General features: G+C 40.1%; 1 protein-coding gene across 6 annotated transcripts; it reads right to left on the bottom strand.

Annotated features, from left to right (window-relative positions):
• Positions 1-58,160: 58,160 nt before the first annotated feature.
• On the bottom strand, positions 58,161-257,782 carry SIPA1L1 (signal induced proliferation associated 1 like 1). 6 transcript variants are annotated; one of them, XM_084208669.1, is made up of 24 exons: positions 257,688-257,782; positions 257,040-257,261; positions 191,647-191,743; positions 175,841-175,914; positions 126,788-128,608; positions 119,110-119,240; positions 118,312-118,500; positions 111,931-112,105; positions 104,671-104,774; positions 103,592-103,749; positions 99,448-100,024; positions 98,067-98,341; positions 94,309-94,584; positions 86,232-86,381; positions 81,614-81,747; positions 78,837-78,955; positions 76,070-76,509; positions 70,010-70,249; positions 68,745-68,910; positions 66,763-67,006; positions 63,720-63,866; positions 61,556-61,670; positions 60,989-61,070; positions 58,161-60,237 (listed from the first exon to the last, which is right to left on the bottom strand). In XM_084208669.1, exons 5-24 carry the CDS (start codon positions 128,283-128,285, stop codon positions 60,094-60,096), a joined length of 5,364 nt encoding a protein of 1,787 aa, XP_084064795.1. In that variant the 5' UTR covers positions 128,286-128,608; positions 175,841-175,914; positions 191,647-191,743; positions 257,040-257,261; positions 257,688-257,782; the 3' UTR covers positions 58,161-60,093. The 6 variants fall into 6 exon arrangements, with proteins under 6 accessions (XP_084064795.1, XP_084064794.1, XP_084064798.1 ...); XM_084208668.1 differs by having other exon boundaries at positions 191,651-191,743; XM_084208672.1 differs by having other exon boundaries at positions 66,763-66,985; positions 191,651-191,743.
• Positions 257,783-288,358: the final 30,576 nt, after the last annotated feature.

Below are 288,358 nucleotides of genomic sequence, written 5' to 3'. Positions count from 1 at the left end.
TCTGCCAAGCTGATCCTTGCCTCATGTCAGCAGAGAGATGCTCACTAAAGCACTCCCTAAAAGCTAGAAATCAATAGTAAGCAAAACCCCAAACCTTATCTGTTGTCACAACTAAGTGCAATTTGTATTTGAAGCCTCTCAAACTCATGGCCGCCTGTGAATAGCAGGGAACCGGTTCCATCTCACAGCACAAGATTTCCAGGAACAGAGCATTCCTGGGTCATGTCACCCAATTTCAGATTGAAAAGGGTCGGGGGTGGGCGGGGGGGGGGGGCTTCTGCCTGTTTTATCAGGGGAATCCCTGGGGGCTCCCTTACAACTGACCCCTGAGCCCTGCAAATGCTCTTCCCACGTATCAGCCCTTTCAATGCCCAGGGCCTTTTGGACACCCAGAGCAGAGGTCGAGATGCAGGGCATGGCTGGCCTGGGATGCACTGTGGCACCCGTGACATCACAGCCCCAGTGTCACAATGGGGGCAGCTATCAACCCAAGCAGCAGGAAGCGCTGCCCCAGTGCAGCCTTGGCGAGCGGCGTGCTTGCACGCAGACAGGAGGCTGTGCTGAACTCTGAACACGGGATACGGCAGAAACGCAAGTACCCGGGGAGCCGCTTCTTACCGTGCATCCAGAGGCCGGTCCCTCGCGGGACTGCCTTTGGCGGGGCACGGTGCTGCGGCTGGGGCGGTGGCACAGGCCTCGCAGCCTGCCAGCTGCCAGGCCCCTGCTTTCCTGCCATCAGATCCCTGGGGCTCCTGTCCCCACTTCCCCTACCACTACCTCTCCCCATCCCCACTCAAGCCCTGATCACCTCCTTAACACCATGCTCACCATTAAGTTCCTTTTCTTGCTTGTGCAAGTCCTCCTCCAGTACCCGCAGCAGGCCGACGACGGGCTGGATGAGGCTGCGCTGGAGCGCATGCAGCAGCGTGCTGAGCATCTGAAGCAGCAGATGACTCAGCTCATTCTGGAACTGGAGCAGATGAAGCTGGAGCAGAGCAGCGAGGCCTGGGCTACACCGCTCGTACGGCAGTTCTTGGCTATGGCTGCAATCCTCGGCCTCCTCTTGGCGCTGCGCTTTGGACTCAAGAAAATTAGGCCCGATCCAGACAACAGTGACCAGAAGGAGAGGTCCAACAGCAACTCGGTGGAGGAGGAAGAAGGCAGCAACGTTGATGCAAAGGCAAAAAGCAGTGTCGGAGGCGAAGCACAAGAAGGCTATGATGATGCAAAGGAAGAAGTAAACAACGATGAGGAAGCGGAGGAAGTCAATGCTGCCGGAATTGGCCAAAACAAAGGCAAAGCAAACAAAGAAGATGACAACCGCGGCATCAAAAGGAACCTTGGAAGTCATTCAGAGGTGCAGATACAGTTGCCTGTTGCGGATCTGGACAAAGGCTGCTCCATCATTACGGACCTGATGGACAAACTCATACACGTCTTTGGACAAGTCTTGTCCAACAGCTTCTACCCGGTGCCACAACAAGCCATCGGAGTGGGCATTGCCTTTGAAGGATGGAGTTCCTGTGCACAAGGTGCTGTGTACCGCATGCTTGTACCCCTGAGTCCCCCTCCAGGACATGCCTTCCACCTGGAGCTGGACACTGAAGGGATGCTCCAGAGGCGCTTCTGTGTCCGTGTGGAGCTGCTGTGCACCTGCAAGAGGGAGAGGCTGGGGGAGGACATGCTATGTTTCCTCCACCACCCCGAGGAGGAGCTGAAAGGGAAACAGGACCCCAGCCTCCTGCACACCCTCTGCACTGGCTCCTATCTAGATGTGGAGAAAACCGTCCACTGGTTTTATCGATTCGTGAGAATAGCCTGGATGCTTTTGCCGCAGTCCTGCCAATGGCGTTTAACGTTGCAGCCCTGCCGCCGCTCCTGTAAATTTCACCTCAGCAAAGACGAGGAAAGCTTCATGGTTGAGGTGATCTTTGGAGTGCGGCAAGGAGACTCAGAGATCTTTGTGGGCAGCCAGCCTGCAGAAGCAGGCGTCCCAAGCACAACGTGGCTTGAGACTTACGCCGTGGCAGAGGAAAAGTTCTTCAGCAACATTTCCAGACAGGCCCTCCAGTTGGCACTGCAAATTCCTGCAGCTCCTCAGCAGCATCCTGATGGGTGGAGTTTTTATCCAGCAACGCCCTGAAGACTCTGATGATGAACTTGCTGAACACCATACGCCTGACACGGTGGCGCAGGAGCCATTTCCGGCAGCAACTGACGGACACCCTGAAGTACCTCCGCTGCCCACTGGACACAGAACAGCTTCACCACTTTGTCACAGGCAACAAGAGGCTTCCTGAGGAGATCACTTTGCCCTCTGACTTCCGGGTTGCTCAACCATCCAACCACTTCCAGCACCTGGCCAGCAATCCGGATGCCCACACCAAGGCCGTGCACGAGTACGTTCACCTGCTGCATCGGCTCCAACAACTGCTGGTCCACAGCTGAATATATGAACCTCCTGCAGTTAGGGCATTTACAGTATATATTAGTACCCTGTAATGAGTGCATTTGCTATACTTACTAATACCCTCAGTTATTGAAGTTACTACATATATTGGGACCCTCTACTTAGTGCTTTTACTATATATAGTAATACACTCTAGTTAGACAATTTACTATATACATATATATATTAGGACACTCTAGGTAGTGCTTTTGCTCTATATATTAACACACTCTAGTTAGACAATTTACTACATATATATATAGATATTAGAACACTCTAGGTAGTGCTTTTACTCTATATATTAATGCCCTATAGTTAGTGCATTCAGCAGTCCAGAACCCTCTTTGTTATTGTTTCAATAAACTGGAATATTCCAGTACCTGGATGTTGCAAGCTCTCCTTTAACTCGACCAGACCTAGAGCACTTGTAAATTCTACTAGTTCTGAATCTGTGACTGGCTGGGAGGAGGCGCTCTTATTAGCAAGCCTTTTTTAACAAACACACACAAATCTCACTCCCTGCTGCTTACAGCCTGTCATTGTACATGTCTCCCTTGCATACAAGCTCAAGCTTACTTAGCACGGCTGCCTTTTCTTCCCCAAGCTGGGGACATGGATACCATATCCAGGTCCCTAGGACAATTGCGCTACCTCAGTCTGTGAAGTGTTTGAAGCTCTGGGTACAAATAATACAGCATGTGTAAGACCAATCCATAGAGAGATAAAGAGAAAGAAGTTCTCCTTCCAGAGCATAAACTAAACCCTTACAGCCTATTCTCCTTTTAATGATAGAAGCAAGGTAATATATTCTATATTCATCTCATTATGACAAAGGGCCAGAGATGACAATCCTCCCTTGTAGAGCATCAGTCATCCTCTGTAGAAAGGTGAGGAGAACCATAGGCAGCATCTGCCAAGCTGATCCTTGCCTCATGTCAGCAGAGAGATGCTCACTAAAGCACTCCCTAAAAGCTAGAAATCAATAGTAAGCAAAACCCCAAACCTTATCTGTTGTCACAACTAAGTGCAATTTGTATTTGAAGCCTCTCAAACTCATGGCCGCCTGTGAATAGCAGGGAACCGGTTCCATCTCACAGCACAAGATTTCCAGGAACAGAGCATTCCTGGGTCACACAATTTCAGATTGAAAAGGGTCGGGGGGGGGGGAGGGCTTCTGCCTGTTTTATCAGGGGAATCCCTGGGGGCTCCCTTACGACCGACCCCTGAGCCCTGCAAATGCTCTTCCCGCGTATCAGCCCTTTCATTGCCCAGGGCCTTTTGGACGCCCAGAGCGGAGGTCGAGATGCAGGGCATGGATGGCCTGGCCAGGCTGCACTGTGGCACCCGTGACATCACAGCCCCAGTGTCACAATGGGGGCAGCTATCAACCCAAGCAGCAGGAAGCGCTGCCCCAGTGCAGCCTTGGCGAGCGGCGTGCTTGCACGCAGACAGGAGGCTGTGCTGAACTCTGAACACGGGATACGGCAGAAACGCAAGTACCCGGGGAGCCGCTTCTTACCGTGCATCCAGAGGCCGGTCCCTCGCGGGACTGCCTTTGGCGGGGCACGGTGCTGCGGCTGGGGCGGTGGCACAGGCCTCGCAGCCTGACAGCTGCCAGGCCCCTGCTTTCCTGGGGCTCCTGTCCCCACTTCCCCTACCACTACCTCTCCCCATCCCCACTCAAGCCCCGAACACCTCCTTTAACGCCATGCTCACCATTAAGTTCCTCTTCTTGCTTGTGCAAGTCCTCCTCCAGTACCCGCAGCAGGCCGACGACGGGCTGGATGAGGCTGCGCTGGAGCGCATGCAGCAGCGTGCTGAGCATCTGAAGCAGCAGATGACTCAGCTCATTCTGGAACTGGAGCAGATGAAGCTGGAGCAGAGCAGCGAGGCCTGGGCTACACCGCTCGTGCGGCAATTTGCGGCTATGGCTGCAATCCTCGGCCTCCTCTTGGCGCTGCGCTTTGGACTCAAGAAAATTAGGCCCGATCCAGACAACAGTGACCAGAAGGAGAGGTCCAACAGCAACTCGGTGGAGGAGGAAGAAGGCAGCAACGTTGATGCAAAGGCAAAAAGCAGTGTCAGAGGCAAAGCACAAGAAGGCTATGATGATGCAAAGGAAGAAGTAAACAACGATGAGGAAGCGGAGGAAGTCAATGCTGCCGGAATTGGCCAAAACAAAGGCAAAGCAAACAAAGAAGATGACAACCGCGGCATCAAAAGGAACCTTGGAAGTCATTCAGAGGTGCAGATACAGTTGCCTGTTGCGGATCTGGACAAAGGCTGCTCCATCATTACGGACCTGATGGACAAACTCATACACGTCTTTGGACAAGTCTTGTCCAACAGCTTCTACCCGGTGCCACAACAAGCCATCGGAGTGGGCATTGCCTTTGAAGGATGGAGTTCCTGTGCACAAGGTGCTGTGTACCGCATGCTTGTACCCCTGAGTCCCCCTCCAGGACATGCCTTCCACCTGGAGCTGGACACTGAAGGGATGCTCCAGAGGCGCTTCTGTGTCCGTGTGGAGCTGCTGTGCACCTGCAAGAGGGAGAGGCTGGGGGAGGACATGCTATGTTTCCTCCACCACCCCGAGGAGGAGCTGAAAGGGAAACAGGACCCCAGCCTCCTGCACACCCTCTGCACTGGCTCCTATCTAGATGTGGAGAAAACCGTCCACTGGTTTTATCGATTCGTGAGAATAGCCTGGATGCTTTTGCCGCAGTCCTGCCAATGGCGTTTAACGTTGCAGCCCTGCCGCCGCTCCTGTAAATTTCACCTCAGCAAAGACGAGGAAAGCTTCATGGTTGAGGTGATCTTTGGAGTGCGGCAAGGAGACTCAGAGATCTTTGTGGGCAGCCAGCCTGCAGAAGCAGGCGTCCCAAGCACAACGTGGCTTGAGACTTACGCCGTGGCAGAGGAAAAGTTCTTCAGCAACATTTCCAGACAGGCCCTCCAGTTGGCACTGCAAATTCCTGCAGCTCCTCAGCAGCATCCTGATGGGTGGAGTTTTTATCCAGCAACGCCCTGAAGACTCTGATGATGAACTTGCTGAACACCATACGCCTGACACGGTGGCGCAGGAGCCATTTCCGGCAGCAACTGACGGACACCCTGAAGTACCTCCGCTGCCCACTGGACACAGAACAGCTTCACCACTTTGTCACAGGCAACAAGAGGCTTCCTGAGGAGATCACTTTGCCCTCTGACTTCCGGGTTGCTCAACCATCCAACCACTTCCAGCACCTGGCCAGCAATCCGGATGCCCACACCAAGGCCGTGCACGAGTACGTTCACCTGCTGCATCCGCTCCAACAACTGCTGGTCCACAGCTGAATATATGAACCTCCTGCAGTTAGGGCATTTACAGTATATATTAGTACCCTGTAATGAGTGCATTTGCTATACTTACTAATACCCTCAGTTATTGAAGTTACTACATATATTGGGACCCTCTACTTAGTGCTTTTACTATATATAGTAATACACTCTAGTTAGACAATTTACTATATACATATATATATTAGGACACTCTAGGTAGTGCTTTTGCTCTATATATTAACACACTCTAGTTAGACAATTTACTACATATATATATAGATATTAGAACACTCTAGGTAGTGCTTTTACTCTATATATTAATGCCCTATAGTTAGTGCATTCAGCAGTCCAGAACCCTCTTTGTTATTGTTTCAATAAACTGGAATATTCCAGTACCTGGATGTTGCAAGCTCTCCTTTAACTCGACCAGACCTAGAGCACTTGTAAATTCTACTAGTTCTGAATCTGTGACTGGCTGGGAGGAGGCGCTCTTATTAGCAAGCCTTTTTTAACAAACACACACAAATCTCACTCCCTGCTGCTTACAGCCTGTCATTGTACATGTCTCCCTTGCATACAAGCTCAAGCTTACTTAGCACGGCTGCCTTTTCTTCCCCAAGCTGGGGACATGGATACCATATCCAGGTCCCTAGGACAATTGCGCTACCTCAGTCTGTGAAGTGTTTGAAGCTCTGGGTACAAATAATACAGCATGGGTAAGACCAATCCATAGAGAGATAAAGCAAAAGTGGTTCTCCTTCCAGAGCATAAACTAAACCCTTACAGCCTATTCTCCTTTTAATGATAGAAGCAAGGTAATATATTCTATATTCATCTCATTATGACAAAGGGCCAGAGATGACAATCCTCCCTTGTAGAGCATCAGTCATCCTCTGTAGAAAGGTGAGGAGAACCATAGGCAGCATCTGCCAAGCTGATCCTTGCCTCATGTCAGCAGAGAGATGCTCACTAAAGCACTCCCTAAAAGCTAGAAATCAATAGTAAGCAAAACCCCAAACCTTATCTGTTGTCACAACTAAGTGCAATTTGTATTTGAAGCCTCTCAAACTCATGGCCGCCTGTGAATAGCAGGGAACCGGTTCCATCTCACAGCACAAGATTTCCAGGAACAGAGCATTCCTGGGTCACACAATTTCAGATTGAAAAGGGTCGGGGGGGGGGGAGGGCTTCTGCCTGTTTTATCAGGGGAATCCCTGGGGGCTCCCTTACGACCGACCCCTGAGCCCTGCAAATGCTCTTCCCGCGTATCAGCCCTTTCATTGCCCAGGGCCTTTTGGACGCCCAGAGCGGAGGTCGAGATGCAGGGCATGGATGGCCTGGCCAGGCTGCACTGTGGCACCCGTGACATCACAGCCCCAGTGTCACAATGGGGGCAGCTATCAACCCAAGCAGCAGGAAGCGCTGCCCCAGTGCAGCCTTGGCGAGCGGCGTGCTTGCACGCAGACAGGAGGCTGTGCTGAACTCTGAACACGGGATACGGCAGAAACGCAAGTACCCGGGGAGCCGCTTCTTACCGTGCATCCAGAGGCCGGTCCCTCGCGGGACTGCCTTTGGCGGGGCACGGTGCTGCGGCTGGGGCGGTGGCACAGGCCTCGCAGCCTGCCAGCTGCCAGGCCCCTGCTTTCCTGGGGCTCCTGTCCCCACTTCCCCTACCACTACCTCTCCCCATCCCCACTCAAGCCCCGAACACCTCCTTTAACGCCATGCTCACCATTAAGTTCCTCTTCTTGCTTGTGCAAGTCCTCCTCCAGTACCCGCAGCAGGCCGACGACGGGCTGGATGAGGCTGCGCTGGAGCGCATGCAGCAGCGTGCTGAGCATCTGAAGCAGCAGATGACTCAGCTCATTCTGGAACTGGAGCAGATGAAGCTGGAGCAGAGCAGCGAGGCCTGGGCTACACCGCTCGTGCGGCAATTTGCGGCTATGGCTGCAATCCTCGGCCTCCTCTTGGCGCTGCGCTTTGGACTCAAGAAAATTAGGCCCGATCCAGACAACAGTGACCAGAAGGAGAGGTCCAACAGCAACTCGGTGGAGGAGGAAGAAGGCAGCAACGTTGATGCAAAGGCAAAAAGCAGTGTCGGAGGCAAAGCACAAGAAGGCTATGATGATGCAAAGGAAGAAGTAAACAACGATGAGGAAGCGGAGGAAGTCAATGCTGCCGGAATTGGCCAAAACAAAGGCAAAGCAAACAAAGAAGATGACAACCGCGGCATCAAAAGGAACCTTGGAAGTCATTCAGAGGTGCAGATACAGTTGCCTGTTGTGGATCTGGACAAAGGCTGCTCCGTCATTACGGACCTGATGGACAAACTCATACACGTCTTTGGACAAGTCTTGTCCAACAGCTTCTACCCGGTGCCACAACAAGCCATCGGTGTGGGCACTGCCTTTGAAGGATGGAGTTCCTGTGCACAAGGTGCTGTGTACCGCATGCTTGTACCCCTGAGTCCCCCTCCAGGACATGCCTTCCACCTGGAGCTGAACACTGAAGGGATGCTCCAGAGGCGCTTCTGGGTCCGTGTGGAGCTGCTGTGCACCTGCACGAGGGAGAGGCTGGGGGAGGACATGCTATGTTTCCTCCACCACCCCGAGGAGGAGCTGAAAGGGAAACAGGACCCCAGCCTCCTGCACACCCTCTGCACTGGCTCCTATCTAGATGTGGAGAAAACCGTCCACTGGTTTTATCGATTCGTGAGAATAGCCTGGATGCTTTTGCCGCAGTCCTGCCAATGGCGTTTAACGTTGCAGCCCTGCCGCCGCTCCTGTAAATTTCACCTCAGCAAAGACGAGGAAAGCTTCATGGTTGAGGTGATCTTTGGAGTGCGGCAAGGAGACTCAGAGATCTTTGTGGGCAGCCAGCCTGCAGAAGCAGGCGTCCCAAGCACAACATGGCTTGAGACTTACGCCGTGGCAGAGGAAAAGTTCTTCAGCAACATTTCCAGACAGGCCCTCCAGCTGGCACTGCAAATTCCTGCAGCTCCTCAGCAGCATCCTGATGGGTGGAGTTTTTATCCAGCAACGCCCTGAAGACTCTGATGATGAACTTGCTGAACACCATACGCCTGACACGGTGGCGCAGGAGCCATTTCCGGCAGCAACTGACGGACACCCTGAAGTACCTCCGCTGCCCACTGGACACAGAACAGCTTCACCACTTTGTCACAGGCAACAAGAGGCTTCCTGAGGAGATCACTTTGCCCTCTGACTTCCGGGTTGCTCAACCATCCAACCACTTCCAGCACCTGGCCAGCAATCCGGATGCCCACACCAAGGCCGTGCACGAGTACGTTCACCTGCTGCATCGGCTCCAACAACTGCTGGTCCACAGCTGAATATATGAACCTCCTGCAGTTAGGGCATTTACAGTATATATTAGTACCCTGTAATGAGTGCATTTGCTATACTTACTAATACCCTCAGTTATTGAAGTTACTATATATATTGGGACCCTCTACTTAGTGCTTTTACTATATATAGTAACACACTCTAGTTAGACAATTTACTATACATATATATATTAGGACACTCTAGGTAGTGCTTTTGCTCTATATATTAACACACTCGAGTTAGACAATTTACTATATATATATAGATATTAGGACACTCTAGGTAGTGCTTTTACTCTATATATTAATGCCCTATAGTTAGTGCATTCAGCAGTCCAGAACCCTCTTTGTTATTGTTTCAATAAACTGGAATATTCCAGTACCTGGATGTTGCAAGTTCTCCTTTAACTCGACCAGACCTAGAGCACTTGTAAATTCTACTAGTTCTGAATCTGTGACTGGCTGGGAGGAGGCGCTCTTATTAGCAAGCCATTTTTAACAAACATACACAAATCTCACTCCCTGCTGCTTACAGCCTGTCATTGTACATGTCTCCCTTGCATACAAGCTCAAGCTTACTTTGCATGGCTGCCTTTTCCTCCCCAAGATGGGGAGATGGATACCATATCAAGGTCCCTAGGACAATTGCGCTAACTCAGTCTGTGAAGTGTTTGAAGCTCTGGGTACAAATAATACAGCATGGGTAAGACCAATCCATAGAGAGATAAAGCAAAAGTGGTTCTCCTTCCAGAGCATAAACTAAACCCTTACAGCCTATTCTCCTTTTAACGATAGAAGCAAGGTAATATATTCTATATTCATCTCATTATGACAAAGGGCCAGAGATGACAATCCTCCCTTGTAGAGCATCAGTCATCCTCTGTAGAAAGGTGAGGAGAACCATAGGCAGCATCTGCCAAGCTGATCCTTGCCTCATGTCAGCAGAGAGATGCTCACTAAAGCACTCCCTAAAAGCTAGAAATCAATAGTAAGCAAAACCCCAAACCTTATCTGTTGTCACAACTAAGTGCAATTTGTATTTGAAGCCTCTCAAACTCATGGCCGCCTGTGAATAGCAGGGAACCGGTTCCATCTCACAGCACAAGATTTCCAGGAACAGAGCATTCCTGGGTCATGTCACCCAATTTCAGATTGAAAAGGGTCGGGGGTGGGCGGGGGGGGGGGGCTTCTGCCTGTTTTATCAGGGGAATCCCTGGGGGCTCCCTTACAACTGACCCCTGAGCCCTGCAAATGCTCTTCCCACGTATCAGCCCTTTCAATGCCCAGGGCCTTTTGGACACCCAGAGCAGAGGTCGAGATGCAGGGCATGGATGGCCTGGGATGCACTGTGGCACCCGTGACATCACAGCCCCAGTGTCACAATGGGGGCAGCTATCAACCCAAGCAGCAGGAAGCGCTGCCCCAGTGCAGCCTTGGCGAGCGGCGTGCTTGCACGCAGACAGGAGGCTGTGCTGAACTCTGAACACGGGATACGGCAGAAACGCAAGTACCCGGGGAGCCGCTTCTTACCGTGCATCCAGAGGCCGGTCCCTCGCGGGACTGCCTTTGGCGGGGCACGGTGCTGCGGCTGGGGCGGTGGCACAGGCCTCGCAGCCTGCCAGCTGCCAGGCCCCTGCTTTCCTGCCATCAGATCCCTGGGGCTCCTGTCCCCACTTCCCCTACCACTACCTCTCCCCATCCCCACTCAAGCCCTGATCACCTCCTTAACACCATGCTCACCATTAAGTTCCTTTTCTTGCTTGTGCAAGTCCTCCTCCAGTACCCGCAGCAGGCCGACGACGGGCTGGATGAGGCTGCGCTGGAGCGCATGCAGCAGCGTGCTGAGCATCTGAAGCAGCAGATGACTCAGCTCATTCTGGAACTGGAGCAGATGAAGCTGGAGCAGAGCAGCGAGGCCTGGGCTACACCGCTCGTACGGCAGTTCTTGGCTATGGCTGCAATCCTCGGCCTCCTCTTGGCGCTGCGCTTTGGACTCAAGAAAATTAGGCCCGATCCAGACAACAGTGACCAGAAGGAGAGGTCCAACAGCAACTCGGTGGAGGAGGAAGAAGGCAGCAACGTTGATGCAAAGGCAAAAAGCAGTGTCGGAGGCGAAGCACAAGAAGGCTATGATGATGCAAAGGAAGAAGTAAACAACGATGAGGAAGCGGAGGAAGTCAATGCTGCCGGAATTGGCCAAAACAAAGGCAAAGCAAACAAAGAAGATGACAACCGCGGCATCAAAAGGAACCTTGGAAGTCATTCAGAGGTGCAGATACAGTTGCCTGTTGCGGATCTGGACAAAGGCTGCTCCATCATTACGGACCTGATGGACAAACTCATACACGTCTTTGGACAAGTCTTGTCCAACAGCTTCTACCCGGTGCCACAACAAGCCATCGGAGTGGGCATTGCCTTTGAAGGATGGAGTTCCTGTGCACAAGGTGCTGTGTACCGCATGCTTGTACCCCTGAGTCCCCCTCCAGGACATGCCTTCCACCTGGAGCTGGACACTGAAGGGATGCTCCAGAGGCGCTTCTGTGTCCGTGTGGAGCTGCTGTGCACCTGCAAGAGGGAGAGGCTGGGGGAGGACATGCTATGTTTCCTCCACCACCCCGAGGAGGAGCTGAAAGGGAAACAGGACCCCAGCCTCCTGCACACCCTCTGCACTGGCTCCTATCTAGATGTGGAGAAAACCGTCCACTGGTTTTATCGATTCGTGAGAATAGCCTGGATGCTTTTGCCGCAGTCCTGCCAATGGCGTTTAACGTTGCAGCCCTGCCGCCGCTCCTGTAAATTTCACCTCAGCAAAGACGAGGAAAGCTTCATGGTTGAGGTGATCTTTGGAGTGCGGCAAGGAGACTCAGAGATCTTTGTGGGCAGCCAGCCTGCAGAAGCAGGCGTCCCAAGCACAACGTGGCTTGAGACTTACGCCGTGGCAGAGGAAAAGTTCTTCAGCAACATTTCCAGACAGGCCCTCCAGTTGGCACTGCAAATTCCTGCAGCTCCTCAGCAGCATCCTGATGGGTGGAGTTTTTATCCAGCAACGCCCTGAAGACTCTGATGATGAACTTGCTGAACACCATACGCCTGACACGGTGGCGCAGGAGCCATTTCCGGCAGCAACTGACGGACACCCTGAAGTACCTCCGCTGCCCACTGGACACAGAACAGCTTCACCACTTTGTCACAGGCAACAAGAGGCTTCCTGAGGAGATCACTTTGCCCTCTGACTTCCGGGTTGCTCAACCATCCAACCACTTCCAGCACCTGGCCAGCAATCCGGATGCCCACACCAAGGCCGTGCACGAGTACGTTCACCTGCTGCATCGGCTCCAACAACTGCTGGTCCACAGCTGAATATATGAACCTCCTGCAGTTAGGGCATTTACAGTATATATTAGTACCCTGTAATGAGTGCATTTGCTATACTTACTAATACCCTCAGTTATTGAAGTTACTACATATATTGGGACCCTCTACTTAGTGCTTTTACTATATATAGTAATACACTCTAGTTAGACAATTTACTATATACATATATATATTAGGACACTCTAGGTAGTGCTTTTGCTCTATATATTAACACACTCTAGTTAGACAATTTACTACATATATATATAGATATTAGAACACTCTAGGTAGTGCTTTTACTCTATATATTAATGCCCTATAGTTAGTGCATTCAGCAGTCCAGAACCCTCTTTGTTATTGTTTCAATAAACTGGAATATTCCAGTACCTGGATGTTGCAAGCTCTCCTTTAACTCGACCAGACCTAGAGCACTTGTAAATTCTACTAGTTCTGAATCTGTGACTGGCTGGGAGGAGGCGCTCTTATTAGCAAGCCTTTTTTAACAAACACACACAAATCTCACTCCCTGCTGCTTACAGCCTGTCATTGTACATGTCTCCCTTGCATACAAGCTCAAGCTTACTTAGCACGGCTGCCTTTTCTTCCCCAAGCTGGGGACATGGATACCATATCCAGGTCCCTAGGACAATTGCGCTACCTCAGTCTGTGAAGTGTTTGAAGCTCTGGGTACAAATAATACAGCATGGGTAAGACCAATCCATAGAGAGATAAAGCAAAAGTGGTTCTCCTTCCAGAGCATAAACTAAACCCTTACAGCCTATTCTCCTTTTAATGATAGAAGCAAGGTAATATATTCTATATTCATCTCATTATGACAAAGGGCCAGAGATGACAATCCTCCCTTGTAGAGCATCAGTCATCCTCTGTAGAAAGGTGAGGAGAACCATAGGCAGCATCTGCCAAGCTGATCCTTGCCTCATGTCAGCAGAGAGATGCTCACTAAAGCACTCCCTAAAAGCTAGAAATCAATAGTAAGCAAAACCCCAAACCTTATCTGTTGTCACAACTAAGTGCAATTTGTATTTGAAGCCTCTCAAACTCATGGCCGCCTGTGAATAGCAGGGAACCGGTTCCATCTCACAGCACAAGATTTCCAGGAACAGAGCATTCCTGGGTCACACAATTTCAGATTGAAAAGGGTCGGGGGGGGGGGAGGGCTTCTGCCTGTTTTATCAGGGGAATCCCTGGGGGCTCCCTTACGACCGACCCCTGAGCCCTGCAAATGCTCTTCCCGCGTATCAGCCCTTTCATTGCCCAGGGCCTTTTGGACGCCCAGAGCGGAGGTCGAGATGCAGGGCATGGATGGCCTGGCCAGGCTGCACTGTGGCACCCGTGACATCACAGCCCCAGTGTCACAATGGGGGCAGCTATCAACCCAAGCAGCAGGAAGCGCTGCCCCAGTGCAGCCTTGGCGAGCGGCGTGCTTGCACGCAGACAGGAGGCTGTGCTGAACTCTGAACACGGGATACGGCAGAAACGCAAGTACCCGGGGAGCCGCTTCTTACCGTGCATCCAGAGGCCGGTCCCTCGCGGGACTGCCTTTGGCGGGGCACGGTGCTGCGGCTGGGGCGGTGGCACAGGCCTCGCAGCCTGACAGCTGCCAGGCCCCTGCTTTCCTGGGGCTCCTGTCCCCACTTCCCCTACCACTACCTCTCCCCATCCCCACTCAAGCCCCGAACACCTCCTTTAACGCCATGCTCACCATTAAGTTCCTCTTCTTGCTTGTGCAAGTCCTCCTCCAGTACCCGCAGCAGGCCGACGACGGGCTGGATGAGGCTGCGCTGGAGCGCATGCAGCAGCGTGCTGAGCATCTGAAGCAGCAGATGACTCAGCTCATTCTGGAACTGGAGCAGATGAAGCTGGAGCAGAGCAGCGAGGCCTGGGCTACACCGCTCGTGCGGCAATTTGCGGCTATGGCTGCAATCCTCGGCCTCCTCTTGGCGCTGCGCTTTGGACTCAAGAAAATTAGGCCCGATCCAGACAACAGTGACCAGAAGGAGAGGTCCAACAGCAACTCGGTGGAGGAGGAAGAAGGCAGCAACGTTGATGCAAAGGCAAAAAGCAGTGTCGGAGGCAAAGCACAAGAAGGCTATGATGATGCAAAGGAAGAAGTAAACAACGATGAGGAAGCGGAGGAAGTCAATGCTGCCGGAATTGGCCAAAACAAAGGCAAAGCAAACAAAGAAGATGACAACCGCGGCATCAAAAGGAACCTTGGAAGTCATTCAGAGGTGCAGATACAGTTGCCTGTTGTGGATCTGGACAAAGGCTGCTCCGTCATTACGGACCTGATGGACAAACTCATACACGTCTTTGGACAAGTCTTGTCCAACAGCTTCTACCCGGTGCCACAACAAGCCATCGGTGTGGGCACTGCCTTTGAAGGATGGAGTTCCTGTGCACAAGGTGCTGTGTACCGCATGCTTGTACCCCTGAGTCCCCCTCCAGGACATGCCTTCCACCTGGAGCTGAACACTGAAGGGATGCTCCAGAGGCGCTTCTGGGTCCGTGTGGAGCTGCTGTGCACCTGCACGAGGGAGAGGCTGGGGGAGGACATGCTATGTTTCCTCCACCACCCCGAGGAGGAGCTGAAAGGGAAACAGGACCCCAGCCTCCTGCACACCCTCTGCACTGGCTCCTATCTAGATGTGGAGAAAACCGTCCACTGGTTTTATCGATTCGTGAGAATAGCCTGGATGCTTTTGCCGCAGTCCTGCCAATGGCGTTTAACGTTGCAGCCCTGCCGCCGCTCCTGTAAATTTCACCTCAGCAAAGACGAGGAAAGCTTCATGGTTGAGGTGATCTTTGGAGTGCGGCAAGGAGACTCAGAGATCTTTGTGGGCAGCCAGCCTGCAGAAGCAGGCGTCCCAAGCACAACGTGGCTTGAGACTTACGCCGTGGCAGAGGAAAAGTTCTTCAGCAACATTTCCAGACAGGCCCTCCAGCTGGCACTGCAAATTCCTGCAGCTCCTCAGCAGCATCCTGATGGGTGGAGTTTTTATCCAGCAACGCCCTGAAGACTCTGATGATGAACTTGCTGAACACCATACGCCTGACACGGTGGCGCAGGAGCCATTTCCGGCAGCAACTGACGGACACCCTGAAGTACCTCCGCTGCCCACTGGACACAGAACAGCTTCACCACTTTGTCACAGGCAACAAGAGGCTTCCTGAGGAGATCACTTTGCCCTCTGACTTCCGGGTTGCTCAACCATCCAACCACTTCCAGCACCTGGCCAGCAATCCGGATGCCCACACCAAGGCCGTGCACGAGTACGTTCACCTGCTGCATCCGCTCCAACAACTGCTGGTCCACAGCTGAATATATGAACCTCCTGCAGTTAGGGCATTTACAGTATATATTAGTACCCTGTAATGAGTGCATTTGCTATACTTACTAATACCCTCAGTTATTGAAGTTACTACATATATTGGGACCCTCTACTTAGTGCTTTTACTATATATAGTAACACACTCTAGTTAGACAATTTACTATACATATATATATTAGGACACTCTAGGTAGTGCTTTTGCTCTATATATTAACACACTCTAGTTAGACAATTTACTACATATATATAGATATTAGAACACTCTAGGTAGTGCTTTTACTCTATATATTAATGCCCTCTAGGTCGTGCATTCAGCAGTCCAGAACCCTCTTTGTTATTGTTTCAATAAACTGGAATATTCCAGTACCTGGATGTTGCAAGCTCTCCTTTAACTCGACCAGACCTAGAGCACTTGTAAATTCTACTAGTTCTGAATCTGTGACTGGCTGGGAGGAGGCGCTCTTATTAGCAAGCCTTTTTTAACAAACACACACAAATCTCACTCCCTGCTGCTTACAGCCTGTCATTGTACATGTCTCCCTTGCATACAAGCTCAAGCTTACTTAGCACGGCTGCCTTTTCTTCCCCAAGCTGGGGAGATGGATACCATATCCAGGTCCCTAGGACAATTGCGCTACCTCAGTCTGTGAAGTGCTTGAAGCTCTGGGTACAAGTAATACAGCATGGGCAAGACCAATCCATAGAGAGATAAAGAGAAAGTGGTTCTCCTTCCAGAGCATAAACTAAACCCTTACAGCCTATTCTCCTTTTAATGATAGAAGCAAGGTAATATATTCTATATTCATCTCATGATGACAAAGGGCCAGAGATGACAATCCTCCCTTGTAGAGCATCAGTCATCCTCTGTAGAAAGGTGAGGAGAACCATAGGCAGCATCTGCCAAGCTGATCCTTGCCTCATGTCAGCAGAGAGATGCTCACTAAAGCACTCCCTAAAAGCTAGAAATCAATAGTAAGCAAAACCCCAAACCTTATCTGTTGTCACAACTAAGTGCAATTTGTATTTGAAGCCTCTCAAACTCATGGCCGCCTGTGAATAGCAGGGAACCGGTTCCATCTCACAGCACAAGATTTCCAGGAACAGAGCATTCCTGGGTCATGTCACCCAATTTCAGATTGAAAAGGGTTGGGGGGGGTGGGGGGGGGGGGGGGCGGCTTCTGCCTGTTTTATCAGGGGAATCCCTGGGGGCTCCCTTACCACTGACCCCTGAGCCCTGCAAATGCTCTTCCCACGTATCAGCCCTTTCATTGCCCCGGGGCCATTTGGACGCCCAGAGCGGAGGTCGAGATGCAGGGCGTGGATGGCCTGGGATGCACTGTGGCACCCGTGACATCACAGCCCCAGTGTCACAATGGGGGCAGCTATCAACCCAAGCAGCAGGAAGCGCTGCCCCAGTGCAGCCTTGGCGAGCGGCGTGCTTGCACGCAGACAGGAGGCTGTGCTGAACTCTGAACACGGGATACGGCAGAAACGCAAGTACCCGGGGAGCCGCTTCTTACCGTGCATCCAGAGGCCGGTCCCTCGCAGGACTGCCTTTGGGGGGGCACGGTGCTGCGGCTGGGGCGGTGGCACAGGCCTCGCAGCCTGCCAGCTGCCAGGCCCCTGCTTTCCTGCCATCAGATCCCTGGGGCTCCTGTCCCCACTTCCCCTACCACTACCACTACCTCTCCCCATCCCCACTCAAGCCCTGATCACCTCCTTAACACCATGCTCACCATTAAGTTCCTTTTCTTGCTTGTGCAAGTCCTCCTCCAGTACCCGCAGCAGGCCGACGACGGGCTGGATGAGGCTGCGCTGGAGCGCATGCAGCAGCGTGCTGAGCATCTGAAGCAGCAGATGACTCAGCTCATTCTGGAACTGGAGCAGATGAAGCTGGAGCAGAGCAGCGAGGCCTGGGCTACACCGCTCGTACGGCAGTTCTTGGCTATGGCTGCAATCCTCGGCCTCCTCTTGGCGCTGCGCTTTGGACTCAAGAAAATTAGGCCCGATCCAGACAACAGTGACCAGAAGGAGAGGTCCAACAGCAACTCGGTGGAGGAGGAAGAAGGCAGCAACCTTGATGCAAAGGCAAAAAGCAGTGTCGGAGGCGAAGCACAAGAAGGCTATGATGATGCAAAGGAAGAAGTAAACAACGATGAGGAAGCGGAGGAAGTCAATGCTGCCGGAATTGGCCAAAACAAAGGCAAAGCAAACAAAGAAGATGACAACCGCGGCATCAAAAGGAACCTTGGAAGTCATTCAGAGGTGCAGATACAGTTGCCTGTTGCGGATCTGGACAAAGGCTGCTCCATCATTACGGACCTGATGGACAAACTCATACACGTCTTTGGACAAGTCTTGTCCAACAGCTTCTACCCGGTGCCACAACAAGCCATCGGAGTAGGCATTGCCTTTGAAGGATGGAGTTCCTGTGCACAAGGTGCTGTGTACCGCATGCTTGTACCCCTGAGTCCCCCTCCAGGACATGCCTTCCACCTGGAGCTGGACACTGAAGGGATGCTCCAGAGGCGCTTCTGTGTCCGTGTGGAGCTGCTGTGCACCTGCAAGAGGGAGAGGCTGGGGGAGGACATGCTATGTTTCCTCCACCACCCCGAGGAGGAGCTGAAAGGGAAACAGGACCCCAGCCTCCTGCACACCCTCTGCACTGGCTCCTATCTAGATGTGGAGAAAACCGTCCACTGGTTTTATCGATTCGTGAGAATAGCCTGGATGCTTTTGCCGCAGTCCTGCCAATGGCGTTTAACGTTGCAGCCCTGCCGCCGCTCCTGTAAATTTCACCTCAGCAAAGACGAGGAAAGCTTCATGGTTGAGGTGATCTTTGGAGTGCGGCAAGGAGACTCAGAGATCTTTGTGGGCAGCCAGCCTGCAGAAGCAGGCGTCCCAAGCACAACGTGGCTTGAGACTTACGCCGTGGCAGAGGAAAAGTTCTTCAGCAACATTTCCAGACAGGCCCTCCAGTTGGCACTGCAAATTCCTGCAGCTCCTCAGCAGCATCCTGATGGGTGGAGTTTTTATCCAGCAACGCCCTGAAGACTCTGATGATGAACTTGCTGAACACCATACGCCTGACACGGTGGCGCAGGAGCCATTTCCGGCAGCAACTGACGGACACCCTGAAGTACCTCCGCTGCCCACTGGACACAGAACAGCTTCACCACTTTGTCACAGGCAACAAGAGGCTTCCTGAGGAGATCACTTTGCCCTCTGACTTCTGGGTTGCTTAACCATCCAACCACTTCCAGCATCTGGCCAGCAATCCGGATGGTACCCTCAGTTATTGAAGTTACTATATATATTGGGACCCTCTACTTAGTGCTTTTACTATATATTAACACACTCTAGTTAGACAATTTACTATACATATATATATTAGGACACTCTAGGTAGTGCTTTTGCTCTATATATTAACACACTCTAGTTAGACAATTTACTACATATATATAGATATTGGGACACTCTAGGTAGTGCTTTTACTCTATATATTAATGCCCTCTAGTTCGTGCATTCAGCAGTCCAGAACCCTCTTTGTTATTGTTTCAATAAACTGGAATATTCCAATAGCTGGATGTTGCAAGCTCTCCTTTAACTCGACCAGACCTAGAGCACTTGTAAATTCTACTAGTTCTGAATCTGTGACTGGCTGGGAGGAGGCGCTCTTATTAGCAAGCCATTTTTAACAAACACACACAAATCTCACTCCCTGCTGCTTACAGCCTGTCATTGTACATGTCTCCCTTGCATACAAGCTCAAGCTTACTTTGCATGGCTGCCTTTTCTTCCCCAAGATGGGGAGATGGATACCATATCCAGGTCCCTAGGACAATTGCGCTAACTCAGTCTGTGAAGTGCTTGAAGCTCTGGGTACAAATAATACAGCATGGGCAAGACCAATCCATAGAGAGATAAAGCGAAAGTGGTTCTCCTTCCAGAGCATAAACTAAACCCTTACAGCCTATTCTCCTTTTAATGACAGAAGCAAGGTAATATATTCTATATTCATCTCATGATGACAAAGGGCCAGAGATGACAATCCTCCCTTGTAGAGCATCAGTCATCCTCTGTAGAAAGGTGAGGAGAACCATAGGCAGCATCTGCCAAGCTGATCCTTGCCTCATGTCAGCAGAGAGATGCTCACTAAAGCACTCCCTAAAAGCTAGAAATCAATAGTTAGCAAAACCCCAAACCTTATCTGTTGTCACAACTAAGTGCAATTTGTATTTGAAGCCTCTCAAACTCATGGCCTTCTGTGAACAGCCAAAGAGGGGAAATTTCTTAAACAGTCTTCAAATCACGCAACACGCTGTCTAGTAATTTCCAGGCTTTTCAAAGAGGATGTACCATGATACAATCTTGCTGGTCACAACATCAGTTCTGGTCACGAAGTTACTTAAATGCCTCAAGGAAAGCAACTGGAGCTTTGTTAGTGATTGCTGGGCTGGAACTCCACAAACCTCCTTAAGATAGGTTGCTTATGGTATAGATAAAAGTATCCCCTTCTCTCTTATTTTTTCACTGGTTGTCCTCCCTGTTGCTTCAGGAAATCTCTCCTCTTACTGCATTCAGGAAGCTTGCACAGGACTCACAGAAAATTCCTCTCCATTATTTGGCATCCTGCAGACCATATACACTGTAACTCTTCTTTTCAGTGAAACACACAGACTTCACCTCCTCCATCTATTTTCATAGGGCAATCTTCCTGTTCTCCAAATTGTTCTTATCACCTGTTTTGAAAGGCATTCTATGTTTTGTGGATATGTTTTGATGGGTAGCCAGATATGAGGTCTGCATCTCGGAGAAGACGAGGTATTTTTCAGTGGCAGCTGTACTCTTCGCCCTCCCAGGGGCAGTGGCTGTGTTTTCTGCTAGTTAATATTCAAAAAAATCTTTCAGAATGTGGATCTCTTTCTGCTTCCTAATCCCTGGCTTCCCAGCCCCAGAGGGAGTTTTCTCTACCACATATAGGGAGAAGCCTGGGAGCAGCTAAGATGAGGCTACAAGGAAAAGGGACTTCAAAGCCAGGAGAAGCAATACCATATCCCCTCCTTTATGTGCTACAGCTCCTCCAGAAATGCCACAGTCCTGGGACTGTGGCCAAAATTGCAATTTCCTTGCAGAGACTGGCAAACTCCACACATTGCCTGACCTAATGGAGAACATCAGCAGCTCCACCTGCCAAAAAGCAACGTGCAAGTTTTTGGCTGTTTGTATGAGCCCTCCACTTCTGGAACTGAATCTCTGTAGCCTGAATACTGCAAACCAGCATGAGACTCCATGTGTCTAAAGAGAAGGGGGTTAAATAATTGCTAATGGCAGAAACACACTTTCATCCTCTCCACTAACCATTTTGAGGACAAATGTATGCAACTACTCCCAGAAAAGCTGCAATTAACTATTTCTGAAACTATTTCCCTTCTTTATATATCAACAGGAAAATAAGTTTTCTCATCTTGATATGGTAAGTTGAGCATTCTAATTTGTAATGTCACTGAAAGGCATATCTTAGAATAAAACTTCAATATCTCATTCAGAGAATCATTTCCTAACGTTCCAGTTCTTAGGGAAGCTTGTAAAACCTGTCTCACCATACACCCATCCAGAAGGTGGGCTGAGAGCCTGCCATCACCTTTACTCTTGCTCTGATTCAATGCTGATTTGATACTTTGCAAAATGTTGAACTTAAAGAAATTAAAATTGCTTTTCTGCTTGCTGAAGAAGATATATCAACAGTGCATTGCCACAGTAAACTATGGATGAGAAATGTTGTATTCTTCTCTCACAGACCATTCATTTGGAATATATCTCCATCATTCTTGAAGTGCAAGAATGCACTTTAAAACAGAGCAAGAAGAAAAAACATAGGCAACTGGGAATTTTATAAGACACTCTAATTAAAAAAGGAGCATCTTAATCCAGCTCTGATCCAAGGAGAGAACAGTCTTATTGGCCCAAATGAAATGCAGCAGCAAAGCAGCAGGTGAGATTCCACTGCAGCATTCAGCTGAAGAAGCATGGGCTGGGAAATACCAGCTGGGTGAGGAAACACAAGCTGATGACTGTCCTGATACATACCACCTTCCCCAAATGAAAGGCTCATTAACCCAAACAAGAAATAACAGAAGTTTCTTAATTTACTCAAAATGCATGCACCAAAGAAGTGGCTTGAGGAGTGTGTTTGTTTGCTTTTCATTCAAGAAAGGAGGACACAAGTGCAGACAATTGTTATGGCTGATAACTACTAATTTTGATTTGTGCAAAGATGTAAACCTCCCTGCTCCAGGGAAAAGTTTTTGCTTTCAGCTTTTGCTACTGGTCAGAGCTGCAGGGTCTCATTGTGCTCACAGTGCCTTGGCCCTGTGAAACTGGGCCCTTCCCAGGCACAGCAGGTACACCTAGTGCCACCCCTCTCCAAACCCAGTCCCTGCAATGCAGATACATGTAGGTACACACTCTGGCTACTCTCTTGTCCTATTCGAGGCCTGCAAAAATCATGATGCAAGCACTCTTAAATACTTAATAATAGTCCTAAAAACTGCTCTAACAGGCACAATACTGAACAACAACAATATTGAAGATAAAATCTCTCCAAAACTTGAATTATAGAGAAAAAGGTAGGTGTCTCTGACCAAAATCCCCTTAGCCTAGTGAGAGAGTTTTGTATGGGGGATGTGCTGAGCAACTGTTTTACACGTCCAACTTATGCAAGGCGAGCTTGGTGCCAAACAGTACTGTATGGAACACTGGGGACACCATTGATTTTGGCCATCTCTGTTAAAAGCAGAACTGATAATTTAAACTGTCCTGTATTTTTTTTAACTTGGTTTTAATAGCTAAAGCTCTCCAGAACATAATTAATGTTTATATATCCACTTTTGAGAGCAAATTAATCAGTTCTTCAGAAAGGCCATTACGTTTTTGCCTCTGTGCATTGTAACCAATTATGAATCCAAGATTCACAGCCATTAGTTTCACATAGAAATTCAGAAGTTGCCAATATATTAAACGGCAATTTTATAAACAATTAACAAAAGATGGAAAAATTAATTCAGATGAAATAAGAAATTAACTTTGATTAAATATTAAAAATAGCACAACTAGAAGGAGGAATGTCTAAGTCTCTTCTTTTAGTAGTTTTCACCTCGTTCAAACTGACTTGGTATATCCATTGTATTCCACAGAAAAGTCCCCATGATTCCAAAGTACAGATGGATTGTGCTTTTAAGTGTACACTGCACAATTTATTTGTCATAGACAACACAAAGCGCAGCAGTTCTTGCTCTGTGTTTGGGGATTCTGTGGTCTCCAGGAATCCAAGCTACGAATAGTAACAACTGAAGCACTGAATCACAGAAAAACAGGAAAAAAAATTCAATAGATGTTGGAATATCTGTCTCAAATAAGAGGTGGAAATGTGCAAGGAAGAGCGTGCATAGAGCTGCCTTCCATTTTTTTCTTAAACTGAAGTCACAATGCACAATGTGTGATGTCATAAAAAGCCCTACTTCTAATATTTCTTTCTCTGTTGAGATTTCCTGGTAACATGTCACAATACCAACACTGCAGGCCAGATGCTCTGTTTCCATATTCTACCCCTGCAATGAAACGATCTATGCTTGCTTCCAGTTTAGAATCACACTTCATGTGTTCATTACATTAAAATATAATTAGTATGCTCTAAGTTGTGTTTTTAAGGGGTATAACTGACTAATCAGAGTTCATTGAAGAGGGCACTGTTTGCTTTCCAAGGTACCTTTACCTTAATGAACAGACGCTCTACAAGCTGCAGGACATGGATGTCAGGGATTGGTACTGACTCAGCTTCCATACGTATTCCTCTCTAAGTTTCTTTCTGGGCTTCCCCATATCTTTTGAACGCAAGTCATGAATAAGGTCAGATGATGGCTATAGAATAAACACAGACATTACAAAAATCCCCTTTTGCACTTTACACTGCAATAAACAGCCAAACTTCTTTTGCTCAAAAACTGGGCCAGAGAGTGAGAGATGGAGGCTTGGAGAGAGAAAAAGTGGGAGAGAGATTAAACAGCCTCTGGTATCCAATGCCTACAGATGACAGTTTCTAAAATATTTCTGGGGATATACTTGGCAGGCAGTAGCCTGCAACTTCCTTCTAGATACATATAAACAGCAAAAGCACACAAACAGCTTCTTTTTATAAGAGATATAATTATCTTAATTTTCATGCATGTACAATAATTTATAAAGCAGCTAAGGCACAGCTCCCATCACTGACCCCTTCCTCCTCCCTTCCCTCCAGGGCATCCTCCTGGAAAGCAGCTGGTACTCATGAATTGGAAAGTGTCAGGACTTAAGACCAAGCCTCTTGGCATGACAAACTGGAGTGGTTCATGATCCCCCTGTCCTTTCACAGCACCTGCTGTCCTAAAGCTTCAGACAGGGTCTTGGACTCCTGAGAGATTTATGATATGAGTTCCCAATGCTTTTAACAAGATGTGAACTCCTCTGTGCTCCATGACTGATCCTCTGAAAATCCTGCAGTCACAGATGCAAAAAAATTAAAAACCAATTGACAATTTCCTACATTGCACAGAGCCAGTTTATCTCTGGGCTTGAAATCTAATTCCCTGAGAGAAAAATACTTTTTCTTTGCCTGAAAAATTTACAGGCATCCAAGAGAAAAGGAATTGGGGGGGGGGGGGGGGGGGAGGTCTGAGACAGAATAGATGTAACCAACTTCTGACGGCTTCCATGCCAGCTGAGCAGGAGAAGTGCACAGCCACCCCTTCCCTCTGATCTGTGCTAGACACCCAGCTTAGGGAGCTGAGGGAAGAAAACAGGGGCAGAGGCTAAAAGGAGAGAAGACACAGCAGCAATGGAAGGGGAGTTAGGCGCACAGTCCTTTGGGAGGAAGTCCTGGCCTGGGGGGAGGTAGTGGAGCAGATGAAAACCATAAAAGAAGAGGCTCATTGGTATGGCCACACTGCAGTGGCTCCAGACTGGCTGAGAAAGCTTTGCATCAATGTATTGCAGACCATCTCTGCTGGCTGAGATGCTGCTGCTGGTTCTGTCACCAATTTTATCTGAGCATAAAGAACAAAGTCAGGAGAAGAGGGGAAGTAAGGATGCAGGGAGCTAGCTGCCTCCTGCCACCTTCTAACATCAAACGGCTGCAAGAGTCCAGCCTCGGAAGCCTTTGAAGTGCGATTGATCTCATAAGCTACTGAAATGGGCAAACCTTTTTCATTAAAAAAAAAAATTATCATCAAACTAATCTCACCACTGCAAATGCAAAGCCATATTCCATGAGTGGAAGTCAAGAGCTGCAGGATCCAGCAAAAGAATACTCAAAAGAATACCTGATCTGTATGAAATGGGCAGGAACAGCAGTGCTCTTCACGGCTTTTCTCCCAGTTCCGAGGATTTGCCGCATGTCACAATCTGTAGCCCTCTGTGCAGCCACGGGAGCTGGACAGTGCTGGCTAGCCGCTCCCGAAGCATGGCCAGAGGTGGCCACAAGATTTGCCACCCCCGAGTCCTCCTCGTGGACCCCAGGTAGTGGCACCGCCTGAGGCATGGGTGGCACAGGCAAGAGCAAAGCTACGAGGTTCCAAGGTAGAGGAAGGAAAGAGCAGACACTTGCATGGCTATCAAGCAGCCTAAATCCCCCCCACGGCTCCAGGGACAAGCGCTAGAGGAGGAAGGATTGGGGAGGAACGGATAAAGGGAGTGGGCGTGAAGGGAGGAGGCACAGAACAACCAATGAGCTCAGGACAGGGGAGGAATGTAAAACACAGCTGACCCAATGGGGAGTACACAGAGGAGGGGAGAAGTCCCGGAGACAAATCATATGACAGGCTAGGCATGATTGATACCGAAAATTCTCGAAATAAAGGGGGGTGGTTAACATAACAGACGGGGGGAGTGGGCAGCACCAAAGGGAGGGGAAGAGACTTATTAGGGCAGAAGGGGAGGAGCAGAGGATCACTCACGTTGAGGGGCAGGCCAGTGGCGGGAAAGGAAGGTGGTAAACAACTTGGGATCATATAGAGGGAGCTGGGGACCGAACCATTTCCAAAAGAGAACAACCGACATTAACATTCTTGTAAAAACACAATGCCACAACAATCCTTGCCAATCATTTGAAATGCGGGTAGCTCTGGATCACCTCAAGAGCAGTGCACGTAAAACAAGGAGGCTCATAAAACTAAGAGTCAACTGCACTGCCCTTCTTAAAATCTTCACACCGCTCATGGTTCAGCAGCGCATGGATTTCATGTAGGACTGATAAGTGTGCCTTACCAGTTTGGATGTTGATCTTTTTTTTTTGACCTGACATACTACTGCCACACAAAAAAACCCCATGTAGCTGTAAACAGGCTGAATTCAACCAGAAGTTTAACCTCATGCAAATGACTGTCACACAGTGAACCCTCAGATGTATGTACAAAAAGTGCAATTGCAATTAAAATGTGAGTTAGTAACTCAGAAAGCAGACTGATAAGTAATATGTCCACTGAATTAACTAACCTCCTAGCTACATGAATGAACAGTAATTATGGGTATCATGAAACAGAGTCACAGAGTGTAACTGCACTGTAATTATATTTGCTGTATGAAAGGGTGACCCAGCTATTACACTGATAAATGAGATGAAAAACAGAAGAAAAATCCCAGCTCAGGATCCAAGCAGGTGGAACAAAGCCACAACGATACCTATTCAGCAGCTTTTACTGCCTTTCCATGTCCCTGCCCGAGGAATATTCCACACATCTCTGGAGGGACAGTGCTGGTACATGTGTCAGTACTGGGGTTACATGTACACTGCTCTGCGTTAGTGTCATCCCTGGAATCGCTACCCTGAGCTACTAGCAGTCACAGGCAAACTCCACAACAGGAGGAAACTGTCAGCCACAGAAATTCAATTTTTTCCCTGTAGTATATTTGGTTCTATCAAGCATAATGTTAAATGCACATTTACTGGGCTAATGTCAAGGTACTCTGCCCCTCCTGGTCATTTCTGCCTAAAGATAAAGAACTGGAAGGAGGAAAAGGCATTGTTTTTTGTTGGGTTTATGATTCTTGGGTTTTATATATTGCTTTTGCATTAGCAAAACTTTGCTGTTTATCTCTGACCTTTTCAGTACCTGGCCAGCTCACAAGAGGCACGGGAAACACCTAAATATGCACTAAAAAAAAAGAGAACTGGGAGAAAAGAAAGTAGTCTCCAAAGAATAGAGACAGGATAGGAGAAGGAAATGAAGGGAATCTGGCCATGTACATCCCAATAGGACTGACAGATGCCCCCTCCAAATCCCATACATTTCCAGTCACAAGCATGGCATGCTTTTTGCCTTTATTCCTAAAGCTAAAAGAAGTTGTTTGAACTTGTGTAACACTGCCATCCAGTGCTGCTGGTGTTCCCCAGGCTGCAGGCCCTCCTCTGCACCCTGAGTGAGCCCATCTGAGAGCAAGGCCACCATCTCAGCAGGGCCCAGCTATCACCATCCTTGGGGCAATCTTCCAAGCTGTATTCCCTTACCTGTGGAAGTCCTGGCATGACCCTGACCTACTGGATGATGAGAGAATTGGAGGGCACAGCTATCTTCAGTCACTGAGACCTCTGAAGCACGGTAGATCACATCATCTCAAAAGGTGAACCCATCCGCACATTTTACCTCTGTTCTCCAGTCTTTTAACAAGTCCAGAAGGACAGTTTCATATTTGATAAATATAATGCTAACAAGTTGCTTTCTCTTGGGCTTGAGAACTGTGATGTAACTGGTGTCCTTCTTCTGGGAAGGGGCATGGTTCTTCAGCCTACAAGGGAGACAGAATAACAGCCATGAGGATGTTAGTTAGGTTTTGCTCTAATGGTCAACGTAGTTAAATTTCAGGAGAGACAGATTTCCTATATTTTTTTAATAAATAAAAAACTTCATGTCCCTCAAGCAGCCAGAAGGGATAGTCTCAGACATTTTTCAGTGTGGCCCTGGGTTTTTTTCTTTGAACTTGCTAAAACCCTCAGGCTCATATTTTGGAACTCATTTCAAGACCTGTCTCTTAATAAATATGACAGGTTGATTAGTACAATACCAAATAACTTACATGCAAATTCCTCAGCATATGCAAAAGACAATCTTTGTCCTTCTACAGCTTTAAAGCAGAGCTTTTGGTTTTTGCAACACTAGTTCAGAACTCTGTGCAAGTGTCTCACAGGCCAGTTCACTTCCTTTAGCAGAGGAACAGATTTCTTCTGGATTTATCAACCTTCATCGTAGATGTCTGAAACTTTTTCACTACTAACTAAATTGGTGCATTTGTTACAAAATAGCAAAATTACAAAAACAGCTTCCTTCAGCTGAACAGCAGCAGAATGGACTGCGATGACTCACAAAAATAGATCCATTGGCTTTTAAACATGCTTCAGCAAGAAAGGTGCAGCTGAATCTGATAAAATACAGACACTTTCTCTGCTAAATTGCAGAGTCAGTAGAAACTCTACCTTTCAAATCAGGTGAATTTGAAAGGAAATCTTTGATGTAACACACAAAATAATGTCCTGTAAAAACAAACAAATGCTTCTTCTCTATTTTACTTTAGCTATATTTAGTTAATATTGATGATTTGAAAATTTAATGTAAGGATTAATAGTGGGGATGGTATTTTTATTCTTGATCTGCAGAGATACATCATTATTAATTAAAGCAGATACTGTACCTGAAGCCAAATAGATAGCACACAGTATTTTCCATTTCTTTATGCTTCAGATTTTTCAATAAAATTTCTTGAATATGCAGAGTTATAACAATGTTTATGAAAAAAAATCTAACTATTGATTGATGTAGATGGAAAGATATGGTAATTATTATATTAACTTCAGAAAGCAAACCCCAAACTTTGGGTTTGTTTCTGTGCTGCTTCTGGGCATTAATTTTGGTTTAATCCATGGAAGAGTGTTAAACTCTAGAAATCTTTCAGGTAAAAGATTTTAATCAAAAGCTTTCAGGACTTTCTGTTTTCCATTTTTCCTCAGCCTCCAAGCTTTTCCTGATCTACTTACATCCCTCTACCTGCTCTGATAATCTTCAGCCATTACTTCCCACTTCTGGTAAATGCAGGGCCCCTGTTCTAGAGTTTGATAGCAAAGGACTACAGCACTGAGCATCACCTGCGATGTGTTTCCTGCACCAGCCTCATCTAAGATACATAGATTATGGCCTCTGTGCTTCACCAACCCAGCCACTTTCAGATGAGGATAATAAATGCCAGAATGAAAATGGCATTCTGAGAATTATGAGCAATCCATTAGAAAAAACCATAATTATCATTACTCTTAGTATGCCGGAGGGCTACTGTCCCAGTTTTCTTAGTTTCCAACTTTGAAGAGCCACTTGGGCACAGCCACTTCTGACACTCTGTAGCTACAAGAAAAGCAACGTGGAAGAACAGCAGATCCTGGATACTAATGTGTATGGTAGCAAGCCCAGGAATGACAAGGTGAAAATCCTCACTCACAGAGAGCTCATCTTTAAGGACTGAAATGGAAACCGTGCACTCATTTGTGTCAAAGAGGGTTGCTGATCCCTGCTAGTATCAGTCTATTACTGCACTGCTGTCAGTGTGGGCAGTGAAACCTGCTGGATCAGTTCCCACCATTGCTGCCTTCCTTATCCTGCTAGGAAATGCAATAGAGAAATATTTTGTCTTAAAAGAAAAGGTGGGCCCTTCTGTTCTTAGGTTTCAAACATCAGTACCTAGGCAGGACCTGATTAACAGAAGCAATGCCTCTCCAAAAATATGGGGTGTGAAACAGCTCAGATGGACAAGAGGTAGGAAGTACCAAAGCCTGACCTTAGGAAAAGGTCAAGTTGGGTATTTTCCCAGGGCAGCACAGATCCACAAGGGGGAGATCCTCAAGGCTCACAGCAGCTAGAGGGTGCCACTCCAGTGACTTCCCAAACAGAGGGACACAAAAAAGCTACCCTGACCTCCCTGGCTGCTCATCCTGCTTTGCCCATCTTTGTATCCTTGCCAGATAAGCCAGCAGAATAAGTTATTCCTCTATGACAGCAAAGCCAAGCCTTGTACAAATCACTGACCTTGAGCCAGCCCTGCTCATGGATGTCTCTAATGGGAACTAACAGGTATTTCATCTGCTTTAGTCCTCATTTCATAAAATTTTACTAAAATCTCAATTTTTAACCTTAGCCAGCTGGTAGTCCTCCAAATGTATCATAACAATGAGTCTTTCACAGACACTTTTTTTTTTGTGCCATCCTCCAAGGACCATTGATTGCTTTTCCCACCACTGCACTGTTCCCAATAGAGCACTATATTCCACAGTTATCTCCTGCAGGAATCTAGACTTTAATACTCCATCTTTATATAAGCCTTTAAAGTCTTTTGGTGCCAGATATGCTCCCAGTTCAATAATGTAATTACAATGAAAGACACAGGAATAAAGGAAAGCAACTAACTTTCTGTGAAGTTGAATCAATTTGCAGCAGATGTATTTTAACTACTTGCAGTGCTTATCTTGTATCTTGACCCAGAGTCATCAAGAGTCATGATGGGAAGTCCTGTTCATTTCCATCAGTCAGTGCTCTGACATCCAGGGAAGGAATGCTATCCACAGAGCATCTTGGAGAACTTTGTCACATGCATTTCTAGACTAAACAGTCTTCAACTTTCAAACAAGAAGCCTGACAGACAGAAGAGCACTGAGGGGAATTATAGTCTTCACTTTGCTCAGACAATTAATACAGTATAATGGGCTGCATCCCCATTGCCTCCCATCCTGCATAGTTATGTAGTCTAAATCTACAGAGATTCTTTCCTTCATTCAAAATGCAGGTCCTCAGAGTCCCTTCTTCAGCTTCTGCCTGACTTTGGCACTGGCTGTATCCCCATGACACCTAAGATCCCATCAGTAAAGCTCTCTGATTGCTTTAATTTCTGCTTCTGGGCCTGCCCAAAAAGACTCAAGTCCTGACAGCACTGAAAAACTCAATATTTCCATTCTACAGGGATTCACAGATAAGGCATTCCTCTTTTAGCAGCTGTATCTGCTAACTGGGATCCCAGGGGAATTTCAACCCAGAGCTACCAGAAAGCTGCAGTAAGAGGGTGGTGGGGTAGTATAAACTACCACTGCTACAATAAGGAAGGTGGGGAAAGAAAAAAGAGCAAAGGATTTCCAAAGAGCTGCTTGTGGTGTGTTCCTGTCACTCTGAATGTACCAGCTAATCCTGGTAAGGATTTTTTTGCAGGAGTGTTTCACTTAACCAGTGAATATGATGGGTAATAGCTGGGGCAGCTGCCTAGGTAATCAATGCTTGGCATGAGTGTGAATGAAGGGAACTGCCCACATAATTCAAAATTATATAGGTGGCTCCTGCTCCTTTCTTGGCATTGTTGCTGACCATCTTATAGAGTCTCTGACTGCATGGTAGCTTTTGTAGCTCTAATTAGGCACCTAAATATCCACTTAGCCAGGCTTTTCATTTCACTGGGCATCAGGGCACCTAAGAGCTAAGAGCTAAGCACTGCAGCACTAAAATTGAGTTTTCTGCATCACTCAGCCTCTACTTTGCAAGTGAACTTTGCCTGGGAATCCCACTTTTCCCCTTGGGTAATAAAAAGCTTGCAGAGCAGCAAATTAGCTCTCTGGATTTAATTATGCATATATACTAGTAATGAAAGTAATTGCACTGCCTCAGTCACATTGCACAGTGTACTTACTTGAAACCAAGCTGAAGAAATACCACTGGCAGCTATAGGAAGACAGACCTGATAAGAGGACACCAAGTGCAATAAGGCTACAAGATTATCATCTCACCTGCTGTGGTAATTAACAGCCACAACTCTCACCCTACAGATCACAGTTCTCTCTGCCACCCCCTTCTCATGAAGGGATACTATCAGATAGTCATCCCTCTGCAAGACATCCTCTTGTATGAAAGCTAAAGGGCTGCAGGAGGAAGTGTATCTCCTTACTGTATATTCACTAAGAGCCTCAAATTACTGCTACCTGCAGCTGTGTGTAGAACTGGGGCATGCACTGGGTATTTGTGGTCTAAGCTGAAACATCCCAGGGCTCCTGTCTGCTCTGCTAATCCTGTGCTGCTGTGCAAAAGGAAAATCAAATGTGCAGAGAAATATTACTCCTCATCCACCAAGTTCTTGCAGGACACAACACTCTTCCTGCACCTGGCCTGGCAACATAATACTCAGCAATACAGGGCTCCAGCCATATATTCACTACACAAATTATTTAAGTTGAACTGAACGAGGGAAGCAAACCAGAAGTGTTTCCCACAGGTATTCTGTGGTGCTAGGAAGTACTGGACATGGTCTGTGTGTGTGTGACTAGCAAAGGCTCAGAAAGGAAAGCTTGGATTAGTCTGAATTTGTGGGGAAACATCTCTATTTGCTTCTTGGTACAAGCACTTGCTGAGGGAGAACACCCTCCATTGCAGTTTTTGCCTAGTTTGCTGTCAAATCCTGCTGGTCCTCTGTGGTCTCTCCCAGAACAGTCAGCACTGCCACCCTGTTTCAAAATAGTCACTCACCTCCCACATCCTTCTCCTTTCTGGAGGCCTGAAGGTGTTTTCATCTTCTTTGACACCATGCCAGGTTTTATTCCTTGATCCCTACAGTAGCCTTGAAGGTCTCCAAATGCACCCAGTGTCCTCCAAGCTCACCTTCCTCCTGCTGCCTGTAATTTTATACTTAGTAACTCAGAAAATAGCAAGTAATGGAAATTTGGCAGTTATCTTGTCATTTGCCTTCATCAGATACAGTCAAGTTTAAAGATCCAAAACAAATTACTGAAGAAACATGTGTTCAGATGACACAAAAATATATTCAAAGAGGGGCGTGTAATTGCACTTGGGAATGAAAAACTAGACCATACACTCATGAAAAAAACAATGATACTGTCAGCTTGAGGTTTTATTTAAAATAAAAAGTAAAATAACAAAATTTTAGGCGTTGAATTTTTTGCAGTATTGACACCACAGAAGGGAAATTCTTGGGCAGGTCACAACCCTCTGTGCCAACATTATCAAAGTCAGCCATCTGCAGTTTTGAAGTGTGTACATATAAAAGCATGCATGGCGGTCTAGAAGAAAGACCAATTCTTTTGGTAAAAGTAGCGTGTCTGTCACAAAGCATAGGTAGGTCTCACCAAGTGAGGCCCTGATGGTAAGGATTGGCTGATTATGGATCTAAAACATGTAGTGGAAATCATACTAATTCTGAAGACAGCAAGCAGATCACACGCTTCAGCTGTGGGGCGTGTTGTGTACGGGTGACAGAGTAATAAAGTGACTTGACAGAAGCTTCAATACAAAAACACTTTACTATCTGATTGTCCATCATCTTTAGTGTTTGGCTGACATTTGTCTTGCCAAAGAGAGCTCAAAATGAGCATATAACACATCTCCATCTGCAGTGAGTTGAAAACTCTGAGTAATGTATGTGCTCAAAACCTATTTTCCATAACTATAGGCAAATATAAAGATTGCATGTCAAAAAAGAGTCAACACATTTATGTTTGGAGTTCAGGTGAGTGACACCAACCCAAGAACAAAAAAGATCAAAGTGCCACTCTGCACACACACAGGCTAACTGGGAAAAAAACCCTATCATATTTATAGTCAACAAACCTTTTAGGGCTTTGTATTTCAAGTTAATTTGCACACTACTGGATAAAACATGATTATGTCACTTTTTGCTTATATCTATCCTGTAAAGCCGGGATACATGAATTATCTGCATCACCTTAACTTAAATACCTTTGGCCAAGACACTAGAACAGAGGGGATTCATAAAGAGTAGGAAATCTGTTCTTTATTTACCTAAAACACATCCCTACAGTCATGACTGTGGAGTGAGATAATGCCATTTGGCAAACTGATCATCCAGAGTCTGGCATTTCCTTTTGGGCATTAAAGCAGAGACAAAAAAAAAAAAAAAACACATATACAATCCAAGATCTGAATAATGGAAGGACTTTCAGCACAATTGACTAAGCACTGAGGTAGTTATCTGCCAATGTCCCACCCTTCACAAAAGGAAATACTGTCCTTTTTTAAATGCTCAAAATTTTACAGAAAACAAATGCATTTTTTCCTTTTTCCTCTTCCTTCCCTCTCCCCCTTCTGCCCATTGCTGTAAAGATTTGTTTTTCTTCTAAGAATAATATTTCACCATCCTTTCTTAAATATTTATTGGTGAATTTAGTGTTTAGTATTCCTTAGCATTCCAGCTTCCCCCATCATTTCACCAAAGTATATTACTCCTGATGGGTGAAGATTAGAAAAATGTTGTGGGTGTTTGTTGGTTTTTTTTACCCTTGCTCAAATCAGTGTATTATAAACATCATCCTCAGCCAGTGAATCCTCTGATTCTTTTTCAACACAAGGAGCAAACACAGCCAGGACTTACTGGCCTACAGGAAGCTCTAGCTGAAACACTGGCAAAAATCTGCTGCTACCCTCAGTGAGGGTATATATGCATATTTAAAGAAGTCAAATATATATATATATATATATGCATATGTCTGTATGTGTGTGTATTCATAAATGTATATATATATAAACACACACACAAACACACAGTGTAAAAAGAAGAGAGGGGAGACAGGTGAATTTGCCAAGTGATGGCTGTCTCTTCAGAGAATTATCCAAATAGCAAAACCACCATGGCAGAGCCCCATAAAGCTGCAGTGCTGGCCAGAGGGACAAAGCTGGTGGGGTCCACTCTGAAGCAATTTGCTGCAGATAGAAGAAGCATATGATCTGAGAGCAAGGCAACACACAGGATGAAATAATAGGGCAGAGACAGGCAGAGCAGGCACATGCTGCCCTAAAACTGCTTCCCTTATTCCCCTGCTGAATTTGTTCATGACATTTAAGAGCTGTCACTGCTATTGCCAGTGCTGGAAAGAGGGCAGAGCCTGCTTCCAGATAGCTGGGAGAAGATATCTGTCATTTAGAACTGCAGGGCTAAGCAGTGTATGGAGGGAAAAAAGGTCCAGCCATCCTTTTCCAGTTCAGGGGACACTCTTGAGGCTCACTTTATGTGGTCTTCTAAAAGATGACCTAAAGACAATTTGTTCTGCATTACACTTTTATTAAGCATTAGTTCCTTAACTAAAATGATTTACAGCTGATTTTGGGTTGGTTTGGTTTTGTTTGGTTTTTTGTGGTTTTTTTTTTGTTTGTTTGTTTGTTTGGTTGGTTGGTTGGTTGGTTGGTTGGTTGGTTTGGTTTGATCCTGTGTTATCCCAGCTGGTGGTGGAAAACAGGATGAAGAAGGGATTATAGTACCTCTTTATGTGTCTGACAAGAGACAGTTTATCTGCTCTATCCCAAGAGTCCTGTCCAGCTTTCAGCTCTGCTGCCACCACTGGCACATCAAACCTCCTTGACTTTTAGAGCCAAATTTCCTTTCCAGGGTGGAAAAGATGGCAAAGGACAAAGATAACTTTTACCCCCCTCAGCCAACATGCTGGCAGGCAGCTCCATCCCACTGGCACTGAGTTGCTGCATGGTCAGACCAGGGCTGGCATTGCTTCTTGAGGTGTTGTGAAAAAGGACTGTGGTGGCCCAGCCATCCTGCAGCAAAAGAATGGGCCCATGGTGATGCTGTACACCAGCCAGCTGCCACCTGCACCCTCTGCCCTGGGAGCCAAGTCATTTTCTTACATGAAGAAAAATGCAGCTGGTGCTGTAGCCAAATACTGCAGGTAGGGAGCAAATACTAAATCATCCTGCTTAAACAACATCAGACCTTGGAAAGTACATGCCTGATGCTGATGTGACATCTCAGGATGGAAAATTTTAGGTTTCCCTCTAGGTGAAAACAGAATCCAAGACCAAGATGTTGACCCCTAAAGTAGCCCAGACCTGCTTGTACAGAGAGCTTACATTGTTACTGCAGTGACAAAACCCAAAGGCATCATAGGTTTTATTAGCTCAAAGCTCCATATTTTACCTCAAATTCTGAAGTGGTTTTTCAACACTTTAGTGAACTATTGGGTGATTTATTTATAGTTTGACCTCAAAACCAGTTCAGATTGCAAATGAGTTTCAAAAAAATTTCAAGCAGGTCCAACCCATAAAAACTATATATCTGGAAATGGCTGCTCACAATTCTCTGAACAATTCTCCCTGGGCTTTCTATCTAAACAGCTTTTATCTAAACAGTGGACAAAGACTGCAATTGTATGATGCAGAATCTCTGGTATTAACTCTCCACCACCCCTTCAATACATACCCTTGAAATACAATTTTCAGAATGGATCCAGAAGGGTTCTAAATACAAAAGATAGCAAATATACTAAGCTGAAGTACTAATTTCCAGATATTTCAGACCACAACAAAAACAGTAGCACTCATACAGAATAAACCAGATGAAAAGGCAAAGAAATAATTATACAAAGGGGTGAGAATAAAACAGAAATGGTGAAAGAGGGATGCTAGTGTGAAGTTCAAGATCTCTTCAGAGCTCAGTTTGCATTGTGTCCCAGGTTCTATGTTCGGATAGAGCCATGTGAGCCTCTTGGTCTGTCTACAAAGAGAAACAAAATCTCTGCTGTCAACCCACAGCCACCAGCTATATTTATTTTGGGGCATGGTGCAAACAGATTTTGTGAAGGAGCACTGATGAAGGGAGCAAGATAAAGGCTATCACCTCCAACATCTACACACACTGAAGTGGGAGTTACTGCAGTAACAACATGAGCAGTACAAACCCCAGCACAAGTCCTGTCAGTTCTCCTTACGAGTGTCCCTTAACCTGATTCTTTGCTTCACCTCCTCCTTACCCAGGCAATATTTAGCAATAATCTGGTAGTTGTGGATCTCAGAAGATACATGCATAAAATTTTCCATACAGGAGAAACACTCACTAATAGAGCATAGTTTCATGGGGGGAGGGTCATCCCTTGCTCCTACAGGGAGCTCTACTGAAGCAACAAAGCCAATGGGATGACACTGTGGATGACCTAACTTACATTTAAGAAATCAGCCATGACCATCGTTACCAACAATTTTCAAGAAAATTCAGTGTAAACAGGGTACTTCCTGCTAAGAAAATATGTATTGTACCCTTGAACTCTGGTGAATGGCATCTCTAACTGCTTTCTGGTATTTTTACTAAGAAGGTTCACTGATGGGTGATATTCAGGAAAGAGGTCTAAGATTTTGGTGACACAAATAAGGAGCAACAAGAGGAGATGTGGGATGGTAATAATTTAAACTGTAGATCATAACAAACTTCTATTATAGCCACAGTAGAAGGTTACCAAGAGAACATGAAAACAAACTGATAGTTAATCTTTTTTTAGGGCAAATGAATTCTTTTGAGGCAGTGATTAGTGTGAGTTAAAATGAGCATAGAGTATAAATTATAAAGACAGTTTTTGCCATTGTCCCTGTATTTTTAGGAAGCCCCATTTCCATAAATTTTCTTGGCATAACAGGAATATCTTTCAGGTCATACATTAAATAAGAGAATGTCTTCCACTTTGCTGATAAGTATAAAGAAGGCCAGTAAATTAAAAGTGCGTATCAGAGTTCAAATGCTTATATAAAGGAATTTTATACCAACTCAGAAAAGAGGATAAAAAGAACCTATGTTACAAACATTTCCAAGGGTTCCCAGGTGATGTCACACCAGTCAGGAATGAACTGGTGCCACACCCCTAAGAATCCCTGTGATGGAGCCGAGGTAGTTGCTGGTCCTGAAGGTGTGCACATCAGGATGTCTGTGTGTGACAGTGTCCAGCTCTCCTGGCTGTGTTAGGCAGAGCCAGCAGGATGTCTCTAAGCTGGTTTAATTCAGATGTTTACTCCCAGAATGGGAAATGGTACTGTGTGTGTGCCTTAATCCATCCCTCTATTCCCAGGGGACATATGCAAATGTGAAATGATTCCCTAGTTTAGGCAGCAGCAAGTAAAATGTTCTTAAACTGCTCAGCCCTGCCAGGAACTTGCATTAGCCACTGGCTCTGGCAGGTGCTGTAGTTCCCCCACCTCATGAAGAGAGAACTCTGACAGGGTTTTTTGAAAAATCTCTGTGCTTTCTACAGTTATTGGATTGTGTCATGAAAAAGCCTGCATTTATTGTCAGCCTTAAGATGCTTTCAGCTCTTTCCTTGAGCACACAGCTTTCTGTTGCCTTTCCAAAAAGTAGAGCTGCTAAGCAAGGAAATTGCTGGGAAAGCTTCCATAAGTACATCTAGTCCCCAGCAAATCATAGCAATCAGTCTAATAGAGAAATTTACCAGAATCTAAGTAACTTTGCTGCACTAACTGTGCATTACCAAGGTTACTCACAGTAATTCAACTGTGCTGTAAGTCACATCACTGTAACACCCTGGATTTCCTGCCACCTGCCTTGCTCCTCAGTCATTAACTGACACAAGGTTCAGATGTTCTATCCTTACCCCACTTGCCATGCTGCTCTAGAGGTGAGGAGCAGACACAGCAGGGAGGGAAAGACATTAACAGTGCAAATATCCTAGAGAAAGCAGATTGGGAGCTACATACTGCTGCACAAATGCATGTAAATATAAATCTTACTGTCAGCAGGCAAACACTACTCAAATACATCAAACCGCCTGAAAAAGGCAGGTGCCCTAGAGCCACATGTGGGCAGAATGGACTAGCTGCAAACTGGTGTTGCACCTTCCAACAGGATGCTGCCAGTCCTGCAGCTCAAGATGAGCACAGGGGAAGGTAGGCTGATGAAGCAACACCATGTTTAGCCCACAGCACACAAGATAATAAGGGATTGAGCAGTATGGAATTCCTACACGTGTAAAGTGTTAATGAAACACAGTTTGCTTTTGCACAAAGAGAAAAAACTGAGACCTTGGAGAACTAATTCCCTTAAGATGACCTAATGAGTGTGTCACTATTAAACACAAGCTATTTACTAAGTTTTTCTTACAGTGCTGTAATTTCCTCTTTTTAATGGCTTTGCTATTGGAAAACTTTCCTATTGCAGTAGATTGTTATAAGCTGTCCTCATGAAGAAAATAAGATACCCAAGTGTGCAAGGAAGAGAAGTACAACACCCCTAAGTTAAATGCATATTTAAAGTGCTTGGGTGCATGGCTGAAGTGTTCCCCAATTCTGAGTCTTGAGCACAAGAGAATTTCCCATTCATCCTTAGTGGGAGCTCAGTCTTGGGGGTCCTGTGACAGTGTCTACAGCACAGCTCAAACTTCTCAACAGGAAAAGGTGCCAAGGTTGGATTATAAAACTGATTCATGCTTAGACCCTCAGGAAATCAACAAGTCTTTAAGAAACCAATAGCTGCATCAGAAGACTAGCAGGGATGATGGAAAGGAAACTACCATTTTTTTCATTTTTTCCTCAGCATGGGGAAATCCTGTAAGAGCTCTTTTCTAAAACTGGCAGATATATGTGGAACTGCTTTCACCTGATAGATGCTGCGATTTTCTTGCTCCCTGTAAAGTGGTAAAGTATGGTACAGTAGTGTCCTAGGTTGACTATATGATGCTTTTATCCCCAATCATCTTGTTCTGTTTATGCTGAATAATAAGTTTTACACCTTTAAGACTTGTCCAGAGAGTGAAGGGGGAAAGAAGAAGCACACAGTTTGTTTTCAGACACTGCACTCCTCCACATTCCTGCTCCTGGACTGTGTTGTCTGCGGATGGACAGACAGTGGGACAGAGCTCTCCTTGGCTTTTAGTTAGTTTTAGCTAGCTGAGGCAAAGAAGTTCCCTGGACTGTGGTTTTTTTTTTCTTTTTTCCCTTTTCTTTGGACCTGTTTTAACCTGCTCTGGACTGAACACCAGAAGGGCACCAGCAGCTCACACCTGTGGCCACCAGGCTGGGCCTGGGCCGTGGCATTTCCAGCACCAGAGGGACTGATAAGAGACTGAGTGAGCTGAACTGCAACCCAGAGAGGGGACTTTCTCAGTTTGTCATCTCTTTTGGAGCAGCAAGGGGTTCTATTACTTAATATTGTTTAGGTTTTATTGTTTAATAAACAGGTTTTTTCCACTTTTCTCCAAGGAGGTATTTTCTCCTGGACCAGTTGTGGGGAGAGGCCAATTGAATCTGCTTTCCTAGAGGGGCCCCTTTGGGGGCTCTCTCTGAAATTTGCCCTGAACCAGGACAAGTAGTTACTCCATTGATGCTCCTGGATAGGAAGAGGGTGATGCAGGAATCAAGTATCAGCTTCTCCAGCTGGCAAGTACTCCATGCCACCCTGCTGTGTGTACCACTTCCATCTCTGGATATGGAAAAAGATGGATGAAATCAGGAAGGCATCTTCTGGAAGAGCTATCAAAGATTGGAAGCAGTGCCTACCATGACCCACCTGGGGCCTGCCCACGGGGCAGCTGGACTGAGAACAGCTTGAAGGGACTCCAGTATTTCTTCAACCTTCAGAACTTCATTGTTCAAGCAGGACAGTAGAGCACAGCCTGATGGACTGGACTGATTTTGTAACAGGGCAATATTTCTGTACTGCACTGTAAATGCTGGATTTGTTTGTAAAATCTGGGTTGGTCTCAGCCATATAGTAACTATTTTGCATATACATAAGCATGCAATTCACTAAAAATAGGTGCAGAATTAAGTTAACACTATCACAGTGTAGTCAAACCTATTATTTGGCACCATGTGGCACAGCTTCTTGGCCAGTTTCAGTAGCTGTGACAGGGAGGTGAGTACCTCCTGCACTGCTGACTTCCACACATGGTTACAAGTCCCCTTCCAACCTGCCTAATGGTGAGAACTTAATCTGGAGTATCCACAGAAGAAAAAAGACCAAAACGAGATTGTGCCACTTCAATGAGCCTAATTAGCTAATAAAGGTCAGTCTCATTAGAAGCTCTTCAGGGAAGAAGCCACTGAAGGAAATTAAGCAGGAAAAGAATTTTAACATCATGTCCTCCCTTGCCTGCACCACACACTTCAAGGAGGATTTGATGAGCAATCAAATTACTTGAACAAACAATGAAGGTGTTGATACACAAGTGTTCTGTGACAATAGAAATGCATTTCTAAGCTGCCAGAAGATCATTCAGTGCCATGCAGAGGGTCTCTGCTTACTTCCTGCACAGGACATAGTGGCTGCCCTGGGTCCATTAAGGAAACTTGTCTCTGAAGTACATCTCCTAATTATATCTCTCTCTGCTGCCCAATACCCACAATCCCGTCTCCCTTCCTTGTCCCACGTAGTCAAGCTCCAACACAGCATCCTGATATGCCATTTCCTTTGATTTCTGCATATTCTTCCTCCTTCAACTATGTGTTACTAGAAGCTGCTCTCTACTCATGGGTATGACATCCAACTCTGGAGTAACTCCATTCACTCCTGTAAAGACAATTCCTGAGTTATGACTACTTCCTACTTCCCACCTCAGGAAAACCTGCTTTAATGTTTTACAAGTTATAATGTGTACAAAAGCATAGAATTAAATTACAAGAATTATTTTATTTCCAAAACGTAGAATGGACCTTTACCAGGGTCTCCACATGGACCACCTCAGCTAAAGAAATGCTTTTAGCTTTTTTCCTGCTCTGAAAGGGCTTAAATCAGAACTAGGTGGGTTAGATTTCCTCCTCCTGTGATACTAGAAATTCCTACAGCATAAAGGAAGGCAAACAGGTCGGTCCAGTTTTAAAGCCGGAAGTTAAACTGAGAAAGGAACTGACACCTCTCTGGCTTGCACTGGACAAAAAGTGCAGTAGGGAAGGAATAGAATATGATCTTCTGTTGTTTCTACTGCTAGGCCAGAAGAATGCAGCAGCAGCACTCCTAATGTTCTCGTTACAGCTGTTCTCTCATCTTTTGTGGTCCCTCTGTCATGGGACTAAAGGGGAAGCAGTAGTTGCTCTGGGCCCAGAATGTGCACTCATGTTAATGAAGATTCATAGTACTGCAAAGATTTTGATACCTATACCTTCTTAATGAGACATTAAGATGGTTTTTTTAGTTGGGCTGAGTTCATGGGCTCCCATCAGAAGAGCTTTATCATATTGTTTTTGGTTTGGCTGGGTAGAGTTAAGCTAGATTTGCTTCCACAGAAAGACCTAAAAGAAGAGAAAACTGGTTCAAGAGATCTAGATGTGAGATGCAAAGCTGCTACCCAGAAAAAGAAAGGAGTAAGGGGAGAGTAACTTCTTTATCAGCACTGAAGGTAAACTTCCTTACCACTGATCCTAGAGTGCACAGCAAGCCCTGAGGACCCTGGATCATGCTTCTTTGGACACCTTCTCCATGGGCTGGAGCTTTTGGTGGCTGCAGCATCATTTGCTCCTGTGGGGTTTTTCTCTAGATACTTCATGCAACTTCAGGGGAAAAGAAAGAGAGGAGGCTGTAAAAAGCTCCTGGGTATTCTTTAAATGCTGTGTCTGTGACAGGATGCATGTGGGAATGTCTTCCACACCGTACTGTGGAAAGAAGAAATATGCTTTGAATTTGTTCACTTTGTGGTAATCATAACAAAAATGAAGAAAATCTATCCAAGTTGACATTTGTAGGTAGCCAAAATTTTTAAAAATTCCCTGCAATCTTTTGTCTGAAGAGGACAATAAATGGGGGAAACAGGGGTTTATTAGGCAATTAATAAAGCAACCTCCCCACATTCAGATTTTTTTAATTTCCTGTCACATTGCTTTTTCTTTTCTTTGTTTACTTCGGTTGCTAAAATAAAAGCTTTAAGCCTACCTAAATATTCACCTTAATATCCAAATTTTACAGAAAATTATTTTGATTAAACCATCTTGACTAGTTCTTTTCACAGCCATGCAGTCCTTTGTGGCTGATGCCCTACCTTAACTGCTACAGCACCGAGTTAATGGGGTCATGGAGCTTATAACAGTAACATTTGTGAAGGCTTTGGCTTTTATGTTTGTTTTCTTGTTCTTAAAGACAGATTTAAAAGGGCTTTAGAGCCCTGTACTGGCTCTTGATTAATCAATAGCTGTTAATGGAGACTTGTTTTCCTTATCTTGTTTTTATACTATATGCCAGCCTTTTTTTCTGGTAAAATTCAGCTTTGCTCTTATCTGGCCAGAAGCAGTTCTTCATTTACTGTTGCTTTGCCCCATGTTTGCCTTTGTTTTCTCTGTGATTTTTTGGAACCCGCCCTTTCAGGACGGGGATGTGCAGGCAGCAGACATTAAGCAGGGAGCTGCTCCACCCAGTGGGTGCAAGCAGCAGGCACCACACGCTTCTTAGAAAAGCACGCAGGACACTGCGTGCGGAGGTCTGAGCAAAGGATTCATACCCCTGTCCCTCGGGGAGCTCACATCCCGTCACATCCCATCTTCAGCTGCTCCAAGTGACACAGTGCGGTTGGGAAATCAGGTCTGAACCCATAGAAAAACTGCACCCAATACGGAATCACTCTGGATGTTGGCTTCTTGCCTTGGGCCTGTCCACAAAGGCTGGACAGCTGCACAGCTCCTGTCCTGGACATCCGAGGGTCCCCGGGCTGATATCAGTGGGTCTGGAGCCCCAGTCAGCTGAGCCAGCTGAGAGGACATGATGCACATAGCCATGGCAAGGGAATGATGGGGCCGCCACAGCTGAGGGCAGGCAGGGCTCCTTACACCAAAAGCAGCACAGTGCAAATATTTTTCAGCTAGTCTGGCCCCACGAAACCAGGTTGTGAATCAAAGAAGCTCTTACTTTGAGTAGTACAGCATATCAAGTTTCTGTGTTGAACACACATTCCCATAAAACATTGCCATAATATACTAACAGATGAGGGCCAGGAAAACCTGCTTCTGTTCATGATCTGGCCCTTCCCTCTCATGCTTGGCACCAGGCACAGGCAGGCAGGCTTTTGTATCAGTCAGTACCAGGGGCTCTGCAAACAGAAGATGTGAAGCTGGGGCAGAAGCATTCCTGCTCTGCTGACTCGCCTCGGCAGGCAGCGCAGGCCAGTCTCATGAGCATCAGCTCTGAAATGTTAACTGCTGAGTCCCTTGGGGGTGGATCATAACTCACTGGAGGGACAAGGTCAGACAATACACAGTTTACAGAAATACTTTAAGGTTGTAACCAAGTACAGCACTATTTTGGGAGGAAGTAAACCTGAACAATAAACTAGTGCACAACAGAGGCTACTGAGAATTAGCTGGATTTCTGTCTACCCCTTTCTGCAAAGAGATGAACCTAAGGGAGATTTTAAAAAATGTGTTGTGTCACTAGCAGCTCTGGATATAAAGAGAAGACTTCTGTGTTCCTCATGTAAAGCAACCAATTAAGGCTTGACCTTCAAGTATACTTTGCAGGAGACTAGAAAGACTCCAGGCCACCCTCTGCCAAAACAGCTCTTAGTTCATGATCTAATCCTTGTATTTTCAGCCAAGAGTTCACAACATTATTTTGTTTCCTGTGTTAAAGCAGAGTACTGTTACTATTATTATTTTATAGCTTTATACTGCAATGGCTGTGAGAGCATCAGGAAAGTTTATCTGAATTGTACAAGATTTGCATCAGGAAAGTTTATCTGAATTGCACAGATTTATACTTGATGGTGCCCCCTTGAAGCATCTCCAATGCCTTACACAGGTGGTTCAGTTTGGTGCATAACAAAGCATGGCAGTCATTGTTCTCTGACCAGAAATCAAGATTGGTGCTCTTTGATGTCTTGCTCTCTCATATTACATAGATGGTCTGTCAATATCAGGCAACTTCTCTGCTCCACCAAGCTTCTGAAAACATGCTGAACACACCAAGGCAGAGATCTGGGGGAGTGCTGGAGCCTAGGATCACTTCAGGATTAGAGTTCCACAGACAAAAGGCTTCTTACTCCTGAGAGGACCTGGGCTAGAGAAGAAGGGTAAAAAGTCAGGGCAACCCACCCCAAGCATACTGTGACTACATCATTAACCTAAGGTTTTAAGCAGGGGCAGCCTCTCTCCACTCCTCCTCTCCAAATTCACATCAGGCTTTAACAGTGCTTCTGACTTAGGCTGGCTGTCATGCTCAAAGAGACCACTCACTCAATTCACTGTTTTTCCATAATTAATAATCTATTCACCTTGGCAATGTGGATGTACAAAAACTATGTTTATTTCAGACCTATGGTGTTAAGTTTTATGAAACTGCTCTCCAGCTTCTAGCTAGATGAACAAATCATTGTAGGAAGGTGTAAATATTCCCAGTCACAACTATATGTATATTTGTTCTCTGCTCTGTAACATTGCACAGTTCTGGCTATGCACTGACTGCCAAGTACTTGTGGGACTGATAAGTCTTTTCAAACTGGTTTCAAATGCTGAGAATTTGTTGGAGCAGAGGAACACAACCTGTCAGGGGTGGCTAAAGAGGTGATTTTGATCTGAAGGATGAGCCCAGCAGGAGAATGAGATGATGTGTTGTTGTGAGTGACAGTGTGATCCCTGGACCAGCCTTACTGAGAACATAACATCTGGCCTTCTGACAGGCCCTTAGGTTCCTCATGAGGTTCCTCATGGTGCAGCTGATGGCCTCCCCAAGAAGAATAGCTAGAGGACTTCAAATATCTTTCATTTGCTGAGCAGAGGGAAAAACATCTGTGTTTAAATACCCTATGTCCTCCTTGCTGACTGCAGAACCTGCAAACAATATGTAGGATAAGGACCAACCTCATGTCATTGTGGAATTAGTGGTGAAGAGAAATGCTGCAGCTTCCAGGAGGACAGGCAGGTCTCTGCATGAGTTGCCACTGGTATTATACAGTCTCTTTCCCACAACAGCATTAGCAGAACATCAGGGAATTGCACTTGCTCACATGGAGTTCAAGAATTAGATTCTCAAAACATTTCTTACAAGCAGGAGGATAATGTGGATAGAAGAAGCAAACCCATCAGAGAAAGATAGCAGCTTGGCAGGTTACCTGTTGGCATTCTTTCACGTCCTTTTTGAAGGTAGGAATGGAGTCCATTTTTGGAAGTACTTAGAGTTTTGCTGAGCCACATTTTCTTTTACCAGAAATGAGATGGGTGTAGAAGGATGAGCTTCCAGTAGCAGGTGAGTTAAGTTTTGTCTTCCATTCTTGCTGGTTGTTGCCAGGAAGGCTAGGGCTCACTACGTACACCTTCATTACTGAAGCGTTTGTCTTGCCCTGAGGGGACCACAGAGATAGAATGCTCTTCAGCCAAATCTGTAAGGACAAATTTTTCACCACTCATCAAACTGCCTGCTCTTTTTCAGCTTGTTCGACTGAATACAGCTGTGTGCTTCAGCTCTGAGCCTATGAAGAAAAAGGGCAGAAAGAATTTGATGGTGATAGCAATAGACATAGACAAGGGAAAGAGCAGGCTGGCCTTCCGGACATTGCTGGGGCACAGGTGTACAGAGTTACCTACTCCTGTTGCCCTTTCTTTTTAAGCAATGTACCCAGTGTGGCTGCCAATTTGTGGTCACAGGCAGCAGTGGCAGCCACACACTGCACCCAGCTGATCCTTGGGTCCAGTGGACTGCCAGCTGCCCCTAGGAAAGAACTTTCTAATCAGGCAAAAGCTCTGTTTCATAAACCCTGTGAAAAAACCAGCTCTTCACATACAGATGAATGCATTCCAGCATTATTTTTATACTTACCTTACTTACATAACTGAAATGTATCAAAAAACAGTTAGCAAATTTCTTTTACCTGACAAATATTTGCAGCAGCAATTTTACAGATAATGCTTATTGGTTAAAGTGACCACACTTCTACTTTACACCCAGCTGAACAACTGAAAACTTCATCCCAAGAAACACTGAAGTAGCTGAGGTATGTTGTGCTGCTGCTTTAAGATTAGCAATCACATCCATTAGTCCACAACAGTGAATGTAAAAAGCAGAAACCGCACATTTCTTATCACTTGACAGCTGTTTCTACCCGCTGAGAAGGAACTCTGCTGTCTACAGACTTGATTCAGCACAGCAGGAGGAAAATGGCCTATGACAATCACATTACACATCTAAAACTCCTTACAACCTTGAAAAGGTAGGAGGAGAAGCAGGGATTGAGCCGAGCTGCCACTTACAAAAAAGTTCAAGGAGCATTCTTGAGAAAAGTGAGTTTTGCTAGAAAACGAGGATGTGTAATTCTTTTCCTCTCCAGCCTTCATCTCTGGAAGATATGGAACAAGAAGAAAATAGGGAATTCACGCAGTAAGATCATTATATGCTTTCTTTTACTAGGGAACTGCTGCCAAACTACCAGCATGTTGTCTTCTTTCTCATGACAGCTACATAATATCAAGAGCATTTACCTGCTGAAAAACAGTTAGAAACACAGCTGAAAACCAAAGATAAATCAGCCCTGGTTTCTTAAAGAAAACACAACATTTATTCTGGAAGTAGCATGTGGACACACCAATTAAAAATTATAACTGTAGGCTTTGGGATCTTTTTCCCAGCAGACAGGATTTAGGTCTGCAAAGGAGAGTAATTTATCGCTGTAACCCGGGCTTCAACGCAGTCCCCAAGCGTGGCTGTGGCTGCACCGCCTCTTTTCGCAATTCCAGTAGTAACATGCTCCTGCACAATGGTTTTTATTAGCAGAGAGCACTGTTCCTACTCGACATCTTTTATAAGCAGATTTCAAAACAATTCACAAAGCCGAACTCTTGTGGCCACTGCCGTCCCCGGGAATCCGAGAGCCGTGAAATGGCTTGTCCGGGATCGCTGCCCCCCCAGCGGCGGCACAGGCCGCGCCGGCCCCCGCTGCCGCTGGCCACAGGCGCCAGCAGAGGGCGCCCCGCGCCTTCCGAGCCCTCACGGCCCTCCCGGCTCCGAGAGAGCTGTAGGAGCCTCCCTTCCCTTTTACTTCGTGGGAAAGGGAAAAAGCCCTCCACGCGGCTTACCGGGGTCTCTGCTCCCTCTCGCCAAGCAGCTCTGCACATCTTCCCTACCCGGCTTCTCCGCGCCGCTCCCTGAGAAGCTCTGCGGCCCAGAGCGAAGGAGGCCCGCAGCTGCCCCACAGGGCAGGAGGCGCAGTGAGGGAAGGGCTGCCCGCCTGATCCCGCCGGCAATCTGCGCGTCCAGCTGAGAACATTTCCACGTCTGCATCCACACGTACTTTCAGCTGCCTGCGGCGGGCAGGAGGACTGAGTGTCCTGCAGGCCAGCTGGAAAAGCCTTCAGGGGTGCCTGAAACTTTGAGGGCAACTGAATCAGGAGCGACTGAAAGTAGTCTCTTACAGAGCACCGGTCCTGCTAAAATAGAACTTCTGTGAGATACGTTAGACATGTTCTGGTCACACTCTCTGGCATGTACATACACAGAACGTGGCCTGATTTCTTATGATCAAGGTCAAAGTCAAGATCAAGATCAAAGTCCACTGAACCAGTGGACTTCAGCTAGAAGCTGCCACAAGAAAAATATTTCTAAGACCGTCTTGCCCCCGTATGCAAATATTGCTTGGCAAGGGTTGGGAATTTCTCAGCTGTTGCATTCTTCATTTTTCCAATGGTCTGTTGGGTTTTTTTTTTCCTTGTCATACTGTGGTCAGAAAAACATGCTAAAGACAAGGCTAGGATTTCGTGGCTCGTATTCACCTCCCATTCATCATTACACAAGTTAGTGTTCTCAGCCATGTATGATCCCTCCTACTGCATCAGGCTACTTCCCAGCTGCCTGGCAGGCCACAATCTGCTCTTCTCCCAGTTCCTGCCTGCCATTGAAGGCATATAACATTGCAATCTGACAGCCTGCAAGCTGCCAAAATCCTACCCAATGTGAGCCAGCACATCCTGAATTCAGTGCAGATCTTATTAGCTTCATCCGGCATGGATCAGAAATCCTCTCCACAGCTGAAAATCCTTTCCAAGTCAAGGGGTTTTTGCCTCCATCTGGGCAGCTCCCAGCCATCGGAAGGCTGTTCCCAGAACTGGGTGCTTGGTAAGGACAGTGAGTGGAATGTGAAACAGAATCAACCTTGTGCCACTCCAAAGGCCTCTTGGACCTGGCAATATCCAGGAGCTTTGAGTACATCTGAAGAAATCATAGTAGTGATGGGAGAAGCAGCTTGGTCCAAATTATTATGAGGCCAAGGAGATTAAAAGAGTACTGAAGCCAAGTTCCTGGGTCTGTCTTGGCAATAGCTTACTGCTTTCTCCTGCTTTTTAAAAAACATGGAGGAAAGCTACCACGCATAAACAATTTTTTCATCATCTCTCAATTTCCACAGTACCTGACACAGCAAGAAGAAACCTCTCCATGGAGACCACACAGTCCTGAAGCACATTGTGGAAATGGCTGTCAGGCCTCATGAATAAAAAGTGAATTACAAAGTGCATCAGAGTGTCATTGTACTGGCTAATAACCTACAAAGGGTTTCTGGTTTTATCTCAGACAATAGTTACAAAAAAAGTCTCATTATGCCTAGCTCATCCTAAGGGAACACAGCAGGATCAGTCTCTCTGGGATAAGTGCAAGTCCTTTGTTTTACCCAGGCAAGAGAGAGCCGTGGTTTGCATCTGGAAGGTTCTAAGGACAGAAGTGCCAAAGGGCTCAGCTGGGTAAGAGTCCCTTATCCAGAGCTTTACATCATTCCTGTAAACCTAAAGGGTAAACAGTTCCTTTCTGATCAGCTGTCATTTGACTTCGTTGTAACCCTCCTATACCTACTTGGTTTCAGCTACATCCTTGTCCCCCCATCACCTGGTCGTGTTAATCCCTGCTTTCCCTTCCTCTGCAGGGGGTTGTGAATATCCACAAGACACTTGCTCAGAGCAGTGACATCCACAAGAAAGGGAAATGCTCTCAAGGTCTAACCCAGGCCAAAAAGTGGAGCTGAAACTGGCTTACAGCTTGCCAGAGCATTGAGGAAAATCTCAGACACGGTGAGGGGTTTACAGGGGGCTCCCAGGACATCACACTAGCTGGGAGCTCTTCATGCCTCTCAGCATCTCCCCCACTTATTTTCCTATCTGCTATCCTCTTCTTGATTCCAAGGATTACTTGCAGGTCTTGCACCAAGGCAACTGTGTGTGCCTCAAACCTGCCATTTCCTTATGATGTTTTTTTTAAATTGGATTTTCCAACTTCTCCAAGTGCAGCACAGGATTTGGTAATCCTGTTTCTCAGGTTTCTCCTTCCTACTTAACTGCTAGATGTTAGGTCCCTATCCCTTTCCCCATGTAGCAGTTCTGGGCATGCACATCCCTGCATTGTTCCACTTCCAGTGGTTTTCTCTCCAACCTTTTTCCCATATGCGTCAAAGTATCTGAAGACACTCTAAGGCTGTTCAATAGTTCAGGTGTTCTCTGAGAGGAAAAGGAGCAGGTGGATGACGGAGACTGGACTTCATTTGAAGGAGGTAGTTGAAAGAAGCCTTTTCAGTTCTATATCTTTCACTCTCAGTCTTCCTCATGTGTGGGCTGCATGCAGTTCTGTCAGTCATTTTCATTGCCATTGGTTCCACTTTCAACTGGAGGAACCCAATGCTCACTGAAACAGCAGTGGATAAAATAGAACCTAAAGGACAGTCACCAGGCTATAAATTCCCATCCCTGAGTCAATGCGTATTTTAGGCCAAATGAAGGAGATCTGTCAAGAAAAGCTAGGAGAAAATAGATGCTAAGCTAATAGTCTGGTAGTTGGGATGCTTCCCTGGAAGATGCAATATCAAATCCCCTTGAAGAGAGGACACAATGAAGCGGAGTCTTTCAGCATCCTGGATGAACTCTGTACCCACTGGGGTGTCTGTAGAAGAGAGGTAATACTGGCACATTCCCTGTCTCTCACTTGTCATCTCCCATGTTTTCTTCTTGCTGGAGCTATTAGAAGCCTTTGAAGTGGCAATGAAGTTCATGGACAAAAAAGCCTCAGTGCATAAAAGCATCTGCTTATCCCACTGGAGGTCCATGAAGCAAGCTGCTTCCTCCAAGGATCCCTAGGAATATAAACTCACAGGATAATGAGTGGATGAATGATTAAAGGACAGGAAATAAAAGGTGGATATAAGGAGCAAACCTTCATGACAGAGGGAGTTCACCAGGGCAGTATCAGAGGGATGAGTGCTGAAGGCCGTGATGTTCGGAACTTAGTAAATTACCTGGCAAATGAGTGAGTAATAAATGTGACAAACCTCCTGGTGGCATGAGGATATGCTGAATAAAACAGAAGGGTTATCTGTGAAGAGCTTCAAAACAACCATATGCTACCAAATGACAAGGTGAGAAGAGAGCAGGAAAACTGCAACCTGGACTGAAATTCAAAAGAAAGGACGTGGGAAAAACACTTCTGACCTCATTATATCAAGATGGGCTCTTGGGCCTATTCTTTAAAAAAAAAGTCAACTTAGTTTATATTCCATAGCAGTTAAAAAATTCGGTGTTCGTGATGCTTTAGGAAGGGATAGTGGACACAATGGAGAATGCACAATGGAGGATAGCACAGCAGTGCATCTGCATCCTAAAGACTGTGCACTTCTGGTCCTGCCATCTGCAGAAGGACTTAGCAGAAAGTACAGGGCTGAGAAGAGCAGTGGGAAAGATTTAAAAGTGCTTCCATACAAAAGGTAAGATAAGGGCCAGGCTAAGATTGGAGACAACCGAAGGTGTTTATGTACAAACCTGAGTGACTCCTTTGGTCAAGAAGTCCGTAAACCAAATTGCTGCAGGTGTATTCTAAGGAAATGACTGTGTCTGCCTGCTCTGTTCTTGGGTCTGTACCTGGATGCCCAGTGCTGAGCACTGAGCCAGGCTGGCTTCCATTCCGTCTGATACTACCAATGCCTGAGCTCAATTGCACCCCAGATGGGGAATACTGCTTCAGATAAACTAGAGTACTAGATCAAATAAACAAAATTATTTTATTGGTATTATTCATGTGCAGATAAGGATAACAAAGATTTTTTCAGTTAAATAAGAACTAATTTATTGATACATCTAGTCTCAGAAATTAAACCAGAACTATCTCACAGCATAGATATGGTGTCAGCAGAAACTTTCAGCTGCCATCAGACAAAGAGCTAAATATACAGATAGCTACAGACAGGCCAGAAGTGTACATCCTATGTCTCTATATTTTCATTTCTTAAAAAAAAAAAACTTATTTCAGAAGCAACCTGATCCTGTCTGTGATGCTACATCATTGCCTGAAAATGTGAAAACAAATCCACTAGAACATTTTTTCATGGCAGGAGTGCAAACACAGTATTAGGATTTAATATGTATCTGCATGACTGGCTGATGAATACCTTTAAAAGGCACTGAATAGTTTGATTACCAAGGTCTTCTATGGACAGACAGTGGATTGCTGTACATCCCACAATCTGCCTGTCAGTTAGCTTCAGGTATGTGTTATCAGACCAGGACCACAGAGAACTTAGAGGAAAGTGCAAGACACTAAGAGTAAGGTGTCCTCAGAAGGTGCTACTAATTTTGAATGCCTTGAGCTGTGAACTTATTGGAGGAAAGAATTTTTGTTCATGCCTTACATACAAGACTTGGATGTGTCTCCGTACACAGCAGCAGATACATGATGAACGCTGGTGCCCTGAAGACTGGGTGTGCAGAACTACTGAACAGCCTCAGAGCCTGATAGCAGGTCAGCCAGCCTTTCCTGAGCTCAGTCTGGAGCCCTGGCCCAGGACCACTGGAGCACAGAGCTGCCCCGTGCTCCTGGCAGGCCTGCCGGGTTTGCTGCCATCTGGGTACTCCACCTGCACTAGGCCCTTGGGGAGATTTGTTTGACTCCATAGCCAGCCCTGTGGTGCCTTTGTAAGATCTAGGCCAGTTTTCTCATTTTGCAACCTTTTCTCAGGTCCCAGAGGACTCAAATTCTTCTGGTTTATTTCCCAGCCCAAAGAGATGCACTTCAGAAAGCATGGCCCCTTCCCTTCAAACCACCTGTTTAGAACTGATTGTGGCTAAAAGCCCATAAGTACAAAGCTGAGTATGGGGAAACATTACTGGTTTTCCCCCTGATGTGAGGACAGAGGTGAAATTCAGAAGTCAGCAGAAATTCAGCATTTAACTTTCTTCAGCACCTTTTGAAACTGATCCAGCCTTTATCTGTGCATTTAGACATGGTCACTTGATCTTTTCAAATCTGCCCTATATAAAAGCCCTAAAAATAGTCTATTTTAAAACAGACTACACTGAAAGTATCCCTTGAACTCTCTCCCCTGCTCTCAACACCTCATGAAGCTTAAGTAAAATGTTCTGTTTTCCCACAGACATCCTCTAAGACTACTTGGCCACTTCCTACCTGAGAAACTTCAGTGAGAGAGAGACTAGTGCGAACTTAAACGCAGAGTTTCGTTCTGTCTCTCCCTTTTCTGGTCATGAAATGGTTGGCATCTCACACCAAGCAGCCCTGGTTTTTCCAGTTCTGCTGGCCCTTAGATTGCTGGGAAAACACCTCAAGGGTTCTTGTCCAGGACTGCTACAGCTCCTCCAGTGATTGTTGTGTGAAGAACTTGCCTGCCTTTTCTTGACCTCAGACCAGGATGTCTTTGCCTGCCAGCACCTTTTTCTGAGGCACTTCCCATTGTTTCTGCCCACTCCAGCCACAAAGACAACAGAATGCATGTTGCAGGCCTGAGACTGCAAGACGTAGTGATGACCTCTTGCAGCAGACCAGAGACCCACACTACATGCTGTGATTCCAATGACTCTCCCCTATGAAAGCTATGACCCATATTTTGACTAATAAAGATAGCTCACTTAAAAATCAAATATGGTTAAAAAATACAGGGTTTTAGCAGGGAACTGAGATCTAACTGCAAAATCAGAACAAACAAATCAGAGCTGTAGAACTAATGCTAGCTTGAGTGTTGCTTTTAGGCCAGGGAAGCATTGAAAGAAAAATCACAAAGAGAGAGACTCACATTTCCATGCTTTAGGTGTAACCTCATTAAGTTTTCATCAAGGAGGCAATTCCTTGTTTGCTTGAACAGTCAGAGGAACACAGTGCAGCTTGCACATATTTGGCCTCCATGGGAGACTTTCTAGCAGACTAGATCAGCTAGAAAATTTCACATATGTAAAATTCTCCAATTTCAACAGCTCTAAATATGGCAGAACAGAAGCAAGCAGGAAGAGGGAAATGCTGAGTAGGCAAGAAGCCAGTTCTATGTACTCCTCTCTGTCCTTTCTTTTTCCCCAGGCTGTGTGTTGAGCCTGACCTGAGGAAGAATGTAAATTAGAGGTCGTCATAAAACAGTCTACCAGTCAATAATGCTACTAGGACTTGCAGATGGTGGTGACTGACCAGCCTACTAAAGTGAAGCATAACATGGAAGAATGGCTTTGTCAGATGTTTGTGCACAGCTTGAAAACATCTAACCTTTTCTAAAAAAATAAAGGTGCTACAAAGAATGATAAAAGCAAATAGATGTACACTTATATTATCCAACTATTAGGATCAAATGGCACGGGTCATGGAGGAAGCAAGAGTGAAGTGCCCCCAATCCCCCATCCATGTAATGCCTGCAGCAGAAGCTGGTACTGCAGAGGTCTGGGCTGCTCCTCTGGGCAGAGCTGGACTGAGCCAGCAGCTTTGCAGGAGGAAGGGCCAGGCAAGCACACGGTGGTTGTTTTTGCTGTGTGTGGGCAGACACCTCCCAGGCGTTATCCCTGGCACACTGCAATTTGGGCATGACATAGCTTGTTCCTTCCATACAGCGGAAGTTATCACTGAGCCTCCCAGCTCCAGCTAAGCAAACTCCTTATGGGTGTGAGATAGAAAGGGATGCAAATGTGCCTTGGCTCCTTTCACAAAATAAGTGAGCAGTCAAGCTCTTCAATTCAGCCAAGTCCTCCAATTGCTCAACTCAGTCTCGCCTTTCAGCTCAGCCACAGGCAGACACAGCTTTGCTGCCAGGACCATTGGAGCACCCCTCTACCTGCATCAGATCCCAGGTGACAGAACAGCAGCCAGCAGCCACCAGACAAAGTGAACAAACTGCTGGAAAAGTGCAGGAGATGTGGGAGAAAGCAAGAGGAAAAAACAGAAGTGAGCTTTTAAAGAGCACTAGGACAAGTCCCTGTTTTTTTGCCCCTATGGTGTGAAACCTCGTTTTAGTTACTAGTTGGTGGGATTTGCCACTATCACAATATGAGGTTAGGAAACTGCATTTAGTCCTAGTCCTGGAATACATCCTCATTTCAGTCTCTGACTTCTTTGCATGCCAATAGTGATAGGCTGAGAGGCTTCTTCAGCTGCCAGGAGCATCTTCTGCCCGCAGCTGTGGCTCCCCAGCATGTGTGTCCTTCTTGCAGGCAGCACAGAGTGAAGGACAACCAGGGGGCTCAATCTAGCCCTGATTAAAGCATGAATAAGCAGTACCAAGTATAGAAAAAAGAAATCCCTAGAAACAAATCACAACTGGACTGTAGGAAGTTGATTAGTGGAGTGGAGCAAACAGCACTCAGCATCCACCAAGCTGCAGGCTTCTCCTTCCTGCCAGACTCACCAAAGGGAAAATGGCAAATGTGGGTGCTCTGCTGCCAGCCGCAGACAGAGGACATGCTGTGGACTTTCACGGAGGGTACAGACTCCTGTGTCATAAGCTTTTGCAATGTAGGCAAAACACAGCCTGCGTCTGCTGCTGAGATTACATCTTTCTTCTAATAACCCTGAAAAGAGAAACCTTTTATGATGAACTAAGTAATGCATTGCCCAGAGAGACCGTGCATCTCCATGCTCAAAGGTTTTTCTTCAAGATTCAATTGGGTAAAGTCCAGAGGAACTGGCTGGACAAGAGACTTCCTGAAGATCCTTCTAACCAGAGTTACCTTCTGAGAGACCATAAATTCTGCAACCCCCAGCCCTGCAGTTTGGTAAGGATGTACAGATAACTGCAGCACACTGGTTTTACTTCCCATAGGAGTTCTCTAGTTGTCCACACTTTGCTGTGCCACAGACAGCCCAGTCCACTTTAAATCACTGACACTGGGGAAAACACAAGTATACTTTTATTTAATTACCTTCTGAAAGGAGACAGGTCCATCCATGCAAACACAGGAAAAGCTGGACAGAGGGACTTTGCTTCCTGAGACCTTGCTTACTGAGAGGGGCAAAACCCCACAAGGTCCCCAGAAGCTCTGTCTCCCCAAAGCTGAATCTGATTCCTCAGGCTGCTGCTGTAGAAAGTGGGAGAGGATCTGCCTCTCCCAGACAGTGGCTGAAGCTGGTCTTCCTTACAGAAAGGTGTTAAGTGGCTGCCATCAGCTGCAGCCTGTCTTGAGGCTCCAACAAGTTGAACTCAAACTCCCAGCCCCACTCCCCTCATGCCCAGCCAAAGCTGCTGGAGGAAGGGGATCTTACTGCAGAGCTCTGAATATTTCTATGAGCTTCTTTTCTCCCCAGCATTTCCTTAAAAAGCCCAGCAAGGATTTCCTCACCACTGCCATTATCAGGAAGAGATGAAGCTATCTATACAAGCCTCATCATCTTATTGCTCAACTTCCCTCCATTAGTAATCACCTCAGTACAGCCCATGTCTGCTCCAGCTGCAGCAGTGGAGAAGGGACAGTATCATCTCTCCTCCAGGGAATCCAGCTTTGGATGCCATACCAGCAGATAAACTGCAACCTCCTGTTCCCCTGCTGTCCTGCAGCAAAGCAAGTTGCTCACATACAGGAACTAACACCACGCTGAATTGTCTGCCAGGAGAGAGCTGACTGCTTAAAAAGAGGATTTGTTAGCTGTCAGCCCAAAGGAAGGCATAAGAGATGAGAGAATTACATAAAGGTTTTAGAAGCAGACCAGTCAATCCTCCCAGGCTGTGCCTGGTTTATAGGGACCTTTCCCTCAATAGAAAGAACTGGGGAAAAGGCTCTCACAGTGCTTGCTCACTGAGTTGGAACACAGCCTCCCACAGAAACAAGAAGTTATCATACAGTAACTATGCTTTCAGATGAGTGAAACCTGTACGTGTTGCACTTCATCCCATCTCCTCTCCCAGAACCCCATAACAAATTCCTCCAGGCCCCTTCCCACCAGCCTCTCCCCCCTCACAATCCCTGCCCCTGTGTGCCTCACAGCTCACTCCTAACCACACCTGGTTACCAACCTCTGACCTGTTACCCATGCCCAGCACCACTTCTGGGCAGAGTATTATCCTTCATGCAGGCTGCAGCCCCTGTGGTGACATCCCCACACCCTGACTGGGGGATTTTGAAAGAAGGCAGATTGCTGCTGCTGTACCAGCCACATCCAGCTATCCAAAAACCTGTCACAGGGAAACAGCACCTTTGCACTGGAACGCAGACAAGGAATAGTAAATTGTTTCCAGGAACATAAAAAATTACTCTCTGGGAGAAATGGGTGAAACAGGGAGGTTGTCCTTATTACCCACACTGCTCCCACAGCCACCCACCTTTTGCTGAGGCTAGTCACTCCTCTAGCTGCAAGGAGATGCCTGCAAGTTGGATCCTGCCCTGGTCTAGGCTGACCTAGCACTGTGTGTGGTGGAGTGTGGGAACCTCTAGCATGAATTCATTATGAATGTGGACAGGGCAACTCCTTGACCTGAAGGAAGCTTTCTCCTTCAGCTCAGCTACCAGGATCCAATTACAAATGGTAAGACAGCATCTAGTTTTCTTTCCAAGATTCAACCTCAATTTTTCATCAGATGTTTCTATTCACTCTTGCTGCTTCACAGTTCTCTTGGTCCAGTAACTTCATGCTAGAAAGAGATGAATTTTCTTTCCCCACATGCCTTGTAGGGATTTATTCAGTGACCTGGAAAACACTTTCCTGCAGACTGACCTAGTTCCATATTTTTGAGCTGTGTGGAATGCTGATCCAGTGGGCCAAAACCACATCTGCTCAAAACACTTCCAATGTCATCTCCCAAGTGAAAGATGGAGATCTAGGAAAAAAAAAAAAAAAGGATTATTTGCCCCACCCTCCCAAACCTAAAACCCGATGTTGCACGCTTGCAGGTTTGGCTCTGGGATGCTGAAAGTTGTGTATCCTTAGGTAGATGTGTTAGGACAGTTTGGTTTTCACCTAAATTAGCTTCAGTCCAAGTCAGTTTTAAAATCCTGATAAATTTAAAAAAAACCCCACTGCCTCTCCTTTACATCACTCTGGTGAAGCCCAGAGCAACTGTTAAAGGTAGCAAACCCTTGTATAAATGGGGGAAGAAGATATATTTGTGCAATAATACAAGTAAAAAGCCACGGGATGAAGTGTTTTTTACTTACCAAGTAATGGCCTTCAAAGGGATAAAAATTAGGAATCTAATAGAGAATGGAACTCCTGTATCAATAAGTACTGAGAAAAGTGGTACATGAAGAAAGCAGGAAGAAATGGACACTCTGGAAAGTCTTAACAAATCCAACAAAATCAGAAAATGGTTTAGAAGAACCTTTAAAATGAGTTTTATTGTCAGAATTTTACAAGTAGCCTTCAGTGGCATCATACAAGAAGAACTCTGTTGCAAAACTCTAATAAATAGTCTGCCCCAAGTCCCAAAATATTTTTTGAAATAAAATAAAACCAAACTTAAAAATAAAAGAGAATAAAAGCAAGACTTCAGGATGCTCAGAGATGTTAGCAATATTTCCCATTTACAAATAATATCAGGCATTATATAAATCTCCTTCATACAAGTCATTAAAAAACCCAAGACATTCTCAACCTTTACAAAAGCACTCCAGAAATAGTTCCAAAGAGATCCATTTCCATGACAAAGCATTAGAGAAGAACTCCATGGGGATTAGCATCACAAATGAAGTTTGAGGTTGAAGTGTAGTGTGTACTTGTGTGCAGCAAGATTAAAGATTGTGAAAAAGGGATTTGAAGAGAGCATGGAAGTCTTTGACAAGACTGTGCGGGTGATTTTAATCTGTTTCTTTGAGAATGTGACAAAGGGGAGTGAGAGGATGCTCTCAAAATTAACCCCCAAATACACTGCACTTTATGGAAGGCAATATTTACTAAGGTAGTAACTATATCCTCAGAAGGGAGTAGAAAAGGTTTCTCAGCACACTGCACAGTTCAATTCCTGTGCAGATCACGGTGCTTAAAAGCTGTATTTTGACACCTAAAAGGTATTTTCTGTAGAGGTAACACGTTGTGGCAAGTTAGCTGTTCCTTCAAAGAACAAGAAATCAACTTTGCTGGCATGAAGCAGTTTGGGAAATCTCATGAGAGAACATTTCACTGAGGACTCAGGATTTCAGAGCTCCAATCCCGTCCCAGTGCTTTGAAAAATACACTTCTCTAATTCCCCATTACATATTCCTCTATCTTCCATAATAAAGGATTTATAAGATCTGTCATGCAACAAAACACAACTTGAAATAAACTTTTCTCAAATCTGCTGTGATTTGAGAAAGCAAGGAAAACAGAATGGGAGGGCAGGTACACAGTGATAGTTTGTGTGGTTTATATGGTGACATTTCAGGGGGAAGAAAAAAAAAATCTTAATCTCTTTACAACTTCAGCTTAAGTCTCCTGCACGTATGCAAGCACCAGACTCCCCTGGAGGGGCAGGGTGCTGTACTTAACTGAGCACTGTTGCTGGATTGCTTATGTCTCAGCCTGCCTGATGTGGTATGAACTGCAGCATGCCTAGTTTTGCTGTTTGTAAAGGTCCTTGTAGCCATTGTTTCCACAGGAAACAAAGGCCATCAGAAATGCTAATGCAATCGATGCGTGATATTATGCCTGACCCATGGCTCACCTCTCTAGTCTCTCTCTAAGCTGTGATGCTGGTTGTACTGTACCACACACTACGGACACGCGCTCTCTGCAATGTATGGGAAGGTAGCACTAGTAACCAAGCGCAAACTGCTAAGGAGACACCTAAAACATTGCATTACATCCCCTTGTCTGTGGCATACTTCAGAAAACAATGTTAGAAGAGCAGTAAAGTAAACATTTCTTTCTAATTTTCTAGATGTCATAATATTTGCCAAAGCTGCAAGGAAAAGCAGATTACCTGAAACAGAGAGAAAGGAGTTAATGGAAACAGAGGCAGATGGAACAGCAAGCCTGATCCTGGCCTCCAAATAATTTTGTACATAACAGATAAAGAGACAATGTGCAAAAAATAGACATTCACATTTTAGCAGTTAAACTTTTATTTTTTTATTTTACCTTTTTAAAATTATTTACTTTGTTTTTTCTACAAAAGGCAGACATTGATTGTTGATCTGCAATTGTTCTGAGTGCGCGCAGAGATGCAAAAAAGGGTTATTGGAGGATGAAGAACAGGGAATTGCTCTGACTATACTTTCACATGTCATAATTAAGGTGGCATTAAAGCTTAAGTCCCAGTAATAATATTCATAACAGATAGTTTCCTTCCCCGTACACTGTTCTCAGTTCATATCAATTGTGTTGAAAACCCATTCGGTGAATTTCTTCAGCTTTTCAGTTGCATTCTGGGATTCCTCCTGTAACCTCAAGTTGTCTTCCCGCAAATGTTGCACTTCAGCCTGAAGGCTGGCCTTGTCCTCTTTTTCCTTAGGCATAAGGAAAAATACAGATCTTAGTGGAAATTTCAGGTCATGCTTCCTACCTATCTAAAGCAGCAGAAATCTCTTAAGAGAGTAAAAGTCTCGTTCTTTTTAAGGATTTTATGTGCAGTAACACATGGGTTTATATCCAAGGGACATTAGTGATGTTCCCTCGCCCATGTTTTGATTGCATGAACAAGATTTCTTTGTATTAGATCCCAATACAGAAGCTGACTCCCTAGGTGGTCCAATAAAATTGGCCACGAGCTGTTCTGTATGTCCAAGTGCTGATGGTTAACTAAGTAAAGGGCAGGGACTCTTCCTGCAAACACTTTCCCAGCTAGGAGACTTCATCTCACTACTGCAGATCCTTCTTGGACCAAGAAGGGACTAAAAACAATACAGGAAGTTTCCACCGCAGAAATTACAGGTTTAGATAACACTGCCAACTTTTCATCAGCAGGATACGTTTTTATGGACTAACTTCAAGCAGTGTCACCTGAATTAGGAGAGGAGGTACTGTGAATCACTCTCCTAATTTAAGCAGAGGAATCAAGCGCCTACAAATTCAGACACCCCATCCCAGCCGTGCATAATTAGAAGCCTGAGAAAAGTAGCAAAGAAGTGTCTTTTTCTCATACCAGGATGAGACTGTCACAGGCTCAGGCATGGCAAAGCAGGATTACACAGTTATTAGCACCACCAAGCAACAACTAAATACATGTCTTATAAATCCTTCTGTAGATGAAATGCTTACCTTCCTTAAATCTTCTTGCAGCATCTTCAGCAAACCTTCCAGTTGGTCCACTTTAGAGGCGAGAGTTGGAGGGGATTCTTTACTGTTGAAAGCAGGAAACAAGAATGGGTATCGATACGATTTACTGTCTTCACATGGGGTAGCTAGAAGCTTTGTTTATACCAAGTGCCTTTATGAAGGTATGCATTTGTGTGCACCAAGAAGTCACAAAATGAACATAATAAAGAGTACATGGAACACATGCAGCACATTAAACAACAGAGCAAATTTAACTCATGATTACTTGGGGTGATCCCATCACTTGACTCCTTTCTACTTGAACTCACTGTATATGCTTGAATTACCATTGCTTTGGACAGTTTCATGAACATCTCAGACAAGAAAAAATCTGCAAAAAGATTCAACTGGACTTACAATTCTTTTATTTTGACCTCCTAATTCCATCTTCATGAGAACTTGCGAAGAGTTACTTCATGAAGCCTGGAGATGGCTTCCAAATGAAGACATCCCTACTCTTTTCCTTGGTTTGTAGCTGGGAAAGCCTGCACATCTGGTGTATTTACTTACCCTGTATAAGGCTTTATCTGTGCAGTAAGCTGGTCCTCAGCCTGATCACTGCTGGAAGCAGCGCTCACAGGTCTGTGATTTTCATCAGCAGCAGCAAAGAATGAAGCTCGCTGAACTGAGAAGGCAAACATACAGAGAACAACGGCAGCAGTAATGATTATTTGCTCATGCACAGCACAACAGCTACACTGCAGCATCTCACCAAATTCAGTCTGTTTCAAGCAAGGTAAACTGATGATATAACATACCAATGTCCACTTGATGGAAGCAAACTGGCAGTGCAAGTGTTTGCACCAGGTGTGCCACTGTATGAAGCCAGGGAGTACTAGCTGTGGCACAAGAAGCCCTGTGCAGATATGCCTGGGTAGGACTGCATGATACCACCCAATAACTGAGCAACTATATTTAGCTTCTTTCACTCTACAAAGAATGCCTTTATCTTGAGGAAAGAAAAGCTCACTGTGTGCAATTTGACCAATGTAATTTTCTAGAACCTGAAATTTCTTCCTTATGTCTTATAAAATGTTTTCAGATTGAAACATGAAACCTCTTTCCTGCCTTGTGTGTCTATTTCTTGTCCTGTAACTGTTCAAATGTTCTTACACATCTCTAAAACACTGTCACATGGTGTGACAAACAGCAGTATAAAGACTTTAGCTTAATAAATTAACCTCAGCAGCTGTTGGGCTCTCACTGGAAACAAAAGAGTATTGTCTTTTTCTGTTTGGCAAACTTTTATACTACAGGTTGGTGTAGCTCAGGAATACAGGCAGTTTTTCTTTCAGCTGATACAGATACCACAATTTGTACCTTCAGGGGCTTGTGCTCTACACCAATCAGTGGCGTAGAGGAGGTGTTCAGGATCACAAATCAGAATTTAGGCTTCTTGGTATGTGTCAATTCCTACTGGCACTTGTCAGAGACTAGAGGCTGGAATTATACTGAGACCAGACAACCAAACACCAATGGAATTATACTGAGATCCCTCTCCAAGTAAAATTTGAATGTATTTTTATAGCAGTGAGATGAAGCTGCCAGATAACACATTACTCCAGCTTTTTTTTTTTCATCTGAGCTGTCAGTTTGTTATCTTGACCACAGTGCCTGTGTTCACACTTCTGAAGAGAAACACAAGTGAGTCTGGGGCCTACTGAGTGAGGGATTCAGGTTAATGAGGACAGTCAAATAAATCCCACCAAAAACCAGGGGAGCCTTTGAAGACAAACTGCCAACTGCAGGGAAATGTGTTAAAACCTGAGTTTCACCCATATGTGGTGATGAAAAAACCATCACTACAAATTCATCTCCTCTTGAGGACCATGTCTTACATTGAATACTCTTCTCAAAACTGCACAGGAGAAATTTGAGCCAAACTGCTCCTACGACTCCTGTAGCAACAGAGCAGAGGACATGAGTACACCTTGAACACTCAGAGACACCCACTGTCCTAATGAAATCTAAGGCTACTATCAGAGAACAGCCAAGAAATCAAATTACTTCACAGACTTCTCCTACCATGCTGAATAAGGTCTAAAAGATTCAAGATAAGTGAAAAAACACTTCCATGAAGGTGGGACAGCATCTATGCAGATATTAGGAACAGGCACTTCTGTTTACCAAGTGTCATGGAGATGGAAAATGCCATAGGATGAAACAACACTTGCATGCAAATCTACATCTTCGGGGCATGCAGAGGCAATGAAAAACTATTTACCAACAAGGCGTATTTCCCAAATTATCTTGTAGCAAACCTCAGCTGCACTAGATGTACTTCTCACTAGTGCAGTAAGCTAGCAATCTTTAGTGTGCTTTCCCCCTGCTATATGACTTGACTTTTGCACTTTTGTGCCTCTCCCACACCAGTTGCCTGCAACTGCTTTACGTGAAATGAAAAGTGACCAGTTTCACAAAGATTTGGCCAAACCATGTCACCAAGGATTTCCAGTAAAAAGAAATGGTATCTGAGTATTACATACAAAGTTTCAGGCTCTTGACACTTGAGTCGGTATTTTAAATGAGCTTAAACTTCAGACCAAGTAGAAAATTAAGAACAAAAAAACTAAAAGTCAGGATTAAAATAAACCCAAACAAACACAAAACCCACAGTCCTTAATGAAGCATGCACAAAGACCAGCTTCCTAAGTGTTGTATTCTGAAAACTTACCTTCAAAAGCTTTGGCAGCATCTACCAAGTTTGACCAGTCCAGATCAGAGGCAGAATCAGGCAATGGCATAAGACCAGGGTCTGGCATGGGCTGCCGTCTTTGCTCCTGGATATCTGTGAGGGAGCTGTCTGAGGCAGAAAACTCTCCTGGAACAATGCAGAATAGATTATAAACTCCATAGGTAAAAATACCTGAAAATTCCTTTCTTAATATATTGCATACCCTATTCTTAACTTTTCTGGCATAGCACTTTTCAAAATCAGCCAAAATTCAGAGGAATGTTTGATCAATCGCAGTTCAACAGATACAGCCCTTCACAAAGCAGTTTTCTAAAGCCAGCACATTCAGCTCCTTTCTAACTTGCCTTAATCCTTTCAGCTGAGTGCCCCAAAAAAACCCAAAAACCAACCCAAAACTGTGAGGTTTTCTCCTTCCTCTTTACAATCTTGTAAACCAATGGGAGCTGAATTAAGCCTACCAAGATGAATCAGAAGAAAACCCTTAAAATTACTTCCAGAGCATTGCACATCCCTCAGCAGTTCAGTGAAACCTTCAGATCTTTACTAACAAGTAGCCACACCCACCTGTAAGCTGTTACATGGCTCACTATGGAAAAAAAGCATTGGCAAGCTTTAAAGAAGGATTCAAAATCCCTGTAAATTTTTGTGCAAATTAAAACAACAAAATGAAATACTTAGATTTTCACCACTAATTAGGGCAACACCAAACGGTCAACCAAGAATTATCTACTTTATTTCAATTTACTGGCTAGACAATCAAAAAATGTGCAATGCCTGGTCACTTGTGTGAGCTCAGAAGCAACAACTTCCTTTCTCATGCTTTCTGTCAGGATGTAAAGAAGTTCTGAAAACCTTGTAGGCAGTATTAGAAGAGAGAGATGTATGGGTGAGAAGGAAGGGAGGAAGCTGCTGAGAAGATTAGAGAAAAGACTCAGCTTGGATCATCCAGAAGAGAAAGACAGTGTGACAGGCAGGATACAATCCCAAAATTCCTGAGTTGTGTTGTTTATTTCCTCTCTCAACCACCACCACCCCCCCCCCACCCCCCGCTTTTTTTTTTTTTTTGGATAGTCTAATAACTGTGTAACTTCAATAACTAAAATCATTCTTAAGAACTTCAGCTAAATCATATTGCTGCCTGGGCAACAGTGACCAAGAAAGCTACATTGCATTCACTTCTTTGCTCAGAAATCTTGATTTTTTTGTCTGTGTGTATTTACTTTTTGTAAATGTAATTTTGTTACATTTTATTTCGTTACATTCAATATTATTAACGCTGAGGATTCTTGTCTTAGCTCTCAAAACAGTTATCTTGGAGGTTGTTAACATGAAAATATTTCCAATTAGTGAAAAGATACATGCAATTAGATGAAAACCTAACTATTTGAAAAGCTACCTGTTTTAAAAATGTGAGTTGGATTGTTAAGGCAGATGAACAAATACGAGCATTTTTAGCTCAATGTTTTTCCTCTAAAAAAATGGATGTGCTCTGGAATCTTTGAATTTAAAGAATTTTGAATAACTGGAAGCCAACAAATACTTGTGGTACTAAATATCTAGCTTATTTAATCCTTTTCTCAGCGAAGTGTGTGTGGGAAGACAATTTGTGTGCCAATCAAATAGCTAGTCCTTTTATCATGCAGCTCCTACATTTTATAAAAAATGGAAAATCTTGATTTGTTGACAGAGGTAGAAAGGTTATAGGCTAGGAGGAGTTATCAGTTTAGGGTGGAAGAGAACATGATAACAAAAGAAGGTTTTGTAGTTTTTTCTTTTTGGACAATACAGCATTTAAATGAAAAGAGACAAAGTGCAGCTTTCCACTTGTACTCTGGGGGCATCATTAATCTTCTGACCCCAAGCCCTCAGAAACCAAATCCTCTATCCAGTTACAAGCATAACCAAGTCTGCAAAGTTATTTTAGTGCATATAAAAAATAGAAAGGAAAAGAGCTCAGTTTCCTAAGTCTTATGCAAGAAACACATTATACAGACACAACAGCTCGGGAAAAAGTCAGGTTCAACACTGAAAACTGATGCCTGGTGATCACAGTCAGATGAAAAGAATTTAAAATAGATTTCTTCATCAGCTTTCACTGTCAAATGTATCCTGTGTAGCTAAATACAGACTGTGCTTAGGGCCCACTATAGTGAGTTGAATCTAATGATAGCCTTGCATTTTCCTCTTGAAACATACTAAAACATGAATAAATCAGAGCAGATATGTACTTCTTCAGAAAACATTGCAGAATCCTACCCTGAGATGTACCTCTATTTCTGGAAAACACACTCAGCTATGAAGTACAGTGGGAACCTGTGAAAATTCCATTTCTCACTGTGACATTCACGTGCAGCAACACACAACCCATCAAATAATCATACTGAGACTTTTCAGTAAACTAATGGGAGAAAGCTGAGTGTCTTCTTGACAGCACTTTACAAATAACTTTTTCTGGTTAACTGTGTGATTAATCTAAGTAAAGTGCTGTAAAATAAATAGGATAAGGGAATTAATTTAAAAACAATTGAACAGTTGGCACAATAAAAGCTGTATCTGGTGTAGCTGTGTCTCTAAATGCCCACTACTATTTACCCACTTCTGTATCATTTTCCCAATCATATTTTGTTCCCATATTCCCACAATAAGGAACTGACACTAAGTTCTCTCTGGTGGATAACCAGGCATACATTATTTGTCCATCGGTCCAACTGATCTAGGTGACTCTTGGAAGAAATGACAGAAACTTGCAGTCAGTGAGGCAAATTTCTGTGTTCCCTCTACAAGGCAAATGCATGACCAGTCATGCCATCTTACACCCACTGAAGTGAGAGGGAAAAAAACTAAATTCCTGTCCTTTTTTACATTTTCAGTGATGTTCAGACATTTCAGTGATTTTCAGACGTTTTCAGTCCTCATCTGAGCAAAATAAAGATGCAACTACAAATTGCTGTAACAAACATTTTCCCCCAAGATGATTCATAAAGGATTCCTCTGGAAGTCAAAAAACGGGAAATCCACTTACCATGAAGTGATTTCATTCCCAAAGTGTAGGATGGTCTCCGTAAGGGCAGCGACTTTGGGAGAGAAGGGTAGGTGCTGGTGAACAGAACATCATTTGGCATGGCTTGGTCCAAGAGCGAGGCCCGGGAGGTGAAGAAGTGGTCCCTTTGACCGCTGTAAATACTCTCATCTGACAAAGTCCTTTGCAAGGCACGCCTTGTGGTAGGAGTGCTGGGAAAGGGAGACTGACAGGACAGAGTGTGTGACTATACATTCATAAACACAAATGAAAAGACATGAGAAAAAAATCATCAATAAAGAAACTTTTGAAATAATTTCTTAAAACTTTTTTTAAGTAAGAAACCAAGTGTTTACATAGCATCTTTTTCAGAGTGGACAGGGAAAAGAACTGAAGGAATTGGCTTTTAAGGAGGTTATAACTAGGTAACATATACAGATGTTTTTTTAGCCTCTGTCACATTTTTACTTTTAAACACCCTTGGAACTTCTCCTTAAGTGGAAATCTCAGGCAGCCCTTGCTGACTCTAGACCTGATATGTAGCAGAGAAATGGACACAGAAAGAGCCTGAATGCTGCACTGAATTCCCCCATTGCACAGGATTGGCTGCCCACCTCTAAGCACAGCACCAGCAAATGCCAACTACCGAGAAGTCTCCTGTTACTGAACAACGAGGAGCACCCGCCACTGCCGTGGGTATTCAGAAGTATTTGAATCAAAAGCACTCCCATGAATAAGAGAGCTTGTGTCTTACCTCCACCATCAGCCCAGCTTCCTCCATGCTTCACATACAGGAGGAAGCAATGCTGGGGTAGCCAGGAGTTTTGCACTCTCAGGCCAGTGCCAGAGTGCTGATCTCATGACCATTCCAACCAGCAGAGACTCTGATTTTCATGTAGCCTGTAGCAACATAGCTGTCTCTAAGGCATAACATTTCTTTATAGTTTGGTTGAAATTTGGCCAAAAATTTTAATGTTGTAAGACTTTTTCTGTAAAATGAAATCTAATTCATAGAGTGGGCAGAATTGTTACTTTTAAAATGCCATTTTACTTTTAAGATGCAATTTATTGGTGTGACAGAATGTTTTTAACTTGCTGAAATTTATCAAAATGCGATCAGGAAATAAAGATCAGGGTAAGAACTGATTCACTACCCCACAGCAGAAAAACAGCAACCTTGGGAAGATATCTTGGAATGAGAACAATTCTCTTGCTCAAAACAACCAACAGGAGGTGTTTGCATCACCCATGTCCCAGTTCCCCTCAGAACTACCACAAACCTAAGAAAATGTCATCTTCCCTAAGTTTTTTTCTCTCTGGCCTCAAATGCATCATCTTAAATAATCTGTGCATGGAAGTCACACTTACAAACTTTAACAAGCCAATTCAGGTTTTTACTAGCAAAAAATGAAGTTACAGCTCTCTCTTCTGCATGGTTGCTGTGGAAACAATTTGGGCTCTGGATGACAAGCACGGGCTGTACATGAAGACTAGAAATCAAGACATTCTCTCCCGGATTATGGATTCTAAAAATTAATACATGTTATTCAACGTATTTTGAAACACATTAGGAAATGTTTCCAACTATTCTGCAAAAAATAGGCTTTAGTTTAGGGATCATTTTTGGTAACAGGATTAGTGAGGTATAAAAGTGTGCTTTTTGCAATGAGTTTCAGTACTGTCAGTAAGTCACTGTCTGGTGACGCAATCAGAGAAGAACAGTTAAAATATGTAAGACAACACTACAGGATTTCCATAACCCAGCAGTACTAAATGTTCTTTCCAATTTGGCATATTAGTCTCTTTAAATCTGCACACAAAGTTGTAAAAATATTGCAGAGACTTTTCACCAGAAATCAGTTCTCCAGTAATCACTTACAAAGAGATTATTTTCTGTCTATAATGAAAATTCAGGGAATGCCTCACATTTTATTTTCCTGCTATGGGTGAGAATAGAAAAGATCCTATCTCTCTCTTTAACATACCTTAAAATTCTTCTGGGATTCAGGTGTTGGGCTATCAAGATCTATCAATTTCTTCAGCTCTTCTTCGACGGTAGACTTGGAGGCTCGTTTTGGGGACGCGCGCAGGTCTCTTGCCGACGCCCGCAGCCGAGGGTGGGCCATTTCATTGCCATCACTCTGGTGACGTCTTAAATGAAATGGAACAGACACATTCAGGTCTCAAAGCCCTGGGGCAGGAGGTATGAATGAAACAAGAATTATAGCACCCTCAAGTTTTTAAAAGAAAATAACTAAGTAGAGGGCACAGAGGATGGAAGAAGTTTCACTACTATAGCAGAGACTCACCTTAGTGGATACCTGTGGAAGCACTAAGCTTGTTTAAAAACAACTAGCAATACAATAAAATAGTTGAAAGGTTAATGTAATACATTTTCCCAATAAGGGACTGAATCCATTAAAATAACATGCACTCTATACAAACATGAAAACACGTGTCTTCAGTAAGCCCATAGGCTTACTGAAAAGCAGTAAGCAAATCACCAAGTTTCTTTAATATTTCAACTGACTTTTTAAAATGTAGTTATCACAAAGTTTCACCATTTCCTTTTGACAGCCAGTTATTGGTATCATCCAAGGATACTGTGCTTGACTCAGTAACAGTCAAGAAGGTTTGAATAAATTACTTTGAAATAGGCTTTTTGAACTATTTGCTTTTTGAGTCATACTTAACAATATTTTCACTAGTAAGTTGTTTCTCAATTTCTCTTCCAAAAGAGATGCTTGCATATTGTAAAGCTGAGATATCTTGGCTTGCTTTAAGCTTTAAGCCAGTTAGACTGGATACTGGCAGCAATTTTAACAAGGCAATGTGGAATGCCAGAGTTAATGCACAACATGCACGGCACTACTTACTACATGGATGAGAGGTTTAAGTAAAACTCAGGCTCTACAATAAGAGGATTTTTAATATTTGCTCAAATAGCATTTTGAGTCACCTTTAAGTAGTCTCAAGAAAAGATAGGCTTTAATAGGACTGAAATCCATAGAGCTTTCCAGAAATGATAAAAACCCCAACTTTTACAAGTTAACAGGCAATGAGATTAGCCAACTATCAAATACTTAAACGATACTCCAAGAAGGCTAGATTAGAGACTAAGTTCTACAGAATATGAAGCATTGTATTACATAATCTTGAGCTCTTCTCTACAGAGAACTGTCACAGATCAAAATGCTTTTTTTACAATTACAGCAAATAAGCAAATGAAAAAAAAACAAACCAGTCTTACTTTCTTGAATCCATAAACCCCACTGAGTTTATTGTCCCTTCTGGCTTTTTCCATCCAATCAGATACTTGCTAGTAGCACCCTGGCGAGGGTAGAAAGTCCTAGGACCAGACGAGGAGGAAGAGGAGGAGGAGAAAGAAGGTGCAAGCTGGGGAGAAGTAGCAGAATGAAGCTCTTCTTTAGGTGAGCTTCTGGCACTGGTGAAAACAACAGGACTGGCAGAGTGTCGTGAGCTCATGGTACTAGAAGAAGAACATAAAGACAGAAATTGCCTCAAATGTGTGTATACAGGCCTTGTTAAATTGATTTTAGAGCAGAACTCTGGGTACAAGATGTTATTCTTATCAACAGCAGATAGAGTAGCAAAACCAGTTTGCTCTTCTTAAGGGCCTTCCACCAATGTGTCATTAAAAACACCTCACATAGTAATGCACAAATTTTGCAAGCAACCTCTAAGGATACAATACAACCACCCTTCACAAAATGGGAAACTGTCATTAGGCAGTTTAAAAGTAACACATGAGATTTTAGTTGAACTACCAAAAAAGAACTGAAGTCCAAATTCTTGCTGGAATTCCTGGCTTTAAAAGAGAACATATTTTGAAGGAACTTAAACAACAAGAAACATCTCTTTAAGACCCCAAAACAAGCTAAAGAAGAAACTAATACAGCTCTCAAAACAGGGCTTCCTGAATTTCACCTGAAAAGCATTTACTTTGCATTTGCAAGAAAAAAAAAAACCAACAACTTAAATTGAGAAGTTGGAGTAGGTCTCTAACATATATCACCATTTGTCAAGACAGAAAATGGAGCTGGAAAGACCAACTGCAGCTTGTTGGGAAAAGGAGAGGGGCTTTAGAAGGAAGATACTCTTTAGTTATGCTGATGCTCAAATCTGAAAAAACTTGCTTCCTATCAGGAGAGCTAGTCCTTAGACAATATTTACTATAACAACCAAAAAAGGTCAGTCATCTATAAGCACAATAACAGGAAATCTTTGTGCCCACCTTTAATACTGAAATAGCATTTTATGTCTGGAGACCAGTTTTCTACCAGTTCTCTACACAACTTAGCCACATTTTCATCCCTGGATCTAAATCTGCAGTGAAGGAATTTGAAACAGATGGCCCCGTGGCAAAGAACAGTTTCTGACTGAGAAATAAAAATTAGCTGGAAGGCTAAATAAAGTCGCTGAATAATCTTTTCTTCCTTTGCATAGCAGAAAATTCTTCATCAGTCTTTTAATAACTTAATAAAACAATGCATTTTCACATCTATCCCTCTTACTGAAACAGGAAAAAAACTTAAGGTTAAATTTATGTTGCCACCTGGGAAAATAATACCACCTACGTTTAAGTCTTAAGTAGCCAGTTATCTAATCTATGCCTCTTGTCTGGCTCCTGCTGTAGAAGTCAATGAAGAAATATCCCAAGGAGGTGGTTCTACTTGTCTTATATTAGGTATCTCAGATATGCAGGGAGAATTAATGCTTTGGAGTTTCTTCTCTCTCTTCATTGACAACAGATGGAGTCAAAAGAATCACCCTGAAATCTGTTTCATTTCATGTGGCTCAAGTTAAGCATCACTGAAGTGCTTTGGGCTCGATGAACAGCCTGGGTGCACTGTAGCCTTCTACTGCAGCCCAGGGCATCACATCAGGGGCAAGATGAACCTCTCCATTTGCATACAAATTAAATTACAATAATACAGATTTTGTATTAAATAATTATATTTCTTCCTTCCCTCCATGTCTACATTTGAAAGGCCTATACAAAAGATAGCAGACTGAGAAAACACAGGAAAATATCTTCCTGTCCATCAATCCCATATATTTGGTGCTGCGCAGCACAGCCTTCATATTTGAAACAGATATAAGAAAGCGTAATTTATAGCAAGAAAGCAGAGAAAATTAAGAGCTAGGGGAATAGGCAGTAAATTTTTCTTCATTCCCCCTTTGTCTCTTCCAATATCTCTACACATGCTGAGTAAACCAACCCATCTGTAAGGTATCACTACCACAGCATAAACTGCTATTTTTACCCCCTCTAAATACACTCAAGAAGTAGAAAAGTGTGCTTCAGTGTAGGGAAAAAGGAGAAAGGAATCTCTGTCCACATTTCAGAATTCTTCAACCCATCAGGTATTTCTCAAGGAAGTGCTAGTTGTGACAAATCGTTTGTTAATAAAAACCAGTACAAATAAATATCCAGCTCCTGGATAGGCTACTGGTGTTGATCCTTAATGGTAATGGGGAAAGAAGGCAACAATCATGTTAATTATGCTTGACCTAAAATTTATATAAGATGCATATGTATGTATAATATTTATTATATAACATACTATAAATACACATTGTGCATTTTAGATATGATTATTTGAATATTTATTATATTATGCATAATATAATAGACGCCAAGAGCAGCCTGGTAAATGCTGGTAAAATTAGCATACAACTTAAATTACAGTTTTCTTTAAGGGCCATTGCATATTTTGAGGTGTGGTTTTTACAATATAGTATTTTTGGGAGGATATTCTGCTTCAGGACTACGCACAGAACTGTGACTATGAGTGAAGCTTTTCACCCTGCCAGTAAACATAGGCAGGCCAACAGGATACTGACAGGCAAAGAGACACAATTGTTAAATGAGAGCATATTTGGAGAGCAAAAGGCTTTGGATATACTCTATAAAAACTAAATCAGAGCTCAAGCACTATGGTAGTGATGGGAAGTTATTAGAATATTTGACACCAGGAAGCATGCAGAGAATTCATCTTACTCCCACAGATTCCTAGACCAGCTTAGTTTCATCTGGAAGAGATTCAGTCCTCTTTCTCAGGACACAGAGATGGTCACTATTGGTCCCCTATCTCCCACCTCAATTGTTGAGACACCAAGGATTGAATTATAAAATCATTCAAATACTACATGACTCTCTGCAAGAATTTCAGATGAGCCATTCATAAAAGCACTCTACAATAAATAATATTTTAAGTACCTTAAAATAATCAGAATTAATAAAAAATGTACTTGATTACAGTCAAGATTATCCTTTTAATTTTGGTAAGAAGACCATAAGAAACTGTATAGCTTAGGTAGAAATGAAAGTTTGATTTAATTTTTTTTGGTAAGGAATTCATGCCATCAGCACATACTGCTTCATTTAATGACATTCAGCTATAATGATTCTGTATAATTACTGGCCTACATAATGCAGTTCTCCTGGGATGCTATGAGAAATCTGCACAATCATCAGGAAGGACTTTGGGAATGGGGGTGGAACAGAAAAATAAAACCCAGCCAGAAGCTCTGCTATAAAAGTTAATCACTATAATTTACTTTTTGCCACCAGTTCTCAGGTACAAGTTCTTTTATGCACCATTAAATGATCTGAGCAGTAATTATCACTCTTGTCTTCTACAGACACAAACACTCTAATTTGTAGTTATTTTCTTTTCTTTTGTCACAGAGATCTTTTTAGGGCCATATTCCTTTTCTTCTTGCTCAGAAACCTGATTTTAAAGACATTCCAGACATTATGGCATCCACAGGCAAAAGATAAAAAAGTGAGAAGCAACAAAGGATAGCAATTTAGAAGCTGATAGAGAAACACACTAATTAAGCTGTTCATTTCTCATGAAAAGTAGCCTGTTCAGAATCTTTCGTCTCCTCTCCTTCACCTTCTTGAGGCAGGCATCTTTATAATAATCTCCATAATCTGTGCTTGTCTTTTGGAAGTGCCACTTCAACCAGCCTCCAGCTCCAAGCTTTTGTGCCTCCACAGAGGAAGCAAGGAGAAAGGAGTTGGGAGCAAACAGCTGGATGACCTAGGGCTCCACTGCTGTTCAGCGTGCAACCACCAACTGAGGATGCCACAAAAAACAAAATAAAAGCTTTTTATCCCAGACTGTGCCTTTGTTTGATTGTGAGGCATCAAATAAATGCTCTAGTCTTCAAAAATAAGAAGTAATAAAGAAAGAACGTGAGTCAATCTGTTTATAATCTGCCACAACAAATGATGTACGTGCAAGTATTTCTGCATTTCTCAAGTATCATGTCCCATGTGTTCTACAGACTGCTACTACACCTTTTTGCAAAGAGTTGCATTGCATCTTAGTTTTAAATGAAAATTGGCCAAAAGAAACTTCAACTGTTTTCTCCAGAATAAAGCCCAGGAAACCTTTATCTGCAAATTTCAGTGACACTCCCAAAATGACAAGGAGAATAATTACAATATGATCAGAGAAACATGATGCTAATTAATCCACACCAATGAGAGAAAACACTGTGTTTGCAGAGACAATGTTATAATATAATAAATAATGAGACAACAACCTAGACACCAGTTTGCAGTCATGTTGCAAAGTACATTCATGGAAGAAGAGAACTGTCATGGTGTGCTTGCCCTGCAAAGTGTTTCTTTCTATAAAATTTTCTCAGCTTTTTAGGCAACTAACCCTATTTGGTGCTGGAAGAAGAAACCAGAACCTCAGATATACAAAGATGCCATTCCATTAGGCTTTACAATAAAGCTTCCATGACTTACATAAATTTTCCAGGATTCTTTAAGTGGCTTCAGAAAAAGTCCTTCCAAATGACAATGCTACTAACTTTATTGCAATCAGCTTTTTGTATAATAATCTCAACATTTGATGCCACTTCCAGTTACACTCAGACAAGTACTGCAGGACATGTGGTAAATTCCACTGACTGTGAAAAGATGCACATCAAACATGCTTCTCTTAAAATAAAAGGTGTAACACTGCTGACAACCATCATATAGACTTTCTACCTTCAAGAAAGGGGAACACACAAACATGCCAGAAATCTAAGTAAGTCCCTCTGCAGAGTGTTTTCTCGAGACTTGCTCAAGTCCTTCATGCACATGCAGCTACTGGAGACACACCAGTCTCAAACACCTGCGTGGGATTTCTGTCAATTGAGCATGAGCTTTGGTGCCAAAAACAGCCGATGAAGAGAGGCAGAAAACCAGAGTGGAACCACCATTAATGGATTACTTAGTGAGAATCACCATGACAAAGCACATGGAGACCATTCCACTCTCCTTGACAACCCCTTATTTACAGCTACTGTATGAGGAATTAGTGAACTGTTCTCAAACATCTAGTCTTGCACAGTGGCTTTGTTCAAGACAATTACCAGAAATTGGTTTGGACTTCCAGTCTGCAGGTATTTTTGCTACACACTCAAAACAGAGGTGCCTTAAGAATTAAAATGCAACAGTCAAGCTCCACAAGACAAACAAATTATGATGATTCCACATACTCCCTGAAAGACCTATTTTTTTTCTTGTTGCTAGTATGACAGAGTAGGAATATGTTCTATAAAGCACACTGAATACTTCTTGGAAAATGGGTTAGGAAAAAGGTCTAAAATATTACCTGCTTCTGGCAGCACCAATTAACTTGTAAAGTGTGTATCTTCCATTTGAGGTGTTTAAGCACATTACATACACGCTTGATACTGCTGATTTTACAAGCAGCAAAATGGAGGGAGAGAGGGAAGGTGACTGTAACCTGTCACAAGCCTGCAGCAGAATGAGATTAAGATCTACATGCTAGCACTCCCTAGCAAATTCCTCTCATTATTAATCATACCAACTCCAAGCAGATTTCCAAACACAGAGACTGGAGGAAGAAATGCAAAACATCTGAAATGAGTACTTGCAAGACTAAGACTAAGCCCAATATTAAACTGTTCATTAATAACATGGACGGATCTCCTTTCTGATCCAAACATCACCTGCAGTTGTTACAAGATATTCCCCATGAACACATCAGACATGTCTGTCTTACAGATAGTTCAGCAGCAGCAGTTTAGTACAGAATACGCTCTTAAAGATTTTTAGTACTATAAGCAGCAGCAGATGCAAAGACTAAAGGTGGGCTTAATTTTCAAGCATTGTGCACAGTAAAATCTTTCAAAACACTGATTAACTTAAGTGAACCCCCTCTCTTCAACATCCACTTCTCACTTTTGATAGGTTAGAGAGTGAGAACGGGAAAATGTGGGTGAGGGCGATCATACAAGAGGTGAAAATTACCTTGTATGTGAGACAGCATCACTTAAACTGTAAGCACTGTTCTCCCTTGTGAGAGGGTTGGAGGCCGGCTGACTCTTGCTGTGTATATCCAGGCTGAGCGAAGATTCAGCTTTCCGGTCCATGTGGCTGTCCTTTTCCAATGTCCTGTCTGCAATGGAGACCACTTCGCTGGAGCTGTGCCACAGCGGGGCCACCTTCTCCTTGCTCAGCCCTGTGCGGGGCGATGTGGCAGCCCCCAGGGAGGCGCTGCTGCCGTGGCTGGGCCCGTAGGAAGTGGTGTCGATGCCGCTGTCGGCTGACGTCCCTTGCAGGTAGTTGTAGCTGTTCAGCTCCGATTCCGTGCGCTCTCCGCTGTCATACCACTTCTCATCGCTGTGAGCGCTGGAGGCGTTGCTGGAGAGTGTATTGCTGCTGGAATGGCTGGAGTAGTGGCTCTCAGACTACAGAAGAAACAACAAAATTATGACAATGGAGAAGAGAAAATAAAGGGTTACAAATACCACCACTGTACAGTAGGAGCTCTCCTACCTGGACAGATACATTGAAAAAACTAATAAACTCTCAAAATTGGATTCCAACATGACGCACATCCTCCGTGCTGGGCGGACATAAAAAACTTTTCTTATGAATTTGGAAAGCAGGGAAAGCCTGAGACTATTGTATTTTGTCCCAAAATACCTTGTGGTGGTTCCTTTCAAGCACCATTCTGCTCAGTCCAGTTCAAGGAAATTGGCTGAACTATGTAGACTTTGACTTGATTTATAATTACAATAATTAAAAATATTCTAATTCTAATACTCTAATTTTAAGACTGCAATGTTTTAGAACATGAAACACAACCAATCCACAGAAAGTGAATGTTATTTTAGTAATCCAATTGCCTAGCAAAAAGTCAAAGAAGAGCATAGCCACTTCTCTTCCCCCTCTTGGCAGTAGGGTATCTTTCCTCCTCAGCAGGAATGTCCTTTGCAAATGACCTGTAAACCATCACTTAACTAATGTGAAATTGCTTTCCAAAAAGCAGAGCTGCATGAAAAAAAGCTTTAATGTAATGCTTTTAAATTATCCCATCAGGTCATGCCAGTGCCTGGCTGGTTTGTATGTCCTGTCCTTGGTTACAGCCCACTATTACAAAGAAATTGAAATGTCCTTAATTTCATAGCGGGGGAACATCCCATTTCCAGAAGAATTTCTTGTCATACACTTACTGCTCAATAGCTCATCTACCTTTGGGGTATTTATATCCATTTGAATTCCACTGAACCTATCTAAGTTCTTATCTACAGAATCAGAAATGAAGCAGTAGGCAACAGACCTGTTGGATGACCATGTGGCCTGGGAAAAAGGGAATTGATGGAAAGGAGACTTATAAGTTTTCTATTTGTCTACCCATTTTACTGAACAGACACAGAGATCCTAGACAAATATAAAAAACAGATACTGCTTCTGCTTTCAGAAGGAATTAGGGAACAGATGCATAATGAGAACAAGGAATCATCAGCATCCATGTCTTTATTTAATATAAAGAAAGAATTTACAGGAAAATGGGGGAATATGAAGTTGATCTGGACTCCTAGTAATCTCCAATTAAAGTTACTTTTCTTCATTAAGAACTTCATCACTTGCCCATCCATCTGTCCACATAATAAAGATTTACTTTAACAATGACTAAACCAGAATAATGCCAGCATTAATAATTCCAGTATTGCACTTGGCACTCAAGCTAATGAGTTATGTACTACATCACTATGCATTCAAATACATCTCATGAAAAACAGGTCAATCTAAATTTAAAAACTAGTCTGTGCTTCTAAGAATACGAAGACAGGTGTGTTACTCTTCGGGTTTCTTTGGTATTTTCTTCTTTAAATAATAAACGTGTTGTTATGAATTAATCATCTAAAAGCAACACCGCCAATTTCATTGAAAGAATAATGGTGGCAAGCAGGAGCAAATTAAAGACTTGGAACCAATTAAAGGCTTTCACACATCTAAATAAATGCAAGTAATACTTTCAGTAACATCATATGCAAGACAACTCTGCATTTTAGCTTAGTGTACAAATAAAAAGAAGCAATACAGCTTATTGAGTAATTTAAAGTTTAAAGTGTACTTCTTTTATTACGGCGACTTCAGTAATTTTCAATACATTTTAAATTTATGAACTTTACTGTATTTATCTATGTCTCTGTATACAAATTGGGAAGTGACAGTCTCCACAAAGGTATGAATAGTTAACTCTGCAGAGACAGAATTTACTATTTAGAACTTCAAAACAAATAAAACAAGTAAGCTTTTTTCAGCAGGATTCCAGGAGACAGACTTCCGACAGTGTACAAGGTATGTTATGAAAAAGGAGAAAATACAAAATTAAAATCACCATTCTGTCTCAAAGCAGCAGCTTTCTGGCCATTGCATTAGAAGATACACTAGTTAAACTCTAAGTCTTACATGTGAGGTTTAGGAATAGCTTTTCAAATGTCTACTAATCCTTTACTTCTCACAAGATAACAGACAAGAGGTTGCCATTCAACTGGCAACAAATCTTTATTAACAAGTAAATATTTCAGTACACTGTGCTGTAGGATTTAGGCACCAACAGGCCTACTCTGCTGCATTCTCCAAGTTCAAGTAGGGAACTGGATCTTTTTTCTTTGCCTTTTTTTAAATTGACACTCTAAATATAACTTTGAACAACACTCTTGGTATCAAGAGCTGGTAGAGCAAAAGCAAAAGATGAAATAATTCCTTTGTTAGGATAACTTACATGACCCTGTTTATTTGGAGACAAGTGTACCACAGGATCCTGTCTCATCAGTCTTCCACTAGGGCTCTCTCGGAAGGACGGCAATACTTTTGAGACTGCTGGGAGATGGCACGTTGGCTCTGCAACACAGCACACACCCATGGACTGAGAGAGCAGTGCTACAAGCTAAGGAAAAGTCTAACCTTATTCTACACTGCAATTCTTCCAACACTACCTTAGCCAAAACCAGGCACATGTTGTGGTAGAACACAGGGGAGGAAGTAGGGGCCCATTCCTGCCTGGTGTAAATCATTAAGGCTTCATGAAAAACCAGCTGCCACCATCCTGACTTTTGTTAGAACAACCTGAACAGTATCATGTCCCCACTGTCCAACAGCGCTATATCAGAGCATTTAAACAGTAGACTACTCCCTTTCACAGGGCATTGACATTGGATCTCTAAATGCTTGATACCTGCTGACAAGAGATTTAACAGTCCCAACACCCACATTTCCTTAAATGGCATTCTATGCAAGGCAGGACAATAGCAAGTCTACAGTGAGCCCATTTTCCCTAGTACAACTACTACACATATTTCTTACCGAAGTTGAGGTAAATAAAAGCTTTCTAATTGAAGAGAGTGCAAAAAAAAAAAAACAAACCCCAAACCTCTTGACATAATACTATATTAAACACTGCTGGCTGTGAATATGGAAACTGCTTAGATGTACAAAAGGAATACTTACTAAACCTGACAAAAGTGAATGCAAGTCAAATCACTCCTCTTACATGGACACTCAGAGGAATGCACTTTGCCAAAAAAACTTATTTTCCCAGGAGATAAGTGTGAAGGTCTAGAGGGTGTTCAGACACAGCCTGTTAGGTAGGTAATTGCCTTCTCAGAGCCCAAGGTCAGTATTTTAAAAAACTCTCTCAGTTATGAGTTTTTATATATACTTCTGTGTATATTCTGCACTTCTAAAAATGCTCCTTTTAAGTAGAATATGTGCTGAGAAACATCAAGTACTTAACAATATCCATTGTAAATAGCAGTGTTTTCTCCACCACAGCTACAGTTTGTTCACCTTGATCTGCAGCATCATGAGCTTTTTAAAAAACAAATAAAAGCTGCGAGTTTTTTAAAGAATAATAATCATAATACCAGTAATAATGTCACCATCAAACTTGATTTCCCCTGGCAAGGGGTAGTAAGGAGTGTCAGTGAACACAGAACAAAGGTGCTCTATAGCAAAGGATAGACCAGGAAGGTGTCAGTGTGTGGATTCACTACACCTAAAGCCTTATTTACCCTGAGACAGATTATCCCAAGTGGAAATGTACTTATTTGTCAAAAACCAAACTTTCACCTAGATTCACCACACTGACAATAAAGTCTCTGATCAGAGATGCAGCTTCCAACTCTATGAATGCAGGACAATACACAAGAGATAAAATACAGGGATTTTATGTCACTGTGCATTTCTCATCCTTTTCCAAATGCTGGAGTCATGTTTCCTACCATGTAATTTTTTCTGTTCTTTCTGGCTTTATTTATTTTGCTAATATATTGACACTTGACACTGTAGAACAGAACTTGCTGGCAGCTCCACTCAGTGCCAGCACCAACATGCAACTGTTGGTCTGCAAAAGTAATGCTGAGCAAAAAGATGGTTTTTACATGCGTCATTACCATCACACAGCTTCAAAACATATGCGATTAAAATTGTTCTGTCAAAATGAAAACTGCAGATTAGTATAATCAAGTTTTTTACTGAGAACGATGGGGGGAGTTGTGAGGGAGGGACTGACAGATGGCTTTGATAACAGGGCACAGCTTACTGAGGTTGTGAAGGTGTGTGAACCAAGAACATCTTCAGAACCAGAGGCTGGCAGCAAATGCTTTAAATTCCTCGTGTCACTGAAGTGTATTCTCCCTTGAACAGTAGTCCATTTGTACAGTGATGCAGTAAAGTGATGCAATAACAAAGTATGGAATTGTTTAATCTAGGGTAAAAAAATTTAGAGAAACACAATCTAGCAACCTTGGCTGGGGTCATCATGCTGGAAAACTGCTGTTTGTAGATAGGACATTCTCACTGGTGTCAGTCTTACGGGTAATCCTTTCAAGTCAAGCCATAGCTGTAGCAAAAGGTCTATGTGCATGAAATTCAAACGAAGGCCTAACAATATAAATTCTCACTTCCTAGCTGTTTTATGTAGTTTATGTGTTCCCTCAGCTGACAGCTTAATTGCCATGTGCAATGAAATGTATACATTTGTGGAAGGTGATTACCTACTTATAGATTTACTTCACTATTTAAACTTTAATTGCATTTTTTCCATTTTATACATGGTGTTTTTATAGCTTCAATGATCAAACAATCAATTTGCATTTATATAGCACCATTTGAAAAGGAAGCATCACTTTAGCAAACTAAGGAAAAACTGAACTAAGCCAAGCCACTCAGGAGAGCAGGTAAGGTCAAACAAGTCCTCAGCAGCAAGACAAATTAATAAGCGTGTCTGCCCAGCTGCTTCTAAAAGGACAGAATGTTTCAGGGTAAGAGCATTAAGGCAGATTTAATCCCACAATCAAATAAGGAAATTAAATCAGTTCTTCCTCAGGTGATTCTCCTAGGTCTCAAGGAAGCAGACTGCAGCAGCTTCAGTGCATGCTCCAGACCTAATTATTCATCCCGAGGACCAGGCTCACTTTCCGAGTGGCTGAAAGCGCCGCGCTCGGGAGGGTTCTGCGAGCGCCAGCCAAGGTGGCGGTGCGGCCGAGCAGCGCTGCGTACCGTACGTACCCAGCTGGTCAGCGATGCTGTCCTCGCTCCTCTGCCAGCTGGGCGTGGACTTGCCGCTGCCGCCCGTGTCCGACTGCGTGTTCTGCCTGTCAATGGAAGCGGGGGATCTGCGGCTAATTCCAAACCTGTTCTCCCCAAACACAAAGCAGATAAGCATTTTAAATATACATAAACCTCACACAAGGGAAAAAATGAGCACTTTTAAGAAGCCGGTGTCAAACAACAGGGCAAACCAATGCATAGCACAAACGCTTGAGGGATTTAAAATGCTTTGCTATTTCATTTTTGTGGTAGCTCTCCAGACCCTTTTACCAGCTTTAATGCATGTGATTACAATACACATTAATTTATTGAGCATCCTTGGGCAAGAACTGCTTACAATGCTATAATTTTAAAAAAAAAAACAGATCAAAACATCAAGAAAGAAAATTATGAGTTTTTATTTACACAGATGTTTACATGAAAAGGTGACCAGACTGTTACATGGTAGCAGAAAACCCAACACAGTGCATAAAATGTAAAACTTTGTATAAAAACCACATAGGCAAATGAGGTGTGTTTAATTGGGAAAAGATCAGACCCTTTCAACTACCTCAAAGCACTACCTCAAACTAGTCAAAGAAAGCACCAAAAAGTTTGTTGGGACAATCCCACGGATCTCAGCCACTTCCCTGGGCTCCAACCAAGAGAGTAATAAGGTCATACCTCTGGGTGATGCAGACATACTTGCCAGCAACATGGATTTGTCTGGGACAATATTAACACAGCCAAATCTATAAAGTCGACTCTTGAATATGGATTCTCAAATCCTGGGGTTTTATAAATTCTGTAAATTCTTAAGTTATTTGATCATAAAATTATTTGAGTGGATTAGTGCAAACTAAATATAGCTGTAAGAAAGTAGTGGGACATACACCTATTGCTGTAAAAGAAAGCATTCAGAGCAAAATGAAAACTGTTCAATGGATTTTGTAAATCCTGTCAGAATAGGCAGATCAATTTCAGGATCAATAAAGACAGAGTAGACTCAAGGAGATCAAGCTAATGACAAAAGAGACACAGAGTGCCCATGTGCCACACTGAGCCTACATGCCTCATATGCCTAAAAGCCTGTAAGACTTGAAATCTACAGTTCTGTATAACATATAAATCTCTTATAAGTCTGCAAGAATTATAGCTGGGTTCAGAAATAGCAGATCAATCATTAAGAATTCATCAAGAATAATGCATTTCTGAGATTTTTATTTTAATCAGATATACCCTGAAGGAAAAAGAAAATCCTTCAACTCTACATGCACAGAAGAACACACAAAATAATTACAAGCTGATATATCATCTCTATATCAATGAGTTTCTCTATCTGTAATATCTAATAAAATGAGACAAAATTAAAGAGCCCAGATGTGCTGACTACTCACTCTATGAGCTACAGGCTGCCCCATGCAACCTCCAATGTAAGACACCTTCCCAGCTGTCAGAACAAGCTCAATGTGGTCATCCCACTTGAAGTTCACACACGTTTAAACTCAAATGAACCCACCACAGCAACATTATACGGCTCAGAACAACAAAATCCCACTCCCATCCTCAAAGACAAGCAGCTGGAACACGCTTGTAATGTGCAGCACATATTGAAATTTCAGCCTTTTAAAAATTCACCTAAATGTGATCATACTTCCCTTTTGTTCACTGCTCCCTGATACAGCCAGCATACATTTTGATGAATTAAAAAAAGTAAGGAAAACCTGTATATATCTTCCTAAGTAGGATTTCTCTTATCAAATACTTAAAAGAAACATGATAATTTCAATACCAACATAAGATATGTATAAAAAGTCTAAACACAGCATTTCAAAGGTGATTGATTTCTTAAACACTGATCTGTGGTCTAACTTTTAAGATTTGTAAACAAACTCTCATGGGAAGAATATATTTTCATGATAAAATAACTAGAAGCTGGCATCTAAAAGAAAAAGCCAAACCCCAAACAAATCTTGGTGCAATGAAGTTGCATTGCATCAGTATTTTGCCTTCTCTCGTGATGTCCTCTTACCTAACCTCCATTATGTTCAAATGCATACAGGTTGTCTATGTATAATTAAATTTTACTTTCTACACTAATTTATTGTTGATGCAATAGCAAATGCACAAACACAGTGTAAGTGTACAGAACACACATGTATACATTAAGATCAATATGGATATTCTTGAAAGCAATGAAGTTTTTGCCTAAACTCAGCTTAGGATATGGATCAATAATCTAGAGGCAGCAATTAATGCTCATACCAATGTCTGACAGAGGCTGGACTCACCCATTCTTCTGGTCAGTTAAATTTCACAAACTTTCTGATTGTCACACAGTGTAACAATAAATAAACATATGTGCAAATGGTGAGGTTGAGATTTCCTGCACTGGGAAATCTCAGAGAGTGGTGTGAGTGGAAATGAGTAGAAATCTCACACTGGAACTTGACCTCTGGAAGATTACCTTCAGGACATGGCTGCCCCTTAGCCCTTATTCCAGCCCATCATTCTCTCTAACATCTTAGCAACTGAATGTTCCAATTTCTCTCACCTATTTTAACAACACATCCAGGGTAATGCTGACCAGCCCTGCCTGGGATACCAAACACTGCAGAGCTGCCCTGAACCTGCTCTTTCAGACCAGTCTCAACAGAAGATGAACATGGAACTGCATCAGCTTTTAGTAAAGGGACAGACATTAAATTGCTTCTTGAGGTAAGGAAAACATTCCTTCACAATCACATTTTTCATGCTTTTCATTTAGGTAGATGTTTGGGAAATCCCGAATAAGTATGATTCATGTGTACAAGGCCAGTATGAGAGGCAAACTGCTTTTCTTATAAGAATAGAACAGAATAGTAAAATAATTGGAGTTAAGAAATTGGGGTTTTTCTAAAGAGCATCCAATAAGGAACATGCAAAGTTCATGTATTAATTGCTTGTTTCATTATTCCATTTAAACTGTTTTCTTGCACCGAATTAAAACTTCAACTCCAAAATGACAGCATAGTCAGTATTTCTAGGACACATCTCTGCTGAAACTTCAAAATTATTGAAGAATGCTGTAGTGAACATGTGTTTATAATTAACTTAAAAGATGGAAAAGGGCCAGGATGGGTGCTGGGGTGCTCTGGGGACAATCCAAAACAAACCTTCAAGTGTGTCTGAAAATCCCTTCTTAATCAAGCCGTTATGGCTGTGATGGTCCAAGGACATATGGCAGCAATACCTTTTTTGTAGTGCAAATGACGTGGTTGGAAAAGAGCAAATGATAATGGGAGCACGAGCTACTCATCAGAATTCAAGGTAACACAGAAATGCTGCTGGCCCAACGTGAATCAGCCAGAAAGTCTACAGAGGATAAAAGAGGTTAAGTGCCTTCTCTCAGCTGCAGAGCCCTGGATACACCTATATCTACTGTTTCCTCACAGCAAAGTTTAACAGGTTTAAGGACAAATCTCCTAAAGTCAGTAAGATTTAAGCACAAACTTAAACAATGACCAGAACAGGCCTGATACTGTCATGAATCAAAGCCTTCATGAAGGTGGGCAGCAGAGAAGAGATTGACTCTTCATAAAACATCAAACTGAGCTGCAGGAAGGACAGGGGAGGACAAATCTTCAGTGCTGTGGAGCAAGAAGCAGTACTTTTTCAAACACATGCTCAGAAAAGTGTTCTCTGGGCTGACACAGAGCACCTAGAAGCAAAAAACAGTGCCCTTGTACTAAGCAGTTCTGGACAATGGCATTTAATCCTACTAATAATATATTTTTTAAAACAAAGATATTTCTACATTATAGAAGATCCAGTCCAAAATTAATTACACACAATGACCTGCAAAGTACTCAAGAATACTTCAGAGGGAAGATTTGCAGTGTGAGCTATCAGCAGTTTTGCCCCCTTATCTTCTCTATAGGAAGTAATTTGGAATGTAGTTGACAGCTCTTCTGCTGCCATATTTTTGTTCTCTACTTGGAGATCTTTGGTTTATTGGTCCTTTTGGTGCCGTCTGAAAATGATACAGATTTAATTTCTTCCTCTGCAAGTTGCCCCTTGCATTGACACTTGAAGATTTCTGGAAAGTTGGAAGCCTAAAGACAGAATGACTGTGAATTTGTGAAAAAGAAGCTAGATGTTGATTAATTAGCACTTTTGTGCCTACACATCTTAGGTGCATTCAATACTACTTTGCTTCCACTATTAACTGACTGCAAAGTCCCAAACCTATTACTTCTTTTCTTTTAGAATCTAAACCTGTGAAAGGAAGCAATTCGCCACATGAAACCAGCACCTTTAATGAAGGTTTTTAGATATATAAAAGTCCTTCTGTGTAGTAACCTGAGCAGCTGTAGACTAGGATCAGAGAGAGCAGTTAGGGTGCAAGGTAAAAGTGGAAGCAAAGGATTTTTAAAACTGGCTTTTTCAAGAAGCATGACGGTGTTATTTGAAAACAGCCATGGTTTCATGCATGTAAACAACAGCTGACAGGAGCCTGCGTAAGCACTCCTTGAGCACACATTACAACGAATGGAGCAGAGAACAAAACATCTGCCCAAACAGAAAAGGTAAAAAGTCTGGTGCCTACCCTTCTGGCATAGATTTTTGTCTGTACGTGCCTCCAGTAGAGCCGGTGTCACTCGAGGAGGATAAGTTGCTTGGAGAGTTCCGGCACTGCTGCGACCTCGCTAAGGCGATGGAGGAGACGGTGACGTAGACATCGGAGCCAGGGGACAGCCTGCTCGGAGCAAGGGAAGCCTCACATCAGCAGGATCACACTGCAAGGCACGCTCAACAACACCCTGCAAACTGCCACAGCTGCGAGCAATGCCATCGTGGAGACAGCAGAAATCCTATCAGCTGAAGGATCTGACATTTCCCCACTATTAATCTACTGGAAACCATGAAAATCAGCTGTAAAACCCTGGATGCAAGGGAAGAAATAAAGGCCAATGTGGGAAGAAAATTCTGGCATGCACCAGGAAAACACTCTGGTTTCTAAAGTCTGTTGTTACAGATTGATTGCAAAGAATAATGAAACATGACATTCCTCATCAAAATACCAAATAGAAGAAAATATTCCTAATTCTCATAGCAAACTCTTGCCTACAACTATAACAAAATGTAGAGAGCTGCCTATGCAAACTCTTCCAAGAGTATCAAGCTTTCCTCTATGCCACCAAACTTGTCCACATTAAAACACAAAGACTAAAAAAATGCAATGCAATCTTAACATATTATCTTAAAACTTAACATTCTAATACAAAACTATCTCAACAGATCAAGAACTCTGTTTGAAAACGCAGACCTCAGTCACATAAAGCCTTCACCTGCCAGAATAAGCATACAGCAAATAAAGAGTCTAGAACTGCAACACATGCAGCTGGGCAGAATGGCTGGAAGCAGCCGGCTTATATTGCCCAACTCATATCCTGTTTTGTAGTCAAAAGCTTTTTTAGATAACTGCTATCTTTGTGCATTTTGTTTCCCAAGCCCCAGCAGAACTCACTGCTGTTAGCTGGCTCTTTGTTCTTACTCAGTCGTGACTGAAGCTATTCAAAAGTTTTACAGTGATTTAAGCAAAGTTTGAATTATGCCATTCACAAACATCCAACTCCTACTGTGAACAAAAGCCTTTATTCATTTTATCTAGGAAAACAGTAATTTGCACAAGCTAAATAATTTAATATTTGAAAAACAGATAATTACTTCAGTGAAACATATAGATAAATTGCCTCAGCACCCAGCTCGGGTCTTGGGCTTCAGAAGATCTTAGCCTGGCCATTTAATCTGTATCTCTAAAGGAGTGGCAGATTTTAAATTAGCTCTTACCACAATACTGTAAAAACTTGAAAAATTTAAAAAAATCTTTTGGAAATTAAAAATAATTATTGAACTGATTAATGGTCCTTATATATGCATATGTATCAAAACAGTGTGTGTATTGTGCTCCTAGGTACTTTGCAAACAAGCAGTAAACTAACAAAACCTTAAAATGGAAAGAGCAGTACAACTGGATCAAACATTTTCATCATCCGGAATTTCATGAAGTGCCTATAACTAATAGTAACTCTTTTTCTGAGACAAAAAAGGAATTAACTAAGGCCTGACCATGGTAAGTACTACACCAATTCCAGTAATGCCTTTCTAGTCTACCAAACATATCTTAACTTATCCCACATTTATCAAGCAACTATTCTGAAATATTTGTTTGCAAAGAACATGGCTGATGGCTTGAAAACTTGGGGACCCATAAGCCAAGAAGTTTATTTTCCCAAAAGCACTTCTCTAAAAAGAAAAAAAAATAGTTTGGCCACGCAAAAATGCACTTTCATTAGCATTCGCTCACATATAAAGTCACACACATTTAAACTCAGTTACACTTGCAGAGCAATACACAGTTTAAAATTATGACCTTTTTTTCCCAATAATAAATTGGAATTGATGGCAAGGAAACCAATTACTTCTCAAATAATTTCTTTGAAATTCTTTGAAATTTTTTCTGCTGAAAAATGCTTACATTTTCATTTCAGATTCAGCTATGTCTTTTCTTTTCTTCCTATGCCTTACCAAAAAGTGACAGCCCTGTTCAGAAGGAACTTCAAGATTTCAGAACTATGTCATAGAGTTCTAACTCATTTACAAAGAGGAAAGACCTTGAGGGCAAACAAAATTGTATTATAAATGTGGTCTGAACAATAGAGATGAACAACCAGTCAGGTAGGACATGGTTTTATTTAAAGCAGACGTATATTTTTGTTAGTACAGTTCACAATTGCACTAAAACGCACTAATACTAGAAGACATTTCATTTTGTGTGAAACATATAACAGGAAAGAATTTAAGAGCAAATTAGTTCAAATTGACTTTTTGAACTGCTTTGAAATCTTTTGATGAAAGGCACTTCCCAAGACAAAAGGTGTATTGTGTTGTGTTAGCAGTATGCTCCTATAGCTAAAATAATATGAGCCTGTCTTTTGTTTATAATTAAAAACCATACTAAAGCAAGCTCTTATCTATTTCAAAAGAGTTTTAAAAAGAAATGCCAAAATGGTTAAGTGCATGAGTCCCACAATTGAATTTAAAAATAGGCCAAGCGTCCATTACGTTAAACAGATACAATTACATTGAAGTCAATTGAACTGGGATTATCCCATGCATGATTTAGTTCTAACAGATCTAGTTCATCCTGAAAGAACTGGTTGAGTCTTGCCAAGTATGGGAAGAAGATCATCTTTTGTGAAAGCAGTGAGTGGAATAGGCATACATTTATTTTGTTTAATATGACAACACAGACTTTGAAAGCATCCATCTTGCTCTTAATAAATTTATTTCCATGTCATTAGCTGTAATTTTCCCCACGTATTCATTGTGCATACGTATGTAGTACACACATCAGAAGAAAAGTGTCAGTCTAGGTCACTTTGTGCTATGGCCTAAGGCAGTCTAATTACAGGATTATACACAGGTGCCTTTTCCTGTAAAACTACAGGCACAGGGACTATACTCTGCTACAACTTCTGCAAGAGCCGAAGAGCTCAGAAGCAAAGGAGGGTCAGGCTGGCAGAAGAGGGAAAACGGCCTTACAGTCAGGGCTGAGCTGGTAAACTGAATTCTAACTTTGTGCTTGCTGGAGCACTCCAATGTGACCACTACTGTTTTTGTTAATGACAATTTTTCATTTGTTGTTCCTAATTTTAATTTTTCAAAAGGTCTTATTTGATCCCAAGGCCCACTATATCTCTGAGCTGCAATCTTCCTGAAGCAGCTGAAGTCAACTGAGGCTATAATTTGAATATATAAAATATTAACAATGCTGGGCACGCTTCCAAATATGAGATGGCAAAAATAAGCAGAACAAGTAATTAGAACATAATTTATCTCTCTACCTTTGTTCTTAATCTGAAAAGGGCCAAAGACATCTCTTCTCACACAAGAATTTTGAAAAGTAAGTTTAATTAATACCCATGAAGCATTCAGAAACTATAGTAATGGGCACCACTGTAAAGCTTAGAGGGGAATTAGTAATGGCATCTTTACAACAGGATTTGAATGTCATCCAGTAAATAAGGGACAGAGTAGTGAAGAGGAAAAGAAAAATTAAATAGCTCTTCTTTAATGAGCTGCATCCACTGTGTGAATTGAATGAGGCAGATGTCCTCTGTTATAAGAAATTTGTGTAATTTAATCAAAAGAAGCATCTGAATATACAGTTACAAAGAGTTCTGGAAAAAAACAGCACAGCAAATCTTAATTCTGGCATGCTTACCTTCCATGTGTTTGAGTTTTACAATCCTAGTAATACTGCAAGCCACAACAATTTCCTGCAAACACCATCTCAAATGCTCTCATGTTTAAAAGAAAACAATCCATTCAATTCAAAGAGGAAAAAACCCAGCAATTTTGAGGAAGGGGATAGTGAATGCAACAGAAAAGGCAATTATGCTGTCATGTTGTACCTTCTCAAGTTTTTGGATTTTTTTCAAGTTGATCATCACCTTTCAGAAAACACATATTGTAACAAGAAAACAGAGGCAGGCAGTGGGACACCAGATGAACAGAAGCATTTGTGTATGAATACACTGAACAAGATCTGTGGCTCCAGGGATTATAGAGAAACTTATCCTCTCTGCTTCACTTCATCCAAACATGAATTACACTGGACCAAGCAAGCAGTGATTACTCACTATCCCACATGACAAAAGAGCAAGTAGGAGGCCTAGAACTACCAAGAGACCAATTAGCAGGAGCCTGGATGAAGAGACAGCAGCCACAGCAGTACAGGTGCACCCAGCTCCAGGCAATCTTACAGAGCAGACAGCCAGGGGACTGTCAGACCTGGTAAAAAGAGTCTTCCTTTACACTTGTAAGCATTTCTTATGTTTATCCTTGTCCCCATTGATGGCCTTTGTCAAACAAGAATGGCCAAATCTTGACATGACACAGCATGGCTCTTCTCAGATGTTTTTACCTTGCAAGAGTTTGGCTGCACAGGCATGAATACCAACAAACCTCTGGTTTTTCCACTGCTACATCCAGCTCTAGGTCCCAGAGCTGGTAGGAAATATGTGGTATATAATCTCATGTTAGTACATGTTTTAATTTGAAGAATGTTTTAAGAATGTTTAAATAACAAATTTTCAAACCCCATGAGGTAGGCAGTGCGTGTACTACAATGCTGACTTGGCAGGAAGCAAGATGAGCACAGACACCTGTTTGTTTACATTTGGAAAAATACACTGCAGCAGATAAGGATTTTTAGGTAATATGGGAACAGTTTAAAACAGAATCTGCCTGCAGGAATTAACCTATAAACTACAACTGGCATAATTACTATCACTGACTACATGGCATCATTCAAATAAGTATGGAGTCTTAGGGCAAGACTGTACTTCAAAGTCCTCAATGTGACACAAAACCAACCAACAATATTGTTCTAATACTTCCATACTGCGGAATTTTACTGCCAGTGTGTGACTGCAGTCATGTTGTAATTCAGTCTTCCATTTGGTTTAAAATATTGACTGTGCTCAGAAATTTTCTAGTTAAGAGCCTGGAGCTTTCATCCAACAGTATTCAACTGGAGACTGAAGTGCTTAAGTCCAGACTTGAGTCTTCAACATGCTTTCATCACTGATTTCCACACTTTTTCAAATGTCTGTCAATCAAGTTTTAGTTAAAACTGGTTCCAGCTTAATTGACAAATTAATTAAGAACAGATAATTATCTACCATGATCTCCTCACCTTTCCTTGAACATTGTTTCTTAATATAGTGCAGAAACCAAGTGAACAAAAAACCTGAAAATGGGGGGGGGGAAAAAAATCAAGTACTATAAATTACATGTTTGCCAAAAACATTAGCTCTGGTTTACTCCACACACATGTGGTTTACTGTTTTTTCCTTAAAATAGCCTGATATTCATTCTGGGTAATAGGCTATATAGTATCCCACGTGGTAATTAATATTGTGAAATACACCATAACTTGGAAATTATTGAATTTATATTATTAGATTTTGTAGTCTTAATGTTGCAGTAACATTAGAGATTTATTTTAACATTTATAAAGTTCTGGGTTATTTTTCCTACTTACAAATACCCACCTATATCAATAACGACTCCATTCAAGGTACTGTGAAGATCAGGGAAAATAAGCTAGTACAATGGATAGATGAAGATAATCCAAAGAAGGTAAATTTAAGTACTCTGCTGGACTGGGCATCTGTCTGCCTTCTCAGATTGAGGGATTGTCAAGCAACACACTCTCCCACCTACAATAGCAGTCTCTATGGGGAGACAATGTTTGGATGCATATGAAGTGAAATGCTCCTGTTCTCAAGATTGCTAATGCAGATTTTATTTCTTTCTAACATACTTAAATGGACTAAAGGGAGCAAAGCACAGTAGAGCACCATCACTATTGCCTGCACCAGAAACATGCACAGATTTCAGCACCTCCTCCTCAGTGTTCTTTAGGGTAAATATGAAAACTAGTGGTGAAAAACTGAGACAGCAGTTAAGAGGGCTATGAAAAACCACCTTTGATGATTTTAAGGCTTTACACAATAAGAAGTATCTGAGCTTTCTGAAAAGCAAAGCTTTTTTTTATCATGCAAAGACAAATGAGTCTTGCAGTGAGGTTATTGTTGAGGTTTTCCCCCTCCTGTATTGCTTTATAATGAAAAGAAAAATTATTCTTCCCTTTAACTGGAAAGACATTAACCTTATGCAAGTGATGATATATTTAAACTTGATTTACCCAAGACTAACATATTTAGCAGACCAGAAAGACGACAGAAGACACTTTTCAAGCATCCAGAAAAATTCCCAGTGAAATTTAAAAGCTACTTTGATAATATACTTTCAAGGATGAAAAATCCAATAGAACCCTTTTTGAATAATAATAAAAAGAACACTTAAAAGAATGCCTAGAGGACAAAAAAAAAACCAACAAAAAAACCCACCAGCTCCATGCCCTGAAAATGAAGGAAATTAAAAGTCAAAGTTTCACTTTTTGAAAACAAATACTGACTAAGAAAATGTGATTTTCACTTTGCAAACATTTATCAGGCCATAACCCCCCCTCTAGAAGCCTCCAGAGACTGGATAAATCTTGAATGCCTTAGGTATGTGATGCTGCCTGCGTACAATTTTATGCACAAGGAACACACAGTTGTTAATACCCCTTCTCCCAGGGCAGCCAAAGGCTCTCTTCGACACGAGCCAACTCCAGACTGCAGCCAAGCTCTCTGGTTAATGCCATGATGAGATGGAAGCATCTGGAAAAACCAGCAACTCAACAGAATTCAATAGTCTGTCACTGCCTTAAGCTTTTCCCAGATATTACTGCGCCTCTTGGAGCCCATAAGGAGATTGTTCAGCACTGGAGAGTGCAAAAAACGCCACCAGCTCAGCTGCTCTTCCTTCCAGTTCAGCATCTGCCTGTCTTTAGCTCTAAGATGCAGATATAGCCTGTAGCCATGTAATTTTTATGTTGGTCCAAATATATAATTCGAGAATCAAATCCACCATTTCAGTGGCTTCTGCAACCTTTTTAACAGACAATCTAGTCAGGTCATCTATGAAAAATTATTAGTGCCTTCATTGTTGCACTTTTTTTCCAATTCCCACAGATGGGAGCTTTTTAAGTATATATTTAAGAAAAAGAAAGTAATAATATTAAGTCCTTAGCAACCACTGTAATTTCCTAACAAGGTATCCAACACAGAAGTTTCAATTTCACCTTGGTAGTTTCTTGGTCTTGGCTGTACCATCTGTGAACATGTTTTTCCATCCCCAGTTCTTCAAGACGTGAAAAAGATTTTAAGCTGTTTCATTAGAGCTCTCTTACATTTTCCACAATATGCATCTTATTATCACTGCTTTGTATTTTTCACCCACAAAGATGATCAGAACCTATCTAAAGCTTCTTTCCCCAGGAATTGTCCAAAATAAGAAATACAAGCTATTAACTTGCTTCCCCTCCACAGATCTCATTGCAAATGCAGAGACAGATTTGTATAGATAATCAAACCAATGACAATTCAATTGAATGCTATTGAATACATATTTTTCTATGAAAGAATAAAAATACTGTTACGTGATGGCCCTGATACCTTTATCCTAACAATCGCTTTCTTGTTTAAAGAACTCAAAACAACAAAAAACCCCAAACCACCCTGGAGAAATCCAAAATTAGAACAGTTTTTCCTCTAGCCTAAAATGTCTGAACACTGAACACTCCCCAGTCAGATAAATTTCCTTCTATACTAGTCAGAATCCTCTTGCTAAAAACCCTGTTAGATACTATTTTTGCTTTGGGTGCTTTAGGCAATTCCACAAGCCTATGAATAAGATGAATTTTTTATTTACTTTTTCAAAATGCTGACGTTCATGAACACTTAGCTCTAAAACTCTGACTGTAACTCATTTAAAACTTAAATAACATCACAGCAGTTTCAGAATACCATCCAACACAGTGAAACATCCCACATTTTGTGGTTAATTGTGCCAGGAAAGGTATTTCCTTTTGATTATTGTTTCACTCACAGTCATGCTGTCTTTTGACTAATTAAAACCAAGATTAAAAGCAGTCCTCAGATTTTTAGATAAAACTCCTGTGCTCAGAGCAGCAATGAAAAACCATTTGTGAAGAAGACACGTACCTGCGGCTCTCCAGTGGGCGCCCATCACTAGAGATGCTTCGGGGAATGTTGGCTCGTTCCGGGGGTGCCATTTTCCCTTCTCCTTTCCCAGAGCTAATCCTAGACGGCACTGGACTTTGGATTTGAGATGGCACCTGAGCCACATGAGGTCCCTGTCCTTTGCTCGCATTTCTCTGCCATTTGTTATTATTTCTGAAGGGAAATTTGAATTCATATGACATTCCTTCATTCACTTTGTACTCCATTACTGGCATACGGTAGTTTTCTGAAGAACTCCTGGAAATGAAGAAATTAATATGCATCTATAAAAAATAAAAATATGCGCCATATTCACAAGAAGGGAAATCTGAAGAAAGAAGCTGAACAATTCTATGGAAGTATGAGATTTTCTTTTTAAGAAACGTTTATTTAACAAATTTTAGAAGGCTCGCACAAGAAAAAGGACTAATGATGGTAAGAGTCTCTTCATCCTGGTGAGTGATACACAACAGACTACCATGGACTCTGCCTTGCTGGCCTTTCCCCTCTGATTCTCACACATTAACAACCCTGTTGTCACCATCACTGAGCCCTAACCCAATGCCTGTCCTTGTCTATCCCTCCAGAAGAGTTTACAGCCATCCATTCCAGCATTCCAGTTGGTCAAGCTGATACTCTCCATCTGATACTGGGCTAGAAAAGCTAAAAAAAGATGTGTGAGAAGGGTATCTCCCCTTCTTAAAACCATGTGTTTTAGAACTTACCTGCACCCAGACAAATAAGACCTGAAATGTTTGTTCTTTTTGAGACACACCTTTCTGATGCACAGACATCAAAAGACAAGAGTCACATGAAATAAGGCACTAGACATAACTTTCAAACACCTTTGGCTTTGGAGTACCTCAGTTAATAAATCTGCACATTATGAAAAGACTTGCTAGAAACTGTAGATGCCAAATCCCAAAGATGCCCATTGCTTCCTGAGGAACAGCACAGCATAAAATTCTGACTAGAACAGGACATAAGCTAATGCAGCCCACATAGGAAGCAGGGCAAACTTCTGCATATATTTCAAATGAGGCACTTGGAAAAAAAGATGTGATCTTCTGCTTCAGTAAGGATAATTTTGGCATTTCTCTTGACAAATGTGTATATATCTGAGTGAATACTGAGTATGTTTTATCATAACTACTTTATCTACATACATCACTCTCTAATGGAAAGAAAAATAAAAAACCAGTGCAAAATTTTGAACCCATAGTTCTTCCTCTAAGCCATTTCATCATTAGGGGTGAGAAATATTAGTACATCTTCCCCGCAAAAATCAAAAAACAAGACAGAACTTGTTATCTGGCCAGGCTGACATGAGCAAGTTGCGTGGTTTAATAGGAACAGACAAAGTGAAACAGTCAGTGCGGAGGTCTTGCTGCCCACAGTATACTCATTTTGTAGTTTTATGCTGGTCTACCCTCTAGTCTTAATGTCTAAATTAAATTTTTAGTTGGAAGGCATGAGATGTGCTTCTGAAGCACATGTAGGTCAGCTACACCTGGAAGTCTCCCAGGCCACTCTGATGTGATCCACTGCAGACTAGACAAGGATGAGCAGGAGATAAGGCCACTCACAACCGAACCACAATATTGATAATTTATATCCCTTCTTTCTTTTCTCTTCATATTTTGTGTCCCTGCTATTCTTTCCCCAGGGCTTATGTACTTGGTTTGGGTTTCTCTTTTTCCCCCTGCAACGTGCTTACAGTTTAACAAGCAGGAATGCACAATGTCCTTAGTTTCAAAGTCGGCAATCAGCCCACTAAATGAGTTCAGTGGCAATGTTTTAATAACCATGGTTTAGCAGTGACTTAACCATAACAAGGCCTGCCCCTGCAAAGGGCATGAGAATGTGAATTGGGGTATTTGGATGTATTTTTGCATCACCTACCGATCTTGTACATGTGCCTGTTGCCAAGTCAGCTTATGTAACTGCACCCCAACTTCATGGCAACCAATTTATTAGGAGAGGAACTGCTTCTCATATGAATGTAGTATTCCAAGCAGAATGCATCTTCATTTTAGTTATGATCTGCAGAATTTACTGTAGTAGAAATACTCAGTGACCTCCAGAGGACATAATGAAAGGACTCCAGTTGCAGAAATCTGATTGCCAAAAGACAAACTGCTTTGTGCAAGTACTTAACTGAGGTCTCTAGTAATACACATAGGATAGCTACAAATTCAAGACACAGTTCTTGAACTGTTATGATTTTGGATAGAGTAAATGGGGTGATCAAGAGCTGCTTTATGGAATTTCATAACTAGCAATAACCCACCATGAACATTTGCTCACTAGACAACAAAACTCTGAGTATTACAAAAAGTGCAGTCATTTCTCTCACTGCTATGGATTTGGATGCACTAAAAGTAAGCCTGTTTTTGGCTGTACTTAATTTAGTTCAGAAATAATAGGATCTGTGCTTTCCACACTGATTTTTCTGCTTTAATCCTTTCATGATGATTGCAGCTGAACTTTCCATTTGCTCGGGCTGCTAAATACTGCTCAAAACCTTTCCAAATATCTCATGAGTGACCTTATGCCACTCATCATTTTAATCCCTGACATGTATTCAATTTTCCACTGACAGCTAAAGGACAAAAAACTCCTTTTCTCTCTGCTCCTCTTTTGCCAGCATTTACGAAAGGAGTTCATGTTGCTTGCAGTAAAAACAAACATGGATTTTTCTTTTACACAAGTACCAGGTCTTTTCTCAGAGATACAATTTCATATAAATATAAAAATATGTGTTAATGTTCAACTCCAGTCTTAAATACACAAAGATTTTGCTATTACACCTACAAGGGTATAGGCTGATTAAAAAAGAGCAGTACAAAAATGGTCTCTTGGTCTCTCATTCCCAAGAATCCTCCGAACTTTGGTAACTGTACTAGCTTCTTGGAAAACCTATCCTAAGCCTTCAGCTAGCCTGAGGGCAAATTTATTCTATTAAACATCATTCCATTTTAATCATACAGCAGCATTTCTAGGATACAAATACAGGATGTCAGAAACATGCGATTACTTAGTGATGTGGCTGAAGGCTACAGACAACGCTGAGAGTTCATAAAAATTACAGCTTTAGTGTGAGTTCAGGAAAAATTCAGGGACTTGTTTTCTGATGAAGCACCAGTTTTAAACTATAAAAACAGCAATATAATTGACATGAGCTTCAGGCTTAATACAGATGCAAGTGAGAAAGATGCAACAAGATCTATGGAGTAAAGAAGAATTTGCAGCAATTTCTCTGGCCAGATCCGTACCTTTGAAAAACCCTCATCATTTACAGCCTTACTTATTGTGGAAATAGAAGCATGTAGGTCTATTCCTAGCTTTCAAGAAATATATCCACAGGCATTAGAAACTACCAGCAAACGGGAAAGCAGGCAGGAATGTGTACAATCAATTTTGATGGATGCTAAACACACAATTATGACTAAAAAGTTGTTTGATTTCTCTGTTCAATTCCATGGTTCCATTAACTTCTTCACACACCTTATTATATTTAAGTATTCAATGAATATTTGGGGGGCATGGAGATATGTTATTATATTTTAGTATTCAATGAATATTTGGGGGGCAGTTTTTCCTGCTCTCTTCTTCCAACCTTTAAATATTGGACGCTATATTATAATTATACCAAATTTTTTTTGAGGCTAACACTCTACGGTGGTTCTCCCCACAAAACAAGATACAATTTCAGAGCAAACACAGGGACTGCAAAATACCTGCGTGGTGTGCAATCCTCATAGGGAGGGACAATGACGACCTTCACTGTGACTGATGTCCTGAGCAGATCAATCATTTGCTCGTGGCTCAGGGTGGCCACAGCCACCTTGCAGATCTCCACCAGGCGGCTGCCCTGGCGCAGCCCCGCCTGCCAGGCGTAGCCGTAGGGCTCCACGTCTGCCACGATGCCCTCGTAGTTCACGTGGAAACCCAGCTGGCCCAGGCCATTCCTGCGCAGAGTCATCTCCACGGTTTCACAGCCCTTGGTCACAAGCTGGGAACGGAAATGTAGAAGGACTTGAATGCACTGAGACACCTCTGGGGCTAACAAGAGGTTTAGGGGCTCGAGTTTTGAACAACCAACTCCCAAGGATCATGGTGGGACACGATAAAGGGATATATATTGCAGTGCTAGGTACATAATCAGCTGAAATGAGTCCTGTTGCTCAAACTAAGATTTTTCAGTAGAATCTGGTTACTCAAGTTCTGCCTTGAATTTTTACTGCAACCACAGGAATTTTAGAAGATACATAGCAGCGCACAACAGAAAAACACATGGAGTTACACAAGCACCTTTGTCTTTCACGCTTTAGTAACCAAAAAAACATTCTCCATTTCTGGCTGTTTCAGGAAATGGCAAAATTACTTCTCAGTCAGAATGTGGTAGCACAGTAAACTGGGGACTATGCCAACTCTTCCATGTACCATGAGCATCAATGTCATCAAGAGCAATTTAATAGGACCTAGATTTCCTTTTTTTCTGGTTGTTATACAACCACATTTGTGAAATTACAGGAAAGAGAGTGAAATGCAGCACACTGTTTCATAACTTAATTGGATATAAAATGAGCATGGACAGATGTTTTATAGGGAGATACCATGATTCACTGCATTTTTAGTTTATCACATGCATTCAGAGTATATCTGAAGGTTGCAGTGGGGATTGGGACTGCACCCTGCTGGCAACATAATAAGTTAGTCTCAAAGACATTGCAGATTCATTTGAAACAAGATCCAGCAAGTCTGTAAAACAGAGAAAGGGAAGGAAAAACAAGGAAAAGCAATAATGTGACACTTCTGTACTTGTTGTGTGGGAGCAACTTATGCATCTGAAGGACCCGGTCTTTTTAATATATCTTTTTACTATATTAATACATTTTTCACACACACACAGCCAGCTGAGACTAGTTGATATCTGATAAAAGTGAAAGCAATACTCAGTTTTGAGAAATATAAGCAGGGAAGTCCTTATAAATTTCGTGATAAAAAGTTTAACCAGTTTTAGGAATCCCAGGCATTATTTAAATTGAAGCTTTACTTGGCCAAGGGGTGTGAGGAGAAAGCAAAGAAGGGGAACCAAACAAGAGAACACGTTCTAACCTCCAGCCTTTTGACGATCTCTTTGATGTCATCAATGTTGCTGATGAAGCTCTCCAAAGAAACACATTCACCTCTCTCATAGAATATTTTGATATTTGTGTCTGTTGAAGTCCACCCTATCACATCTCGACAGGAGCAATTGAACACCACGCTTTTTGTGTCCTGTTCAATGAGGACTACAAACTCATTAGAGATGCCTAGGAGACAGTCTATTTCCATACCCTTGCTGTAGTCTTTTGCATGGACACTCCAGACAATAGCACCAGAACTATAGATCTCTGCTCCTGGATAAGGTTTGGACTTTTCCTTCTTTTTTGAAGCAAGTGAGATGAAGGGGAACTTGCCAGAAGGGTCAATGGGTGTGTTGGTGACATTCTTCTCTGCCAAGTCTTTCAAGTACTCTTGCCGGGTCCTGGTGGCCATCGCACGGAACTTCTCTGATTTATGAGCAGCATTCTCTGCATTAATGACTTTGGCCAGTAAGAAGTCCCTGAACACATTTGATTTAGGAAACGTCACACCTTTTGGAATAGGTGGGCCAAAGGATGGTACATCTCTGGATCTTGTCACAGCAACACTAAATGAATTAAAAGAATAAGAAACACAGGGTTTCACTCTAGGCAAATTCAGCAGGTTTTGCTTACAGACAATACATTCCCTAAATTTTTCTTTTCTCAGCAATATGCCTAAATTTACGTATTAATGTTGCCAGTGTGGAGGTTACACCCCCTTTACTGCATAAACAGAAAGCCACTTTTTTGGACATAGTCATTTTTGAGTTGTTCCCAGTCCCACAGCTTACAGAGCTTCAAGTACAAAACTGTAGGGTTTTGGGTTTTTTTATAAGTAATCATTCATGTATGGCAGTTATGAATTTTGTTTGGTTTTGGTATAAAAAGAAAATTTCTAACTCACACTATGAGAAAGGCTAGCTTAAGAATGTAGTACTTAATGCTGAAAGCAGTGCCAAGTGTGTGATCAACACTAGAAATATAGATTAAATGAACACATTAAAAAGATAAAGGCAATGAAGTCATCTCACAAGGCCAGTTCCACTAAGAAAATCATCTGGTGACTGAATGCATATACACATCACATTACTGTTTTACATTTCTGGACTGAAAACCTCACTAGCTGATATTGCTTGACTCCGAAAATACCCAAAATAGGAAACTTCTGAGAAGTTCAGAGATACACAGTGGAAACAGATATGTTCTTTTTCAACTCTTCCTTTTAGTTGCTGCACCAAGTGATGGACTGACAATTAGATTGCCTTAGGCAAAAGGGACCAGCTTAGCTATTCTCAATTGTCAATTCACTTTTGATATAAATCAGGTGTAAGTTGTTTGGAACCTCTGAAGATTTGACATTCCAATCCAGTATCATTCACTTGGCAAACTATCTTAAGAGACTGAAACTCTACTTCGATAGATTTGTGACAAGAAATATTCCAACAGTCCAAACAGGACTTACCACATATCTGTAACTAGATCTGAAAAACCATTAACTAACTTTGGCCAAGATACCATGGTAATGGAAATAAAGAAGAATAGGATAAAACTTGATCACATTAGGAAAGTATGTGGTGTTTCACTTAGAACGCTGACTTGTATTATTTTCCCATTTTGATATTACCAGAAATCTTAAACATAATCAGGAAATTTCCCCCCAGAAAATGAGTAATTAAGATTTCAGAGTAAACCTTTTGAGGAAGCATATAGGAACACCAAAAATAAAAATTAAGTTACCCAATCTACAACCCTATCTTCTGGTTTTGAGTGGGAGGGTGTTTTGTTTGCTTCTTTTGCTTTCGCTGTTCTGAATTGCTTGGAGTGTTTTTTTCCTTTGGTTTTTTGTTTGCTTTTTAATTACTATATTTTCTAGCAACTGATACTGAAAGATATAATTACTGTCATATTTCCTCCCAATGTATACCAGTATATCTCAAAGCATGCAACAGGGGGTGCTCATGAAGCAACTGACTCATCTTTAGTGGTCCTGAAGGGTCTGTTATTAAGAAACGGAAGCTGAAGCATTAAACACAATTACTGGATGCAATGAAAACCTACCAGAAACTACCAGTAAGATTTTGTTTGGTTCAGTTTTCAGTGTCATGAATCACAGGGATAAGAATTCAATCTTTAACACATGCTAGAGAAGTTTTAAAAAATGAGCAATGCTCAAAGATGCCAGACTTTTGAAATATTGTTTATCTTAGTTGGGAGAGGGAATCACTGGCCAAGACAGTGCTTAACTTTATTCCTTTTATGTAGTTTTAAAATATAAATTCCACTACATTTTTATGCTATATGGCTTCCTGTTTTGTCTAGAATTATGAATCCATGAAACTGTTCCAAATAATTCAGTGAAAGAGAGGTCAAACTTACTTTGAAAAGTCTCCTAGAAAAACTTTTCATAATAGAATTCCACAAATTTAAATCAAGTGTTTTCACTGAGAGGACAGGAAAAAATAGTATTTCAATCTTAAAGACAGAACAGAAAACATACAATGTTCTGGTGGTCTTGTGCCTCAAAATGACCACTGACATTCTCCCAACTATTTTTCACACTGTTTCCCCTCTCCTTAAAATTTAAGCCTCTACCATCACTAAAGCCAAAATTACCATTAAGCAACCAATGAGGTTCCAGCCCTTATAGTTGTAAACACTTGAAAAATGAGGTGATTCAGGAGTCTGAAGGCCAAAAATAGAACCCTCAGGTACCTGAATTTATTACAGTTTAGTAAGTATCAATCTTTCCCATGCCTTTTAAAAGGAAGGAAATATACGCAGTCAAATTACTTAAAGTAACAGACAAAAGCAGAGCTATGTTGTAATATGCAATTCAAGTGAAAGATGCATCTGCAGCCCTTGTGGATGCATTTCCTACGTTTCCTTTGCTTCAAAATCACTTTCTGTACAGGGTAAGAGCTGAAACATATGTCTAAGAGTTTAAGAACAAGCTGTGCTCACATAAATTATGCAACAGTTGAATTTTTCAATAAGCAGCCTGAAATAGAGTATCCACATGAACATTCTTAGTCCAGGAGAGTTAATACATGCACAAAGTTCAGCATCAATTTTAGAAATGCTCTGTGAACTTTACTAAAATCTTCTGAGGAGAGAAAAGCCTTTAACCCAACAAAAAATAAAGAATACATCAACTCATACACAGCAGTCTTAGATTTTCCTCTAAATAAGCACTTGCCTTAATAAAATACTTAAATGAATATTTGTATTTCAGCAAAAACAAGTTAATTCTAAGGCTATCTCATTTCAAGATACATGCTCTAAATCCACTTTTCTGACATTTCATATTTTAAATGAAAATGCTTTATAAAAGTTGTCTGAGATGAATTAATATTTAAAAATGAAAATACTCAAAGAGTTCAGTATATAACAAAGGTAAGAACTTTCACTGATAGTAAAAAAGCATAACTCAGAAATGTTTCTATATGCTTGCAATTTAGTTTAAAAAATTATACTAATAGGAATATCATCCTGCAATTCTTTATTACATGTTACTATCAATTACCATTTTCTATTTTAATCATATTGACTTCAAGGACACATTAGGACTTTATTTTTTGCTGCATCATTTTCTGTCATTTCTTTGTTGGACTGAAATGAGATAAGAAATGAAGATATTTCAGAGAGCTTAGCTTCTTCCTGAAAGGCTAAATCTTAATTTCATTGTCTTAATTAAGTCACTGTCTTAATTTCAAAAATGGAGCATAAACTCAGATGACCAAATTATCTAAGCAAAAAGTGGAAGTGTTTTTGTGTTTTTTTCTTTGTTCTGTTTCTACCAATGCAAAAATATTCTTCTAGCATACACTTAATGAAGAGAATGAAAAGGAACTGAGAAGGCAATTCTAAAATAATTTCCAAGTGCTTGATATGCAGTGTCTGCCTCTGTGTATGTGTGTTTACTCACACCTGACAGCAGCAGTTTGCTCACTGGGAATGTTTCCTCCACATCTTCATGCGTCTATTTACTCTTTTAAAGAGTTCTAAATTCACATGACTCACAACCTCCTTAAGCCTCATCTTTCATTACATTTCCCTACTGAGAATTTAGAGGAAGAATGAGGGCTGGCTTTGCACTCAAGCTCCATGAGTTCAGCGAGTGCAGCAGCAGGTACCTGTAACAAACGCTGTCGGTGCAGGGCCCGTGCACCCTCACAATGACAAAGACGTGCTGGAAGTGCGATCGGATGTTCTTTGGGCTGAATGGTTGTGCTCCAGGCTCCTGGAAAACTATTGTCACAATATCATTTCCAATATGTCGTTTTCTCAGAAGCTTTAATGAGGGAAAAAGGAAAAAAAAAAAAGGAAAAAAAGGTTAAAACAGACTTTTCACAAATTTCCAATAATTTCTCATTATTATAAATTACTATTGCTCATTTTTTTCCCCAAATGATACTTCAAACTGAAAACTGAAACAGTTGAGGGTTATATAACAATTACCAGAATTAGCAGTTCACCTAATAAAGTTCTGGCGTGGTTGTTTTCATAACAATTCCATTTCTATATGTAGCATAGAGAGTGAATTTATAAGGCAAAACTTTAAGCTAAACAAAGGGGGAAAACAGATCCTGTGAGTAATCAATGATACATGGAAGCAGGAAAACATCCCCCATTTCACACATTTTTACAAACCAGTGGTAGGTCCCATTTAAAGTTGAAAACAAGTTGTCATTGTCCTTAAGACTATACACTAGAAATAATTTCCTGGTAGGCTTCTTTCAGTAAATAAAGCAATTCTACCCAAACAGTATAACAGAGTTTAAAAAAAAAAAAAAATCTTATCTTGACTAAGGATTTTGGCTCATGTACTCTCGCATAGCGTGTGCCGGACCACCCACTCATTATCTCTGTGCATATTACAATCTGCTGAATGCAAACTTAAAGGGCTATTGACTTAGCTGTAAGAAAGTTTAAAATTGTTTAAAAATCATCAGGTACGTTGTGGTCCTTGTGACATGTACTACTGACATTATTGCATTATTGCATACTACTCACATCAAAGTAATGCACAATTAAATAGATAACAGTCCAATGGAGAAAAATCTATGATGTACCTACAATCATCTACTTCGCTCATGTCCCTGATACAGAGATTGCCACCTTTACTTTTAATTCTTTAAGTGGTTTTTAGCTAATAATGAATAAAAGTTGCCATAAATACTCAATAGATCATCTACTTGTGAGCCCATCTTACCTGTTGCTTGTTGTTTGGAGTATATGGCAACATTGTAGAAACGTGGAACATGATTTCATAGTCCTTGTATGTTGTGTACAGAGAATGAGTACCTGTTGAATCAGCTGCAAAGACAAAACAAAAGTATTATTAAAAAAAAAGCAAAATCAAAGTTTCATTATTATTAAAAAACCATCAACCAAGACAAAAATTTTTATTCATCCTCAATCCTAGCTGAATTATCAGCAAGTAAGAACTTACTCGGAGTTTATTCACCTGCCAAAGCAAGTGTCACATAAAGACAGCCTGTGCACTTTGCATACTTTTCCCAGACAAAAACTTGTTAGGAATGGGGAATTGATACCAGAAGACCCTGAAGAAAGCCTACCTAACATGAAAAGTGAGAACAAAGTCTGAGATAACTTTCAGTTATCAACTTTTCACCCAATATCTCAGAATGAAAATGAACTGTAAGGAATGTGAAAAAGACTTCAGCAAGGAAGGCAGACAGATACTGAAAATGAATACCGTGATCAAATACACAAAAAACAGCAAAGGACCAATAACCCACAATAGCAACAGAATGACTTCTCCTAAGCATAAACATCAGGACTTGAAATTAACTGTCAGGAAATCAGGTAGCACCTTCACTAGAGCAGCTGCTTTATGGACAGGAACAGTCAAAACCCCAAGTAGGACGCCAGCATGTTTACAACTGATGATGAAAAAAGCCCACAGAAATGACATTATGATGCTGGCATATTAATCTAAGGTAATCTCACCTGTTTTGAGTTCTGGCCACCCTATTCTAAAAGTTACAGAAGAAAGAGAAGGAATCCAGAAACAGGCCATGAAACAATTAAATGTGGATGGAGACACTTCCATGTGGAGAGAAAATGATAAAAAACTAGGACTATGAAGTTTAGAAAGAAAAAAGAAGAGGGGGCTACTACTCAATTTACAAGGTGCTGGCTGAAAACAACAGTTGATTACAGACAAATTGTGAACTTGTTTTCACTTTATTTCACTCTAAAAAGCGACCTTGAAAAATATGCTATTCATTTAAGCAGTAACACATCTAAAGATAAAATAGTGAATATGTGCTATTAAATACAACTTATGTCCACAGTGCAAAAAGCCTGCTTTCAAATACCACTTGAAAAATAACTAGTTTATATATGGAACAAAGCATTCTGGCTATTTGAAGTATATAAATATGCTACTAAATTATATAATCCCAGCTATTTATAACAATGTATTTTAAAAAGCTGTTAAAAACTGTATCTTGGCATTTTCATTAGCAGAGAGATCATGTTACTAAGAAGATAACATTTGAAATTTGTGAGCATTTACAGTAACACAAATATACAGTTTATTTATCCAGATTTTGAGTGTAAACTTTGAGAAGTTTTCATAACAATTCCCTGACTGTTCATTGTCAGATTCAGAATAATGAAATAGAGGTAGCTTTACTGTAAATGAAACACAAAATGATCTATGAAATGGAATGGAAAGTTTTCTATATTATAACCAAATAGAGATTTTGTGCTTCCAAATCCCCTATCTATAATAAAAAGGGGATTAGAAATAAAAGATTACTACAATTTAAGTATTATTTTAATAATTTAATATTAATATTAAATATGCTAATAATTTTACTTTAAATGCTAATTATAACAGCAGGACAGCTGAAAGGGGATGATTTCACCTTGCACTGTGTTCACAGCAGCCTCTGTCCTCTGCCTGATCACTGAGTGCACACCCAAGGAGGCAGATACACCTAAAAGTCACCTAAACATTAATGCAACTTCATAACAGCTTTATCTGCTGAACAGTAAATACACTGATTTGTACAACATCTTTTAGAAGCAGAGCATACAAAAATATGACAAATAACTGGAATAGGCGAGGAGTAGATTCAAAATATAGAGAAATGAGACAGGAGAAGGCAGGCCCCAAAAGAGGGGAAGGGGCTCAACAGGTATTGGAAGAATAGAATAAAACAATTCTGACTAAAAATATTCTAAAACACCTACATATTTAAGCCAAACTTTCAACTTTCCTGGCAGGATTTAATTTTAGGTAGAAAAATGTTTTCTGAGAACAGCACTGATTCTGCAAACTAAATAATCAGGCTACAATCCAAATGACACATTCAATAATTCCAAGCACTTGACAGTTTGAATCTCTCCTGTTCAAATCCAACTACCAACAGAAGTCCATATGCTCTATGACTGTGCATCTCTCTCACCATTCAGCTTTTTCTGAAGTCCAGAATACTTTTCCTGAAGTACACCACCATAACTGCAGGTGTTTCTTTTAAACCAAATCACAGCTATTGCAATAAAATCCTAGACTGTGCACTGGAATAATATCCATCACTTCAAGGTCAAAACTGCAAGCCAGCACTGCAATCTACTCCTATTTAACAGAGGCCTGAGGGATCTTCAAATTCATTAGCACCTTTTTACACTGAAGACATCCCCTCTGGCCACCAGTTTATGGCACAGCTAGTCATGGATGCTTTCCCAGCCTTGCCCCATTACTAGATCTGGGCACTTAGCTGAGTAGCTGATCCTTTTTCCCTTCCATCATTAATCATCTCTAAAAACCCTCCTTTGTCTCCTGTCCTTCCAATGATTCTCAGCTTTATTCACAAGGATTAACAGACTCACATTTGAAGTTTTTTTTCTAACACCGATAGTGCTCAAAACTGTGGCAGACAACCACCAACACGGTGCTGACTGAATCCACAGGACTCTGTCAGCCTCCCTCTACAGCACTTTAACCTCTGTGCTAGAAAACGCTATAAAAACCATTATGAGTAGAGAATCTGACTCCCTGTTTCAAAGAAAAACATTCCAAGGAACTGTAGGAGAACAAAAAGTAACTTACACTGATAAGGCAGGACAACCATTACTACAAACTGCAGCAGGGCTCACAATAAAAAGCATAAGAACAAATATTTTCAGAGCTTAATGTTGCTCCCCTCTACCTTTGCTTTGTCAGCAGCTGTCAACACTGCTCTTCTGCCATACACAAGGATTACACCAAGCATTCATCATCAACTTCTATAACACCCAAGTTTTCAGACAGAAATGAGGACAGAATCTTTTATTTTGTGCCACACAAAAGTGTTTGTGCAACACAAATGCAGAGCAATGCAGATGGATGTCTGCCATCTCTATTTCTGCTCCTTAAGCAACTTAACATTTAAAGATTTGTTGGTCTCCCAACAGAAGGCTCAGATCCAAGAGTAAGTCTATCATTATTTCCACAAGGTTGGAAAGCTGTTATACAGTGCAAGTTAAGAAGGTAATCTATCTGCATTATTTCATTACAAACATTGGGGTTTCTTGACAACCCCTACATGAAATGTCAATTCAAAGTCCATTCATTCCTAGATTTTATTATCTACTTAATAGCTTATGGTTTTATATTCTTCTATGTGTTAATCAGAAAATCATGCAGTGTATAAACATTTAGTACAAAAACCTACCATTATTAGCTTAATCTTATCAAATTGATAAATCATAAAATTCCCAGCTCATATTAATCAACTTCCTTTATTTCCCTCATCAACCACACTAATACTCTGTTGGACACACAGTCCTTGTTACCAGGCCTAGCATTATCAAGCTGATCCCACTTACCAATGTAAAATATTGAGAAGCAAGACTAAGTGAGGGGGAGGAAAATAAAGCATGCACTACAACTGGAAAATAAAGTAAATTGACTGAAGTTATAATTTGAAAGATCACTGTGATGTTTATTACTTTAAAGTGATGGCCATAAGCTTCCTAGTCACTGTGGGATAGGTGACATTTTCAAGCTCTATTTCCTATCCAAAGTCTGCAGGCTGCCAGGAGATAGACTGTTTCCCCTCTGGTAATTCTAGAAATAAACAAACAAAACTTGAAAAGTAGCATCTCTTTTTCACAGTGGTACTGGCAGAGATCCAAAACTAAAGCCCTTGAAGGATGCAATACACTTAAATAGGCTTTAAGTTCCTAGTATGCTTGAGATTCCTCTATTTAAGAAATTGGCTCTGTTGTGGACACTTACTAATTAGGACCCTAACCCTAAATTTCTAAGAATAACTGTTCTGAAACTGCCTTTTCCTAGAGCAACTTTACTTTTCTAATTTGCATAAATGAAAAATATTGTGAATATTTCCAGAGTACATATACAAATCAGCTCACCTCCATGCAGAGAAAAATCTTTCCACGTCTTACATCGTGCAACTGCTTTGCACAGCTTGCAAAGTATTGTCAAAGGTATGGAAACTAGCCAAGTAGTTTACATAGATCTGGCCTTTCTGACAAGTCAATGAACAGACACTTGTTTTTAAGCACATATTTGCAATCAACTGTGTTGCCACTGAACACAATCTTGGTGTAGGAAAATTTCCTGAGTAGTGAGACTGCAAGAACTATTTCCAGACAGGGCTCTCTAGCAACAAAAGAGCACAGAGCTGGAAGATGGAGAAGCTCAGTTCCTAGCTGTAGACCTAGCTGTTTCAACAAAACCTATAAACCTAAGTCACAGTAAAAAGCCACAACCCCCTCCTTTGCAGGTCTCTGCGTTAATGCCAACACAAAAGGACTGACTGATTACTTAGGGTAGCTACTGAAAATATATTGCCTGGCTGAATTATGTTCTACATGTATTCCCCACACCTGGGATGCAGCTCTTGTGACCATCTCTGGTCTTTAGCATTTCCCCCACCACTAAGTGGCTTTTTTTTCCCCCCCATTTCCTGTGTAGAATATGCGGTAAGTGTTCCCAAATGCAGCTATCCAAAGAGCTGAGTGTTGTGCCCCCAGAGCACCTTCTATTTCAGCATTTCCATCTGTGATTTGCACACTAGCATAAAGGAGAACATACCACCAGCACCATCAAATTAGAAATGTTTGCTGCTATTGTTCACATTTGCTGCTGTCCAGACCTACTCATTAACAACTCATGCACGCTCACATGTGTCTTCTCAGAAATCCTGCAGGCAATCTAACCTGAAAGATTTCAGACAACTTAAAAGAGCTCCTAAGAAGTTCTGGCTGATAAGGTTTCACATCTGTGAGGCTGTAAACCTTGACTGAAAGAAAATGTACGAAATCCTTCATGAAAGCAGCAGTTTCTCTTAGAGGATTTCCTGTCATCTATGGTCATCCTGAACTGTTCATATAAAGGGTTTTTTGGTTTTAGATACAGAATGGAGCTGAGTGTGTCTACTGGGCAATGTGAAAAAGATATGCCAGTTCTCAACATGGAGGAGAAACCTTCATTACAAGAAGGTAACTCTCAAAATCAGGAGAGAGTCAGTCAACATAAAGGTTGCATTCAACATGTGCTAGATTGTAATCCATAAACTCAAAGCCTGACAATATTCTTTCCTTGAGTCAGAAGCAACAACAAAGAATTTAAAACATCCCTGGAAAATTCTGCTGTTCAGAGGAAAATGCAAAAGAAAGAAATACTTAAAAGACATTTACAGCTTTCTTGGGCATATTTGAGCAGATTAATCAACTCAATCATACAGCATTCACACATACTAGAAACCAGTGTTTGTGGACTGACACCAAAATATGGGTTATTTTCCTTTTTTTCACATCTTAACTAACCTGGAAGAAAGGGAAGAGAGGTTCTTGCTTTAACAACTGAAAGTAACAAAGTCACAATATAAAACCTGAAGCTAAATAAATGTTTTCTCTGTTTTCCATATCCATTTGATTTCTGACCTAGCTCATCTTTATAACCAATAAAATTACAGTTCAGAGCTGTGCAAAAGGAAAACTCACCTTGAGAATTTTAAGTATTTCCTACAAGAGAGCTGGGACTCTCCCAAGGCCATGTAGTAATAGGACAAGAAGGAATGATTTTAAACTGAAGAAGGGCAGATTGCTATCAGATATTGGGAAGAAATTCTTTACTGTGAGGGCAGTGAGGCACTAGAACAGGCTGCCCAGAGAAGTTGTGGCTGCCCCATCCCTGGAAGAGTTCAAGGCCAGGTTGGATGGATCTTTCAGCAACCTGCTCTAGTGGAAGCTGTCCTTGCTCATGGCTGGGGGGTTTAAAATGAGATGATCTTTCAGGTCCCTTCCAACCCAAACCATTCCATATGTCTATGAAATGCTCTCAAGGGAGGAACTACAACAGAGGGAATATAAGTATTGCAAGTAAAAAAAAGCAGGCACAATGTTAAATATGTGCAAAATAGGTATTAATTCAGGTTTAAAACCAAAGGAGGCTTCAGAACCCTCTGAGGATTGATGATTAGACTGGTCAAGAACAGCCTGAGGAGATGGCAGTGCAATTGCTGTAGGAATTAAGGACAGAATATAGAATGATGGAGCATTAAAGCACAGCAAGGTACTCTACTTGTGCCAGGAGACCCATGACAAGACCACAGCTTCTACTACACTAAAGCTGATGAATGTTTTTCAGCTTTCATGAATCAAGCTCCTTATTTCATTTCCTTTGCTACAAGCGAGCAAAATAGCAAAAGATCTTCATAGGAACTGGTTAGCTCCAGTACTCAAAAAAAAGGAACACAAGACAAAATTTCCCCAAGTAATTCAAACAGATCTACAAATTGAATGCAGCATGTGCTAGCTGATAGACAGGTATTTCACATGACCAATTCCAAATGCAGGGAGTTTCTTTTATAGTTACGGTCACCCAAGATCATCTTACCACGGCATTTTGTTGCAATATGTTTTACAGTTAGAGCTGATAACATAGCTGCCAAATCCAGTTTAATTTCCATAACTCAGAAAAGAAAAAGCACAGAGGGAGGAATACATTTGACAGAATGACTAAGACAAAACTGCCTAGAAGAAAAACTGCATGCAACAGACATCAGAAAAGCAGTGTATCAACTTTTCAAGGCAGAGTGACATAGATGGGTTAGCGAAACACTTTGGAGACAGTCTATAAGTGCATAATTTTAAAAAGAAAAGACACACCAGCTGTATTGATTAGCTTTAAGACAACACACTGATGATAGATTTGCAATACCAATAATTGTTCCACAATTGCTGGTTTCTTGTTGTAGCTTTATTGACAATTTCATACCAAATCAGTGCAAAATTCCAATTATTATTAGAGTTGAGAGACCGTTTGAGTACAGTTAAATTACACTTGCTCTGCTTTCACTTATATTAAGCAGCTGCCTTCCTACAACTAAGATGTTATTTTTAAGAACTCTTCAAAAAGGCAGTTAGCAACCATATCAAGCATTTTATTCACTTCAGGGGGAAAAAAAGAATGAAAAAGTCTTACTTTTTGTATCCAGCTGAGCACGGTACTTGTCAAATCCCTTGAGTCGAACTCGCTCTCCCAAGAGCTGAAGAAACTCCTCAAAGGCTGGACCTGCTGATTCATTATTATACATTTCCTCTTCTGTGCTTTGCCCAGCTTTGCAGTACATAATACCCACCTTAAGCTGGTAACTTAACTGCAAAAGAAAAAAGATTAAAATTTTATGTGTGTACCAAGTGATGAAGCAACTCCAGCACTGGATTAACTTCCCATGTTTTCATAAATCCATAATTCATGAATTAAAAACTACCTAATATTCAGCCTAATTTCAAAAGTTAGTCTAGTTGCAAATACTCCCATTGTTTTCTACTGTAACTGCCTCGACTAAGGCAGATTTAATCTGAAGATGTCAAAATGCTTTCTGAAGTGAAACAAATATGAACATTGCTTATTTCCAGGAGGACAGCACCACAGGTTGTAAGTGAGTGTCCAGCACTGAGCCACATGGGAAGTGCTGGCTGAGAAATGCCAGGAACTTGACACTCACTGACTGCTACCATGGCTGCCATCCTATGCTAAGCCTTCCAGGCAGAAGGGTAGGGCACATCATGTGCTTGCTTCTTAAACAGGTGACCAAATGAAGTCTCTCTCATTTTGAAGAGAAGATAGAAATTACTCACCTGTTAGCACATTCATCTATTAGCAATGATGAAAGACTCCGTGACATTCAGTGAGTCCTCCCTGACTTAAATATGATGACAATAACAAAAAAACCAGCTAAATTGAAAAATGCTGGTCATACCTAGAAGGTACTATTTACTAGCATCAATCTTCAAATACATTTGTGCTTTTCATTTCCATTTTCCCTCTAATTCGGTAGTTGATGTTCCTAATACAGCAAAAGCTGAAGGTGTAAATAAAGTAATTTTTTATCCAATTATAATAGTGATTCCCCAAAGCTAACTGTTTCTACCAATTCCAAACTGATACACCAAAAAAAGGAGTACACTGGCATCATTTACATCTGGACTCCAGATAGACAAGTCACAGAAGGGAAGAAAGAAGCATCCACAAGCATCCACAGCCATCTACTGCTGTCTCCAAAACCAATTTCACAGGCAGGAACCCTGATTGAAGGAGCACAAGGGAGAGCCTTGGAGTTTATGCATGTAATTCATCCAATAGAAAGCATCCTTATTGTCCAGTAAATCCTTCCTCCCACACATGAATTTTTGCAGAAGTTCTGTTTCAAATAAACACTAACCACATATGCCAGAATGAAATTGTAAGAAAATCTATCACAACTGGCATGAGATTTACAAGTTTGGACTACAGGTTAGTGGGAAGTGAAAACAGTTACTTGCAAGGGCACTGGAAGCAAAGTTATCTGAATATACTGTCATTTGCTCTTGGCAGATTCTATCCCAAGCCATGAGGCAAAGGATTTTGAACTTACTAGGACCATGTGGACACATAACGAAACTGAAATTCACTATTTTTAACCTATTATGTTCATGGTGGTATAAGTTAAAGGCCCTCAGAAGTGGCACTATACCTCTAAAGAAAGCAAATTTTAAAATTTAAAAACTCTGGACATTGCTACTTTACTGTATTCTTCCTTTACTACCAAGGATGAATGATGATGGGGATTAAAGTATTAGCAGCAGGAAAACAAGGAGGGAAAAAGAGTAAGGATAACCCGGCTTGTTTACTCCCGCTGAAGAAGTCATTATATATAAGCCACAGTTCTAGGCTGCCTTTCTTCCCCATTACAGAATATCCCTTATTTTATCATCTGAAACACTGACTTGTGTCTTCTAAACATGTTCAAATTCCTTATGACAAAACTCAAGTACAGCACAGAATCATGAACTGGTTTGGGTTGGAAGAGACCTTAAAGATCATCCAGTCTCAGGTCCTGACATGGGCAGCAGGACACTTTCTACTAGACCAGGTCTGGTCTACTACACCAGACTTGTTCAAATTCACATCCAACTTGACTTCTAAACACTTTAAGGGATGGGACATGCCCAGCTTGGCAATCTGCTCCAGTGCCTCCTGCCGACACGAGGTGAGGGAGGAGAGGAGTGAGGGAGGCTGGTGAGAGGTGGCACTGCTGCCCTTCCTGCTGAACAACTGCCACCGCTTTCCATATCATCAGCAGCAGGTCCTGTCTTGGACCATTCAGGCATCTGCTGCTCAGATGTGCCTTCTCCTGTCCTTTCTCCACAGAAACAGAATGGATGCCAGTGCTCCATGGAACCACAGCACCTTAGCTGTACTGCCAACTACAATAGTTTCTAGTAATTTCATTTAAAGAAGTTAGGACAAAGAAAATTATTCCCATGAAGCACACTTGCACTATTTGAGCTTCAACTTCAGGTGAAGGAAGTATTTTCAAAGACATCAATATAAATAGGATCTGCAGCACCAATGAGCAAGCAAACAACCGTGCTTTATTGCTTTGAAAATGTCAACTAAACAAGGACTATGCAAAGAGCCAGATATGCCTTCTAGCTGTGTTCTTAGACTTGCTAATTTTTGGGGAAAAAAGTTTCCTTAAGGATAACACAAGTTGGCATTTCTGAATCAAAAAGAGCAGATCTGGAAAAGAGCATACAGTCCTGATTATTAAACCTTGTGATAAACCTAGCCCTTCGAAGTGCATTAACTACAAGAAAAAGCTAAAAAAGAAGTTGAAGCATGAATTCTGTTGTGGTAAAACTACAAAAGTAACATCTTTATTTTAATAATCTGAAAGTATTTACATATTTATATACATGGGAAAAGTGCACTTTAAGTATTTATCTAGCACCCTGTAAAGACAGCAGAAAGTATAGCTTGGATTTAACCAGTCAGCAAGTTTATATTATGCACTAGGAATTATATTAAGAACCAAGTGACATTTCACAGTATTCATGTGAATGAGGAATTGCCATAAAGATTAGCTTCAACTGAAATAAATCAGTAATTGCCCTAATATTCAAATTTTTAAATCATATTTGGAAGCAAACTTACAGTAACCTACCACGAGCTCTGCATTCATGACAAAGATTAGTAGAAGGTGATTAGCAAAGAAGGCAGTGCAGCCCTAGGAAATGATTGGATTGCTGTTTAACACAGAACTATTCAAATGAATGCATTTTAATAAATCCAATAAAAGAACAGCTAGGTGACAAGCAGTGTGGACCATATGTATGAACAGCAGATGTTAGCACTCTAGCAATCTAAGAGGAAGTAAGGAACGAGCAACTTTCACAGACACCGCCAGTACAAAACTAGGGCAAGAAAAATATTCCCATTCTAGCACTGAATGACATATGCAGATATTGAAAGAGTAGAAGAGACAGAGCTCAGCCATAAGAGTGATATGAAAGGCAGAGAAAATATGTTGCAGTGAAAGACTTGAAAAGTGCAATCTGTTTAGTTTATCATAAACAAGACCAACAGATGATATAATCACTGCATACAAAAACCTTTGCTGGAAAATAACTCACACCAAAATGACTTTTAAAATGCAGCAGAGAAAAATATCAGAAGTCTTAAAGCTGAAGGCATATAAATTTAAATAAAGAAGAGTAAATTCTTAAACATGAAAACAAGCAACTGCTTTAAGACCTCACTCAAATATAAGACATCTTATTCTAATGAAAACTGATGCATATACATTTGGCTCAGTGGTTCCGGGGTGAAATTTAGTGGCTGAGTCAGGCTAAGGTGACTTTATAATCTTAACTCTTAAATTTACAAAACATTTTATCTGCTATATAAAACAGGCACCTGCTCATGCTGTAATGAAACAGTGTGGCACTCAGCAAGAAGAAGTGATCAACATTCTGTGCACTTAATTAGTAGAGCAGCTGCTACCCAATTTTTGTTAGCTTAGAACTGAAAAAATGCAGCTACTAATTAGCACAGAGTGTACTTACCTCTTTTGCTAGAAGTGTCAAACTGTTTCATTACCACAAAAACAGAAAATACTTTGATGCACATAATAAAAATTCAACTATCACTTGCCCTTAATGATTTTCAAAAGTTTAAGTATTAGAAAGCCATACTATGGGAGCTTAACGTATAGGATAGGAACCAAGGATAATATAACCTCACAGTTTTGTTAGATGTCATAAAATCATAGAGCGGTTTGGGTTGGAAGAGGACCTTAAATATCATCCAGCTCCAATCCCCTGCCATAGGCAGCGACACCTCTCACTAGACCAAACTACTTAGAGCCCCATCCAACCTGGCCTCTAACACCCCCAGCAATGGGGCATCCACAGCTTCTCTGGGCAACCTGTTCCAGCTCTCACCACCCTCACAGCAAAGAACTTCCTCCTAATACCTTATGTTAAACCTACTCTCTTTCAGTTTGAAGTTATTTCCCCTTGTCCTGTCACTCTGTGCCCTTGTAAAAAGTCCCTCCCTCTTTCTTATAGGCTCCCCTCAGGTACTGGAAGACCACAATTAGGTCACCCCAAGCCTTCTCTTACAGGATGAACAACCCCAATTCTCTCAGCCTTTCCTCACAGTAGAGATGCTCTGTCCCTCTAATCATCTTGGTGGCTTCCTCTGGACTCACTCCAGCAGCTCCATGTCCTTCCTGTGCTGGGACCCCAGAGCTGATGCAGCTTTGCAGGTGGGGTCTGAGCAGAGCAGAGGGGCAGAATCCCCTCCCTGGCCCTGCTGCCCACGCTGCTTTAGATGCAGCCCAGGACACGTTTGGCTCTCTGGGCTGGGAGGGCCCATGGCTGGGTCATGTCCAGCTCTCACCCACCAGCACCCCCAAGTCCTTCTCAGCAGGGCTGCTCTCAATCTGTTCATTCTCCAGCATGTGAATACCAGAGGTGCAGAATCCAGGTGCAGGACCTTGCCCTTGGTCATCTTAAATCTCATGAGATTCCCGTGAGGCCACTTCTTGAGCTCGTCCAGGTCCCTCTGGATCACCCCATCATTCAGGCACGGCAACTGCAAGGCTCGGTTCTCTAAGTTGCTGAGGGTACATTCAATTCCTTCAACTACATCATTAATGAAGATCTTAAGTCCCACTATGAACCTGAGATACACCACTTATCCCTGATGTCCACTGTGACTCTGAGCCATTGACCATTACTCTTTGGATGTGATCATCCAACCACCTCCTTATCCATCTAACAGTCCACTCATCAAATCTTTCTCCAATTCAGAGAGAAGGCTGTTGTGGGGGACCATGCCCAAGGCTCTACAGAAGTCCAGAAAAACAACACCCGTAACCCCTCCGTTGTCCACTGACGTAGTTACTCCATCATAGAAGGCCACTGGGTGGGTCAGGCAGGATTTGCTCGTGCTGAAGCTATGCTGGCTGTCTCAAACCCACCTCCCTGTTCTCCATGTGCCTTAGAAGAGCTTCTAGGAGGATCTGCTCCACAACCTTCCCAGGCGCAGAGGGGAGCCTGACAGGGTGATGGCTCCCAAGGAATCTTCCTTCTACCCTTCTGAAACATGGGTACAATGTTTCCCCTCTTCCAACCTCCTGGGATTTCCCCTGACTGCCATCACTTTTCAAATGCCATGGAGAGTTGGCAACTCCACAAACCAATTCCCTCAGGACTCTGGGACGCATCCCATTAACCTAAATCCCATTAGGCACATTCAGGTTCATCAGGTGGCCATGAACATAATCTTCCCTACAGCGGGAGGGACCCAATCCTCATCCTGGGTCCATCCACTCAAAAGGCATGGAAGGAGAGGTTGCCAGTGAGAACTGAGGCATGCACACAGCTATAAAATGTCACTACTGACATTTATAATCATAAAATTCACTTGAGTCGTGGACTTCCATTTTTCTAAGTCAAAGCTGTAGTGTTAATGAGCCTTGGTCCCATCTTTAAAAGGCAAGGAGACTATCACCTCATTGAAAATTATTCATATGAAGAAAGCCTTAGAATATTTTGCCATGTAGTTTGTTCCAGGGCAAAGAAAAAAAGAACACCAACAAAACAAAACAAGTCAGGTAGCACTCTGGTCATGGTTTAGCCAATGCAGTATTACAGTGAAACGTTTAGCACCATGGGAGACTTCTCAGTATAATAGCAGTAAGAAAAACAGAACTCCCTCCTTCCCACAGTCTTTTAAAAACAATACTGTAGTCTCTTTTAAAGGAAATTTAAATGAACAACTGCCAAAACATTAATATAAAACTTTAGGCTACCCAGGGAAATGAACTTGATTTCATACACCCCAAATATTCTGCAAAAGTTGAATGAAATAAATCAATATAACTCTCCCTACAGATGACAAGTTTTATTTTAAATGAGGCATTTCATCAGACTTACTTTAATCACATAAACCTAAAAGATAATTTTGCAACTCATGGCAATAATCTGACAGATTAAGATAATTTGTTTAATTCTGTAACTCTGCACTTACCCCTTGCTCATCAAGCTTCATAAGCTGTTCTGTGACTTTTGGAGTGTTAAAGGCCAGCCTTAGGCAATGGATATTCAGCTCTGGAACCACATACTCCAGCACTTCTTTTAAGGGAAGTCCCCTGGCTGTGCAATGCTTTGCAGTAGATGGGATAGCATCTTCCAGCACGGAGCCTCTTAATGTCATGAGCTATGCATACAAAGGAAAAACAGAACATATATTGAGTTATGCACTGAGATTGACTAGCAATAGCAGTGCAACTAGACATACTATTTTTCTAATTCTCAGTGGAGATCAAGGACATTAAGGAATTTCTGTTAGCATGAGACCAACACTGATACACAAAAATGCCACTCATTGATAACAGTAATCAGACTATTTCAAACTATTCATCAGATTTCAAATTTACAAGAAACTACTACCTTGAAAAATTAGTATTAGTACAGTATTTCTATACTATGGAGCATTTAAAAGGTTGACCCACTGTCACATATAAAAGTAAAGAAGGCAATTTCCCTCCTCTTTGCTTGCTTCTAGTTAATATAGCTCCTGTAAGTTTCTCAAGATTTAACCAAAACAACCTTCAGCACTTCCTCTGTACTGGAGGTTATGGAATAACTCTGTGGAACATTGTGGAATGTTCTGTGACAGATAGCCATGTAGCATAATTCTGTCAGGAGGCTCCCTGATTATACAGAATTCTATTATCAACACTGAAAGGCACATAAACCCCACATATTCCATCTGGTTTTGCCTTCTCACTTCTAGTTTCTTTTACTATTCCCCTGGACTGCTTACCTCACTGGTTCTGAATATGATCCGGTAGTTGTACTGAGGTCCATTTTCTTTGATTTCCTCTGGCTTCTCTCTTCTTATACTCACAGCTACTGGACCCAGGTTCTCATCTGCCCCAAAATAGTTCCAGTGTTCTTGTATATGAGGGGAAAAAAAAAAGAAGTCTTAGTTCTTACACTTCAACTATATTTCCATGCTTGATTGTTACACTGGAAATAAACTTCCAATTCCATGGAGTCAATAAGAGCATGTCTTCAAGTGGTACCAGGATGCCATTCTTGTGCTTTGCTTCTCTTGTAAGCTCCATTTATACAAAAAGGCTGAAATTCAACATAGCATATCTGCTTAAATAGGCCCAAAACAAGATACACCTCTTGCATCAGCTTTTATATTGCCATCTATTGAGTTTAGTTCACATTGAACTAAATAAGCACTACCAATTTCCCCCCTTAAAAATAAAGAGAAGGAAGCCAAATGCACCAAAGTGGGAAACTCATCAACCTATGTTAAAATAGAAATGTCAAACAACTGTACTCAGCAAAGGATGTAAATTATTTATTTTTGTTTGACTGCTTTTTGCTTTTTCCATACACGTTACTCAGTTTTAAAATGGGAAAAACTGATGAAGCTGAAAAAGTTGTTAAAGGCTTGTTCACAGAAAAAATATTATATAGTACCACAGAAAAATAAAGCACAAGAATACAATTACTAGCATAAATAGTGAACAGTGAAGTATTCAACAACCCTTAAAGTGCTAAGAGATCAGTTGAAAACCAGTCCAGGGCAGGAGGCAGCAGAGAGGAGAATACAAGATTGGTGAAATCACTCACTAGCTGAACAGCAGATTCTTTAAAACACATTTTTATATATGTCTAACTATAGACATGTAAAGCCAAGCTTCCCATGAAAAAAAGTTAGAAAAGCACATTTACAAAAATCAAAGCTCAACAAATTTAAAGACTGTATTGAAGGCTTTTTTGTAGAACTTTTTGAGCATTACAAACTATCTAGACTGATGACAAAGGTATATCACCATTAATGCAGCAACATTTGAACAAAGCTGCATATATCTTAAGCAACTGCTGAATTTAAACATATATTCCCTACAAGAAATTGTAAGAGAAAAGTAAAAAAATAGGAGTCAAGCATTGTGCAAGTAAGTCCCACATCATCATTCTCAATAAGCTGCGTATAGGAATGAATTTATACATGCACAAAAATATAAAGTTAGAACCACCTGAAAATACAGCAATTCAAAGAAACGTGAAATTCAGTGGTATAAAGAAAAGATGTAACTGCCCTGACAGGAAATGTAACCACGTTGCTTTTACTACACATGGATTACTTGTTATTCTTAAAACAACAATTTTAAGTAAGAACTTTAGGACCAGTCTAATATGAGCTATTCTACTACAGAGAGGAAATGTAAAGTATTTTAACATCATCAAGAACTGTATTTTTAAAGATAATAAAAACAAATATTGAAATACACTCCATCTAAAATGAATGGCAATCATGTTTCCAATTAATAATACAGTTAAAAAATTAGGAGCCTCATTTTTTACTCTATTTCTTTAAAAATTCATACTGTACTTTAAAACTTATATATATTTTAAGTTTTAAAACTTAAAATATATATACTTGCTGGTTCTTAGAAAATCTCCCTCCAACATACTTGATGCTTTCACACAGCTGTCCAGCACTCTAAGCTCTTGGGTGTTCTACTCAAGTCCCCAGTGTCTGGTATTTTATTATCCTTCACTCAATGTCTTCTGTTTAAGATTTCAGAGCATGCAAGACAGCATTAGAGACATGCTTGCAGCATTAGAAGACTTGCTTTCTACCAAATTCATTTGCCAGTTCTGAAAAGCCAATACTCTAAACAAAGGTAATTAAAATGCAAAATTCTTTCAAAAATTTCTCATGGAATATTCTGTAAATACTGTCATTAAACTTTGTGCGGCTGTGAGTGGGAAAATGACTAATAAATTTCATTATCTATACAACTCTAATTACGTTCTCATACTAGTCCACAGATATGAGCCCTGTAAATGCCAGAGATGTTTTGTTCAAAGTTTCAAACTATCTTCCTAGCACCCTAGCCTCTCCTTCTCCGGCATTAAGTAGCTTGGTTTTCTATCAGGATGTTTATAGCTCGCCAAACAGTTTATGGCAGACAAGGTCAATGCATATGCAGCACAGTCTTGGAGAAAGACTAAGTTTTGAATCAGTATATTATGCAGCTTCCAAAACCTGAGGTAACTTGGACATCTCCACGCTAAACTGTTGAGTGACTTAAAAACAGTGATGTGGCTCTGCTTTTATGATTGAAAAACTTAAAGAAAAAAGATACAGAGGTCGTGCACAGTAGAAGGGTCCAAACAATTCATTCGTTTACTCTATTGACAGCCACACAGGTGGTAAAACCTGTGTACCCTGCAACCACTCTAGCCTGCAATTCAGATAGAAAATTTTCTCAGAAGAAATTATTCTACATCTTGAAAACACATCTCAGAAGGATGGCAAGAGGAATGTTTGAAACTGCATACACATACACAAAATACACATACAATTCTGTATAATTTGATTAAGCTTTTTAATTAGCTCCTATTGCTTTGGAAAATTGCATGAAGTAGCGTGAAAGTCTACACTCCTCTGCTAAGGGGAAACATCTTTTATTCTCTTTTCCTTCAGAATGCACTGGGCACTGTCTTTCTTGCTCTCCTTTGCACATCCTTCTCCCTCTCCTTTACTCACATTTCCTAATGGATTGTTCATTCTTTACCTTCATCTTCATTCTTCCTCCTCCCCTAAACCCCATCTCTGTATTCATTCTGCAAGCTACAATATATATCCCTGTACCTGACTACTCTTCCTTCTGGAACACTTTCTTGTACCTCCACCTGATTTTTCCCTTAAATTCCGAATTTCCTTATATCCAACAGTTTTCTCTTTCCAGTGCAGGAAAAGTAGCAGCAGGATTAAAGTGCAAAAAGTTTAATATGCAGTGTAAAGGGAAAAAATTAGTTGTTTTATTGGGAAAATAAGGGCTATGTCACAATTATAATTCAGGAACTTGATGTCAAACATGAACACCATGGAAGACAGCTTATTTCTCCACACCACGCAGAAGCTAACTGGAAACAACATTTCTCAAGCCTGACATTTAATCTAAACAACTGCTGAAAAATAATTTAATTAACAGACAATCAGAACACCTAGCAGCAGCCATAAATTAACTCATAAATCCATACCGAAAAAAGAACAATTACTTGATTGCAGCTGGTCATTAAAACAAACGGTACATACTTTTAGAAATAGTTAAATATCTATCACAGAACTCAAAAGATACTTCCTGTGAAAGGACCAAAGCTAAAATACTTATTTTCCTGACAGATATTTATGAGCTTCCTTAGCAATGGAAATCCAAGTAAACGCACTTGATTTTAACTGAAAAAGTTCTTTTGTGCTTTCATCATATTTCTCTTTAGATATCACGTCCAAATTAAATTCTGTGTAATTGGACTAGAAATAAAAACCCCAAACATTTCTCTTCTGAATGAAACTCACATCAAGCATTTTCCTCTAATCCTAGCTCAGCATTTACAGTACTGGAAAACTCTGCCCAGTACTTCTCTGGAGACAAAAGGGCAAGCAGCATTTTGGGAGCTCTGCAAGTCCAGCCACATACTTGAAAGGCACCAACTCTTGGATAGAATATGCAGCAATTTAGAGCATTAGCGAAAAGGGTATTTTTACTGGCTGACAACAGTTAAAGGAAAGCCAACCAACAGCTCATTTGTTATAAAACCAGTTCAGGAAACTATTTACTTCTCAGTCAAGTTTTTCATTCTAAGCCAGTAACTAACATTTGTCCTAAATGGCAACATTAGCAACTACTGTGTGAGAAGGATGGAAGCAAAACAGATGCTCTTGGTTCTTTCCATGAGAACTGTAATTCCCAGACCCAATTATGGGGACAGAGCAAACAGACTGCTCCTCTGGAGTGACATCTCTCTTTCCTGAACTGCACTCGGACAAGCTAACAGAAACAAATTTTTCTCTGTGTGTGATTTTAGTATTGATTGTAAATAAGTCTTTAATAAACATGTCTGCAACTTCCACAAATTGGTTCTTGCACTGGCTTCATCCTCTCCCTCTTTTTTTAGGCACAAGCTTAACTTATATGTATCTTCAACTTTTAGTTAAGTCCTTATATCAAATACACCTTTTAAAACACACCATTATTTAACCACCTTGTTAATACATCTTGTGCATCACAGAGGGGCATTCATTTCCTATAAAAATGAACAACATTTCCATGTGAGTCAGTTGTGCATGAGCTTCTGTTAGTGAATTGAGAGAAGAGACTGAAACTCCTAAGATCCTGCAAGGCTCATTTCTCTCCACTGAGTACAAAGGGAGTCTGCACAATTAGTTCAGATATAAAGTACAGAAACTGAATTCAGCCTGCCATTATGAAGTTCTCTTCCCAGTATCCTTTTCTAAGTATCATTTTTCTTACCTCCACTAAACCATCTCCACCAGTATTTTCACACTGAGATGTCTGGACACCAGGCCAGAATACTGTTTATCAATTCCAGTACTTTGTAGAGGGACCAATTTCCTTTACATACAAAAACTCATCCATTTGCATTCATTAAACTTAAACAAGACTCATCCATAAATGTCATACGGAAATATTTTACACTAACTAGATTAAAACATTTGAATTAATTTGGAACATTTTAGTAATACTAGAAGCTCACTTATGTTTCCTCCATACACTGCTAAAACTTCACATGGATCTATCATCTACGTAACAGTACCTGTAAAAAAATGAGCTATTGATTTCATATAATTAAAGATTACAGATGAGTTACCATCAGCATTTCACCAAAATACCTTGAAGAAATTAAAAGGATCTATATGAATTCAATATTTTTCATCCTTTTTTTAAGACACAAGATTAACTATGTCTTTTTTCTTTTATGTGACAAGACATTTTTCATGAACTCATGCTGACTGGAATCACTGATGATTTTTAACTGGCAGTTCTTTATTGATACAGTCCCAAATTACCTTCTTTGTTATTTCCAGCTGGAATGAAAACCAACTCAGTTTACAATTCTCTGGAACATTGCTTTTTATTCTTTGCAAGCTCTAAGGTTACCAAGTGTTCTCCAAGTCCATGACATTTTCCTGGTTTGAGATCTTTAAAAGGTATTGATGTCAAATCAGAATTCATCTAACAATACTTCTAAGACTATAAAATTATACAAAGCCTACTGACTTGGTGAGCTTATCCTACTGAAACTTGTCTTTTGGCACTGTCTGTTCCATCCATAACATCATAAAAATCCAACCTCCTCTTCCAGCAAAAAAATTTCTGCATCATTACTTGCTTCATGTTACATTAAAAAATTCAGTTACAACTGACTTTCTAGATCTTTTTTTTCCCCCATGATGCTGCTTCAAATTTTATCACTATCCCACGTCATCAGCTTAGTCTAAAGTTTGCTCAGGGAACAATGATACTCTGGGTGGTAAACAAAATGTGTTTTGCACTTGTAGAAAACTGGGGTTTGGGATATCTAATGAGGCTTCTGAAGTACAGCTTTTAAGATAAAAATCTCTAGAAGAAACAACACCCCTGGTTTGGACTCTGCTGGACTAACATAAGAAAAGTGAATTTAAAACCGCATTTTATTGCTTAAAGAAAAAAAAAAAAATCACAGCTTCTTCTCCCCATCCAATCCTACTCCATAACACACACTTTTATATCTGGCTGCCCCTTACTAGTACCATTAGGACTAGATGATGTCGATTTTATCAATTCTTCCTAACTACACCCAAAAAAAAAGGGAAACATAATGGTGACTGGAACTGTAGTAGCATGAGGGCGTGGTTTCCCTTAAGGAGAAGGCAAACCAATAAATTGGTTTTGCCTGAGGGCAGAAATTTCATGTCTCCTTCCTCCTCTGCTGTTCACTTCCATCCCTTACCTGGCCATATGGTTTTGGCACTTCTCTGACTGCAAGGAAATAAGAATATTCCTCACCAGACCTGGAGAGAAACAATGAAGCAGTAAACCCCAAATTTATCGTGATGGCAAGAATTCTGCTTGCTTGTTCAGTAAACTCAACTGGTTTATCAAGTTCTCTGAAAACAAGAGAACCGGTACAAGGAAGGGGGAGGAATAATATCTGCCCCTCTTAGGGCTGAAATGCTGTAAATCAGGTCAGCTGTAACATGAAACTTTAGTTGCTGATTGCAAAACTCACTAGACTGATAAGGAATCAAATTGTTCCAGAGGGAGACTGAGTGGAAGATAATCCCAAAGGTCACAAACCTCAGGCTCTCCCCTCCCAACATACCTTATCCTGTATCACATGTCTAGCTTACTTTTCCCAGGAAACTATTATTTTTCCTAACTTCTATGTCTCCAAAGGACATGGATCAGCACTCTCAAAAAACACAGAGTAAAGGCTACCTCTCGGCCCTAGAAAGAATGCAGAAAGAGGAGACTATGGAAAGAGTAACAAGAGCCACCTAAACAATGGGACACCCAAACACAGGGAGGAAGAGGTGAGAGATGGACATATATGGAAGGCAAGAGAAAAATGGGAAATGAGATTATTAGCAATAACATGAAGTTAAGAAAGGTAAGCTTTTTCTTTTTAAGACTATCAATTTAATTCTAATCAGGCATCCCTGTTGCTTTTATATGTGAGGAACAAGCTCTTTTGACCCGCATTCACTGCAGAGAAGAAACCAATCCTGATCACTGGAATGCAAGGAACAAGCACTCTCCAGGTCAGTCATCAGACCAGCTGTATCCATCAGGAAATACAACACAGTCCTGCAGACTGAGCTCTTTTAAAGGACTTAAAGGATCTGCAATCCTTTTTGATCACTCCCAGAATCATGAGAGGGAGATCTGTACTTCCGGTACCAGTATTATTTTGACTGGGGGGACAGAGAGGGGGAGTATCTGGGTAATGTTTGGGGCTTGCTCTTTTCTACAGGTCAAAAGGCTTTGATCTCTTGCTTTGGGCTTTTTTCTCCCTCCCATATACATCCCATGGAAATTATAATCCTTGGTTTCAGGGCCGAACCATGTGATAAGAGAACTGCACTCTGGTTTTTCACATATACTGTTGGCATTGAAACACAGATATTTGGGTGTGTACATAAAGTTATACCTATATATGTCTTCATTTCTGTATTATTAATTTTGAAAAATTTTGAAATGGATTATTAAGTTAATTAGTATGTCCAAAGATTATTGTAAATTCTACCCACCTAAGATGCACATTGCATTAAATCCTCAGTAAATCAACTCCTGGTGCAGTGGGAAGAAAGCTCTCGTATTTTAGGATTTTCTTATTTCAATCTTTCAAGTGTCAACCCCTGCCCACTCCTATGGATAGCCAAAGCTGTGTTTCAAGACATTCATATTTTGTAGCCATTGCTACCATAGCTATCAGCAATAAAATTCTCAACATTCTTATACTCCAACACTCTGAAAGACTATTAGATACAGCACATACCAGCAGTAAAATACACCACTGAAGAAATCCCTAATTCTTGCAAATACTATTAAGTATCAACTGGATTTTGCATGTTTGGAAAACAAAAAGTCATTCTGAAAACTCAAGGAGAAATACAATTTACCTACCTTTCTGGTAGAAGAATTTTCGATAATAATATGCACCAAGATCTACATGTTCAACGATGTATCTTTTCACTCTGTCTAGATGTAAAATCAGATTCTCCTTGGGAACTTCCAGAACTGCAACTCCAGCATTTGTGCAATGAGAACTCAGAGTTGACTCAAATGAGGCACTTTCACACCCACTGAAGGAACCTGAATTAGATTTGGAAAGGCTGATCTTCCTTTCCCCTTCCCCACCAATCTCATTACGAAAATAAGGACAACTCATCACTAGTTCATTGCTTTTATCGTCCCCCTGGTCCATATTAAGACTTCCTTTTGAATTCAGGTCTTCAGTGCTGCCCATTGGAGAATTGAAACTTGCAGAATGGGACAAGGGTCCAGAGACAAGTGATGCTACAGCAGCAGCAGATGCACCTGTCGTTGTGTTCCTTCTTTTAATAACATTATGCCTATTGATTGCTGCTTCATTTAAATCAAATAAAATACTCTGTACGTCATAATGAGCAAAACACTTCGGACAAGTCCAAGGCTTAATGCTATCTTCTGACCTGTTATCTTCAAGATCTGAAGACTTCCCAAGTTCCCCTTCACCTTTGGCATTACGCAGCTTACGAAAAATAGATGAATCTCCTGTCTCTGATTTTGAGCGTCTCTTGAGTGGCTTCTCCCTTTCCTTAAAGAGCCTCAGGTTTTCCCTTTGAGTAATAGGTCCATCTATCACATCTAGAGAGAATCCTGAACCCTTGCTTCCACTGGCAATCAGAAGCTCACCGAGTTTAGTTGAGCCTGGGCTTCTCTGATCAGACTTTTCATCTTTATAGCCCTTCAGTAAGTCAAAAAAACTTTCCCCTGAAGTTCCCTGCTTATCTATGGAAGATGTGCTGCCATACTCTCTGTGCAGAGATGGTCCAGATTTAAACGTGGGTGAAATACATTCATCAAAACTATCCACATCAAGCTCACTTATGGTGATGTCGCTGTTGCTGCGCTGTCGTATTCTGCGAAGAGCTTTCCTTGGGGAACTGGGATAGCCATCGGGTGTAAGAAACCTGGAGTCTAGATTTTCAGATTGTCTGGTCTTGTTTTTAAGTGTGCTCTGGATGCTCTTTAACATGACAGAATCACTAGCATTCAGGTTAACAGAACTCCCCTGACTCCCAGGACTGCTTTTAGAAGACATGCTGTCAAGGCAACTTGACGTTTCAATATCTTGACTGGATCTGGTTGTCTCCTTGATGTTCTCCTTCCTTGGGGGCCAATCAGCAATCCTTGCCCTGACCCCCATTTTAGGGACTCCAGGGGTAGAGGTAACGTGATGGGAACTCTCATTGCGAGGAGGTCCAACTGGCGCCATGACTGCAGATCCTAAGCTGCCATTCTGTGACCTAAAGCGCCTCATGTAGAAGTCATCCGAGTGGACTTTTGAGGTGCCATCTGTTCCGACTGATACCCCAGTGGCAACAGCCCTTTCGGTCTGGGACCGCTTCAAGCTGGTCATGGTCTTTCAGTATGTTCAACCTTAGTAAGTTCCAAAAAAACCCACAGTCATTTCTGCTTTTTAAATGCACAGTTCTCTTCTGGAGAATAGTCTCCAAAATATACAATGGGTGCATGAGATCTTAATCATGGACATTTAAGGACACAGTTAAATGCTGAATGTCCAGAAAATTCAGATATTCAGTAGGTTTTGATAGGCAATAATTTCCTTTAAATTCTGCATTTTAAGAAGCAGCCATGCTCCAATACATTCAAATAGTTTTAACATCACACGTGCTCCAAAATGTGAGAGGTGTACTTGTATGGCTTATGCTTCTTTTAAGCCTGGAACAGAAAAAAAAGAGAGAAAATAATTAATTCCTTAATACAGAATGTTTTTAGTAACTGATACTATCAAGGTAATTATTACATATAATTGATATTTTTAACAAACACGTTTTTGAATCACATTGATCATCATCACAAAAATGCAGTGCTGTTAAATGGCGGCGACAAGTTTTCTAGGTATTGTTGGGTTGCCTTCTGAAAAAATAATGCTGGGTTCTGGTTCCAACAAATACAAATTTTTCCTTCTGAATTTATTAGAGGTACTTTTTAGTTGGGTTAGTGAACAGTGTTACAAAGCACACAAGTAGGGAGCTTCTCAGCTAAGGATACATACAGCATACACTTCCCAGATAAATTATGTAAGAGCCAGATCAGGACTCCAATTTTTATAACCACTTGAAAGAATTTACCATACAACCTTGGTTGCCATTAGGTATTAACATTACCTATTCAACTTTGCCATTAATATAAATATCTGATATGTTAACTTAAAATAAAAAACAGAAGCTAATTAGCAAAAAGAGTATAAAATTGTAAGAGAGGATGGTTGGCAACAACATTTACTTTGTGCTTTGCACAGCCTTATCTGCACATTAGCCGCATAGTCCAGAAAGCATGTATTACCTCTGACCAGAGTTTACAACATATAAAAAGGTTAAAGCTAAATAGAAACACATACTTTTAAGTAACTTGATATGAAAAGTTTCATTTATTTCCCTGGCTAATAAAATTTTGTCTACCACAGCTCCTGTATTATTCCAGCTTCACAAAGTCACAGAAATTAAATGCTTTCCCATACCTCATCAGTACAGAAGTGATTACAAAGCCTTTAATACACTGCCCTTTGAGGAGCTAAAAAAATATAATCCACAAATACATCCTTGCTGGTAGAAGACAAAAGCATGGGATTGTCAAGATAAAATCTTGCATTGCTCTGTACATCCTTTAACACAAAGAAGTTAATAATTTCCAAAGGCTGAACCAATCACACAAAATGTGTCCTTTAAATATTTGCTAAATGTGTGCAGAGATGCTGCTGAACCAGCACAGCATTGACAATACAGTACTGTCTAAAATCAAGGCTTGCTGAGGCTTCCAGGAAAACCAGCACTTTCTGCAGCCTTCGAACTACAGCACTTTGCACCACGCTAATTAAATACCAACCCAGGGCACTTTCTGCCTCCAAAGGCAGCATGTTTAAATTTCACTTGCCATATAAAGCACTTCTTTAAAATAGCTGCTCTTAATATAAAGCTCAACACATAAGGAATACTTAAAATGCAAGCTGACTGCATCACACGTAACAAGAACAGCGCGAGTCATCCAGGGTACAACTCTATTTGCACAGGCATTTACATAAACACAGCTCTTCTCCTTGAAATGCTGCTACAGTCTTAGAATCATGGAATGGTTTGAGTTAGAAGGGACCTTAAAGATCTTCCAGTTCCAACACCTCTGCCACAGGCAGGGATGCCGCCCATTAGATCAGGGGTTGAACACCTCCAGGGATGGGCGATCCACAACTCCTCTGGGCAGCCTGTTCCAGTGCCTCATCACCCTCACAAGAAAGAACTTTTTACCATTTCATATAAATCTTTAAATTTTTGAGTTTAAAACTGTTCCCCCTTGTGCTATCACTATTTCCTCAGGTAAAAAATCTCCATCTTTTTCAAGATCCTTCTCTATCAAGATACTTCTCTAAGTACTGGAAGGCTGCAATAAGGTCTCCTCACAGCCTTCTCTTCTCCAGGCTGAACAATCCCAGCTCTCTCAATCTGTCTTCTTAGAAGAGTTGCCCAAACCCTCTTATCTTCACGGCCTTTCTGTGGACCTGCTCTAACAGTTCCACATGTTTCCTGCCATGAAGAATCCAGACCCGGATGCGCTACTCCAGGTGAGGTCTAACAAGGACAGAGCACAGGGGAGACTAACACCTCTGGCCCTGCTGCGTTTGATGCAGGCCAAGATATGGTAGGATTTCTGCACTTGCAGCATTGTTGACTTCTGTACAGCTTTTGTCCACCAGCACCCCTAAGTCCTCCACAGGGCTGCTCTCAAAAAGTTCCTCTCCCAGTGTGTAGTCATCTGGGATTGCCCTGACCCCGGTGCGGCACCTTGCACTTGGACCTGTTGAACCTCATTAGGTTCTCACAGACCCACTCCTTCAGCTTGTCAGTGTCTTCATAGATGGCATCCCTTCCTTCTGTTGTGTCAGCTGCAGCACTCAGCTCTGTGCTGTCAATGATACTGCTGAAATAACAGGGTTTTTTCTAATTAGAATAACTTTAGAAAGACAGTCTACCTATGCTACTGTTTGAAAACTACCGAATTCAGTATTCAGCCAAAACTTCTTACAATTTTCAAACACTCTCCAGCCTAAGAACTAATCAGGCTGGTGAAACAACTTTGTGCACCATCAGATCAAGGAAGGGAAAATGCAAAGACTGTATGCCATGGTATAACCTAATCTTCTGCCCATACTTTTCAAAGTATGCCTATGAAAGTGCCTACTTTTCAAGGTGCCTATCAAAGAGTGTTTAAGCACTATTAACCTCTGTGAAATAGCAACACTTCACAGCACTTCCTAAAGTTCTATACAGGCTTGCTTTTATAGGAAGGACAGAAGGAAGATAGAATGAAAACTGATAAGGATTTAGGGCAGGAGAATGCCAGGCTAAAAGGGATCGTAAAGGAAAAGTCAAACTGAGGGTTGAACATCAAACATGCAGGAGTACAAGCATCCACTACCACAAGCTGCTCTTCATAGTCTGAAGTGAAAGCCAAGATTTGTCTCTCTCTGTTCCCCTTCTACCAACATTATCTCTGAAAGCAAAGTATACACCTCCCCCCCCCCTCAAATGCTGTTCTACTGAAACAGATCACCCAGTAGTACAGGTTTGTCATTAACTTCAGGACACAAATTCACACAGCAGCTCTAAAAATTCTCAAGCTTGGTGTTGACCATATAAGCATCTAAACACCACTAGTTCTCACTACCTCCCCAAATTATATGTCTTCCCTTAAAAATTTTCAGGACAACAATCCTAAATAAGGATATAGATATACAAAGGTATCTCTAATGATATGAAAAAATATAACTAAGTGGTCTATGTGACTTACTCTTGACCTGTTGTATACATGGTTCTGTCATTAGTTACACAGTTTATTTTCCAAAGGAAATTCTCTGTTCCTGACTCAGCTTTATGCATGTCTCACTCTGGGGACCAGATGTTTCATGTTCTGCAGGTTTTTGCAGCTGTCCTCCTTCATCTGCTGTAGCAGCTGTAATACAGGCCATAAATGATTATGGTAATAGTTACTATCATACTCTGAAGAAATGAACTCCACCACTGATTGTGTCTATATGAATTAAACCAGTATTAAGTCAATTTTTTTTTGAGAGTGCAACCACCCGTCCCTGTTTATTTCTCTAGACCTTCCCAGCCTGGTGTCTAATTCAAGACCTAACAGTCTGGTGTAAAAGGTTTGATTAGTTTCAATCAAAATAAAGTGAAAACATTACATTTGATAACATCAAAAATTTCTGAAGCACAGGTCCTGGGTACACTGGTTATCAGCTTTAATGAAAATAAACAACAATAGCAATCTGTACTTTAACCTTTTCTAGCATTCATTATTTGTAAAACACGACAGCATCAGAGACAGAGTGAATCCCACTGGATTTAAAAGACCAGTAAAGGTGTTATTTTGAACAGGAAAACCTGCCAGAACTTAAATATTAAGCAGCAAAATTGCTAACACAGAATATGCAATATATTAAAATTAGTTACAATTACAAGATCAGCAGTATGGTACCTACTTCTAATGCCAAGAGCAGCATTTGTGAAGAGTAACAAATCCCACTTTGCTACCATTTCAATATAGAAAAAAATACAACTTAAGGTAGAGTTATGAATATCTACGTGAACACAATATGGCGAGGACAAACTAGCAAAACCATGAAAATGTACTTTTCCAATTCATCTCAAATTACTGAGGAGGCCAACAAAATAATCAGATGAACCACTATATATAAAAAGCTGTAAATGAAAACCACATGCAAAAACTATTGAAAGGGTAAATGAAAACTTAGTACTGATTATATCAACTGAAAACCTGAATAGAGCTAAGAGAATAATCGTAAAACCAACTATCGCCTTATCAGATTCCATACAATAATTAGCAAAGCAATCCCAGTATCTATTCAAAATAGGTCTCAGATTCTTAGGACAAATTTTATTCTTAGGTTTTTACCAGTACCAGATGACCAAGTAACTAATCTCAACTCAAAATAAGCAAAAACCTATCTTCATTCTTTTGCTTTCTATTTATACTTTCCAAAATCACTTGGCTGTCTCCTCCAAAGCCAAAGTTTTAGGTGCAGGACAAAGAACCACACTTATAAAACTTAAAAGGACCCTGTAGATTAATTGCAAGATGGTTTTGCAGACTCCATCACTCTTAAAAGGCAGAGAAGACAAGGATCTTGATTTCTTATTTGTTATGCCTCAAGTCACACACCCAGAAAAATGAAGACCTACCAGTCAAGATTTCATCTAGAGACCTTTGGAATACAAAGCAGCAAATAGAAGTAGTTGATCAAGAAGAAATATCTCACTGAAATCAGTTCAGGATAGTAAAAAAACCTCAACTACTGCACAGTAATCAGCTTCCATCTTGGATCTAGTTAGACAAAGAAGATAATTCAACAACTACTTGTTAAGGTGAATGGAGGAATGGAGCTTATGCCTGACATATCAATTCAGATACTTTCTATTACAATTTTTCCTAGCTTTAGTTATGTGTAATCATGCTCTTTTTCCCTGCAAAGTAGCGACTTTACCCACAACTGAGTCTTACTTGACAAGATTCAGCAATTACTCTTATCTGCTGAGAACATGGTGAGACTCCAGATTCTGGAATCATGGGTGCTAATGATCCTAATAGTCTGATGTTGACAGAGATAGATTTGGGGGCACCAAATTATTCATGACTCATAACATTCCAAAGGAAAGACTTCATACTTCACCATCAGCCCTCATTATAAAGTGGCATTTTAAAATTTAGAATTTGGAAATGAGCGAATCAGTTTTAACTTATTGGAAAGTCACGCTTTGCCAAGCCTCTGTATTATGGACCTGCTCCATCCCAAACAGTAAAACATGGTAGAGGGTGGTAAATGCCACATATTGCCAGGGATACTTTAAAATCACCAAAAATGTAGGATAAGGAGATGAGAATAACATTTTAAAGCAAGCAGTTCTTAAAAACTTAACTGATACCTTCTCTGTTCCACGGGGTTTACTAAAACACAGTCAATTTAGGAAATGCAGCGCAACAACACACACATTATTGGCAGCAATCCTTGCTAACTTTTACTGGGAAAAGAAATGCCATCAGTATAAGCTCCTGAAAAATAGAAGCTCCTCTAAAACTAGAAAAATAAATGAGAACAAGGAAAAATATTTTATATAAGAAAGCATATCTATTTGTGTCACAAATTCTTACCTGACTTATAACAGATCAAACCTCAGGAGGGAATACTAATTTATCAGCCAATTAAGTTATTATATGTACAAAATAACGTCTAATTGTATAAAATTAATTCCTCAGAGGAGAAAAATTCAATTTAGCCTTTTGAAATACTTCATCTGGTTGCCTATTATTAACTTTATCCTTTTCTTCCCAGGATTACTTCCATCATTGTAATTGCAGGAAAGCTAAGAGGTTCATCTTTCTGAGGAAGTTTTTACAAACTGAAAATCTATTTGAAGAATAGTGTTTGGTATTTTACTAACTTACTGGTTTCATTTTTTTCCAAACCTAGCAGAATTGCTGGCTTTGTGTTACCTGAGTTTGTGATAACTGTCAGCTCTGCCCAGACAGATTCCCTCAACCTCCCTTTCTCTTCCCTCCACTTCACCAATTTATGTCTACAAAACTTGTCCGTGATTCACATGTCAGCAAGTCTGTGTTTCTGCCTTTTTCACTGAATGTTTCCTTGCACCCCAACCATCAGGAAAAAAAAAAATCTTTGCTCTGAGGACACAGGGTGCCATCTGTTGCCGTACACACAATGATCACCTGCACAGATTTGCTAGGATTTAGCACTGCTTTATTCTTAGCTTCATTCTGTGCTGAAGTAGGTGATGCAAATACACATGAACCTAGGCAAGGTTACATTGATTTTAGGGTGTAACAGTAATTACTGTGAGTCACTACCACCAGCTTCTGCACTCTTGCAGTAAATGCCTCTCTACAGACAAAGCCAAGCTCGCTCTGCTTTCACGATGGAACATGCGGAGGATGCGCAATCACTAGAAAAGGGTGCTGAGTTGAGCACCATCCACTGTGGCACTCAACAGAATTTGCTCCCCCAGGTTCTGAGCCCTGGTAACCATGGTGGTAAAGCATGAGCTGGCTCAGAGCGCAGTGAACCAGCTGGCCTCCCTGTGCACAAGACCATGAACTCACACTCAATAATCATAATCTCCTGCAGTCAGTGGCAAATGCTCGTGACATAACAGGATGGTAAATGAAGCATAATAAAAGCTATTAAACTGAAACAGATATAGCAACACAGGGGACAGTAATCTCCCACCTGTGCACTTCAGCACATTTTGTTCTGTTATGATTTCCTACTCATTATTCACCAAGCAAACTCAACAATATCTCAAAGCCAGAACTGCATCCTCTGTTTTCACATCCATTTGATACGCATTAATCAAGACATGAATATCACAATTCTCAAGTGTATAAGTAACTGTTGCTGAAACAAATACTTTAAAACTCCTTTTAACTAAGAAAGGAAGAGTGACAAAAGGACTGCACATGGTCATGCCTACTTCAACACTCATGTTCCATTTAATAGCAGCGTCAGTCATCTAGTTAATGAAGTATAGAATCCCATTCCTGGAAAGTAATTTACAGGATCTAAAAGACAGATTACAAGTCTTACTGTATGCTATACTGTATTCTATTCCTGGAACAAAATTGTTAAAAACAATTTACTTTTGAAAGGAGTGCTTGCTCTCTAGGAAATGAGTCTACATCAGTAGCAACATGAGAGCAAATTTTTCCAGCTCACAGATACCATCTCTAAAGAAGGCAACTTTTTACCAACTACAAAATAGTTTGATTTTTAATTCTCCCTTTTCTTATTTTAAAGAGATGCTTCTTCTCTGTCTGTTTCTCAGTTTGTAGCTGTTGCTATATTGCATCCCTGGGTAATGGTTCCAGAAATAGACTGCCCTTCCTGGTGTGTGAACTCTTATAAAAAGTTGCTTTACTGGCAAGTGTCCAAGTTTTACAATGACTAATATCTGATACTGTGACAATCAGACCTATATAAAGCCCCAAACCAAAATAACAAAAAAAAAAAAACCAAAACAAAACCCAAGCAAGCAACAAACCCCACAAAACAAAACAAACAAACAAAAAACCAACGGACCAAGAAAACCTCCCCCAAAATGGGCTGATACTTCCTGGCCTAGGTACAGTTCAGTGTAAGAGCTACAAATTCCAGTACATGCCAAGGATGCCCTTTCCCGAGGTTTGCATCCCTGCTCATACTTGCATAGCACAAAGGCCCATACAAGTTCTTTCTCCCCCAGTGTGGCCACCATTTTTTTCCAGCATATCTTTGGTAGCAGTACAGAGACAGAATTTAGCCTGTGGTCTCTGAGCTGCTTCCACTGGCTCCGTTCATGATGGCCAGACTTAGCAAACGAGTACACAGACATCACCATGTCTCATGACATGCCACAAACATCAGAGTTGAGTGAGACCTCAGTTTGGAAGAGGGGTAAAGAGAGTATTTAACCTAATCCAAACTTCTAAAGAGGATATTCTAACCTACTCCACCTCTCCAAATTTCCAGGTGCTTCTAAGTCATCTGGAGTGCAACTCAAAACTAATTTAATTTTTGTTGTAACAGGTGTTAGACTGCATCACTAATTTGATAAAAGGATTATTTAAAAAATATAAGCCCATAATTTTGCTAGCCTTTGAGATCTTTTTCTTTTACTCTATCACTGCAGTTGCTTCTCCCTAAACTATTGATCTGGTAAAAAAATTGCAAAGAGCTGTTCTGGTGCCTTCATGAAAGTCATCCAGCTCTCAAACCTCCACAGAGCACTATTTCTCCATAGGCTGGCTGATAATTAAGCCATTCGTTTAAGGGAGGAACAAAAGCAGCTTTTCAGAAGCAAAAGTTAAAATTTATCTAAAATTAATAGGCTTTGTTTCCACAACCCTGATATTAATCATCTAGAGTGCTTTTCACATTCATACACATTCCTGAAGATGCTCTTGCAACTATTGCTCCAGCTTTAAAGGTACTGCTGCAGTGCTGGACAGGAGAATTATGCGCAGAGGGTGTCACCAGACATCCACACCAGAGGTGTTCATCAATTTCTGCCCCACCACCATTCCTTTGCTAATGTCCCAGGCCCCTTCAGCAGCCCGTCACACAGTCTCCTGTCACGCTAAGCCCAGTTGCTGGTGCTATTGACAATCCCACTGCACAATCCTTCCTTCCCAACTCTGGGACCCTCTGCCATGCAGCTTTTCTGGCCCCAGCCCCCAAGGGGACAGAACAAACTCCATCAGTATGGAATTTCAGACCTCAATTTGCTCCCTCAATGAAAGCTATTCAAAGACAGCTGAGCATCTCATCAAACGAAATATCATTTCTTCAAGCTTCCAAATAACTCATAGGTGTTAAATGAATTTGCTTCCTTATCAGCTAATGTGAAAATACCAAGTAGATCATTACTTGGATCTGTTACAGTTCCTGTATATTAAAAAAATAAATAAATAAAATGGCAACTGGAAGTTCCACAGATAAAATCAAACACTATGTTTGCAAAGTGAAAAACAAGTTTAAGCTACTACTGAAATAGTTTTTCTCCTCCCAAATAATCTATTTAAAATGTCAAACTACCTAAATGGTATTCTTTTATGACAAAGACTTCTAAAATACATAATTTGCTTTTGTATGTATATACCATGTATATTTTTGTGTGTATACATCTACATATATTTACACATAAGATGTTAATGTTATATTTCTAACGCTTCTCTAGAAGAAGTACTTAAATATAACTTTAGCAAACATGGTAATTAACCCTCATGTCATTCTAAGACTTCCCACAATTACTAGTGTTTCACACTAGTAAATGTGCTTAATGAACTGCATTCACTATTGCTATATGAAAAAAATAAAATTAAAGCTAAACCTATCAAACATTGATTGTATGTTTCTACAGGAAATTTTGACTCTAATAACCTGGAATATGCCCTGCAGCATGAATCTTTTAGATATTCAGATTATTCAAACCATAGGCAAATAAAGCCAGCACAAAATAATTATATTGAAAATTACAGTCTAAACCATAAAGTCATACAGGGCTACAGAGAGCAACAGAGATTCTTTTTACAGTTCACATGTTTGAACAGATAAGAAAGCACGTAATTCTCAACCAATCCTTGCAAGAAGAACAGCAGTTTCCATTTCAAGTGACTGCCACATCCAGTCAAGTGTGCAACACCAAGAAAGGAAGTCAATTAGAAACCTTAGAGAAAGACAGTAATTTGTAGCAAAAACCTGAAAATTATTTTTTTTTAAATCCTATGACTGCAATATTCACATTGAAATGCACTCAGTGGAACCCTCCACAGCCTTTCATTAAAAATCCTTTTGGAAAAAACTAAAAACTCAGTAATATTCTTTTGATCAATATGCCAATTTATCTTTTTCAAATTGCAAGTTTTGTATTAATATACTGCTAAGCTCTTAAAAGCATACTGGCATATCAGTGTAAAGAACATGATCTAAAAGCGCAGATAAAGTAAAAATAAACTCCCGCTAATAAAAATAGGTTAAACCAAAAAGTTTAAAGAAAAAAGGTAACTGCTTTTTTAGATACTGATCTTAGAAGACAAAGTATTAGTAAGCAACAGATTTTATAAGAAAGCAAGAATAATCTCCAGCAACTCTTCATGTTTGTATATTTTCCACTCTTTTCATTTTGCTCTTAGACCATCAGCTTCATACTTTGCCTGCAATCACATCACTCACAAACATGCAATGCCATTTATGAGCCAAACTCTAGTGTCCTTTTAGTGAAACACTGAAATAGGTTTCAAAATCAGTTATGTATCAATTTCCAAAAGGATTCTAAAATGACTGCCACTAGCAACCACCTAGATCACTGTTGGAGTGATATTGATGGATTACTGCATGCTGCATTTCTCCCATATGCTCCACCCCAAAGTGGGAAACTGAATACTGGGTGCAATCTTCTTTTTGGAACCATATTTTGTGTTTTCTGAAGCCTACTTTATCCATACAAGCAAACAAAAATGACAACCAGATGAAATAACATTTTTCTTCAGACAATTAAGCTGTTCACATAGAAGGCATGGCAACAGATTCAGTAAGTCACATATTTTTAGAGCAGTGCTTATGGCAACCCCTCCCAGTGCTCCAATGTAACAGATCCTCCTAAACTAAAAAGGCTGTGGTCTTTGTCCAAGGAAGAGGTTTATTTACTAGTTTGGTTTCATTCTGAGTTAAAGATGGGGTCATCCCATGGATCGAAAAAGAAAACCATCTTAAATTACTATTTGACACACGTGCTGTGTAAATCTAACCTTATGAGGAACCATAAATCCACCAGAGTGGGGAGAAAAAAAAATAAAAAGCTTTTGGGCTTCTCTAACTCCAATATAGCCTAAGAAGGCATGACAGAGATCCGTGGGGAAAATTCACTTTCCTGTTTTTGACAAAACACATATAAAAAGCTTTTTGTCCTTGACAACTGCATTTATTTCCTAAATACATGCATTACATACATATTTTCCAAAAGGCCATATTCATGAATATAAAGGAAAAAAGAGTTCAACCTCCACATAGGATTGTATATAGCTTTTTTGGTTAATCTTCCTTTAAAAAAATGTCATTTAAAATTAAGACTAAAAGAAATACAGTTTTAAGTAAGACTTCACTAGTTTTGGGGGCATGAAAATACATCAGAAAAATATGGATGGGACCGTACAACTGACAGGAATTTAGGACCCTAGGTGCTCTCTCACCAGGTGACAGAGGAGAGTGTGTTACATCCATTACTGATATCACCTCAAAAACTGCAAAGGATGTCTGAAGCTTTCAATGTGAAATCCAAAATAATGACATATAAACCTGCAAGCGACTCCAAAAACCTAGCAGGGAACGGAGTACAACTAGAGAGACCTTGTACTCTGCTAAATGAACAAATATTACAATGGCATTCCCCTTTTTTGTATGGGAATGTATGCAAAAACATAAGGCAAAAGCCAGATTGGTAGTACATAAACTATTATTCTACACCTAAAATACTTCAATAATGATGAATAAACAATGTAGAAAGGGACAAAAACCTATGTGTTAAAACATGCAGTTACTCAGCAGAAATCTGCATCCTGCATGATTGCAACATTTATGGTTTAGAAAAAAAATAAAGGTAGATAGAAATATTTCAGTTGATTCATTTCTTGTGAGTGCTGTGCTACGAGTAGGTGTTCAAGCTGGATTTCACAGGACTTAGAAGAATTTCTTCATATGCAGAAAACCAAGAAAGGTTACTTGGAAAATCTCTTAGCAGTGACCAACAGGTAGATGAGACCCTTCGATCTGATGATGTGGGTACGTTATGTTCCACAGTCCTACCACAGACTACATGGTCAAAGCAACTGAGAGCATCCAAGTAGACAGCATTTCTATTTTAAAGATAGCAACACCAGTCACTCACTGAGGGCAGAGTCAGCAACTGCAACAGGAAAATAATACATACCTGGCCACCTGCATCAACACTTCAGGAGTAATTGTGAAAGTCTGTGAACAACTCATTGCGTGAAGCAACCTACACCAAATTCCAACAATACCAGGAGAGGCAAATAAGCAATTCAAGTCATGAATCCAGACAGTCAAGCTGACAAATCAGATACAAACTGAGAAGAGCAAGCAAGGTGGCAGCAACATCTAAAAACACACTTTGCAATTTAAATAGGAATCAGTCTATTACAAGCGCACATATGCCAGCAGTACTGGCACTTCATCCATGTATTCTTAAACCTGAGAAGAAAATTTAGGTGGATGGTTGGATACTACCAGTTACCTCAAAGCATAAGTAAACTTGTGCGTGTTTGACCTGTCCATGCAGGTCTTTTGTCAACTGCCTTTCTAGCCCAAGACCCAAATTACACCTTACAAGATTTATTCACTTTTCTTTAAGCTGGGCTACAACAACTCACAGATACCACAAAAATAAGCCTCCAGCCAAACATTCCAAATATAGTCCAGCATGTCTATTTGAGATTTTTTTCATTATAATCTGAGGAAGTATGATGGAAAAATCTTTTTGCCTTATGTGATTTGGTTTTTTTCAGTCATGGTCAGTAAAAGGAAATATCTACATCTGTTCCTGGTTCACATGCATGAAAAACATTTTATAAAATGAAAACAGATTTTAAATAATTTAAATTCCAATTCTAAACCTTCAAAAGTAAATTACCTACAGAAAGTACATGTGTGGGTGTATTCCTGTTTCACTGCATCAACAGCCTTAATCAGGCTTGCATACTATTTCTGATTATGGTTCATTATATAAAATCACGTTGATAACACTTCAGCAAGAACATTCCTTAACCCTTTCTGCAAAAAGGAAATATCATTCTTGCACTAGTTTTCACCCTTGCTGTCTGGGTTTGGGGGTGGCTTTCTCCAGCCACCCCTGACCTTGTGGAAACCATGACAGCAAACGGTAAACCACAGGAATCTCCCTGAACTCTCCACCAGTGAAAAGGCTGCAGCTTCTCCCTGTGCTGAGTAAGGTGACTCCTGCAGGCAACTCCTCAGCTCCACTTGCCCCTGCAACCCCCAGGTCCTTGGAGATCCTCCCCAAAAAGCAGATTTTGAAGGTTAATGCACCTCCCTGCTCATGTGAAGTCAGTATTATCCCAATTGCATCAACTCCTCAGAGTTCTGAGGAGCAGTTAGGAATACAAACACTACTTTGAAGCCCAATGTGCCTTTTCTGATTTGCAGGCCTGCATTTTCCTAAGCATGTACACTTTTTTGGTTTTGTGTCTATTCTTCTATTACTGCGAAATGGGGATTTTATCAATATGCTGTATTTTCTGTTAGCCAGATCAATATCTGAAAACTACTTGAAAATACCAGCAATTGTGAAGCATACCTTATAATTTCTCATTAGGATTTCTGACCAGAAAAGGATCACACCTGTGCTCCACAATCTGCTTGTTAAATTTCCAGATAAACTGGGTCTTGATTTCACCCTGTAAAGACTAGATGATTTTGTACATGGAGAAACTTTGCTCAGTGATACCACCACTAATAAAAGCAACTCATCTTTCTATACTGCAACATGGAATTTTTTTCTAGAGAAATTTTCAGAATTGTTGTTTTTAATAACAATTTCAGCAGTTGATTCAGTGAACAGTCCGATGTTAGCACTACTCAGTTTTCATCATAATGCAAAACTTTATACTCCCACTAAAGAAATCCTCTTCAGTAATTCCATGAGTTTAAGTCTCTAGGATGTTACAGGAAGATGCAAATATAATTAAGCTGTTTTATGTGCACAAACGTGTTTGGGGAAGGGTTGTGGGGAAAGGAAAAAAACAAAGAAAAACTTTTAAAAATTAAAAAATAATTAACCCATCTCCCCAATCTGCATTGTAACCCTCAGAAAATGAACTCTATTCTTCAAGCCTACCATGAGCACAGCAATGGGATTAGAGCAGAGAGATCTATTTGGAGCTGGTTGAACACACACACAAGAAAAACAAGATGTTATACCTAAAACCACTGTTTGGTTAAATGGACAGATACTTCTTTTTTTCACTACTTTGTACTCGATACCAATCATACAGTCATCATTTACCAAATTCAGCAGGTCAGTTTTTGAAGCAGTGAGACATGGCTCAAAATAAGACCACAGTTTTAAAACTGCCTGATAAGCATGGATTCTGAAGATCACAGAAGTGCTTCAAAATACTAACTTTCATAATGAAAATATTTGGTTTCCTTCCAAGTAAAGTATTTAGATCAGTTTCTGCTCCCCTACACATTAATACAGACTTGCCAGAATTTCCACTGAAGATGAGCACTCATTCTAGTTGAAAATCTCTCTGAAATTAAACATAAAACTTCTGACAGTCTTGAGTAGTTCAGTTCAGAAGAGGAAATAAAACTTTTTGGTGAATCTTTTATTTCATATTAGGGAAAAAAATACAAGTACTGGAGGAAATTCTACCATGAAACCAAATAGATTTCTAAAGCTTTACTCTGTTTTTGAAGTTCTAAAAAGAGAGGGAGTGGGGGGGGGGGGGGGGGGGAAGATGGGACTTGTGTGCTAGAAAGTCATGGTGTGACCACTGAAGTATTACAAACAGTTCTCTTAACAAAGAAACAGAAAATTTCTATAAAGCAACCAACAAAAATGCATGATTAGTTATCAATCATAACCATGACTTACAGATGCCAGAACCTAGCTAAAAAAAGTGGTCAGGTAAGTTCATATACAAAAAATGTCATGAAGGGTTTCAAGTGCAAATAGTTCCACATGAAGCTGGGGAAGTTCCTCAGTCAGACTTCTAGAAACTAGAAAAACATAGCTGAGATATGCAAATATTTATTTACTCCTACCTTTCTCTTCCATACAGACAGATACAGCACTTACCTGATTCAGAACTGCTCTTGGCTGTGTTCTTACATAAGATGAAATCACCAAGTTTTATAAGTAAGAGAAATTAGCTTCAGGGAATAATGCTTTTGTATTGACAGCCCAGATGAAAAGCAGGAGCTTTTCAGGAGCCTTGAAGACTTGGAACTTACACTGGTCCAAAGTTTCAGTTAAAAACTTGGTTATTATTTCTGTATTGCAAATCTGTTTCCTAAAACCCACATGCTACTCTACTGCAATGGCTTTTTAAAAGGCTCATTAGGTCAGAACAGCCCATAAGCTCAAACAAACAAAGAAACCGGCAAGGAACATAATAGAAAATGTTTGGGGAGTGTTAGTATTGCCTAATGCAGCTTCTGGAAACTAAATTACTTTCAGAAATAGGTTGACTTCAAAATAGTCATTTAAGACCTATGGCTCAGACATCAGCTATCCACAAGGCTGTCTGTCAAATTACAAAAAATAAGCATTTCCTTGTTTTTGCCAATTTACAATCAGAGCACGAGGACTACCATTTAACAGGTGATTTTAAAAGCTAGCTTGAGGACTTCTCCTATGACAACAATTGCTCTAACAAAAAACTCTTTCCTTGAAAGCCCTGTCCTTATTCTGCTGAACCTAAAATGAGCATATAAGTCTTCTCTGAATTACCTCCGAAAGGAGGCTCTGGGTCTGTCCTTACTGATTATAGATGAAGTCTACAAAAGCACAGTCTCTAAACTACCATTAATTAGTTGGAGTGGCACTCTCCACCCACAGCTCACAGACAGAAAACCTTTAGACAAAACCACGGCAGATAATAGGATGATGTAAACCAAAAACAGAAGAGTGGAAAGGCACAAGATTATTTTAAGTCAGAGGATCTGAATAGTAAGAAAATAAATAGTGAAGGAAAAGGATGTGCCTGAAAAGACAAGAAACCTAATACCTTCTCTTCATTAATGTTATTTATCCTTTCATTTATCACAGCCAATAATGAAACTACTACAAAGCTTTCTTTCTAAAACAGAAGAGAAAGCTTTGATTTCAAGGTGAAAAGTACATTGTATACCATCAACAGTACCTATCTTAAATTAAAAAATCTGCATACACTGCGAGGTGTTAAAGAGCTGTGCACTCCCAGTATGCAACAGTACTGTATAACTGATCATGAAGGAAAAAAAAGCTTGTGATTCTGACATATTCTAAATTAACTTTGCAGAGAGGGCACCGGGAACAGACCGGTATCGCCATTTTCCAAACCACGTTGCTTAAGAATCAGTATCATAACTTCCCACTCACACAAAGTCACTGCATCAACTCCCACTAACTCTATCTTACTTAACTTCAAGAAGAAAAGTCATCAGTTCAAAGTATGCCAAGAGAAAATATTTTAGTTGTGAGTATATGTGGAATAAGAGCAAAACAGGAAAGTGCAGTGAGAGAAAAAAAGCAGAATGTAAGGCTGCATGCAAAGAAACTGGGATGATGCTGCATTAGTGCTAACACATATGAAAATTAAATCAATGGATCTTCTTCCACTGCTCCTGCAAATCATCACTTAGAGATTAAAGCATCTGGGAATCATGGAATAACATCCTTTTAAATACATGTAATGATCTCAGTTACATAATGCTGAAATTCTCGAGTTCATTACACTTCATGGACTGAATATGATGATTATTGCTGCTGTGAGAATTAGCTTTTAGTAATGCTGATTATATCTGAAATCTTTGTGAAAACCATTCACCTTCCCATACAGATGAAGAAAGAAAAATTTTTGAGGAACAGAAGAGAGTTGTAATTCTTCAGTTCTTACTTAGCACTGTGTTTTCATCTAAATTACATACCCAAAGTAATGCTGTACTAAATTACTAAAGCATTTGAAGAAAGGAATAAATTATAAAACAAATCTTTATTTTAAAATACAGTGTCCTGGTTTTGGCTGGGTTTATTTTCTTCATAGTGGCTGGTATGGGGATGTGTTTTGGATTTGTGCTGAACACAGGGTTGATGATATAGAGATGTTTTTGTTATTGCTGAGCAGGGATTACACAAAGCCAAGGCCTTGTTTGTTTTTGGTACAGCCACACCAGCAAGGAAGTTTGGGGTGCATGGGAGGCTGGGAGGGGACACAGCCAAGGGCAGGTGACCCCAGCTGACCAAAGGGACATTCCAGACCACATGACATCATGCTCAGTATATAAAGTTGGGGGAAGAAGGGGGAACATTTGAAGTGATGGCGTTTGTCTTCCCAAGCCACCGCTGCATGTGATGGGGCTCAACAGAGCCCCATCCCTCCTGGAGATGGCTGAACACCTGCCTGCCCATGGGAAGCACTCAGTTAATTCCCTGTTATGCTCTGCTTGTGTGAACAGCTTCTGCTTTCCCTATTAAACTGTCTTTATCTCAACCCACAAGTTTTCTACCTTTTACCCTTCCAATTCTCTCCCCAATCCTGATGGCAGGGGAGTGAGCAAGTGGCTACGTGGGGCTTGGCTGCTGGCTGGGGTTAAACCACAACAGTTTCATTTATTTCCATTGTATGAACGCTATTTTTATTTTTACATGCTTCCAGCTGCAGTACATTAACTCTCAGCCCTAGTGACATATCAGCAGAACCCAACTCACATTGAGAGTAACACATTCCTCCCTGCCTGACATCTCCCAAAACAGGAGGGCAGAGCTCCCTTTAGGTGTGTCCACAGAAGGAAACAAAAACATTGAGAACACAGACCTACAACTGAACTTCATAGAGACAGTAGGCAATGCTCAGTGCAGAGATTAAGTAAAAGTTGAAGAAACAGAAACAATGATGACAACTACTTGTGAAGATAGTGCAAGTACACCAGGGAAGATTAGCCTCCAGTTTTAAAAACCACAATGAAAAGTTCCTAAATAGAAAACTATTTAAAATACTGCTAAAAAAATTTTAACTGAGTTATGTATCAGCTCAGCAGCTACTATACTTAACTTAAAATCCTGTAAAAACACACCTTTATCATCACTGATAATACAGGAATTTCTATACAGATAGGCCAAAACTATTAAACCTGCATTTCTGGAAAATTACTCAGCAGGTAACAAATTACTGTACTGTTTTTGACTTGAAGGTAATATGTAGTGCTGTGACAATCTGGTGAGCAGTCTGAACAGATGCTGACTGATAATGAGAAGACATAGCAGCAGAAAAGTGCTGTGTTTCTATGGTATTGATCCTGGCAAATATGGCTTTAAATCAACAACCTAACTGCCAGCAGAGAGGCTGTATTAGCACATAATTCCCGCACCTAATGATCAATAGTTAATCAGCAGAGGAGAAAATGAGCAGAGAGAAGCCATTGGTGCATACAGAGAATTACCAGATACCTTGAAATACTTGTGCAAAATTAAACATGTTGGTAATGGGAAGACAACAACCCCTTACTAAGAAGCAGCATTTTCATACATGTACTAGCAACATGAGGAATTTATTATCCAAGTCACTATTTAGCGCAGAACATAAGTAAGCAGACAGTACTGCATTACTGTATTTTGCAGTTAAAGTAATTTCTCATATAGCAATTACTTAAAAATTACTCTTCTGCATTCTTAGATGCTTTGGAATTTTTTTAGTCTTTTTCAACTATTTCCATACTGTCAGGTAAAAGGTTTATAACTGCCAAGCTGAGGGGACCCAAAAAGAATGTAGAGTTCCTACAAGTGGCTTTAAAAGCCCTTGTTGTGGGTAAGAAAAGAGAAATAAAAAGATTCTCCTTGTTCCTTCTGGATATACTCAGGCCTTAATTATGACTTAGTGATCCTTTTAATCAAACCCGTTAGTCACACACTGCCAACAACTCAATGTCTTCTTTTGAGAGAAGATCCTAATGTCAAGTATCTAACATGTTAAGAATTACAAATCAAACTTCAGGTTTATTAGCACCTGGCTTAAAAAAAAAAATTGTTTTCAACCAGTACTCACTCTACTATTCTGACAAAAAACCCTTATCAGCAGAGAAGATTAATATCATTAATCCTTTTGTTAGACCTATAAAATAAATGCAAGGATAGGACGAAGATCAGATTTTAAATGTAACAAAGATGACTTTTAAGTCAAATAATTACTTGAAATAACCACTTTGTACGCAACCAAACCAAGCAGTACACGAGGCTGCCCCACAGAAGATGAGCAATAGCGAGGTATTAAATTCTCTAAGCAAGTGGAAATAAAAATTTCATCACTAAGGAGCTCCCATTATCAACAAGCTACAGCTCTGGCCAGAGAACACATTACTGTGGTATGCAGTGTGGTATGCACTGCTTCTCTGATGAAGTCACTAGCCAGAATAAAAACAGACATCTTAGCAGTAGGGACCTCTTTTCAAGATAGGGCTCCCTCCTGGATCTTTTTACTTTACATATATAGGAAGAAAGTAAGGCACTGTCAGTCAGTAATCAGAGACTGACAAAAACGTACTGTGAAACAATCCTCAAGTTTATCTTCCATTTAAGAAGAAAACATGCAGGTGTATCAATGTAATTAGATACATTTATTTCCAACTGTCTTCCCATTACCTCAAAAACTCAGTGTTATTTCCTTTTTCTGCAAAATCAAGGGCCAAAGTTGATTTTGATATCCTTGATGTACACAAGTGTGCGTACATCAATAAATCAATACTAGGGGGTCTCCTGTGAACTGGAGACAGAAACTTTAGTCACTGGCTCTATTAACCTGCACAGCAAATGGGTTTCCCTTCCATGCTCCTTCCAAAGGATACATGCAGGAATGTATCAAAAACTTTCACAACAGACGACATAACTACTCTGATTAACTTACCATGTAAAAACTGAAAATAAAAACATGACAACCAAGCATTTAAAAGATGGAGTAATAAGCTGCAAATGTAGCATCTTCCTCATACTCCTTCCAAACTATGAGATTTATTATTTTTATTCTACTATGTAAGATGCTAGAATGCATAAGAACTGGGACATTAATCATACTATATATCATGCCACTTTCATTTTTAGGTTCAGTTTTTAGCATTCCTGTACCACATTTTCAACACTTGTTCCATCTACTATGTCAGCGGCAGGAGATAAGAGTCATCAGAAGACAGTGGCATTTCAACTAGTTATGGCTGTGTCAATGAACAACTTGCAGCAAGAAGGCAAAACCCAACTGAAACTGGAGAACAGCATAAAACAAACTTTTCCCTGCCTTTTGCAAAAGGTTCTTCTTTGGCCTGGTGTAGTAACGGAGAGAGACTTTGCTACAGAGATTCAAGAGACTAAAGCACAAGTCCTGTGCACCATTAAAATCCTACTGAGCACATTCATGTGTGAAATTCCAGTAATGCACAGAACTTGTGCTGGCCATCCCATTAATGTTGAAGATTACAACAGAGCAAGCTTTTATCTGATATCCCATAGCTCTGACAACCAAAGAGAAACAAATAAATAGAATGTGTTGAAACGGCCTACACTTCCAAATTTTTCCAAAATTATGTTCCTTACAAATTGAGAACTTACAGAGTTTCATAATTTGCATGCTACTGGAGCTGCCTCCTCAGAACAATTATTTAACCAATGCTGATGTGCTTTAACAACTGCTTCTCATTTACAGAAGTTAAGACTGTTATGAATTGGAGGAGAGCATTAATCCTAATTAGCTTTGATCCCATCACCAGAAAGACCTGAATCATCACTCTGCTGAAGATTTCTCAAATTAGTGCTTAGGAGATCCCCTGCTGGGAATTCTTTTGAGTTCTTGTCTTGCACTACCATGAGCTTCCTGAATATCCACGTCTCTGTAACACTCTTCTCAGAGAAGCCTGGGAAAAAAAGAATCAATAAAATTATAGAAGTCTCCTGTCAAATAATTTGTCCTGATCACAGAACTCACAAAAGGAGGAACAGTCTGGGTAAACTGCAGGATCAGGAGCATGCCATGTTCTGCTTTGCACAGTCTTTTCCTCTCTTTTCTTAAATTCACTGGGTTTTATGTGCTGGGTTTGAGGGGTTTTCTTAATTGCACTCCAACACAGCTAAACCAAAGGTAACTGAGGTGTTTCTATAAAACCAAGCTGTAGGCTCCAACTTTAAAGGTAACTGTAAGAATAAACTCCTGAAACACCACTGGCCGCAGTGGAATAAACTGGTCTAAAAAAGAAGAGAGCATAAAGGATGGAAAGAAACTAAACCAGCACCTCCCACCCTGTAGCCCTGACTCAGATTACCAATGCATGCTGAGGCCAACAGGCCCCATTTATTAGTACAGTCCCGGTGCTCCCCTCTCCCCAGTAGATGCATCTGCGCATCCTTTCTGTACATGAAAGACCAGAGCTGGCACCAAGCCTGCAGATGCACACTGCCCGGCAAAGCAAGTGGCAGCAGCACATGGAGCCACCCAAGGTTGCTAAGGGCTAGATTTGACCCACAGTTTCTCAGTGAATGTCTAGACTAACTCCTCACTAAAGCACCAATTTCACAATTTACTCCATACCAAGAACTTTACATCTCTCATCGATGTGAAATCAGCAGCCAATTAATATCCAAAATGTTGGGTGGATGGGGTTTTTATCCCCTTTTGGAGTGAGGGAGAAGGAGTAAAAAAGAAGGATTGATGGATAGGCAAATCTAGTCACAAAAGCCTCACTTCCTTAGCAAACAGACTAAATGCAGTCCCCCTACAAGAAATCCTCCTGAAAAATAAACCAAGAGACTAGGGAAAGGATTTACATAGTGAAAATTCTTGTATGTTGGCAAAGAACAGAAACTTCAAAAGAAGTACTTGTCAAAAGACCAAATCTAACAGTGCACAAGGTAGGCCAGGAAACCGTGGCATGACAGGGCTGCTTTTCACATGTCTTTAAACGTGAAGCCAGTAGCTGCTAATTGGTAAGAATGGAGGAGATCCCACCCAACACCTGCTACAGCAATTCGGTTTAATAGCAGTCCTTCAGTAGCTTTGACAATTACTCCCACACTCCCCTGTGAGAGACTAATGGTTTGCTAAAAATAAAACAAGAGATCAGCGTCTACCAGAGCACTATTCCACAGAAGGGATATTCAACAACCTTGTTCCAGACTTCAAAGGATTTCAGCCTGCACCTAGAGATTGGGGTGCCTGGCTAAAATGGCAGGATGCAATATTACTTTCTGTTCATTTTCTTATTTTCTACAGCCTGCATCTTAGCACACAGTAATAATGTTCATACTTATGCAGTAGGGAATAATCAGGACCAACCTCAATTTGTGTACAGCAGCTGCTAAAAGCTGAAGTTGCCAAGAAACCTACGATGACAAAGCAAAACACAGCTCTCCCCACCTCCCCCAGCTGTACCAGCAATTAGTGACATTTTCACTAGTATGTGAATCTTCAGCAAGCAGACCAAGACTTACCAAGTCACAATAGCAGAGAAGGATGGGGAAAAGAGCAGAAAATAACTTTTACAATTTTTCTGAATATGATATATAATATGGTTGTCAAAACCATCAATCAATAGCTTGTGTGTAGGGTGCAAGTAACAAAAACCACATCAGTCTTCCCAAAAAATTGCTCTTATCTGTTTTAAAATACAAGAATTATCAGACCACAAAAGCAGCCAATATAAAAAAGAAAGCATTTTTTAAAAGCAGATACTTATTTGTCTCTGTAAGAAAATGTCTGACTCCATGACAAAAAAATATACAGATTAAGTTTTGCCTTATATTAAATACTAAGAAAACAATCTAAATTTACAGTGGGAAAAATTTCATCTGTTGTCAGACATAGAAGGGAAAAAAAGGGCTCCATGTGATGAATAAGTGTGTACAAAAAAAAAAGCCTCACAAACAACCCTGACCTTGTTTTATGGAAGCAAGCCAAATTAATTCCATCCTTCAAATCTCCAAGACACTGGTGTCACACAGAAGAAACACTTTACAATTATTATAGTTATTCTCAAAAGAAAGCAAATTCCATCATATGAAATTATTACCGTCTTACCTGGTCAAATGGGTTAGATTAAGAAAAGATATCAAGAAGTACAGGTCTGGATTTCCCCCTCAGAAATAACAAGGAAATTTCTGTCTGCCTGGGAGGACAAGAACAGCCAAAATTCCATTTGTTTTTCAGTTGTGTAAAAAACTTCCATTTTAAAAAAAATAAGGAGACATCACAGAGGAGGCCACTTGCAACAAATATGTCTTCCTGTACAAGTCAGATACCACCAGATCACAGGTGGTGGTGTCAGAAGGTGAGGTGAGACAGAACACCTGAATATACAGGTAACTCCATGAGAAGAGAGGTTGGTGGCTAAGAGGCAAGAGAACTGCAGCCCAGAAATTCTTTCCCTTCAGCCTTGAGATGGAAAGACCAACATCTTGATGTAACACTCACTGCTTAGGAACAATATCCATCACTTTCCAGTCACATTTTCTCTAGTGCTTTTCATTTGGTTTCATAGCTACCCAATATTTTTAACTATCTCCAATATAAAGATTTATTAATTAGAAAACAGTTCAAAAATCACCAGAAGCACGACAATTAAAACTTAACATTATTGCATATAAAGAGGGGATCTTTCATTGTGTGCTTCAGTTGAAAGCTGAAGGTATTACATGATATGGATGAGAAGTTTTCAAAAAAGGATGTAAAGGTTTCAATCCCAGAGAAACTACTGGGTTATGTGTTTGTGCCTCAGCATTTACACTCGGGCAAGACCCACCAAATAAACTGCAGAAGTATGATACTAATGTTTCTTGGCAGTCAACCTTTCAATGATCTCTTCAGCCCCCATTAAGAGGTGACCTGCAGCTGAAACTGTAAGGCACAAATTACCCACAATTCTTGTGTAAATCAGGTGGTAAACTGAATCAGTAAAATAATCAACTTTTAAGGCCAGGTTTTACATTTCATGATTTTCCTCTTGAAATATTTTCCACTGAAAGGACAGAGATAAAAATGAAACCATCACGGCATCCGAAAATCATTAGTTTAGTGGTTTGCAAGGTTAACATGCATCTCTCTATAAAAAGAACTTGTACACAATAATTCCTATTAGGACAAATGACATTTTACCAGAGAGAAACAAATAACTAAGACCAAATTGGCAAATGTCACTGTTACCACAGAAATTTCTTTTCAGACTTGACTGAAGAAAAATATCACCAGCTTGTTCACAATGAAGGCCTCCCACATGATTACATGGCACATGTAAAAATAATTTGTTGATTCTAAAGCTTGCATTGATGCAGATAATCTGCTTTGTCTCATAAAAATATAGATGATATGTGCAAAGATATTCCCTTTATTGTATTTTACTATCATACAAAGAGTGTTCCAAATTTCTGATTTACACAGAAAAGCAAATGGCTACTGAATATATTATTCAGTTATTATTCAATTTTGTACACAGTACCACATTTTCTTTTAATCAGCTGGAACTCATTGTAGCATTTACACAGTGAAAGACTTGCTTTTATTCCAAACTTGACTGCAATATTGCAGAGTGACACAGACAAGCTTTTGATACAGGTACTGCATGGGTCAGTCAAGGCTGATGCACAGCTGGGTCTGCTCTTCACTAACCAGGATGGCCTGGCTGGGGATGGCCATGACAGCTTTGGCTACGGTGACCAGAAAGAGAGGTGGTTAAGAGCCTGGGGAAATAACAAAGAATAGTACAGCACACAAATCTGGACTTTGAAGAGGTGTTATGGGAAACAGAGACACCTTCGGCTAAACAGTAAAGCCCTGATTGAGTGCAGGGCAAAATAATACTCTATACAGGAGACAGAAGCAGGCAGACACAAGGAAGAATTTGGAATCATCAACCAGGCACAAAGGCAGTATCATGAAATTCATATACCACCACTACATGTAACCATTAGTAATTTAGGATGTATAAATAACTTGAGATTAAAAAAAAAAAAATCACTTTAGTAAGTGAGAATAAGAAATAAACCTAAATGCTGACAGACCCAAAAGCATTTAAGAGCAACCATGCATATTACTGATCCTTATTGCTAGAAATTCCTCCAGGTTTTTTCCATATTTTCTTTTCCTTTTCCTTCTTTTATGATGGAAACACAACAAGCTAACTCCTACACTGGAGATTCTGCATCTCAAACCACTGAATTAACTTCTCTTATCTCCCTCTACCACTTGGATTTCAAGGGTATTCTGCACAGCTCCACATATGCCCTGTTTCTCTAACAGACCCTGATGATACTGGTACAAACACACTACATAAATCCACTTCAGAATCAGATCAACAGGTATTACACCTCATGGAATACAGCTCAAAGAAACAGATTTTTCCCTTCCCAAAGTGATTATCCAGTCATTAAAGACATGGGTATACCTTAAGCAAAGATCAAACACCCTAAAACTTAACTCTACTTTACACTTCAAATTACTGCCCATTTGCTTAAAATACTAAAAATTAAAATCCCAGAATGAAAAGAAAAAAACAAAAAAACCCACATTGCTGTTTAACCTCTAAGTGACTGTAACTGACCTAGAAAGACAAAACCTACATTGGAACTTTGACAATCAAACTTGCTACGTGGAAAAGCCTCAAGTTCATAAACGACTAGCACAATAATGCAGAGAGAAGGTGACATTGCGGCTGTTTAGATGCAAACTGTTGGCAAGTTGCTGGAAAACCTACACACATTTCTTTTTGAAAAACAAACAAACAAGCCCAGAAAATACAGACAAAATGGTTGCAATTACACTGGCAAATATGGCATAACTAAGTTCTCAGAGTGAGCTGGCACCAATGAAAAACTTTATGTACAGCAGAATAATTTTAATTTTTGAAGCTGAAAATTACATGACTCAGCCTGTACTCATCATGTCTATGAAGACATCGTTCTCCTGCTGAAATGTCAGCTCCGCAGTCTCAGCACACAGCACAAACTGAAGCACAATGTTTGCTTTCTTTTATAACTTAGCTTTTTGGCTTGGATTCTCAATAGCTCTGTCCTTTCTGCAAGTTTGAAGTAAAGCCAATGCAACACTCTGCCCACCAGAAAGTCACACAACAAAGAACAGATGTATCTCCCACCGGCACATCCCGCTCCGCTCAGCCACAGGGTGCACTGCTCCGGCTGCCGCTAAGCGCTGTAACCAGCTGTGCTCCCCTCACCTTCAGAGGGTTCAGCATGTTAGCTAACACCAGTGCTTCTCATCAGCAACAATATGCTCTCTGTCCTTAAAGGCAATTATTTCCAGTTTCTACCCTAACACACCTAAAAAAAGCAGATAGTGTGCACCAGAAACCAGAATAATTTAAGAGTCCATTTCATCACGGGTTTTTGGGCAGGTATTTCAGACCAGCAATTTTCAGTACTGGCTGGAAGCCAGTCAGGTAAGCATTCAAGTTGCCATTGAGGTAAGCATTCAAGTTGCAGTTTATCACAATGCTGCATTTATGTAATCCCTATTAACATCTTGAATGCTTTAAGACTTGACTTTTTTTAAAGACTGACAAGAGACATGATATTTGGTATGTGCTCCTTTAGCCTCAATCCAGATTTGCACATTAACAAACACTACATCACAAGTTAGCTTCAAAGTAATAAAACCAAGATGCCATTCCCAAATATTACACCATGTTTATCAGTTGAATATTTTAGTTTCAGAACAAAAGCCATTAACAGAATTGCCATGATGTTCCACATGACTCTACATGCAGTACACTTTCAAACATAAGTAGCAAAAGGAAAAAAAAAAAGCACAAGAACAAACCCAGCCCCCAGCATGCATTTAACAATTACCTTGTGTTGTTATGGAAACTAAGTATCTATGAAGGAGCAAGAGCAAAGGGGGGGCGGAAATCCCACTGCAAATCCTCCTGTATATTCTGTACATACTTATTTTTTTTCTCCATTGCAGATTCAAACAAATGTGGTGCAGTACTATTCCAAGCATGCCATCCATCCTTCTTCCCTTCCCTTAACACTCCCCCCCAAAACATAGGTAAACATTGTAAAATGTTATTGGAGATATTGAAGCAGGAAGCTGAAGCAAAACTGGATTTTGCTTCCTCCTTCTATAAGGAGGATGGTTGCCCAAATCAACTGTTCCATGAGACCATTCAATTCCCAAACCTGTCTTTATAGAGAAGAGATTTGCTTGCTGTCCCAAGTCATCTCCTTGCGCAGTTTCTCTGGACCCACAGCTGGAAAAACGTCAAAACCCTAGAACAGCTGAAAGAGGACAAAACTTTTCTCTTGAAAAGATTCTACGGAAAAGAAAGAGGTACAAGCCCAGACCTCTCTTTCTGCCTTCTGTGCCCCTGCTCTCAAAGGTTTTGGTAAATATATTCAAATTTAACTGATATCCAGGAAAACAAAAAACCTAATTAACAAAATACAAATTAAGAATCTGTTCTACAAAATTTGAGATAAAAGTATCAAAGATATTTATTTGACTGTATTTATTCGTTAACACACCAGTGAGGACAAGAACTTATGGTTTTAAGCGACTACCACAGACTTTAGGCCAATTAATAATATTTTGCGGAGGGGTGTGGTGGGATCTTCTCAGGGAGGAAGGATCTCCTCAAGGAGTTTTCTGGTTAAATTTCAGTATCTCTAATGCAAGTATCAGAAAAATCCTCACTAGAGAACTATTAGTAAATACATCTGCATGACTATATGAAGAAAGTTGCTCAATTTTCCTGCATGAGGGAAATCAGGTTAACATTATGGACAACAGTAAGAAACAGAATATAGAGATTGTATCTGCTGATATACTTTTCAACTTTCGAGAGACTTTTCTCAGTGAAAAAAGGTCCCATCCCTAATGGCATCTTCCAAATGATAAATTCCTACAAGAGGTTTTAAGTACTCATAGTCTAGGTTCAAAGAACAGTACATACTCTTCTTTTTTTCAAATGTACACATTAAAAATTAAAAGGAAAATATTTGATTAGTAAATCACTTGTGCTAAGTTTTAATTGCTTACCCTAGTGCCTGGCACATGCTTTACTGACTTGTAATATAACTCATCAGTGAAGGGGGAAGAAAAAGCATTTCTTAGCATGTACCATCTTCAAACCCATTCAGGATTTTGGAAAGGTTACAACATATCTGCAGCTTAGGCAACTCATGCTGCCCCATCACTTTATGTACGGCTTCAGCCAACTTCTTCCAAAACACATTAGCATAATGTTGCACACTGTAGATAAAGTACAACATATTTAAATAATGAAAAAGGTGAGACACCATCCACGGTTGTGACTCTAAAGTTATTTTAGCAAGTGTAGCTCAGACAGAAAAATGCTAGTAACAAAAACAACCTTGAAACATGAGAGTAAGAGACAACTATTAATAGAAGGCTCATATACAACCTTGCTTTACTTAATACAGAAAATTGCAGTAAAAATCAAAGTTCACTAACATCAACAATGTATTTGAGAGCTCCATCTCAGCTGACAATAAGCATGAAAAATTAAAGTGTTTTGTCTCTAGAAGAGTTTATTCCTCAGGCCTTTGAAAGCAGCACTTAATGACAATGTGACATGACCACAGAGAATTTGCTCCTGCTCCTGAAGAAACTACTATAGTAGTTTTCCTTTTCTTCTGGTTTTCTTGGAGACCCAGTGAAAACAAACTCAGTGATATTGTGGCAAAAGAACACCCAAACCTAATCCTAAGCAAAATGCACAAATTCTGGGAGCCATTTTGCAAAACTCTAAGATCACAAATATGCTCACTATTTACATTCACTATGATGCTAATTATCTTTCAAGGAGATACTTAGGAAAAGTGGCTCAGGCGTGACTAAGAGCAGAGGTGCTGAGAGCAAGGTTTACCAATACATTTCTAAATATTTTTCAATCTTTTGGCCAAGATGTTATTGGGCCCAGAACTGAAGAACAGAAAGCATCAGACATTCTCCACCTCTGGGGCTTACAAGATTAGAAACATTCGTCTCAGCTGTTAAACCAGACAATCTTTAACCATTGACATATACCTATTTATAACATTTATCTCCATTTTTGTTAAAAACTATTAATTAGGAAGAGTTCTGGATACCCTTCTAGATCTGCTAGGTAGTACCTTCTATACCTTTTAATAGCCAGCATTTTGAGGTTTGTTGGTAGCACAGCTAGATTACAAATAAGCAAAGAATGGAGGGAAGCTACTGTTTAACCTGATACCAGTTTGGTGGTCCAGGCAATTATACACACATGAAACTACATAAGGTAAATTAAGCAAAGCCCACAAATTATTAAGGATGTCACTCATTCTACTAAACTGCTACTTGATAACTTTAACATTCTTTCAAATTACTGCTGGTGACTCAATATCCCCAAAGGTGTAACCTTACAAAGCAGTTCTTTTCAAAGAACTAAGGTGGTTCTCAAAGCTCTCAGAAATCAGTGTGCCAAGAAATTATACCAAGCAACAAAATGGTTTCTGCTTATCACTGGATCATGGAACATACCATCCTGTCTGTCCACTTACAGACATGTTGCAGATTACACACAAATATCTTGCTATCTCCCCTATCACTTGGTAAGAGATTGAATTTTTCATTTAATCACATTTCAAACATGAGCTCTTTACTCTGACCATTAACTGTTTTTCATTAGGGAAACATTGACAGTAAACATCAGAAATTATGGAACAGGTCCACCATTGTCACCTACGTCTTAATACAAACAACCATTGGCAAAAAAAGGTTAAGCCATTTAAACTCTGAACTGCCCATATAGCTTCCCCAAAAATCACTGCAGTTGGATAATCCAACTCCAGTGCTATCCTCAGTGAATCTTTCTTGATACTATTAAGTGATCAAGAAACCAAGAAAACTCTAAAAAGATCACTAAATGATTAACAGAGTATACCACTCAAGGGTAGAAACAGACTTTTGTCAAGGAAAAATACTAGCGGTTCTAAAGATTCTCAGATTAAGAGAGACATTTCAGCAACAATCCCCAGGTGACTCCTAAAATTTCTTAATTTGCTAGAATATCTTCATACAAATATGAAGAGAACTGTTCACAGCCTAATTCAGCAGAAGCTGGCAAAAGTCATCAAGTTCAGTCACACTTGTTAGTCAATTACTAGCATTAAATTTGCAGAATAAAAATGAGCAAAAATTGTTTTGTTCTACTGTTGAAAATGCAAGATATGGAATAACACATCAATTTTTCTTGACTCTAGAGGTTTCCCTAGTGACCAGAAAAAAAACCCAGCATGTTATTTTAATTCTCACATATTAAACAGCCTGGCTGATTTACTTTGCTGGCAGAATAGATAAGGAGGGTCTTCTCCAAGACAAACCAAATCTTTTAAATGGAGACTGAAGTGTCTGCTAAATGACAACACAGATTTCCTGGGGCAGACGCATCTTATTTAGGTATGTCATCTAATTTCTTGTCATGAAATACTGGAAGGGTTATTACCTATGATGATCATAGAAAGATATGCTTCCAAGAACCTTAATGTCTCACAAGCTTTAAGGAGATTACACAACAGATTTTTGTAAAGCTGCATTAATAAAGCAATAGTTGCATAACCAGCTTGTCTACACCAGGGCAGAAATGTAGGATGCCAAATTACCAACAGTTTACATCAAGAATTATCATAAAAAAAGAATCTGAGTACAAAACAAAAATGATATGACCAACACTTGAAACATACCATACACTAGAGTTTACTGATTTTTCAAAACATGCATAGACACAAGCATAGCACAACACAATCCTTTTAAGAAAAGTCATCACACATCAGCTCAGACAGCTGATGTTCCGAATGGGCCGTTGAATCCTTTCAAACAGTGGGCAAATATCAGGGTACGTAACTCTACACTGTGCAAAAGTCCTGAGCAGCGGCAGGAAATAAAGCACAAAAGAGAGAGAACCAAGCAGAGCATTTCAAGGAGAAATGCACAAAGCCATGGTAAAGGACACATAGGGTTGAAGTGTATCCAAAGCAGCAGAATTAACCAGGGCTATTTCCTCTGTTTTAATTGACATAGCTACCACACAGCAGCCAGTGATAAGTGAGCTGGGTGGCTATTTTATTTAGCAGATACAGCATTACTTCCATGCCAATGTGATATTCTGCACCCCAGCTGTAGCTGCGTTCCAAGACTTTTCCATGCAACATGAGCTACACTAAAACAATCCATATGCATCAGAAAAAGTGTGGCCACAGGAAACAGACACCTTTGGGGTAACTGAAGTTCCACAAGTGACTTGCACAGCAGAAGAGAAATAGAGGTAAATGCCTTACAGTTATTTTCAGCATCTGCATCTCAAAACCATAAAATCAAGAGAGTTAACTGTGAAGGAACCAAAACTTCAAATACACTCTTCTGTTCAAAACTAAGATTCCTCCAGTTGAAAGCCCAAGATGAGAAATGTCAGCATGCCCATGTAGCTTTGTGAATTGCCAAATACATCAATACTTTAAGCAAAGATTTTATGGGCAACTCATCATGAAGGGTCTTCTGGATAATACATCATCAGTATTAAAAGCTGGGATATCAACACTCTCTTTCATGAGACCATCAAACACTTCTCTTACAGAACCTCATTTTAATTGACTATAACTTCCAATCTGAGCAGACATGCTTATAAATTCTTGTTTGTTAAAGGAAGATGTCACAATAATAGCAGTTTAAAAAATACTCTATACATTATTCTTGGCACATCTTTTCCTGCATACCAGACACTGACACTTATTGCAACTCCTGGGGAAAGACTAGGCACGTGACAAATCTAATAACTGAAGATGTCAATTTGAGAACCTTCAGATAAAAAGTTATTTATGTTATAACTATCAGAGACATAATATCTACAATTATATTTCTGCACAGATAGATCTATGTACATTTATTCTTGTAGCAGTTAGATCAATTGTTTACATGAAGGAAGATATCCTACATAACTGACTGGACAACTGAAAGAACATTTCCACCAGGTAGGACTTGAATATCATACAGCAATCACTTTACAACGATTTCAGTACTGTACAGTATTGGCAAAGACTTCAAAGAAAGTAATTAATAATATATTACAAAAAGGGAAAAAGGTAGCAGATTTCATGATATATAAAATCTACTGCACATAGCCAATTTAAGAACCTCTCTAATAAATACAAAGAAGTACTGTAAAAGTACTGTAAACATTTAAGTAAAAAGAGAATCCCCCCAAATCCGGTAAAAATCTTTAAAATTCAGCCTTCCAAAGAAGTGCTGCTTCAAGGAGAAGAGTGATAAATAAATCTATGCAATTAACCAGAAAACTTGGTAATTTTATTCACACGCACCTTCATCTTGGCAACACGTCAGGATTATACTTGTGCATAAAAAGATCGATTAAAAGTTCTCGCATGGATCGTAATTTTTTATGATGCCATTTAAATTGTAACAAGCAACTGTCACTTTTCATTCTTCCACTGTGTTGTGAATTTTACTGTGCATAATAACAGCACGAAAAGACCAAGTTCTAACACCAGTACCACTGCACTGAATTTCCTTGCAAAAGAATTGCCTATGCAGTATTATCATTAAAGCCATTATTTAATATTACTAAAGGACATTTCTCCAGGAATTAAAGTATTTACTGCACTGCTTCTCACAACCACCAAAGAGAATGACAGTAACAGAATCAGGACACCTTTTTCTTTTAAGGCATTTCTGTATTAAACTAAGAGCTCATAAGATATTTAAAAAGTCAAATGTTATTTCACAAGAGAACTTCAAGGTCAATAGGAAGCTTTAATTGTTTTAAATGAAAGCAAAAAAATTAATTTTGCAAAAAACTTCTTTGAATGTTTTAAGCTCCACAGAGAAGCTGCATATACAGAACTCTGGAAACAATTACAACTTTTGTAGGGTTTTTTCTAAATACAGAGGAACCATAATAATAAAAGGATTATCCTATGTGTCAGAGAAATCCATTATTAAAGTACATAAAAATTATATATAATAGCATATAGTATAATAAATATAATTTTATACATATAAAATAAATGAATATTAAATTTTTTAAATCTTGTTCATGGTTACTATTGGTTAGAATCTAATCTTACTGTCCAATTTAGAAATTGACTCAGACCAAACAATTTCTAAGGCAACATAATCAACAAAACATCAAATGCTTTTTTAAGCCCAAGATGCCTAAAATACATCAAAATCCACCTTCCCTGTTACCAAAAATACTTTCCAAGCCATTTGGGTATGAAGCATAAGAGAGGCAGCAGCTGGAGGCTGGGAGACAGCTGCACATCTGCTGGAATTGATTTCCTTAACACCGTGACATAACACGTGCCATCCATTAGACAGATTATTCACTTCACAGAAGTAATGCAATTTGTTTGCTAGAATCTACTGTTTCAAATGCTGGAAAGTCTCACTCCTGAGGCATGTGCTATCTTCAGCAGGGGAAACCAAAAAAACCCAAACAGGAACCATGCTCTCCAGCAGCTTCTTTAAGCTGCACTAAAAAGTTCTGCAAACACACTTTTCACCAGTGCAACCTGCGGGGCTAACAGGAAATAATCATAATAACAGCATATCCCTGAGCTAAAAGCAAAAAATTAGAATGCCATTTCCCCACAGGGAAATAACTGTCTCATTCGGTTTTTTAAAAAAATCATGAAACATGGATATACATTGTAACACTTCTCTACACAAAGGAATAGATGCAGGTCAAGGAATATGTTTTCTCCACTGTCTACTCATGTGAGAGACACCATATCAAATGAAGGCAAAAGAGATATTGGTGAATGCCAAATAGCAAAGGGATAGCTTTTAGGGCTTTTCATTCAATATTTTATTGAAATATTTATTTTGAGTATTTAAGAAAAAAACAAATAGTTCCCTAACTTTCTTGTAAAGATGAGAACTACTGAGAGTAACATGTGACATGCCTCTTGAATATCACAGTGCAGTTAAAAGTGCTCTTTGCAGTTTAAACAGCTGTAAAAAGGAAGCACCTGATTCACTTAATGGGAAACAGACTCCAGGATCCAGTGCACAAACACAACAAGGTTTTGAGACCCATCAATGTACCTCAGTCTTGACACACATACAGTCACCTACTGGATTTAGCAGCACTAATTCCCTAAACTACCAAACGTTTGTACTGCTAGAATACTCTTGTTTCCTTCTTAGAACCATTCCATTAAGGAACTGACAAACAGCTTTCAGCTGCAGCCATTTGTTCCCCTTTAGAATGAGTGACAACACTACTAAGAAAATTTTCTTTGCCAGACGTCTTAAAAAAAAACACATTAAAGATTAGTTTTAAAGTCTGATAAAACGTTTACAAAGATTCTTGATAAAAGCTTAAATTGTATTTTCATCTAGCCATTAAAAAAGCAAAGAGTATTTATTATACATTAAGCACTACAATGCCCTGAGGTTTCTGCTTAGAGCTCTCACATGTAAATGCAACTGATAAAATGAATATGACTTGTTAGCTAAGGAAGAAGCATTGGCTAGGGAAATGTTTCATCCTCCCTGGGATGCAACACCATATCATGCTTCTGCTATTTTGGGTACTTACGGGTAATTGGTTCCCGGCCGGATGATGCTTAATTAGCACCAAAGACATCCACTCATTTTACAAACTGAATAATGCACAGGTAACCTTACACATGGAGTGCCATAAATGTGGTTTCTTCATTGCACAGTATTAGAAAGTCTCAAGGACAAAAGCAGATGTAGATGCTGTGACCCCACAGTCAGGGCCAAATTCAAGATCATGAGGAGACTGTCCTATTACTTAACTATGCTGTTTCACCAGCATTTTTAATGGCATTGACTCACACCACTGCATTTCCTTGAATACCTAAAAGTACTTTAAAGGAGGTTGTAGCAAAGGCGGAGCTGGTCTCTTTACCACAGTAATAAGCAACAGGACCAGAGGAAGTGGCTTCAAGTTGTACTGGTTACTTAGACTGGATATTAAGGAAAAACACTGTCCCCAAAAGGACTGACAAGCATTGGAACAGGTTGCCCAGGAAAGTGGTGGAGTAACCATCCATGAAGGTATTTAAAAGATGTCTAAATGAGGCATTTGGGGATGTGGCTTACTGACAAACTTGGGAGTATTAGGTCCAGAGTTAGACCCAATTAACTTAGCAGGCTTTTCTAACAAACAATTGTATGAATCTATATCCACAGACAGCATTTCAGAGAAGATGACAGCGGTGGAGATGAGAAGTGCATCAGCCACAACACAGCTCTGAATTGCTCCTGGATGTGAAACAGAAGTCCCCATGTAAAGTATAAAACATAATTAGGTGGAAAGCATAATGCCTTCCCTCTTCTCTCAGATGAAAACAGAAGATGAAAGCTTGTGCAAAGGTACACAGTTTTTCACAACAGAAAGGAAAAGCATTAGGCCTATAGTGTCACAGCTATTTTGCACATTAAACATATCACTTACAGAGATACCACCTTTCTACCCTCTTTTGTAGAGGAGTGCATAACCACCTTCCCAACTTCAGAGACTGAACACTTGGGAATGCTACTGCATTCCCTGCTTGCAGCTCTGGCACCAGAGGGCAGGTGAGTCTGCGCACACAAACGCACTAAGACAGGAGGCAGCAGCTCAGAAGGGACAGGCCCATTTCAAGGCTGCTGATGTGCTACTACACAAGTAGCAATGATTATTCAGAGTACCAAATTTCATTCAGCCATATGACACTTACATGCAGGCAAGAGCAGAAATCTCTCACAGAGAAAAAAAAGTCAGAACATTTGCTTGACACACACCCTGTGAGGAGACCACAGCATTTTGCTGTAGCCAGACCTCTACTGTTTTGATTACTTAACCTACCAAAGACACTAATCTTCTGACTTTACAACAAAATACATACCACAATTAAGACCTTCCCTTAGGCAAGATGTGTGCAATTTTAGATACTCTACAAAGCATCTTCAAGGATGAAATTATTAAGGAACTACATGTAGGAAGGGTTGTCTGTACAAGGCTTAACAAGTTTAATGTTCACAGCAGCAAACCATGCCTTTAATAAAATTTGGTGTCAGTTTTGTATGGGAGATAACTGAAGAGACAGAACTCATCTCATCTATGTAAAAAACTGTGCTTAGCGTTCCTTAAAATAAAACCGATTCTCAGAAAAGCATAATTTTCTTTCAAAAAAGTTTTAAATACAGTGGACATGAACCAACTGCAACCATGCCTAAATCAAAATTTAGACATGTTTCGTTATGCGTGCAAGGAAAAAAAATACAGAAATGTAACACATTCATATTGATTTAGCTGGCCACAAGCATTTTGCTCAGTTTTCAGTACTGAATAGCAGCTAATGAATCTCTCCTGACAGATGATAATTTTATTTTAATTTTGAAATTCCTCTTTAGCATTAAGGTTTCACTCCAAAAAAATCTTCACTTTGCTCTCTACAGTAAAATTTGGAAAGTTTGTCTCAATAACTTGAAGTGCTCACTGAAGCTCTCTGCAAGCCGATGCAAACAGAAAAAAAAACCTATATTCTTCTCATTAGTTGACCCTTATTTAATTTACCCCTCACATTTTCACCTTTTCCACACATATAATGCCGAAGTCATTGAACGGTCTGGGTTGGATGGGACCTTAATGATGGCCTAGCCCAACACCACTGTCATGGGTAGAGACACCTTCCACAAGGCCAATTTGCTCAAAGCCCCATCCAACCCAGACTTGAACACTTCCCAGAATGGAACACCCACAACATCTCTGGGCAACCTGTTCCAGTGCCTCACTACCCTGACAGGACAGTGTCTCCTCCTAATGCATCATCTAAACCTAACTTAAGTCTGAAGCCATTATATACATGAGAAACAACTTAACTGCTCCTATACATCAGGTAATGTAACCTGCAGTAAGGTTTGTTACTATAACCCAAAGCTTTTGCATTTTCAGTCCCTGTTTGAAATCACTCTAGCTTTTTTCTATTATCTTGATCTCAAGAATATGTTATTCCAGCAAAGCCAGAACTCAAATCATCAGAACAGTTCAGAGGCTTGCTACTTGAAGAAATCACCATATTTAACTGAAAACCATAAATGGTGATAGCTTGTAAAGACATCTCGTTTTCTGCATCAATTAAAAAAAACTTCTTAACACTTCTGTACTCATCCAAACTTCTGCAATTCATTGTGTTCTGTGATTTCTCAATAACAGTATTTTCAAATTTATTACAAATATTTTCATTAACACAAAGTTTTCAATTCACGTGCTTGCTTACATTAATGTTCAAATATCTTCATTGGTGACAGGATGAAATTAAGGTTTGATACGTTGTTAAGTAAATGTAGATTATTCCTTCCTAGAATAGTCAGTAAAACAAAACCTAGTGCCTTAAAAGTAAAAGCAGGAAACCATCATAAAGAGATATGACAACTAAAAGAATTTTAGAAAAAATATTTTAAACTTATAAAAAGGAAGGACTCTTCTACCAAAAAGTTCAAGACCATGTTTTGCATTTTAGGGTTGTTTTTTTGATTTTTTTTCTAGTGAAACTCTAAAATATTCATACTTTGTTGAGTTTTAACTAAATCAGGTGTTCCACATATCTTTAAAAGCCCCATTATTGCCTGCTTGTAAAGAAAATACTCATTGACCTACAGAAAAAATAAGATTTATCACAGTTGAGGGGCCAACAATGCTGTGGGTTGCTGGCTTCCCTAAACAAGTAGTTCTGAGGAAGACTGATTTCCAATAGACATATAGTTCATTGTTGATTGATTCACAACCTTATTTACCCTGAAGTTGGAGGCAATGTTTTTTACCTACATTCATTGTAACTATTCCTCCCCCAACATGAACTACAGTCCCCTCCAAGGCTTCCACCTCAGATTCTCATCTACATGGTCAGTTTTTTTCATTTCTGCTTATCCTTCTGAATTTTCCAAGATTCCCCATTAATTCCTGTTACATGTCCTACCTGCCCCATTCAACATGCCAACCATACCAAAAGTGCATGAACAGTACTGTAACCACAACAGAGACCAGCACATTTAGTGACAGCATGGGCATAGAAATGAAATCCCAAAAGGGTTAAAATAAACAGAAGAAATAGAAAATCAGAACCACAACAAATCAACAGCAATGTATGACTAGGAAAAAATCTTAAGTTCAAACAGGCCATACAGCAGCAAGTAGGTAATTTGCAATAAGCACAAATGATAATCAGACTCTCCTTTAGTTTGTAAGTCTGCTGCAATCACATTTATCTAATTTTAACAGTGCTGCACTTAAACATCCTGTAACAAACACTGTGATGCCACCACCAATACAGAAGTCCAACTCTTGATTACTAAATCATGAGGTCTTTCACAAAACACAAGCATGTCTTCACAATTAGCAAAATTAACCCACTCATCTGGCAGCTTCAAGGGACTCCCTGCAACCACCAAGAACTCCAAAGCCTAAGTAAGTCTAGATCTGACTATCTTTTACAGGAAAACCAATCCTATACAGCACACATGCTGCTATCAACTGAAGATCCCTAATTTCCTCATGAAGTTAACTTGAGCATTTCAAACAATCTTACATTGCTCTCAGCATTCTAGGCACAGAACATTGCCAAGTTGCTCAACATGCAAAATCTATTAATTGAACATTCCCAATGCAAATAGCTAGCTCAAGAATTCGATATGCAGATTCTTTAAACAAACAAATTCTCAGTAACATTTCAGGGTTTCTGATCCCGAGTAAAGAATTTTTGCAGACTTTGGAATAAACAGCATCTATTGCAAGGCACTTGGTCTCCCCTCCAAGCAGTTGAAAATGAATGGAATGTTGTTTATCATCCTAAAATAGCTCTCAGTTAAACACTAAAGTCATCACCATTGGTGAAAAAGACAATTTCAGTCATGTGGCACTTCAAATTTATCTTTAAAATACTGCCCATTACACTGGTTCTTCCTGCCACTATCTTCAGGTTTGACATGCATTTAAAATTCCTCTTCCCATGATTTCTCAATTTCTCAGTTTCATAAAAATATCTCACATCTCCTTGGAAACCTGAACACTGCACAACAAAGACGGCTGGCTCTAATGCTCAGAAGCAGGTTAGAAAAACAACTGCATTCCCCTGGTAGTTAGGATAGGGTTCAACACTTCATTTCTCCTCACTAATATATCTCACAAGAAGCTCTCTCCCCACCATTAAATTTCCAACTTGTCTTCTCAGCCATGCCCCCAAATCCTACCCACTTCTTCACTACTAACTTGTACTCACCTTGAGGTTTCATGGGTTTTCTAAGCATCTCTGCAGAATAATATAAGCTATTTAAGGAGGCTGGCAATATCCAAGCAATACTTCACTAATACTCCCCCTGCAAAACTGGTACGAATGAAGTGAATAAAAGCCTCTTTTGCAGAGGTATTTTTAATCTTGATCTACAACAGTTGGTTTCTATACCAAGTGCTCTTAACCAGCACAAGGTACCAAAAAACCCCACAAGTTTCTATTGTGTTCCATGCACAGCTGTAGCTGCCACAACCACTGGCTTGGGAATTGCTGTTTAGATAATAAGGCTGCTGGCTACTTACCAAAACCCAGAATTTGACCACCCCAGTTTGAGAATCTTTCAAGAACTACTCTAGTTGCTGTACAAAAAAAGGAAAGTACTGCTTCTCATTTTGGATGTAGGATTACGCAGGGAAGCATAAACATCCTCTGAGCCCACCAAAAGGGGCTCTGCCCCCGCCACATAATTGCCTGCAGTAATGTTTCAGGTTTAGCCAATATTTCCCTTGCAAAGCCATCTTCACCATTACAACTCAATTTAAAGCCAAAATTCTGAAGGTATTTCCTCAGAATTACACATTTTCAAAAGAATAAAAGTCATCTCTCCTAGGAACTAACAGTGTTTTCTCAGTTGAAACATGGTGAGAAATTGGAATCATCCAGTCACTGCCATTTAGTTAAAAGCCTTACAGAGAGACAACCCAAGAATAATAAGCAGCATGGAAATATCAATATGAAGGGGGAAATCAAGAAGACTGAGATTTCCCCTGCCCTGCCAAGACAGAAAACAGTACACAAAAGGCAGAGAAGAATTTCCTCCCCAGAATACTATAAGAACAACCGATTATGTTCAGCCAAATGAAAACTGACAAGTTTACAATCAACAAAAAGGGCTGCCTCTTCATACCTCTACCTAGGGAACATACTGCTAAGGGATATGGGACTGCACACCAGAAGTTTAGCAGCATTAAAGGGAAGCACAGAGGATAAAATTACATTGTAACAAAAAATATTTGAATAACAAAGAGCTCAAATAGATACCAAAGTCTCTGAGTCTTTTGACACAAGTCAAACTAACAGAACCACAGAGATACACCCCAGAGTATATTACTGTCATAACTGCCTATCGTAGATTTTTTTTCTTTTGTGCATCATCATCCCAAGCATCTGCTACTGCTTCTAATTAAAGAACAGATGGTCTGACCCACTATGGCAATTCCTATGACCTTACATTTATCAGCAGGTGGGGAAATTAAGTTTTGAGGTCTGAAGCAGCAAAGATTAAAAACAGATAGCTAAAGAGGTCTCAAAACCATCTGGTATACAACACTTACTGAAAAAAATATTCTTGAAGATTTCATACAGTTGTTCAATTGTCCACAGTCTCTGTACTGAGAAAAACTGGTTTCCACAAACTCCACCAGATGCAAACATGACTTAACTCCAGAAAAGCAGACACTATCAAGATAATAACTGGGTCCTTTTTCATGTTAAACTAGTGAAGCACAGCTATTCTAGCTGTACAGTGAAATCTGTGGAAGTGAAAGAAGTCAGCATGTTGACATAAAAGTTAGAGTTGATTTTCAGTATAACTTTCTGATGAGATCATTGCACACAGCAGTAAATGAAACAAAAAAAAAAACAATGCAGACAAAGGAAATAAAAAGCCTTAAAAGGGCTAGGGTTGAGAGGGTTTTTGCCTATATGTTTTAAGCATGGGTAAAAACACACAGGTGAACTGTGGAAAGCTGCATTCCCAAATCTGGTAACAGATGGAGAAGACAGCTCAAAATAATTAATCTGCACAAGAAGAGGATGTGAGACTGATACTGACCAATGAGGCAGGAGTAACTTATGAAAGAAAGTACAGTTCCTTACGTGAGTAATGTCCCTCCTTCTAAAGAAATGTTTCAACATTAAGTGGGTACAAAGGGAACTTCCAGTAGTATACGCCTGGGTTGGGTTTTTTTAATACTCTATTGGAAAAAAATTTAACTGGATAAAAAGTTCTATGCTCATGAGTCACAAGAACTTCTGATGAGCCCACATTCTGAAAACGTGCAGGATCAAGTTCATTATGTTGCCAGGAAATACTACTGTTGAACCAACACAAATGAAAATTTCCCTTTCCATGTAGAAACAGTGATGGGAAAGAGCTAATACACATTCTTAAATTGAGCCACCTATTGGAGACCAAAGGAACAAGGAAGCTGGTTACTGGGGCATTCCCTGTGAAGACAAGAACGATGTTCCTCAGCCTAACTATGAAAGCAGGATTAATGTGGTAACAGCAGCTAGTCAAAATGAGAGGCTCCTCCCAGTCCATGCCAGGAAAGCACCTCTTCTACAGCAAATACAGCACTTGGAGCATTTTAAATTAATCTTAACTTTCCCTAAATTAACAAGACAGAGGTGCTGATTTCTTGTACATGGAGAATTTAATGAAAAAAGCTCTAGAAAATTGCTAAAAAGGAAAGCTTAAGTCTCAAATATATTCTTACATTACAGATTTTCAAGATGGAGAGAGGAAGGTTCCTCTCATACCCATCACCTCTTCCCTCTGGAAACATGAACATCATTAACCTGCATCACAGAAAAACTGCCCACAACTTCTTGCATTTCTTAGTTCATAAAAATTTCTGCACTTCAGATGGGAAGGTGGGCTCCAGCCATTCATAGTGTTTAATCCCATTTATCTGCCTTAAAAAAAAAAAAAAAACCCAACATAATTTTCACCACAATCTTGGAAATTATTTACAGATCTATGGTTTTTGGACTGTATATTAATAGAGCCTGAAAATACAACACTGAAATTTATTTTCCTCTCCCACTGCCATTTACCTTTTCAGTCCAATATAAGTAATCATTCTCCTCATATTTTAAAACCTCAATTTTCCTAAAATTTTAAAACCTACTTCTAACACAACTAGTAAGCTGTGAAATGCTGAACTTTTCTATGATTGTCACTCTGAAGTATACTCTGAACACATGAAAAACTAGATGTGACTGATTTAAGTCAGTCTCCCCATCACCTGACACAGGACAGCTACAGCTTCTCTGTTGAGGGTGGTAACTCAGCAGGGTGCCAGTTAAAAAGCACCATTCACAGAATCCTTGATCACTGAAGAATAACTTTCCTACTGCATATGTAAATTAAAACACCCCAACTAGAACAAAAATCCATTCCACTGTATGAAGCTAAGCATCTACTTTGTGTGCGTGTAATGGGGAAGAACAAAACAAGATAATAACATTTGACTTTAAACCATTAATTAATTTCTTTAATAGAAAAATATTCAAAGATAGTCTTAAACATGGAAAAATTGACATTGAAAAAACAAATAGAAATATTATCTCAAAGCACCTTAGGGGAAAGCGAGTTCAATACATACAAATGATAGCAATTGAATACATGAAATCACACTATACTATCTTAGTTAAACCACTGCCATCCCCACACATGAATACTCTGATGTAAGGTTAAGACACTTCTCAATTTAACTTATTTACCAGGAATATTTTTACTTCAGGACTGGTCTCATTTTCTAAGTTGTAGGAAAAAAGACACTAGACATTCTAAAGTATTTCCTACACTAGATTTATGACTTGACATTTCACAGCATGGACGCACAGCTCTGCACCTCTGCAAGCTGAAGACGACACTCGCCTCAAACCAACTGGTTGCCTACAGATTTCTGTATTAATCTAAATACATCTGCATTAAAATACTGAATTATTGGATAATATTAGAAAAACAGGCCTAATAATGCCACCTTTCTGAAATTAAGAAAGCAATTCCAAGTGAGCTTTAAAACAAAGTAAACAAACTTAATGCATCCTAACCAGAAAATTTTACTGAAATTCATAAAAAGGGAACTGTTGTGAAAAAGTAAAAGTTGTGATTCCAGATTTCAAGAGTTCAGTGCAGTTATAAGAAATTAAAAAGCCCTGCAGCCATCGCAGACTCCCCTTTGAACCCAAGCACCTGACAGCAGACTACATTCTCCTCCCATAAACAGTTTTCAAACTGAATGTCTACCAAAGTTCTTAAGTCACCCAGGACACAAGGAAGTACTATAGATGTAATCAAGGAAAATAAACACCTGCAAAAGAGAGTAAAACAAGAATTATGCAGCATGTTCTTTCAGGCAATGCTTAAGAGCCTTAAAAATAGAATTAAAACAAAAATGCATACAGCAATAACAAACTAATAAAAAGCAACATTACCCTCATTTATATATCTTCCATTTAGTATACAGATGACTATGTCAATGGGATTGTGTCCTGTCCCTTCTGATGTTTTTAAGGCTTTCAGAGGTTCTCCTATTGCACAGACCAAATGCATTCTCAGCTAAAACATACTCTTATGCTAACAAAGTTGTGTGAATTTGCATTTGAAAATTCTTACTGTGAATCAAATTTGCGCTAGTCTCAAAGAGTAAATTTTACGTATGTTTTATAACACAGTTAAATATAAATATTGCTCAGGTGAATTAAGACCACATCTCGGTTTTAACCTACATCTTACTGCATCTGCAATTTTAAAGGACGAAGCCTTTTATAGCTACATTTTTACTCATAAAATATTTAAAAGAAGTTCTCCAATTAAAATATTTTCCCTATGGATATGGTAATTTTTAATGTGTACACATGAAAAGAGCTATGGCGATATGTTGACAGGCACCTGAAAGACACTGACAGCCAGTAGTCCTTCATAAAAAAGAACAAAAATTAATTTACAGTGATAATATATGAAAATATCCATAGAACAGGAATATTTGGTTATACCTACTTAGAATCACTGCAAATCTGACTGCCATAATACAATGATGGAATTGATTTCATTTTCTGCAACATTTTAAAATGCTGCTGCTAAGGATCAAGGAGGCACATCAGGCGCAAATGTTCTTACTGACCCCTGCTTTGAGTGCTTGATATAAACCTCCCATAGTCAATGTCTGCAAGTGTTAAACACAGCTGTAAGCAACTGAAAGTCTAATGACAGGCAAAGCGGATCCACTCCAAAACTGAAAAGTTTCAAACCTTTATAGCAGGCTGATTGGGAAAAAAGTCTTACCAAAATAAACCTTAAAGTAGCAATTTTTATTGGTTGTTGTTTCAGATGGATATTTATACATTATTTGTTACAAAAATACCTGCAAATTCCTACATTTCTTTTTTAAAAAACAAACTGTAACTGGATAATTAGATGAAACTGATGGTAAGAATTATAACTGGGAAAACAAAATAGCTTTTGTAAGTACAGATGTTTACATAAAGGAGGTGGAAGAAAAAAGCTCTCCATTTTTGTTAAATGCACTTTAAAAAATTCTATTGTAAAATCATCTCCTAGTTCAAAATCCTTCACATAAATTATTCCCTATAGCTCTACATCTAAAAACCAGATCACTTGAAATACTGTGACATCTCTTGATAAAAATATGAGCAATTAAACCAATAATTAAGGCTTCAACTTCTTTGTCCCTCGCGGCACAGGTGGATTGTTTTTCTTTAGATGGGACAAAAGGTCAATGGATTTGTGTTGGGCACTTCTATTTTTTGTAGGTTTCACCACTGAAGGTTTATGCAATCTGTATTTTCATTCATTCTATATACCAATAAAAGCCTGATGAGAATTTTAAAATTTGAATTATATAGAACTGGCCTTTCTAATGTACCACAGATATGAGTATGAATTTCTTACACCTGCTTTCATAACCACAGGACAGTTCCCTCTCAAAGTATTGTTAGTACAGATAACCCTTTTTTTTCCTGTTTTGAGTAGTCTGCAAATGATTCTGATTTTTAGAGAGACCACCTAGTTGCAGTTTTTAGCTATAGGTGCTCTTCAGTTTCTTTTTTATAGTTACATTATAGTAGATGGAAATCCTATTAGCAGACGTGGCCCTGTTTTTAGTACAGGACAAACAATTCTTCACTCTTTTTCCACATGAAACTTCGTAGAAAGAACATCCACTATTCATTAAAAGAAAAACTCATTCACACAACTCCTTCCAAAGATTAGCACATGTACAAAACCATAACTGGGACGAAGCCATTTCTGCAAGGTAAAAACAAAAACAATACACGAGCACAGATGGTTCAAACCAAGCGAGAATCAATCCACTGCCACTGCAGCTCCCAACACCTTCACATTCAGAGCTGTCTTCCCTGTCACAGCACAGGGGATGTAGGGCTGGTACTGACTTGTGACCCCCAGCCCCATAACCCCTCCCAACTGAACAGGCCAACAGCTTTCTGCACCCATTTTTCTCCCCCACCCCAATCCCTGTAATGCCAGCGGAAGCAGCCCTGGCTCGTGTCTAACCCAACTCCCTCCTTCCAAATTCAGCCCTTCTTGTCTCCCGCTCCCCTTGCCTCAGCGTGGCTTTTCTGGCTTTCAGAAAGAAGAAAGCTATTACCTGAAAAGGTAAAAAGGGGAAAACCTTTCTCCAGTGCATGCTGCATGTCCTCAGCAGGCCCATCCCTCACAAAGGAACTGCTCTTGTTTCAGATAAACACTCTTATTTCCAAGAGACCACAGAGGGGTCTTTAGCAGGAAGACTGCTCCTGAGTATACAGCAGTTAGGAGATACGTACATCACAATACAAAAGGAAATAATGATGGTACTAGACACAGTACTCTCTTTTCCCTGGACTCCCCCAAGTCCAGGGAGTTCAATACTTCATCTGAATAGTCCCCTAAAATGTGTTGCACCACAGGATTTCTTAGCATTATTTTACAGCTGGAGAATAAACAGCTGACTTCCACACTTCCATATGTTTCTGCCCTGCAAAACAGCATTATGTGCGTGGTGTCTGCTCTCAAGGTGTCTAAAGGCCTCCCCAATGATCTATCCAATCTGTGTGAGGGACAAAAGAGACACTGGCATCTCTGAGGCCACAGAACGTGTGCTGGGGGCCACTCTGAGCCCAGAGCTGCAGTTTAACCTTACAGCTTCAGCCCAGTTGGCAGCTGGCCATTGCCAGGAACAGGGAGACTGAACCCTCCCATCTCCATTCCCATCTTCTCTATTTCTGGCCTACAGTCATCTCCTCACATTACAGGCACACTCAGCTTCCAAAGCAGCAGAACAAACTTTACTATATTCTAAAGATTTTAAGAATGTGTATGCCTTCCAAGTAGGAGGAGAAAAAGCAAACACAAGCATATAGAAAACTCATGGTTCAACTAAACTGAAACTAACCTGCTTTAGAACCTTCAAAGGAATGTCCCCTTGTGAGGGCAAAATACATATAAGGGTTAACTTACCACACAAATTCCTGTTGAATAGCTATTTGTGCCTGAAAATGCATTTCTAAATTGGGGAGAAAACTCACAGAATATCTCTTACTCAAGCTGAAGCAAGCCTTGTTACGAACATACATAGTCCTTTATCCATACACTACCATCTGACATTACACTATGAGTTTCAGAATAAAGACAAAACACAGTGTGTAAGGAATTTATTAATGTATAGACTGTCTCCAGAACATAAAACCCCATATTTCTAGAAAAGCTGACAACTGGCCTTGACAGTATTCTTATCTAAAGAAACAAATCTATAGTTCAGCAATCCCAGTAAATCCCTACTTCCACAATTTAATGTTGTTAACAGATTTAAGTGAAAATAAAGGCCTCACTGGATGCCTATCTTCATAAACCAAGATATTTGCACAGAAATGGATAACCATCCCCCTGTGATGATGTAACTAGTTTGAGACTGCTGGCAAACAAAGCAAATAGGCAGCTGAAGTCCCTCCTTTTTCCTCCTCCTCCTAAAATTTCTAAGCTAGAAAACTAAATCAATCCCTTAACTCTTTTCCAATACAGTTCTTAAAATCCAGAGTGGAGCTTTTGGCTTTCCTTCCAGTACTTATTCCCAAAACAGAGCTGTAAAGTATAAAAATCAATTAATAATGTTTTGATACAAGACAGCTCATCCAGACACTACAAAGGACAGATTTACTATTCTCATCATTAAATAAAACATTCAGAAATCTCCAGACACTTATTTTTCACAAATGTTGACAGAGACAAGTACTGCTTTTATCATCACTGTCTGAGCTTATAACAGAAGTATACTATTCATTTCAAATGACCAAATGAAAAAGAAAGTAGCTTCCCCTGAGCATCAATCATTATTCTCAATTATGAATCCTGAAAACCATACTATGTACAAAAAGCATCCAGTTTTTAAACATTTCAGACTTCTCTTCACACCCACATTCCTATTAATGCATTCCACTAATTCATGTTTTTAATTTTATGTTCATAGAAAAGATCTCCACTTACAGAAAAATGGTTCCTCTTGAAAATACCACAGGCATTTGAAGGACACAGGTAATCTCTCTTCAAAGAAGCAGCAGCTAGTAAAACAGAAATAAAATATACAGGTAAAATACTCTTGTTCAGAGTTAACTAATTCAAGACCTAAACAGTCAATGAGTTGGAGAATGACATTCCTGAAAAAAAGAACTTTCCATTAAGGACACCCACCACAAAATCCCAGCAGTAACAAACGGCAGTACTTTCCTAGTAATAGTGGGATGGTCAAGGCCATCTAGAACAAACAAGTAATTATTTGCATTTTTCCTGTCCTAGGAACCTCCTTTTGTTATTCACTGCTGCTTATAAATCAGCTCCTCTCACCTCTCCTCCTGCTCCCTGCATAAGCCCTTTTTCTCTATAACACTCTGGCTTTCACAGTCTTTGTTCCTCTCACAGAGAGCTTGCCCTCTGTGTCCCAGCCTAGCATCTCCTCCTTCCTTTCTGCTCTTCAGCCCCCAGTGTTTAATCCCAGCTGCCTGCTCGCTGCACTCGGCGCTGGCTGCCAGCACAGGCGGTACTGTGGGCACTGCACAGATTGTCCCTGCACCCCCCGTTCCTCCACCAGAGCTCAGCGCAGGAGGCTGCGACTGCAGCGGGAACGCGGCTCCGGCACGGCGAGAGCTCAGGGGCCTCAGCAGACCCTGCCAAGTCTCGCCAGTCTTATAAACCGGGAATGGGGCAAAACAAAGCTCCTTCACCAAACTTAGCTACTGGAATAGTAAACCTAAAATGAGTGTGTAAAATCCGTGTCAACAAAACCTTTGACAACAGAAGCCTGAACTGGAACAGCTCCTTCACAGTACAACAACCCCTCTCTAACTTCCAGGTGATGGGACTGCTAGAGCTGTTCATCTAAACTGCAGAGTAAGCTAAATAAAATACTAGGTGTTTTTCCTGCACTGTAAATCCCAAAGCTGATGAGTCAAGATATTGAAACTAACATTTCCCGAATGGCAGTTAAGGCAAAACATCAGCCTGTGCAGACTTGACTTACAACACCACAAGCTACAAACCTCAGAAAATTAAAGACTCACTGATAAGCAGCCCTGCCTTTGTCGCAGCAGGGGACATGGCTGTAGGCAGCCAATGCAAAATGTGCTACTTCTATTCATGAGGCAGTGTCACTCAGAAAAGGATAAATTTTAGGTAGTATGAATCTCAAACAAATTCCAACACAACAGCTTCAACAGTCAACTGTAGGACAGTTTTTCCAAATGCATCAGAACCAGTACTGCAACACCAGCCATCATTAAATATTTGATTATCTGAACTAAGAAAAACATCTAAGAGATGCCTTCTGTCTTTAACAAGGCAATACAAGTGCACGTGCTGTGCCCTGCAGCTCACGCTTCACGCACTCATCCTCTCCCACTATTCCTGGGTGAAAGACCCTAAGAAACCATCAAATCAGCAGATGGGAAAGCTTGGGCCAGCATTTCCAAAAGGACATCAGTTTAAATCAGTGAATTAGTATGTAGGCCAAGCTCAAGATTTTTGCTTTGCCATTTGCAGCTTCTATTGGGTAAGCTGCCTGTTTTGTCCTCCATTGGCTTTCGGTTTTGGTTTTTAAGTCTGCTTGGGACTTTCAAGGAAACAGAACAACTACAACTACAATTTCAGTAGCACACTTAATTATTTCAACAGCTGTTCATAAGTGAGATTAATTCCTTTAACAATGGGGAAAAAACAAACAGAAAAGAAAAACCAACCTTCACTGAAAAATGCAGAAACAGAATTCTGTTGATTTAGGTCTAGCAATTTTTATTTTTAGCAAATATCCTTAATCTTCCATTCCAATTAAAACAGGCAAATTATTGTAAAACTTTGATGCAGAACTACATTGTCAGTCCTCCAGCCATTTGGAATTATTTTCTACTTGTTTTGCACTTAAAATGCCTTCCCAGACATGATAGATTAAACAGAAGCTCATGTGTCAAGCAGAAGTGATCACAAAACCTGCATGGAAAAAACCACTAAACCAGATTGAATTTACATCTGTTTGTCTTCCATTCTTCTTTAATGTCTTGAATTTATCAGGATAGTCTATTTCACAGAACTAAACAAAGGAAGAGAGAGTACCATACTTTGGAGCTGAGATTTTGAGCATTCTGTTAGAGCCACATAGTTGGCAGCACCAGCAAAGGATGCTCAGTGCTGGATCAGTAGTTCACTAAGAAATTCGTCAAACAGCAACTATGTGGAAGAAGAGTCAGAGATTTCTGCCTCACCTCTGGTCTCCACAGCTTCAGTTCTCAGCACATGTAGCTGTGTTATGGTAATTTGAACAGACATTTTCAAGCACCATCCTCCACTAAGTGGTTCCAGCCCAGAACAAGGGGAGACCTTACCAGCAAGGCAGTCCCAAGGCCTGTGTTAGAGGGTACATTTAGAAGATACCTAGCAACACTCTTTGTTCCTGAAGCTACAGCAAGTCTGCTCAAATGACAGATATAGTACAACAAAAATAGTCATAAAAGCCATTCGTTTGTACAGTGCTTTATATCTTTGCAAGCCAAGAACCTCCTCTGTGCTCTTTTATACTGTTCTGACTAAGGCAAGAAGACCTTTAAGTCAGTCCTAGTCTTGCCCAAATAGGAACTGCAGAAAAACACCATACACACAAGTAGGTGGTTAGCAATACCAACAGAGAATTAGCTATTCCCTCCAAGTCTTCCTGAGTGAAATACCAGTCCAGAAGAACTCTGCAAGGCATCTCTGGGGGCGGTGGGCTACCAATCACACTCCCAATACAACAACAAAGGACAAGCATTATCTCTTTAATTCTGAGAAATACCAACACTGCTCTCCAGTTCATTAAGAATGAGTTGCTTAATGGCAGCTTTTCAATAGCATGCTGGCTTGGACAGCCCACACATTGATTCTGGATCTTACCCAGGCTGTCAAAGCCTGCAGAGATAAATAAAATTGTGGTGGCACATACGACTGCCAGCCAATTGTAGAATCTGATCTAGAAAATGAGGGACTCCAATACTCTAAAGCTCCACAAGGAAGAGGCCAGAAAGTTAGCAAATAACACTCAAAATAAATTCTCCTTAAAAAACCCAAACTGATGTTTGAATTAGAAAAATTAATGTATCATTTAAGCCAGCTACATACAATAATGTACACTAGCATATATAAAAGAACTAGTCTAAATTATTTCTAAGGTATTACTGACTTGCTTTGAGGACCAGTAAAAGATAGGGATCCCAGAGCAATATGAAATAGGGTATATCTCTCCTAAAATAGTAGGAAAGTGGGAAATTACTTAAGTAGCAAGACAAATAATGTAGTTCTGATGCTTAGAAAAATTTGGATAGATTGCTGGGGGGAAAGAAGAGTGATTTAAGTAAGGGAAGAAAGATAACTGATAGGAAGCCTCAAAACAATATTATATTTTCTCTTGGGTAAATGTCTTACTGAAGCAGCAGGTGCAGCTTATGTAAGTTCAACTACTGTTCAATATAACCTGGAGACTACAAATCCAAAATAATTAGTGTAGATAACCGCAACTACTGGAAAATTCACTTCCAGAAAACCAATGGTTGAGTATAAAAAAATAAACCAAAACAGAGAGGATTTTGGGTTGGTGCAGCTAGAACTTGACCTGTAGCAGATTTTGTTTAGTTTATTAATTTTAGTGACCAAATACAGGCTGCCTTGAAGAATCTGCAAACGACACCAAACTAGGGAGGTGGTGGAGAGGGGGAAAGGGGGCAGAAGCTGCAAGGAATATGAAGGAGATTATCTTGATTCTAAGTGAGCTTAAGAAATCAGGGATTCCAAAACACACTTGATAACATCCATGCAAGTGAGAGCAAAACCAAATACCATAACTCTGAAAAAGATCATTAAATAAAAAACATACACACATGCAGAAGTATCCATATTAAGAGTAATAAAGCAGAAAAGAGCAGCTATACAGGATCACAGACTAAAGAGCCATAAACCTGATATTCATCTTAAAAGCCAAATACGGTTTGAGAAGTTGATAAGACTACTGAGCACATGAGGTTAAGCTGTTTCAAGTCTAGTCAACACCATTGACCTAGCATTGAAATACCACATACATCATTCTTGTGTATTATAAGGAATAAATCCTGAAAATCTAGTTCTAAGGTTACTAAAAAGAGATTGATAACAACTGGGAGAAAAAACCATTCATCTTCCCAATATAGTTATTTGACTTACCAAGGGGTGTCTTATCTACAGTAAATGGAAAAAAAAAGGAGTCTTTACATATTAACTCATTTCTATGACTTATTTTACATGACAGTGCACATTTAAAGACTTCTCCTTCCCTTCACCTTCCCTCCACAAATAGAAAAATTCCTTCCAATTTTAGTTTCCCTCTTTTCTTGAACTTCTTGTAAAATTAACATGGAATTTTTAAAATAGAATTCATTTCATACTCAACAGTACTACTGATATTTGTACTAATTCTACTTGGCAATTCACACTTCACAATTCATTTTTAATGCAGTTAAAAATTAAAACAAGGTTCAATGTGAGGATTTTTTCCTTCGAGACAGCAGTTGCATTCTGACTCCAGCTGGTATCATACCCTGTGTTTACACCATTAATGTAAAACAATTTAGACTTTCCTAACAGTTGTGTATGCACACACTTATTTTGGCTCTATCACATGTGTATTTTAGCTTTGATTTTATTTTTCAGCTGTCCTGTGAACCAGCAGTGAAATTCTAACTCATACTTGACCAAATCCAGTGTATATTTACATCTGACACTTTGAGCAATTATTAGAGCTGGAGTGGCAGCAGCCCATACCAAAATATGACACCATCTTTCAGCCTTTTCAAAAATTCAGACTTCCAGAAACTTTTGTTTAGATTTTAGACGACCACCATGCCAATGCCTTCAGCAACATTCTTTTCTGCCAGAAATTTAAGGATAGTACATTATTCACATCTACACATTAGTTTCTATGAATCCATGTACTGAAATTGAGTGGCAAACACACAGACACAGCAGCCAGAAAGCCACAGACAGGCAGCATTCCCCTTTTCCTTTAAAAATATGTATGCATATTTACTAGTTCAGAGATCTAAAAGCCAGAATAACATAAAAAAGCTGTCTGAAAACCCAAGACTCCATACTTATCGTGTGAAAATATTTGCTGAAGGACAGAACAAGACTTTGATTACACCTCCAGGGCTATTCCGAATCATCTGTGAAACCAGACCATGAGGCCTGGGTCCAACAGTCACGCATGATAAGGAATGCAAAACTCCTCCACTTGCAGAAAGAGTACCTGCAGTAATGCCAGAGGAAAGGAGGTAACCACTGCCGTATGCACAAAAAAAAAAGGGTTATTTCTCTGATACTATAGACAAAATGCAGTGTTTTCAGATGCACTAACTCCCACTTTCAGAAACAGAACTCAGAACATCCCAATTACCTATCTGGATGTATGGCAAATTTTGTAAACGTTTAAAAGCAAACTTCATATTTGCATTTAGAGAAAAAACAAAGAATCTGGCAAAGAAATTAGAGAAAAACGTAGAACAACACAGTAAAACACATAAGCTCCACAGATTATCATATCCACCTGAACAGGGCAGCACTGTTACAACAAAAGGGAGATAAATGCTATTGAAAATAGGGAATAGCAATGATTTTACGATTGCCTTATAGAAGGCTGACCTCTCTCCTAACATTGTATCTTCCATCAGGAAACAATTCCCAAAACTATTTGTGTCCTACATTTTGTTATTGTTTGGGAACTTATGAGACAGAGCAAACAGTGGTGAGCTCTTAATTATAGCAACATTCATCTTACTGTCCAACAAGTCTTCACAACCACCAACTCCCAGGTATGATAAAGAAATTTGTGAAGCCACTATGCCTCCAAAAGGCAAAGAAGTACTTTATGCAGACAGCCCAGTGATTAAAAGAGACAGCAGTATTATTATCTGTGTCAAGTCAGCAAATTTACATGTCATGGCTCTTAGTCTAGCACTTCCATTTTCAGACAACAGGATTTCTACATATCAAGCATATCTTTAAGAATCTTCTTAAACCACAAAACACACAGAAAACAGAACAACATTGTATTAGAGAATAAACAGCTGTCCAAACATCCAAGATTAAAATCACTGTGAGGGCTTTCAATCTTGAAAACATTAGCCAGTGGCCTCAGATCACCACAAATAAAACTCCCTAGAACTTAGGTGTGCTTTTTTTTTTTGGAGATAGGGGTAGGGGATAGCCACACTTCTTTTTGAAAGTATTTTGTTAGAAAAAAGATAATTTTACATTAGATACTTTATGGCAAAAAAAGTTAGTTCATTACTGGATTTATCAGTGTGTACCTATCCAAATGTAAGAAAGCCCCATCTGGTCAATATGAACACAAAATATTGGTCTATGTGTTACATTTTATATTGATTGTACTCCGTTACAATAAAAGGCAAATGATTCCGAGGTTACTCCTGCTCTTACCCGATCTTGCCAGATCCATGATTACCCTGTATAATCGTAGCAATATAAATCATGCATTAGAACACATACTGCAAAACCCCTCAGACTAATAAAAGGGACTTAGGAAAATAATTACTATTAAACATTAGAGATATAAATGAGCTTTTCAGCCACTCAAACCAGGCAAAAGATTTCTCCAAATGACCACTGTCCAGTATAATATGAAATACATTACTTTAAGCAAGAGAAAAAGTAATGTCTCTATGCCCTCTATGCTTCAATACATTTTAAGTTTTGGTCCTATGAAACTCAAGATAAACCCTATATATTCATGTATGCTCCTCTACTACAAAGTACAAACACATTTTGACAGAGCTGTTTCTGATTTTTTTATACTACTTACTACTAAAAGCATTTCAATATAATTCTGTAATTCCTTGTCAGCTGTAGTTACTGTACAAACACTATTTTTCAAACACTAAATGAAAATGGCAGGCCTAGTGCATTTGTGCTACACTAAACTGGTACTGTAAGCCACAAAGTTAACTGTATAAAAGCAATCAAATACAGATTAAATAAGAAAAATATGAAAACTTATTTCAGCTGACTTGTCTAGTCATAAAAGCATTAAAGAAGGATATTTCTGAATTCATATCAGCCATGATCAGGATGATCCTGACCTGCACCAACAATCCAAATGCCAAGCAAGATGTACTATTTCAATACCTCACCAGTCAATTTAGAACAGAAGCAGAACCCCTGCACAGGTATTAACAGAATAAAATTGTTTTATAGGTAAATTGTATTTTCAGTTGAGATGACAGAACGTGCAGCAGTCTCTCTAAGGCGGGAATACCAAACCCAAACCTCAGCCTCAAGGATTGGTTTCACTTAAAAAAGGGAAGAGAAAAATGTCAGTTCTTGACAGCTTAACAAAGGACAAAAAACCTTTTTTTTTTTGTTTTCTCTTGTAAATAGAATTCTGGACAAAAAAAAAAAAATCAGTCAGGAAAAATACAAAAGCAGTAACAGAAGTCTTTTGGTCGAAAAAGAGCAAGCAGCTTCTGTAGCACTCTCAGATTTTGTATAATGGCCATGTTTGTTGACCCCTTCCATACCAGAATTTCAAAGTATGTACTAATACACTCTTGCAATTTCCCATGTGTACAGTAAAGCTCTCTAAAGGGTCTCTAAAGGTTTTCTACATTGATTTGCTCCAGAATCTACTCATTCAAGGGAAAGGCTAAATCTCTGTTTTCATTTAATAGGCAAAACTAGAAAACAGCTTAAATCCTGATTATATAAAAACATTAGAAGAAGGTCAGCCACAATCCTCTTTGCTCTGCAAATGAACAACTCCAGAAGTGTCCTCAGAGCACTGAGACCATTTAGTTTATTCTTTGGGGACCCTTCTGGACTCAAGATACGTAACCGTACAACTACCCTAGAAAAAATGAAGGGCACATTAGTTGGTGAACATGGAGTAACAGTTGAAATAGAAAACAAAAATGCAGTAGGCACACCTCTGGACATGTCAGTAGAGGTATCATTGATCCAGAGTAAGCTTAGGAAAGTTTAAGCCCTAACCGTAACTACAGGATCGAACCCTGGAATATTTCGCAGGCTGCAATGCCTTAAGCTCTGAAGCACCCACTGGTGACTGTACCAAACAAATAATCAAATATGAAAAGCAAACCCATTTAAATACTACCTGGCATTTCTCAATTCATTGTAAAATTCTTTATAATGAAGACTATGAAGATATTTGCATCCATCAAATTATACTCCAACACTCACAAAAAAACCCCAACAACACAAAACCAACACCCACGCATTGACAGCATTGGGAATTATTCTGAAAAGAACACTGGTTCTCTATCATATCACCATGTAAGACTTCTGCCATCAGTACCACATGCAATTCTGCTCTTCCCAATTAAAAAAACCTCTTGCAGAATTAGGAAGTGTAAGAGAAAGGCAACAAAGAGCAAAGGTACTGGATTTCCTGATTCAGAAAGTCCTGAGATAGAAGACATTAAGTCTACAGCTACAAATCCATCCTATCTTCCTCCATTTACATCTGCTGCTGTGCTCTGCCAGATGCAACGCACTTGTGGAGAAGGAACTTTGATTTGACCAGAGAGTAAGCTAACTGGACTTCTGGATGAAGGACAACAGTTAAATTTCAATGTATGAGAAAATGTATCCAACTTGTCCAAACGTTTAATCAGCTCTTTGGAATACCTTTGTAGCGTCTCTGAAGATGGTCAGGAGTCTCAACATTACCTTCTATATCCATGCCATTTTAATTAAAGCAAAGCTAAAAACCCCAGATTAACTTTTAGTAATGAAAAAATGACAACTGCTTTGCAGAATAATCCAAGAAAGACCACTTGGCTCACAACTTAACTCCACAGCAAAAATATTAAATAGCCACTGCATTTACCTGCTCTTCTCTCTCTTAAATTTTCAGTTTAACACAACGTATTTCTGCTTCCCTTTTACAGTGAAGAACAAATACAAGGAGCAAAGATCTCCAATGTACACATCCAACCCCTTATACTCCCACACAGCTAAGCATGTAAATGTTTAAAAAAATGCTGTAAGCTTCTGATTTTACATTAATCCCACCCAGCAAAGTCCTCAGGTTTTAGCTGCAGTTCATCTTCCACAGAACCTCCTTTCAAGAGCAACTTATTTCAGACAAGAGAGGTTAAAGCAGTTTTCCATTCTCAAAGGAGGGAACAGTGCTATAGTTCTCAACTTGAACCTTTTTCCTCAGCAAACTTCTGCAAAGAGTTCTAACCTAAGCATCAGAAGGGAGAAAAAGATGAATAAAAGTGAAAGATATGCTGAGGAAAATAAATGCTGAAAAGCAGTAGAGAAAAAAAAGGAAAAAAGAGCACAATAAGAAAATAGAACAAGAAATAACACAAAGAAAAAGATTACATTAACCAATTACTGGTTCAGTGCTTCCTCATAACCTGAAAAATTATACCTATACTACCACACAGACATACAAGCTGACTGCACCTCCAGTCTACAGGCTTTACAAACATTTTACCAAGGACACAGCAACAAGAGGAAACAAGAACAACTGTGGCTGCTTCCCTATGATATCACTATCACACAAAGAAATCAAGGTCGTTAAGAGTAGTGCTACACCAATAGTGACAAGCCTAACTTAAAAAAATACCAAAATGGGGGGGGGGGGGGCAGGGAACAAAAAGATGTTGTCCTCTCCAGCATTTCTTGCGGCACAGCTACACAACCAGAAGCAACACTTGCAAGCATGCACAAAGTAAACAGCTTGGTCCAACAACCAGATGGAGAAGCAGCCTTCCTGCCTTTCTTTTGTGTGCAGGTGGAATGAAGGAACTAAAGGCTGGCCAGGCCAGCATGCTCTAGATGCAGCCTTGACTACCTGACACATCCCAACACTGAGCCTCACAAACTGCGTCACACTGATGTGGCTAAAGGAGAGAACCATTCCCACATGATCTCTGAAGGTTTGCATGCACACACACACAAAATGCCAACAGCAATAAACCCAAGAAATCCACCATGCCACATCCCAATTTAATTCTATCCGAGCAATTCCTCAACTTTAAAATCTTTGCCACCCTAGACTTGCCAGTTTAGAGAACCATCTCCTACTGAATGTTTTCTAATATACGTATATAGATGCAAAAATGTAACTTGATGAGATTTAATAACAAACCTTGCTTCTTCTCCTTTAATTTTCTATTGCAGAGGAGCAGGCATCACAGTGACTGCAACTCAAACACATAAAGCTTCTGTAAATATGCTATGCATAAAGCCAAAGCTGATTTTTCAACTACTCTGATGAATTAGAAAATTGAAAGCTTCCTTTGTTTAAAAAAAAAATTCTATAAGCTGTAAAAGACTCAGTGAACTACTCATTAATTGCATTACTATTACTGCTACAAAGACAACTGAGACTCCCTTCTTCCAAGGAGTCACACAGAAAAGACAAAGGGTTATGGACACAGGTCACTCCTGGGGAGATTCCAATTGGACACGAGGGAAATTTTTCACACTGAGAACCATCAGCCATTGGAATACTCTCCCTAGAGAAGTAGTGTACTTCCCAACATCAGACGCTTTTAAAATTTAGAAAGACAGAGTGCTGGGTCATCGTGTCTACAGAATAGTGCTTTTGCCAAGAAAGATTGGCCCAGATAATCCTTGAGGTCCTTCCAACCCGGTATTCTATGCTAAAACTATACATTTCCATTACGATGTGTACAGACATGCATGTTTTATACATAAAAAACCATGACTAATGCCTGATGCTGATGGGATCTGTAAAGCTAGCATCACACTGTCTAGTAGGCACTGATCTTTATCTTTCATCAAATGGAGCAGAGTTAAGTTGTGGGTTTGCATTATGCATAAGCAGTGAATACAATTAGGCTGAAAAGCAAGCCGATCTTCTCTGATCTCAAGTGGAAAGTGTGAATTCTGATCTTCAGAGGTGACAGCTCTGAGCATCACTCCAATTTATTAGTCATCTTCCTTGAATCTGTGTACCAAATTAAAAAAAAAAAAAAATCGAAACACTTAGCGGTGGCTAATCTTCAGCCACTAATATTTAAACAAGAGAACACCAATTAAGAGAGGATAGCTATTTTACTTTGTCTGGCACAGAGAAATTCAGTTTTACAGCTCAATAAGGATACTGAAAATCTGGAGGAAAAAAATTAAAATGCATATAACAAGGGAGAGACCAAGAGAAGGAAGGAATTTGATCAAAGAGAGTTATAAAAGGACTACCACTGAATGGACACCTCTTGCTTTTTTTTTAAGAATTGTTCATATCTGACTTGCCAGAAACATTGTCTTTGAAGCTTTCTACAGAAATGCTGTATTTCAAGCTGATGAATCTGTTTGGAAGCATGAATTTGGGAAATCTCATGGTCAGTGCAGTTGTAGAAGTAGGAGTTCCATGTGTTCTCAAAATATTTTACAAATGAATAAAGTACTTTGCTTTCTACAGGTAAAAAAGCAGGGAAATAACACTGTAGTCCAAATTTTACTGCTCTATTATCTCTTCTGTCAGAGGTTTGCTGGTTTTTGTTTGTTTCTTCTTTGGTTTTGGGGGTTTGTTTTTATGGAGAGGGACTATTTATTTTTGTTGGTTTCTTTTAGTTTGGTTTTTTTCTTTGCTGGATTTTGGTGTTTTATTCAGTACATGAACTTACTGGGGGGTTTCTTATGCTTTCACATCTGTGGAATTGACAAATTTCACGTCTGTTCAATGTCTGAGATTCATTTAATTGCTGATTCTTATTACTCACCTGAAACAATGAAAATATTGAACTACAAAACTGTGCTGCTATTCAAGTTTAAGAAGCACAGCACAATGTACTTTAGCAATGTGCAAGCTGAACAATGCATAAAAATCAGAACACGACAACTGCTCATTCTTCACCAGCCAGTCCCATAAAATGTTACTATAGCAGAATCAGCTGCTTTCCTGTTTAATAAACAGAAAACATCTTGTTTATTAATCAGTATACATGTGTAATCATACAAAGTACTAAGTACATACTTAATAGTTCTAAGTTACACTACTACCGCCTTAAGGGGAGAGCTAGGAAAAATTCACAGAAAAATGTCTTTAATCTACCAACAGCTCTCCACATTTATACAAGCTACAGAATTCAGTTTTACAAAACCCTTAATTTCAAGGGCACAGGATTGCAGTGATTAAGCACCCAGACTTCTAGTGAGCCTCAAACAGGCTATACTAAAATCCATGCTGTTAAGTCCTTACAATCATTTTAAATCCAGGCTAGGTAGATTAATGCTAACTTGGGTGTGCCTAACCATTCTGGAATCAGGAAGTTTGCAGACATTGCATGCCTCATTCTTGGCCTGCCTATTCAACAGGTGCCTGTTACAGAAAAGAGTATGGATCATTACAATCCATACTATCAAATCTTTTTGGACAAAGAAAAAACATGTCAAAGCATAAAACCCTCACCAGCTTGGAGACGGCCAAGAATTAATGGGATCCAGGCTTTCCTCTCTTCATTCACTCATATGGACTTACCTTCTGAATATCCAGCTCTTTCAGTCTCATACACACACACACACAATGAAATGAAGGTGAGACTTTTATTATGAACACCCATTCCCTATTAAAATGGACATATTTAGCTGTTAAGAATATTATTCTGTTTTGCTGAAGATCTTATTACAATTCTCCAGTTCTCAAATACATTAACTAATTTGTCAATTGTCACATACCAATTTCTACTAATTCACCACACTGTTCTTAAACATAAAAGAACATAAAAGTAGGCTAAACACTTTCTACTTCTTTTTTTTGCTTTTGAAGATAATTACTGTAGATATCATTGCAATACCACAGTACAAATACTTTGCACAAAGCAATCACTAACTTGGGAACATACATGCATCCAATACATACATTTTCTTTGACTCACAGGTGCATGTGTGCCCAAGTACATGCATTCAAAACATAAAAGTGCACTCCTCAAGGAACACCCTTCTTTTTTCATAAAGAGGCCAAGACTGTTAGCACTAATTGCATGAGTTCTTACTAAATTTCTTCAGACTCCTCAGGGAAGCAACTTGAACTACAAACTTACACAGTCCTAATAACAGAAATCCTTTGTATAATCACCATAAACCTTGGGGAAATCTCTGGGGAAAAAAGAATTAAAACCTGCAAATGTAAGGAAGGAACATAATTCTGTAGAACTCTTCCAGGCCATTCGGAGAAACAGTATCCAAATAGCTCCTGCCTTCCTTTGCAGGGGAACACAGCACTATGTACTCTTAAATATATCCCTGTGAAAAAGCAACAATCACCAAGGCAAAGCCTTTTCCACCTCAACCCCACCCAACAAGGCTTTTTTACTAGTGAACAAATGAAGCTACAGGTCTTCAACCTGTCAAGAGGAAAAGAATAGTACAGATAAAACCAACAATATATAACTTAATGTCAACATCAGCCACTTGCACACAGTGGCCATCCCTTCCTCTTCCCTCCCCACAGTCCTCTTCTTCATTTTAAGTTCAGGTCAAATAAGCAGTCTGAGGTTAAGTTTCATGAAGAATTTTACAAGTTTTAGTCTGCTAATATCTGCAGAAGAATGTGGGGAATTAACAAAACTAAGTTGATGCTGCTGAATGTTTTGCACCTAAATATTCTTACAAATCAAATTAAAATTCTGTATTTGAAACAAATATCGGCTTTATTGGAGTGTGATACTATTCCTAAAAAAAAGCTGCTTGTTAATATGGCTATGTTCAACTCCCAACTGTAAAACCTGCTCAAGAATTTCAGTAAACAAGACTGGGTTTATAGGACCATGAGCCTACACATTCATAAACAACCAGTAACCAAAACTGTTACTGAGGAAATAAATTAGGTTTTAAGTATAACTCTGTACTACTAAATTTGCTACAGGCTGGAATTTTTTTTTTAATTCCACTGAGAAAAATTTCCACTTTGAACAAAAAATTGCATGTGTATAATAAAAAAGAATTCACCAGCTTCGATGCTTCAGTGGTGTAACATGGTAACACCATTGGCAAAAGGAAGTTTAATTACCTCATCATTCTTAATGGAAAGTATATGACAAGAACCCTAGACTATGGAATCCAAACATAGCACGGGGAAAAACTACTCATTTACTTTCATCAGTAAGTTAAACTACTAAGACTGCTCAAGATAGCCCTTTTTCACTGTCCATGTCCCACTACAGTGTTCACTAGTATCATGATTCTAAATAGCCTCTTGGAACCACAAACTTTATTTCTAAAAAACAACAAATTTTTGTGTGTTGTGAAAGACATGGGCACTATTTTCTCCTCTGTGGTAGCTTTGAGAGCTATATATTTTAAAAAAACTAAAACCAATAATGATTGTGTGTAAAAGTCAACACTAAAGATGATGCCAAATGAAAAGGTAAAATTACTCAAGGGAAAAGACAAAATAATTAAAATAGCCTTTTCCAAGGGCTCTGCTAGATCTGTGAACAAATATATTTGTTTCCAGTACATATGTCCTCTGAAGGAAAGGTTTTATCACCACCAGAAGTCAAACGTCAGAAGCTAAATCTCTGCCAACATGATGCAGCTTATGCTGACAGTGTTTTAGAAGGAGAGTTTTAAACTGACGCTTTTGATACAACATCCTTCAAGGCAACTACAGGGCAGATTCTCTCACATAAGAAAGCTATTTGTTTGTTTTGACATCCAACACACTCATGAACCAATGTTACAAGGGAGGGTTTTTCCTTTGGCTGCAGTGTTTTTTACACTTACTTCCAGACTGGACTTCCTTTGCATATCCTATACCTCTAGGTTTCGCTATGTGTTAATAAACACATGATTAAAACGCGCTCAGTGGAGGGGGTTATGTTTTTATTGCCTTGTTGCAAATCTGTTTCAACTAATCTTAATTAAGATCTCCAATTTTGTTCTTCCTGCAGTCCATAGCAAATTCTGGTCACCTCCCTCCAGGCAGCACTACTGCTTGCACAACCTGTTGAGTTAATTCAGGAAGCTGATCCATCTGAAAACAAATCCAACCCCGCCCATCTTTGCAAAACCAACACCACTGCTCCCCATCTCTCGTCCTTCCACACCCCAAACCCACACACTGCAATTTTCCAACCTTCTTCATATACCATCTTGAACCAGGTCATTACACACCTGTCAAGGACTTGCATCTGCTACAATGCAGGTGGCAAGGCTGCATGAGCAAAACTGCAGCATCTCACACTTGTTGCATCCATTTTACCTTTTAATTAATTACATTACTCTGCGAAAGGACAGATCGTGTACTAAAAGCCATTTTTTTTCAAGGATCAGGCACATCCAGAAGAATCATCCTTTTCTTTCTTACAATATGAGTTTAGTTTCACAAGTAGGTTAAAAGAAACCACCTACAAGAACTGTTGTGTTTCAGAAAATGTGACAAAAGCAGGCATTCTGTCACAGCCTGAACACAGTCCAACCTGCTTTTGCAAACCCTTCTCCACATTCCTAGCAGAAAGGGAGGGGGAGGGAATAGCCATCTAGCTCCCTTGCATGTCCCTCCTGGAAAAACACTGATGTATAGAGGAAGCATTCAGCAACAGCCTAGGATAGAGTCTGGCACTCTGTTGCAGCCAGCCCACCGGGGTAAAGCATCCTGCTGGAGACCACCCCCTATACACTGCATGACACATACATGCCATCAGCAGTTAGACACAGCACTCAGTTTGTGACAACAAGCAGTACTCCAAAAGGTCAGAAGATACAGAAAGCAGAACATGCACTCTTACCTACCCAAATTCCTGAGAAAGCAGACACATGCAGCTTCAGCAAAAACTCCCAGAGGACGTCACAATCTACTTCTGATGAATCATACCACAGTGAAACCTAGAAGCAAAAAGATCATGGGCATGAACAAAATTTGAATGGGAAGCAATCAAATGAAATACTTTTCAAAGGTGAAGGGTATTCTGAAAATTGTGCTTTTGAGAAGCCAGAAGCAACAATGAAGGCTTATGAAACTGTCAATCTATAGATTTTTTGCACATATCTTACACATCTGAGAAAGCCTGTATGATAATTTTCTCACTACAACAATCCCAACCCTTCTTTTATCACCCCTTCTCTGAATCGTTATTTTCTTCCAGAACACATTCTGCCAGGCATTTAGAGATTAAACACACATTTGGCAATGCCTGAAAGAAAGGGGACATTTAGCAGTGCTGTGGCCCACTTTTTTTCCCTCCCTGCTCAACATAAAGTCTAACACATGCCAAAAACAAGGGAGAGCAGGAGTTTTTATCTAAGTCACCAGCTGCAGTACCCTAAAAAGTCTCCAAGTGAAGAAAGAAATGTAAAGATTTCAGAGCTGGTCCTTCCTATTTACCAGGTCCTGTAAATTATAATCTGTATTTTTTCAGAATTACTCTTAACATCTGACCCCTGTCTATTGCTACAGAAGGCTTGCATCTCTAGATGATATGAGTCCTCTAAAATTAGACCGGGCAAGCAGATGTAACCATGGAGATTTATGCTGCAGTCCCGAGAACTCCGCAGAGGCACAAGCTGGAGGCAGAGCACATACTGCCAGTGAATTTTTGTCTACTCTACTCCCACCAAGCTCACGTGTTAGAGGAGATGCACAGTGAATCATATCAAAGAGAGATTAAAATCCAGCTCTAAGTAAGGAGTCTAAAGAAAAAGACCCAGATTCTTCTCCAGCCTGGCTTTCCCCAATACAGTTCACTGCACAGCTACATGAGCACCTGTGCTGACATTAGGCAGAAAAGGTATCAGACAGGAGAAGCAAAGAAGGATGGTTCCTTTCAGCTGCAATGGCAGCATGAACTGCACAGAAAACCATGGTACAAGGGCTGTGTGTAATAATTGTTGCTGAAATTTGATAGGTTGATAAGCAAATTTTACGCCACCCATTGCTACTCTCCCAAAGTATTTCTTTACAGAGTTGAATAAATTTAGAATACCTACCTGGTGGCAAGAACACTAGCATCAACAAAAATTCTTTAAGAAATGCCGAATAGTGTTATCAATAGAACCCAAGAAAATAATTATTGCTATCTTTTTTGAGCAATTAAAAATACAGCTGAGGGTTTTTTTATTCCAAGTTTAGGCTTATTTAGAAAATATTGTGGGAAATTAAGACCTTGGTGAAATGAAAAGCATCAGCAAAAGATGCAGTACACAAAAAAAAAAAAAAATGCAGCGCAGCAAAAGCAGTTTATAAAAGGCAGAGAGAACTAAAATCACGTTTAAAATAAGGCAACACTCCCAGAAGAGCTTCATTTTAACTTTCATATTGTCAACAAAGTGAGTTTGCCTTTTTCATTAGAATCACATTCTAATTCTAGGATAGAAAAGCTCAATTTTAACTTAGCCTAATGAAGCAAGTGTAAGATTTAAAGTCTATTTGTTTGTCATTGCAACTGACATTATGGCAACTCTTTCAGGTAGAATGTAAAACAATTTCCACAGGTAGTGAATGGCCTTCTGGTCAAGGGAACCATTTCCTTTTTTTTTTTAGGGTAAAGTTCTTTACAAATTCAAGCATTACTAAGACATCACAATTCCGACCCAGAACTCTCCACTTCTTTTGGTGTTAAATTATAGACCTGCTGTGTAAAGATGATTTTTTTTTTTAAAGATTGCCTGTGAAGCTCAATTGTGATTGGGAAGGCCGCCTACACAGCAGAGAGAGTGAGAAAACACACACTTGTAGAGCTGAAAAAACATCACTGGAGGCGTATGTAAGGAGGGAGGGAAGAAAAAACTTGGTTCTACTGAAAAAGGCTATTTTCTGACATCACCCTTGAACGAACCAAAACGTGTTAATTGAAGACAATTCAAGGGTTGTTTGCTATGTTCCAGTTATCAATATGCAGTACTACAGGCAAGAGGAATCCTTGCAGATTCATCCCTCTGATCTCAGAATCTGCCGCCTACCCAAGGAATGCTTCACTTCCCCCACTTCTCTGCCACAACCAGCAAAAGCTGTTCTCATAAAACAGCAAGTCACCTGAAGAAACAGCAGTTCAAAGCTTTGAAAGTCTTATATAATTAATAACATTAGAAGTATTGAAATTGTAGACAAAGCTTGTTCAAAACATAAGGAGAGAGAATGCTGTCTGAAAACACCAGGAGTAACTAGTATTTAATCTCAGCAGAATCTAATAGTATTTGAAACTGCTGGGAAAAAAAAACCACAAAAAGTTCAGATATCTTTCTCACATAGACTTAAAAATTCTTTTCCTCCCTACCCTACGTACCCTTCAGTCCCTTCATCTCCTAAGAGATGTAAGCAGGTGTTTCAGGATGTCCTATTAATGAACTCTGATTTTCAAAAGAAAGAAGGAACAAGCACCAGTGAAAAATATCCTTCTCAGTTTACCTTTGGAAGGCACTGCCTATAAGCATTATAATTCCTAAATAAAGAAGCCTCTATGAAGTGTTCTCATGCCCATCATAAACATATGAAAATATTTTTATTAGATCTGTCTTTCTCTTCAGAATAAAAACAAAAGGCTTTTGACATACGTGCTTTGGCTGATTATTACCACAATTATTACCAGGGGAATGAAGACAGCCAGGACAAGTTTCACCAGTGAACTTCAATAAACATGAGATGATTCATTGTAGGGAAAAGCTGCTTCTCCCATGGTGTTGGACATCAGCCTGCAACCTGTTTTGCAACCAGTCACAAGGGGACAGGACTTCAGCACCTAGTTCCCCTGAGTGTTTGGGCTGGTGACTTCAAAGCCCAGTGCCTAGCAGATGACTGAATTGCTGCAGCCACAGAACACTGCCACAGCAGAGAACAGCCCACAGAGCAGTACTCCACAGAGCAGTACACAGAGAAGCCATCTGCAACCAAAGCTTTCACAGGGTCCCTAAGCTTCACCTCCAACCAAATACACTGTAACTGAAGATGCTGAATGACAAACTGACAAATAACATTACTACAATGTAAACTCAACTCTTCTACAACTTTCCAACTATATGATTGTTAAGGACTAATGCCTATTACATACACACCTCAGAAACACAGGCAGGACAGAATTTTGAAAAGCACCAAGCCTGACCTGACCTAAACTATATGGCAAGAAAAAGCAGCACACTCAGCGGAGTCACAACTAACTTCTTAAAATTACTTATAAAATGCTCCTGAGACTCAGTGAAGCACAAATTCTTCTGGGTCAGGAAGACAGATAGGGATCAAGTATCAATGGGAGCTATAAAGCTCACCAACAGGAGAACCTCCTGAAAAAGGAGAATCTGGAGGAATGAATAAGAAATGGCAAAAAACAGAAACAAGAAAAAAAAACAGAGTGATGCAGAAACAAGCACAAAAAAGAATGGTCTATAAGAAGTACTAAAAATTGAAATCCCTTATTCTAGAAAAGGTGGAGTTGTTTATAAAATAAGATGTGTAGGTTACTACTAATCTTTGAAATCATAGCCATCTTGACTTTCACCTTGGTGAACAGTGAAATACTATTTTTAACATTAATAAAATCTCTCTCAATACTAATCAATATGTAATTCCAATAAACCAAAAATACATTAAAATATGACATAGCAAATGAATCACACACAGAATTTAAGAAAGCATATCCCTTCACGCTTGGCTTGTCAAGTTAAAGAACACTTGCTTCAAGAGTCAGAGCCAAAATAATCAGATCTCTTGTATCCTCTATAAATTTCACTTTTAGGTAAAAAATAAAGTTTTATTTCTTCTTAGTGAAAACAGAGCAGCTCAAGGTAGTTTGGAAGGCTGTCTTTTACCTTCAGGCTTTAAGACCTCCAGTCAGACTAAAGTTATTAGGAAAGAAAAAAAGACTGAAGACCACAGAGGGCTGTCAGAGGATACTCTGCTGCTGCTGACATCAAAATTCAGGGAGAACATTTACTTTTTGCTTTTCAGACATGAAGACATTCAGGAGTTTCTCAGAGATATGCTACTGACAAGGAAGTAGGCTGAACTAGTGAAACCTTTTAACTTTCTCATACTCTTTCGTAAAATGGCTCAGGTTGGGGGAGCGTCTGGGTTTTTCCGTTTTATGTATTTTTTTCTCTCAAGGGTAGACTAGAAGTTTGATGCAGATTTACAGCCTGATAAAAAGTTAAATACCTTTGACACCATAATTATACAGTATGAATCAAAATTAGTACCATTACATTTAATTCATTAACTACTCTGCTGCCATGTCAACAGGAGTCAAATACTGGAATTCTTAATATTTTTCTCAAAAGCAGTAGTGAAAATTTGATTTAAATTAATTTAACAGGAAAAGGCTTCTTCTGATGTTCACAACATTGCTCTCCTGAATTAAGTTGTAACTTTTCCTGATTATTCACAACCACTGTGGCTTACAGACTTCTGTGCTGAGGGCAGTTTTTCCAGCCTCTAGTTTTTCTACAGTGTGACTGTAATAGCATACAAGTGGTTTAATGTTTACCTTTACTAACTGTACATTCTACAAGTAAAATACCAACACAAAGATGATGCTGCCAAATTGAAAGAGCTCCTTGTCTATGAACTAATGCTTTCATCCAGACTTGGACTAACTGAAGCGAAACGTTGTTTACAGAGCACAACCATGAAAATGTGAACTTTGGAGTTAGTCCTGATAACAGTAAGCACTTTAATGCAAGGAATGCAAATACAACAGTTCGTAATGAAGAAAACCATCAACAAATACACAGAGCTCACTTTTTCCCCCTTACATTAGGTAATGACCCATCCTTCATACTAATATTAACTCTTTAAGAGTTAGGTTTTCTCTTCATAGAAGTAATTATTTTACTTTTCAGTCTAGCAGTCACAGCAAAGCTACAAAAGAAGGACAGGATTTTACAGCGTAGAATGAGTTACTGCTGCCAAAGTCTGAACTAATAATCTGTCTATGGCAGAAAATAGTGGAGAAGCATTCAGAAAGGGCAAATTAAGCACAGAATTTGCATGTCCACAGTTTGAAAACTCACTGCTTTTCCATCCCTTCCCCCAGGTAATTATAATCCACCTGTCTGCTGTTAAAAAGAAAGACTGAGCTGGTGTCTTAACTGACTTTGGAATTTTAAAGCTGTTTGTCAATAAAAACAGAGGAAGCACTATAGAGAATATGCTGCAGTTAGGATGCTTTCACAGGCTGGTAAGTGTTCAAACTGCCTAGCAGATACGGCACATATCATTAAATAAAATGTAAAGAAGGGAAAATCAAGGCAAGAGAAGGACAATGAGTTGCCAGGGTCATCCAGTAGCCAAGTGTTCATCAAAAATGTTGGTCTTCCAACTTCTACCACCCATGGCAAAGGCGAATGACCTCTCTTTATATGAAGGCTTTTCAGTAACACTTCATAAACTGGTAATACACAAAATTTAAGCAAAAACATTAGCTATACAAATGAGGTGTCCAAAACAAGGAGGCAAAGAGCTACCTAACAGTGAACAGAGTAAAAGCCATGAAGTGCCATCATTGAACACGTGAAATCACATTTGCCCCATCTTTCACAACATACTGAAATATTGCAGAAGCTCCATTCCTTGATCCTTTACCACCAAAAAGGCATTTAAGCCAGGAATATCCAAATGTAGATTTTGATTAACTGCGTTTGTGCTGTAAGCATCACTTGTGTAAGTAAGTCTCCAGCCCCCTTCACAGCACACCAGCAACATCCACCTGCTACAGAAGGAAGCTTCCCAGTAAAAAGTTGTATAGATGCTTTCTGCCTGTAAAATTCACTACAAGAGGTATTAACTACATACTATAGTTTCAAAATATCCAAGATAATATGAAAAATTACACTGTTAAGGAGAATTTATTGTCTTCAAAAGCTGTAAAGCTGTGTCAAACAGAAAATCCTAGTAATCTCTAAGTTTCACACTCCATAAATCATATCTCCTATCCCTAACCGAAAATTCAACTATAATAAGAAGACATAATTCTTTAGCTAGAAAGCTTTTTGCATATGTAACCAAACTTCTGCTCTGCTATGTTACAAGCCTCCATTCAAGGGGGAAAAAATTTCATCTACAGGGCCTTTGAGATAAAGCAGAACTCATTATTTCCATCCTACAGAAAAAGTCAAAAAGATATTCCAGATATTCTGTCCTGCATTTCACAGAAACTGATCATCTGTTCTTTTGTAAGACACAAGCACCTTACATCTCCATTCCTATTTGATTCACTTGGCAGACTTGGTCATTTCCATTAGAGTTGAGCTTTCTCTGCCCATTCAAGGACCTTCATGCTTTTTGCCAGATTAAGATAACATTTAAAAGGATTCTTTGTTTCCCCAGCAAACTTGCAAACTGTTTTGCACTCTTCTCAGTAGACAGCTCATTTATCCACTGTTCAAGATATAAAATATTTCACAGTTGTCCTCTTGGTCACAAAATGCTTCAGGAAACAATAAAAAGTATTCTTCTGTCTGCTTAGACAGTATCAATATTATTACAGCTTGCATTAAAAAAGTTTTGTAAAGAATTTATTGAAAACAGGCAGTCTAGCAATTTGACCACATGTCTAGAGCTCTGCATAATTCAAGCAAGCAATTTTACTTGTCTGCTTTGCAATTTTCCTATTAATGAAAATAATGTTTACCTCACAGGGGGTCAGAACGATTAATTTCCATGAAGAGCTTGAATCTAAAGCAGAGGATAATTTGATAGATCTCCAAGGAGAAAGGGTAAAGGAAAAACAAATTAGATTTTTACTCCATTTCAAATGAGAAAATATTTGAATTGCAGCAGAACCAGCTACTGAATATTAGTAAAATTGCACATAAAAAAAAAAGAAAACTCAGTGCTAATATAATTCTTCTCAAACTACATGCCCAGCCATGAACAGCAGCAGCCTCTTAAATGCCAGATTTTTATCTGAACAGACAAGTTTTGGAATCTGTCTTGATTCTTGTCCATTTCAAAGTTGCTGCCATTTCATTAATAAAAGATGTTACATTCTAAGAACTTGGTGCTCATTTATCCACGGGAAGAAAGAGAATTGCAGAACACTCTGAACATAATACTTTTAAATAAACCCAAACCAAAAGCAAAAAACAAGAAATACCTTGTGAATCCAGAGACTATTATTACAGCTAACTATTATGGATCCATGAAAGTTCATTCCCAGTTTCAAATGCTCAACTCAAGGCCAGAAAAGTTACCCACTTGGTGTCAGTGGACTACACTGACACTGATCCCAACACTAGATCCATAACCTTTAAAAGTACCATGGTCTGAAGCCAAATGAATAACTACAAGACACAACACTGAACTCAAGTTAGGAGATGAAGGTATAAGGAAGACAGGGGCCTTCTGCTGTATTTTTGGACTGGAAGGGGAATGAAATAGCACATTTGCTTATCTACAAATGCTGCAGCCAAAACACTTTGTAACTAAAATCCTTGGAGAGAAACATACACTGCTGAACAAGAATAAGAGGAATAAGAGGAATACCGGACACATTTGGTTCTAATGAAACTGCAATTCTAGGAAACAAACTAAGAAAATTATTCATATGAGAAATTAGATTATGAAGAAACAGAACAGTAAGGCTATACATTCTTAATGAATACATTAAACACTTTTATGTGACAACAACCTGAGATTCTACACTTCAGTAATTGTTCATTCATGCAGGGGAAAAACATAACCTAGAAGTACAAGAGCAGAAGAGTGACTAATATAATGACAACACAAATTTGACTTAATAAAATGACAATGTAAGGGGTTTTTTATTTAGATGTAGAAAACAGTTTATTTTTACTTCACAAAAAGATACTCTTTAAGAAAAGGTTCTCCAGTGTTATAAACTGCAGACCTCCAGCATCAGGCCAGTGTATTTGACCAAAAATTACAGAAGTTGCAGGAGCTACTGTTAGATGTTCACCTAAAACTAAAAAGGGCATGTGGAGAACACAACACTGACAATAAGGGAGTCTGTGTTTTTTCCAAGCCACAGAACCACAGAGGAGGAGGTGCAAACATCTCCACCAGCAGCTGCACTCCTCCAGAAGACAGTCATGTTGTTTTCATCAGCAGCTCAGCTCAGCCACAGAAGATCCCAACTCACCCAGCCAGAAGCACCCACTATCCACATCCAGTTCTTTATCCAATACACTCTGTATGTCAGAGATTCACATTAAAGAGAAAACTCTAATCTTACACCAAGCTAAAAATTTCAAATGTAAAAGGAGAATCAGTAAGAGAAGCGTAAAAGCCATATATAGTGCAAATGAACATTTCTTTTTCAGTAATTACACAATCCAAATAGCATCTTCTGCTTTAGTCCATCTGAGTCATAATCCACTACAGTCAAGAATTCACACAACATATCAATTCTTCATCTGCTTCCCTATATCCTTTTGTGCAGAACATAAACACTTCTCTAAATAAAGGCTTTGAGAATGCTGTCTGACTGTTCATCCAAACAAGCATGCCAGCAAAGGTTTATATTCCACCAGCTGAATGTGAAAATAAATAGTGACTATAAACCTTGAGGGTAAATATTAACACATTTCCCCTTAGTTTTTCATAGAAATATTAGTCCATTCATATCCAACAACTGAAAAGTTGCACAACTCGGTAAGCTACAGTAAGAGGAGAGTTAGATATCAATGCTATTAGTTAGAAGTTATGGACTCCACATGACATTCCTCCAAATACATAGACACAGTAATGTCTCCAGCAAAAAATGTTATTCTCTTACACTAAATAATAAGTCGACTAATCTCTCTGAAATACTGTCCACATCTTTCTTATCTTAAACTTTCCTGCATGCCTGAAGTAAAATCCAACAATCTTTACCTAATTTTTTTCCATTGCAAGAGAACATACAGACAAAGCTTCACACTGTTTTACAAATAGGAAAATGCAGAAAAGACCATCTCAGATGCACTGTGGCCATTTAAATTACCTAACACCATTTTTTTCCCTATACATTTGGAGACCCACTATGAAAATCCATATGATGCCACTGATAGTCTCTACAAGGAGCCTATGCCAGGTCTTAAATTATTTTTATCCAGTCTTAACAATATGACAGCATCATTACTACAAATGAACAATGACTAGTTTCTGGTGGGCTTAAGAAAAGCATGGGAAAGAAAACATTACATGGAATTGAAACAATTTAGAGCAAGAACTTGGGGCACAAGCACAGTTTTAACAAATCCTACTTATAAAAAAACCCAGACATACCATAAGTGTCAGCCAATTTCAGAAACATCCTATTGAGGCCATACAGGGCCAGTCAAACACATTATAAAGCACATACTTGCTGCTGACTGGGGAGGGGCAGAGGTCACTTGCCCCATCTCTGGGAGTGTTGGCTTTCAGCAGGATTGATCCCTCGACTCAGCCCACCCTGCAGGTGCACACATCTGTAAGCACAGGAGGTAGGAAGGAGCAGCCAGGCTGCAGGAGGACAAAAGCACCATGTGTCCTTCCAGGGGCCACCGGGGCTTGTGCCACGCTGGTGTGGCTGCCCCTGACATCTGGAACTTCTGAGGCAAAAAGTTCTCTGTGTTGCTAGGAAAATACAGATCCCATCCCACACTGCTAAAACAGCAATTGCCAAGAGAGGGCTGAGCTCTAAGACAAACTAATGAAAAATCTCATCCTATTGGCTTTACTAGTTAGCTCAGACTACGCTTCATCGCTTTGAGGAAAAAAAAACACCTGAACTTCACCTGAAATACCAATTTTGTCAGGTACAAGCATACTTAAAATCTTTTCATGCACTCCAAAATTACGCTTCGATGCACTTTTGACTCTCATTCCAAGAGATTTAGCACAGACATCTGAAAAAAAATGCAGGTGACTGATGTAAAGGGAATTGAAGATGTGCTTCTATGTCTCTTAGATTGGAGACAAATCAAGCCCAGACTGGAGCACTCTGTTAATGGACCTTTTTCCATTCATATGTATTGCAGACTCACAGAGTATCCTGAGTTGGAAAGGACATACAAGGATTGCTGGCCCCGCACAGGACACCTCAAGAGTCACACCATGTGCCTACAAGCATTGTTCAAATGCTTCTTCAGCTCTGTCAGGATGGGGCTTTGACCACTTCCCTATTCCAGTTGAGCCTGTTCCAGTGCTCAACCACGCTCTCAGAGAAGAACCTTTCCCTAATACTCAACCGAAATCTCTCCTATCATAGCTTCATGCCATTCCCTTGGACCCTACTACTGGGCATCAGAGAGAAGAGCTCAGTACCTCTCCTGAGAATTCATAGACTGCAATGAGCTCTCCCCTCAGTCTTCTCCAGGCCTAACAAGCCAACTGACTCCAGCTGGTACTTATATGGCTTTCCTTCTAGACCCTTCATTTTGTAGCCCTCCACTCCCTCATAGCTCTGTATCTTTTTTATATTGTGGTGTCCAAAACAGCACACACCACTGGAAGTGAGGCCACCCCAGGGCAGACAGAGCAGGACTTGCCTGGCTGTGCCTGATGACCCCAGGACACAGTTGGCCCTCCTGGCTGCCAGTCACTGCTGACCCATATCCAAACTTGCCAACAACCAGGACCACCAGGTCCCTTTCCACAATGCTGCTCTCCAGCCTCTCGTTACCCAGTCTGCCTGTACACCCAGGGTTGCCCCATCCTAGATGCAGAATCCAGCACTTGTCTTTGTTAAAACTTCATCCAGTTGGTGATTGCCCAGCCCTGTGATTTGTCCTGGTCTCTCTGCAGGTCCTCTCTGTCTTCAAGGAATCGACAGCACCATCAGCCAGCTTACTGGCTGGCTTCAAGTATGCCTTCAAGTCCTGTATCTCGGTCATTTTTTAAGATGTTGAAGAGAACCAGGCCTAAAATGGAGCCCTGCAGAACCCCACTAATGACCAGACAGCAATTTGATGTAACCCCATTTCCTATAACCCTTCTCTTTTTATAGACACCCACCAAACTGCCCAGCTTCAACTCCAGTTGAGCTTTAGCCACATGAATTTTCTCCCCACAGTGGCAAGCAGCCCCTCTGTATTCCTCCCATGACAGCAGACACTGCTTCCACTGGACATACACTTTCTTTTTTTGCCTGAGCTCTAACAAAAGATCCCTGCTCAGCCAAGCCAGCCTTCTGTGTTGTCTGATTGATTTCCAACATTAAAAAAAAAAAAACTGAACTAATTTTTAAGAAAGATCAGAAATTATAATCTAGCAATTACAAAGAACAATTTCCAGCACAGTTTCAAATACTCTGAGAACACAGCATTACTGACATGTTAAACCAAAAGATGTTTGGGCTCCAAAATAAAGAGATCCACCACCCCATATCTCACTTCAGTGTCTGGGTACAGAATAATTAGCAGTTCCAGTCTGGACTCAGTAAACAGAAATGTTATACTTGAGAAGGAAATGTTTGCAAAACTAAAGATATGTATTTTTTATGCTGTTTCAGAGGGCACTACACACTTGGTTAAGATGATGGCCTCAAAGGACTTCACCATCACCAGGGTCTCAAGCACCATAGCACATAAAGTCAACGTGCTAAGGAAACACAACTCCACTGCACAGGGGGGACACCAGACAACAAACCCAAATGCAGCACAGGATTACAAGATGCACATTGTTAACACAGTTTTAAGAATTTTACAAACCTTCTCTGCAGACAGATTGCAGAGAATGGTTGCACACTGAACACCCAAAATAGCTGGTGAGATACCCGAGAACAGCTGTCTGTAATAACACAAAGCTTACTCTAGAGGAGAAGAGACTTCTATCATGCTGCTCACGCACTTCTTTCCTTACAGTGCAATAGAGTCTCAATTTACAGTCTTAGGTTGCTTTCAACACTAACATACCTGGATGATAAGTATTCCTCACACCTCTCTGGCTTTTGGAAATAAATTTGAGTTTCAACAAAGCCCAACTAAGGGCCTTTCCTCATATCTAGACTCTCCTATCACCAACCTCAAAACAAAACCCACCTGTTACCTGAGGGCACTTCTCCAGATAGGAATGTTTGCTTTTAGACAAAAGAATGCTCCTTGTAATCCCTGCACCAGGCAGCAGACTGCACAGTTTGGCAGAGGAGGAGACAGGAATATCAACACTGTACAAGGCTCCAAAGGAAAACTACCTTCAGCAAAGCGTGCCACCAGCATAGTGAATGCTCACAGACTCACTCTTCTCACTCAAGCACCTCACATTTTGCATTAAGCAAGTTACAAAAATAAATCCCAATATGTTGCAAATCAAATCTTAACTAACTGTGCATTAAAAGAGGAAAACTATCAGAGCACATACAAAAGGATCATTTCAGGGGGGAAAGAAGCTGTAATCTGTGAACATCAGACATAATAACATCAATGTGACTAAAAGACAATATCCCTTGAAAATAAAGGTAACCTACAACAACGAAAAAACCCCTTCAGATTCATTATTTCACCACTCAACAGAAGTCCTGGAACCCTTCCTCCCTGTAGCAGGCAGGGAGAAGAAACCCCAGAGACAACTGTGAGGGCCTTGGGAGGACCCTACCCTCTAAGCAAAACCAAGCCAAACTATTCCAAGTCAGTTCACACCAAGAAAAAACACACAGTGTAATGGAAGACTAATTTGGCTGTATGGTAATTAACACAAAATAACTCTAGCTATTGAGAAAATACTATAGACACGCTACTCTTAGAAATTGTCTACCAAACTGTGTGTGCACTGTGTTTACATTTAATTTTCCATCAAGGCAAATTCTGGCTCACATTCACTAATTTGCTAGAAAGTGTGCAAAGATCTGGAAGGAAAGGGGGGAAAATGAGAGAACAGCAAGATGGCAGACCATTACTTAATGAAATTACTACCTAAAGCCTACTCACTTTTTACAGAGTTTTTTGTGGACTTCAAGAAGCTTATAAATATACCCTTCTATCTGAGAAATACAGCCTAAGGATTTTCAACAATTTACCTTCAACTATAGTTGTTAATATTTTTTTAAGCATACTTATATTGAAAGCATAAGTACCATACTGGAAGACTCAGAAAGGATTTTTTTTTTTTTTTGCAGCTGTATTTTTCTTAGGCTTATTTCACAAACAACTTGTTTCTCAGTAAAATGCATACATAATGGGATAGCTGCCCTTAAATAAGCTCAAGTAAAAGGTTCTACCTTCCTCTTCTTTCCTTTCAGGCCTTAATTGGCAGATGGTCAAGAGGATGTTTATAGTAATAGAGGATGTTTATTAACCAGCTTTCATAGGTTAGAGAAGCTGGTGCCTTAATAAAAACATTTGACAATGCCTTTTAGTGACCAAAGTACTCAGAGTGAAATGCATTTAAATAATTCTATTTTGAAAATACTTTGGAAATACTGATCCTGAACTCACATGTGCAAATCTGCTTTCTTACACTATACTTCTGTGGGTCTAAATCCTCAAAATACAACCTTCTTTCAATCTCTGTCATATTTAAACATTCATTTAATTCGCAGCAAGTTCCAACAACTCTCATGGAGTAAACAGTTTCCAGCAACTCACAGGTTTGAGAATGGAACACTTAATTCCTGGTTGTCCTCAGACTACAATTTTGATTAAACATCCTCTTCTTTTCACCAAACTTTCACTATGTCTTACCATATATCTTTCACTTATTAACCAGGTCACAAGTCAGATTTGCACAAAATTTACCCAGCTAACCACAGAAACACAAAAGCTGTGTTAGCATACTGGATTTGCATGGATTACAGATGATATTGTTCAACCTTACAAGCCAGGACTAATCTATACTCAGTGTGCAACTTCCTTACTGGAGTCTTCAAACATTTCTCCTTATTACCCTTTTGTGAAACAAAAATGTTCCTGCTTCAGAGACATAAATGAGGTAGGTAAACCTCATGAAGGTCAGAGCCACTCACTGGGCATCCATGGTGCCCTCAGGGCCACCCCAAGGCAGCCAACCCACAGTCAAGTACCACACTCCTCCTGGAAGAAGCAGGAGCTGCAGAGGGCAGGAGTCTTGGCTTTTTCCACTCTCTCAGCCCTTTCATGTTTTGTCATCTATTGGCAGGTGATGACCTGGTGAACCAGATCAGGAGAGCCAGCTCAACTGGAACCTGACACATCTTCTCTGGCAGGTTAGCTCTGACACAGAGCAATTCCCCCCTCAAGTCTACTGAATGCCTCTCAGAATTCCCAGACTAACTTGGGAAACTGCAGAGGATTACAAGACCTCAGTTTTCTGAGTAAATTCAGACTTGATTAAAATTGCCAGGAAGCTACAATATTAAATATCTACATTTCTGTATGTCTTTTTCCAAAAACTTCTCATCCTCTTGAGCATGTTTACTGTCTTATGCCCGGTGCCACCTAAACCACCAAAGTGAATCTGGTTTTCAAACACACCATCACACCACCAGGGCCAAATTGAGCACATGCAACCAAAACTATAAAAATGCATCTGACACAGAGCAAGAGGACGGTGATCCACTTCACTCAGTGAATAGTTCAGAATTCAGGAAAGGGGTGGTAGTACTGGTTATAAAGGGTTAATGGGCATTTCTCAGATTTGAGACAGGGCAATTGATTCCCTCTACCCCCCCCCAATAACTCTTCTTTTAATCAACAGATCCAGAAACTGTAATACATGAACTAAGATTTAGTATGCAAAACCTGACCATTCACAAAATGACTCACAAAACTGTCTACTGAAGACTTTTACCTTTAAAACACATTAAGCTACATTTTAGCTCCTCAAACTACCCAAATACTAACAAAACATTTTTGTACATTTTTATAGTAACTGTATTAATATATATCTAAAAGGAAGCTTCTAAGTAACTCCTAAGCTTAGTATTACTTCTAAAATAAAAATAACATCTACAGAAAGCTACCAAATAATAATACAGGTGACATGTTTAGCAACTCTCAAACTGGACTATAAGTATAGTTGTCACACATATACAGCACACTAATTGCAAATACCTAATACATTTTGCTCTAGGGAACAAATTCATGTTTTTAAAACATGGGAAATCAAAAGCTTATTAAGGATTTTTAATTGTCTGTGACCTAGACAAGATAACTGGTATACTGCTCAGTGGGTATCATTCTTACTGATTGAAATACCAGTAATTTCCCTGTAGACCAAAGCAGATCTTATCAAATGACTACTATGCCCTGAAGAGGTCATAAATTAGTAACAGTATGCAGTGACTTGATACTGTATAGGGGGAGAAGGAAGGTGGAAAAAGAACACACAATTATATCAATGAATTGCAACTCACTCCTGAACAGTAAGCTGTCACCAGTTTAACCACCTGGTGAAAGGACAGGTGAAACAGGCAAACGACTTGCAGGCTCCCCCAGAAACACAGAGCCCTTCGAGCAAGTCACATCATGGCAAGCGCCTAGTACATCAAAGACGTGATTAATTCTGAAGTTGGTGACAGCAAATTACAGCTTTTAAAGATTGGCTCGGTTTTACAAAGGGAACCAAACATCTGTACATTTTAAACCTTGTAAAATAAAGAATTGAGAGCACAGCTATAACAGCAATACAGATACAGAAGGGCACCTTGGCAGCAGATGTGCTGTATCAGAGATACAGAAATCTGAAATACGTTCCATGGATCAAAATACATACTCCTGCATTATGTTACTCCAGTGTTAGGTATTCACAGCATCTTATTCCAGCACAACTGGCCAGGCCAGAGGACTGGATGCCAGGAAACAGGATTTTACATCATTCAGATAGAAGGGACACTTTGGGGCAAAAGAAAACTACTTTAAAGAAGTCATCTAAGAAACAGGGCATTTAAAAATGTACAAAATGTCACCACTGGACAGAAGTAACAAATCCAGAGTAACCAAGAAAAAAAAAAATCTGTTTCTTTTAGGTGCAAAGGCTATAGCATGTAGCTTTGCACATTTGATCCCCAAATTTTTACATTTTTCCTATTTCATTCCTTCTGCTTCTAACCTTTTCCCAAATGTTTCATATTTCTCAGCTGTGGTTCTTGTTCTTGTTAGAGGTAAAGCACTCAATACAACTTCCAGGAAGAATATTACCTAACTTCACTGTTCTGGAACCATGGTGTTTCATTCAGATACCTTTTGTTTACATTTGTAAACCCACATATAAAAATATTTATACACAAGATGCTGACAAGTCGGTCCATAAATAGTGGATAATTTCCAGTTCAGATTCTGCAGACATTTCATTCACAGCTCTCATTTGTGCCTGTGGCCACTGCTGCACAAATTTATTTACACCAACCAAAGTGTACAGGCTGCTCCACTACCAGCTCACCACTGAAAAAGCCAGGTTTCTTCCTACATTATTTTATTTCTGAGATGCAAAGAAATTATTTATAAATAAAAGGGACTTTCTCCAACCCCCCTCCCCCCCTTTTTTTTCATATAATCACATTTTCATTATATTGATTTAAATCCATGCTCATATCTAGTTTTATAAGATTTTCTCAAATGTAAATAAAACACACAACGCATCTTCCTTTTTACCTACTAAATAAACTAGAAACATTCAGAAAGTAACTGATTTCAATGTCCAGCTGATTGTAGGACACTGCTGCAGCTCATTTATAGTTTTCTTTTGGGAAGGTGAAAGAAGGGAAATAATAATTTGAATTCTCATGCAATCCAATCAGTTTGACTCAAATATGTGCATTAATACAGGCATAACTGTCAGAGTAGGGAGAAAGGCTAAATATCAGCAAAAAGTTAAATCACACAAAGTTATTTTGTTATCAGGGTGATTGTGTCATTTTCATTTTTAATCAGAAATGTAGAAATCATATTAATTCAAAATACATCCTTCTGCCATGCAGATAAAACCAGTAATATTCCTCATCCCAAACTCCAAACAAAAAGGCATTAGAGAAGCTGGTGATCTTGGTCTTTCCTCCCACAAGCTAAGCAGAAAAATCCTAAAACTACGACAAAATGCGAAATCGTAACAGTAAACACTGGATTTAGTGGGCTTTGCAAGCAAGCATAGCTTGATGTCAGATCTCAAAAGCCTACAGGAAATGAACATAAAACATGTCCATATGAATTGAGTAAAGAAACAAAACTATTATTTCTAATTAAGCAGAGATAACTGGGGACTCTGGTAAAAAAATAGTGGTAGTTAAGAAGTAAACTTACAACCATCTTAACATGGAATTCTACTTATATTAACTAATAAAAGTAAACTAGGCATGTCACCCTCCCTGGTTTTAGACATCTGTAGGAAGGCAAGTGTCCATTTACCAAAATTACTTCTAGTTGCATAAGACATCCACTGATACCCACCCCTCTGGAGCTTTGCACCTACCATGCTGATATTCCAGTATCCACCAAGCCACTCAAGTGAATATTGCAATGTAAGCCAAGCAGGAGTATCTTAAACATAAGAAAGACAAAAGGCGGGCAAAGAAACAATTCTGCAAACCAAGCTCAAGGAAGAAAATCTTATCTGGTCTCAAGGGCGCTGCTGGAGTTTAAAGATCAAATATTTTGGTACACTGAAATGTTTCCATAAACACTTGTTTTCTTTGAAACAAGTGTCTGACCTTTCTTTGCCTCCAACTCATAACCTGCTACACCTTAAGAGGTACTCTGAGCTCAGAGAGAAGAGAACAAGTCTGGAAAAAGCAGGTTCAGCTGGAGCAAGCTGAGAAACAGTACACAGAGACAGCTACTTGCTATGTAATGCTAAAGGCAACAAAATCACAGATAAGTTCTGTTTATAAGAAAGTGTTCATAAAACGGTATACTCCAGGAAACAACAATTCCTTTACAAAAAGACCTTGATAAAAGGTAATGTTTCCATGTCTTGTGAGAAAGGGATTTGCACTATGAAAAGCTTTGTACACTGAACCTCTGATAGAGGCAAAACAACAAAAGTTGCACAGCATTCACATCTGAACATAAATTAAAGGTTCTTGTAGGGTTTTGGCTTTTGTGGCTGGAAGAACTGGTCACTCAGCTTATGCAAGTTTAAAATGAAATAAGAGCCTCAGGTACAGATAACCTCATCACCTCCCTGCTTTGCAACAAGGGAAGCCAGTGCCACAAGAGGCTTGCCATTGTTCTTCACAGTCTCAATAACGTCTCAAAACCTGAATAGAACAAGCTAACAGTTCTCAAGCTGGCTTCCGCCAACAGAACATATTCAGGTAATTTTTTACAGCTGAAACTTGAGGTAATAATGCTACTACTACTTTGGAACATAATACAATGAAAATTCTAAAAAAGAGCAGCACCCCCAAATGCTTGAGTAAGTTTACTTACAGGAATACTCTTGCTGAAGTTAACTGGACTGCTCACAGATTAAGAGCCCCCATGACACTACAACTGGGAACTAACTCTATCCTCACAGCAGGTAACTCCTAGGGGAAAAAAGTACTTTCAGTAACTTCTTCATAATCTAAAAACAAGTCAGTTGGGGGAAAATGAAAAAAACACCATCCAAAATGGAACACATCCTTGCAGTATCCCATCTGCTCATCCACTAGTCTTGCAAAAGTTAACTCATTCATTATTACCAAATTTTAAAAGATGACCACAAAATGATCATACTGGAGATTGGACATTTAAGTATGCACTGTATAAAACACATCCCAACCCCCTCACAAAAAATACCTGTAAATCAATAGACAATAGGCAACTATATATATATCCAACTTGAGAAGACCCTCATCAAGTTTTATTTTGCAAACCTGGTCATGGATGTTGTCTGGAGCACACCTTTAACACATTCACTCATTCCTAATACTATGTACTAGTTATTCCTGGCTTGTAATTCTAGTTAAGCTTTGCTCCTGACTCTTTAGGTGAAATTAAAATTTCTGCTAAACTACAAACCTGAACATGTTTTTAAACATTCTTTTTCCTGTTTGGCCAAATGAAAGCATCTTTGCTTTTGGTCAGCCCTAAATAATTATAATATTATCAAATATTAGGAATTTGAAATTACTTCCAGGTACTGTACTGGAGAAATTCTACTTGAGGAAAAGGGACACCATTTTATAGCTAGAAATCAATCAAATAATTTAGCTACAGGAGTTCTTCCTCTTTTCTCCACCTTTAATTCCACTGTACTAACACAATGGTATTTGGTCACACGTGAGAAGAAGTGGTATCAGAGGCAATGTCAAAATCATATTTTCAAGACCTAGAAAATCACATTCACAAAACTATTTCAGGCAAACAATGCATCAACAGGTGTGCAAGGAATAAAAGCAAAGCATTTAACTGCAATTGCACTGCAATGCTCTTACTGCATAACCAACATGATGGAATACATAATCACCCATTCCCTCAGTACTAATGAGCTCCGTATAATACATAAAAAATATTCTCAGGATGTCCCAATTCTGTAAGAAGGCAAAGATTGCACAAGTTGTCTAGAGAAATCTATGTTCTGTAGTGCAATTCACAACTATGGCTCTACTGGAAAACATCTGTAGGAAGACATTTTGAGCATAAAACCTACCTTTTTCATTTTTTATGCTGTTTTGTTAAAGCTAGAGCAAGAACACAAAGTCTCTTTTGACTTGAAGGGGTATTTACAGTATAATCTGCTTTCAATTTTTTCAAATGAGAAATGCAATACACTGATTTCAGCCTTGGTGGAAAACCCAATCCCAATCCTAATTCAAAAAACCCACAGCTCAGGCATATTGTCTTGTTTTCCCCTTACAAGCATAAGGTTTTGGCAAAAAAAAAAAAAAAAAAACACAAGCAAAAAAAAACCAGTACTAGTAAATAAGCAAATTGAAAATGAAAAATTTACATTGTAGTGCAGGGAAAACATCACTTCACCATGTCTAAAAACCAGCTTATGGTGGGTTTTTCATGAGAGGCTAAAACCTTCTAACTTGTTTTGCCAATAAAATAGAGCTCTTTTATAACTGTTAGCCAACAAACAAAGGAACATCCCTTGGCCATACACATCTCTCCTGGCTGACCTTAGAATCCACTAGTTATACTAGTCCAAATGAGCACTGATCTTTTTTGTGTGAAAACAGCTTTTGCATAGTTCTCAAATGCAAAGATGAAATTTATCCATAAACAGCCCATTCTCAGTGATCCCAACTGCTTCTGATCCCAGGCACACGTTCAGAGACAAGTACTGGTCGGCTAGTGTGGCTACCACAGTCTCCCCAGGATCACCAGGATAGCTATCTGCTCTGGCTCACGTAAGCACAGCTGCACCTCTCCCTCTTCCCTCCTAGCTGGCAGCTACACCCAGCCCTGTATAAACAAGATTCAGCTAAATGTCACCGTAGTTAATATTCTGAAGTTTGGGCTTGCTGTTTTGTTTTGGGATATTTCATCCTGGTAATTGATTACAGACTTTCCATTTGTAGAAGATAACTACAGTTTCCTTTTCAGTCCTGTGATCAAGGCAGCTAAGAGTACAAACAGATGAGCTGGGAGATAATTCTTCTCTTCTAAGATAAACTAATGAAACACCACGAGTAGGAGTTACAAACCCCAGATACTCCCTCAGCATACACCCTGGGTGTGTCCATCACATCAATCAGACCCGGCACTCCCTGTGGCTGCAGTTCAAATTCATGAGCAAAATTGTTGTGGTTGGACAGAAATGAAGAAATAGAAACTGCAATATTCATTTTTCTCACGTGACTCTTAGATTTCGTAGCGAGATGGAGGTGTAGGATATGGTGCATGAGTGCTCCTAATAATTGCACCAGAAGAAATTCCTTCCAGTCCACTCCAGAAGTGGAACATGTAAGACACAGATGCAATATTGGTTTTGTATTTTCAGATCTTTGTTTTCAAATAACCAGTATTTCAATGAACTAATACCCCATCCTCTTAGCATGGAACCTATTTAGTGCATTTTAGAGTAAACAGCTGAGTCACTGAAATCATTGCATTCCTTAAGATATTGTGCATTTCCAACTCCCTTCCTGTTCATGAGAAAAAAGCAAACAAGTCAAAGAGATGAATAAATATAACTTGGACCAAAAATAAACCCAGGCCTAAATATTAAGTGCCTGTATTTCACTCTCCTTTTAAAAAAGGATATCTCTCAGAATAGAGATTTAAATACATATTACAAGATAGAAGGACCACAGCAGTTAACATCCTTTACATCAAAATACTTAAATCACTATGTACATGAGAATTCTAGTGATCAAACTACAAAACACAGGTAATGGAAATAAGCAAATAGATTTGAATGGTTATAACCCAAAAAGCAGACAAGTTAATGTTAAAACAGTTTGAAGCCTTGAACTTCATATTTTTCCCATGCTATCATACTGTGGATGCTTTTGGCTCCCACATCACTCATGTTTTTGCCCCCAATTCTCAGAAATCACGTTTTTCTTCACTTAGGAGTAATCTGTGTGTGACTTTATTTTGCTCACAGCCACAACTGCGTGGCCATTGTGCTGTATCATTGTAGATTTCCTTCTCCTGTGAGCATTTCTGCATCCCTCTGAAGAAGCCTTACAGAACATTAAGTAAACTTACTCCTGCCCATGTTATTGCATTGTTTCATCCCTTGTGACAATTAGTAAGTGAACACACACCTGGAGAAAAAATGCATATGTAGACTGCAGAGGAAACAATAACAGCATTCACTGAAAAGAATGACAAAATGCTTAGAAATTACAGAACTCTTTTAGAAAAGGATCTACAATCAGCTACTCAAAGGTATCAAGACAAGCTGGGTTTGGAGACACTAAAGAAAAGAGACAGGTTTTCTGTGGTTTGGTCTTGAAGACCTTAACACCATACAGCTTTAGTTGTTTGAATTGGATATTTCCCAAAACTGTCAGTAAACCATCAGGTAGCCCCCAGCACAGCTACAAATATTTTAGCATTTAACTCACAAACAATGAGTTTGTAGACAAAGCATACAGCCCATCAATAACAAAAACAAGCCATAATATTTTGAAATGCAAGTGTATGAAAGCAAGTTTCCACAAGAGATGGGAATGCTGTAACAAGTATTACAGGGCAGCCCTTCACAAGACACCCAACATTTTGATACGCAATTGCTTTTACTTGCACTTCATAACAAGATTTCTGAATATATCCTAGAAAGAAATTTTGCCAAAATGGGAAATCCAACACAACACCTTTATTTTAAGGTCCATCTTAACTGAAGAACTGACTGGAACCCTCTAGAACTAACACACATCTTAAGGAGAAACAAAACTAAATTGCGCATTTCTTTTTCCATGGGGTATCACATGCCAACACAAAGGACTTCAAGAAGTCTTCACAGTAACAAACTCATTCAAAAGAGGGGAGAATTGACAGTTTTGAGAACTGGCACATTTGGAAAATTACAAAACCTGTCTTACAAAGAGGGGTTGTGGGGTTAAAAACCAAACTGAGGACTATTTTAAATTTCAGACATCCCGTTTTTATGAAAAAATAAATAGTATCAAACAGATAGTTTTACCTCCTACATGATCAATTAACAGTTAAAGATTTAATTAAATTTACATCTCTGGCTTCCAAGAACCCATAAATAGATGGGAATGCAGTGCCCAGTATTACAAGCTTAACAAATCTACAGTATATGGACTATAAAAACTTTTGCAATACCAAATTAAAGAGTTTTGCCACAGTCACTTTTAAGAGACCAGCTCTAAAAATGAGGTAAAGATATGATTAAAGCTTCTTGGTTATATACAAATTCTTTCACCTTGTAATCAAGGCCTTAATCCAGGCTTGGACACCCACATCTGGTTACGCAGGAGATCTGCTTTTTCTTGTTACATAAGTTTCAAAGTCTCAGAGCCCCACGTTTCCTGGACTACAATTTTTCCCCACAATATTATCTAAAAACTCCCTAGAACTAGTAACATGAAATTTACTGCCAAATTAAATATTGTTCCTCAGCTCAACAACTTCCTTTCTCTTGGAATATCTCTTGGCTGTTACCATTGACACGGTCACACTTACAGAGCTCTGCAACCTAGACAAGTCTTTACTATTCTCTGTTGCAAAGGACACAAAGTCTTTACTATTCTCCTCTGTTGCAAGGGCCCAGTTTACACACAAGAATAGCACCAAACACGAAGAATCAGATGCGACTTTTAGCACTAGACTAAGGTTAAGAATGGCATTGTGTTGGGGCCGTCTTTGATCTGAGCATTATAAAAATCAAAGAATTGGATGCATGTCAAACAGCAGAGTGGTTCTAAAATTTACTGTGAGTCCTTTTCTTCTAACCAACAGACAGGGTCTGCTGGGTGGGAACATTCACCAGTCTAGTCATTCCTCAAGAAAGTACAACCCAAAGAAAGAAGGCCGACCTCTAAAATTGGTCTCAACAGAGCACTTTGCTGGAACACAAGAAGGAAGCCAGTTACTGGGAGTTCACAGCTGGAATGCCATGGTTTTCCACATTCATAGTCTCCAACAGTGTTCAATATGCTCTGACCACCAACCCAGAACACAAACTTAGCAACTTAATATTGCTCAAGGGCCCCTTTTGTTTTGTAAAGAGAAGCATACCACTACTAAATCAAGACAAATAGATTTTGTTCATTTCTTTAAATAGTAGACATTTCTGCCTTCCTGCAACTACTAAATTAATACTGGGAGCAATCATCCAAGGAGTAACACGGTACTAGGACAGTGACTCTTTCCAGATAAGTATGCTTAGATCAAACCTGAGGAAACATTAAGTGAATCATTAAGCATATGTTTTTGACATAAGCAGTCATACTTCGGCTGCTCCAGCTCTGTTCATTAGAAGAGAGACAAGCATCCATCCAGGAAAGTTTCTAGATGTGGTCAAATGTTAAGTATCAAAGTAAAAGGGGAAAGAGGATTAGTAAATTGGGCAACTGTGAATAAAATAAAACATAGCCTGCATTTTCATATACCATAAGAAGTATTAAATATTTTTATAACACATATTTTGCTTTACCTAAAGTAAGGAGAATATGAGTTCAAGAATAAAATGAGTTTCAGGTGAAGTGGGAAGAGTGCTAGAGCACAAGGAATCCTTAACCTTGACAAGCCATTCCACAGGCCATCAAAAGTCAATTAGTTCTTTGTTGTGGCTCTCCATCTGTGCACCGTTTTGTACATAAAAGAATCTGGTGTGACTTTCGTTCCCAGCACTGAGAGAACCAATCAACTTTGAAGTTCAGTCCCAGCTACCTTCTCCACAACTCCAATGGATCCAAAGTTCTTTCAAACCTGAAACCCAACAAGCAATACCACAAGAGGTCCAGTGCTATTCAGTTCTCACAGACCCCAAGAATCCAAAAGTCTTCATTACTCATACAGAACCAAAATGAATACAGAGCAACTTGTTTTCTGGACGGGACAGTAACATGGAACACACAGCTACAAGCTGCCTAGAGAGCCCGTAGAAACTTCCCCCCTGGAAACAGTGAATATGTACTTGGGAAAGGTCCTGAGCAACCCAGATTAACTTAATCATAGGACTTGACTAGATGACTGTTACGGGGCTTTTCAAATCATAATCCTTTTAACACCTTAAACATCCTCAATTTAAAGTGTCCACGTGACAAATATATTTTCAACAAGCCAAATCTTTATACTAGCCAGACTATGAGTAAGCACATGTGTAATTACACTCAATAATCCACTTGATTTTCTTCTATCAATACTTGGAAAAATACAAATTAGACCAAAACTGTCTTAAGTTTATTGCTACAATCATTAGTTATAAGTTTTACTACATCAATGTGTTTTCCCAGCTTAAAGTCACTGCATTTACTAACAGGTACTTTCTTCATTAGGTAACACCACTATACATCCAAATAGCAAGACCAACAGTAGATAAAATTTAATTAATATAAAGTGTTGATCAAGATATGAACAGACAAAAAGAAAATCTAGACTTCTTACTTTCAGGCACAAGTCATCTGATTTCTATTGTAACTAATTAGAAAAGCAACCACTCCTAATTAACTATCTCCACATTTACTGTATTGTAATTCTTCATTACCAATGAAGCATACATTCTGTAACATACAAAACAGAACCAGACCAAAACAATTCTGGAACGATGACTTCTGCAGTAAAGCTTTATGTCAAATGGGTACCTTACTCCAGTGCCAAATCACACTGCTATTTCAGGAGGCAACTACGAATAAAACACTCTTTGCCTTGATGTGTCACATTTATTATGACCGTATTCTTCAGCTCTAAGCCATACAAAATTGCATTCAAACTGCAAATTCATAGGAATAGCCCATCCCAGAAGATAATACTGTTTTGACAGTATTTGCACTTTCTCTTAGATCAGATCAATGTGGTTGCTCTCAAACCTGAAATAAGTCTTGCAGCTGAATGAGAGCTGACCATTTTTTTCCCTCCTACTCCTAAGTACCAGGAAGAATGTGTCTATTTCAACTTGTCTACATTTTCTCCAAACAATTAAAATCTCAGTAAAACTTTAATACTACTAAAAAGGACCATGCACTGTTACACAAAAACTGTATAATTATATTGGATTTTGCACTTAAAATCAAGTATGGGGGGGGGGGGTTGGAACTAAATGATCTTTAAGGTTCCTGCCAACTCAAACCATTCTGTGATTCTGCTTATAAACCAAGAAAGACTTGGCCTTTTAAACAATCACTGCATTAATAAAACCTGTACTAGCATAACTCATCTCCAGATAGGCAGATGCATACTTTATGGAAAGATCTCATTTATGTTGCCTTTTCTCTCACTTCTGAGATATAGATATACATGCGTGTGTCATAATAAAGTGTGTGCATGTGTATATAAATATATATATCCATCCCAGAATAAAGAAAAAAATAAATATCCTTCCCTCCCCTGAATCCAAGCTTTACTCATTAGAACAGGAAACACAGCCAGAGAGGGCTGTGCCACTAGGCAGAAGCATTTTGCCTCCTAAAAAGAAAGCAACAGGAAGCAAAGCCATGTGAGATTTTGAAGAGTATCCATTCTGAGGATCCTAAGAGAACAACTATGGTGCTCTGTATTTCTCCAAGCTGGAATAGAAGACTAGAACAGAGACAGGACAGACATCATAAATATTTAGAAATAATTACAATTTCAGAAGTGCAAAGTTATATGGGATATTCTGAAAACAGTCTGAAAAGGAAATGTTCCCCCATCTGTGATTCTCAGAACATTTAGCTTAGCTTTATAAAGCTACCTGTTGTGAAAAGACACTAGAAATAAGAAATGCTCTACTAGGGGTCCTCCTATATATCCAGAGAATGGTACAGCCATCCTAAACAAAACTCATAGCAAAGTAGATGCTTTTAGCCATCAGGAGCAGCACAGAATTTCCCCTTCTCTTTCACGCTTCAATTACTACCTCTCTCCCTTTCCATGGCATAGTCATTTATGACCTGAACATGTTTGTATTTGAAAGGTTCTCGTGCTGCAGGCTCATGAGAAAAATGTTTTATATTATGTCTTAAAGTTTCAAATGACTTCTTCAAGCACCAAATTAACACTACTGGTTCACCTTTTAAAAATATATGCCGTTATTTTCAAATCTCAAGTGAATTAGTAAAACCAAAGGCTCTCTTATTTGACAAAGTTAATTTTACTACATAACCCTTGTTCCCATGGGTATAAGAGTGAAATACATTAAATGGCCATTCCACTTGGCATTTCTACCTTCACCTTGAACATTAAAGCACAGAATAGAAAGAGCAAGGATAACATGTTACTTGGGAAGAATCTTCTTATGAGGCTTTTGGTTCAATGAAGGATTTACTTCATGCATTTTATTTCTAAAAGTACACAAAAGAGGGCTGAAAAGCCAGTCAATTTTATTTCTTTCAGGTGTCAGCTGAAATGAGGGCAAGATTTGCTTTCAGCTTTGCACAGCTTAGCTTGCAGGTCCAGCCCCAAGAGAGGCTTGGCTATTACTCAAATCCACCCATCAGCAATGACGTGCCCAGCTGCCCCTCAATGTGTCAATGAAATACAAGACATGCATTATGCAGTCACTGGCAAACACCAGGAGAAGGATGTGTGTAAGAATAAATACAGCACATCACGATTCTCTCTTCTGGTGAGCTACAAATTCTCATGTAACAAGTTACGCCACCTGACTGTCAAAATGCAGTCTGTCTTCAGCCAGTCAGGCGGTAAATTAATGCTTTGACACCCCACACCATACAGATTTCTGCAAGGAGTACAAGGGTTGTGTCTGAAGAGTCACAGAGCAATGTGAGTAATGTGAACACCATGCTCAGGAACATTAGCTACATGAAATACAGATTGCAGCATAAAAGTATTCAGGTTTTGTTTTGCTTTTTGTGAAAAAGAGTACTTAGATTTCTGGAATAAGAGTACCAAAACATTTCTCAAAGGACATGAAAATTCCCTGTGATTGTGATTTTAAAGCACACACAGTAAGAATTAAACACTATTAAATATTCCTATTACCACAGTACATAGCAAACTAAATAAAAATAGGATCTACTTCATACAAGATGCAACAAAAACAAAGCCAGTTCCTGAGATAATTACCTAAACTACTTGTCATACTGCAAGCATTGGGCAATCAATATTGAAACTGTGCTGTCTGCCAGAAGGAAAGATGCCATATAGTTAAGGATGCACAAGTTCATATTCTATTGTGCAATCTCTGTTTGGATTGCTTGTTTCCATCTGATCTGCACAAATTCTATAAAGTCATTTAATTATGCAGAACACAAACTCCATGTTTCAGTTGGTTTAATATCTTGCAGTCAGAACTCAGGAATTCATCGTCTCCCTAGTAACACACACCTGATCCAGTAAAGACTCGGGCACAGCAGGCAAAAGCAATTTCTGGAAGCAACTTAAAAAATACCTCACCTACTAGCAGAGGAGATCTGCTCCAAATGACTAAACTCACAGACTCAGGCTTTTAAGCCCCCTCCAATCCAGTCATGCTCAGAAGTGCTTTTTACCAATCTTGAGCCAAATTCCACAGGCATCCCTGCCTGGCAATGGTAAAAACCAAACTAAACTCTGTAATGACACCGGGAGCAAGGAAGTTACCTGGGGCTAACTCAGGGGCTAACTGAGAGCTACCTCAGCACACTGTGATCTGGTGGTCCTCAAGCAGCACTGCCCAAAAGGACCATGCTGCAGGACAGTGACATCCTCTGCCTTGGCTGTTAAGCATCATTGCAGCTCCAACTCACAGCCCCATTTCCATACCAGAAGCATTTACTTACCATCTACATAACATTTAATTCATTTCCCATTTGAGGATGACTCCTGGATAAATGCCAATAAATACTGCTGCTAACATTCAGACAGAACATTCGAGTCTTTGATGCCTCCAGACTTCATCTAAAACTGAGAATGGGGAGGGAGACAGGGAACTCAGCCCAGGACCACCATGAGCTCAAATGCCATACAATTCATTGTGCCACCTGAAGATGAATTCCTCCAAAGCTAATGCCCACCCCCCCAAGGAAAGATGCATCAGGACTGGAACACATTCAAAACATGCAAGAGCCCTCGGAACATATGAGGTTTGAAAAAGAACAGGAACAAAAGTACAGAAAAAATTCAGATGATTTCTGCTTTGTTGTTGGGAAGTCTCGCACTGGAGTGACACAGGCTCCTTGTAAACAAACTCCCTAGCAAAACAGATGTTGTTTAGGGGTTTTTTAATATGCAGATATCTCACCTTTAATCAGTTACAACACATCTTCTAATCAAACCCTGTTCTAATACTCAAAAATTCAGTTTTTTTTCCAAGAAACAAGAGAGATTCTTTCATCATCCAGCCAATTAACAGAGCTGTGTTTTTTTCTTAGAAAGACAAAAAAAATTAATTTCCTTCCCAACAACTGGCAAAACTCTCTCAATTCAACTCTATTATTCCAACTGAGATGCGTGTGAGTTTCCCCAAAAGGGCCCAGCAGAGTATCTGTGAAAGGCAAAATATTGATTATGACCACCATTTACAATGTGAAAAATCAGCTGGCAGAAGAACACAATTAATTAGTTCTGCAAACACAAGAAACATACTCTTTACAAATTCCAATACTCTGAGTATTTACAACCTCCTAAAATCATCCCAAGGGCCAAATTATTTTATAAGATTAATTAGTGAAAAATCCCAGTGAACCAATTTTTATATGTATGCAAGAGTTATAAAGCACATTTTCTTCCTTCTACTATAAGTGGCAGCTGTCCTATTTGTCTTTCAGGCTTTTTACGACATACTGGGACTGTTTACACACAAACTCCGACAGAATGGGAGAATTCATTTTTAAGAGATTTAAAAAAAACAGAAAAGACTGTGTACATTAACAGTTTAAGATAAGCATTAAAAAACAACATTGAAAAAGAACTATATAAAACTTCCATGTTTTGAGCTTATCCTCATAAACACTGTTGGCTAATTTCATTTAACTAGAGAAAGAGAGGTTACAGTTTGGGAGAATAACAGATTACCCTACACTTTAAAAAAAAGTCATCCTTTCAACTTTCAAATATTTGTATTTCATCTCTACAAAGACTTCCCCCTACCTGTTGCCATCTCACACACAGGCCCCTCTGTAAGTCACAACTGTCAGCAAACAAGACACACAAAAATCACACCCATCTGTCAGTCATTTGGCCAAGCGATAAGCACTGAAAGTCCTGTTTTAAAGAGTTTAATGGTTGTATCCTGCTGCACCTCAGTTAAGCAAAATACTCTGCTGGCCCCAGTACTACGAAGGTAGGTGGCATTTCCTTAAAGTTACTGCATAATTTTTAGATAGATATATATATATATACTAGCAAGATATAGCAATATTTAGACAGTTGTTAACTGTAACAACTGAAAAAAATACAGGTAACCCCAGATCCCTGAGTTTTCAGGCACCTGTTGTGAGAGAGCTGTAATTCCTCCCTCTCAATGCTTCAGCATTCCTTTCCACCACCCTTTCTTGGAGAAGACATTTAAAAAAACAAGCTGAATGAAATATCATCAGTTAAATACACACACCTGCCCCCAAACAGATGAAGTCAGATTAATCATAGCCACCTTACCTAACAGTTTGCTATCACCAGAGCCATAACCTGACAGACAACTTATTTCCTCCCCACCCCATCTTTTTGGGTTATCTTTGCACTGGCCCCAGCTGACCTGCACAGAGTGAAGTCAGACACAGACTAACATCATGAGAAAGATGAGATAGGAGAGCTGTAGTCATGGCAGGGTTTCCTAACTCCCTCATCATGGAGTTTGACACATATAGGAAATAGATTAATACTGGCTTCTCAGGCATCCCCTAACAAGTAAACCTGTCAGACGCCAAAAAGCACATAACACATACAGGAAAAGGGAACCAACATATGCAATGCTTCCACATGCAGGGCTCAAAAAAGAATTTACCAACAAGGAAGCAGCAATGGTTTGCAAAGCAGAAAGGTAAAATTGTACAAGCCCAACTTTCAGACTCGGGGTTTTTTCTAAATCATCCTTAGAAGAGAAAGTTTGAGTTATTTTCAGGGGTCACAAACACAATTTCTGCACTCAGAGTCTCAGGCTTTTGTTCTGATGGGAGCTTCAGGTGACTAGCTTCAAGTTTAATAAAGAGACATGCATTCTAAAGAAGATTAAATAATAACTTTGCATTTCAAAACATGGCAAAAGACTACTAGACCAAATAAAAAGTAACTAATTTTCCAAATGGGCCCCAATAAAGTTTTTTAACAGTGAAGAGGACCGACACAATAAAATTATATCAATACTACCCATGTTGCTCATGATGATGATCAAATCAAATCTTAACATGTAACAAATATTTCATTTTTTTTTGAAAGCCCATCTCACAGATTTTGATAGACATGAATTTTGGCCTATGAAACACCTCAAGTTTACAAGGAAGCACATGTCTCACTATGAACAATTCCATTTAAAATCTGATGATTTCTCATCATTACACAAGAAGTGTTAAACCATCTGTTGCATCTCATTGCTTTTGTTCTCTGGCCATACAGCATTGACTGTAAATGTCCAAACTGAAGTTTATGGTCTTTTATCAAGCAGCTAAAACACAGAGTTCTTTTCTCCTACTGTTTTATCAAATATGTTGGTTATGTTGAACTTCAAGAAAGGGGAAAAGTGCAAATATTCCAAAACGGATTTTACTGTCGAGTAGCTAAGACTGGGAATAATTTTCATATGATATTCTATTTTCTGACCTTCACTTACTTCTGCCTAACCTGGACTTGCCCATCCAAAAATTCATTTGCAATTCATTTGCTTCCAGTGTGATACACAATCCCTTTGGTATGCAAACATCAGTTAGACTTAAGCAATCCTGAATATGTTATTTGACAAAACTCAGCACTGTATCTCTGTTGGCTTTATCAATTTTTCCTTTGTTTGCTTCCCAGAAAATGAAAAAAAAAAAAAAACATGGGGTAAGAAAGCCAAGAAGTACAAAGTAAATGAACAAGCTGCTAAAATATTTTAATTTCACATAATTTATTCCTGTTACAGTTTAAAAACTACTAAGTGTCAGGAAGAAGACAAAAAGGTAATCCAATGAAACTAAGTGACAAAATTCCAATTCTCTTGGCCACCAGTCTCTGAACTTTGGCACTAACAACTGTACAGCAACTGGAAATATAAGTTGGTAATTGTTGTTGATCTCTGTATTAAACAATTCCAACATAACCAGCCAGATCTTTCATCAAAAATTAATAGACCTTTTGTTTTCTGTAATTATTGTACATACTGTCCTGCCACTAAACAAGATTTTCTTATTATAGCAGGCCTACATATTTTCACAGCAAAGCCATCTCTGCATTTCAATTCCATCAGAAATAGACTGTGTCCATCACAGATGAATGTACTGATCATTTCAAAAGAAACTATGTTCTACTGCAGCACAGAATAAATTTTAAATGGACCAAAATGTGAATCTACCCTTGAATTTCACCATCAACTGAAAGAAATACACCTTCCTCACCCTTTAACCAGGCAGGCAATAACAAAAGAAAAAACAGGTCCTGGCACTCCATTACTAATATAATGGACAGGTTTTAAGGAAGGTTTGAAGTTCATTAAAGAGAAAAATAACCCTGTTGTTGCTGTTGCCCTTTTGTCACAACCTGAAAGACAGACATGCCAAACAAAGCTTGCTTTACAACAGTCCGGGCCATACCTTTACAGTCTCGTTTACCTCTGCTTTCCTCATACTCTCCTTTTTGTTGCAATTTCCATTTAATTTTTTGCAGTTACTTGAAAATTCTAGTTTCATCATTTTTTTCCCTTGGTAAGAGAAATGTTCATTGCACATTCTATGTATTGCAACTTATATATTCCAAAAAAGCAGGAAGGTGTCCTTAATGCCTTCAAAAATATTTCTTTATACATAAAATACGGAGTCTTTGGGGGAAAAAAGCATAATGTTGTCTCTTTAATGCTAAACTTTTTTTTTAACAATTTTAAGTGCTCTGAAGAAAGAGTACAGAAAAAAAAGATGCCAATGAAACATTTTCAAAGACATAAGTCTAACTCTCTAATTTAGATTTTTCTTAACTAAATCATATTGCCAAAATACAATCTGTAACTGCCTACTGGCCTCTACTTCACCTGCAATTTATGCTTAGATTACAGGATTTCAACCTTTATCCAAACACCCTTTGAGAAAGTCTGTGAACCTCTCCACTGTAATGCAGCTGAACATTTTACAACCAAACCAAACATATTCCACTCAAACAATACTAATGTGCTAAGGAAGAAGCTGAAGGGTTTGGGGGGTTTTCTTTTTTCCAAGAGATTCATATACTTGTTGCTTCATTTCTTCAGTATATATTTGTATGTACTAATAACACCTGTGAAGAGCAGAATCTTGTTTTTCTCACAAGTTTCCAACACAATTGTGTTTCCATAAAAGTGATGGTTCTCCATCACTATTTTTCATTATATTCTAGCATTACTATTGACAAAAACTGCAAGCATCAGACTACATGCTTGCTAGCCACCTACATTCAGCTGACAAACTACATGTTTCTCTGACAACTTTTGCCAAGATAAGGACTCCATGGTCAGAACCTTGGCACAGAAGTTTCTAACTTACCCCACTGGCTTATGCCTCCAGCATGTTGTTTGCACCTACTGGATTTCCTTTTTTTTTTTTCCCTTTTTGTTTTTTTAATATGAAAAGTTAGAAGCCAGAGTTCTGGAAGAATTTCACCTACTGCTCTTAAATGGGACATCCCATTTAAATCAACTGCACTACCATCTAGGATGCCATTGATGGTGGAGCAGCCATTTCCAGGTCTACTGCTTTCCTCTGGCCAGCTCCTGGAGCCCTGTGTCCTGGGTCCTCCTAAACAAGTCTTTCCACCACACTTCCAACAAGTGGCCATCCAAATTCCACATCTGTCATCCACAGCTGCCAGAAACACCTCCTCAGATTAACCACTCAGAAATTACTTTTCAGTTGCAAAAAGAGCTGGGTGCATGAAAAAGCAATTAAAAGAACATGCAGCCAACAGGTTACTGGGATGATATGTACATCAGAAAAAAATGGGAAGGAGGATATGCATGTGTCTAAGGTTAAAAAAGCCTCTGTTTTAGACTCAGAAGGGCAGAGTATTCTCTACAGTGTTATGAAGTTAAGTAACCAACACTGAAAAGCCTGCAATTTCAGCACTTACTGGCGTCTCTAAAAAAAAGGAAGGGAGGAAGAGTAAAAAAGCAGTAATTTTTCATGGATGGAGATGACAGACACCAACTGCAAATTTGGTAAAAACAAAATATAGAAAAAACAGGGGTTTTTTTTTAACCAACAAAACTGACCAGCATAACTAGCCCAAACTACCTACCTTAGACTTTTTCTTCCTCCTGTTTTAAAAAGAGACCTGCTTCTCTCATGTTTTCTTAGTGATCTGGAAGAGGTAATGACTAAGGGGAAAACAGAAGAAATGCAAAGACAGCATATGAAAAAGGCTGGCAATGTAGTTCTTGAAGCATTGTGAAAGAAGAAAGCCTTAAATTTTCTCCTCCTACCCTCTATTATTCTGCGTGATATAATCATGTTGCATACAGTTATTAAACAAAAGCTTCTCAAAGCTTTTCACAAACATCTAGTTAGGCCTTATAAAAGAAACAGTAACTTCCATCTTTCCAAACAAGACTTACAGACAGGGACCTGGTCCAAGACAATGCCATGTCTCAACCAGAGCCTGTGCATCTACACTGCTGTCACTGTTGTCCAGCCCAGCCCAGCACCCACCTGGGTGTCCTTTTGGGTCTCCCTCTGACAGCTCTCAAAACGTTTACTACATACATTTAAACATACACTTTAAAAGTATTTACCAGACCGATCTAACTGCAGAAAAACTATTGTTCAAATGAGCTGGAGTGTTTCCTTTGTATTACAACCAAAGCATATTACACAAAGCATTCTAATTACATCTCACAACAGTGCTGCTAAAACAAGCTCTTCACCCCAGGAACAAACATTAGGCTATGCAGAAACTAAACATGCCACAAAGCACAGGAGTTTCATTTGAACAGAAAATTAAGATTTCAGCCCCCTCCTTTCCTTAAAAGCCCAAACAGTGAAAATATACCTGCACAACAAATACAAACCCAAGCTCCATTTCAGCAATATTCTGACTAATATTTGAGACCTTTAAATGTCACTTCTGACCTGTGAACCATTATATGAACCATTCTATTCAATTAATACTACATAAAATTAGTAACTAGGAACATCAAATCCATCTCCTGGCATGGGAAAACAGTAGGAGACGAAAGATTTATTTTGAAAACAAGGCCCTTGGCTTTCTTCCTTAGACATGCTGTTGTCAGATCTGCATATAACAAAGTGACCTTGAGTGCCAAAGAGCAGGCGTTGGAAAAAGAACCTACTTAGGGCTCAAAAGGAGAAGGGAAAAAAACTAACCAAACCTCACTGAGCAAATCCAGTCCCAGACAAACTTCTTTGTACACAGTCAGTGTATCTGGAGATATTAATATCCCAAAGCACTTGCTTTCAGGCAAGGACTGGCCCTTGGTAAGCTCGGTCTCACTTATAAGGGCAGGCTGGGACAAGAGCCAAGGCAGTCCCAGACAGCACTCACACAATCCCTGCAGCTGATATGGGGAATATGGGAGGGGGAGCTGTTGGGTGGCAGGATAAGCACAGGCCCTTTTTCAAAGGTGTCTTTGGTCTGTCGCAATACAATGTTTTATGACAATTTGGGAAGTGATGCTGCCTTGGAATGAACCAACAGGTGTAAACATCTCTCTCACCTACAGAAAGGTATAAAATGAAGATTTGTAGGGTGATGCTAATGAAATAATCCAACCAACCCTTTGAACCACTTATCCTTCATAAAGCTTGCTGAAGACAGGCAGAAAGTAGTCTCTAATACGACTTTTTATAGAGAAACTCCCCTTTTCACTGTTCTATCATGTTTTGTATTTTAAAAAAACCCACAAGCCCAAAAGTAATTTACCAGATATTAAACCTAAAATTAAAAGGCAACACCTTTTTCTTTATGTTGAGTTGACAAAGAAGGTGAACAAACAAGTAAAATTTTTTTAAAATACATAATAAAATTCAAAACATTCATTACACTGTATTCCAAGCTATTACTAAATAGTAGCTGAAGACCCAAGGCATACCTTTTATAATAAATCAAAATGCAGTTACAACAGAAGCCATTAGAAACTCAAGGAAATAGGAAATCTTAATGGACATCTAAGCATCCAGTCCTCACATCACTCCTCACTGCTCCTTATCTATTCAGGGCAGTCTCACAGTACCTGTAGAAAATGCAAACAACCAGTTATGAGTTAGGTACCACACAAAGGCAAACCACCTGCCTTCCAGTTCCAGAACAGGCAGTAGCTTTGAGAGCAAGCAGTCTGTTATGAATAATTTGGGGGGGAAGCTAGTGGCCTCCTTCCACACCAACAGAGAGGCCAGAAAACTCTGGATATAGCCCCTCTGTCCCACACCACCCAAAAGTCTCTTTAGCATCTTTAGCCCCATGACAAAAGAAAGCCCTAGATCCTCCTAAACTCAGAGAGAAAACTGAATTCCTAATGCACAAGTGCATTCAACATCAATGACTGAGCACATTTCATTGCCTTTTTGTTTTTAAACTGAAGAAGAATACATCATTTTCAATAATCCAGTTCTGAGCATCTGGCACTATCTTTACAGAAACACTCATGACCATACTCTGGAAAACTGCTGGGGTTTTTCTTAAGATATTAATTTAGAAATCACACTATTTCCATTTCAGTATTCAGTACCAGCCACAAGATTTGATTATCTAAGGAGCCGGACAAAAAACTTCAGCAATTTACTTTAGAAGAAGTCATTTTATGTTTTTTAAATGAATATGAGTACTAAGGAAGACTAAGTCAAGTTCCACTTCATAATTACTCACTTCTATGAACATGTGCTGACATTTTTCCACATATGGCCATTTTTTCTAAAGCAGAATCTGAAGCTAAATTTCACATAAATGACTTAAACTGTTTCCCAGCACTCATGCTTTTTAGTCTTATCTCTACCAGACATAGGATTGCAAGATTTCCTGATAACCACCCACTTGGAACGAAGGGATAGAGAAACCAACACAAATTCAGAGATATTCTGCTGTTCTTACTTTCCAAATGAGCATACTTAGTTCCTAAAACAGCTCTACTGAATAGGAAAATAACTTTGTTTTTTTTTAAAAGCACAAACAGGAAAGGAGGAAGATATACATTCAATGTTATACCACAACATTGTTACACCTAATCCCAGTCACACAGGGCCCCTACAAAATTGGGACTCCTTCCCTTCAGAATACATACAAGCTGTTTAATCCTCATTACCCCTTACTGCCCACAGCTGATGCAGGCCCTGTTCTGAACAACCCTCCCACACGAATTTCAGAAATATTGCTAACTGCACTTATTTCCAGGTTCAGTGCAGCTCTCATACAAAACTATTTGTAATAAGGAACAGTCCAATAACTCAATACCATCAAATATCTTCATCATAAGATAAAACATGAGAATATGAAATGCAATACCATTCACAAAACTGATGAGAAAGGATGGCAAGCCACAAGCGTAAACAACGACAGGACATCCTTTCCGTAAGGAAGCCAAGGGACAAACAAGTTACACAACGCATTTTACAGAAAGCAACAAAGAGAAGGCACAACACAATAAATCTTTCATGGAGTATAGGAAGCAAAACAAAATAACAAACAGGAATATAAAGAAAAGAATTAACTCAAGATGCAGAAAAAACTGTTTTGAAAGCAATCACAATTTTGATACTATCTTTTTAGGTTACTTTTACTTGAATACATCCCTTCAAAAATACATGGCAATTAGCATAAAATAGGAGAGCTTTCATGCAGATATACTGTATCTATCACCATTTTAAAATTAAGAACTTTTTTTACTTCAATTTCATAGGCCTTGTCAGCTAATGGAGTACTGCTTTAACAATTTTTCTGTATCTGTATTGATACTTTTTGCATCAAAAATAATATACCAATTTATCTAAGTTCTCTGCTTTTTGGAAATAGTGACCAGATACAGAAAAGAAGTTGATGCAACAAAGCTGCAAAAAAATTGTTCAGATTGTTTTTATAAAGGAGAACAAGTAAGGAAGGCAGGCAAAGAGCTACTCAGAATTGGGAAACTTTTCTAAAAAGATTTCATAACACAAAAACTAATTAGGCTAAATTTTTATATATCTAGATTATTATATTAAGATGATACGCAAGAGCAAGTTTCAACACCACCATTAACAGTGAAATACTGAAATACAAAAATTTCATTAATCTTTTGGAACCATCCAACACTGCCCTGATTGACAGAAGATGCAGTCACAGCCACACAACTTCAATCCTCCCTTGTGTCCACACCAATCTGAATAACTTTGCTGTTCTGGCTGAGGAGGAAAAATAATGCAAAACGTCAAAAACAAAAAACCTGTGAGGATCCATGAGCTTCTATAATTCACATTAGTACTATCACAAGAAAGGTAAGTAGAACGTTTCAGCAGAAAGAAATAATTTAGCAGCAGTGCAATTTTAGCCCTGGTTTTTGGCTGAAACCAAAGCTACACAGGACACTCTCAAACTGCAGGCACTGTGAGAGTTGACTTTTGAACGAGATACACCTTTAAAGAATATCTGGAATAAGTCAATTCTGTAACTTATCACAAAGATTAATTCTTATTTTCAATCCAGGTTTTCAGCTTAATTTTAGGACTCTTCACCAGATTTTAACTGAATTGCTTTTTTGCTCATGGTTCCAGAGAAATGCATGTCCATGAGGGAAATCACAGAATACTCTTGAGTTGAAAAGGATCCCCAAGGATCATCGAGTCCAGCTCCTGGCCCCACACAGGACATCCCAGGAGTCACACCCTGACAGCATTGCCCAAACGCTGAACTTCTCTGGGGAGCCTCTTCCAGTGCCCCAGCAACCTTTGGGTGAAGAACCTTTTCCTGACATCCAACCTAAATCTTCCCTGACACCTTCAAGCCTTTCCTTCAGGTCCTGTCACTGGCAGTCACCAGAGAGAAGAGATCAGTGTCTGCTCATCCCCTCACAAAGGGAATCTGTTATTTGACAACTGCGTAGTAGGAAACAGGGCATTTACTGAAAACATCATATTCTCAGACATCTCCAATCCCACTGCATTCATGAAAAAAATTATTTGCCCTTCACTGTCTCTTCTGCTCACAAAATGTAACTACCTTATACAATTATTACAAAACTTCAGGACTAAGAACACAGTGACTTTAATATCATTCCCTCTTGAGATAGCCAAACTCTGGATTGTAAAGCATCTAATACCTCTAAAATTCCTCTTAAATACAGTAGCCAAAACTTAGCAAATTTCCTGCTTGCTCAGCACACTACCACAATGGTTAATCTTGTCCTCTTTTAGAAAGCAATCACCCACAAACTTCAGAACATTCTGAAAAAGGTATTAAGTGTCCAAATGCAAAGAAACATCACAAAACTGTTGGTTTTTACTTTGCACCACTTCTATACTGAAAGACTAACTTTTTAATTTTTTTTTTTTTTTTAATAACAGACTCTGTACTGTAGTTTTTTCCTTCTACTTTCTGTGGCTTAATCCTGGCATCAAAAAATTTCATCCAAAGGATGGCATTCATGCTGCCAACAAACATACAGCTTTTGGCAGGCTACAGAGAAGCCAGTGCTTCTCACAGAGCAGCTCTGTGCTGTATAGAGGCTGATGCCAGTAAATTATTAGCCCAAACTGAAGTCTGTTACATAAAATATATGCAAGCATCAGCATCCATACTCGAAAAAATTAATTTCTCTTGATGAGTAACAAAGTCTCCAAAGGCCTTATAACTAAAAATAAACAAATGAAGTATAGAGTTTGTCTCTACATTTCATTTTAAGCTGGAAAAAACCCCCACTAAATAGAGAAAATAAAAAAGCACACATGGGAGAGCACAAGCAAAGATAGCCTAAAGACTCCAATGCAAGATATTACTCTCACATGCCTTTAAGTAATTACTGCTTTATAAGCTCTTTGTCTGTCCTTTGACATTGGAAACAGATGAGGAATTGTATCTCAAGCAGAAAAACTGCTTCATGTGAAGGATAAAAAGAACAGCACTGAAGGTCTGCACATTAATTGTTTTCACTCATAAATGCATAGTAAGCAATAGAAGTTTTTCAGTCCAGCTCACTTTCTGCAGAGTAACACACTCAGTAGCAGGGCATGGAAACATTAAATGAAACACAGTAAGAGATGCACTGTCCTCTATTTCCCAATTCCTCAAAAGCTGATTCCCTGAAATCCAGTACTTTGATACAGCTGCAAGCTTAACTCATAGCTCAAGCTATTAGATGGACTTTGCTGCTCAGATTTCTATGGACAGATATTTTCAGGAACTAATGGACTTGTTCAGTCAAACAGATTCATTAACAAGCCATGAGAGTAAATAACCTTTATAGGAACTGTATGCAGCAACTCTTCTGGACTACAAGGACCACAAGCACCCTGAAATATGCATAGACACGTACATAAAATACATGATTATATACACTTATAATAATATACTTAATAATAATGTAGAAGCTGGTCTTAGTGGAATCAGGTTTAACGCAGGAGCCAAGTTCTAATGTCATTTTGCATTACTTCTTGTTCCTATCTTTATTTCCTATAAACTGGTAAAAAAAAAAAAAAAACCAAAAAACACAACACAAAAAACACATTCGCTTTGTTAAATGAACTCTGATGCTTTAAATTCATAGCAGATTTTTATGCAGTTGTAAGTTGACCAAATCGGGAAGAAACTATTTGGCTCCAAAAGATCATCTACCCCTGCTCTATCCTACAATATAAAAAAAAAATTACCATGCAAAACACAGGCCAGTGCTCCTCACAAGAAAAGGCAAAGAGTTATAAGCTAGAGCAATAAACAAAAGCTGAAAGCGTATGATTGTAGTCACCACAACCATACTACACAAAACCAGCCTTCTGCTCATTATCCATGCAGAACTCTCATCAAGTCAGAATTTTCTAGTATAAATATGAGTACTTCCATACAATATTTGCATGGAATTATTCTGGCATCAAGTAGACTTAAAAAGTCATAACACTTTATGAGGTCATCTTTATGGTTATGGGTTATCTCTTTTTAAAGAGTAGTGAAAAGCCATTTTTTCCCAGATGGCAACAGTAGCAGAACTCTTTTTAGTCCATGTAATACTTCACAAGACTTGGTTTGGCATTTTGCAACACCAGAGCCCAACCAGAAATTTACTTTTATCTAGAAGTCTCAGAGAAATAATTCTAAAGGCAAGCAGACGAGAAATATTCTGCACATCTTCCCCTTACTATCTGAAATGTAACACGGTACCTTTCAAATAACCTCGAACTCAAGTGCAAATGATGATGTCACATTACTGTACTGGCTCTGAAATCCTGCCTGCTAGATACCTAGATACACAGTACATCTCTGACTGTTAGCCAGCCACTGGAATACTGACAGGTCTGCAATACACCTGTGTGCTTGGAGCATACCAATTTACCCAGCCAGCAAGGGGGCAAGGAAGTGGAGGGAAGGCAGCACCTTGAGAAACTTCCCCACCACCTGAATGCAGACAGCAGCCACAAAGAGCTGACCTAGCTCTATCTCAGTACTCCATACACAGGAACGTAACTGAAGTCACACTTTTTATTCATCAGTTTAAAGTGTTCAAACAAAGGAATCCGCTAAGAAAAGCTGAGATTTACAGTTCTTGTTCCTTTCAAAAATGTCATTAAATCAGCTTCTTATTACACAGCAACATTAAGGAGCTGTTTACAAATCAAAAATGTACCTTTGTAAGCATAGCAAACAACTCAGGGTGTGGTTGCCTCGAAATTGGCAGGGAACTTTTGCCTGTCAAATATTTCCAGTTCTACCGCGCAGCAGCTTGGGTTTAAGGCAGCATAATGCAACAGGTTAAAACGCAGAGTTCTCATACCATTGCCACAACTAGGTGTGCCTTTTGGCTCTTCTGGAGGTACTCTTCACTGTTCACCTCACTTTGCTTGCCCATTCAAAGAAAAACACCCATCATTTCTTTACAATGTGGTAGTAAAGCACCCTGACTTCCACAAAGAGAAGTTGCAAGCATTTAGAATTTGCTGAAGAGACAATAAGCACATAAAAACTATTTAAAGCAGTACATCTGGAAAGTTCAGCAAGACACATGGAGTTTTAGGAGAATATTAAGATCTCTCATTGAAAGGTCTTAAAGAAACCAAACCCTCACAGGATGAGAGCAACAAATTACCTGCAAATTACAACTGCACAACAAATACAAAGTGGGAGAAAAACAGCAGCAGTAAGCTTTTTTTAAATAGTGACCCCGTAACTAGAAAAGGAGGGAAGAGGATGATGTACTCAACCTTCCACAAGGATGTACACATATAAATATGGATTAAACTGACAGCTATAGAAACTTTCATAAACGTTGTAAAGCTAAAAAGTTTGATATCCAATCAGAACAATCTCATCTCAAAGTCACTGTCGATAGCCACAGAAGGTTTGACAGCAACCGGCTGATAGTGAAATAAAATGTTAGATGAAATCCATTGCCCAAAAATGTAATAGAATGGAAAAATAACCTCGAGTAATAACAACTGAGATAGTTTAGAAAAAAAAATAAAACAAAAATCATTGCCCCATACAACCTACCACACATTGATCAAAAAGACAGAGGGACAAGAGAAAAGTGACAGACATATCTATAATTTTTGTATGGAAGACTAGCTAATTATGACCTTGGAGGTATTAAAAAGATCCAAAATCAGCAACATAAGCAGGAAATAGCTATCCATTGTGTACAAGGATTGGTGAAATCTCAGTAAGATAACCAGACTCTAAGAATTCAAGAGCTTTTTTGTCTTTCCTACAATATATAATTGTTACCACAGGACAACATCAAAATCAGAATTGTCATTTGATTCAAGAAATGAATCCACAGAAGATGAGGCACTTTTTAACATAACACCCTGAATCTGTCACCTCCAATGCTGGCAGGTGTTGAGCCAGTATAACACTGTAAAAACTGCTTGTAGCATGTCATATATGGCTTGTAATAACCTCTCATAATTTTCCTCTAATATTATTTGAAAAAAAATTGGGGGGGTGGGGGGAGGTGTGCTACATACACCCTGAAGTGTTTAAAGGTTTAGATTTACGTCCTCTAAACTGATATATGTAGAACAGTATTCATTAATATGGATCTAAGTCGCTCTGAAAAGATGAAAAGAACTGTTGTTCTCTCCTTTTTCAGTAGGAAAATGCAGCATTTCCTGAATATCAACTTTAAGTTTTCTAGACACCATTTGGAACAGAGGAGAAGGGAAGATGTCACAAAGGTCACAAATGAGTCATCTGAAACTACAGACTAGCAAAGTTGAACAAACTGCTTCATTAAGGAGCCCCTAAAAACCTGAAATAAATCCCACGCATTCCTGTATCATCAGAAAATTCATATTAGGTGGAAATATGCACATAATTGGAAAAAAAAAAAGGAGTTTTTAAAATAAAGCCTGTGATAACAAAAAGATACAAGTTTTTTTTTAATGCACTTCAAAGCTCCTATTCAATCTTTGCAAACATCTTATTTGTAAGCACATAAGATTATGCAATTGCATTATGGCAGTCCCAAAATATTACACACTGAAAACACCAAAGCATTTACAATGCTTGCCAAGCAGTCATTCCATCAAAACCACGACTCAACCACTACTTGAGGTAAACTTGTTTGAACCAAATCGAAATAGAGATGTAAAGTATGTTCATACTAAATTGCAACACAAATTCCAGGAAAACAAAAACAACACACCTTTTGGAGTACATGCACAGAAGCAATCTGCCATGCAGAGACCTGCCAGTGACACAGATTTGAAAGAGGAGACAGGGACAAACAAAAACAGTTTACAAACTTTGTTTCATAACAGGAACATACAGAAAATCCATAAATTCCTCAGATCACCGACATGGTATAGGTAGGAACTGTACTGAGAAATGAGTGACCCAATCCCAACAGAAGAAAAAAAACAGAAAAAAGGAAACCAAGGGGTCTGTCACCTATAGATTTCAAGTACAGTTTAAAACATAACTAGATTATTCTCATCCAACAGCTGTGTAGTGTGTTGTGAAAGAGACTTTGTCTCATCCCAGTTTCTGGTGTCCAAAACAACCAACAACAGCCTCAATTAACATCCTCATTGCAGAAGGATATAAAATCAAAATAAGTACAGAAGAATTGTTGTGGCTGTGAATTCTCTCAGAATGAGACAGCAGCTGCACTGTACTCACAAAGTTGCATTTGTTACAACCTATGTTCTTCTTTTACAGATAAAAGTTATACCAGCTCTTTAAAAATGTATTTCCTAATTTTGCTAGCAGAGAAGGCAATGGATAAGCACCCGGAAACACCAGAAGTTGCAACACTACTTTTAGGATTTGACTTCATGAGCAAATTTTTGGTGCATCTAATTGCCCCTGTCATGTCTTCTCAATTTTAGGTATGAGGTGGAGGAGGACTGAGACAGCAACACGACCCCGTGCCCTGTGCAGCAGTGACATTACATGGGAGGGGGGCCCAGAAGCAGAATCCAGCAGCAAGAGCAGCCAGTCATAGTGCAGTTCCAGGTGCACATCTGACACATAAGGCACCCTAGTTCATCATTAAGTATATTAGGTTGTATTGCAGGTCCCTTTCCTGGGCTGTCAAACAAGAGTTTTAGAGACATCTCTCAATATCAGAACTTCAAAGGAGATTGAAGAAATCCTGCACACACACCCACCTCCACCACTTGCACCTAAGCACATTTCAGCTTTTGGTGCTTTCATAAGCTAAAAATTAAAAAACCACCAAAACAGTGAAACAAAAGTTTTCCGCTCTACTCTGTCTTAACCACACAGGTCTCCTGTGGGCATATAAGAATGTCTCACTAACATTCAGGAAAGAGGGCCCCTTGGCACACCATAGGTTAACAAGTGCTCTCTCTGCATAATTTAGCTTAGGTAGCAATCATGTAAGAAACTTGGAAAATTCACAAAATAGCCTTCCATCACAAACAGTCAAAGACAGAGTCTAAACTATTTTTCTCAGGAAAAATAACTGAACTCATAACACTGATGAGCCTTCCTAACTCCTCAAAAGATAACACTAACAACAAAGGTTGTTAACATCTTCAATAACTTTCTAACCTGCAGGAACAAACAGGACCTCAACCATTGTTAGTTCATCTGTAACACTACAGTATGTTTAAACCACCTTTGATCTTTCGTCATCTGCCTTTAAGAAATATGAAGGGAAAAAAATATATACCTGCACACAGGTAAATTCCCCTTGTTCCACTCATCTCAAGCTCAGACACTCTTCACATTTAAAAAGAAAAATTGAGCCAAATCCATGTTAGCATTGCACTGCAGAAATCACATTTTCTTTGGCAGCTTCCAAGTATAAAGCCACTAATTTTGCCACAGGATGATTCTTTCTGTCCATCAAAATTTCTTTAAATTCCTACCGTGTTTTTTAAAAAGTCATTCTATTTCCATTAACAATTAGAACAAAAGATCAGAAAATGTTACAACGAATAGTCTATAGCTCTGCAGCTAAAGAAGAGAAATTAACACAGAAAAATCCAGATATAACTACACACTGTGAAACAGACCTTCAAAAGAACCGAAGGTTTCTTTCTCAGCCCACTTCCATTCCATCTTCTTCACTATGTGAGCTTTCTACTGCATGCCAAAAAATTACAGGCAAAACTTTAATATCTGACAAGAAAAAAATTGAAATGAAATACATTTTAAAATATTTCAAACCTAAAGCAACTCCCTGAAGTTATTCCTGAGTAACAGTCATGACCTCAATATATTAAACCTCATCTAAAAACTGCTTCCTCCAAGCTCCACTGTCAACATGGCACTTTAGTTCTTTTGTTCCATTTCAGAATAAACAGGTGTCAAAACCTCACTTCCTTTCCCTCAGTGTTCTGCCACCATATATTGGAACTGTGGAAAGCACTTCATGCATGCCATTTTCCAGGTTTAACTACTCCAAATGATGGTATTTTGCCTTATAATGAAACAGAGACAGACTGAATTTGACTGCCGTCTTTATCCTTCATAATTTCCTCTGTTTTTTCCACTTATGTAGCAAGAAGTGGCAAGTTCTGCATCATGCAGCCAGATACCCACAAGAGTTTTATGCAAGATAAGGGAATTCTTACCCTGCTCATCAATTCCTTTAGATAGCTGTTCTAAAAAAGCAGGTTTACAAAAATCTTCAGATTTTTATTCTTATCAGAACCAACATCTGTTAAGTCCAAAGAACAGTCTTCATCTAGGATATATCAAAAGTAGATCTGATTTAATGGCAATAGAATCATGACAGAGATACACACACACCAAAAAAATCCCTTTTCCCCCCAAAACAAGCATTCTAAATTCATTCTCTTCTTTTGTAAAAACCTTACCAAGCAAAATTTTAGTTACAGCCATATATGCAAAGCACAGAGCAAACTGATAAACTGAGCAGGACTACATGGCAAGTTCAATTATGGATGCACCATATGCCTCCATCATCCTTTAGGTACACAAAAGAATCAATTTGTGCAATTTGTTCAAAACACAAAAAGCCCTTTTGGCAAGATCACCCTTCAGCTGAACCAACAGTCTGAACACTTCCCTGCTGTGAACATCACTCACTCACTCCACACAGCAGCAACAGCACCTTAATCAAGCACAGGAGTTACATGGCTCTGCTACAGGAACAGAGCCATGAACATAGGGGAATCTGCCAGACCCCTGTGTTTATTAGAAGAAATAACCAGTGGGTTTCTTTTGGTGGTGATATATTTTCCTAATTAACCTTCCTCTGATACTTAAGGTGACCTTTACCAATGTCTCTCAGCAGGGTATAGCAGTAGGCCTGGATGTACAGAGTCGCTTCCAAGTTTTGTAACTCAGTTCTCTGTTTCCTTCTTACTTTACACACAGTCAGAGCTGCAAATCAGTAAATTCTAAAAATGAAATATTTATGTCCCGGCAAACATATACATCAGGAAAATTCTTACATACACCTTCACTGAAAGCCATTATCGCAATAAGGAACAAAACCAAAAAAAAAAAACATTAATAACATTTGTTATTAGCTTCAGTATAAAAATACATAAATCTGATTATACCTAGGACACATATTCCAGTATCAATTCTTACATCTTTTTGTAGGCTGCAGTTAAGGGCTATCTTTTAGGAGACATGGTGATCAGTAGAGTCACACTAAAAAGCAGTATGACAAGTCAGCACGATTTCTTCCTAGTAAAGACTCTCAACCGGGATATAACCTGGTAGAGGTTTAACAGCACTGCACCTCTCCTGCCCATTTTCTCTCCTCTTCCAGTGGTCATTAACCAGTTGTTCAGCTAATTACTGTTTGATCTACTACTCAGTGCTGCTGCAATCATGCAAAGTGGAATTTAGCTTTTAAGAACAATCTCCATTTAATCTACTAAAACACATGAAAACAAAGACTAATCAAGCAAGTACTTGATCATATATTGTCCCACCAGTGAAAAGGAAAGGCTTCTCAAAAAGATGAAGCTCATTAATTGAAGCAACTTTTACACAACTTTTCAAAACCATCAGCTGGGGGAAAAAATAATAAAGAAAAAAAAAATTAAAAATCAGCAATGCTTACTACCTGCCCATTGAGCATTCAGTTGTCTTTGCAGAAAAGTTCTAATGCCCCATCAGCACCTGCCACTCTTCAATGGGAAACAAATTCTTCCTTTCGTTCAAGTAAGTTTAGGTCAGTCTGATGAAGTCATAAGCAACCACGAATACAAATTTATGAATAAGTGTAGGAAGCTTGAAACACAGGCATCCCTCACAGTTTCATGCATGATGCAGAGGGAAGACATTGAGTACAACCCAAACTAGTGCAGTACTTTTTGTGAAGGCCATCACCACCTGGGAACCCCTCTTCTCCAGGCACTCCCTGACAGCACTGCACGTGATTTCAGAGCAAGACACACTGGATCTTCCACTAACACACTGGCATGGCAAGAGCAGCACCACCACTCTGTAGGATTGCTAAGAGAGAAAAGGTCGTAAACCAGGCATTTCTTTTATTCCTGTCACCTTTTTGGGAAAGAGTGGTGTTTGATGAGGCTTTTTTAAAGGCATGGAAATAAAAAACTAAAACATATTTATATGTCCTAGGTTATTTCTTTGATTTCACCAGTTGGTAAGACAGGAACTAATAAAAAAAACCAGGACTGCATTCACCTTGGCCACAGTTCCTTTAAAGCAGGTTCACCTTCCATAATTAAACTCACATTTGGTATATACTAAAAGTCAAGTACAACCAGCAAGGTCTTCAGAGCCAACCTTCTTAGCAGAAGCAAAAATGAGGCACTAACTCTCATATTTCAGTCAAGACATATTCTAAATGTTTATCTGGTGTAGATCACTGTCTTAGAAGAAAACAATGACAGAAAGCAGTTTTAGAATTATTCCCACACAAAGGCAAACCTCCATCTCCAGCTAAAGACTGCCTTAGGCTACAAATCAAGATTTCCAGCCATATTTCTGCCACTGAAAAAAATACACTTTTTAATGGAGGGAAAAAAGCTTAATAATGCACTTCATAGGAAAGAAAGAAAAATTAATTCAAGTTTACTATACCCAAATTTTCTTCAGCTTATCCATTCCACAAGTAATTCCACATAAAGAACAGTTCAAACATAAAGGAAACTCAAGTCTGAAGTAACAGTAATTTTATTTTCCTTCCTTTTATTTTCATTCCAATTTCTCAGCATTTATATTTCAAGATTTGTATTTCCAGGACATCAGACAGGACTCACACCCAGCAACAAGAATCTCTATAGCTGCCCTACAGTAATCCCTCTGCAAGCCACCTCTATTTCACGCAAGGCAGAGACTCCCCACCCTAAAATATAGCCTTGCTTTCTCCTAAATCATTTGTGAATTACACATATACACCAAAAAGTTAAGCTCCTACAAGTCTATTAACGTTTAGCTGACCTAAATCTACTATAAATAATATTTTAACAGTAAGGTTGAACAAGTAGATAACCATGAACACTGTGGATTTTTTTACAAGTTGTTCTACTAAGAACAAGCTGCAGCTTAGAAAGCCCACGCCTGTGACTACAGAAAGCGAGCTGCAGGTACATTATGAAATAAGTTCATCCTGTACAAGTGATTAAAAATATTAAACTTTCCTCATGGAAATAAAACTCTTCAACATGGAAAACTTGAGTTAGCTGAATCTCCATGTGACAACCCACATAATTTTATGGCAGATTAAATGAATCATTTAAATAATCCAAGAAGCACAAAGCCATTCAAATAGGCACTGTTTACATTTTTATCTCATCTGTGTCCACTGATCAAATTAACAGAAAAAAGTAGCACTGGCAAGATAACAAGAGTGTCTCAATTAGACATAATTATGCCTGATAAATCTTTTCCCATGAGGTGTAAGGCAAGCCAGCTGTGACAAGCATGAGCTGCAAACTGATTTGTCCTTATGTCTTGAAACGCTATGTGCTATCTTATAAATGAAGCAAGTGATCCTATCTGCTGAGAGCCCATGGCACAAGAGTTGCAGTTGCCAGAAAATAATGTTGTGCAGGTCCCAGCAAGTTTTAGTTAGTCTCCAGCAAAAATCAAAGTTATATGACTCAAAGTATTACCATAGGAGAGGTCTGAACCTAAACCAAGAATCCAGTTTCTGGATGACCTGGGCTCTGCACCAAGAGAGCTCTGTGGCAGCTTGCTTCTGCTCTGGCATCCTCATGCAGCCTGCTAGACATCACAAGCAATATGATGAAAGATACAAGTAGCAAGGGCAAAACATCTTTTTTCACTGGTCCGTGTAAAAGACTGATTTGCATTGGACAAAAATATCATTACTGTCTGTTCTCTGTTCCCTGTCACTACTTCATTTCCCTACTCACTGTTACTGAGAATGCCCACTTTCACATTTTTCCCATAAGCATTTATTCTGGCATGACTATTACTGACTTAGACACATTGCAATATGGTGCAAAGTGCATCCCTGCATGCAGATCAAACAGTCATTTATAAACTGGAAGCTGACACAAAAAATAAAGAAGGCAGAAAACTACTTTTTCACTTAAAGTCAGACAACCACCGCCGTTTGCTTGATGCCTAGTTTGAAGAAACGCAATATAACATGCCACACAAGGTAAAATGCATCAGTAGGATAACTAAAATGATGTGCAACTTCTACCAGTTCAATTTAGACAGAAAAAAAGCTTCAAAGGGCAGAGAAATACATTGATTAAATCTGCAGCTGTATGAAAAAAGCTGGCTATAAATTAGCCTACTTCAAAAACTAAACAACGTAAAAAAACCCTTCTGAAAACAGTAATGTAGTAAAACATTATTCAAGCTAAGATTCCTCATCCACCTAGGAGTAAAAATAGACATTTCTGAAAATGTACAATCTCAAGCTCTAGATAAGAGCAAGTTAAAAATATCTGCCTTGAAGTGCTTGATGGTGCCCTGTCTAAAGCTAGAAGTGACACTGACTTTTACTCAGCACTAGTGAGATCCCAGCTAAATGAACATGCCTGGTTTTGGCCTGCTCAGTGTAACAAAGATGGACTAAAGAAAGTTCAGCAGAGACCACCAAGCCATTTGGGGACTGAAGTGCACAAGGAACAAGGACAGGCTGAGATACCTGCATTTGTTACTCTGGAGATGGCTTGAGGGAACATCTTGGTTTCTGCGCCTACATAAAGGGAGTTTACAGCAAAGACAGAGCTAAAGACACTATCACTCTAAGTTGCTGAAATTCAATAATCAGGGACAGGAAAGACTCCTCCATTGCAGAATGTGTAAGAAAACAATTTTGTGGCACGTGAAACACTAAAAGAAATATCCCTTCCTCAACATTGTTCATAAACACCACTATTGGGGAAGGAAAAAAATTTTTAAAATAGAAACATCTAAATGGAATCTCTACTAAAATAATAAGAAAATTTTAAAACCTGCCATAGTTCAAAATAAAAAAAAAATCACTTTAAGCCATGCCCTTAATGAAAATTTTGCCAAAAACCTCCCAACATTATCACAGTTGAATCTCTTCACCCTGCACTTCTGGACACCATGGATTCAGACATATTCCATAGAACCCAAGACACTACTTATGAACCTCAGCATCTCCTATTCTGTAGAAATTTGACCCCAGATTGTATGTTAATTTTTTTTTAAGTTTTAAAAAAATATACATAGCCACAAGGCTAGAAGAGTATGCTTTCCCTTTTTGCAAAAGAAAGGTCAGAAGACTTTAAAAGAGCCCAATTCATGTCTTGAAACGAAAATAGCAGCTCGTAATAAAATCAGGTCAAATACTGAGAACTTGGAACATGTAAATGTCTTCAGAAGGAGATTCAATTTCCAAGCAATGTCTAATAAGACAGATCTAAACAGAACACTTACGATCCCATTAAAATCTTTTCCTCTAAAGGCCCCTTTTCTTTAGCATTCTCCACATAACAAGATTTGCAGTCTCATATCTATCTATCAAAAAGATTAAAGAGAATTCAAGAAAGAATCTGCTTCACTAAGACTGAATTATTTTTTCTCTCTTACAAAATTAGAAATAGGCTTTGGGTTTGGCATAACACTAAGAATGGAAGTTGAATAAAAATATAAATACAATGAAGATCAGTTTACCATGACTGAAAGCATCCATTCATAACTTCAGACAACAGTGGTTGTACAATGCATGCAAAGACCAACCCTTCTATAACCATTCAAACACTGCATAAAACCAGTTATTTGTTAGGTACAAAAAAAGTTGAAAAGTACACTTCCTCAAATATTTGTAGAGATAAAGATGTCACAAAGTTACAGGAGATGAAATACTGGTTTCACAAGCACTTACAGCAAATCTTTGCACTATCACATCACCAAACATGATAAATTTTATCAAAATGAGATTCAGGCACATGCTCAAATTTTATCAGGTGTGGCAGAACATGACACCAGACTGGTATCAGTGGTAGGAAAGTGCATTAGATCTAATTCAGTATAAAATCATAGTAGTCTAAATACTGAATGTGTAACACAAATAAGTCGTGCTGCTACCTGGTGTTTTGATTTTATTAAAGCCAACAGAATAAGAGACTGATACTTTACATATGATCACTGTACTTTTGACCCAGTACTGGGAGTCCTAAAGTCCTGCTTGTAGCATCACTGAAACAAAGCTCTAACTTAATAACCTGAAGTTTGGTTATATATCATTACCTACTCTTCACACCAACTTACATGGTTTTGTATACTAGTGCTCTTTCCTCCTTTTACTTAGAAGGAACCTAAATGCATTTTGCGTTGCAGCACTTCTTCAACCCAGTGTTGATTGATGCTGAATGCCTGAACAAGGGTCAGGCTGACAGATACCGTCATCTAAACTGCAAAATTGTTACAGCAGCCCCAAAAAGAAGTAATCCTAGAAGATCTGTGAATCACTATCATCTAGTATTAGGCCATGCAAATAGTCAGTGCAGGTGAAGAAACAAGTATTCTCCTCAACTCTAGAAGGAAAGATTTGAGGAGAATACAGAGAGCTCTCGTCTCAGGAACAACGGAATGGAATGGAAGCGAGAGCTCACTGAGCCCAGACTGCACATTGCACAGGAGCTGCCGAGATCCCAGAGGCAGAAAGAGGAGTCTGGCCCCGTTACTGCTCCCCACAGTGCCACTCCCACAGACAACCAAAGCAACATGCAGCTTACTCAAAGATTTCCCCTTCTGAGATGGATATAAACACTCAGTTGTGCATCTCTACAACAGGAGAAATCTCACATTGCAACCTATCGTCTAGTCAATCTTGAGTTGAAAAATAAGTCATTACAAATTCTGCTTTACCTGCAGCCTTACTGTCCAACAATCAATAGCATTACAACTGCTAAGATTCTAACTTTGTAAGTCAGGATGTCCTTTTTGGATCCTCCTGTCTCATACCACTTGTCCAGTGAGATCCAAAACAATTAGCCTCTGCATCCCCGTCTAGGTACAAAATGAACCTGCTTAACTTCTCAAATAGAACCAAAAAAAAATTGAAGGGAAAAAATGCTTAAATTTTGGTCAGACAAGCAAGAGCAAGAATAAAACCATCTTTCACACTCATCCCACCACCTCTTTTCAACTAAGCCTTACAAGGCACTTGCCAGTAAGCACAGGCAGTCAGAAAGAAGCCAAAAGTGTCCTTCCCATAAGAGTGATTTGGGAGGACTGTGGAAGGGCAGGATTTGCGTTCATCCTCCTCTGACATCCACAGAATTTTGCAGGGTGAGCCTTAAAACACTCATACATCTCTGTAGCACAATGAAAAGATTCTTCTTGAGGAAAGGTACTATGAAAAAGCTTTTGCTAACCAGTATTTCAATTCTCAACAGTAACACTTGGGGGAGGAGGGGGGGGGATTGAGGGGCATGGTATTTTAAAATTCTACAGGGTGAAAAAGTCATTTCCTGATACAAAGTGATTTCTTTTACCAAAAAAAACACAAAAGCTGCTCACACAACAGTAGCATGAACCATACTGGAGGGAAAGAAAGAAAGAGATCTCATAAGACATTTAGCTACAGAAATTATTGAGCAACCTAAACACAGATACCACTACAGGCTCCCACTACATTTTATCTTCTGCACCTTCTCTGGAAGGAAGACTGGACAGAAATCTATACAGAACAAGCAATTACATGAACTAACAAGGTCTTGGTACCTTCAAATCTCTCTCAGATTTGATTCATAAAGACACATACACTTCAGCAGAAGTTCCTCCCATGAAATTGTACTCATCACACAGCTTCTCTGGCAGCTTAGAACATCCTTGTGTGCACTACAGCTCTCACCACTGCTGGGACTCAATCTCACCCATTCATTAGTCTCCCTTTTCAAGACCTATTGAACACTTTAAGACCTCATAAGAGGCCAAAGCAAAGCCCAACAAATCCAAAATATTTAGGAAGCTGGGAAAAAGAAAAGTGTTAAGGAAAAAAAGCAAACTGGAAGGAAGACAGAGAGCATGACCACCCCAGCTGGTTTCCATAGCAAAACAAGAACTTTGAGAGCAACCTTGCCTCAAACCTGTTACAGGAAACACAGAACACAGCAACTGCAGTCTCAGCAGTGACTGCCATGCAGCACAGATACCTGAGCTAGTGCTGAGCTGAAGAACACTGTCCATGCATTTGCTAGAACTAGAGAAAAGCTAAAATGGAAAACCTCCAAGTGACAACGCAAGGCACGTTGGCTGACTCTCACAGGGTGCAGTGTCAACAAAGACACTCTCTGAAGTACAGCCAGGCAGTACTTCACATGTAACTTTTGAACACAATTTTTTCTGGAGATATCTTGAGAGACTACACCAGATATTAATCCAGATTTGAAGGAATGCATTAAAATACATTTGAATGGCCCTAGATTTGACAATTTCTAAGCATTTGAATGCATTCTGTTTGATTCCTTTTGCAGTTTTATGCACCTTCTCATTCGCTATTGCTACAGGTCAGGATGCAGAAGAGCTCACTAAAACAGGGATATCTAGCAGGCAATTAAAAGCCAAGGCAATCTATTTCAGTATTACTCTAATTTGCAGCATGCCAGGTACTATGCTTGTACCACTGATCTTCTGACCTTTGAGCTAAAACTGCAGGACTAATGGCAGAACCAGAAAGACAACAGCCAGGTTAGCCCAACACTGTCCCTAGGCTTGAAGAGCACGGCTCACAGGCAGTGCTACACTCCTGCCATTAAATGCTATACATGTGCTACTATAAACTCAGCAGAGCGTTACATTGTGCCATGTAGGCACTGAGAGTTAAAGCTATAATAATAAATAAAATAAGTCCAGGGTACAGGTCTGAGCATTAATCCATAACTGTCATGGTTTTGTTCAAGCTTACTCACGGGCCATTGAGGTACTGAGATCCCAGGAGGCCAGGGACTGTTCCCAGCAAACAGCAGGAGTTTACGCTGAGCAGAGCCACTCTTGGGAGCAAAAAGCAGGCTGCAGACAAGCACAGATGTAGTCCCTGCCTTCCTTTGAGCTGGCTCAAGAGTCTTCAGCACAGCTTTACAGCTTATTATAAATAAATCTGTCCATAGTAGGATGAAATCTAAAGCCCAAGGCAGCTTCTGCTCTGAACACTACTAGAGATTTCTCATGTGTGTGTTAAGACACCTTGCTCAAGGGCACCTGCATTTCCTCACTTCACAAAGTCAATGAGGTAAACTAATGAAGGAATACAAGGCACTGACATTCCAGTAATGTCACATCAAAATACAGTCTCATTAGTGCCTCTCATTATAAACAGAGCAGAGCAGCACCACTATCATGCAAGTATGCTGCACCACATTAGTTATCTAGATGATTCTGTATTTTGCCTAAGATGTGCAAGTAGGGCTTTGGCCTTTTCTGGTCCGTGAAAGTACAGACACAAGTACAAAATACTTATGTATTGTCAATATTGTAATTATCCTGCTTGATTCATTTCCCCTTTATTTTAAACCAAGGCAGGTAGAATAGCCTAAAACTAAGTGAGGAGGAGGAGTGAGATATAAAGAAATCAAACTTCATCCCAGAAGTAACTGCTTCTGCCACTAGTACAAACCATTTACAAAACCTTCCTCACAAAAATCCCTTCTTTCCTAGATGCAAAAAAGGAGCAGATCAGATGATATTAACCTTACCAGAAGCAACAACTTGTTCCTCACATGTAATCATGAGACTGGACAAGTCATTTGTGTTCACAAGACAAGCAAAGGCCCTGAGAAGAGAGTATGCTCAAAGCTCTATATTGCTATTAAACCAGTCCTTCCCCTTGCAGCCAAGTCTCTGACTGTCCAGTGTCTCAGAAGAGGTGACTGAGACCAGATGATCCATTCCCAAGGGACAGCTACACGCTGTAATCCCTTCTCAATTATCTTTCTTGTGGGGCAGAGTCTTTTCGGTACAACCATTCAGTGAGTTAATGACAATAGCTCAATTTCAGAAGTAGTTTCATTAACACTGCATATGTTCATCTCTAATGACATTCAGCACTAATTAACATCATTATAAACTGAACAGCAGTGGCACTTCAATAGTATTCTGAATCTTTGGTTCAAAATTTTGAGCACAGGGATAATAAAACACTCTGACTTGCAACCAGGGTGCCGGTATTTAAGCACCTAACCTGCTTGAAGCTGCAATGTATTTCAAGAGCTTTTGGCATCTCAGCTAAGTACCAAGGTGATAACAAAGAGAGGTTACAGCAAACAAGATATCTACTGCTATTAACATTTTTAAACCAACAGAACAGTCACTCAGCACTAACACTGGAGTCAAAACAAAAAAACACCACCACCTTCAGAAAGAATTTTTCTACCTGGCAAAACAGCTTTGAACATCCAACACAAAGATTTTTGTACCTCCATCAGCAACGGGAAAATACTGTAATGCAGAAACCAACCACTACTTAGGGGTACTTTGCAATATACTACATATACCATTACTTCATTTTCAAAAGTACTATTAAACACTAACAATAAATTACTTTACTTGCAAGCACATAACACCTACATACTGCTGTAGAGTTTTTGTTGAAACCTGTAAAATGCCACCGAAATTGACAGCACTGTTTCACATGTCCTCTTCTTTCCCCACGTAAAAATGTGAACATGAAAAACCACATAAGCCAGTCCAATGTTTATACAATCGTCATGTAACTTCTCTGTTACAAGGAATAACGTTCTAATTTCTAGCTACGTTTCAAAAAAGCATTAATTTTGTTCTGTTTTCTGACAACTCCTGGAAATATAAGCTAAGCATTCTGGAGGAAAGCAGGACCCAAACTCAAGAAACTAGTCAGAATTTTCAGCGTTAAGCTTCATTTTTATTGGGTTGTGATGATTCTTCTCCCACCTCCCTTCAAACATATCTTCGACTCTTCTCTCACTTTTAAAGTTAGAAAATGAGACAATCTCTGGAACCTTCTTTTATAAATTGTAACACTCAAAAAATTGCTTTCATGAGTACTGTTCTCTACCAAAAACCATTACCCATAATAACTCTGGATGATTCTGGATTGCTTTCATCCTCTACAGCATCCCTGGTGTTCAGAAGACTACCTTCCAATACGTTCCAAACATGTAAGCGATCAAAACATTACTTGATTTTACATCTGTCCACTAGCTCTTTTACAATTACTTTAAGTTTGACTCTTGTTAATTCTAATTACTTCTTCCTATTACTTGTAACTGAAAGATTAAATGAGAATTTTATCCAAGAATTCCTACAACTGCTCCTTAATTTTAGTACTTGTATCAGTTTGTGAGGCTTGTCTATTTAGCCCTAAGTCACTTAAGGCCATGCTTCAAGAACATAAAGACAGCTGTCACCTAAAGTTAGACTGCACCATACTTGGGAATATTTGATGACTACTATCAATTGCTTTGTGGGGTTTTTTAAGCAAAGTGCAGGTTTACAAAAAATAAGGAACAGTTAAGCTCTCTTCCCTCACCCAGCACTTCAGACATTTTTTATCTCTGGGCACTCGTGCTTCTACAAGAAGGCAATGTTTACCTTGCCTATAATAATTTTTCATGTAGCCAGCTCCACAAAACTGTAATTAAATGAATTAAAATAACTGCTTCCCTCCACTCCTATTTTCAGAACCGATGCATTCTATGTCTCAGTTAAAAAGCACGTTCACAATATGTGCCCCCCTGCCCTTAGCAGGCAGAAAGTTGTTGGCAGTCTGAGGCAAGTCATTACACTTAACTTGCACAAACAAAAAGATACATCAACAATGCAAGAACAGAAAACCACAATTCAGTTGCTCAGGTATGTAAAGTACCAATTTATATACTAAAACAATATATTTAATGTCAACAATCAGTAGGATAATGACTAAATTCTGTTAAAACAATGATGAGCACTCTTCACAACATTTAATAACTGCTTATTATCACACCTTTGTTTTACAGGAGACGTGCTTTAAATTACCAACAAATTTGAAAGTCTTTACTGCATCAACACTACATATACAAGTGATTAAATCTAGAACACAGAGTACATTATTGCATGCTCACACCCAATCCCAAAACTGTTGTCTGGAGACAGAATAATCTGTCCCTGTTCTCAAACGTTATCTAGCATATTAATTAACCTTAAATTTCCAGCTGAAAATAAAAGTACAATAGTACAGAATTTAAAAAAAAAAAAAAAAAGTCCTGATGATTTCATTTAAGCACATGATAAAAAACCCTGTGAAGTTCTGCAGATATTCTGGCTTTACCTAGATAGGGAGGTAATTGTATAATAAGGCAAGAATTAACTTAGGGCTCTCAAATTATTCCACAGTGCATCACAGTTCAAATAGTTGCAGGTGGTTCTCCAGACTACCACAGTGACTCATGTCACTGTACAGGCAAGCACTAAAAACCCACAGATCTGAATTTTTTAAAAAGCCTTTTCAATTTGAAATGGATGGCATGTTGTAAGATGATACTAGCATTTTTCCTTTGTTTATATTAACAGAGGCATCCTAGCGAAGATTCTCCCACCACCTCTGTATGGCAATACAAAAAACAGTACTAGACTTGGGAATTCCCAGAGCTATGTCGAGTACCAGTCAATGCAAGACAATGCAGAAGTCAGGGAGGGGGAGGAAGGTTAAACACTAGAACTGACTTTGTCAATAGCTCCCCCTTCAAAGACTGTAAAAGGAAGGCAAAAGAAGGGAAAGAGTCAAGAAAAAAAAAAAAACCTTGCAAGGAAAGGATAAACTATGTTAACAGCTTTTACAGAAGTATCTCCTTTTCTCCTCATTTCTAAATGTTTTCTTCAGCAAAAGCTGTGGCAAAGCATTGTGGTTCACTCTTTCTTCCAGCTGCTGTATGATCAATACAGCGCAGACTATTGAACAATTTTATTCTGATTCATACAACAAACTGTTAAATACATTTGGAAAGTAGATTATCAGTGCCAGTATCACATCATTCATGAAGACACATTCATTTTCAAGGCATGAAAATGCATTCACTTTCTTCTGCACAATTATGCAGTTCTTCAGCATGGACTGAAAGCATAAAATCCTATTTCAGCCCTAAAAATTTGAAAAGAAAAATACTCCTAGAAATTTCAATGCATCCAGCAGAAGGAGGGAAGGCCCTCCAGGATTTATTTGTTGAGGTCCAGTATTGTCTTCTATTTGATACAGGCAAAAATATTCCAAAAATAATATCAGACATTTCACCTTTTATAAGTTTAAAAAAAAAATAGATGGGCAATTCAGAAAGTGAGGAGAGAAGCCTGTGCACAAAACCTAAATGACATCTTTAAACAGTTCAGAGATAAGAACTGTAATGACTTTTATATAGCACTAACACGTTTAAGCCTGCAGTCTGAGTTTCATCACCCATTGTCCTCTTTAATTTTTAAACATGCAGACAAAATTATGTTACACTTCAGAAAGGCAAAAAAGAAAAAACTAAAGTCTGATCTTTGCCAGTTTCTTCAGCAAGAGCAAATCTGTGCTGTGGCCTTGCCAAAAGGCAAATGTTCAAGATGTGTATGTTTCTGTTTACATGAGTCTCTAGAGGAAAAATAAATAAGTACGCACACAGCCCACCGCTCCCCTTGGGTGCCCGGAGGTAAAGGAAAGGCTTGCAACCTGAGAGCCACCAGCAGCACTGCTCCTGCCCCTGCAAGAGACACCAAATGGGCTGGACACCAAAGGAAAAGTGTTTCACATTAATTCAAAAAAGGAAAACCATCCTTATAGCAAGCTTTTTTTTTTTTCTTTTTTAAATTGTTTAAGCTGTACCTACAACAGCACTTCCAACAGCAGCGCCCTTTGAGGAGCCCTCCAGCCATCACCAGCTAGCAGCCAGCAGAGTTTAACCCAGGAGTCCAACCTCCACTGGAGCAGGGCTGGCTGCCACATTGCTTTCCAGGGGCTCATGGCTTTGTCCTGTCAAGCTTTAGAAGTCTCCAATAATGGACATTCACCAGTCACTCAGGGGTGGTCTGTTAAATGCTTTGTCACCCTCAGAATTATTTATTTTAATTTCTATAGGTTTTCTGGCACCATAAACAGGAATTCTCCTGGAGGAAACTAAGCTGAAAATCCCTGCCCAAAAGTTCACCAAATGTGACCCAAGCCTTAATGGTCACAGAGGTCCAAGCCAACAAATGACATCTGTGTAGGCAACATCCAGTTCAGGAGACCAGACTAAATTCTGTCTGAAGTGAAATTAATCAAATGCAAAAAGTTTTGATCTAGAAGACTTGATGCCCCCACCTTCAGCCAGAGACCCATATCTACTGTGCCAAATTATTTGCTATAGTAAGACCAAGTGACAAAACCATGCATATAAAACAGCCATTTTGAAATCAAATGAAAGTACACTTTTAAACAAAAAGAAAAAAAACGTTTAAAACCAGGAAATAACCTCTCCCATAAACACCAATCAACACAGATCTGCACCAAATACTTCCAGTGGCAGTGTGAATTCATTTTGAGTGAGCAAGTAAGACCACTACCTTATAAAAACAAAACTGCCATCATTTGAAAAAGTTCCAAGAACAATGTAAAAATTTTCTTGGGGCTAAGCTGTAGCACTTAGTTGCTGGCTGGAGTTAAACCACAACAGCAACCTTTGGTCAAATATACAAATGCCTGTATTAAAAGTGTCTGTAAGTCTTCAGAGAGAGCTGTCTGTAGGACCACCAGTAAGAAAACCCAAGATATGTACCAAATCTCCTGATGTGAACAACTGGCACACAGAAAGTTCTGCCACCACAGGAATAATTTTACAGACATTATCTGACACTCTTGAAAAAAGGTCTGTATTAATCCTATTTCACATCACATCAGCATACCATAAGCCTGTCCTTATTTATTCAAAAGTCAAAAGACAATTGATTTAGCTTAGGGTGGTGTAAAACGCATCATGACTCTAGAAACTCAGAGAACAGAGCCATGCTACAAAAGCAGCCCTTGGCACCTCCTGGAACCTCACCATCCACTGCACAGAGAAGGCAGAAGGGCAGGCTACACAGCAAAGGAAGATGCTTGGCTATTTCCCCCACCCAGAAAAGTAAATATAAAAATCCATAAAATAATCCAGCCAAGCACATTAAACATAACTAAATCTCACAGGCAGATCTAACAGGCAACTTTTCTCCAAGTTATACTCAACTTCTGACCCATACCTCCTAGCAGCCTAGAAGAAGAACTTGTTCCCCAATGATTTTGGCTAGTTAAGATTTTTTAATCCACTGTAACATCACAAATTAGGAAAAACAGGATTGTTTTAGGTTTAACTGAAGAAGTTTCACTAAATTAAATGTCCATGTTAAAGCACAAGTTCGAAGTTAACATCTCACAGCTGCAGTAATAAAGTATCAACCAGTCTCTCTGAGGTTTATGTGAGTGTTTTGAGGTACAAATCCTGTGACCTCAAAAGGAAAATAAACAACACAAAATTTAAACACCTCCAAAAGCTATTTGAGCACTGAAGGTAAACCATACGGACTAATGAAGAACAATCCAACTTTAAACCAACTATATAATACATGCCAGTAGCTTCTCTAAGTTTTGAAAACTTATAAAACTTGTCTTCAAAAATCATTCCACTAATGTCTCCAATCCACCTGAAGAAAGCATTCTTCCCATTCTACAGAGCCCAAGACCAAAAGTAAAAGAATATTAAAACATCAACTAAAAATTCAAAGTGCCTCTCAGGCCTAGGCATGAACCACTACTGCCACTAACACCTCCTCCTCCTCTATGATACACTTTCAGAAAAGCTTTCCACAGAGCTTTGCATTTTTCAGGAACTTGATTTCTCTTGAAAAGATGGATGTCTTGAGACATCCATCCACCATGCAGGGAACAAGAGCTATGACTACCGCACTGCAGCATCCAGCAGGAGCTGAAGGAGTGAGAAGACACAGCTTTGCAGGACTCCACTCCACTTACAGACTTAGACTCTTGAAAGAACCATGATGAATACTTAGTTAGCAATCATACAATTCAAAAGCTACCAAGATTATGAAAAGTGTTCTGTCCCTGCATTCAAAAGAAGTGCTCTTTAAAATATGCTTCCATAAAGAAAACAAAGACATGTAAATGCTTGGCCTCACTTAACACTTAACATAAAAGACATGTGGCAGACTCTAAATCAAATAACTCACTCAGTAAACTGTGCCACAGAATCCAATATTAAAGAGACTGAGACAATGACATAATGTAGCTTTACATACGCAAAAAACGGACATCTAAAACCATTTTATCTGCTGATTCATATTCAAAAACACAGTTATAGTCTCTGCAACGTCAAAGGGGTTTCCCAAAGTTCACAGTGCAAAACTACTATCAACACTAACACCAAAACTGCTACAGATTGTGTTAGTCTTCTGCTGCCAGGTTTATAAGAATTTAAAATAAAAAATTATTGTCATTCAGCCTGACCAATGACCATAATCTGTAGGTTTACAATCGAGCCTTAGATTCATCCTTGCTGATAAGGCTGCACTCCCAAAAAACACTGATAGTCTCTAATGAAAGGCAATCTCAAGTCTCACAGAGCCATCAAATCCCACTTTATAAACCTCCAGCCTGAGAGTCCTCATTCAAATACTACACTGAACTCTTGTGAAATATAAAGCTTAAGATTATTTAAAAGCTGCAATTTAGGAGATATATATTTGAAATCAAGTCACTGAAGTCAAATCTCCCTGGAAACATAAAATACAGAACAACATAACTTTTTTCACTCACAGAAATATACTGAACATATGATTAATTTTACATGCCAAATCAACAAAACCCTCATCTAGCAGTTCTTAAAATTATGTATTTACACTGGTAAAAAAATAACTGCACTTGCTATTGCTGTACTCCTGTCATAACCTATTAACAAGTTAAAGAAATGGCTTTCAGAATAAATGAATAAAACAAAAATCTAAAATACAGATAAAGAAGTAAACAGAGAAAATATATTTAAAAAAATAAGATATTTACAAAGTCAATAAGACATGATTTAGTTATTTAAATTAAAGAGCTGGGGAGAAATAAAAGGAATCTGCCTGAAGCCAAGAAAACAACAGATCAAAACTGTTTGCCAAACAACCAACACTTAGGGTCAATGAGAATAAATTTCAACCTCTGAACACATCAGCATTAGGGAAACCAACTTGTGTGATTGAAATTTTGATGAAAGCAGAAGCTCTGCTGCTTTACCCCAGTAAGGCATCCCAGATTTCTAGCCAGTAGCAGTAAGAACTCAATAGCCTGCAGCAAGCCCCTTGCTGAAGGGATTAAACTAGTGATATGGAGAAAACTGTTCCTTTTTCTTCTCTACAATAGACATGCTATTGGACAAAACAGAGGGATAGAAAAGAAATTCAAGTGGGCCTCAACCCATTCTCTTACTAGCCTACCTCACATTTTCCCAATGTATTTCTAAAATGATCTTCATGACCTTACTGAAGTTCAAAATAACCGGTTAGAATTTTCTATGTTCTTAAGTTTTGTTCTCCTATCTAAGAAATAAAAAATGCCTCCATAGTAGCAAAACTAAGAGTTCTGAAATAGACATTTTAAAGGATCTATTTGAGACAGAAAAAACTGAAAGACAATAAGAGCTACACAAGAACAAAATGCTCCTAAAGTGCCAGCAGATGCTTATAAGCATGATGGGGAAAAAAAAAAAACACACTCCTTTAAAAACTGCAGAAGGGGGAAGAGGCCACATTCAATCATAGTTTTTAAAACAACAGCTACCCAAAAGTTAATCCCAAACCTTAAAATAACATTTCAGATGAACACGGTGGGGAGAGGGGTAGAAAAAAGCTCTTCAAGCCTAGAACCCATGATGCACAAGTGAAATTACAATAAAACCTTTTATTATAGAAAAAAGAGATCATGAATTGCACGTCCTCACACTAAGTCTTCACTCCTGGCTGCAGCTCCACCCTTTCACAGGTCTGTGTCAGTGCCTGCCTCTACACCTGCTAGCCTTTTTCATCAAGCAAATTTTTGCAGCCCTACAATAGTCAGAGCTGACATCCCATTTTGCTTCTGACTTCATGATCTAAGAGGTTTGATGAACCACAACTGAGAGCTAAGTACGCCTATCCCAAATAGCAATGATGAAACTAAGCATTTTATTAGCATCAGTAAAACCTTCTTAATGCAATGTTGAGCAACTAAGTGCACATCCTTTAATCAACTGGCCATAAATAAACACCTTAAATGGCAAAAAAAAATCGGTCCTAGCTTCCTATCACCAAAATGAGACATAGCATACACACAAAACACTCAGTCAAGAAAATTCTCTTTTTAGTTTTACCTAAATAGAACCTTTGGGATTGGTTTTTTGAAATCAAGAAAACATTATTATGAAGTTCCCACACTGCTTCTACATTAATAACTGGTATGGCATCTGATGGCCTAAGGCATAAAAGCCTTGACATTGAAACACAACTTAAGAGATCTCTGCGATTACCATTGCCACAAACTTCTACCTTAATATTTTCACATGTCTCTCCCACCACTTCAGCTGAAGGGGAATGGAGTCTAGCCCAGTAATGCATTCCAAATAAATAAGAACCAAACTCACCACCTGAGAGAACACCGATACTTGCTACCCAGTTAGTACTTGCAGCAAAACCTCTTTTCTCTTTTACGAAAGTGGTTTATGCCTTAATTTAAAGGAAACAAGTGCTTAATTCCCATAGTTAAAAAAGGAAACAAAAACGATCAATCAAAATCCCATCATGAAAGGGTTGCTTTCTAAAGGAAACACCAATCTTGTTCATCCATACAGATCTGGAACCTAATGAAATCCGACACCTTTACTCAAGACAAATTTGCATTGTATTATCAACTAGGGCTCCGCGCTCACAGATGCACTTCATTCAGCATGCAGTAACGGATTCATTAAAGCAGCATCACTCAAATTTTTTAAAGCAATTTTGCAGGTAAAATTTTTGAAACAGGATTTGGTAAGCAATATTATCCAAAAAAAAAAGCCTCTGTTTTATTTTGTGGGTTAAAATGTGCCTCCTCAAACTAAAACATACAGATGTTGTGGCCAAGGTTATACAAGGAGATCTTCATTAAGTTGAGCTATTCCCATTTTGTGTCGCTGCTTTACCAGACATGAATGAGTGCATTCCTCATTACATGAGCTGAAGCTGCATCACAGATATCCAGTACAAACAATACAGTTATTTTTAAGTATACCATGAAAACGTTAACATCAGGACTTCATGCAATATAAAAGAGGGAAAGAGCAAACAAACTCGTCTTAGGAAGGTAATCATTCGCCTTCGCATCTACCTTTCCTTGCTTCTCCACCTCCTCCTTCCCCTTAAGATTCAGTTTAAGGCATTCCCTGTTTTCCCACTTCTCCAGGCTCCCAGTGAAGAAATCAACCATCCGCAAACATTTTGTTCCTCCACCCCGCCTCCTCGTGAGCAGAGCATACAGAACATCCCCACCGGCACTGCCCCCAAATCACCTAATTGTTATCATTACTGCGGTCTCAGCACCGGCTCGGAACAAAACCGGTCCCACTACACCCTCGCTGGCTATAAAAAGTAAAGAAGGAAATAAATAAATAAATAAATAAAAGGTTTAAGTGCAACTTACGGGGGCGAACAAGAGACAAGTTATCTAGCGAGCCGTGGGGGCGAGCGGCGTGTGCCGCTCCGGGCCGCGGGGGAGCGCGTCCCCCGCCGCAGGGCGCCCTCGGCGCGGCCGCCTCCGCACGGACGGGCAGCGCGGGAGCCGCCGCCTCGGAGCGCAGCGGGCCGGGCCGCCGCCGCTCACCGCCGCCTCCGGCCGCGCCGCTCCCGCTCGGGGCTGCCCTTCCTGCGGAGAAAAACGACACAAATCCGGAACCTCGCACCCGGCACGGCTCGCTGCAGGGGGACCCCCCGCCGACCCGCCCCGGAGCTGCCGGCACGGCGGGCTCCCACCGGCACGGCGGGCTCCCACCGCCCCGCGGGCGCTCGGGGCAGGCGCCCCCCGCCCGGCTCCGGGCGCTGCGGCGGGAGGCAGCTCAGAAGGCCACTTTCACCCGGACCCCGCTGCCCTCGCCCCCATTAACCCCTGTCGGGCAGGGGGCCGCGCAGCCCCGGGGCTGGGGGCCGCTACCCTTCCCCCGCGCGCGCACCCACCCACCCGCACACCCCTTCGGCCAGCGGCACGGCGGCTCCCCACGGCAGGCTCCGCGGCAGGAAGGAGGGGGCGCGGCACGCAGCCCGCCTCGGCTCGACGCTCCCGCTCGCAACTCACCCAACAAAGTTGCTGCGGCGGCTGCCGGCGGCTCGGCTCCGCTCCGCTCGCTGGGCTGGGCTGAGCCAGGCGCTCCCCGCCCGCGCAGCCCGGGATGAGCTCACCCCGCGCCCGCCCCGCCGCGCTCCGCCCGCCGCCGCTCTCGCGAGAGGGGCCGCCCGCAGCCCGCCCGCGCTCCGGCGGCGTTCCCATGGCAACAGCCAAGCGCCGGGCCCAGCGGGCGGCTCGGGCCCGCGCCGAGCTCCTGCGTTTTGATTGACTTCTCACCATTTTGGTATTTACATCACTTTCCGGCCTCCTGGAGACCCGTAGGGAGAAGGTCACTGTAGCTGCTAACACAAAGTCAAAACCTACCGGTACCATACGGATAGTATATCCCGAGCTCTTTTGGTGCCAGTCAAATTAAAATGGATTCTCCCTTAGATATCCATCACAGACAACAAATTAAAAATGTAAGAAGGCACATCTGAAAAATAGCATATGTAAACATCAGCCCTTGTTCTGCAGGAATGCTGCTCTGTTTTCAAATTTGAAAACAAGTTGTGGATTACACGTTCTGGATACTCTGCTAATGGTTGTTACCATCCTTGGCTTGGCAGAACACTAACAATCTCAGTTAAACCACTTTAAGTGAAGCTTTCCCTGAAATTAGGACACTGTGATTTGGACTGGCGACGTTCCAGCAGTGTGCAGCACGGTGATAGCTAGAGCAACCGAGCTGTGGTGAGCAGCTGCTCTGCCGCAGAGATGCTCGCTTCACACCCCATTCACTTTCCAGGAACGTCCAGACAGCAAAGACCAACAAAACTTATCTGTGGATCCATGTGGATTGATACCTTCTGAAGGTGTTCCTAACAGATCTTCAGGACTGATGTTTAAATATCACGGTGTTTGGTACTGTAAAAATATCTGGATTTCCAGAGAGCAATCACTCTTTTACAGGTTCTCAACTTGAAGTCATGACTCCTGCAGGTGTTATGGGGTCAGAAAAAACACTCCTAATTTCATTTTCCTGAAAAGAAGAAACATTATGTATGAACAAAGAACTGATCCCAGTGCTGCTCTGGCAGCAGAAAAAGTAGAATTGACAAGCTAGAAAAAAAAAAAACAGGAACATTTTCAGTATTTAAATATATTTATCTTATGTCATCCACCTGAAGTGATTTTTTTACTTTTAAAAGAATGTGGGGTTTTTTGATTTTCACTTAAATGAAAACTTTTTTATTGGCAACTGGAACACCAGTCCTATAAAGGGAAGTCCAAAGAGGCTTACAGGCCTGAGGTTGATACACACAACAGCACTGGATGTGACTGCAGCATTAAGAACTGTGGTGTGCAGTTATTGAATTTGCATTCGTCAGAGGAATTTAGATAGTGAGGCTCTGGCTTGCAAGTTCTTTAATGAGGTTAATGAGGCTAGCACATTCTCAAATGGTTTGTATGATCTTCCTTCACACCATGCTGCTGCGTCAGATCTTCAGATGGGGAAGACATTCAGAAGGGGCGCACAGGGAGGGAGAGGCTCTGACACGCAGCACCAGCCCAGCCTGTGTGCTATCTGCACACGCCCTTGCCTGCAGCCCAGCCATCACTGGCTCCTGCCCCTGGGGCCCTGCAGCTGCTCCCTGAATCCCAGGCCTGAGAGGCTGACATCTGGTTCTGCAGGGGTCCTGTGTGAGGGCTGCTGCTCTGAGATGCTGTTTCACCACACTCTCCCTCTTGCATGACTCTCCCCACCCAGAGATGTGACATGGGGCCAGCAGCACTCAAGAGCAATATGTGTTCTCACAGGTATCAGAATATTCAGAACTCATTTATTTTCTTTTTGTGGAAGTACAAACTTTGCTGTGTCTTTATAATAAGCAGTATTAAATAGGCAAGAGGCAGGGAGAGAAGGCGAATTTAGAGTTTACCTCCAGCCTATGTAAGAAAGTCATCAGAAAAGCTGATCTAAAATAAGAAGGATAACAGGGGGTTTACTCCAAAATAATTATCTTGCCTCAATAATGCACACCTAATTACAGAACAAAAGGACTCTCTTCTTTTTTATAGAGCAGTCACACACCAGTCTCTACTTGACTAGCTGTTACAGAATGAAGGATGCACAGCTGGTTTCCCTTTGTAGAGACAAGCCTCAAAAACTCCAATGATTTTTGAATGTCAACCCTTCTTCTGCCACTAAGTTGCTGTGTTACCATAGGCAAGTCACTTAATTTCTGGTTTAGTATTGTCCTTTAAACAAAAAGGGAAAATGATACAGTTATTTACCTCAGAAGAGCAAGGTGAATGTAAATTAATTAATATTTATGTTGCTCTCTGAAGATTTGGCTTTATAAAAGTGTAAATAGTAGGACTGTTTCTGAGTACAGCTGGCTGGAGCTGTTGGAAGCACAAGGGAAATCTGACTAAGAACCTGAACCACCCTGAAACTGAGTGCGTCATTTATTCATTGATGAACAATGAACATGTGAAAGTTTGTATCCAGCACACCCTTCCAAGAAGTAATACAAATTAAATATACAGCTCCCCAGAAAAATAGATGAAGCAATTTACATAGAGATGATTTGATAGAGCCCAAGATCAGTTCATTACAGGATATTCATGCTCTCAGGAAGTCTCTATATGTGGGGAAGGCTTTAGGTTCTTGGAGTGTTTTCTAGCATTATTGCCCTGGGGATTAGAGGACCATCTTTCCTATGGATCATTTCAGTGATCCAGTTTATAGCACATAAACAGTTATACTGCCATAAGGAAAGGCCAGTTCTGCTTTGGAGTACTGGGGACAGGGACAGGAGGCAACTTCTTTAGCCAGCATTGGCAGGAAAGGCAGCATGTTGTGAATTGTAACTTCTGTGGTTTTTCTCTTTTTTTCACTCACCAATAGGCCTTTTCTGACATCAAGTAGATATAGACACTCCCTGACTTTACCAGTTATAATTCTAGGCAAGGCAACTCATACAGTCATTTGAACTCTCTAAGGGACTTCAGAGGCATTTTAAAGCAATGCTCTCTGCAGCTTATAAGAATTCATCCTGAAGTAAATCTGTTCCATTTAACTGGCACGGGTAATTACCAATAGGGCACAAAAGTATTTGAAGTCATTAAAACTCAGTGTGAGAAATACACATAGCTAGAAGCGGGAAAAATGTATTTTTTTATAAATGCAAGAAAATGTTTCACACTTTGGTAAATTTAACATTGTAGAAATATTGATGGATTTCCCTCAAAAAGGATTTGAAAATAAAGCATGCGGGAGCATTTGCAACAAAGCAGCACATGGAGCAAAACGTGCAGGTGAGCCTGAAGGCTGGTGAGAAGAGATTGTCAAGTAGGAAGTACAAAATGAAATGATCATTGTCAAGTGTGACAGGCCAGAATTGTGACCTCTCAGCTGTGGGCTCACAGAGGCACCCAACCACTTTGCTGCTTCCTCCTGCCAAGCCTGTCTGTCCTGCTTTGCAGTCAGCAGCCTCTTTCTCACAATTTGCAAGGATCTGCGTTATTCTTATGCATTTCTATGGTCTGCCAAACCACTGGAATAGAGAAAAAAGCCCACAAGCTGTACTAATGGGAGCCACTTAGGACCTAGACAGCTGTAAATTCCTCAGAAAAGAATTGCAAAACACACATTCAGAGCATGTCTCAAGTCTGCATTTACAGAGGCATGACATAGCCATTAACTTTATGAATCAAGAAGGTTTTTCAATAATAAAGGCACAGTTAATATTCTTGTCTGAAAGGTTTTTTGTAAAAAAACTCGTGCATTTTATTTGGATGCACATCAGAATACTTAAAAATATTATTTTGATGTTACCTTTTGGTTTTATTTTAGTACCTGGAGCAAGAACATGGCTCGTTAGACCAATGTACAGTAAGTCAGCATAATGTGTCAAGTAGTTGCAGTACTACAAGCTTAGGAGAAAGTGGAAGAAAAGAGAAAGAAAATTAGAAATTTTCCTTGCCTGACAGGAAGGTAAAACAAAAGGGAAGTTTCTGGAGAGAGAGTTCTTTCTTTCAAATTTGCAAGTGATGTGATACAATGTCAGCCATTAAATCATACCATTCAAGTATTTTAAAACAACATAAGCAGAATTTCTCTGCTTTATTTAATAAAAAAATCCTTTCCCGTGCATTAAAAGATTAGGGATGAAAATTCAAATACTCCAAAGTAATAAATCCCAAATACCATCTGCATATACCTTTATTTCAAATTTCTTTGGCATAGCCACTCTATAATATGAATTGCAATCACACGATTGTATAACTTTTCCCCAGTTTCTCTGAAGCCTGGAAAATCAGAGCACAGCTCCACGCCTTCCTTTCTGCAAACTGTTTTTCTCTAGCCCTAAAGACAGGAGGATGTATTGCCAGCTAGGTTGTTCTGGAGTGTTCATCAGAACAGAGTGTTTCATGCAACAAATGCATTTTTAGCCCTTGCCTGTAAGGTGATATTGTTATCCCCATTTCATAGATCAAATAGCTACCACCTGGCTTTCCAATGTGGTTAGGAAGGGATAGCTCTTCTTTTCCAGAAGCACATCTTCCCAAGAATTCACTTGTAATTGTGAATACTGCTGCAAATCAAGCCCCAGGCTCCCTGGAGTAAGGCTTAAGCAACACAAGATGGCATACACAGGCACTGCTAATGGAAGTAGATCTGTCTACTTCACACTCTGCTCCTTCTTCCTCTTGGTTGCCTGTTCCTGCCCCTGTGCTGCCCCAACCTTTGTGCTTACACAGATGTTCATGTGACTCTATGGCAAACTAACTCAGAGACCTGCTCCAGCTAGAAACTAATCCAGCAGGAAAAATAACCACTAGCATTCAGACAGATCAGTTTCCTGATCCAGTTTAGACTGTGGCCTCATAAATGTTTGATACAAGCCGGGACAAAATACAGGAGCAGAAACAAACAGCTGAGAGGGCAGACAGGTAGGATTCCTTCACTCAGTGGCAGCATCAGTTTGCTCTGGATAGAAGCGATTCTTGAACCTCAGAATTAGGGGCACAAACACATCAGTGTTGTTCCAGGACTAGACTTGAAAGGGAAAGACCTGACTGCACTGTGGTAGCAGTGGAAATGACACAATTTCAGTTCAGCTGCCCTTTCACCTTGAGACTACTGAACTCTCTTTTTTGACTCCTGTTTCCCTTGAGTCTTGCTTCTCTGTGGGACTATGGGACTGTTCTTCACCGATGGGGCTCATACACTGAATTAAAATGTAATATTTAAATTGGCATCTGTTCATAGCTTTTCTGAGCACTTTGTAGAGAGAGAGGTCCATTTTATTCTGCAAATTAGTGTAATATTTAAGACAAGTGAGCTGGAAGGAGGAAGTGTGGTTTGATTCTTGCCCCAGGGGTTGCTTCTATGTTTTTTGAAGAATACAATCTAGATGATGTTCATGTAAAGTCCAAAGTGTCTCAGTAGCGACTTTTATGCTCCTGCACCAGAAATCCTTCCTTTCCTTTCTAGGAAATGGCAAAATTCCAGCATAGCCATGGAGAACATTCCCACCAAGAATAGCTCACAATAGAATGCTTATAGCATGTGCCTGGGAAGTGGAACATGTAGTTGGAGATTGATACGGACCAGAGGAAAACATAACCCTCTATATTCAAGGAAAGTCTTGAAAGTCCACACAGAAGAGAGCAGTATCCCTTCTGTTGGCAACATCTCAAAGTGAAAGAATGGCCTCTCTCATTTCTACTTGTAACAGGCATTCCTCTCCAGCAAAGGGTTCTGGGCTGGTCATCATACTAAGGAATGGAGGTATCTCTTAGTCTTATCTTAGAGGTTAACAGTAGATTCATTTAAAAGAGGAGGAAAACAAAACCCAGTATCCTTCGAAATTTCTAGAAAGTTTGAGCAGCATTCTTAAACAAACTTGAATGATTAATTCTGAAGAAAATATAAAAGAAAACACCCTCAGATACATTTCATTTGTGTGTTTCCATAATTCAAGGTGACTATTTTTAAAAGTATTTTATACACAATTAGTTGAAATATGGTTTTCTAGCGCTCCATTTTCCGAGCAAAATATAGAATGACACAGTTATTAACCTTTGGGAAACCTCTCCTACACACAACAGAATTAAATTCAACAGAAAACTGAATAGCATTGGGAGAAATTCCAAATGACTTACCACTCATTTGTTTGATGGATAGTTGGGCTAGCTATCGCCTTTTACAGAGCTGCCAATCACTGAGAGTGCTGGGAAATATTCCGAGAACTCTCTTAGAATCACAAATTGCAGTCACAGGGTTCCGTGGCTTAAATTACTATGGAAGAAACAGTTACATTGCATGAAAGGAGATGATACTGTTACCACAAGAGGATAATATTGTGGTATCAGCAGCTTCCATTTTTCAGCAGAGTAAGTTGCTTCTTCTAAAATGACATTCAAAGAGATATTATTTGTTTGGAAGACTGTTCTATGTCAGGATTTCAGGACTGATGTTGAAACTCCAACTGAGATCACCATATTAGATAAAGAGGAGAAATTGTTGTATCAGTTTGTTTATTCTGCATTTGGCAACTCTCTAAATACTCAGTTTCATTCTTTCCATAGCAAAGGGTGTTAGTCACTCCGTTGTTTGCCTGAGGATTTCATATAGCAGGAAGAAGAGGGGAGAAAACACTTTGTTATTTTTGAAGTCCAAAAACTGACAAAAAGATTCTGGAGCATGGCTAAAACACAAATTTTTTTTCCATGCTATTTGGAAAGAGCTGAGCCACCTACAGTTACTATACCTATTATAAAATTATATTTATACTTTTGTTCTGGTTATTCAGTTCCTCATGGCTCATCCTAGATCTCTATGGGTCAACAGGTTTTTTTGTAGATCTCAGGTTTGAATTCTACCATTTCTGCTGGGAATAGTCCTTGTCATCTTGTATCCTTGTCATCTTGTTCGAAAGAAAGATTTGGCTGGAGGGAGGGGTATAGAAATTAGAATTTCCTTTCCTCTAGTATCCATTCCATAGGGTTTCCACAAAGACTGGGATTGCTCCAGCCACCACCCTTTTATGTGTAGGTTCTGCTTCCACAGGGTCTGAAAACCTTGATGTGGGATTCAGAAGGCTACTTAGAAGCAACAGATAAATTAAGATCTCATAAGACCACTTTGTGCCATCCAAACCTCAGTGTTCACCTTCCTCTTCTGTTGCTGTGTGTACATCAGGTTTCAGCTGTTTTGAAGTCATCTTCCAGGTATTTTGCCAAAAAAGCCTGCGCTGAAACATGAGGATGTGTAGAACTGTAACTGCCATTCAACTTACAACTGCAACTGGAATTCAGCTTAAGAACAAGTAGGAAACTGAAGTGGTCTTTAAAAGATGACTGCAGGGATCTGTAAAGCAAAAGTGCCAGGTATATAGACAGTTATTTTTTCCTCTAATTTTTGCAACATGTATTTCATATTAAATATATGAAAAAGGGAGAATTGCAGTCTTGTCTTGTGCTGTAGAATTTCTTTACCATGACTCTTCAACATGTCATAAAAGTTACAAATACGTATTGCAAGCTTTTTATTAACTATTTGTGTTGTAATGGTACCTATATCAACCTACACCTATAGCCAGTATACTCGCAGAAACTCAGGAGTTCTTTAAAGTAGATCAATGAAGATGTGAGTATGATGCATTACTCTTCAATAATATGAGTGCACAAATACAAATTTATTTTTGCTGTTAAGGTAGAAAATAGAAGGATCTGGCCCAGCCTAGAGTTAACTCTGTTAAATCATGAAAGCTTTGAATGTATCCTGTGGCCTGAAAACAATATTCTGTGGGAAGATTCTCTTGCTACTTGATAAACATTTTCTTCTCAAGGGTCAAATATTCAGTCTTGCATATACGTCCTTCATCAAGTTTCACAGCAGTTTCACAAGCAGAATCAATAAGATAACTTTTTACTGTAAATTGTGGTTTCAGAGCACAGAAGTCTGGCTTGTTGATACAAATGTTCATTCAGTGCTTAATGGTTTTTAAATTAGCTTATATAATCACACAAAAATTATTTACAGGAACAAGCCCAAGTGTATTTGCATAAACTTTAGATATATGTGGCTACAGACATTGTTGAACATTATTGCCAGACTGGATTTTTGAGAGCCTGAGGTACTGTCAATGTTTTAAGATTGTCAAATCCCAGTGGTATTAGACTCACCAGGAAAAAAAATACACAGGAGCTTGTAAAATGGGACCTTGGGCAATTATTCACAGGAGGGCGCTAAGAAAAAAAGTGGCTGGGAGACCCTTTTTAAGAAAAAAAATTTCTGCAGTTTTCAAGGGACTAATGAACTACGTCTCAGAAAGCCAGCCAAAGCCAAAATGTGCATTTCATTCTGGTGAAAGCAGGGAAGAAATGTATTTCAGTCTTATCCATTATCAAAACTGAAAACCAACAGATTTTAAAAGTCAAAAGTTTTTTAAACTGAATAAAAGGTTATCTTCAATTTTCATTCAAGAAAAGATAAAAGCCCTACATAATACTGTACAAAACCTATTCAGAAATGATTGGGACTCTTTTCCATGTATGTGTATGTTTCCCTCAATTAAAACTTGGAAGTTCATGACATTTCTATCAGTTCTGATCTAGAGCAGCTGATATGCTCATACTTCAGACTGTTGTCAAAACTGTAGAATTCTCTGTCCCACTTTCTGTGACTAAATCCTTATGCCTTTTTCCTCAGTTTTCTAAAAGCTTTCCTGAGATTAAAATCTCAGTCAGTCTTAATGAGGCATCCTAGTGACATCATTGTGCGCGCACGAACACACACACACACACACACACACACACACACACACACAGAGTCTCCAGACTTATTTAGATTTCTCCAGACTTACTTTACATTTCTCCTCACTTTGGATAGTCTGAAAATCTAATATTTTCAGAACTGAAAGGTATTTTAAGTTTCAACAAACTTCTTCTTTTACAAATCTCAAGCTTTTGTATTAAAAAAAACCCTAGGAGTTCACATGCCATTTAGCAGAATAATATATGTTCTTTCAGTTCAGTGTCCCCTAAGTCACCTAATGACACAGATGGGTCTGCTGATCTATTTATGAGGCACATGGATTGCAGGACTTCCTGTCTTGACAGCATCTTTGCAAGTTTTATGATTTCTGCCTTTCCCCCCCAGCCCACAATTTCAGTTTTGCATGTTTTATTTGCATAGTAAGAATACACACAGAGCTTCCATTCTTGCCCTGCTAGGCAGATACTGCTGTTAAATTTGCAGTGATTGTTTTCTTGGATTGTTTAGTGGACTTAATTTCTTGTCTCTGGAAAAAAACCCAAAACACAACCTAGTTAAATTACAGTAACTAGGACTCATTAATCTGAGACATCTGTTGATAACCCCTGAAGTCACTCTATTTCAACACTGAAACAATTCATAACCCTCTCACGAAACAAACATTAATGGAATAGTAACTTTTATGTTCTGCCCTTCTGTGATCTCTAGGCTCAATAGAAATGTAAGTGTGCTGTAAAAATAGGCAAGCATTAGTTGTCTAGACATCCTAGATGTTGCCATCCTCTCTGGTAGTCGCCCTGGGGTAGTCATTAGAAAATCTATATCCATGCAGACTCCTTGTAAGGGGTGCTGTTGGCAATACTTTCCAAATTGAACGCAATAGGTGTAAATGCAGCAGTGCATTTTTCCTAGCTGGTATTTCTTGCCTAAATATTTAAATGGACATATCTGAGATTGGACTTTCAGAATGACAAGAGATGAGTTTTGTGTACAAATACTTTTTGTCACTTTTTGTAATTTGCTTTCCACTCTTTATTTCATGTCTACATGAATTCTTAATTAAAATTTTATTGACAACTAATATAAAAATGAGGGTTTTTTTCTACTATGACACTGCTTGAAAATGTGCTTATATTAGCAATTTTAAGCTTTGATGAAACAAGTACAACAATTATGTAAGGAGCAAATAACACTACACAATTTTGCAAGCAACCAAATAGTTTATGATTGTACAAGATTATTAAAACTGAAAACGTACAGGCAATAATTTTGCAGGTTTGTCCTGCTGTAAATCCTTCAGCATTTTTTTTTTTGTTCCCTTTATTGCTTCTAAGAAATGGGAGACAAAAGCCGCTCAGTGAAATCCATCACCAACATAAAATTAGAGTGATGGGGGGTTTTGAGATTTACGCTGGTTTAATAGAAATCAGATTCCTGCTCTAACATCAGAGAAACACATTTGGTTAAAAGTAAGTTATGATGGAAAATTCTTTTCTGTCTGTTTTTCAAAAAGTCCCTAATGCCCTTCTAAAACTGCAAACCAGCAATTAATGCAAGCACATTGAGTAAAATATTCCTGATGTTATCTTCCAGATGAGAGCTTAAGCCCTGTACAGCTGTGTTGTGTGTGGATATTAAACTTCCCATAACACTTCTGACTGCCTTCAGTATTTTCACTAATTTCCTCTCTTACGTTGCCTAATATTAGTTCCACATCGATGCATCTTCTTCATTTTGCAAGTGGCTGTATTGATCTAGGCCCTTTTTGTGTCAATATGCACATACTGTCACAGCTTAATGCACATCACAGCTCAGATCAGCGAGAGTCACTACTCATCTGAGCCCTGGCAGGAACAGCACCAGGTTTGTACAGTGCTTTATGGGTTTTGGCACACCTTTACTATTTATGGAGTAATTTCTTGTTGGCAGTAGTAGGATTTCTAGGTGACATGGTAAAGCTGTGTGACACAAGTAACCTTGCTCATGAACCTACCTAGAAATCAATCTTGACAGCTTCAAAGGATTTCAGGTAATGAAATGCATGCAACCCTTTATAGTTTAGCGTTTGCCAGTCACTCCAAAATCAAAGTCTGGGACCAGGTGAGAACAAGACACTCTCCCATCTGCTATTCTTTATGACTATCATTACCTTTTACGGCTGGTGGTTTAAAATCATATTTTAAAAAATCATATATTGTCATTAACTATACTTTTATGGATTGGCCTCGTGGTCTGCAGATAGCATTCTGCACAGCTACCTCAAAATTCAGTTTTGGTTATTTGATTTTAGGAATGCTACCAGAAGAGCAACTACTCTGTAGCTATCTCTGTTGGCTGATCAAATATGGGTTCTCATGACAGGATGTCCCCTCCTGTCTCTTTCCCCAGAGAACAGTCAGATAGAGGTAAGCGAAGGAGCAACAATTCATATAATCCTCTAAGGGCAGACCAACAGAAAGCAAGCTAAAAAAGCTTACAAACAAGGTAAGCTGAGAAATGCATACTAAACCAAGTAACACTTACTCTATGTGATCTTCAGAAGTCTAAGAACACTACTGGTACAGCCTCCTTTCCAATGGATACTGCTGCAACTACTGCCATCCCAGCATCCTTTTTGCTAGCTGGCCTGGTTGATTGCTTAATCTCCTGTACAGATCCTCTCCATGCTGCTTTAGCAATCAGCTAGCTGCAGGCACTTACCGTGAAGGGCCATGTTAAATCACTTGTCTTCCCTGATGAGCCTGGCTTCCCACCACTCTGAAACTCTGTCTCCCCAACATCCTGCCTTTTTTTTTTTATTTTGCATGGCAGCCCAAAGTACTGCTGGTGTGTAACTAGATGAGCCAATATTTGCTCATTTTGGTAATGCTATTTCTGTTGTCATACTCCTAAAACACACAGCTATAGCCAAGAGGACCTCACACTTGGACCATGGGGCCTGATTGTCACTTAAAGAAAAATGTAATTGTGTGTCTGATGGCCTGAAAAGTGGGAGCAAAGTGACATACTCAGAGTGCCTTAAAAGGGGCAGTTCAGTGTTTACAAAGGGTCATGTGCATAATGTACAGCTGATATCATGGTTTAAATCAATATGGGAAAGCAGGAAAGGGAGCAGTGAAATTTGAAAATTGTATAAGACCTAATAGGACATAACACACCTTTGAAGGGAGAGCAAGTCTAGTTGGTGATTGGTAATCGCAATAAATGGTGTCAACACATGAATATCAAAGTAGTAAACCTGAATAAACAGGGAATTGGAACTGTACATTACAACCTAGTAAAATTTACTCAGTGATTATTCTTTTGGCATCTTTGGCATCTACTGTACCACAAGCAAAAGATGGTTTTGTGATATCAAGTTGGGTTCAGATAAATCCTGTTCATCCTAAACAAAGCCTCTTGTGGGCTTTACAGTCCTGAAGAGTGGTGCTATTGGCCACAAGGGATTGTTATAAACTACTGGAACAGGCCCCTCTGTAATGTATAAGCAGAGGCTTTAAATATATCACAGCAGGTTCTATAGAGCAGATAGCATCTCATTCCCTCTGCTGTTTAATTGTCACAACTACTATGACTGAAAATCCCTCATTAGATATTTATGTGGGCCATCTTTAAAATTTTCTGCTGTGTCATGTATTTCACCAACAAATAAAGTACATAAGTACCTCTTCGCAATGTGCTACATATTGCAAACATCAGCCACAAGTATGAAGTGATGCAGCTGTCAGCTAGCTGAGAGCCCACCATCACATGAAGATAAAAAAGTAGCAGCTGAGCTCCACGCTCTTCTACCTTTGTTTGCCACCATCTCCACACCTGGTCTTGCTGTTGGCTACTTTATTCTCTTTCAGCACAGTAGAAACAGGAAACTAGAGCTCTTTGTCCAAAAACAGCCTTGCTCTCATAGCAGCACACAGGAAGAAGGCAGCAATGAGTGTTGCCAGTCATTCAGTTTATTCCACAACCCATCTGAAATGCACTCCTGCATCAGTGCTATCGAGGGAATTACTGTTGCAAAATCAGCTTCCACCAATCCTTTCTAAATACCTGCTCAATTCCCTTGAAAGCTCTGGAGCTCAGTTCTACCCATCTTGCCACTGAGTATTTTTTTCACAGCAGACAGGCAGCCCCATTGATTTTGGTAGGACATCTGGGATCAAACCCTCCCCAGTTTCAATAAAAACAGCAGACGCTGTCTTTAAACATCTGCTGGCTGCTGGAATGGTTCTCTGATTACAAGCAAGCAATGCCAATGAATGTAAAATTACTTATCAGAAAAAAAAAAAAGGCAAATATTTGAAGAGAGTTACACTAGGGTTGGGGGAAGGCATTTTGGAGAGATCACAAAGACAACATTGTCAAAAATTGATTTGCCTTATTCAAAGCGCTAAGATATGTGATTGTGAGAAATTGCAAGATTTCAATTCCCCTATTCAGCTTAGAGTTTCTTTAGATTCTAATTACCACAGCTTAGAAGAAAAGAAAGCAATTGACAGAGAAAAAGTGACCTTTTATGGAATCTTGGCACTGACATCCAATAAGGTTTGAAAGTCTTATTTTAAGAGTTTATTATATAAAATAATATTATTACCATTTTATATTAAATAATTAGAATAAAGTTCCCTTCATTGTGTCAATGGATGCCACCACCTCTGGCCCACAGGGCCACTTGTGATCTTTGAAAATTGTGTGCTTTCAGCTGGAGATAAGAAATATTACATTATTATTACAAGATGGCAACACGTCCTTGGACTTTGTGCTGAAGGTTTTGAAATGCATGATCTAGTCTTGTTACTTTATCCACATGCTGGAGATGTGGAATCCCCCACAAAGCTCCACCACTGCCAGTTTACCTGAAGCAGTTTGGAGGTAACCCAGCAATACTGCAGGCTAGGGCTGCCTGTTCTGTTCTGTAGCTGGTTCCTGTACCACTATGGGCTGTTCTCTGTGTCTCAGGGAAGTGGAATTTGCACTGATGGATCACTCAGCTGGTTGCTTCCCATATAATGTAAGGAGGCCTTACAAAGGGCAAGATGGAAACCCAACTGATTAGGCTAACAGCAAGGCAAATGCTTTTCCCACACAACAACTAAGAAAAAGAGCAAAGGAGTACTAGATTTATTTAGGTTTGAACAGACCTTGCAGGTTATGAAGCCCAACTATTAACCTAACACTGCCAAGTCACCACTAAACTATGTCCCTAAATGCCACATCTACATGTCTTTTAAATATCTCTAGACAAAGAAAAGCTGATTCCCAACTGTAGAGCTAGCTTTGTGTGGCTGGCAGTCTACTTCTTCAGCACCTGCTGGGAGGGGGGCAGGGGCAGGAAAATGGGGACTGTCACAAGAATCAGCTGTGAGTTCTCCACTACATTCTGAGAATGCTATCAGTGGTCTTGCAGATGGTTTCTCCTGCCTGTGTCCCTAAAGGATGGGGATGGGAGGAGGAATCTGTGGCCTTGCAGCTTTTTCTCTGCAGCCCAGCACTTCTTTGCCACATTGAGGTGGTTTTCAACCATAACTCACAGACAGTTCAAAGGCTCCTTCAGCGCAGCCAAGTTTCCATGCCCAACAGATGGCTCTTGGGACCCTGGCCTGCCACAGAATGAAGAGCTCATGGCCGGACAGATTCCAAAAGGTGTTAAAGCACAGCTTGCTCCCTCATATACAGAGGAACTGACTTGTCAACAAGACTTGCAAAGATATGTTAACCTCTGGACAGAAGGCAGTTTTATTGCCATTTGACAAGAGACTTTTCCCCCATTGTGTGTTACATGGCTGGATTGCTGCTTCTATTGCTGCATTGGTAAAATTTGGTATCTTGTCCAATTAAGAAGGGCAGACTGTTCTGGAGACTTCCCCTCTAAACCCCTGAGCACTTCCAACACCAGCCATATACCCATATCAGCACAGTGACATGGGCTTTTTAGATGCATTTGAAATTCATATCCAGATTCTATGGCTTGAACTCATCATAAGTTATAATGTAAAACTTAATGGACTAACATGTACTGCTCCATCTTTCCTTTGATAAAACAATTTTTAAAAAGTTAAAGAAGGCCTGATGGAATCAGGCACAAGCTTCCCGTGGGATAAAATCATCAGCATTCTGCTAGCACTGTGAAGGAAAATGCATCAGTTACCATTGCATGATTTAATCTTGCAACGTTGGAAAAAGGATCAGCAGCATGAATGCCACAGTAATATTAATAGGAAACCCAAAGCTTAGAAATACAAGACTTTTGGTTAAATAAAGAGGAATTTAGTTTTTCCTTTCTGTATGATCTTGGAGATTTCTTTTTGACAAGAGAGTTTTGTCATTTTTTGATAATAGGAGTTGATGAGGTGTAAGAAGTTAAAAGGAAAATCTCACTTTCCATTCATTTAGCAAAGCCCTGCATTAGCTGAGAAATCAGCCTGTTACCTCTGCTTCTCTATCATCCATTTGCAGAAGTTTGTTACTTAATTCCCATTTGTATGGCTTCTGTGGAGAATAACGGGCTGATGACATTTTGGTTAATCATAATCTTCCCTGTCTGTGACAACCTGCCAGTAGCCTTTTTGGAAATAAGCTTGCAGAATAAAATTTTTTAAAAGATGGATTTTTTTTTACCCTCATGGAGAAGAGACAACTGATAAAATAAATACATGAGAACATTTCACAAATGAAAAAAAAATTATTCAGGATTTATTACCATTTCTCTCTCAACACTTTATATGCTATTTCATTGCCCAGGAAATTGCTATTGACATAATTCTACTTGTTTTCCTTTATGCCCTTCAGGGATATAAAGGACTTCTATATATAGGACCTCTTTTGCCTCTTTAACATAATAGCAAGGACACCTTAAGTTTCCATGGACTGATTTGGGTATCAGGCAGCAATAGAAGTACAAGTAAAATCATGCCCATGTGGATGTGCATGCATAGAGAGTATTCTGTACAGGGTAAGAAAGCAGGAAACATTAACACTTCCAGCCATTGCTGCTACCTATCTTATGTGGGACACATTCTAATAAATATGACCATTTCAACCCAGTTAACATACCAGTAATGGGGTGGGAGATGGAAGAGTGAATTAGAAAGTACATGAGAGGGCTTGGAGGATTTGATGTTATCAATAAGCTCACAGGAGCCAGCACCAGCAGTTGAACCCAGGTGATGCCAGGTGTAAATCTTGGCTGGAGGCCACTGAAGCCCAAAGAAATACTATAAGCTGGAGACAAAACCACAAGCAGACATCAGTGACAAACAAAGAAAAAAGTCAAAGGCGGTCTCATCCACAGTGACAGCTTTTGTGAAAACTCAATCAAAGCTTCACAAGTGTCAGCACCATTTGTTCATGGCAACAAAAGGCAGGATGTGGAACTATGTGGAAATAGCCTATCTTGTAAACAGCTGCAATGTCATCAAGAAGAAGAAATTCAAGTTTCTGTCAGCTATGGCATGCTGCCAGCTTAAAGTCAGGAAAAATATCTCTGGATAGGCAAAATGAACATCATTAGCATGGCGATTTAAACTATGATGTCTGAGCAATAACTGCTTTGCTCCTTCCTGAAGACCAATCTGCAGTTGATTTTCTTTCCCTTAGAAGTAATATAAAAGTCAAAGACAGTTGCTTTACAAACACTCAGGCAGTATTAGCATTGAAATGTATTTCTTTCAGAGAACTTTGATTCCAGATCCTTCTGAAGTAGAGATGAAACTCACACCCACCTCACACCCCCAAGGTCTATCCAACATCTTCACACAATGCACAGTATAATCACTCTGTACTTCCACTACAGAAGGTGGCCAACCGCGTGACTGGTAACCATAGCAGCTGCAAGAGCCCAAAAAAAATTTCCAGTGCTGAATGTATGCACAAGTCTGTTGCTTTAGCATCACTTTATTTGCCATGAACAGCATCAATGGGTATGCCTCAAAACGTCCTGGTATTTGATGAGGAAAGAGATGCTGTTCATCACCACATGGAAAACAGCATGTCTCGCACAGAAGAATGTTTTCTGTCAGTCTCTTGACTTTTGTAATGTCTGGAGATATCTGTCTGAAGCTGTAATCTCAGACACTCAAGCTAGGATTTCTATTTCTTGTATGGGAAAAACTGGTCCTGGAGAGTTTCCATGCTGGAATCACTGGTCTCTTTCCTGTCACGTGCTGAGTGTTGCCTGCCAGGGACCAAGAAGTAATGACAGGCAGTAACATCTTTCCCAGTAACAATTCACAAAACACAGTATCACAGTACCGCTAGCTGTCTCAATGCTACGAACTCTTTCAGATGGAATAAGTGAACTTTTCACATGTGGATCATGTGGGCATGGAATTTCTCCCTTTCCGCTACCTAGTGGTAACTTTCCAGCTGCTCTGAAGCTTGGGAGAATGTAATTCCTTGGAGAAGGCTGCAGCAAGAGGTGACTCTCCTCCTAAAGTATCCCACCTTATGGGATCTACGTCCCTAGCACAGCCCTTCTCAAGGGCCTACAGACCCTTGGTGGCCTGCTACATGCAGAAGCTTGCCTGTCAGCTTCTGTCTCTGTTACTGGAGGAGGAGATTATGGGTGTACCAGCACACCAGTACTATATGGGCAAAATGGAGGGAAGAAGTACAGTAAAAGCAAGAGCAAAAGAAAGCCAAGCAGTGAGGAGCTAAGACAGTTGCTATAGACATTTTGACAGAATACCCTCTTAGTTTTGGTTAAAATTTACTACTGTGGTGTTGTATTGCACTAAATAGTTATTTAGTTGTCTGCATTGGTGTTTGATAATTTGTCCTGTTCACATGATTTGTATCCTATGACCATATGGTTTCCCTCTTCAACCCGCCAAGTGTCAGCCCTGGTGGTCTCTGCCCTGGTTTACCCCTTCCCTCGCCACTCCTCACCTGTATCCCATTGGCTGTGCTCCTCTTCCTCCGCCCCCATTTCCCGGCTATAAAAGTCTCCTGCCATCAGGCAACACCCTCTTTTTCACCTGGGGAGTCATCAGAGCCTGAGGTGTCTCCTCACAAGTCAATAAACAGAGGACATTCATCCCCACATGGAGAAGAGCGCTTCTGGTCTTTTGCTTTCATCTGTGTAGGATGGTGTGGGCTGAGGTCCGTAGTTAGCCCGAGTTGAACCCCAACAGCCCGCCCAGACACGCTCTTACACTGTGGGCATTTAGAAGCCTGTGCGTATTGCTGTGCTGGTACACACATCAACTATCAAAAGTATTCAGCTCCCGACAGTATGTCACACTTGGACATAATCCAAAGCCAGGGACAGTCTAAGACCTGTGAGTTATAAAGCCAATTCTTGCATGCTTATTTATACTAGAAAGCTCACATTTCAGCCCAAAGCCCAAAAGCAAGATATACCTCAACATACAACAAATTACAGATGAGTCATGAAGTCTGAGTTCAAGTCTTCTGGACTTCGGCACAAAAAGCTATCACCTAAGCAGCTGCTTGGCTGAAGATTTCCTTTGCACTATGTTACTTTCAAAAGTATCATCCCTAAGAATATCAGGAGCCTCAGAAAATACAGTCCTGTTATTTTCAATATATTTTCTTTGCACAGAGGAAACACAGCAAGTGTGGATTAGTTACCAAAAAATCTAACACAAAATTTAATGCTGCAAATATGTCTTGGCAGAAATCTAGAGTGCTCAGGTAACATCTTTACAGGACAGTCTTGTGTTGCATTTTTATAAAACAGTGCAAACACATAAGGACATTTGGCCAACATAGAGAACAGCTGATCTGCACAACTCCAGAAATAAAAGCACGAGTTGCCACAGTTTTGGTTAAAATGCTGCAGCTATTAGTTGCAAAAAATATTAATACTTGCAGATAAGCACAGGAAAAGCTTACCAGTTGCAACCTCTTGTTTGGTTTGCAGCCTCCTCCACCAACATGAGCCATAATTTGCTCTCAGAAGACCCAGACAGAGTTGTTTAGGAGAACATAAGCAGGATTTAAACTGCCACCTTCATTCATAAAAAACAAAAGGACAGGCTCCCCACAAAATTCCTTCCTTGTTAAGCGGGGCAGTGCAGGGAAAAATGAATATAGGAATATCAGGGTGGAAGGGACTACTTGAAGAACCCAACACACAGGTTTCACAGACGCCTCGTTATTTAATCCTCTCCCTGGAGTAATCAGCTGAGAAGTGGTTTCACCCATTGCTCACACTGCAGCTCCCTCAGAGCCTCACCTGAGCAACTCATTTACACTCTCTGAAGGACCTCTCTCTCAGGCAGAGTGCTTGACATGCCAGAGCCTACCTGATTTGTTAAAGCTTTGGATAATGACAATCCACAGTGCTAGGAATGACATTTTCATTGTGTTATTACCAAATATTTTTCATTGTTTCTGTAGAATAATAATCGGCCTGTAGACACCAGCATTTTTACATGGCTATGAATAACTAAACCATGAAGCTGAGCTGGGGGAGATTTAGGCTGGATATCAGGAATTAGTTCACCCAGAGGGTGGTGGAGCACTGGAACAGGCTCCCAGCACTAAATGTGACAGAGTCCAAGAAGCTTTTGGGCAATACTCTCAGGGACAGGGTGTGACTCTTGGGGTGTCCTGTGCAGAGCCAGGAACTGGATTCAATGATCCTTGTGGGTCTCTTCCAACTCTGCATGTTCTATGACTCTATGAAAATTTTTCTTACCTTAACTTACTACATGTTACCATGACTCTCTTGTGTAAGAAAGCTTTTATTTCCACAGACAGTCTCTCAGTTTGTTTTTAATTTTGGAGAAAAAAATTAACTTAGAATACCATCTTTCCTAAGAAATTTAGCCAAACCCAAGTCCCTTATTAAAATTAGATTTCCAGTCAAGAAAATTACAAATATGTCTCTTCTAGCCAGACATTTTCTATTAAGTCATGACTGCCTTTATTCTTCTGTCTTCCACACAGAGCAATAATTATTGGGACAAAAAAAAAAATAGGTAGTTTAAAGTTTTGCCTTTTATTGAAAAAGTTTATTACTGTGCTGATACTTCTTCAAAACCAAACTTTTCTTGTAAAATTGCATATATTTTAAATATTTGTTGGTATAAGCGGTATCACTACTAACAGACGTGCAAACACGAACTCCGATAACATTCCTAAATTAATTTAAAAGATATTTCATTATGTCTGAAAAATTATATTCAAAAGTAATTACTTCCCTTGCAGCATTCAGTTTACCTTGCTGTTGAATATGGTCTCCAAACATTAGTATATTACATATTTGGAGAGGAATGGGTGAAGTAATTGCTAGTATAGTGAGAAGTGATCGTCATTCATCTTACACTACAGCCTTGCTTTTAAAAGGTAATCTACATATTAAAAATTGTGTGAGAGATTCAGATATTTTATAATTTGGTTGGTTATGAATAATGAGTGGACTTTCTTTTTGTAACAGATTAAAACAACCATGGGAAATTATGACACCATGCCTTACTTTAATTTGATGTTGGCTGGGAAAATGTGTGGCAGTTGGCTTAGCATCAATTTTTTAATACTCCAAAGATTCAGTAGATACAGATGTGCTTTTTCAAAGAGCCATAGGAAATGCCTGACTCTTCATGTGCTTGTTGCCATTGCAAGAGGAAGCCTCAGCAGTACAGAGCGGAGAAGCTCTGCATCTTATAACAGGTTTGGAGGGTCTGACCCTCCTTTAGTTGTTCTAATCATTAGGCTGCTCTTTTTGTGCATTTTTTCTTCCCATACATGTTCAGCAACAAAATGTAGCAGGCTGTTAAGGATGAGGAGCCATGGAAGCAATTAGTGCTCTTTGATTTGTAATTGGGATAAACCATTTGTGACTGTAACTCACTCAGCAATGCAGTGACTCACACAGATCATACTGTTGAGTTATACTCCAGCACCAACTCTGAGTAAGACAAGTGGGCTTGAGCCCCTCTCATCAGAGAAAAGAGAGCCAGAAACAAAACTGGTATCCTCTGAGCACCCAGAAACTGACTAAACCCTGCCATGATTGCTCTTCTGTACAACTCATCAAGAGCAGGGTGTGGAGGTTTCCATTTGATTGGCAGGATTTCAGAGGCTGTTCATTCCTTTAAATATACCACCACCTGGGAACTAAAGGAAGAGAAGGCTTTACAATGGCTGTAAGAGCCTCATAGTATTCACAAAAAAATTAGTAAGATTTCAGAGGGTTTGGGGTTTTTTTAAAATCTGTGAACCCTTGGGAAAAAATCAGAAATTGGTTTACCTCTGGCTCTAGTTACCATATATGAAGGTTAGGAAGTTGAACTCTGCTCAGTCTTCCTTCCACTTGAAGGATTAGGCTTCAATTACATGCTGCAAATAAGTTAATCGTTACTCTGTTTCTCTTTGATCTTGATTATTAGCTATTTATTGCATTGCTTTTACAGTCCATCCTCTTCAGTTCTCCAAGTCATATTTTCTTCCTTCTGTGGGTGCGTTCCCTTTTCCCCTCCGTTTCCTCTTACATTGCAGGAAGATTTGCACATTGTTAATATTATTTTTATCACATTTTTCCTTGCTCCCATTTCAAAAATAATTTTTGCCATGCAAAAACTCTCTTACAACCTCCCGTCATTGTTCCCAGACCACTGGTCCAATTATCCTAATTCCATTCCCATTACCTAGAGCAATAAAGAGGGTAGAGCTGTGGTGGTGAAGCAGAGGTTCCTAGAGACTTAATCTCTCAGCTGTGCAGAGTGGTTTAGAGGCCCTGAGGGCAATACGTGCAGCCACTTTCCTTGGGTCTGGTCCAGGAAGGAGCAGTACACAGGATCCCCAGTACCTGCTGCTGCATGCCAAGAGGAAAGCATGATGAGCAGGAAGCTGAATAACCCTCCAGAGCCAGGGAAAAGGCTCAGGTACCACGTCTCCAACAGCAGGGTGTTCAGTCACAGCCCCAGTTGGCCTTTGCTGTGAGTGGGCTGTAGAGCAGAAAATTTCAGGCATCTTCTTCCTGACCTCCCAGCTGACACAAAGAAAGGCAGGATGGAGCCCACAGAAGGGCCAAACACTGTTTTCACTGTACAAGGACATAACACTGGCTTGGGTTTCTCAGCAGTCAAATATTTGCCCGGTGGGGTGCCTCCAAAGCTGTTTCCAGAAGCTGGGCTAGACTGCTTCCTGCAGCCACAGAGCTCTGCTCCTCCTCTAGCCCACCCCGCCTCTCACACAACATGCCAGGGAGTATTTAAACATCCACACAGAACCTCATGTTTGAGATTTCATCCAAAATACACCCTTCTACCACCCACTCAGAGGAAACTTATTTTATTTGTCTAACAAGAACAAAGGGCCAAGCAGGTTAACCCTGCCAAGATCACTGCCAGGAATCCAGACTCACATCCCATTTATAACACCCAAACCCACCCATTCAGCTAATCCTTGCATCCTTGCACAACACTGATAAATCATACCATCTCAGAGGCATCACAGGAGCAATTACTTTACTTTTACCACTTAATTAAAAAAAAAAAAAAAAAGAAAAAAAAAAAGAAAAAAAAGAAGGGAAAAAAGGAAAAACAGCCAGTGAAGAGAGGCAGAAGAGGCAGAGAGCCCTTTTCTTCTTTGCATTCCAGGAAGGTTTATTCCAGCAGGTGCCAGGGTACATAAGGCAAGATGTCTTACTCATGCCCTGTCTTACTCACACCCTGTCCATACTATTAATTATACAGACAACACTTTCTAATTTAAGGAATACAATGACTTTTGTGTTGTTAAATCAGAAAAAAAACCCAACTTGTAGAGACGTGCGAAAGAAAATGCCAGGCAAGTTAGTTTAAGTTGGACATACAGTTGCATGTGCACTGTAATAACATGGAATTACTTTTTCTGCAGTTGGCAAACCAATATATCCCTGAGATTTAAAGCAGGGTGTCAGAAGCACTGCAGCAGAGGAAGAACCATGGAGAGCAGGGCATGGGGGACTGGCAGCCCTGCCATCAGCACATTGCCTACTGCCACAGGGGTGCCAGCCATCACTCAACTCACTGGAAAGATCAAGTAAAAATCCTACCACTTCACCTGTCTTTTTAGACCATGTGCCTACAGGTATCCCCAAACCCTATAATAATCTCCTGAATTTTTAATAATCTGTGACACGCACACATCAGTTTATGTAGCTCAGTGCTGAAAGTAGAGATCCCTAGAGTAATAGTTTCCAAATGCAAAGGGAAAAATATGTGCTTCCAGAATGGATGATTTATTGCAGATTAACAAAAAATGAAGGAATGGAGAAAGAAGTAAGATACAAATCTAGACCCAGAATAAACAATGCCTCCATCTTGAATGAGCTCACAGCCCCATTGCTTGTCAGACAAGCAGGCAGGCTTTTCATTTCAAGGCTGCTACACAGAGAGCATACACTATTCCCACGCAAAGATGACTAAGACCCTAATTGTTCAATTTGCCAAGCCCCTCAAATAATCCTAAGTAAATACACTGCTTTCCAGAACCCCTACAAGGTCAAAAATTTCACAAAGCCTCCCTCGTTGTTCTACTGCTAGTTGATTTCCTTCCAGGACAAAGCTCATAGCCACCCCAATAATTTTTTATCCACCTGAACTTCAAAGGAGTTATGGATATTTATGTGTGCTTGGAACCAGTTCCCCAACTAGTGCATTTTTTGTATGATTTTTCCATGTGTACTGTATTTTAAGAGTTAGTAATGCACTGAAATTGTTTACAGAAATGAAGTTGGTTGATAAGAGAAGAATTTGCAAATATGCTACAATTGACAATCTTTTTGAGCTTTTTTCTTTTGTTTGGATGAATGGATGGGTGACAAATATCAAGGAAAAAGAAAAACTTGCAGGTTTATGTCAGCAGAACTAAGGTCATGGTATTACAGCTGCTCTGCTACCTGCTTTTGCTTTGTCTGCCAGTGCTATGCTTGCACTTCTAATGGTTCTCTAGGTATGTACCCTTCCTTTATTCACTTTGCAGCAAAGTGGCTTTAAATCCACATTTTTCAATTGTTCACACACAAAAAGGTGAGAACAGTTCTCACTTCTGCACTGGTGAATGCTTCCAGCTCTTTGCCCATCTGCTTGGATTCTGGCCTGAGTACGTTAGAGCACAAACTGTGCCTGTGGGTCCCTTTGTCATCCCCTGATGCACCACAGATCTAAGATTCTGGTGTAGATTTTGGTCACAAGACATTTGCAAGCATGAAGGGTCATAGAAGAGCCCAGTTCAAAACTGAGAGGCAGATCTTCATGAAGAAAGTGTTCCAGCATCACATTCCCTCTAGAGAATGGATGCTAGCGTGGGAGCCTAAATTTAAATGACTGAAACTTTCCTGGTGTTTAGGGATGCTTGCAGGTGGGATTTTGGCATAGTCTATTAGGGAGACAGGATGCACTTCCTTACAAGAGGAAAACAACCTGAGAGCATAATAGCAAGGGAGCAAGGTTGCCTTAAAATATCTGGTAAATTCATTTTGGTGCTGGAAGAAATACACAAATTCATCTCTCATGACGGAACATATCTGTTAGGATTGCATATCTACTTCTTATGCTCCCTCCCATGGGAGGAAATGCGCTGCTTCTTTTCTCCCCTCATCCTGAGGATATCTTCATTATGTTCAACTAAGAGCTTGGCACTACATGATGATGTTGCTAATGAAAGCCTCCAGGCTCCAAAGGGCTGACTCTCAAGAGCTCTATGATTAAATACAATAATTTGCAGTTCTGCCGTACTTTCTATCTGAAGATCTTGACTGTTTCTACAGATTCCTGTGAATTAAGCTCAGTCTCTCACATGTGAGCTATTTCTGATAAATACCAAATACCCTGGTAGCAAGGACACTTTCCCAAGAGGTCACAGACAGCTTTGAGCAATTCTGACTGGGATGAAAACTGACCCCAGGAGCCCAGTGTTTTGCAAAGGGTGGCTCTGCAGCAGCATGAGCTCCCAACTCGCCTTCTAGCAGTTTGGAAAAGAAAAGAGTGACCTCCTCTCAACCCTTAAAGGGAAAGCCGTACATAATGGATCCCAAACAGATGAATATGCCTCCTGGAAGACTCCCAAAGAAGTGGATTTAAGGCTTATGTATCGTCAGCATTTCCCGGCTGGTTCTTGGCCGGTTCATCAAAGGCTGAACATAGGGAGCTCCATCCTATGATTTGTTCAAGTCACATTAGAAAGAAAATTTAATTCTGTCCTTGTGCTGCTTGTAGGATGCTCATGTCTAACATAGGGCTCTACATTTCATCCATTTGATGTCATCCTCCAGCATTAAATAATTCAAGAAAAGTTACAGAATGGCCTGACAAGGCATGTTTCTTCTCTTTCTTTTGTGTCTTCTGTTCCAACTACTGCTTCTCCACTTCCAGCAAATGTGATAATTGGCAAAATATTTCCAGATAAGAACGTACACAAGCTGTTAGGTTAAAAATAAATAAATAATTTGAAATAAGCTACTTCTGATTGTACTATCTGCCTTTGTTTCTGGAGCCAAAATTGAGAATAAGTTTAGAACTCTAACCCTAGAATTAGTATAAAATGCCACTAATACCATTAAACTGAAAATTTCACTCTCAAGTGTCTTATTTAAAGATTTAAACCACGCCCTCTATCAAGTAGACTTCTCATAAGAGTTTTTGCAAGATGTTTTTAGTGAAGTCATGGATCAAGGGGATGCATGTTCAAATCTTCAAGTTCAGATCCATATTTGTTCAGTCTTTTTCCACTGCTGTAGTTTTAGCTGTTTTGAACAGGAAATCTCAGTGCATTGGGTTTGAGTGACAAGGTTGGGTTGGGGGGAAATCCACAGGAATGGCTACTGCAAGAAGCTGCTAGAAGCTTCCTCCATGGCTGACAGAGCCAGTGCTGGCTGGCCCCAAGGTGGACTGACCACTGGTTGAGCCTAAGGCCAAGCCCATCAGTGAGGGTGGTAGCACCTCTGGAATAACACAGATAAGGAGGGGGAAAAGTTACTGCCCAAAAGCAACTGTGGACAGGTAAGAGAGGAGAGAGAATATGGGACAGAAATAGCTCTGCAGTCACCAAGGGAGCCCATGCTGGAGCAGTCTGTTTCTGAAGGACTTCAGTCTGTAGAAAGGACTCACACTGGAGCAATTTGTGAAGAACTGCAGCCTGTAGGAAGGACTCCTGTTGGAGAAGTTCATGGAAGATGGTCTACTGGGGGGGTAGACTGGAGGAAGGGAAGAGTGTAAGGAGTCTTCACCCTGAGGAAGATGGAGCAAGAGACAAGATGTGAATGGACTAGCTGCAGCCCAGCCCATTCCCCATCCCCCTGTGGGGCTGGGGGAGGGAGGGAGGGAATTTGGGAGAAACGTTAAGCCCAGGAAGAAGGGAGAGTTGAGGGGAAGGTGTTTTTAATGTTTGGGTTTATTTCTCATTATCCTACTCTGATTTGATTGGTAATACATTTCATTAATTTCCCCAGGTCAAGTCTGTTTTGCATATGACACCAACTGGTGAGTGATTTCTCCCTGTCCTGATCTCAACCCACAAGCCTTTCATTGTATTCTCTCTCCTCTGTCCAACTGAGGAGGAAGAGTGATCAAGCACCTTTGGCAGGCACCTGGTGTCCATCAAAGGTCAACCCACTACAGCCACAGGTCTGTAGGTTGTGCAAAAGTCCAGGGAAGCAGAATCACAGAATTTAGTGGGGTAGCATTAATTAGTATGTTGTTAAGCAATACAATGAATCGATAAAATAGACATCAGTCACAAAGGCTGTTTCCGCATTCTTTCTAGCACCGTTTGATAAGTGCTAGAGGCAGAATAACAAAATTTCTTTCAGCAAGATGGGAAGAGAAACACATGGTTGAGACAGGGAAGCTGATGAAATCCTGCCGGAGGGGGAGGTCTGAAACACGTGCCTGTCCAGGCAGCTGGAGGGAAATGCATTTACCCAGCCAATGAGAAAGACTATCCAAAGGTCAGGGGGTAGCTAAGCAACAGAAAGGAAAAAGCTTTCATCACTTCCAGCTGGAAATAAAGTAAAAAAAAATAGATTTCTGGGATTCAGTACCGTCCGGTGGGTAGGCAGCAAAGCTATGGGAGCAAGCTATGGGAGCAAGCAACTCTATTTGCAGAGTTGCTATGTGCCATTAGCCAAATGAACTACTTTTTGCCTCAGTTTCCCCATTTAATAAATACCACAATGTGTATAATTGTAACACCATAACACAATAGCAGGGCTGGGAGGTCTCTATTTCTACACCTCTTTAAGATCCTAAGGTAAAAGAAGCTGTAGAAGTTCAGACTAACAGTTATTTTCTGTTTATTTCCAGTAGGTAGACACACAGTAGGAACCATTTTGACATGTGTTAATGTAGGTGGAAATGACTCATTTGGAAATGACTGGAAGCTAACTGCTGTAGACTGGCTGCTGCTACAGTCCTAAATAAATTCCATAAAACAGATCTTGAAAACGAAGTAAATGTTGCTGCTATGTTACTAATTAACTTAATATTTAACATGTGTATGTCTTAATTTTCACACATGTGAACGTACATACACTCCCTATATTATATACATTCTTTAAATTACTTGTAAAATGAACAGTGCCAAAGGCAGATCCAGGGTTTATTTCCCAGATGTATTTACTAACACCATAAGATGACCTAGAAAATACCATACAGAAATTTCCTGAACATTTCCTACCTGCTTTTTAAGAGTCTTGTTATATCCAGAAAGGGGTTTAGCATCAGATGTATTGTAATGGTCTGAACAAAAATGTGACAAAACTAAGGCTAGACTAAGACCAGAAAAGCTAAGGAATTAAGATTAGAATTTTATTCCAGTTTCATCAGAGATTCTCTGACTTCTCAGGGAAGAGAGGAGAGACTGTTTGGTCAGGTCACAGCTGGCATGAGCTCCCGTGAATTGCTGCACCAAAGAAAAAGTTAATGCCACTCCTCAGGGCATTTCCACCTCCTTATTTCTGCACGGTGCTTGTACATACACTGCATAAGGTAATTATCAGGTAGTTATGGGCTGAATTTGTACCTTTAGATGTGCATCTGTCTCCTTAGGGCAGGGGTGTATCTTTGCCTTTAGGGCAGAGGCTGCAAAGTTTCTCCATGGATAGGCAAAGAAGGATACATAATGAGCTGGAGTCACCACTTCTTTCCACTATGATAGGAAAGCGTGTCACCATTTAAAGAAAGTGGATAGCGGATGTAATCAACAGGCAATGTTTCCTTCGGGCCTTGACAGCTCTCAACCAGCCCAGCACCACATGAGAGCTACCGCAAACAGCATTACATGGTGAACAAGGAGGCTCTTTCACGGGCTAGCTCAGCTGGGCTCCGTCCAGATTCCCAGACCTGGAGTGTCCTGAGACACCCCAGCATGGTGGCAGGATGACATCTTCTCACGGGGCCCTCCTGGGGTGGGGACAGAGGTGGCGGGCAGGGCTGGGGCTCCGCCAGCCCCCGGCAGCCGAGAGCAGCGAGCGGCGCAGCCGCCCACCTCGGGGAGCAGAGAGAGCGGGCACGCAATCCCTGCTCCCTGCCACGCACACGGCTGCTCCTGCCCGCTCCCCCTCGCCAGGCTGCACGCAGATACCGAAGCAACTGCTAAGAGACAGCTAGTCGGAGATGCACCCATTTATGTCACGCCTTGCACTGCCAGAAGCAAACTTGGAGGTGCAGGCAAGGACGTTCAGTGGCAGCATTTCAATAGCAGATTAAAAAAATCAGGGCTTAATGTTTCTGTAAATTAAAACAGCCTAATTAGTCAACAGGCTGTGAGAGTTTTCCCTCTAGGAAAGGACTGTAAATACAAAGCCCTGCTCCAAGGCCTGAGTCAGGCATCTGGTAACATAACAAATCTCCCCATACAGAATGTCCGTGGGTTAAAATACTGAGGAGAGTCTCCAGATAAAGCTGCTAAACTCCACTCCAAGCTACCTCTTGCTACAGATCCCAGAGGAGTTCACTGAACAGACCTTCTGCCACTGTCCTTGCCAAAAAGGAAAATGAATTCTGTTAACTGTAAGACTACAGTTATATTTTCTGTTTCACACTCCACTCACCTTCATAGTCCTTCATGCCCCCCATTAGATATTTGCTTCCCTTGTAAAGCATCGCAGAGAACAGAGCTGGGTTTATGTTTGTATTTTGAATTTCCCATTAATATTTTTATAGTTTCAAGTCCCATCGTGTCTAGAAGTCACTTGAATTCAGTGTGCTTAAAAACACAGGGCATAGAGCAGCATTTCAGAGGCATCCAATTTCCAGCCTCTGTCAACAGAAAGCATTAATTTCTTTAACTTTTTCTTACAGAAAATGTTGCTGTAAGTTTTTGACTCGCAAGCATTTTGAAAGGAAAGGAATGGATGCACACAACATAAGTCTGAGATCTGCCCTCAAGGCCATGTAATCACCCTAGAGGATGTAATCACAAAAATCAGAGCCAACCTTGGAGCAGGAATGCTCCCTGAACTGAAGAACCACCCCACAGAAAGCCTGTGGCTGTCTGTTGCACAGAACTACATTTCCAAGTATTTTCTGCAGCCAAGAGATCACTCCCATTTTGGCATGTGAAGTAAACTGACCGACCCAGAGCTGTGTGAGTGGGGGGCAGCTGGACATATGATCATGTGACTTGCTAAAATAAGACATAAGCCCTTGAAAACAGCTTTATATAATCTTGCAGGGGGTTGGTCAAGCCTTCTAATGAGAAACTCTTATTTTCCCTTGTGTCTGGCTAGGAGTGTGCTATTACTAATAATGAAAAAAGGATCTTCTTCCTTCATTGATTTGTACTTGTGCTTAGCATCCAAACAGATGAGATTTCAGGCAGCAGCATTGTTTTCCCAGCCTACATTTGCTGTTTCTTCCTCAGGAAAGTACATGAGGATGATCAGGGAGGAGAAAGTGCTTTTGTCTCCAATGGTGTGTGAGGGATAAAGAGAGAAACAATTTAGAAATAAAACTTTCCCCAGCTGGAAAGCAAAGGTTAGTCCTGAGAAAAGACAAAGTGAAGAGAAATTGCTAAACTTCTGCTGAAAATAATGAGAAACACCTGCGATGTAGCTCCCCAAGGAGGGTAATTAAGTGAGAAAGATTGGTGCTTATTGGAACTTACAGACTCTCAGCAAAATTTAAAGTATTATCTCTCACATGACTTATTTGCTTGCTATTTTAGGAAAACATATTTTTCCTTTGTTATACTGATTAGATGACAAGATTGATTGACTTCCTATGTTACTTTGAGTGACTCACATATATCTATACACTCCTAAATAGGTATTCACTAAATTATTTACAGCTTCTGCACATCATTACCTAAAACCCTCATTCTTGTGTTCATCTGTTTGTTCAGCCTACCACAGGAGTTGTGAGCTCATAAACGGCTTCTTTTCTTGTACAAATATGCAAACACTATAATTTTTATTTTTTTTTACTTTAGGCCTCTTACTTTAAGTTTCTCCCATCTAAACTGGTGGTATTTACCTATCTCACAGGCTGTTCAAATAATTTTGAGCATATGCAGAGTTCAGTCTCAACCTTGGGGAGTGTAATATAGAAAGAATTAAAACATGCAACAGAAAAGAGAAAATGGACAATGTGCAAGTACACAAAGCAATCATGCTGCTAATGCATAACTTCCTGCCTTATTCTTTTTATTTGGCATTTATTTGGCAATACTTTTTTTCAGTTCATTGTACTACTTTATTAGCTGATGCTTCCCTTGCCTCTGAAATCTACAGCAATGTATCTCAAACATACGGTACATGATGAGTGAGGGGGACTGGCTGGTGTCATGGTTACAGGTGCATGAACATCAAGCTGCACTAATAGATACTGTCCCAATCTGAGACACAGATAGCATATGTGACATTAGCTTAAGTCACTCAGACTTTTCAGAGATGGTCAGTAGCTCATTATTTTCCAGGTGCACAAATTGAGGCTTTGAGATTACAGGAGATACTGAAGAA

This window comes from Fringilla coelebs (assembly GCF_963513975.1).
Source record: "Fringilla coelebs genome assembly, chromosome: 6".
Taxonomy (NCBI): domain Eukaryota; kingdom Metazoa; phylum Chordata; class Aves; order Passeriformes; family Fringillidae; genus Fringilla; species Fringilla coelebs.
Note: the sequence above shows the minus strand (reverse complement) of the source record. Positions and strands in the feature narration are given on the sequence as shown.

Coding starts and splice junctions, on each gene's coding strand:
- SIPA1L1 (XM_084208669.1), bottom strand. CDS start 128,285: ATGACCAGCTTGAAGCGGTCCCAGACCGAAAGGGCTGTTGCCACTGGG. Junction 68,911..70,009: donor GGGTTTATGGATTCAAGAAA/GTAAGACTGGTT, acceptor ATTTCATTTAAG/ACGTCACCAGAGTGATGGCA. Junction 67,007..68,744: donor AATCCCAGAAGAATTTTAAG/GTATGTTAAAGA, acceptor ATGAATGTATAG/TCACACACTCTGTCCTGTCA.